The sequence below is a fragment of the Haliotis asinina genome, chromosome 6 (genome assembly GCF_037392515.1).
Source record: "Haliotis asinina isolate JCU_RB_2024 chromosome 6, JCU_Hal_asi_v2, whole genome shotgun sequence".
NCBI lineage: Eukaryota > Metazoa > Mollusca > Gastropoda > Lepetellida > Haliotidae > Haliotis > Haliotis asinina.
The window spans coordinates 56,711,043-56,994,972 of NC_090285.1; the positions used below are offsets into that span (position 1 = coordinate 56,711,043).

At 40.0% G+C, this 283,930-nt stretch overlaps 9 protein-coding genes and 1 long non-coding RNA gene across 12 annotated transcripts; 5 read left to right on the plus strand and 5 right to left on the minus strand.

Moving 5' to 3' along the window:
- Nucleotides 1-273: 273 nt before the first annotated feature.
- Nucleotides 274-37,551, minus strand: LOC137287195 (thymidine phosphorylase-like). Its single transcript, XM_067819380.1, has 9 exons — nt 37,404-37,551; nt 19,446-19,611; nt 12,785-12,987; nt 8,050-8,278; nt 7,361-7,479; nt 4,581-4,743; nt 3,395-3,622; nt 3,067-3,207; nt 274-549 (listed from the first exon to the last, which is right to left on the minus strand). Exons 2-9 carry the CDS (start codon nt 19,567-19,569, stop codon nt 413-415), a joined length of 1,344 nt encoding a protein of 447 aa, XP_067675481.1. The 5' UTR covers nt 19,570-19,611; nt 37,404-37,551; the 3' UTR covers nt 274-412.
- LOC137287964 (involucrin-like) lies at nt 32,643-34,915 on the plus strand. Its single transcript, XM_067820330.1, has 3 exons — nt 32,643-32,682; nt 34,011-34,442; nt 34,635-34,915. Exons 1-3 carry the CDS (start codon nt 32,643-32,645, stop codon nt 34,913-34,915), a joined length of 753 nt encoding a protein of 250 aa, XP_067676431.1.
- On the plus strand, nt 35,056-37,800 carry LOC137287197 (uncharacterized). The gene is made up of 3 exons (XR_010957022.1): nt 35,056-35,131; nt 36,609-36,725; nt 37,468-37,800. It is a non-coding gene; the product is annotated as an uncharacterized lncRNA (long non-coding RNA).
- A 4,269-nt stretch (nt 37,801-42,069) lies between these two features.
- Nucleotides 42,070-51,571, minus strand: LOC137288140 (uncharacterized). Its single transcript, XM_067820550.1, has 5 exons — nt 51,380-51,571; nt 48,477-49,412; nt 47,628-47,710; nt 46,792-46,898; nt 42,070-42,915 (listed from the first exon to the last, which is right to left on the minus strand). Exons 2-5 carry the CDS (start codon nt 49,310-49,312, stop codon nt 42,688-42,690), a joined length of 1,254 nt encoding a protein of 417 aa, XP_067676651.1. The 5' UTR covers nt 49,313-49,412; nt 51,380-51,571; the 3' UTR covers nt 42,070-42,687.
- Nucleotides 51,572-53,275: 1,704 nt separating this feature from the next.
- Nucleotides 53,276-130,853, minus strand: LOC137286435 (tubby-related protein 3-like). 3 transcript variants are annotated; one of them, XM_067818296.1, is made up of 15 exons: nt 130,763-130,853; nt 113,492-113,597; nt 77,659-77,697; nt 76,503-76,542; nt 71,523-71,682; nt 70,739-70,891; nt 70,223-70,273; nt 64,404-64,621; nt 63,552-63,761; nt 63,098-63,210; nt 62,055-62,154; nt 61,417-61,515; nt 60,316-60,403; nt 60,038-60,121; nt 53,276-59,318 (listed from the first exon to the last, which is right to left on the minus strand). In XM_067818296.1, the coding sequence occupies exons 3-15, from the start codon at nt 77,676-77,678 to the stop codon at nt 59,185-59,187; spliced, it is 1,470 nt and encodes a 489-aa protein (XP_067674397.1). In that variant the 5' UTR covers nt 77,679-77,697; nt 113,492-113,597; nt 130,763-130,853; the 3' UTR covers nt 53,276-59,184. The 3 variants fall into 3 exon arrangements, with proteins under 3 accessions (XP_067674397.1, XP_067674395.1, XP_067674396.1); XM_067818294.1 differs by lacking the exons at nt 113,492-113,597; nt 130,763-130,853 and adding an exon at nt 100,205-100,900; XM_067818295.1 differs by lacking the exons at nt 70,223-70,273; nt 113,492-113,597; nt 130,763-130,853 and adding an exon at nt 100,205-100,900.
- On the plus strand, nt 121,237-121,854 carry LOC137287965 (filaggrin-2-like). The gene has a single exon (XM_067820332.1). The coding sequence runs from the start codon at nt 121,237-121,239 to the stop codon at nt 121,852-121,854; it is 618 nt and encodes a 205-aa protein (XP_067676433.1).
- Nucleotides 130,854-137,538: 6,685 nt separating the features above from the next.
- LOC137286461 (PIH1 domain-containing protein 1-like) lies at nt 137,539-148,521 on the minus strand. The gene is made up of 10 exons (XM_067818345.1): nt 148,320-148,521; nt 147,688-147,772; nt 144,804-144,871; nt 144,480-144,597; nt 143,556-143,699; nt 142,056-142,152; nt 141,311-141,385; nt 140,586-140,673; nt 138,694-138,837; nt 137,539-137,946 (listed from the first exon to the last, which is right to left on the minus strand). The coding sequence occupies exons 1-10, from the start codon at nt 148,386-148,388 to the stop codon at nt 137,908-137,910; spliced, it is 927 nt and encodes a 308-aa protein (XP_067674446.1). The 5' UTR covers nt 148,389-148,521; the 3' UTR covers nt 137,539-137,907.
- Nucleotides 148,522-148,595: 74 nt separating this feature from the next.
- On the plus strand, nt 148,596-164,153 carry LOC137286463 (aldehyde dehydrogenase family 16 member A1-like). Its single transcript, XM_067818348.1, has 14 exons — nt 148,596-148,709; nt 150,382-150,484; nt 150,628-150,754; nt 150,869-151,047; nt 151,566-151,828; nt 152,657-152,809; nt 153,344-153,541; nt 154,683-154,781; nt 155,889-156,131; nt 156,497-156,654; nt 157,133-157,300; nt 157,732-157,936; nt 158,400-158,585; nt 158,957-164,153. The coding sequence occupies exons 1-14, from the start codon at nt 148,608-148,610 to the stop codon at nt 159,254-159,256; spliced, it is 2,484 nt and encodes an 827-aa protein (XP_067674449.1). The 5' UTR covers nt 148,596-148,607; the 3' UTR covers nt 159,257-164,153.
- Nucleotides 164,154-164,253: 100 nt separating this feature from the next.
- Nucleotides 164,254-272,269, minus strand: LOC137286464 (ufm1-specific protease 1-like). Its single transcript, XM_067818349.1, has 6 exons — nt 272,184-272,269; nt 270,676-270,813; nt 269,970-270,185; nt 165,764-165,866; nt 165,378-165,448; nt 164,254-164,412 (listed from the first exon to the last, which is right to left on the minus strand). Exons 2-6 carry the CDS (start codon nt 270,790-270,792, stop codon nt 164,275-164,277), a joined length of 645 nt encoding a protein of 214 aa, XP_067674450.1. The 5' UTR covers nt 270,793-270,813; nt 272,184-272,269; the 3' UTR covers nt 164,254-164,274.
- Nucleotides 272,270-272,291: 22 nt separating this feature from the next.
- On the plus strand, nt 272,292-282,041 carry LOC137286465 (protein LTO1 homolog). The gene is made up of 5 exons (XM_067818350.1): nt 272,292-272,388; nt 276,458-276,563; nt 277,247-277,317; nt 279,061-279,175; nt 280,249-282,041. Exons 1-5 carry the CDS (start codon nt 272,303-272,305, stop codon nt 280,312-280,314), a joined length of 444 nt encoding a protein of 147 aa, XP_067674451.1. The 5' UTR covers nt 272,292-272,302; the 3' UTR covers nt 280,315-282,041.
- Nucleotides 282,042-283,930: the final 1,889 nt, after the last annotated feature.

Consider the following 283,930-nt stretch of genomic DNA (forward strand, 5'->3'; position numbering starts at 1 on the left):
CGCGACATATTTTGACCTTGAAAAGTGTCGCTATGTCGCGTGTCGCACTTTGGAGGAACAGAGTAAATGTTATTCGAAACGCGACACGCGACATCGCGACAATGCGACAAACAGGCGAAATGTCGCGTTGTCGCATTGTCGCATTGTCGCGCTTTGGTTAATTTTCACCTCATTTTGCTTGTTTTTGAGAGGGCGACAACGCGACAATGCGACAACGCGACAATGTCATTATGTCATGACTCAACCACAAAGCTTTGTCATTTATAAACTATATACTGCGTATGCTGTGGAAGCCTAGTAGAGACGAGTTAAGTCCAGTAAAACACTAGTGGATGCGCACGTCAAGGAAATTTATATGGAGGCACGATTCTTTAGAGAGTAGCCATGAACAGGTATGACAGCGACGTCGGTATCAACCGTAAACGACTTCGTGGACACGGCTGGTACCGGAAGCAGGAGCTTCACTGCCTATGACGAGGGCTTGTTCCAGTTTGGCTCGGAGGTCATCAGGAAGGCCATTCTTAGTATGAACCTTGATCCACGGCTTACCTGTAGGAGAGAAGATTGACGCTTCAAGCAATCGATAACCGGCCTACAGTTATATGAATACAGATACTTATTGTCCAGTCAGTGCATGCAAAGCCAGTTTCTAACAATTCCAACTTCATACCCAATCCGGGAGGACCCGGGTTAGCATATTGGCCTTCAGTAACCCATGCTTTTCGTAAGAGGCGACTAGCGTGATCGGGTGGTCAGACTTGCTGACTTGGTTGACACATGTCATCGGTTTCCATTCGGCAGATGGATGCTCATGCTGTTGTTCACTGGGTTGTGTGGTCCAGACTCGATTATTTTTTCAGACCGCGCCATTTGATTGGAAAACAAGACTCACGCACTCTCTCATACCCACTGGGGCTGTAACGATGCATCGAACTATCGATAGATTGCAATGTCGAGTCTCCGATAGCCATTAATCGATGGCAGAAACGAAAAACATCGATAGTATGTGTGATTACCGATAGTTTAGTAATTTACCTACGTTGATAAATGCGCATTGCAAAATACAGGAAGTACCAGAGTCGTGCGTGTTGAATTAGAGTTATCCACCCCTTAAAATCGTAAACAATCTTGATATGAATTTCAAATTTCTTGTCAGGAATTAAAAGAAACTATTTCACTATTTCAGCTTGTGTTTATATGAACTATAGATTCCTTTGCATGGGAAATGACTTCATATAAGACAGTTCAAGGAGAAAAATACCTCTTGCAATGGTACTTCAATAATTGGTCGCAACAGACTTTCGCTATCGCGATAGATGTTTCTCTCTCAATAGTCACCCCTACTGACTACTACCAAAACAACGGCAAGTCTTCTACAGGACTCAGCACCCTCAAATGCTAACTGGCGATGAGTAGCTTGTTGGTTAAAGTGTTCGCTTGACACGCCGAAGGCACGTGTTCTATTCCCCACATAGGTGCAATGTGTGACCTCATCTGTAGAGACAGTGACACCCTCTGCGATATTGCTGTAATATTTCTAAAAGCGGCACAAAACCGTCAACTATTCAAACGCTACCACTGAAACCCACCATCCGACCCTTACAAGTTCCTAATTCACACCGCGCACGTTCTCTTTATCATACTCGACCTACTGATATAGCCCACCACAACCAACTCCGTCCTCAGGGAAAGATCAGTACACTCAACTGTCTTCAAGTACTGCCCTTAACCAATCTGTATCCAGCCACAACCAACTCCGTCCTCAGGAAAACATCAGTACACTTACCTTTCTCCACCTACTGCCCTTAACCAATTTGTATCCAGCCACAACCAACTCCGTCCTCAGGAAACCACCAGTGCACTCACCTTTCTCCACGTACTGTCCTTAACCAATCTGTATCTAACCACAACCAACTCCGTCCTCGGGAAACCACCAGTGCACTCACCTTTCTCCACCTACTGTCCTTAACCAATCTGTATCTAACCACAACCAACTCCGTCCTCGGGAAACCACCAGTGCACTCACCTTTCTCCACGTACTACCCTTAACCAATGTGTATCCAACCACAACCAACTCCGTCCTCAGGAAACCACCAGTGCACTCACCTTTCTCCACGCACTACCCTTAACCAATGTGTATCCAACCACAACCAACTCCGTCCTCAGGAAACCACCAGTGCGCTCACCTTTCTCCACGTACTACCCTTAACCAATGTGTATCCAACCACAACCAACTCCGTCCTCAGGAAACCACCAGTGCACTCACCTTTCTCCACCTACTGCCCTTAACCAATGTGTATCCAACCACAACCAACTCCGTCCTCAGGAAACCACCGGTGCACTCACCTTTCTCCACGTACTACCCTTAACCAATGTGCATCCAACCACAACCAACTCCGTCCTTAGGAAACCACCAGTGCACTCACCTTTCTCCACCTACTGTCCTTAACCAATCTGTATCTAACCACAACCAACTCCGTCCTCAGGAAACCACCAGTGCACTCACCTTTCTCCACCTACTGCCCTTAACCAATGTGTATCCAACAACAACCAACTCCGGCCTCGGGAAACCACCAGTGCACTCACCTTTCTCCACCTACTGTCCTTAACCAATGTGTATCTAACCACAACCAACTCCGTCCTCGGGAAACCACCAGTGCACTCACCTTTCTCCACGTACTACCCTTAACCAATGTGTATCCAACAACAACCAACTCCGTCCTCAGGAAACCACCAGTGCACTCACCTTTCTCCACGCACTACCCTTAACCAATGTGTATCCAACCACAACCAACTCCGTCCTCAGGTAACCACCAGTGCACCCACCTTTCTCCACCTACTGCCCTTAACCAATCTGTATCTAACCACAACCAACTCCGTCCTCAGGAAACCACCAGCGCGCTCACCTTTCTCCACGTACTACCCTTAACCAATGTGTATCCAACCACAACCAACTCCGTCCTCAGGAAACCACCAGTGCACTCACCTTTCTCCACCTACTGCCCTTAACCAATGTGTATCCAACCACAACCAACTCCGTCCTCAGGTAACCACCAGTGCACTCACCTTTCTCCACCTTGTCTCCCACCGTAACCAGTAACTCCAGTCCCACTGTGTAGTCAATGGCTTCTCCAACTTTAGATCTTCCTGCTCCAAGTTTTTGGGCCGCAACTGCACACGCCATAGCGTCAATACCGGTCACATAGCCTACGATAAAACAAACACCATCATCACCGTCATCCTCCTCCTCCTCATCGTCATCATACACGAAATGCTTATAATCTCTAGATCTATATCTTGTCCACCATTAATCCGTAGCTTTCTATCTCGATGCTCCGGCTATCAACCACTGTTCCCCTGACAACTACCACACGTAAAAGACATCGGAACTTACCTGTTTCCGGGGAGGAGAGTTCCACGATGGCACCAGCTCGCGGGAGAACACTGAAGACATCGTTGCCGGGGGCACACAGGGCGTCTGCCGTGGCAGGATCCGCTCCCTGGGCCTTCGCCATAGCGCAGAACTTGGCCAGAGCTGAGCCATCAGATATGGCATCCTTGATCATAGAGCGCCCTTCCTGCGAAGAGGGTGCTTTGCCTGCAACGCTTAATAACTCCCCGCCTGTCGAAGGATATAGTTACCATGGATTAAGAAGAGGTACATGTACTTAGTTTAGTTTTACACAGCTTTTAGTTATATTTCAGTGAGTATAGTTTAACGCCGCACTCAGCAATATTCCAGTTATATGGCGGCGGTCTGTAAATAATCGAGTCTGGATCACACACTCCAGTGATCACCAGCATGACCATCGATCTGCGCAAATGGGAATCGATGGCATGTGTCAACCAAGTCAGCGAGCGTGCCTACCCGATCCTGTTAGTCGCTATTACAAGATTATTCGCCTTGTATAGCAAGCATGGGTTGCTGAAGACCTATTCTACCCCGGATCCTCACGGATCAGTTATATTTCAGCAACATCACTGCGGGGAACGCGCTAACCACTTGGCTATCCCACCGCCCACTGATTGATGGACATGTACACATTCAAACTTCATTTCCGGCTGTACTAAAACAAATCAACTTATTTAGATATGAAAATTTCACACATTTATTGGATATAAATTGAATATTGCTTTTGTACATTAACCCTGTGCTCTTAAACAGGATACAGTAAGCATTTCATTATATGTTAGATCGGTCAATATTATACAGTGTCAGAACGGTGACAGTATATTATGTAATTTTTAAATAGAATATTTTACAGTTAGTGAACTGAACTAAGCACCTGACGAAACCTTTTACTCATGTATGCTGACCACCTGGCGGCAAGAACAAAACAATGGTTCCCAGGTATTCAGGCACACCTTCAGAGGTATCTCAGCACAAAACGTTAGGCATTATCAATCTCGATTGAAAAGTGATATATACTGAACAGGAAAAGAAACGCATCTCTGGCTTTTTGTCAAGTTTTGTAACAAGACATATTTTTTCGAAAATTGCGTTTCTTATGCTGTTCAGTACATTCTAGCCTATAACCACTGATGTCGTTATTACGGAATGTAGGAATTGTTACACCAACCTAACTCTATGACGAGATTAAACAAGTCATCAGGACCGTTGCCTTGGAGAGTCCAGATACTTTCAGCCACCTCCAAAGCGTTGCCCACCATTTTGCCAAGTGGAGAGCTCATACTGGTGAGAAGGGACACTGTGTTTATCCCTAAACCCTTGCCAGCACCGACCTAATATATAAAACACACACACTTCAGTGCAACAGCTCCAGAGTGAGGATCAACAGTTTATTAAGAATTTGAGACAAAAAGGCATCGTAATAGTAAAGACCCACTGTAGATGGAGTAAGTTTAGTTATAAGCAGCTTTTAGCAATATTATAGAAATATCAGTATTGCGGACACCAGAAAGGGATTTCACACATTGTGTCGATGTAGGGAATCGAACCCGGCTTTTCGGCCGGACCAGGGAACGCTTTAATCACAAAGCTACCCCACCACCTATTTAATGAGTCGAGACTAAAAGGAATCGTAAAAGTGTTGGAAGACTCACTGCTGAACGTGTCTGTGAAAGTACCAGACAGGAATTTCAGCCTGTTCAAATTGACCTAATCAAGTGAAAACTAGTGCATTGCGTGACCCTGCTGGTTGGGTCTATTATAGTGTAGGGGTGTGGCTTTGTAGGTTGACTGTCAACATGTCCGAACACCCGAGGTAAGGTTACCGTGTGACATCTTAATGTCTAGAAATCGTCAGTAATGTCCTAACTTTCTTTAAAAGTGGTTATAAGCATTCTTCGTACAAACGCAACATTAATTACATTCTCTGCTTCCCTAGTTTGTGAAGTCGAGTAGCTCAAGTAAAGCTGAACAAACAGTAGTGAGTTTAGATAAGTAATCCGATGTATCAGTATGAGTGTTAAAGTGGTGAAAACGTAGAGGTCAACGTGGTGCAGTTATTGGACGTTTGCCACTATTGTGGAACAACCAACCAGTGTATGACGCTAGACCTAGAAACATGATCAGTGGGAACCGGGATTCGAAATCCCGATTACAAATTCCTGGCACGCCTAGGGGACGCAACTCTGCACAGGGAGTGACATTCGTGACCAGCTCGTGTTATTTCGGGACAGGCCGATTAGCGACTCGAATCTTCTCGTAGGTTACGGAAAGGGGGGATTGGTGACGAATGACGGAGTGCGTGTTGAGCTATCACGTATGTCAGATAGCTGGGGTTAGTCAGTGGTGTCGCGATCCTCAAGGTTTTCACGGGTATTGATGAAATAACTTTGCATCTCCACAAAAACTATTGCATCAGTATGATGGCTGTAGCATACTCTGTATACGGTTTCAACCACCATCATGCAACGCTTCTCAAAGTTACAACTATCAAGGCCTGAGTAAAGCTTTCAAAATGTCAATTGTCCGATTCACTTGCCTTTGCGTGTTTGTGACATGGGTGGAATATCATAGGCTCACTATAAGGGAGTGATTTGTGAGCTCTTGTTCATCATGAAGTGGAAATCAAATAATCGATTTATATTCTTTTGAATATTGAATGGGTTTTGTCACGTATATTTTAGTGACTACCACAGTCTGTATTGCTATAGCAACATTTGAGGGAGATTCTGAATCCAGTAGAAAAATAAAAAAGACCAGTGTCTTTTAAACATACAGACTTAAGATCGTCAATAGTATATGAATTATAGAAAGCCTGTTTGATATTTAACCTTTGTTCTATGTATCGTCAATGATCGAATCCAAAACTTCGATAAGGCTTTAGCACCATACCGTCCACATCTAAAAACCTAAAATACGTCACGTGACGAACATCAAGGTTTCCAATAAATGAACATTTTGGATAAGCAGCTATTGAGGGCAGTTGTAATCATAAAAGGACACTATCGTAATTTCCAATACTCCTTCTACTCCCAGGGGGTATACAGCCATGCTGCCAGTTAGGCGTAATGACCTAATCACTCACATTGCCAGCACATCCTCATGGGTTCCCATTTTACAACTGGGTGAATTGAGACAAGTATCTTGTCCATGGATTCTACGCAAATGTGCCCACCTCGGGACCCAAACGCAGGTGCCTCCACCGGGGATCGAACCCAGGCCTTCAGCGTGACAGGCAGTTGCACTATTGCGCCCCACAAGCGAACACAAGAGACTATGTAACCTGTTTACAAACAAATGACACACCTGTCACAGGTGCGCTTATCTGAGTGTTATCCGTATCCCTAAAATATCATCATGTAAAGTTAATTGATGGTTTTAACCTTGTCATAAGAAAATATGGTCACCAATGTCATTTTCGCAGATTAAGTACCATCTACATACATGTTAAAATTATCGGACTGTGGCAGAAACACGCTTCCATACCCATGTGGCTTTTGCCCTGCTGTTATCAGTACGGGGACGAAGTGACCCGACCAAAGCCACACACAAGAGATAAATTCTCACACAGGGCCGTGGTATTGGCCTCGAAAGTTTCCACACACGTGACAGATTCATAATCGTGGGGTCGCTAAGATACCCTAAACTTATCTTTTCAGAGATTCCTTTTCAGACAGGAGTTCCCTGAACTATCTTTTTACTAGGACTCTCAACAGGTGTCTGCTTTACTGTCACATTTATGTTTGCTCGTCATAAGTGCATTAATATACACGTGTATTTACATGTGTTTAGTGTGTTTTGTATATAAAGACATGCAAAGAAGAGAAATGTACCAGCGTACACTGTAACAGAAGCACCTAAAGTCCCATAGTATCCAACAGATTGCAATTATCGCAATGTTGTTGCCATGGTGAAAGACTTCGACCTTCACCTCTACTAATGATGTCCTACCATCATCCCTGCAAGCTTCCGTGCCGTGTCGATATCCTTGAGAAAAGCCCCAACGCCAAACTTTACGTCCAGCACTAGTGCGTCAATCTTCTCCGCCGCCTTCTTGGAAATGATTGATCCTGTAAACATCAAATGATTGACTTTGTAACAAGCGAATGATTGAGTGATAAATTTGTTGGTTTGGGGTTGGTTGGTAGTTGCGTAACGCTGTACTCAGCAATATTCCAGCAATATGGCGGCGGCCTGTAAATAATAGTCTGGACCAGACAATCCAGGAGTCGACAGCATGAGCATCGATCTACGAAAATGGGATGCGATATGTCAACTAGATCACCGATCCTGACCACCTATTCCTATTCCTGTTCGTTCGTTCCTTGCTTTAACCTGACGGACAAAATAAAAAATGCACTAATTCTAATGTTTCGGTAGAATCCATTTTTCAAGTATATGCTTTATTCAGTTCTGAAGTTTAGCTGAAATCCTAAAATGCTTCAAACTGGGATTTCTATTGATTATGGATCGGGCTTTGTTTTTTTTATTCCCTCGTCACCACTCGATCGCCACTTTCAAAGTAGAGAGTCACTATTCGGCTTGTCCCGGAATAACACGAGTTGGTCACGAAATGTTTTGAAGCTACAAAAGAGAATTTTCAAAGATATCGCTGTTAGATATGACTTTGCACGAGTCACCTGTTATTAGCCCGAGATTGTCGACAGTAGCCGTGACGTCACGTATTGCATACATCTTGCTGTCAGCAGGACACAGTTTTTTCGTCTGCCCCACAATGCAACAGCCAACAGTTCTGATGATATCCAGCATCTTCTCTGACGTCACAGAGACTTGGAATCCTGGGATAGATTCGAGCTTGTCCAGCGTTCCTCCCGTATGTTCCAATCCTCGTCCGGAGATCATGGGAACCTGGAAACATAGGAATCTACCCCAATAAATCATTCATCGATGTTTCCCAAGGGGCTATGGGATTGACTAATGTCAGTGGTTTCAGCATCCTACCATAACGCTTCCTGTTACATTCTGACACTTGGAATGGTTTCTTCCTCATCTTTCACTGACATGTTGCTAAGCGTTACGTCTACCTTGTCTTCAACTACAAGTTTTAACATCCTGGGTTAGTGAGTGAGTTAAAATATTAGGTCGGTATTATTTCAGCCATATCTTGAAGACAGAAATTCATAAATTAAGAATAATTGTTAAAATGCATAATAAAAGTAGCCATCAAAGAACAGTATAACTACTAAAATTGATTATTAAAACTATTGGGAAAATAAAACTAACCCAGCAAACATAAAAACTTGACACTCGTTACTTTTTACTTTTCAAATAGTGTTTTAAAACTTTTCTTGAAAGAGTTCTTGTGTGATGATTATGGTTAAATGCATTGTCAAGGGCATTACGTCACAGATTCATTCTACTGGCCGGGCCTACGTAGCACGTGCGAGAGCACTGCACGCTAAAATCACGTTTCCACGTGCCACAAGTCACGTGACCTATTGACACACGTGTAATTGATCGCACGGTAGCAGAGTAGAGTGTCATCTCAGAAAAACACGGTTTTATGGTTAATTATTCGTTGATATGCAATGCCACGACTGTCAAACATTCAGCGTGAACGTGCCATTGGCATGCTGAATACGGGAACGTCCGTCACTGATGTTGCGAGGATCATGGGATGCAGTCGACAGACCATCCACAATCTCCAGTCACGTGTCCGTCAAACTGGCACCACAGCTCACCGCCCCCGTCCTGTCCGACCACGCGTGACATCACACGCAGAAGACCGACAGATTGTCTTACGCCATTTGCGTAATCGGTTTGTCACTGCCACATCCACTGGGAATGTATTGCTTGGAGGTCGAGTGACTGCCCACACATTTCGAAATCGCCTGCGCTCTGCTCGTCTTCATGCACGGCGGCCATATCGTGGACCAATTCTAACCCGTTTCCATCGACGCCAACGTCTTGTCTGGGCACGACGTCACCTGAGATGGACCTAGCGAGATTGGAATAGGGTTGTGTTTAGTGATGACTCACGGTTCATATTAACCTTTGCTGATGGAAGGGTTAGAGTTTGGAGAATACGAGGAGAACGTAATGCCCAGTGTTGCGTACAGGAAGTGGGTAGATTTGGGGGCGATGGCGTTATGGTTTGGGGTACTATCGACGGTCATGCTCGATCCCGCCTCATTGTCATCCAGGGAAACCTTAATGCGGCAGCATACAAGGATCAGGTGCTCGTTCCAGAGCTTTTGTCATTCATAGCAGCTCATGGCCCAGGTCTGACTTTCCAACAGGATAACGCCAGACCTCATACGGCCAATTTAAAGGTTACATGCAACCAAAAAATCAAACATAATTAAAACACATTTATCACTTATTCATGACATATAATATACATTGCTGCTTTTAAAAAAACAAATAAACAAATTATAAGCGTACAATCGCGATTCAAAAGTGCAATATTTTGTACTTGGGCTTACTTCCCCCGAAACGAAGCCCTCGGGAGACCGAACCCAGTCTTAGCACCTGGATGTGCACTCAAGTGTAACGACGTATTCTGATTGGCTGTTTCATTTGCTGATCTGCTGAGGGTGCATTGTGTGTACAGACAGATGATCTGTTTGATGGGCATTTTAGAAGTATAGCGAGTCACAAGAAAGTAAGATTCTTTATGGATAACAACTTCTTTTTGTGTACTTGATGCGTCGTTTCAGTATGGATTCATATACTGTTGTTAAACAAAATCATACACAACAAAACAAGTCGTTATCCATGAAGAATGTATATAGAGATGTTGGGTTTTGAAAATACATGTTCTCCGAATTTGCGCTCGATCCAATCACAAATGACATCAGTAGAGATGGTAAACTACTGCGTGGCTGGAATCTGTCATTCGTCCAAGTACAAGGCAGGACTTGAAACTGACAAGAGTTTGCACCAGTTTCCGTCAGATCCAGTCATCCGAAAAAAGTGAATGTAGTTTGTTTGCAACCCACAGACATAAAAACATGTCATGTGTATAAGAATGAAGATTTTATGGATATCAACTTCTTTATGAGAGAACACAACGTTTCGGAGTTAATGCTTACTCCTTCATCAGGTGATTGAGAAAGGGATACAGAGGTGTATTTATATGTACAGGTAAAACAATAACAAAGTAACAAGTGGAATGAGTTAACGAAAGCTAGTATAAACAAGCACTGATAGGAAGCCGATAGTTAAGATAACAATGATGGAAGCCAACGGTAATGCATTACAGTTGATTGGATATGTTTACATAACATGATTGGGGATAAGGATGGAAGCCAATGGTGATACATTACGCATGATAGGATGATGTACATAACACACGATAGGGGGTGAGCATGTTTACATGAGGGTTGGTGATGTACAAACACAAGTATGTACTCGGGTAGATAGGCTATACATGAATTACATAGATAGAATGTACACAGGTAGATGAGATTAATTTATCAATAAGTCCCAGGCACTTGGTAGGTACACTCCTTGGTCGCGGTTGATGGCTCCGCGACCAAGGAGTACCTCACCAACCCTCATGTAAACATGCTCACCCCCTATCGTGTGTTATGTACATCATCCTATCATGCGTAATGTATCACCATTGGCTTCCATCCTTATCCCCAATCATGTTATGTAAACATATCCAATCAACTGTAATGCATTACCGTTGGCTTCCATCATTGTTATCTTAACTATCGGCTTCCTATCAGTGCTTGTTTATACTAGCTTTCGTTAACTCATTCCACTTGTTACTTTGTTATTGTTTTACCTGTACATATAAATACACCTCTGTATCCCTTTCTCAATCACCTGATGAAGGAGTAAGCATTAACTCCGAAACGTTGTGTTCTCTCATAAAGAAGTTGATATCCATAAAATCTTCATTCTTATGTATTTACACTTCTAAATGACATTCAAAGACTTGATGTCATGTGTATCACACGTGCCTAATTACATAATGTGGCAGACACGGGACTCGGGTGCACGAGTCATAAATCAACTTATTTTCTTTATGTCGTATACTCTGATAGGTGTTAAGTTCAAATTACACGTGGTCAATGATTGAAGCTGTGTACTGCATGTTGTCTTTAGCAGACAGGCAGGCTGACATATAGGTGTGAATAAACCAGACACTGAGCTTTCTCTGTGACAGAGACTGCTTACCACAATCAACAAGTTTTTTTACGTAACGAGTAGATCATTTACTTGTTTGTGTACACAACCAAGATGAGACTACTGCTCACGACCTCAGACGCTGGGCATGCATACTGTTTCAAGCTCCGCGAACCTATTCACTGCGCATGCGTTATGGACGCAGGGCAGCACAGCTGTTGAAACCAGTTTTCCCCCCAGCGCTGGGGGGAATTTAGTGAAACGTTTGAACTCCGATTTCGCGGGCTTTTTTTCATCGCGTTTTCTTCAACTTTATAGGTTGAATTGGCATTTTTTATGATTTGTTTCGGTAAGTGCATACCGAAAGGTACCAGAATCTGCAAAGTTGTGTTTTACGTTGCATGTGACCTTTAACAACGAATTTCCTCAGGAACGCTGGCATCAATATCATGGAGTGGCCCTCAAGATCCCCCGACCGCAACCTCATACAGCATGTGTGGGATGTGTTAGGCAGGCGACTTCGTCATGTAAGGAACCCTCCACAGAACTTGCAGGAGCTTGGTGTCATGTTGGTACAAATATGGCGGTGCATTCACCAAGCTGTGTTCAGACGCACCATCCAATCCATGAGGAGACGTTGTATCACAGTTGTGAGCGCCCATGGAGGACACACCCGATACTGACATGATTCCATTAAGTTGTGACTCACAGTTTTTGATCATGGACATTGTAGTCGCATTTCCGGTGGAACCGATTCCATTACAAACATGATCTGTATGCTATAGCATCTTTAATGACAAGAGAACTGAATACAATCATTATTTCAAACCCATTTTCCAAAATGTTCAAATTATTGTCTTTGAAACGAATGTAAAGTTTTTATTTTTGTTGAGTTTATAAGCTATTCATTACAAACACAACATAAAGGTAGGCTACAGATCGCTCGCAACTTTAGTGAGGCCACCATACTAAGGACCATAGGGACTTATTGTGCTTCCTGCACGGTTCTGCAATACCGTGGACCAGAGGTAATGACATCAAACCTCGTCAGTTACTGGCTATGTTCCACTGAAATATCTTATATATGCCCGAGAGTTTTAACTGAACAGGCGTCCAGTCTAGAATATTTGGGCAAGTCTACATTGCCTCTTGGCTCAAGTAAAGAATTATCCTGGGCTTCTTTGGGTTTTCACTAATTTTAACAATATAGGTGTATCAGAAGACTAAGTTTCATAGGACGTTACAGCAGGAAACAAACAGATAAGACGGTCTTACCTTTACCCCACAGGCCGCCAGTGCTGGGGCGAGGATTAGGCTGACTTTGTCCCCGACCCCACCAGTGCTATGTTTGTCCACCAAGTTCCCTTTCCACTCTTCTGGCCAACTCAGCGTTTCCCCTGAGTTCATCATGGCGCGGGTCAGATCTGTGGTCTCCGTCATAGTCAGATTCTTTAAGTACATGGCCATAAGCATGGCGCCTGTAACACAGAATACCATTAAAAAGGTATTTGTTAAGTTGCAAATTATTACCATGACACCTTTAACATAGAATACCAGCTATAATACACCTGTACCACCATTAACAGGTGTAATAAGAAGACCATTAGCAATGCACCTGCATCTCAGAACACCATTAGCACGGCATCTGCAACGCAGAACACCGTACGCTAGCAAGGCATCTATAACAAGAAGACTATTAGCAGGGCACCTGCAGCCCAGAACAGCAGTTTCAGGGCACCTGCAGCTCATAACAACAGTTTCAGGGCACCTGCACCTCAGAACACCAGTAACAATAACACCAAAATATGCGTTGTAACAAGGAATAACTTCAGAATGTGACCTGTTACAGAGAACACCATCCAAAGAGAACCTGTAACTTGGATTGATTATTGATTGTCCCGCTATAGTCCACTGGTTTGTACCGTCGTTTATTGAAACGACGGATATCTAATCACCGGAATTGGCTGATATGTCATTAAACAAGCGACCAGCTGACCACCTGACTCACCTGGTGATCGACCGGTTGCGGGAAGCCTACGTACTCTCACATGGAATGTTCATATTTGTTGAGATTACTATGTGGTGATATACATGGTTCATATACTAGTATATGATATCGGCTTGTAATTAATGCAACGATGTGGAACCGATTGCTAGTGCCTTTAGTCAGCAGATCTTCCGAAATAGTTGATCCAGATATCCTGATGACTCCAATGAATCTACGCAGATCTGTTTGATTGTTTGTTCTGTAAACTATAAAAGATATAGCAGGGCCATTGTTGTGTCTCTTTGCGTGGATGTTGATTCAATCCCGTATATATCCCAATTTTGACAGTGGTACATTGAAAGTACAGTTCCCCTACTACTTTTGAAGAGTATATTAACCAAAAGTAGCGCATTCTCGCTGGAACAGTACAGCTGACTTTGCAGCAGAGGCCAGAAAAAGAGGATGTGTGTTGCAGACACACGTTTAGTGCACATAGGTCGAATTAATGTCCATGTGTTGACTGAAAGTTGTTTTGGGCGGTACATGTAAACTTTTGTGTCATGGATGCTTATGTCAGCGGTACATATATATTTCTGAGCTTGTCACGAAAGCTGTGCTGGAAATGGAATGGATGGGACATTTACATTCCTGTGGTATGTGAAGGCACGGTGAACAGTTCTATGTTTTACATTTTTCGATTTGCCACATGACCTGCATTTACTACGATAACAAAACTGTTTCAGCTGATGGTTGACGGTATTTGCATCCTTGGTGATGATGATTTTTAATGTGTGGTAGTAGTGAACCAGTGTTTCATCCGTAGCCCCAGGTCGTTGTAATAACCATTCTGGATCATCCCCAAACAGACCTAGATTGCAATGAGAATGTTGTATATGGTGTGTTCTTTTGGAACCGAGTGAGCTGATGGATTTTTCACTGATAACTAGCTGTACTCTCTCAAGGGACATGGCTTTCTGAGTGGGACAGTGTGTTTAACAAATTCGGGCGTGCGTTACTGAATCTGTGTTATGTTTGTCGCTTGTTCATAATGAATGGCAGAGTAGAAGGAGACAGAGGCGGAGAGTTTACGTTTGTTGGAGAAAATGGCTCAAGTGTCGTTGATTATTTTCTTGCATCTGCTGATTTGTTTGAATTCGTCGAAAAATTAAATGTTGGTGATAGATCTGATTCTGACCATTTTCCTCTGGAACTGTCGCTCACGTTCCCTTCTACTAACCGGACAGTCGATTACGCAGAGAGTTTTAGCAAATTTGTATGGGATGCTTCCAAGCAGGATGATTATATAATGTTTCTCAAAGGAAGTCTGGATGCCAACAAAGAGTTAATATTTAGTAAATTAGATACTTCTCTTGAAGAGGGCATGGACAATTTTATAAAGTGTATTTTAGATTCGGCAGCTTGTATGAGGAGACAGTTTACACAAAATGCTCTAAACCGTAAACCGAAGAGTGTATTGTAGCTAGATCGAAATCTAGGAAGGCCCTTAAGCAGTTAAGGCGTTATCGCTCTGTGCAGAATCGTAGAAGGTATTGTAAAATCAGAAATAAGTATAAGAGTGCCTGTAGAACTTTCAAGCGTGAAGTGCAAAACACAAGGCTATCTCGACTGAATAGTACCCTCCACAGTCTAAGGCTATTTTGGCAAAATATTCGTACCAGCCAAAGAGGCCCCCTGTCCTTATCGGGTATATCACAGGCAGAATGGTTTTGCCACTTCAGGGACTTGTTTTCTAAGGACGATATTATCTAGTATGCACATGATGATACAATAGATACAGATAATGGATGTGACGAGTTTAGTGATGTTGATAAGTCTCTGCTTGAGTCTCCTATTACAGAATTAGAAATAGTTAACACTGTATCTCGTCTTAAAGCTGGAAAGTCTGCTTTGGCGGATAATGTTATTCCAGAGATGATCAAAGCTGCCTTGCCTGAGATAATGACGTTCCTTGTCAAAAGCTTTAACTTGGTATTTGACTCCAGATGTTTCCCGTCTGAATGGGCTAAATCAATAATTGTTCCAGTATTTAAAAATGGAGACACGAATAACCCTAACAATTACCGGGGCATCTCTCTAACAAGTGTCGTTGTATCTATTATCAATAATAGGCTATCCCAGTGGTCAAATATGAGAGACCTGATTCCAGATTCACAAGCTGGGTTTAGAAAAGAATACTCAACCTTTGATCATATTTTTACTCTATACTCAGTAGTCGAGCGATGTCTAACTTTTAGTAAAAGAAAATTGTATGTAGCTTTTGTTGATTTTAGAAAGGCTTTTGATTCTGTAGATAGAAATAAACTGTGGAAATGCCTTAGAAATAGGTATCTAAAGGCAAAATGTTTGATATTATCACATCAATGCATTCAAAGGTAAAGGCTTGTGTTCGAAGCGATAATGTTTTCAGCGACGATTTTGATAGCCCTTTTGGCGTACGACAAGGCTGTGTTCTAAGCCCAATACCTTTTTCATTCTATATTAGCGAACTAAATTTTGATATTATACACTCTGGCAGACATGGCATCCAATTATCTCCTGATCTTGCTGAACTCTTTATTGTACTTTTTGCTGACGAAGTGATCCTAATGTCAAGCACTGTTATTGACCTTCAGAGGCAAATTAATAGACTACCACATTATTCAGATATCTGGCGACTTGACGTTAATCTTGAAAAGACCAAAACTGTTGTTTTTCATAAGGGTGGCCCAACGGCAGCTATAGACAAATGGTACTTGAAAGGTGAACGTATGTCCGTTGTCAACGAATATAAATATCTAGGGATATTATTTACACATACACTAAACTTGAATAAATCTATCATTAATTTGGCAAGCAGAGGGAAAAATGCTTTACTACAATTGCTCTCTGTTATACCGAAGTTTGGGGTTGTTGGTCCCAGTATATTTTTCAAGTTGTTTGATTCCCAAGTGCAGCCTATTCTCCTCTATGGATCTGAAATCTGAGACTTGGTCTAAATGAGTTATATATCAATCAAGGACGATGTTCATCCATTATAAAATCATAAAGGCAATGTCCATTCTGTAACACTGTTGGGAATGAATTTCACTTTTTATTTAGTTGTCCTGTATATAATGATTTAAGGCAGATGTCTTTCCCACCATGGCTACGATCACACAAGAATGCTACAAAACGTTATTCAATACTTTCAAGTAAAGCTTCCCTATTACAACGTGAGACAGCTCTATTTACTCATCATGCGCTCCTATTGAGAAGAGATTCACTGTAACGTGTTGTATATATTGTACATACTATACATATATATTTTGTATATGGGCCACTGGCCTTCATGCAATAAGCTGATGGGTTGGTTGGTTGGTTGGTTGCTTGGAGTCAGAAATATGATGCGTCACCGATCCTACAGATTATTTTTAGTGTTGCTGGGGCAACGAACTTTCCAGTAGTGTGCGAAATAATCACCGGTCCGCTAGTCTGTGGCTAGTATAAATCCAGTTGGACCAGTAACTCTTCACGGTCACTGGCCCCACTGGCTAGTGAATTTCCATTGTCATTGTTATTGTGTTATTGAAAATATATTGCTCTCTCCGACTTGTTAAGTTAAAACACTTTTAAATCAAACAAGATTTGGGTCTGATAAAAATGTTCATCATAATAGCTGCTTAACGATCAAACCCGTCTATACGTTCAAATTTCGGGCTAATGAATTATGTTTTGGTCTAGGAGCTTTCAGGCTTAGCTGGCCCGACTTACCAGGAAAAGTTTGAAACAATTCCGCTCACAGTTTTACAGGACCTTTTCGTTGTCCTGAAGGCTCTCTCTGCCTCGCTCAAACTCCACTTTCCTTTCGCTGAGGCACTATCAGCCTTCATGGCAAGATATGGTCAATGGACTAAGGAATGCAAAAGAAACTGAATATAATCAGGCAAATAATCTTAAGATGACCGTAAAGGCTGGGAAACAGTGTGATTGAATCAGGAGCACAATGTGTGACTAACCATGGATACAGTGTCGTAATATTTAACGCCTTTGTTTAATCATAACTCCATATTTGGAAAACGATTTCCGAGAAAGAGACGCCAAAGCAGGACTCTTACTTTCCAGGAATTGGTTACCGGTGAACGCCAATGTCAACACAACCTTGATTTTTTACTACGGAAATCGCAACTGGCGGCATTAACTAGCAATACAGACTGTGTCCCAGATGCATATCTGAAGCATATATTTGGATGCAATAAAGTGAAACAAACGGTTGAGTGAGAGAGAGAGAGAGAGAGTGAGAGAGAGATTTATTACTCATATGTCCTGATCCTGAGAACATTGTTTGGGATGGACTCCATCTGGACGGTCCAGTCAATACCGGCGGACGAGTGGCCTTCTTTTACGTAGAGCATACGTCAAGTGTTGTGAACGCGTATTGTTTAGATAAATCTTGACCTAATATATTTAGGCATATACCATAGTATTTATTTGTTGACATCGACGATATTGACAAATAACAGCTGTTCAATGTGACTCTTGTTTAGCAAATCTTGACTTTCTGTCTGGTGGACTGTTGACAAAAACTAGCAGAAATATGTCAATTCTGTCAATGCCTGTGTGTTAAATATGGGTTAATTTCCAAGCCTGACCTTGTTTGCCTTTGTGTGACCACATTACAGTGTCATGAGATGGCGACTGGGCAATGTTTTATCTCGCCAAATGAATGACTAGAGAAGCTATATGAGATGTCACAGCAATTCAACTCACACTCTGCTTGCAATTACACGGGGAAATAAAAGTTGTCATGCAGTTACTTCATCAAAGCAAATCTGAGTCTCAGCCTGTCACTAATAGTCAAGCGTTTTTGTGACTCTGTCGTTGTCATAATGGAAAACTATCGGTGTTGAAATGTTTCGAAATAAGTGCAAAATTTCATATTTATGCTATCTCTCGTAGATGAGACGTGAAGTGTTTCACTGTTAGTATACGAAAGTTGCCACTGGAGATTCCAGTCTACTTATATCCTCAGACGAGGCGGAGAGATAGTTAAGTGATTAAAGCGTCCACACGTCAAGCCGGAGACCCGGGTTCTGTTACCAGATGGACATTATGCGTGAAGTCCATTCCTGGTGCCCCTCATCATGAAGGTATTCTCCATGGAGTATGCGACGTATGTCATGAACCAACTGTGTTGGCCTATGTCTATACACACGAAAAGAATAATCGCAACACACTATAGTTTTCATAGTATCGGTAAGTTACCAATAACCATAGCTAATTAACTTATCCAAATCTCAGTCAAAATTGCAATAATTATTAAACGACAAAGCTAAACGCAAAAAGAACTAAAATTTGCAGTTTGTTTATAAGTAAAATAATTGACTTATTTTGTTGCGCTGATGAAAACTGAAATCGAATAACGTTAACATTGACGATATCATGTAAAGTCATCACATTGCTGATGGTTTCTGGCCAGTTCGCTGATAGTGGGTGGATGATTACCAGTATCTCATGCTATAACCCAGGATACCATGTTAGCATTTAGCATACCAATAACAAGCCATATCTGAGCAATAGTCAGCCCCACATTTGCCTTTCAACTGAAAATTCTTCTTTTTTTTTTCTAGTTACCGAGATGGAAGATTAGTTAATTAAAACTTTGATATTTGGCTATTGAGCGTACACGTGTTGCATGTGATGCTCGCTTATGACCGTAACACGTGCATAAAATAAAAATGTATGATGCACCACGAGGCTAAAAATAATCTAATTAACAAACAAAATTATTATAGGAATACAAACTGCTGTATCATGGTTGTGATACGTTACCTCACTGGTACATAACATCAGTTCCTGGCATGAAAAAAACGCCATGCACTTGACATGCATTATAAACAGATAATATGCTTGAACGTACGCCCTCCAATAACATCGCATGTGTTGTATATTATCCCTTAAACTCCTACTTACCTATCTGGGAGTCCTGTACGCTGCTGTTGGCGATGCCGTTGACGAAGGCTTCAATTTCATCCCGACTTAGTTGGTCCCCATTCCTCTTCTTGGTAATGAGGGCGGGGAAGCTTACCGACGACATTTTCCTATACGTTGGTGTATCCCAAGCGCCTGACACGACCAACTAGAATATTAACAAAGAACGATAAAACACTGGTATTCTGTTTTGCAATCCCTTGTTTAAGAGCTGACTGTTTTCCTCGGCGAACGTACACTGTTTGTTGTGTGGAAGTGTTTGACACGACCGCAGGCCGCGAGTTACACCTACAAGTGTGATAACCGACTTTACACTACGCATTGATAATATCGACTTCTTTGTGGACCAATAACGCACACACGTCTACATTCACTGAGTTCTTTACACGACCAAGCGGACTGTAGTGATACACACCGATACAAACTAAAAATGCTTTATGGTTCAAATTCTTTATTATACAAGGGCACAACGTTTCGAGACAGTTGCTAGTCCTAGTCTCTTCTTCAGGAGAAGCGAAGTGAAGTGACGCTGTGTAATAAAGAAGTTGAACCATAAAGCATTTTGGTTTGATTCCACCAACTTCTAAATGCCTTTGAAACAAATTACACCGATAAACATGGAAAGTCGGTATCGAAATTAAAAGTGCATTTATAGGTAAAACATAATAACACGCCATACTTACATTTAGATAATATCAAACTGCACGTGCATGAATGTTAATCACGCATAGTTAACCTTACACCTTTAACCTTTAACCTTAATTCTTCCGCTGACATGCGCTGGGAGCGCATACACAAAGCGGACATATTGTATATATTGAAATACATGTAAAAATGCATAATATTGTTTAATCAACAGTGAGTGATTATGTTTACCACCCCACAGAATATTGTTCATCGTGTGATTGATAATGAGAACCTACTGCTAAAAGGCAATGTAGATTTGGTTTCCGAAAATGAATCTGTACATAACGCAATCCAACATTACACGTGGACTATAGGTGTGAGGAGACTGTCATTTAACAGTGACGTGCGCACTACCAAGGGATTTGTGTAAGACGATAGTCATTCAACACTGACATTAAACAGTTTAGATGTGGTCTAACCTACGACGTGATCCTAGATGGACAGTGTCCGAATACATGCGCACCTCAGGCCATGCACGAAATGATTCACAGTTTAGAGGACATATGTACAGAGAACAGTTACCTCTATCGTGTGTAGCTTTACATATACCTCCCGAGATACTGTAGAGCGAGACGTTTATATCTATACTGTGTAGCTTTAAGTGTGTGTGTGTGTGTGTGTGTGTGTGTGTGCTGTGTAACTATACGCTCATAGCAATACTGTGTAGCTTTAAGGGTGTGTGCACTGTGTAACTATACGCTCATATCAGTATTGTGTAGCTTTAAGTGTGTGTGTACTGTGCAACCATACACTCATACCAGTACTGTGTAGCTTTAAGTGTATGTGTACTGTGTAACCATACGCTCATAGCAATACTGTGTAGCTTTAAGTGTGTGCACTGTGTAACCATGCGCTCATAGTAATACTGTGTAGCTTTAAGTGTATGTAATATAACTATACGCCCATAGCTGTACTGTGTAGCTCTAGGTGTGTGTACTGTGTAACTATACGTGCTTAACTATTTACGCGTCATTTTTATCTGCGTACGTAGCAATTTTTTATTGCAATTTTAAGAATGAATTGACTTTGCCGCGTCCAGGTCGTCCATTTGTCCACTGTAAGTATGAGTGTCTGTAAGTACACGTGTGACTGAATCAACTCATTAACACGTGTTAAACTTTCCCAGATGTATTTTTGAGAGAAAAAAAATATACGTTCCTCCCCGTCACATTTTCTACCTAAAAATAAGAAAAGTCCTACTGCCCTCGTCCCTTTTGAGAAAGAAGGTGCCAGAGAAACATTTAAGTTTTCATACAGCCTAATATACGTTGCAACACCAATGTACTGGGTTACAAACAGTTCTTTACAGATTATCTGAGGTTGAATGTGTCTGCTCATAGCCACACATTCGTAATGCAATTTGTGATGGGACAAAAATTAGCTACACACTTGTATTGTCTAAATAGCTTTCAAAAACGTATAACTTTTGAGTTGAGTCTATTTAGAAAATTCCAAAACACGCAAGGCTCAAAAGCATTTAGATATTGAAACTTCCATCGCTTACATCGGATAGTAATGCAATCATGACAACCAATTATCAATAAAACACAATCTTACGGCGTTCTATTGAATCTTAAAAGAAAGAATAATTTTAAATATCATCTTACAATAATTTAGACTGCCGTGCAACATGTATGTACATATTAGTAGCCGTATACCCATGCAATTAGACAATATTTCGAGGTATTTAATCCATGTATAACAGCCGTCTACTGTGCCATTATCAACCACAGATATTCACATCTTGACATTTTCAGTAACGCATGATTATGATACCCCCGTGTACTATACATCTGTGTAATGTAATTCATGCATGGGAGTACAAAATACAACCTTGTGATTGCTACGCTTGACGTGTCGCAGAACAGCTGGGATTACAGCTCGATGGACATGCCCATACCTTTGTTTCCGATATAAAAAAATTAAATCTTTCTCGTGCACATTTTTTCCAAAAGTGACGAGGGCGGTTGGACTTTAGTTTTAATTTCCTATAGAAACAAAGTGACGAGGGAGGAAGACATTGTTATTGCTTCTCTCTCAGAAATATAGTTTGGAAAGTTTAGCACACGTTAATGAGCTGTAGATTCAGTCACGCTCGTTCTTACAGATAGTCATTCTTATTGTGGAAAAATGGATGATCGGGACGTGGCAAAGTCAGAATTATTTTTCTTTTAAATGGCAATAAAAAAATGTTAAGCGCACAAATAAACATTTCACTGTTTTATTTAGCCTAACCGACATCGTGAAAGCTACTGACAGTTGCAGAGATCCTTTCTATGGACTCGGCATTCTCTTCCCACTGAGGTTACTCGTTTCATATCTTCCTACGTAACCTCTGTTCTAATACGGCCATATTTCCCGGTCATCGAGAAATCCCCTTGCGGCAAAAACTCGCAACAGGATTTATCTCCCTTGTTACTATCTAATAAGAACACGCGTTAAATAGACTTAGCTCCAAAATGGTGGCCCCCATAGAGTTGGTTCATCAACGTGCGAAGGAGAGATTCGGTATTTCATGTTTAACTGAAAATCAGAAACTGGCAATAGAGAGTGCAGGGATCAATCGCCATGATATGTTTGTAGAAACAAAAACTGGTAGTGGCAAGTTTTCCCGATGCATTTGGAAATTACCGAGATCTTGTGAATGATCACTATTGAAACAACGTCTCTGATTGCACAACTAAATCTGAACGCCTCCAATCGCGAGTCTTGAACACTTGCACCATGAAAGGGACGTATTAGAACAGAGGTTATGTAGGAAGATATGACATGAGTAACCCCTGTGGGAAGAGAATGGGGACTCGGAGGATAAAGCAAAAATATCACTTTAACAATTAATGGGGGACTCATCTATTTTCTGTAACACCCGTTGATGAGGAAGCATATGTTATACGTAACAAAATCTGAATGTGCATGATCCTAAGTTAGTCATCATGACATACAACCACCCTAAAACATCCTCTAGAAACACCATCGCGGGACTAGGAAATACGTAACACTCCGGACCTAGTAACAATTAATGGGGGACTCATCTATTTTCTGTAACACCCGTTGATGAGGAAGCATATGTTACACGTAACACAATCTGAATCTGCATGATCCTAAGTTAGTCATCATGACATACAACCACCCTAAAACATCCCCTAGAAACACCATCGCGGGACTAGGAAATACGTAACACTCCGGACCTAGTAACAATTAATGGGGGACTCATCTATTTTCTGTAACACCCGTTGATGAGGAAGCATATGTTACACGTAACAAAGTCTGAATCTGCATGATCCTAAGTTAGTCATCATGACATACAACCACCCTAAAACATCCTCTAGAAACACCATCGCGGGACTAGGAAATACGTAACACTCCGGACCTAGTAACGTCGTAGACGTAGCTGTAAAATAACATACTTGGGCACACATGTTGTCCAGGGGCTCCTTTCACGAAGGAACATTACGGTTAACCTTAAAGTCCCATTGTTTAACATTGCACTAAGGTTACCTTACGATCACCTTAGTGTCTTACGATCACCTTAGTGTTTTGTAACAGGAGACCCAGTTCGCTATTCTATGCAAAGCGGGTGAGAAAATTAGAAGCAGATGCAGACACAAAGGAAAAAAGACATTGTATTTCAGTGTCTTCGATTCAAACCATTTTGCAAGATGAGTTGCCGAGGAAATCGTACTGAAGGACAAACCCGTTGTTAAACGCTTCCGATTTGATGTGGAAAAAGATATCCGGATTTCAGGCATTATGTGAGGAAGTATTCACCAGTAATGCAAATCCTGTAGCAGTTTATAGAAATAGATAAAATCCTCAACCGACCTTTTAATGACGAGCCTTTCGTCCGATTGTATGATCCTAATTAGCTGAAAGACAATGTTAACAACACCCTGAACACAATGGCCCTTTAAAAGCTAACCAAATGTACATAAAAACACTTCATCTGAATACTAGTATCTCCGAACGTGTCTTGCCCGTTATCTGAGAAAGAAAACGCCTCGTCTGAAGGGAACTGGTATACATCCGCAACCATAAGCAAAGATTAGCTTACATCTGTCAGACGCTTTGATAGGAAATATATACGTTATCTGAAGTGTGGACAAAGCACCTTCCAAATAGGCTCACTTACTGAGCTATTTCCCCTTGTTAATATTCCGTTACAGCTTTCCAGCGATATTGGGAACGGGAGTGAGAACAGATCAGTGAGTGAGTGAGTTTAGTTTTACGCCGCACTCAGCAATATTCCAGCTATATGGCGGCCGTCTGGAAATAATCGAGTCTGGACCGGACAATTCAGTGATCAACAGCATGAGCATCGATCTACGCAAATGGGAACCTATGTCTCAACCAAGTCAGCGAGCCTGACCACCTGATCCTGTTAGTCGCCTCTTACGACAAGAAAAGTCGCGAGAACAGAACAGTGAAGGAAACACTGGCAAAAATGGGAGTTCACCAGTGAAACTTAGATATCTTACTCCCAGCAAACCGTTCCGAATATAGGCAACATTGAACATTATATGATGGTCCAACTATCCAACTAAGAAACCGAACGACAATGTGACTATTTTTGATGATCATCTGAATCAGATTTCAGCAACAGTTAAATTCAATATGTTTAATAAATGCCATAGAGCAGAGATGTAGTCACCAATGATGAGTGATTCAGCGGCAATCCGGGTTTAGATTAGATTCATATAGAGGGTATGGAATATTGTTACGTGTTAAAACGAACTTTGAAGTTTGAAGTGAAACACAGAAATATGATATATGTAACAATTACAACTGAATACAAAGTGGAGTAAAAGTTCAATGAGAGTATAGTACAAACACTGGTAATGATGATATTCATCCCACTGCAACTATATGATTAAATTTCCAAAATGGACAGAGGCTGAGAGGCTAGGGTCGATATCTCCACACGTGTTGATGTTGTTGTAAATTGTAATGTCAAGGGAGATGAATGTAAGAGTTAGTTCCCCTTATATACCCAAGAAAAAGACTCTTCAACTCCCCGAGTTTGAAAATGTGCGATGAACATGTGTTTCAAAGGTGATGCTTTTTATGAAATATGCCCCAAGTTGGGTTATCTGGAAATGTATCGTATATTTCAACGATGTACAATCGGGATTTTGTCCCTGTGAATATGCGATGATAGGCATGAGATAGCTCCCGTTATAGGCCAAATAAAAAGACTCTTAAACTCTCTGTGTCAGAATATTGGTGGAAGGCCCATAGGGTTGTAGTATACAGCAGAACATTCCAGAACTCTGTCTAAATACACCACACTACCTTCACCCCTACTTGAGGTCAACAGTGAGTGAGTTGAGTTTTTGCAATATTTAGCATCGATCTGCGCAAATGGGAACCAATGACATGTGTCAACCAAGTCACCCGGCTCCGTTAGTAGCCTCGTATGACAAGCATAGCCGCCTTTTATGGGAAGGATGGGTTGCTGAAGGCCTATATATTGTACCCCGGACTTTCATGGGTCGGAGGTCAACAGAAACAATATAATACACTTAGAACATTGTTCCACAATGAGCAGCACTGTCACATACCAATATGTAAAGCACATAATTTGCCACGGCCACTAATGGTCAAGGACATCTGACTTACTTTTAATGTAGTTCAATAGAAACTAGACATAGATACACTTACAGATGATGCTGAACATACGATGTAGTCACAGGGAAAACGCCTGGATTGTCAGAGTGACAAGGCACAATTCCTATCCACCCCACCTCTCTCAGTACTCCGTGTGCCGTTTTTATGAAAGAAATGAAACAGGTCAGTGGGTCAGATGTCACAGCAAAGGTTCTTCTGTCTGCATGGTCGAATGAAGACGTCAGTGGGTTGCGACGACCCATAAAGATTAAGAACGTTCTCTACGCAGTTCTTGATCTGCTTGTAACTTGGGCAGCGTTCGACAACTACGTATGTGCTAGATGATATTATTTTGAAGAAAGGACATGTACACAATGTATCCGGTATCTTACTCTGGAAGATTTTCAGCGAAGTCCTTCCGAGATGATCCTTTATTATTTAGCCTGATAAATATAGAAATATCCATACACATACCCACACAATCTAGACAACTCTTCCGAATTTATATCTTTTGAAATTTTGAAACATTTAGAAGAACTAAGGGATCGTTCATAACTTATTGCAAGGAGGCTGATGATGATGCTTATGAAACATGTACAATGTTAGTGACCCACCCCTCTAAAGATTATGTACAGAGTGAGCGATCCACCTGCATGTGATGTACTAAATCAATAATATAAGGGTGATATTTTTCAGGGCATTATCATTTGCAGAAGTCTATGGTCTTTCATTAACTGCCCGACGAAGGAGGGCTCCTGCAAATGATAATGCCCTGAAAAATAGCGCTACCGTTAATATCGCTAAAATGAATAGAAATTTTAACAAAAATCATAATAAACACAACGGCATCGGTGTGAAAGCATTTACTGCTAACAACAAACGATGGAGGTCACTGACACCCTTTCACAAATATAAACACGTCATAGAGCAACACCGATGACACATTCGACCTTGACCTTTGCCCATACTTCCATCCGCCATTGTTTTCAGTGCTCAACGACGTTAAACTTCAAGTCGATATTTTCATCGCTCTGTGTGGTAATTTATGGTACAATTGTTATAGTTGGGACACGCAAGAAAGTACATAAGGGCACAGTTACATGTGACGAATGTGAGCCAGATATATCGTCAATAACGAACTCAAGTTCAAACGAGCTGCAGGTGATTGAACTGCAACAGCTGACCTACGTATGACGGTCACCCATAAAAACGGACCTGATAATTACAGTGGCCTGTTCATTTTTGATAACGCGCGGGCGTTTTAATGATAATTCTAACTATACACCTGGAAATTAATCAAGCAACACCCCAATTTTTTCTATTGGAGCAACTTTGAAGTGTTCTGACAATCAAAATATGCCGGGTTGATATAGTTTGACACTTTTTTATTCAACAGACGATCTCTGACAAACAACTTAAAGGGAAAAAGTATCAAGACTTTGCTTTATTGCAACGAAATCCAAATTCTTAAAACTGTCTTAAATTCATGAAAAAATGGACACAATTTACTATTCATCCACAGACGTTGTTGTCAGGTGTATTAACACAAATGTCACATGGAAAGAAAGAACAGTCATCTGAGAGTCTGCACACCGACTTTCATCAATATCTAGTGTGTCCTCCCTGCGCACGCACCACCGATTCCAGACGCCTCCTCATTCCTTGGATGAGTCTCCGGATCTGATTCTGGGGGATCCTGTTCCACTCCTCATGCAGGGCAGCCGTCAATTCGTTGAGATTATGGACTGGTGGGTCTCTCTGCCTCACACGACGGCCAAGAAAGTCCCACAAATGTTCAATGGGGTTGAGGTCAGGGCTCATGGCAGGCCATGGAATTCTGTCAATTGCATTTTGCCGCAAAAAATCATTTACAGCATGCGCCCTGTGAGGTCTAGCATTGTCGTCCATAAATATGGGTCTCGTTGCCAGAGGATGGTTCTCAAAATGAGGTACCACAGCCCTGTCAAGAACCTCCTGTTGGTAACGAACACCGTTAAGGTTGCCACGGATGGTAATGATATCCAACTTGCAGTTCATGGAAATGCACCCCCATACCATAACGGAACCTCCCCCAAAGGCCACAGTCTCCTGGATGTTCCGTGGAGCCATTGCTGTGTTCCTCTGCCTCCAGACCCGAGTACGACCGTCCACCATGTGCAGCAAGAACCGGCTCTCATCTGAGAAATGGACCTTCCTCCAAGAGGCAATGTTCCAGTGCAAACGGTCATTACACCAGGCCAGTCGGGCTGCCTTATGGGCTGGAGACAGTCTGGGTCGCTTGATTGGCCTCCTTGCCCGGTATCCTGCAGCTTTCAGACGATTCCGAACAGTCCTGTTCGAGATGGGTCTCCCTGGAAGCCACTCCTGTCTCAACCGAGAGCTCGAGTCGAAGGACCTGCGCCGTACAAGTCTCAGTAAAGCTCTGTCCTCCCGGACTGTGGTCTTCCTGGGTCTTCCTGGTCTAGGCAGGTCTTTAACTTCATTAGTGGCCCGGTATTTTTTCAAAAGTTTTGAAATTATGGAATGATGTCGTCCGATTTGAGTCCCGATTTGTCTTAGAGACATACCAGCATTCCTCATGCCGATTATTTGCCAACGAGTGGCCTCTGATAATTTCCTACGTGCCATGACATTGAAATGAATGAAAAACCGAATGCAATCGACAACCTGCGCTTGTAAACACCCCAGGGAAAAAGTGCATTTTTCGAAAGTTGAGGTTAAAGCAATGCACGTGCGCTGTGCAAGCTTCACGCGCGTCATATCAACCCATGAAAAGCTCATGCTGTATGTCAATACATCAAAATTGAATAATCAATCATCAAAATTACTTCGTTAAACTTTGTTAAGTTTTTATGTGTCTTTGAATTTGGTGTTGCTTAATTAATTTCCATATGTATATTTTAGCTATAAGTGTTTTTGTCGCCATCATGGATGAAATTCTACAACATAAAGAAATGCAGGTCTTTCCGTTCATTGCGACTTTTTCATAGAGGAAATATCAAACTCAGTCTCGATCAGTTTACTGTCGAAATGTTTCACAGGTACAAGACGACCTGTCCAGTTGTACCAAGACCTGTGTTTGAGATAACCGATCGTTAAAACAGTATTGGGTAGGCGATGGTTGCTGCATGTCACAACCATGTCACATATATTTGAAGTAATGTTATTTGAGTTCTCTGTTATATTCTCCTTTTCTGAAAAACTGACCTTAAAATGAGTTAGTGAAGCCTTTTTCACAAAACTATTTTTTTAATGGAATTTTCACGAACGTCCCCTAACCATCACTGAAACACAATACAAGGTTAAAAAACCTCTCACGTAAAGATAAATATATAAAGGCAAATAAGTACTATAAAACATAATGCACTGAACTAATACGAAGTTTTGTTTGCACCCTGGAACACAACATTCGTCACTACTCCCCGTCCTACCGAAACTGGAAAAATAACTGGCCTCAAGATAAATGTAAAGAAAAGTAATGTTATGCCTATACAGAAGCGTCCATTATTATGTACAAAAGGTTTAGACATAGGTTATAGTGGCATTAATGTTTAGGTATCCCATTGTTTAGAAATAATGATACTGTAGCAAAAAAAATCTCAAACCCCAAATTTTGAAAATAAGAAAACGATTTCAAATTTGATCATCAAGAAATTTATCAACTTTTGGAAGAATATTGCTTTCTATAGGGGAAGGTTGTTCCAGGCTCATATACCAAAGCAGCACGATGCAGGTTCCAGCAAGTTTGTGTAAAGAAATCAATGTGGAAATGTTTAGATTTCTTTGGAACTGTAGTATTGAAAAAGTGAAAAGAACAACAATGCTAAATGTAAAAGAACTAGGGGGAGCTTCAGCTTTGGGTTTTACTAGTATGAGTAAGGCACTCTGTTTGGCATGGATACCAAGATACATGCATCATTCTTCTGAAGGAAGCTGGAAATTGTTTTTAGATAAAGATCTGAAAAATGTAGGAGGGTTATCTTTTGTTCTAAAATGTAATTATAACTTAAGAAAAGTGCACATTGCTGTACCATCATTTTATAGATGCATGTTAAAGGGCTGAAGAGATACTGTTAACGTGAATGAAGATATTTTTAATCAAATAATTTGGAATAATAAATTATCTATTATAAATAAGAAGTCTGTCTATAACGACGAATGGGTACAAGCTGGCATTGTATATGTCAGAGATTTGCTTGATGAGTGGACAGTTACGAACTAGACTAGAGTTACAAGAGGTACATAATCTGAATATTAACAGCAGATATATTTATAATATCAAACGAGCTGTTCAAGGGGCAGTAGGGAGCAATATATTTTATAGATATAGTTTTAAAAATTCAGTTTTTGTTAAACACACCACAGGGAAATATTATGAATGATAAAATTTAGTCTAGGCACTTTTATTTAGTAATTATGGCTAACAAAGTCACTATATCATACAAATGTAATGATTCATTACATACTAGCAAAATGTATGGTCTTTTCACAACCATTCCGTTATCCAACAAGTTAAAAGAATTACAGTTCAAGATTATACACAACATTGTGTCTTGTAAGAAGTGATTGTTTAAACTTCACTATAATGAATTACTAGAATGTCACGATCGTAAAACTTTGGAAGACGCTTCCCATTTTATTCCTATAATTGTGAAAATATTACTTCAGTGATTGATGATTAGGTAAAGTTTCTTTCTAAGTATTCACAGCAACAGTTTTCTGTAGAATCCCTTTTGTCCGGGGATTCTTTGACCCAATATTTGAGTTTTTAAATATGCATTTACTTACTTTATATATGCATTTACTTACTTTATATATGCATTTACTTACTTTATATATGCATTTACTTACTTTATATATGCATTTACTTACTTTATATATGCATTTACTTACTTTATATATGCATTTACTAACTTTATATATGCATTTACTTACTTTATATATGCATTTACTTACTTTATATATGCATTTACTTACTTTATATATGCATTTACTAACTTTATATATGCATTTACTTACTTTATATATGCATTTACTTACTTTATATATGCATTTACTTACTTTATATATGCATTTACTTACTTTATATATGCATTTACTTACTTTATATATGCATTTACTAACTTTATATACTTTATATATAAGTCTCACTATACTGACTTCAAAGTTTCTATGAAGCATTATAGATTTGAAATATGCTCTGAAAATATACACATATTCAACGGTATGTATTTAGAACCAATCATGTTAGGTTTTAATTATCAGTCTCACTATACTGATATTAAAGTTTCTTGCAACATTTCATTATAGATTTGCAATATGCTCTGGAAATTCTTATGTAAATATATATATAGGTAAAGTTTATAAATGTATAAGCAGTTATGTTAGATTTACGATATTACAATGGTAAAAGGCTAAGGGTATATACCAGCAGTTCTTGACCACGTGGACTTGTACAGCTGAAGTACGGCTTGTCTCGGAATAGCACGAGTTGGTCACGAATGTAATGGCGACAAAATAACATGTATCACTTCTGTACTTCTATAAGTTCTTGAAGAATCAGTGTATGAAACTCATAAAAAGCCCAGGAAGCCCACAGGGCTGATAACTAAAAAGCTTTCCTGGTCACGTTAATGTCAAAATAATGTAATTAATGAATTACTTGTAGTGAGATAATCCTAAACATATGCATTAGCACATTTTACAAAGCATAACTTGGTGATCACTGTTGGTTCATTTAGTGTCACTGCCATCTGAATCAGAAAAAAAACCCCGGCAAAGTCAGAATGGTGAGTATCTTTGGCAAGAACTGTCTCTACATGTTCTTAATGCAATGACCACAGGGGATTTGTAACTCTTCTTGTGGAAAGTAAACATGCGCTACAGCAAATTTAACAAATACAGCTTGGTTACTGAAAGCATTGTCTAGACCAATCATGTTTAGTGTTAAAAATAGGGTAGGCTGATTTATGGAGGTTACGTCTGAATGATCATGAACCATACAAACAGACGTCGTCTAGCTATCACAACTGTAAACTGGTTTTTGAAATATGACCCCTAGTCAATGACACGGTTGATTATATACCGATGGGAAATGTATAGGCCCACAGACTGGCTATTATATAAAGTTGTAAGCCCGCCATGTAACTAGCAAGCAGCGGGCCGTCAAGCGGACGCTGTTTCATACACTGCACATTGGTAAAAAGATTGCTACCAGTCTGTTACTTCAGTTCATGACAAAAGCATTTACTACAGCTAAATTGTCTTCAAACATGCAAATATAATAACATAAACCCAATTCACTGCGGTAATGCTTCCACAAGCGAAGACGTGTGTTGTTCAAAGGGCGCAGTGGCGGCAGCGTGCGCGACAGCAAAATTTAAAAAACCAAAAATTCGACTCGTATCATTGTGAGTGTTTGTCAGCCCAACCCGCTCCATATCTGTTAACAACCACGATTGTTCAAGTGTATTTAGCCATTTCGCAGCCTTGAAGATTGCCCTCTGTCTTACATGAGGATGAAATCAGGATGTGACCTGTGAGGCTTAACGATGTAGTGAGATACTGCACCAAACAAAGGTAGACTACCGCCTAGTCTTTGCACACGCACGCACGCTAACGCACGCACACAAAGTTGTTAAAGTAAGGAAAATCCTTTTAGGCCAAGACGGGTCCCTCACGCACTAACTAATGCACCTAAACGCAGCATGTTGGTTGTGTAGAAACATAAAGTATAACTCGGAGATTTTGCAAAATACTTGTCCAGTACTGGTAAAAAAGGCAGCGAATCGGTGGCCATACAATTCAGCTGACAGAAAATCACCAAAATTATGCCACGGCTAACAGTGCAAGAGAGAGAGAGAGAGGGGTCGTAGGTATGAGGCCGATATGCCTCAACAGCCATTTTGCAAGGCCCTGAATTGTACACGTGGGTGGGGGTAGGGGGTGATATCCAAGTGCTTCCATGGCCAGCACGGTCACCGGACATAAACCCCATTGAGCACTTGTGGGGGTCACCTGGATCGCCAGATGAGAAGACGACCATGATCCCCACAATACCTTGCAGAAGCTCTCAGGAATGAGTCGGAAAGGATTCCGAATGGCGTCGTTCGTCGGTTGACGACATCGATGAGACAGCGAGCCAGGGCGTGCATTGCTGCTGGAGGTGGTCCTTACTAATCACGTGTATACTTGACCAGAGACTTGACATGACTGAAACATTACATGACTGACTCTCGTTGTATCTGTGATATTCCTACCTTGCTGTCCACGACACGTGTTTTTTTATCTGTGATGAGCTTCTTATAGACACTGCTGGTGCATTGTCTCAAATTTTGTAATAGGGTGGGTGGATGGGTGGGGGTTTCAGGGGTTTGAACCCTCTGAAGTCCCTATGGCTCCATAAAAATCATTAAAGTGGTCCCTACGTCATTTTCAAAATGGGGTAAGGGGTTCGAACCCACTGAATACCCCACCCCTTGGATCCGCCCATGTCTGAGGAGGCCACTTGGTCCGTCACTTCGTGATATTTATGCTCAGAATGCGACAAGCACATGTCATGTACAAGCGTTTAAAGACGTACGTTCAGATGGACGTGTAGTCAGTTATGAAACAAGCTAGGATATTTGCAATCCCCACAAAACCGCCGCAAAGGTACTCAGGAAATGACATATCCCCATTCTACCGTGAAACAAGCCTTGGAAGGTGTCACATCATATAATACGACTAGTCCACACAATGTTGTGCTATGATTGCTATTGAAAGGGTATATTCATCGTCTTTGCATTCTAGCCATGACAGCAACAATGTCGGTCGTGAATATATGTTTCCATTAGTACTTTCACTGAAACATTTAAAGATGTATTTCGGTTTGGTTTCATTAGTTAGTTACTTCGTACGATGTAAATAATTACAGACGATTGACTGGGTTAAGTAAAACTTTTACTTTTCATATGAACAAGAAATTTTCATCTTCGGTCAAACCACGGAGAAGATTTGTGAAAGGTTTGAGGCCAAGGTACTCAACAGGATGTTATGGAAGTGTACTCCAATCCTCAATGCAGTTCAACATCAGCAAGAATCACAGGATTGATTCCGTTGATATAGGTTAGGGAGGCTGTACAAACTTGATGTTCCACAACGAGGCATATATTATTGAGACAATAATAGTTATAAATATCAAAAAGTTGTTGCTTTTCAGTTCAGCCAGTTAACTCCAATGTCAACATCTGGAAGAGAAGCATTTGTTGAGGCCAGGTGAGCTCCAAGGTCTACATGTGGAGGAGAAGCTGTTGTTGAGACCAGGTGAGCTCCAAGGTCTACATGTGAAGGAGAAGCTACTGTTAAACCCAGGTGAGCTCCAAAGTCTACATGTGGACAAGAAGCTGCTGTTGAAGGCAGGTGAGCTCCAAGGTTTACATGTGGAGGAGAAGCTACTGTTAAACCCAGGTGAGCTCCAAAGTCTACATGTGGACAAGAAGCTGCTGTTGAAGGCAGGTGAGCTCCAAGGGTTACATGTGGAAGAGAAGCTGCTGTTAAAGCCAGGTGAGCTCCAAGGTCTACATGTGGAGGAGAAGCTGTTGTTGAGGCCAGGTGAGCTCCAAGGTCTACATGTGGACAACAAGCTGCTGTTGAGGTCAGGTGAGCTCCAAGGTCTACATCTGGAGGAGAAACATTTGTTGAGGCCAGGTGAGCTGTAAGATCTACATGTGGAGGAGAAGCTGTTGTTGAGGCCAGGTGAGCTCCAAGGTCTACATGTGGAGGAGAAGCTGTTGTTGAGACCAGGTGAGCTCCAAGGTCTACATCTGGAGGAGAAGCTGTCATTGAAGCCAGGTGAGCTGTAAGATCTACATGTGGAGGAGAAGCTGTTGTTGAGGCCAGGTGAGATCCAAGGTCTACATGTGGAGGAGAAGCTGTTGTTGAGACCAGGTGAGCTCCAAGGTCTGCATGTGGAGGAGAAGCTGCTGTTGAGGCAAGGTGAGCTCCAAGGCCTACAGCACGGTGAACCCACTGAACGCATCCCTATCTCCCCCCAGCGGGTCTGCTCCAAGGTCTATTCAGCAAAATGTCAGTCTACCATGACTGCAGTTACGCATACATGTAGACTTGGATTGCTGGGCCAGGAGGGCAAGGGAATTACTTGGTTTTTCCAAGCGAGTTAACTCGTTTTAAAAATATCATTATGGGTCACAGTCCAGGTGCTATGGCTAGGGCGTTATGACAGAGGATGTTGGATATCGCCCACTTTGCACAAGGAAGCAATAATATTATTTCCGTCTCCCATGGAAAGGCCTTGGGGCGTAAGGACCAAACGAAAGGGCCCACTACCCACTGCATGAGAAGGCATACGCAGAAACATCAGGCAGAGCATACAGTTGGTAGGTTTGTTGTTTAACGCAGCACTAAATATATTCCAGCTATATGGCGGCGATCTGTAAATAATCGAAGCAATCCAGTGATCTACAACATGAACATCGATCTACGCATTTGGGATACGATAACACGTGTCACCAAGTCAGTGAGTCTGACCAGACAAGACTTGGTGTTGTCAGATAAACATATTTATGTTAGTAATTTATTTTTGTAGCTACATTTTGGTTTTGATTAAAATAAAACAATGGGGTTTCAAATATTTTATTATTTGCAAAGAAACCGACTTGCATATAATTATTCAAATGTAATACCATTGTCCTGGATCTAAAATAGATCTCTGTGGCCTTAAAGAACTCAACTACAGACGGAGATAAGAGCGTGCTTGTTTACATTGTGAGGTCGCTCTGTTGCTGGAAACATTCATGCACTTGTGTACAGACCAAGGATGACAACATATTCCAGTCCTATTATCTGGTCTCTGAGTAACAGGGGAAGCACAAAGTTCATTTTAAAAAATCCAGTGTATAATACTATTACTTGTTGTTCAAAGGAGTAGAAGCAAAAGGCATTTTCTTTTTTGTTGCTCATCACCTCGAGACAGTGATTCATGACCTTAAGAGAGTGATTCATCACAGTGTCATGAATACAGAATTGAAACAAGTTCAAAATGATGTATTGTCTCTGAACAGTGTTATCGAATTAGCAGTCCATAACTTCACACTATCAAGCTTGTCGTCCCCGATTCTATGACAATAACACGCAAGGATGCTTTCTTTGGCGCTGTCTATTTGCTGGAATAGTTTAATGTAACGACAAGCTTATAAAAGGGTGATATAGTGGGACAATCTATATATTCCAGGGTGATTAAATATGACGCTATAGATAGTGAATGACTTTTGTTTTACGCCGCACCCATACTCCAGCCATATGACAAAGATCTATAATTAATCGAGTCTTGAGCAAACAATCCGTTAATCAACAGCAATAGTATCGCTATACGCAATTAGGATACGATGACATATGCTAACGTGGTCAGCGAGCTTGACCGCCCGATCCCGTCAGTCGCCTCTTACAAGCATGGGTTAGTAAAGATCAGTTTTAACACGGAACTCAACGGGGCCACATATATGCCAGGGCGATTTAATGTGACACTTTGACAGCTGTATGTCACGCTGATTTATATATGCTAGATGGTTAAATGTAACACAAACAATGAGCCAAGATGGTTCTATGTAACACACATAAGCCATGACGTTTCAGTGTAACACACACATCAAGCCATGGCGGTTCAATGTAACTCACACATCAAGTCATGATGGTTCAGTGTAACACACACACATCAAGCCTTGACGGTTCAATGTAACACACACATTAAGCCATGATAGTTCAAAATAACACATACATAAGGCATGATGGTTTAATGTTCCGTGATCAGTAAATATGCTCATTACTTACTATTTTATTACTTGTGTCTCTTTATAGACAAAACAGAAACCACATGCTTGGAAAATGTGTCATCATTAGTCACAATTTTGTTGGCCGATGGAGAGTTAAAGTGTGCCATATGGTCCTGTGCAGAGGGGTCAAGTCACCAATGAGGTGAAGTAAAGGAACGTTGTGCGGAGAGTGCTTGGATGGGTGTCCGTGTTTTGGCAGCTTGATTCCTAAGAGCTGCTAAGACTTATTTCCTGCCCCACTTGGAAGCAAATGTGACACATGTGGTCTTGCCTTGGGCAAGTGAGGTTGTTCAAAATTTCCTCTGTTCACACAGCAGAAAATGGGTATCAGGTGGGATAAAGTCATATGGTTATAACCCGCGCCTATTGGGTAGCTTAGGTGATAATCAATTTGTTTGGCATAGTGCATGCATAGTGCATGGGGCAATGCGCATGATAAGTGGACTATTATCATTATAATGCTTCTCTCAGTGACTTTGTATTATCGACTCTTTGAACACGATTTCAGTTATGTAAAGTAGTGTCTGCTTGATTTGGGCGTTATACAAGCTATAGTTCTTAGAAAGAACACGTTGGTTCATTTTCTGTTCGTTAAGCATACAAGGTTTGACCTAGAAAGTATTTCCGCAATGAGGCTATTTGTGCATGACCCAACACAGACAGACTTCAGGCCATGTCAAACTTGAATCACATACGATCACAGATTTTCGGGAGTTTAAAAACCTTAAATTTTCATCGCAACTAAAATGTAAGTGGGCCAAGAAAATGAGAGATTTTTTCGAAGCCACGTTAACAAATAAAAAAGAAATGAAAATGTCACCTTAATAGCGTTTCACGACAGACGTTCCAAGTTTCCCACTTCGTCTGTTTCCGTTTTTGTACAGATTGTCCCCAGGACGAATCCAGTGCACGCCAAAATGCTAAAAACACTCGGTGTAAGACGTGCTGCAAGCTGCAGTGCACAAAGTCAGACGGAGTCACATGGGCCGGGAAACAGAAACCACTTGTGTCGCAATGACATAATGTTAACGGACTGAAATATGCTGAATTGACAACAAGGACAACACTCAAGGCTGAGTGAACCATACAAACGTGATATTTAACAGGGTTACTCATTACACATGCTTGAACTTGAATCGAAAGAAAATCAAATACTATGAGGGACAAAACGCACGAGATCTCCACCTTCGGACACAAAATAAATATGCTAAAAGTCAGAATCCGATGTCTCATATTCTGTTGTTCACGCGATGTGGGTCTCTAGTAAGTAAAAGAGGTTTTATGCAGCTTTTAGCAATGTTCCAACAATACCATGGCGGGGGACACCAGATTTGGGGTTCACGGGATTGATGGTAAATTGTACTTAGAAATGCAGTTATAGAATATATAAATGCAGTACTTAGAAATGCAGTTTTACCCTTGTAATTACTCAGGGCAAAATCTTACCACACTCTACATGGGGTTAGGGCAAACTGTATTTCTTATCTCAGAGGGGTGATGGGGCAGGGTGATGGTTGAAACGTTCGCTCGTTACGCTCGTCCGGGTTCGATTCCCCATAATGTCTTCAATATGTGAAACTCATTTCTGGTGTCCCTCACTGCTGGAGTATAGCTTAACAACACAGTTGGATTCAATGTATATCCTAGACTGTACAAGGCAGTGAGAACTGACGTCAATCTTTACGTTTGATTACGATTGGCACCGACTAGAATGTCGCAGAGACGTCATGGCTAGAGGAAGGCGTCTTGGATTAGACGGAATATCCCACTATCTGCTGACACTAGTCGTGGGTTGTTTTTGAAGTGGTGCCAATCATCACCTGTGTCAACGCACATTGAGGTCTCAGCCGATTTCACTTAGATACTGAGTAGCAGTTACCGCCCCTTCTTTAGAGCTTGGCGCTCTCTCCTCTTGAAATATGCGATATTCACCGTGTCACCTTAACCAGTGCATACAGTAAAGTTAGCATTAATTATAATATAATATCTTTAATATCTTATTATACAGTTATTAGTATCAGAATTACTGTTAGCATGGAGTTGTTAGCGTTAAAAGTATATAGGATTGATAGATTTAGTCTTAAATGAATGAGTGAGATTAGTTTTACGCCGCATTCAACAATATTCTGAATGGCGGAGGTCTGTAAATAATCGAGCCTGGACCAGACTATCTAGTGATCAACTAGCGAACATCGATCTGCGCAATCGGGAACCGATGTGTCAACCAAATCAGCGAGCCTGACCACCCAATCCCGTTAGTCGCCTCTTATGACAAAGTCACCTTTTTAGGGCAAGCATGGTTTGGTGAAGGCCTATTCTACTCCGGACCTTCACGGGTCTTTAGTATTTAGTTTAGGATTTAGTTATCAGTACTAGCATAAAGTGTGTACGAATTTTCGTAATTGTATTAGGATTTGTATTAATGCTTATCAGTATTAGTCCATAGAAAGGTTTTTAAACATTTTATAAATAGGTCTCCATTGTGATAGTGTATCTTTAAAAGTAAAGTCCTGTTGTTCCTCCGGTTGAAATGTTGTACTGGAATGCCTGACCTCACTGTAACCCTTGGATCATTTTTAAAAACATGTCTCTCCTGCACTTCGGTTACTATCCCACAAGCCCGACTGTTGACGTGGAATGGGACATCTTTGACGTTTGACGTTTCAGTTAATGCATAAATACTATAGTACACATACAAATACGCTTGTTTATTGTTAGGGCAATATCAAATATATTACAGATGTAAGATGGATAAGTTATTGCCCACATGGGAAAGAGGACACGGGTTAGTAATTTCCGGTGACAAGCCTATATTCAAATGCCAGTCCTGGGGCTCATAACTCGAAACAGTCGTTGAATCTGCTCCCAACGCATGGTAAACGAACGCTTTAGTAATGATGGTAAAATAATTAAGTAGCGTATCACAAAGCATTTGCTAAATAATCCTTATAAGCGTTCTTTAAAGAAAGCGTAACTTGAAATATAGACAGCTTAAGGCAATGTTACAAACAATGAAATTTTGAAAAGGTTTTTCGAAAGTTAAAACCATACATTCCCAAATGAAATATTTTGAAAGCAGGTAGTGTTTTTCGCAATATATACGGATTATACATGCTGAATTTTGTTTTAGTCGTTCCACTTTTTTCTGTTGAACTTTCATTTCCTTGAAATACAGTTTCAATTAAATTGCTTTTAACTCCCAAACCATTTCTTTATTGTTAATTTCCACGAATCAAAACGTAATCATCCTCATCTTCATTGTCCTCGACTTCCTTGTCATCAAAATCATCGTGGAGTGGTAGAAAATTTGCAGTTCAAATATTGTGCAGCCTTGCCGTTACAACTGTTGTTTTGCAACAGTTTGAAAGTTAAAAAAACACGCACCCTCCAGACTTGTAAAAACAATGAAATCTCATTTTCCAAACACCGATTTTCCTTTCACTTGTGTTTCGGTTTTACGCTGAGAGAAGTAAACCCGTTGTTCATACGGTTCGGTAAGGTTCAATACAGGGGTCACCATCCATGGAACACATGCACACCCACTGTCTCTTAGCAACCATCAATCTCCGACAATGCCTTGTTCAAATGCACTTATTCGATATATGAGAATCGCCAGTGCTGCCAAGGTATTGTACATCTATGTCTGGAATTTGCAGCTGAGCTCCATTGACAGTTTAAACATGCTTACCTACTAGACACAACAAATGTTCATCTTAAGTTGGCGCTTTGGTTGGGGTTATGGAGATGTCAATAGATCCATGCACATTCGGAAAGTTGGCTATTTGGTTGAAATCGGGTTTCAGTTTGTTTTATAACTTTTTTTTTTAGAAATACTCATTGACATGTTTGCACAATGATGTTATGATAACGTGGTCACATCATGAAACTGTCAGTTTTCATCTGCACATGCTGACAAGAAACTATACCACCCGTGACGGTCAGGTGTAGAATAGGTCTTCACCAACCCATGCATGCCAGAAAAGGTGACTGTGCATGTCGTGGGAGGCGACTAACGGGATCAGGTGGTCAGGCTCGCTGACTTGGTTGACAGATGTCATCGGTTTTCAATTCGATGCTCGAAGCTCATTCTGTTGATCACTGGATTGTCTGGTCCATACTCGATTATTTACAGACTTCCGCCATATAGCTGGAATATTGCTGAGTGCGGCATAACATTAAACTCATTCACTCACGAGAAACCCCCAGATGCCAAATTTCGAGAACCTGTCACCAGTTGTAGTGATACACCTAGAGCATGTGACCGACATGTAAGACGTGCAACATCATCTTACATTAAATCACTGAGTTACAAACTCTGTGATATGTTGTACGTCAAATCTGTTGTATCTCAATCTTGCTGTATTTCATCATCATTCAACGTGTCTAAAGGATTAATTCTGTCGTGGAATACACGGTTGGCATTCCTTTATTCCCATTTCTCACGTATAGATAAATTTCTATTTAAATACGTTGGTATGGATCACGACCACTTCAAAGACTGCTTAAAAGGTGATCAGGAGCACACCTTAAACACATTCGCTAATTTACCTTTTAAGGATTGACCCAACTTTATGGACTGTTTCGAGATATACAAAGTTAAAAAAAATGTATGCTTAACGATCATTCTTAAGTAAAGGAAATCAAGCGACTGCTTCGAGTTACGAGCCCCTAGTTCCAAATTGCGAGACCGCCAAATATGATTTTTCTAGACCGGACTAAGTGTACAACCATGTTTGGCTGTCACAGCTGTTGACAGCCGTAATATTAGGTTTGTTTGGGGATGGTAAGATGAAAATTAATTTGTCGTTCCTGCAAGGATAACACTACTACCTCAGTCTGTTTCATGTGTTAACGCATGGTACATTGTGCATCGATTACCTCATGATTATGACGAACATTACGTTGACGGAGACGAAGGCATAGTTTACACGATGCCATTTAGAAAGTGGTCAAATACAACATATGTCATAATTGGGATTTCACTTTTTCAGTAAAGTATGTGGATGTCGCGTGGCTGAGTGGGTTAGGCGGCTGACTTTGTGTGCTGGCGATTAGGTGCCAGACTCTGAGGGTGCGGGTTCGAATCCCGGATGGGACTCAACCAAAAAAAGTACTAAAAGATTAAAAAGATTAAGTATGCAGATTAAATAGCAACAAATAAGTCTCCCATGGCTTGATTACACAGTTTGGAGGTAGTAGAAATATTTGGACGATGGTTGTCCTGAATTAGTCACTACAACTAATGCCTTCAGCAGACATGATCACTCAGGAAGACGAGTCCAGATCATTGACACAAGCAGACAAATTGTGCAGTTAGTCGTGGCCACGGCAAAGGCAGTTGCCGCACCAGTGACTAGGCCTACGATGAAGAATCACCGTCCGATTCCTACATGTGTATGGAAGCGTCGGAGCGGGTCGTTCGATGACGATTAAAGATGGTTGAAAAATGTAGAAGAGGGTCTGTTAGTTTAAAATAAGACAGGTTATTTTAAATTGCTGGTTTTATTTGAAACTGTAGGCTAACCATAACCGTGCTCTAATATAATGAGGTCTCGTGTGCGCCTAAGGAAAGCATCTCTCCACAGCGAAAAGCAGCACCTTATTAGGGGGAGTGAGTGAGTAGTGTTTTACGCCGCCCTCAGCAATATTCCACCTATGACAACGGTATGTAAACAACGGACCAGTTCGATCGATCCACGCAATTGGGATACGATGACATGTGTGAACCAAGTCTGACCACCCGATCAAGTTGATACGCTTAAGAGAAGCATGGGCTTTTAAAAGACAATTCTACACCGGATCTTCACGGGTCCAGACACATAATCAGAGCAAAACCAGTTAAACCTGGGCTCAGTATTATTCGTTGCAAAACAAAACGAAACACCGTAACGAATAATACTAATTTTAAGCTTCTTTTAAGTTTCGAAGTCAAAATCATAGGTTTCTTTCGCTCATAGGAGCCGCATCCTGAAAAATCGAAATGAAGCACCATGTTTTCATGGGCAAACTGTTCCTCGTTGTACTGGGTAGCCTTGCAATGAGGAAATGACACAAGCACCGCCAGCATTAAATTCGCCACTGAACGTTGGTGAATGTTTACGAGATCACTTAAGCCTTGTCCTGCCCTTGTTGGTCAATCTGAAAGTGTTTGTCTGTAGCATGATGTGGACGAATTCGTCAACAGTGATCCTTCCGTCCCCGATGACGTCGGCCTCTTGCAGCATCTCCCGCAGTGCCTTGTTGGACAGGCGCACCTGGGCCTGGTCAGCCGCCTGCCGCAAGTCCGAGAACGTCAGGAAACCTTTCCCACCCACGTCCAGAAGACGGAAACACTGAAATCAGATATGCCTACATAACAATACAGTGGGACTTATCGTGCTATGAGTCGATACGCAAAGATGGTGAGACGACTGTGCATAGTAAATGTTATGTACCAAGGTGCCGTTGTCCGTAACAACTTCTGCGCCATCCGACGCCTTTACTACCGTTTTAAACTCGAAAATCACTGTTAAATGTGATTGTATCAAAGACTTTATAAAAAGCCATATAAAAATGTTTGAAATTAAATATATTGTTAGTGTCAGTGAAATTTGTCATTGTATTATTCAAATGTGGCGCATGCGCAGAAAAATGACTATTTCTAATGCCTCTCTATCTTAAATGATCACTGCATATCAGTGAAAATTTGTGCTTATTTGTGCTTTACACAATTATTTTGCTAAGCAGCCTCACTAAAACCGAAACAACGATTCCAAAAGCATACACCATTCTGTAATCTGTAATCACCATTTCTTCATTGCATATAAATTTATGTCATACGATTAACAAACAAAATCAAGGTTAAGGTTAGAGAATACCATTGACCTTTGGTGAAAATGCTTAAGAAAAATACTTCAGTGCTACGGTCAATTGTATATCTATGTTAAGGTATGGGAGTTACCATCACTCAAGCACCAAGATGCTTCAGGCTTTGTACAACAGTCCAATGGATGATCTTCTCAACGAGTGTACAAAATGAAAGCTGCGGACGTAAAAGATCTCAGGGCGCGAGTACAGACTAAATACACCAAACGCGTATAATGTCCTGGGCAAGTGTAAAGCCTGAAGGCAACGTATGTATGTGATCTTCTTTATTTACGTGCACGACAGTACGCTTCAACATGTGTGATCTCTTCGGCATGTATGTACAGCCTGAATGCCACAATGTGGTACGACCTCCTTGATAGATCAAAACGACTGAATGCTTAAACTTCGACATGTCACTATGATCTCCGGTATGGGTTTGCAGATGGGACGCTACAAACCCGTATGATCTGCGGTATGGGTTTGCAGATGGGACGCTACAAACCTGTATGATCTTCGGAATGGGTTTGCAGATGGGACGCTACAAACCCGTATGATCTCCGGTATGGGTTTGCAGATGGGACGCTACAAACCTGTATGATCTGCGGTATGGGTTTGCAGATGGGACGCTACAAACCTGTATGATCTTCGGTATGGGTATGCAGATGGGACGCTACAAACCCGTATGATCTCCGGTATGGGTATGCAGATGGGATGCTACAAACCCGTATGATCTGCGGTATGGGTTTGCAGATGGGACGCTACAAACCTGTATGATCTCCGGTATGGGTTTGCAGATGGGACGCTACAAACCCGTATGATCTTCGGAATGGGTTTGCAGATGGGACGCTACAAACCCGTATGATCTGCGGTATGGGTTTGCAGATGGGACGCTACAAACCTGTATGATCTTCGGTATGGGTTTGCAGATGGGACGCTACAAACCCGTATGATCTCCGGTATGGGTTTGCAGATGGGACGCTACAAACCTGTATGATCTGCGGTATGGGTTTGCAGATGGGACGCTACAAACCCGTATGATCTCCGGTATGGGTTTGCAGATGGGACGCTACAAACCCGTATGATCTCCGGTATGGGTTTCCAGATGGGACGCTACAAACCTGTATGATCTCCGGTATGGGTTTGCAGATGGGACGCTACGAACCCGTATGATCTGCGGTATGGGTTTGCAGATGGGACGCTACAAACCTGTATGATCTTCGGTATGGGTTTGCAGATGGGATGCTACAAACCTGTATGATCTTCGGAATGGGTTTGCAGATGGGACGCTACAAACCCGTATGATCTCCGGTATGGGTTTGCAGATGGGACGCTACAAACCTGTATGATCTGCGGTATGGGTTTGCAGATGGGACGCTACAAACCTGTATGATCTTCGGTATGGGTATGCAGATGGGACGCTACAAACCCGTATGATCTCCGGTATGGGTATGCAGATGGGACGCTACAAACCCGTATGATCTGCGGTATGGGTTTGCAGATGGGACGCTACAAACCTGTATGATCTCCGGTATGGGTTTGCAGATGGGACGCTACAAACCCGTATGATCTTCGGAATGGGTTTGCAGATGGGACGCTACAAACCCGTATGATCTGCGGTATGGGTTTGCAGATGGGACGCTACAAACCTGTATGATCTTCGGTATGGGTTTGCAGATGGGACGCTACAAACCCGTATGATCTCCGGTATGGGTTTGCAGATGGGACGCTACAAACCTGTATGATCTGCGGTATGGGTTTGCAGATGGGACGCTACAAACCCGTATGATCTCCGGTATGGGTTTGCAGATGGGACGCTACAAACCCGTATGATCTCCGGTATGGGTTTCCAGATGGGACGCTACAAACCTGTATGATCTCCGGTATGGGTTTGCAGATGGGACGCTACGAACCCGTATGATCTCCGGTATGGGTTTGCAGATGTCACACTACAAACCTGTATGATCTGCGGTATGGGTTTGCAGATGGGACGCTACAAACCCGTATGATCTCCGGTATGGGTATGCAGATGGGACGCTACAAACCCGTATGATCTGCGGTATGGGTTTGCAGATGGGACGCTACAAACCTGTATGATCTCCGGTATGGGTTTGCAGATGGGACGCTACAAACCCGTATGATCTGCGGTATGGGTTTGCAGATGGGACGCTACAAACCTGTATGATCTGCGGTATGGGTTTGCAGATGGGACGCTACAAACCCGTATGATCTCCGGTATGGGTTTGCAGATGGGACGCTACAAACCCGTATGATCTGCGGTATGAGTTTCCAGATGGGACGCTACAAACCTGTATGATCTCCGGTATGGGTTTGCAGATGGGACGCTACAAACCCGTATGATCTGCGGTATGGGTTTGCAGATGGGACGCTACAAACCTGTATGATCTTCGGAATGGGTTTGCAGATGGGACGCTACAAACCCGTATGATCTCCGGTATGGGTTTGCAGATGGGACGCTACAAACCCGTATGATCTGCGGTATGGGTTTGCAGATGGGACGCTACAAACCTGTATGATCTCCGGTATGGGTTTGCAGATGGGATGCTACAAACCTGTATGATCTCCGGTATGGGTATGCAGATGGGATGCTACAAACCTGTATGATCTCCGGTATGGGTATGCAGATGGGATGCTACAAACCTGTATGATCTCCGGTATGGGTATGCAGATGGGATGCTACAAACCTGTATGATCTCCGGTATGGGTTTGCAGATGGGATGCTACAAACCCGTATGATCTCCGGTATGGGTATGCAGATGGGATGCTACAAACCTGTATGATCTCCGATATGGGTATGCAGATGGGATGCTACAAACCTGTATGATCTCCGATATGGGTATGCAGATGGGATGCTACAAACCTGTATGATCTCCGGTATGGGTATGCAGATGGGACGCTACAAACCCGTATGATCTCCGGTATGGGTATGCAGATGGGATGCTACAAACCTGTATGATCTCCGATATGGGTATGCAGATGGGATGCTACAAACCTGTATGATCTCCGATATGGGTTTGCAGATGGGATGCTACAAACCTGTATGATCTCCGGTATGGGTATGCAGATGGGATGCTACAAACCTGTATGATCTCCGGTATGGGTATGCAGATGGGATGCTACAAACCCGTATGATCTCCGGTATGGGTTTGCAGATGGGATGCTACAAACCTGTATGATCTCCGGTATGGGTTTGCAGATGGGACGCTACAAACCTGTATGATCTCCGATATGGGTTTGCAGATGGGATGCTACAAACCTGTATGATCTCCGATATGGGTATGCAGATGGGATGCTACAAACCTGTATGATCTCCGGCATAGGTTTGCAGATGGGACGCTACAAACCTGTATGATCTCCTCGTATGGATCTGGTCCCTCGCCCTGCGACTTGATGATAAAATCCAGGAAGTTGATAAAGGTCACCTTCCCTTTTTGATCTGAGGAAAGCTCGTCTGAAGTAGGAATGAATAACGGTTGGTTTTATATTAAACTAAAGAGTGAATTAAGCAAATAGTTTATTACGGTTACTGAGTGAGTTCTGTTTTACGTCGCTTTTAGCACTATTCCAGCAATATCACAGCAAGGGACTCCAGAAATGGGCTTCACAAACCCACGTGGTTAATAGTGGGTCATGGTAATAGGTCCCAAATACATCAATGGAAGGCTTTTCCTGATTGGTTGATATCGAATGTCAATCAAAATGAGCGGATACATGAACAGCCAGGTTCCCTGGCTGATACATGAATAGAATTAAGATACTGTGGTTTGCGGTTATATTATGTACAACAAGTTTTGAGAAGCCATGAAAATCCAGATTAGTGTTGATCTTCAGCAATCCATACTTGTTAGAGGCCGACTAACGGGATTGGGTGGTATTTGGGGTAGATCGATGCTCATGCTGTTGACGACTGGACTGTCTGGGTCCAGACTATTTACCATAATTCATAGTGCGGTGCTTAACAACAAACAAAGTTTAGAGATGGTTACCTGTGTGGTGGGGCCCTTCGTAAAGTAATATACCGCAACATACGAGAAGCTATCAGGTCCACAAGCACAATCTTAGCTTAAACTTGTCTCCCTTGACCGTTATAGTTATTCTCATCAGTCAGTATCTTAACTCACGCCATGTACACCACACCAATAACCACCAGCTATACTGGCTCCACAGCTAACTGACTTACCTATCATCTCCTTAAAGACGTGTTTCTTAGCTGTGAAACCAAGCATCCCAGCTGCTTTCCTGAGGTCGTAGGAGATAATGTAGCTGCAACAACCACGTCAGAGACAACATCACATGCTTGTTGTCTGATTTGGCAAAGGCCTCCGTCGCATGCAGTACTACTTATGTTTAATGTTAGACAACAAACGGCATTTTGTTCATACTGATTATGTCAGTACCGGTTGTTGTCGGGCATTTTAACAATTTTCGCAAACACCCGATATCGTGAATTCAGTCATATCTTTTGATAAACTTGTCATTGGGATTTTGCCCGGCTGAGAATCGAGATTGGTTATTCTCCAGCGTTGACATGATAAAGGTAGCCATGCTTATGCAGTAGCTGTGATTTTACTGTGATTGACTTTGGGCAGATAGACAAGTGACTGCGAACATGTTCACCTTCTTAATAACATAAAAAGAACTTCTGAGAATATGTCTGGCCCTCAATAGTTACCATCGTCACAGCTACGTTTCTCCATGACACCAAGGGTGTGGGAATATCAATTAACGATCTGTCCAGTCATCGAAACTATTAACACTTAAGAAAAAACGTGTTCGAAAATATTCGTAACACGTTTCCTTTACAACTTGAACTCATTTGTTATGTTTTTACCCATGTCAAGGCGAGAATGTATGTATGTTAATTTCATATTTGTGGAACAGGACGTTTTGGAGTTTGCTATAATGTTATTCCATAAATTGTCGCCTTTGCGTGTATTACTTGTAAATGCCGTTCAAAGACTGTCCCCCTCCCATTCATTTTTCTGTCTGATTTAGGTACCAATACGTGATTTAGGATATCTTTCCTCACCCTCTTCCCTTGACGTCGAACATGTCAAACACCAGCTTCAGGTCTCTGATTTCCTCGGTGGTGAGATTCAGTCGAATGTGGTCAGGCAACAGCTCGTTGGGCAGCTCCTTGCTGTTGTAGAACTCACAGGCCATGTCAACCACTTTAGAAGACTTATCTTTGTCCTTTGGAATTCCATGTTTTGATTTTATTTTTGAAATCATTTCCTCTGACTCTCGAGCTAGATCTTTCTGTTGACTCTCCATCGCCATTTTCTCTTCCTCTGTCAAGAATGCTTGTATCACTCCGCGCCTTTCACGGGACCCTGGGACAAGCTCAAATCCCTTTCGCCTCCTTTCGTCTTCCATTTTCCGACGAAGAAGCGCCACCTCTTTATCTCTTTTTTTCTTCGCTGCCGTCTTTCTTTCCTCGTCGGCTCTCTGCATCCGGCCAATGTGAAGACGCAGCTCAGAGGAAGTGGACTGCCTGCTACTGTGCGAGTCGCGTTTTCCGGTTCGATTGTTAGCGTGTGAACCTGCAGGGTCATCAAGGGAAGACAACTGGAGAGCCCCTTGATGGTCACTACTGACATTCGACTCAGTCCTACTTCGTCCTTTCCGACTATCCACACTCACGTCGCTGTCTTCGCGGGAAGGGCTTGTGCAATCACTCTCTAGAAGCAACAGCTCGTCGGGACTTCCGGTTCCGCTTGCAAGTATTCCATCGCTCTTTGAGGCCTCCGACCCGATATCCTCTACTTCCACCGATTGGTAGTCAAACCCATCGTCATGATTGTTGTCAATATTCAGATTCTCCCCTGAAACTTCGGACCCCACAGTGTCACTTCTGGTCGCCATTTTGAAAACAGTTTGTAACGTACTCTCCGAATTCCGGTTTATCTTCAAACCTAGTCCATTCCTTGAACCAGTGTCGGCATAGGCATCACCGTGGCTGAAACTGATTACACTTTATGGTTAATTTCATTTATAGTAGCTAATTTCCGCCGCGTCCCAGAGATAACGAGGCGAGCGTACAGAGAATGGGCTGTGGACCAGGGGCTCCTTTCACGAAGCAACCTTTACTAAGGTTAACCTTAACTCCCATTCTTTACCATTGCACTAAGGTTACCTTAGTGACTTACGATCACCTTAGTGCTTTGTGAAAGGAGGTCCGGGGTATATTTGTACAATGCGATCATAGGGCTAAGGTGATCGTAACGCCCGTACCTTAACACAGATTGTACAACTGCGCCCGGGTACGAAATTACCTTAGCGCTTAGAGCACTTTGTACCACGGCAGCATGATCGAGTTGTACAAAGTCAGTGCGAACTATATGATCTCTGGAACCAGAGTGCTGACTCTGCAACATGGGTGGTATTTTCCTAGTATTACTGGATGTTTCGTCGATGCTTTGATACTGTAATTTGACCATTTGTATGAATATAAAACTATAGCCAATCCTGAATTGATTGGGATAAAAGAGAACCCCACGGCTTGAAGCCCATATCCAGAACGACTCCTCGCTTTGTATTATCTCCTTGATTAGCTCACATTAGATCATTGTCTCTATTTAATTAATCATCAAGAGCTAGATATATACAACTCAAAAGAAACTAATGAACGCCCGTGTCTTCTATATGGCTACAGTTACTGTGTAATAACACGGTAGATTAATCATAAGACATGATTCCACCCTCCATCACCCGATGTATTACACAGACCCATCAAGGACTGAGAACAGGACTAAGGGTGAAACGATTGTATCAACTCGTATGAAAATATTATTGAAAAATGAAGGCAAAATCACTCCAGTCAGTTCAGCAGTTTTAAAGCACAAAGGTAGGTAACTCCTATTTACAAGAGAATATGCTTTGAAGGCTTGAGGTTAATTGATAGCTAATCAGCACGCTACCGTAGTGTTTTCTCATTGCACGAGCTAATAAACAATGCTAAATAAGCAAATCCCTAAAACTATAGCTTTGCACAACACACGTATCCTACTGTGCCCAGTGTTCACCATGTGCACCACTGTTACATTAAATACATGTCGATATGGATTAACATTTCAGATGCTTGATTAATTCCCAGAAGTAAATTAATTGATCGATTTTCAGATCAATAAATAGTAAGATCGAAATTAAGCACAATATGTGTCAACCTTGGTACGGTTCAGAACTGGATGCCATGGAATTGGATGTGATACTGACGGTAGCAGCACCTGACGGGCAGAGACTGAATGCAGCATGGATGGTACTCTCTAGTATGACTACATCGTTTGTTGATACTTCGGGAAATATGTATAAAATAATATTATATAATATTATATTATATTATATTCATATAAATATGAGGCAGTGGCGAGTAGTGATTTGATTGGATTGAAAGAGAACCCCACGGCTTGGAGCCCATATCCATACTAGCTCCTGCCTTTCTGCTGATAATTAGTTCATGATTCGTTGTCTCTGTTTTATTAGTCGTTGAGAGTTAGATTGGTATGTACATCACAAAAGATATTAAAGTACGTCCGCGCCTTTTATATGGCTATAGTTACTGTGTAAACACGTGATAGATTAATCGCAATCATGAGAAACCGGGTGTTCTTTTGAATAATCAGTTTGTGTTAGTACCCGTTGTACCCATGTGGAAAATAGAACACGGGTCTTCGTCGTGACGTTTTAACCACTTGGCTACCTCACCGTCCCCGAAGAAGAGCAGTGGTCAGAGTAATGAAATGGTGTACAAGAAGGCAGTGCATGATCAGAATAATAATTTTTTCTATATCCAAGTCCTATTTGTTGTCACAAGCATGTGAGAAAATACGACTTACTAAATATTCTCAGTACAAATTTACCTTCAAGTCAGTTTGATGGACGTTTATAGTGGACCAAAATGATCGCTTCGGGTAAGAATGAAGCATTACTCACTGCGTTTCACAGATGCGATGAGTGTCTCCCTGCTTGCTCCACCTTCGTCCAGTGGCGTTACAGATAGACAACACAGCAGAAGGAATAGTTATACAACCATCAGTTAGATTCAGTACTGCCTTCTGGTATACGTGATCGGTGCCGTGATTTCTTCATGTCGTGTTCTTTCAGGTCCCACGTTCTTATCAACATGCCTCTGTCCAGCGAATCAATCAATCATCAATCAATCAATCAATATCTAATATTATCGATACAATAAGTTCGTATCACTCCACCACGGCTTATCGGAGTATCCCCAATGTCTAACATTCTACCGCTGCGTTGGGAGTCAGGACTAATGTATATACGGGTGGGGGAAAGGAAGTAATGGGAGGGGAGTAATAATAATGCTGCAGTCCACAAATACAAATACAGATTCTTTGTCCCTTTGGCCCCGACAACACCAAGGTTCTCAAAAGGACCAGGTCTTTGAAATGAGAGAGCCTCGAAATAGCAGTTTCACTTTTCGTTAATCCGAGTGATTGAAAGGTCGAGGCCCTCGTGGATTGTGCGTATTCAGTACGTATTGTACGTTGCGTCTATAACCCTATACGTTGACAAGTAGAGGTCGCTGACACAAGATAACCAGGCCCCGTTTCACAAAGCGTTCTTAGCGCTACGACAGCAAGCCTATTGTAATATCTGGGAGTTAAGATCAACATAACACAAAAGTAATTTCTTGGAACGTAGACTAATGGTTAGTCTCTTGATTGCCCCTTCTATTACCCGAAGAAGGGACAAGAAGTGGCCCAGAAACCTTGTGTTATACACTAATTAAAAAGTTGCCATCCATATATTTGCCCCACATTTTCACTAACTTCTAAATGCCTCTCAGGAATCTACTAAGATCGCATTGTGGAACGGGTTTCACGTTCATAAGTATTTGTTTTGAACGCCTCACTGTCTAACGGTGGCCTGTAAATTGTGTAATCTGGGGTCCATTCTATGACCTATCTATGTAGTGATGGTTTGATGGGCAATGAACCACACCTTCGGGAACGATGACACATGATCAACCCTTAAAGTCCCGTTCAAAAGGCTTTCAAAGCTCAATACAACGACAATAAATAAGAAGCGGCTTTGTAAGTACACTTTTTTCTTTCATTAATGTCGCTGTTGTTTGGAAGACAATTAGAGGGATCCACATTGTCCAGAACTATCACACAGATCTACTGTGCGAGTGTTTGGGCATCACAGCCTCTTATTGTAGGTATGTTGGACCATCGCAAGCTTCTGTAAGGGTGCTGGACCCACCTGCATGGTCTCATGGGTCTACTTTAGAAGTCTTTGACCACCACAAGCTTCTTCTGGGTGAGTGTTGGGGCATCACGTGTATGGAAGTTTCACAATCACAAGGATCTACTGTAGAGGTATTGGGACCCCAACGAATGTTGGGACATCACAGGGATCTACTGCATGAACGATTGACCATCACAAGGATCTACTTTAGAGGTATTGGGACCCCAACGACTGTTGGGACATCACAGGGATCTACTGCATGAACGATTGACCATCACAAGGATCTACTTTAGAGGTATTGGGACCCCAACGAATGTTGGGACATCACAGGGATCTACTGCATGAACGATTGACCATCACAAGGATCTACTTTTGAAGCATCAAGATCATCCCAAGCTTCTAGTATGTGAGACATTTTTATTCACAAGGGACTGCTGTGTGTACTGGGACATCATAAAGGTTTGCTGTGCGAGAGCTGTGCCATCACAAGGATCTACTGAATCAATATTGGGAATGTTACATGTTTCTTCTATGAAATGACTGAAAGACAACAAAGGTCCACTGAGTCTATTGACACATCTTATATGTGTCAAGGGCAGTTAAGACAAAAGCCTGGTATTTCTTGTATACCTTTATTTCATTCAAGAGAGCAGATAACAGAGTTGGTGGTACATATATACACTGTTATCAAAATAGAGAGAATGTCCGGTGATCACACGTGTGAATGAAAGAAAGCTACACCCAAAATACTTCTGGTAAAAGATAAAAATAAATAAAATGACAAAGGACGGTATTTGTTGAACCCGATTGGGAAAGTGACAAGAAACCAACTTGATTCTTGCCCATGTGTGACATGCATACACGTCTGTGCGAGTGTGTGTCTGTACCAGTGGGTCCAGATGTCAGTCTGTCTGTATGTAGTCAGACTCACCCAACACTACTCTAGTGGGTACATCTGGATGTGGGTTCAGCTCTCACACTGATGTCTACATTTTTTAACAACTATGTAGCTAACTTAATAGCTAACTCAAAAACAAATTCAACCATCTTATTGTCACCATATATTCCTACTCAACAAAGGACGTCATTTCAAGATTAGTGATTGTAAGTAAGGTCCAAATCCATATATTGATTTATCCTAAAATGCAACAACCAATATTTACGAACTTACTGTATAAAAGACTAATAAAGTAATGATTCCTGATACAAATCTTTCAGAATCTGAATCAACTGTTTTGCAATTAAAATTTCTGTTATCATATCCAGATAAAATATAATCCAAAAATTATGCTACATGTAATACCCAAGTCCCTAACATTGTTACAGTTGACATTCAAATTAGTGAAAGCTGGTAGAAGGAACCACATCACTTATTCTTAAACTTTTGTTTCTATCAAAATATGGTTTTACATCTATCATCACTGATGGAGATGGTTTATGTAATGCATTTTATGACAATTTACACGTTAACTCCTTAGACTTTGAGCAGATTACTAAATGTGTGATATGTACGAGGACCTTTGGATGATGAGAGCTATCAGCAACAGTGAATACTCACACAAAACTGATGATTCAGCACTTTTAACAGCTTTGTCATAAATATCTCATTCACTACACGATGCACAGCAATGTGTTTGACTCTTCAAGCTGGAAACTCACTCTGATATGTAGACAGTGGTACTCATGTACATACGGCTGGTTCAACCCTGTACATACAGATACCTGTACTGGTAAACTAACTTAAGAAAAAATGCACTATAGTACTTACCATCAATAAGTAGGTTCAAGATTGATTGATTCAAGAATGCAAGACACTTCAGTGTAGAGCATCATTACTTCATGCAAATTACTGGATAGTCAAAAAGTCGAAAGTTGAAAGTTTGACATATATGAATATTTGCATGTGAATTGTTCCATTCTCAGTGTTGACTGGATAACTGTCTCATCACTGCATTGTTGAGATCAGTAAGATAATAACTGTCTTAAATTGTAGAAGATACCACAAACTGACAACATAACAGAAAGTCAAAGAGTTCAAAGTTGAAAGGTCGAAACTTGAAAATATTTGCATGTGCATTTTCCAGCTGACCGGAAAACTGTCTCACTACAGTATTGTTGAGATCAGTAGAATGTGATGTCATAATTGTCTATGATGTCACAAACTGACAATGTTTTGTGAACAGGATTAGCCTTTTAGACAGGATACAATGTATAATTATTTCAGTTTTCTTTCTCTTTATATTCTTTCATAAATGGGAAATCTGCCAAACAGGGTAACCTACTTGATATTTTGAAACACACAGATTGTGTGCTTCAAATGAACAAAATGCAAGGGACACTGAGGACACATCTCACTGTAACTATCTCGCCAAATGTCCCGATACTGACGGTTTTGTCTGTTGTTAACACGATACCTGTCAATAATCCAGCAACTTGGACCAGACAATCCAGTGATAAGGTGAAAGCATCAAACGAGTCAATAATTCTGTGAATGGGCTCTGAAGACAAGCATGGTTTGCTGAAGAACATGTTTCTCTTGGACCTTTATGGGGAAATTCAGATGTATAGGACGCAGGTAAGCTGAGTACACGTTTTTCTTAAGTTGGGTTTACCAATAGGATGGAAACATGTCTGGTTCTCTGTCTTGATCAGTCATTGACACAAACAAACTTGTTGATCTCATACAGAAAGTCTGTATCAGGTCAAACTCATGCATTACCTACTTCATTTCATGGACAGAAAACATATATTTCATTATCAACAAATGCTATCATTTTACCGTTGATTCAAATCTGTAAAAATATACAACAGCATAAAATTACAGCAAAACACACAAACATGATGGACAAGAATTCTGCTTTGTTAAAGCTATATTACAACTGGATCAACAAATTAGAGAGGCTCATTATTTTGGCAGAAACATCAAAATATCTGTTGAGATACAAGATAGTGATCAGAGGAATCTGAAGATCTACTATCTGGTAACCAAGAAAATGAGAGATCAAGTACAGACAATAGGGTTGAAGGGTTGGTTCATGATGAGGAGGTGAAAATGGAGGATTGTAGAAAAAGGGCGGTGTATATAACCGGTTTCCAGTTCGGTTAAATTGGTTCAAAGTGTTAGATCATGTCTCAAATTTGTAAATTAGTAAAGTATCAACTGTTTGGGTATGTCAAAGGTAGCCAAGGTCAGGGAGTGTGCATTCGAATCCCAGATGTGACTCAACGTAACTTAATTTCTAGAAACTGTACTTTACTGAGAAAGTGTAATTCCAAATATAACATGTTACAGTAACCTTATTATGCTTAAACTACAACATCCATCCCCAGCATCTGTCTCAAACATCCCCTGGAGATCCCCATCTCAACTACCTCCTCATCCAGCCCAACAGTATCAACAGCAGGAGTTGTCAGTCTGCTGCCATTAAAAACATTCAAATGAAGATGCTTTCTGCATCCAGTTTACATCAATGAATTGCACCATGTAAGTCAGATCACTCCTGTCACTAAACTTCCATATTTCCACAGAAATATTATTGAGCCCTACCAGTCAGGTAAAAGCGACTTTCTCAACAGAATAATTGTAAAATTATAAAAATACAACATTGTAATATTGTTGATTCAAAATTCTCTCCTTTTTCAATCAGTAAAATTTGATTATGTTTTTAAGGATTTTCAAACTGAAATACATTTGCACTTTCCATCAACTATGGCTCCTAATCAGATCATATTGATAGGGTTAGGATGAATTTCTAGTGCCATGTATTTCAGGAACGGTGACGTCTGCCACAAACACTGCTGTGTGACACCAGGGTGACTAAGGTGACCAATAATTGAACAAGGGTCACTAGTATGCCATATTGGGGACATATACCCCGGGATATATGTACAAATATACTATGTGTGCAGTTATATACACCATGTGTACATACATACATGTGTTAAAATCTGTAAGTGTATAAATACACCAGATGTAAACCAGATATACACCTAGAATGTAAATACACAAGAGTTTTCACTATCCTGGTCTGTGTATCCACCAAACAATTCTAAATATACTGCTCAAAAGAAGTAAAGGAAACAATTTTTGCTTCACATTACAATTAATCTGCAGGGATGCAAATGGGTATGAGTGAAAGAAAAGGAAAATGAGCCTGGGGTCACTGGAGGTCCCCCATACCAGATCCGTTGACCAAAGTGTGATCGAACCTGCAGAATTCTGCTGAATATCCTCATCTCTGAATCTGTCAAGAACAAACTAAAGAATCTGGTGTCCTTCTACTTGTTTTCAGCAGTACAAATTCAAGCTGTTACTACATGGTGTAAATACAATGATAAACACTAACATTACGTCATGATTCACAAACACAGCTTATGCAAATATACACCAAGGGGTACAGTCACACTCCTGGTTACACACAAAACACACACTCTTTTGACAGATATGCACAGTAAAAGTTGTATCTATTGTGACTATTATGACCATCATAAAATATTATGTCTATACAGAATATGTCAGTATCGAGATGTAGTGTACACTCTGATAGTAAGGCAGCTGTCATATGCATATACAAGTTGATGACCACTACAATGCCATCTGTCTCATAACCATACACAGGGGAGACAACCGCTGTACAGTTAAACATGATTTAAAGGGGCATGGGCAACAGCCTGTAAATCAGAAACTGAAAAGCAACAAAAACTCTTTCTTTCCACATGAACACAATTCCTTAAGCAGTTGCTGCACGACCTACTTTGGCCGAGACTACATGTATAAACACAGGTCCAGCATAACAACATCTGAATTCAATATCTGAATTTAATGAATTAAGTAACCTGTAAATCATACTGAGACATATTCAGTAATCCAATGGCCACTATAAGGTAAGCATGTTAGTTCCAATCCAATCACATACATTTCTGTTCAGTAGTTTAGGAACTGATACTATAACAATCAATGTAGAGACATTGAAATTGGTCTAAAGACTCATATTTTGTTTGAACCCCCATTCGCAATAACCCCTAAACACATGTAAAAACATTTCCATGTATCACACACCCTAAAACATTGAATGGTCTCTACATAAAGTTCAACATAAATGTTTTTGCTTGAAAAATTTGAACAGAGTCATTTTTCACAATCCCAAATTGTAGTTGTGATAAATTTTGAAAATGTATCCTCTTTAGATATTATGCCATTTTTTTTATATAATCCCAACTGTTCTAAATGACCAGTCCCTTAGCTGAAGTGAACACTATCTCGTAGCATAGGAGGGTCACGCTCCTTCTTTGTTACTTGAACACAGTGCAAACACACTATATATGCAGCGACAACAAACGACATTACGAAAATCATGTCTTGTAAATATCAGCTAAAAAACATGACGTATAGTATACCAACATTTGATTTATTACTTGATAATGAACTTGCCTTTGATGACTGTGATATTCTTCATGAAAACAACGAGTCAATGTCTACTTCCAAATAACATTTGTATTTATTAAAAACATGTATATCAGTTAAAAATGGATGACAGATATGTAGCTGAAATCTGGTGTTAATTTAGATTTTACTTCCCAGACACGGTGGGTGTTTATGGATCACAGCAATGCTGGAATGTGGATATGATTAAAGGGGCAGTAGGACGATGGCTAGTGTGGGTATGCCATACCGCCATGAGAAATGGGCGGAGTCACTGAGTACGCTGACATCACAACAAAATATCAAATAAATAAAACATTGGACATGCGGAAAGAATCCACGAACAAAGCCATCGAAGAGGTGAAATTGTTGCCATTCACATATTAATTCATTTTCTCTAAGACATCACATAAGACAATCGCTTCACAAATATTAGCAACATTCACAACCTCTGGCTGGACTGATCTCCAACTTCTCACATCACACACAGCGCTAGCATCAGAGTATAGAAATTAACTAAACTAGAGTGATTTGCGAAACATGATGCACACATGAGTAGGTGCTGTTTCTACTGAGTACTTAGACGTAAGTTTATAAACTAAACTAAATGTTTGGCCAAGCACACATGAACAAACAAGGAGACGCCAGGTCGTGATGAAGACAATGCATGGAAAGGATGATGCAACACACGACGACGCATCCAGATTCCAAAGTAGCAAGGCCCAGTCTGTCAGAAAAACATATATGAGAAACATACCCAGGCATGCAGAGCAGTCCAACTTCCACCTCCTTGCTATGTTAAGTCAGTATTCCATCAAGGTTCCTGTTAGCACTTGAACTTATTTCTTGTGACCTAGATCTTGAAAGACAAAAAGCTAGATACTTTGTGAATATTCCTTCTTGTAGTGTATCTCTGCATGGCAAGTCAATCTCTCTTGGGGCCATGCCATGCTTTGGCTTCATACACATATATACATATATATTGATATTGATATTCCTACTGATTGCACCCCGTTGCCATGTAGTGTTGCCATGCAGCAGGCAGTACTACATCACTCGGATTCCCACTGTCCATCAGCCATCTATACTATATCCAAGGTCAAGGTCACTCGCAGGCCAACTTGCCATCGAAGCTACTGAGCGCTATGCCAAAGGCTTGTAGTGCACACATGGGATAGTTGAAGTCCATGGTAAACACGTCCTCTGCCACACGGCCGAACTGCATCACGATGTAGTCAACTGCAGCAAGAATAGACTTCAATCACAATCATCTACATAATGCAGTTAGATACTGATAACACTATGCTACTCACAGGTTTCATGAAACTTCACAAAATAAGAGTCAATGAACCTTTATGACTCCATGCATGTTATTTTGAAAAGTATTTTAACTTTTATTAATCTACAGGTTGTTCCAAATTAAGAAACACAACATCATGAACTGTTCCCAAGAAATGGTTTAACATTATTAATCACACTGATATTCAAGGCTAAACATTCATTTCACTGTAAAGCGGAGTGTTGGTGTGATAAAGATATGCTTGTCAAAAATGATACGATTACAAGTGTTTAGAACAGTCATGTCCAACATAAAAATGGTGGTCTGAATCCTGATATCTCCCTAAACACACCGACATTCTGAACAGTAGCTGAATCTGCTACTATTGTGACAAACATTGCAAAGAAATGGTAAGGTAATCATTCCATCAATCTCATTAGCATATCTTATTGTAATAAAATTTCTAGATAATCAAATCAGTGAGCCTAGTTTTATGCCGCTCTCAGCAATATCCCAACTATAAAGCAGGATAATCAAATGAAATTCTAAAGTCTGCTTTTGGGAAAAGAAGCTATTGTAGTGAGTATGTGCTCCACATATTATACTTATGTGGGGATCTGAAGCCAGATCTTTGGTGAGACAGGAAAAATTCTTTTTGACTACCCCTGTTTTAACGTACCATCATTGTCATGTACTATCTGGAAGTTCTTCACTGAAGCCTGGGTGACACGTCCATGGAAATTCAGCACATAGGACTGGGTCTCTGTAACAACACATGGAAACTCGTCAGACATAACAGACTTCTAAAAAATAGTAGGTAAACAGTAAAGGAAGGTTATATTAGCAAACTGTTCAGTGTCAGACATAATTATTTCAGTTTTATCACACCAGTAGATAAAGAACTGAATCCACCCCAGTATACTAATGGTTGATAGCAACAGGTGAAGTTGTACTGACCATCGTTCCAGACGGGTGTCTTGTTGTGAAGCTCCAGGAGGTTCTCCATGTGTTTCCTCTTGTATCGCTCCACCAGCCCATCATGGTCCTGCAACATGCCCGGAGATTTAGTTACAATACATACTGATTCACCCACAACACACTCTGATTCTGTAATAACACTCATTGTTTCAACAACAGTCCTACCATATAAACGGTGAACAAATCATTAAAACTTAACTCATATACGCCAAAACAGATAAAAATCACTGCATAGGAAAATAAACTTCCTAAAACTACAACATCCTCTAAAAACCGAAACAAACACTCTGTAATGGAAAAGTAACCATTTAAAACGGAAACAAAACTCATGTATCAGCTACAACAGCGCCTGAGAATGGTCGCTGAGAGTACAAAACATCAGTCATAGCATCCCAAAACAGCATGTATCTGTTCAAAGATGGTGGCGAGGGAGATGAACAGGCTTTGTTCAATAATGTTTTTCATCACTGCAAGTCTTATCTTGAAAATTTGATATCGGGATGTACATTAACCCCCTATTGCATTTAACTTCAAACCTTCTCAGTGTTGAACTTGAGATTCTGCACAAGTTGCCGTTTTTTGATGCTATGACTTCTGTTTTTTGATGCTATGACTGCTGTTTTTTGATGCTATGACTGCCATTTTGTACGCTCGGGTGATACATGAGTTTAGTTACCACTTCAAACAATTAGTTTTCCATTACAGAGTGTTTGTTTTCTTTTCAGAGGATACTGGGAATTTTAATTTCCTATTTTGGTGATTTTTGTTCTGTTTTGGTGTATGAGTTCAGTTTTGATGATTTGTTCACCCTTTGTATGGTAGGCCTGAACAACAGACACTAACTAAACAAAAAAACAAAAAAAACAACAAAACTAAGTACATACACTGTTTCAATAACTTCAAACTCATAGGAATGAGACTCCCACAACAGCCTGGAACAACTTTCATTCATAATATATACAACACTACAGTGGATCAAATTCCATTATCAGATATGAAGCATAGAACTGTGTGCCCCAGAGTTATGTCCCTTGACCTGCAGACACCCCAGTTTCACTGACATCACTGGGTTTCACTCACCCCTCTAGGTTTGATGTCCACTCTCTCGTGGTCTAGATTCATTCCAGGGATAATGACTGTCATCTTGCGAGGACCCTTGAAGCCCAACACATTTGTTTCCTGAAAGCAAGGACAATGTCACTGTAGATGCATGTATCAGACCTATTACATGCAGTGTGAAAAGGAATGACCCAGGTTTGATTCCCAACAATGTGTGAAACCTATTTCCCGTGTCCTCTGACATAATGATGGAACCAAGATTGGGAAAGACAGTGGCCATGGGCCATTTTGCACATTGAAGTGAAAAATGGCCCATTAAAATTTGGAAGTTTACTATTGATACAAGGGCAGTGGCCCATTTCTTAATTTAAGAAAATGGCTAATAATTCTGAAAATGGTCCATTGTCAAAGTTCTCTTTCCCAATCCCTGTGGAACACTGCTGAAACAGGGACAAAACCAAGAACAAGAAGAAAACTTATGTCTCTCTCCCCATGCATCGTCTGATGAATGACATCTGCTATGGAAAGCGACATGGTTTGCCTGCCTGCTTGTGGAAAAGGTTAAATAAAGGCATACTACCCATGGTTCTCACACAATTATCTCATTTGGTACATACAGCAAAATTCACATGTTGAACTGAGAATTAGAAACTACTCACATAAACAACAGCGACCATCTCACGTCTCGCTCCATCCCCAGCTTTCTTGGGGTTGTCACCATTATCGAACAACGTGAACTGTGTTCCCAGAAGGTTCGATCTGAAATGGAAATTTAGGAGTAGTGTTGATTGGGTTTGAACAAAGTGAGTGAGTGACTGAGTTTAGTTTTACGTCGCACTTAGCAATATTCCAGCTATATGGCGACGGTCTGTAAATAATCGAGTCTGGCCCAGACAATCCAGTGATCAACAACATGAGCATCGATCTGCGCAATGGGGAACCGATGACATGTGTCAACCAAGTCAGCTAGTCCGACCACCCGATCCCGTTAGTCGCCTCTTACGACAAGCATAGTCACCTTTTATGTTGAACAAAGTTAAAAAGTTTGGTATATATAGCTGATGTGAGCATTAACAAGGATTTTAGCCACAAGGATGTGAGTTGTAGATGTACAGCAAGACCAAACATATCCAGACCCAAGATATCCTGAAACTTCACCTTCCTGCCAGTTTTTGTTAAAAAAATTTCCTACATAAGATAAATGACTGTCTCATAAAAATAAATTTTACAAATCAACTGGCAAAATTAAAACAAATTGAACCACTTATCCACAAGAAGCTTTGACCTTCCACATGTCTCGACACAAGACAACGTCTGCTAATCTGGATCAATGACCAAATGGCTGGGTATCAGTGGTGACTAGTAGGCCTATCTGACATTGACTGAATTGAACCTGGCAAATCAAAACAGCAATGCTGTTTTGAAGTGATTTTAACCAAGAAATGTACGCTCACTAACGTTTTCACACCAAAGCCTGGATGACAGAAATCCAGATATACAGATGATTTATGAAAAAATGAATGTGTCCAGGTATCTGGGTCTCACTGAATACAAGTTCATGGAAGCTAAAGACACATGTGCGGACTATCACCTGTGATTAAATTACAGGATCGGGGTATCATATGTCCAACCATGTTGTATAATAATCATGACAACAAAAATCAGTGCCAAATAAAAGATGGTGACTCTGACAAGGTTGTACCTGAGTTTGCCAATGAAGGACTCTCCTGCACGTGACAGGTCGGTGGGGTCAGTTGAGATCAGATAGTTTGAGGTCGCGCTCTTCTTCCGTTTTCTTCCAGCTAACAGGAATGTCTGAAGACACACAATACAATGACTTTAATTATAAGAACACCATCAGTTTGAATACTGTGGACTAAAGCTTACAGTTTTGTAACTGACAAATACCTGTTCAAGACATCAAGATGATAATTTGACACTGTACATGCAAACTTTGCGACTGAAAGACCTGTCGAGGAACATGTGAAACATTTATGCCTGAAGAAAGCATTGTCTGGAAAAATACTATCATGAATAACATTTTCAGCCTCTTTTGACATTATCTAGACCTGGGCTCTTGCCACTTCTGGGCTCTTGCATTCTAAATAGCAGCAGACGTGGCAAGAGCAGATGTGTCATGATGCAGCTATTCTCACCTTTTTGCCATCATCCTTCTCCATGTGAAGGAAGTAGGTTGGGAAAATACCACGATCCACACCCTTCTTGTCTCTTGTGATACGACATTTGATGGTTACACCCTGTGGCGCAGGTCGCAGAACAAAGTCATCCAGATCCTCACCAGGGTCAGGTGTGTAAACACGAGGCCCAACAGCACCCATGGCAGGTCCATCAGCATTATTGCCTTCCTTCAAACAGACACACAGACTCTGGTTAAGACAGACACAATAGGCAAACAGCTATATAAACATGATACTGAGCGAGACCATTTCAATTCCATCCATGCATTGTGACTTTAGTCCTTTCCTTTCACTGTATGAAATCTGAGAGTATGTGTCCATGACATTGCTGTCATCAAGGATAAATGTGAAAGGTATACCATGGTATTAGTGTAACTGATACCATGGTATACCGTAATGAAACAAAAACATTCATTTTTTTTATTTTCATACCATTATTTTATTAACCTTTTTATACTTTTTCTAAAATGTCTACAAATTTTTCGAATAATATTGTCAAAATCTATGTATTTCTTTGCTAGACATTCCCTATTTCCCGGCTGTAAGTTACCACACAGAGAACCAAAATGGACTGAACCGAAGGTCTTGTACTACAACATGTGCTGGAACGTGGTAAGAATATACCATTTAACCTCTGAACATGGGTACTGTATTTTGGCTACCTCTACAATATTGACCCAAGTCCTTGCTTTGTATTTATTTGATGTTTACAGATCCTATACTTGAAATGCTTTCCTTTCATCCCAAAGAAAGCCTGATTAACCAGCATAAAGGTGAGTGTAGTGGAGAGCGTGATGATTAAGTCACTACCTGATTGAATTGTGATGAATTCTCTGTGGTGAATGAGGATGGTGCATCTTTCTGGTTCATTGTTCGAGGGTTGGGGGACCTTGGAGGTTGAGGCGCAATGGGCATACTCTCCGTGTCAACATCATCGTCCTCCTGGTCTGTAATGACGGTGGATAATGTCCCTGCCGATGAAGTCTTCTGAGCTCGCTGTGACCGGATGGGTGTGACAGCATCACTATCTGTACATAAAAATATTCCATTTAATTTCAGGTGGGACAAAGCGTTTCAGCATTACAATAAACTTGCAACAGATATGTTCTTACTCATAATTTAACATTATTATAAAAATAATGCTTTCATGACAATTTCTGAATTTCAAATAACTGATAAATTTGATACTTCTGATTAAGACATATCTAGTTTGAGCTAGGAGAGTAGTACACAGTTTCAGAATGGAAAGTCCAAAGCAACAAGCAAGCCACGCCCAACATTAGCAATACAAGACAAACAGACAAAATGGCTGAAAATCCTTCACACATTGCAACATCTCAGTCTCTTCCGAAGGGCAGTACATGGTCGTATAGTTCAAGGACCCTCCATACCATCTAATTAAAATTCATCTGTGCTTGGTGTACGATTCTTGTCACATCACTTTCATTGGAAATGGTGACTACAAGCATAGGCATGAATAACCACTGGGTAGAGATCTACAAGCAATGGCATAAATCACTTTTTAGTGTCGACACATTGTTATAGACTTACGGATACTAAGGCTTGCACAAATTGCAATGAATAAGGGACATTGTTAGACTTATTGGCGTTGGCATAAATCACCTAATGGTATGGTACATCATTACAGGCTTAATAACATTGGCATAAATTGCCACGGAATATGGAACATAATTACAGACTTTGAAACACCTATTCTTAAACAACTACCAGCACTGATTAAGACACTACTGTGCTCCACTATGTGGTAATAACCTCGGTTGATGGTAATACCCGACACTGTCTTCAGCACAGCATCTGACAGCTCGCTTTTACTCAATCCTGCAGTGTCGCTGTTTTCACCTGAACAGAAACGTCATGTGTCAGCAGATAAGTACTGGCAGGCTGATCCAGCTTAACCTTGGTGCAGTGTGAGTGAGCCATAATCTTAAGCTAATCAGAGTTAGACCAAGAAAAGAATTTGGATTCAAATGTATAGCTTATTTAATATGTCCAAATATAGTATGGGATGAAGGTTAAAAAACAGGAAAATGGTAATAAAAGCTCAAACAATGTTAGTGTAATAGTATACCAACATGAAACAAAAGGAAAGCCAGTGTGAGATACTGTAGCTCACTATCCCTGACTGAGTGAGTTTACTCATGCAATATCTCAACAGGGGACACCAGGAATGGATTTCACACATTGTACCCACGTCAAGAATCAAACCCGCATCTTCGGGATGATGAGCAAATGATTTAACCACCAGGCTACCCCACCGTCAATCACAATCTCTATGAGCTAAGTGAGTGAGAATGTGACTGTGACAGCCAAGGAAGGATAGATATATTTGGATGGCCAAAGTGTCACATTAACAAACAGCATCTATTTGGCATGAGTGGTTTTCATTGCTGCAGTCAGCAATATTACCACCTAGTCATTAAATTATCAAGTCTTGACCAGACAATCCAATGATTGACATAATGTGCATTACTTTGGAATCTCTAAACATCTTGAATTTCTTATCCTGAGCCGATGAAAAACCTTAGTTAGAATCTGAGCCGCTGATTTACCGAATTATCAAGTCTTGACCAGACAATCCAATGATTGACATAATGTGCATTACTTTGGAATCTCTAAACATCTTGAATTTCTTATCCTGAGCCGATGAAAAACCTTAGTTAGAATCTGAGCCGCTGATTTACCGATTTTTTTGTATCTGAAATGTTCTACAATAATATAAACTAGATCATTATTTTATATTTGTAACCTGTCTTTGCCTGTTATTTCTCTAAGGAGACCAACATCATGTATTGGTTGATATAGCCAGTCTTTCTTGGTACTAGCTTGATACAAAGACTGATCAGAAATTGGTTCAGATGAATGATGGATAGCAGAAAACACACACCCTGTGACATCATCTAGGCCACCCATACACTTGATATACACACACTGTTAATTGTTTTACAACAAAACAAGGTAACTAATTCATTCTCATACACATAAACAAAGCATTAAGTCTGTTAATATCATTTTGCCATCAACAAAGTCACTTTACTGAATAGTTGAACATCTGAAGACGAAGGCTGAGGCTTTTTAGACCAGCCCTCTGTCAGAATACCAGCTTGGATTAACAGAGCGTCTAGAACAAAGACACAGACACACATACATCAGGAGCCTATACTGGACACAGACGGCTTCAGCAGACTATGGCACTGTCTGACTTAAGACAATTATAACATGTTTACAGTCAGCAAATTGACTGACTCATGGGCAAGCTTTAAGTCAAAGTTACCCATCGTGCAGCCTAGTTTCAGCAGACAATTGATAACATAAGGCTAGCTTCAGTTGATAGTTAATCAAAGACATCCAGTTTCAGCTGAGATAACCATGGAAGGTTAGCAGTAGCAGACAGTTACCGATGAAGGTCATAATGCAGCACACAGTTAACCATGGATCCTCAGCTTTAGCAGACAGTTAACCATAGATATTTAGCTTCTGTAGACAGTTAAACATGTATCTGTAGCTTCATTAGACAGTTAACCATGGATCTTTAGCTTCATTAGACAGTTAACCATGTATCTTTAGCTTCATTAGACAGTTAACCATGGACCTTTAGCTTCATTAGACAGTTAACCATGTATCTTTAGCTTCATTAAACAGTTAACCATGAATCTTTAGCTTCAGTGGACAGTTAACAATGGATATTTAGCTTCAGCTGACAGTTAATTATTGAAAGGTAGCTGCAGTAGACAGTTACCAATGGAAATATTGTTTCAGCTGACAGTTAATCATGGTAGTCTAGCGTCAGCTGACAGTTAATCACAGAAAGCTAGCTGCAGTAGACAGTTACTGATGGAAGTCCTGCTTCATCAGTGAGTTAACCATGTCAAGATAGCTGCAGTAGACAGATAATCATGGAAGTCTTGCTTCAGCACACAGTTAACCATGGAGGTATAGCTTTAGCTGACAGTTAACCATGGACTTGTTGCTTCAGCAGACAGTTAACCATGGACATGTAGCTTCAGAAGACAGTTAACCATGGACATGTAGCTTCAGAAGACAGTTAACCATGGAATTCAACCTTCAGAAGACAGTTAACCATGGAATTCAACCTTCTGATGACAGTTAAACCATGGAGGTCTGGTTTCAGCAGACAGTTGGCCATGGAAGGATAAACGGTTATGGGACATTATCAAATTATTGCAAAACAACACTACAGACAAACATGTGAGTATGTTCTATAACACACATCGTATCACCCTCCATTCTAGCCATCTAGCATCTACAGCCTACACATTACACACAACTGGGACAGACAGCTAGAATGTTTACTGTCACTAGCAGAGAAGTCTATCGCTGAGTACTCTTCCTCAGTGTTCATCGGTAGGTGGTCACTATCTAGTGACCCCTCTGTCCAGTCCTCATGCTTACGAATACGAGCTACAAAAAATAACACACAAACAGAGGCATCATTCCATCAGAGTGTCACACAATGTGGCAGGGAGCACACAATGAAGCAAAGCAAACTTCATATTTGCTGGGATCCACAGTTTCTACACTGATGCCCTAAAAACAAAGAACCTAATACAGATATTGCCAAATGCTAATTCTTAAAAATCTCTAACAAATCTTGAGTCTCAGTAGATCTAACCAAATGTTATTCATTTGACTGTCATACAGACCCTGAAACAAAAACATCCTTTAGTACCCACACAAGGCTACAACCGACAAGTCTAGATAACTGGAGTTTCATGAGTGAAGTGTTTTTTGACTCATATTTATTGCATTGTATCAGGACAATCTTTAACTGTTTTTCTTTTATCAAATATTGTCATCTCACAGCCTAGATGGTAAATCAATGTGAATCCCTTCAATTCAACTATCTTTTCTGTTCAGATGTTTGATGTGTGAGGGATGTATTAAATCATATATATTGATAGCAATATCATATGATGTTCTTACGCTTTTGTTGTTGTTGAAGTAAAAAAGACTACTGCTTTCTATCTATTCTTTTCACATTCCCACTTTTTAGTTGGCATACTCATAAAGCAATTCTTAAACATAATCTGGCCTTTCCTAAAAGCACATGCGATGTACTGAATGAGTCTGAAAATGAGATACATTGTTGCAGGCAACTTGGTGAAGCTGTGTGTACAGAGAAGCAGTGAGGTGGGACACAACACTAAGGCAGTAGGCTGACACAAAGAGGGTGGGGAGGAGGAAACTTGAGCACCAACAAGCAGACATATGGTGTTTCAGCCAAACGGTGTTGTTGCAGTGCAGTACCCAAGCAGGAGAAAATCACAAATTTATGAAGATCTTTCTTATCTATGATAACATAAATGTTGATATACATATACCAGGATTCTACTCAGAGAACATCTCTGACATGAGACAGATAGCTTCTGATAACTGTTGTGGTTCCAAAACAAAAAAACAAACCCCCAAAACAAAACAAAAAACACCCTTCTGATAAAACTCCTATAAAAGCAGCAAAAATCACAAATGATAGTCTTTTAAAAAAGTACTTCTTTTTGAAGTTATTTACTGGCTGGCAGATTGAAATAATCTGTACATAGTAAGTCAAAAATGCATACTGGAGGTCACTACAATAATCAAAATGTTTGTGGAAGACCTTTTTTGGTTAATAAAACCCAATGAAATAGACTACTAAAGTGTATTTCAAATCATAGGAACAGTTGAATTTTGATCTTTTTCTATATCCAATATGCTGCAGAGTGTTATGACATCCTAATAGTGAGGAATAAACCTTGTAAGATTTGCTCAATGTTTTTTTGTTTTTTTTTGTGTGTGTCTGCTTAATAATTCTGCAAGATTTACAATGTCTGTCTCTATAAAAGTCAAGCACAATGAACTAAACAAAATCATATAGCAAAAAAGTTACCTTCATACTGATTTGTGTCATTTGAAACCCCAAGCTTTGCAATCATTGAGGAAAATAGTTTGCATATCTCCACAAGCTATATAAGATAAAGAACAGTTTTGTTCTTGAGCCATGACAGATTAAGTTACTAATACCTAGGTGTGGTTGTACAAAACGATCACAGCACTAAGGCCTGATAACTGAATCAGGGACCTGGGTGGTGTCCAGTACCCTCACAAAGACTTACAACAGTCTTATTTCTGAATTTGTTTTGTACAACAGCACCCTGTTGCAGAAAGTGAACATAGTGCCAGACCATAGCAAAGTATGGGAGCAAAGTATTTCTCTAAGAAAGCCTTGGGTAACGGTGTGTTGCAACTTCTTTTGAGTAGTACATGTTTATCAATATAAATATGGCACAACAAAAATATATGTACAGAAGGTAAACCATTTGTTCTATTTCTGAGTAAGTGAGTGACTTTAGTTCTCCCCCACACTCAGCAATATTCCAGCAATATGGTGGCAGTCTGTAAATAAGCGGGTCTGGACCAAACAATCCAGTAATTAACAACATAAATGCTATGTACACTGTATCTGACGGTACATGATAAACTTTACATTTCTCTGGTATGTTTCCCTTTAACTGGTATTAGCTATCTTCTTGGAGGGAATATAGTGTTAGTATCTGGTGGTCTCAGAAACAGGAGTTAGTCAGAGTAGCTCAACACCACACTACTATAATTACCTGCTGCCCTTTTGTTTTTTTTCTTGCCCTTCTTTTTGGGTTGGGTGTTTTCTTAAAATGAACATAAATCAATAAAAATAATGCATACAGGCGTCCAGCATTCCTGTGCATACAATATGCATACAGACACATGCACAGCATAGGGCTGCAGTAGGCTGAAGGATGGATTTTATCACCATGACACAACACTGAAGGGATCAACATTTACATTCTGGACACAGAAGAGTGATAAACAGCAAACGAACAAAACGAACTGGCAAAAATAAGAGTTCGAAATTATTTTTGTTACACCATTTGTCAGTGCATTGAAAATAGTTGTCTCTTCTTCCATCTGGTCGATGGCACCTCTATGGTTGATTGCTGTTGTAAAAATAGTGCATTTCTAACACTCATAATTCACACGGATTTACAATAACAATTCATAAAACTTACTGACAAACAAGAGTGATGATTTGTGCAGGTGCTTCCTGAGCCTGAAGTTGTCATTGCAATATCAGCTGTGCTAGAGTGACCTACCTGTTCCTATTGTGGGGATATCTTCACTGTCGGTGTCACTGTTGTAATCCTTGGACACAGTGGACGTAACATCCAACACCTGTATCGTGGTTGATGTCCCTGAGTTGAGGGTGTCAGGGCTGCCCAAGTCGTAGCCTCCTGGGCCATCATATGCTGCAAGAGAAGTGATGCATGCAGATTTTGTATAGATCATGAATTCATATATCTCATAATGATTCCAAAATAATCCATATAACTTCCAACTGGTGAACCACCTCAAACTCTACACAGAGGCCAAATGGTTGATACTATGGGGAGATAATACATCCACTTATATGACCTATTATGACTGCTTCAAACAGTTGAACATCTGTGTAGTGGAGGTAGGTTCATTTTTAGTTTTATACAGCATTCAGCAATATTCTAGCTATAAGGTGCTTGTGTGGAGATGAACAATGTAATCTATATACTCATAACTTCATAACTCATAACTTCATTGAAAAATATTCAGCTGTGCCAAAACATATAGCACATGCTGTGTACGGAGGACAACACAGCTATTTTTTAAAAGAAATTATTGTAAAAAGCGAAACTTTAACTTATTTTTTAAATTCATGTTGTTTGGGGTAACAGTTAAGAAACACCTAAGGCAAGAATGTATGGGTCTTACCATGTTGGCGACTCTAACTGACATTTGCTTAACGAGTTACAAAATATGATCTGCCTGTGCATTAGTGTGCCATCCCACAAACGGCAGTCAATCGATTACATTCATGTATCAACAGTCACTTGTTCATTAGCATACCAAAGTTGGTGGGTGTGGTTGATTTGGGTGTGGAGTCTTTGACAAGTGGACGGGACTCCTCTCTGTTCTTCCTGCCTGATGATGGTCGACTGTCGACGTTAGGCTGCATCATTCCGGGTGTCTGTCTCTTCCGCCTGTTGTTCTTCTCGATGATTTGACGCTGTGAATGAACAAATTCAGTTAACAACTTCATCAAGCCTCCTCTTTCAGTTTTCTGAACAGCCATATTGACCAAGATTAAGTTCCGATATGTCAGGTAAGTTCCAATATGTCTGGCTAAGTAAAGCTGATACTGCATCCGGACACTCAAATACCAAGAACAAAACCTAAAGACAGCCCAATCTAATAGAAATAAAAAATGAAAATTGTCCACTAGCACAAGACACATATTCTAATGGTAGCAGAACTGTTTGCAACATGGATTGCAGTATACAAGGTTTATCAGGCTTGGAGGTACTGTTGGTTCCACCCTGCCAGACAGTGTCAGTTGTTTGACTAGAGAAGACCAATGCAGTATGAACAATCTGAGATGGGACTTGATAATTTTGTTGAAGATTTACATAATTTTTCTTTATGGAGATCCCACAAGTAATTACATCTGGCCACGTTTTAATGAGTACCATATTTTCTGACATGATGACTTGAACTATGTGGAACCGGAGGAGGTGTGTTTAACTTCTTGTACTTTGATCCACCTTCCTACTTTGCGGAATTAGACTCTGATTTCAGAGGTATGTTTGAACGTGACTTACATGTGCAAGCATAGTCCAACAAAATCGCATAAATACAATGACATTTGGTTTTTAAACTGCCATACAGATTGCAGGATTTGTACAATAAGCTGGTACTTTTCAAATCTTTTCATGCTGGCCAAGTAAACTGATTCACTTAATTTGTCCGACTTGTTTGATACAATACAGGCCTTGATTACTGGTCAGATTGTTTGATACAATACAGGCCTTGATTACTGGTCAGATTGTTTGATACAATACAGGCCTTGATTACTGATCAGATTGTTTGATACAATACAGGCCTTGATTACTGATCAGATTGTTTGATACAGTACAGGCCTTGATAACTGATAAGGTTGTTTGATACAATACAGGCCTTGATTACTGATCAGATTGTTTGATACAATACAGGCCTTGATTACTGGTCAGATTGTTTGATACAATACAGGCATTGATTACTGATCAGATTGTTTGATACAGTACAGGCCTTGATAACTGATGAGGTTGTTTGATACAATGCAGGCCTTGATTACTGATCAGATTGTTTGATACAATATTGGCCTTGATTACTGGTCAGATTGTTTGATACAGTACAGGCTTTGATAACTGGTGAGGTTGTTTGATACAATACAGGCTTTGGGTACTGGCCAGATTGTTTCATACAATACAGGCCTTGATTACTGGTCAGACTGTTTGATACAATACAGACCTTGATTACTGGTCAGATTGTTTGATACAATACAGGCCTTGATTACTGGTCAGATTGTTTGATACAATACACTGGCGGCCTTGATTACTGGTCAGATTGTTTGATACAATACAGGCCTTGATTACTGGTCAGATTGTTTGATACAATACAGGCCTTGATTACTGATCAGATTGTTTGATACAATACAGGCCTTGATTACTGGTCAGATTGTTTGATACAATACAGGCCTTGATTACTGGTCAGATTGTTTGATACAACACAGGCCTTGATTACTGATCAGATTGTTTGATACAGTACAGGCCTTGATTACTGGTCAGATTGTTTGATACAACACAGGCCTTGATTACTAATCAGATTGTCACAGCAAGGTGCTGCCATTTTGCTTGATGTAAAAGCAATAAACCATAACCACAATCAACTCCAGCTGTCAAACCTCAACCACAATCAACACCTGCTGTCAAACCATAACCACAATCAACCACAGCTGTCAAACCACAACCACAATCAACCAATGCTGTCGAACCATAACCACTATCAACCACAGCTGTCAAACCATAACCATAATCAACCACAGCTGTCAAACCACAACCACAATCAACTCCAGCTGTCAAACCACAACCACAATCAACTCCAGCTGTCAAACCAAACCCGCAATCAACTAAAGCTATCAAACCACAACCACAATCAACTAAAGCTATCAATCCACAACCACAACCAACCACAGCTATCAAACCTCAACCTTAATCAACTACAGCTACCAAATCCCAGATCAGCCATGCCATCACAAAAAAACAATAAGGCCTACCTGACAACTAGCCAGTCTACACTCATTCCTACCACAATTCAACCAACAGCTACTAAGATTCCAGCTCAGAAAATCTTTTAATAATCTCCTTAGCTCTTGAGAGCAGAGGAGACAGACAGAGAGCTATATGAGTGATGTGACAGATTTAACTATTTCTGGCAGGCTTGTTTTGTAATAACATCTCCGCAAGGCAATGACAGTGCACACATCACTTGAACATACACAGACAGTGGCATTCACACAGTGCGCACACATACCAAGCATCTTGGTCGACTGAATGTGCATAAGACTCCACACGTTATAACAGCATGGTGAGCTAGCCTAGTGGTTTAATAATACTACTGTGTTCGCTTGTCATGCAGAAGATCTGAGTTTGATTCCCCACATGGGCACAATGTGTAAGTCCTTTTCTGGAACCATGATTTTGCTGGAATATTGCTAAAAACTGTGTAAGACCAAACTTATCCATGCTAGAACAAGTTTGACATCACAGCCATCTGTTGTGAAGGAGTTATTCTCAGGCAGTCTGGTGGTGATTAATGAGTGAGTGAGGAGATGTTTCCCTTTGTGATGTTATTTCAGTGATATTATGACCTACTGACAACTTAATGTTGGAGGAATATACCAGGTTGAACATGTCCACCCTTTTGGTGAAAACAAGCCCAGAGCTTGATCCTCATCAATATGAACATTTAGAATGTTTATCCCCATGTGTCTGTCTTTCACCTGTGTCTGCTTCCTGTAACATTTCTACCCAGAAAAGCTCAAAAGTATTCATACTTGCCACTCTCTTCTAAAAAAGTACATTGCTAAACTAATACTGACAGAGGCAAAGAAATAATCAAATCAACAAACTGCCATGCCCTCCCTGCTTCACAAATGGAGCAAGTTCAGATTTCACCAGGTTGTGAATCTCTTCTCTCACCAGGTCTCATTTTCAGTCTAAATGGGTTTATTTGTTACTACTGAAATCATACACAATCAGAGACTTAGTGTTGGATTAGGTGAGTAGGTACAGCAGGTCTGTGCCTGGGTCTAAGGCTGGGCATCGTAAGCAGCGATTATCTGGAACATCTCAACAACAGACAACAAGCTTGAACTAACCTCAGGAGAAGTAAATACCAGAACATTCTGAACAACAACACTACATGAATCTTAGATGAATGCTATAGCTATAGAAACTGGATGAATTTGATTAACAGAAACTGAGCACAACAGTGGCATATTATACTCTCTGGGAAAGGAGGAACAATCTGTGTGCTGAAATCAATACCTACAGCTGATTACATAAACACGCACAAACACTCACAGACCCAAAACAGATATTTTATAAGGCAGGAAAGTATTCAGTCATCAGGCTTTTGTGAGGCTACAGAAGAAATGGAGAGATTTACAAGTAGCAACAGCAATGGAATCAATAGTTGGCCAGCAAAATACAGACACCTTACACAGTTTCAACACTCCTTACACAGTTTCAACACTCACATTCCCTGCCTTAACATAAGAACAGTGCTGTCTTTTTGTCACACTGCTATAATGTATTTCCTACGGGAGATGCATGCGCAGGTAAGGCATTTGAATATGAGAAATAACACATGTCTAAATGTTACATTACAACATGGGCAGTAACATCTAATGTTATATACAAAATACAGGTAAAGACAATGTTTATTATTTAACTAAAGCATTTATCTATGATATAAGCTTATGGCATAAACACATGTTAGTCACACCTCATTGACATAAGTATACAAATTACAATACTGAAGTGGGGTTTTTTGGTTAAGAGAAGGAACAATGAATTGAAAACTAAGTGTTAGTGAAAATATACCAGAGATCATGTTCAAATGGCACAAAGTCATTGATGTTACCGTTATATAAGTTTCATCCGGGGAGACTTTGTTCAAGTGTTTTTTTTCATAAATAATCTAAGCAACTGTATTTCTCAGTGAATGAATATTTGGTCTACAAGACAATGGTAAACATGTATCAATATGCATGATAAGTAAAATTCTGACAAGTGTTTGAAGATGATTTTTAGACACATTTATGTCTTAAATGGCAATAGTAATGTAAAAAGTTTCACAAAGATGAATCCTCCATATCTGACTCATTGAATACAGGTCATGTTACTTCTTACGTTGACCTGGGAAGATCTGGGGTAGAATAGGTCTTCAGTAAGCCATGCTTGCCACAAAAGGCGACTATGCTTGTTGTAAGAGGTAACTAACGGGATCGGGTGGTCAGGCTTGCTGACTTGGTTGACTCAAGTCATCAGTTCTCAGTTGCACAGATCAATGCGCGTGGTGTTGATCACCGGACTGTCTGGTCCAGACATGATTACTTACAGGCCACTAGTTTGCAGCATAAAACTAAACTCATTCTCTCACTTCTCACAGAACTCCTAGCTCCTGGTTATGACAAAACATCAGTATACTTACAAAGCAAATTTGTCATCTGTACTCCTTTAATTATGTATGCTCTATAACCACGTAGCCATGACAAAAACACAGTCCATAAACTCTTGTATTTGGAACAGTTGATGAGAAGATACTGCCAGCTACGAAGATTCCAGATTTGAGATAAGAGATTCAATGAGGTGAATACCATGATGTGCACAAAAAACTAAAGACACTGAATATAACACTGAACAATACAAACATTATTTACAGAAATACCTCTAGTCAATCAGGGAAGACATTACTTAACAGAGCAAGTAAAAGTAAGCCACTCACCTGTGTCTCCAGTTTGGTGGAGGCATAGTCGTCACTGATGCTGCAACAAGACATGAGATTAAGTACATGGTAAACCCTTGCATTCTAGATGGTAGATGGAGATAAAGTTGCGTATAAAGTGATTACACATACAAGCAATACAAAATTTCAAATGTGATTACCTGGATATATCACACCTGTAACAAGGAGTCATTCATTGTATCACACCTGTAACTCACTGGTGTCATGATTAACTCATTATATATCTCACCTGTAAAAGGTGTCATTGACAGGTTACAATGTTGTGACTACCTATGAGGCATCACACCAGTAAACAAGGTGTCACTGACGCGTTTTAATGTCATGATTACCCACGATGCATCACATCCTCAACCTGCTCTCAGATTACAGATAAAACATAATGATTATCTGCATATATCACACCTGTAACAAGGTGGCAGCTGAAAGGTAAGAATCTCATGAATACCTGGATATATCCCACTTGAAACGAGGAGGCATACACAGTATACAATGCCATGATTACCTGAATCTATTATACCTGTAACTTGAGTTAGTTGGGTTTAACACTGCTTAGAAAATAAATCAGTGATACATGGTGAATAGGCTTGATGTGGAGGACAGCCTGATGACACAGGCCCAAGATGTTCACCAGATCAGAGTACCCTTGAGTAAGCATGGGTAAGGGGCCGACTGACAGAGAAACATTATCGGGGTGAGTTTCGAATTCGAACCCACAACCACTGGCTACAAGCATACCTAAGGGAAGCAAACATGTACACTGAACCCAGCAGACTTATCTGACGTGATACGGGTGAAATGGTATGCTCTTACCACATTACGGTATGTATTGTGGCACAATACCTGTTGTTTTGGTTTGATATATGTGATATGATTATAATGCATAAAGATGAAACAATAGCCACAACTTATACATTGTTTAATAACCTAGAAAATAATAACCATAATCTTTGTTATTTTGAATGGACAAAACTGTCATTTTAAGACTAGATAGTAACGATGGTGCAAAAATGAAAATATTTTATTCACTGCATTACAGCATACCAAAACAAAGGCAGTGTTTCACCTGTAATCCATTATACAAGAGAAACCCTAATTAAATCTTCAAAAGATGTCAAATAAAAGTGTCAGTACTCACCTGCCTGGAGGCCCACTCATCTTCACTTGTGGGGTGGGGCTGCAAATACAAAACAGCAGTGTCAGCAAGTATTTCACATAAAATGTGTACATGTATTATGGGTATACAGTCCTGAGCATGTAAACGTGTCACACACACACGAAGTGATACCTGTTGGCTGGGGTAGCACTGACTAACATGTAGTTGTTACATCGACCAGTCACACTATTTTACACTCACAACAGAAATTTCATATTCTAAATGCTCTAAAAACACTTTCACAGACATCAAAAGTTAAATCTGAGACAAAACGTTTATATCCTCCGCTTATGGTAACTGCTTATGATAACTAGGGTGAGTGAGTTAAAGCCACATCAGCATTTACGTAGTTCTCCACAGCTTCTATATAAGTAGAGCCAACACTGGCAGTTGTAAAGTTTATGCATCAACTCCAACAGGGTACATACTGCATTATCTTGAAGTCATGAGATATGTGATAAGCAGTGATATTGACCAGGGGAGATGAGTTCAATCCAATGCTGGCATCCCTTGGTCTCAATGACAGTTAGGCTATAACAGGTTATGATAAACTGATAAGGCTTGCCTGCACCTGTCAGCCTCAATACTGTCACATGAACAGCCCTTCCACTGATTGCTTGAATGTAGCTTAAAGCATGGCCAGTGTGAATCTTGGACAAACAAAACATTTTCCAAATGATACCCTGATCATCAACCAGCTACTTTCCTCCTAACATTGCAGCACTTGTGTTTTTTTAACCGTAGCTCCACCATTATACTGACTCTTCCCCCTCCACTTCAGCTGCCTATATTCTGTCTGACCTCAGTACTGAGATATCACCTTCCATACTGTGTGACAGGAAGACTGGAAAAGATATGGCTTGTGACAACTTCGTTGGTCTCATCTTTCACATAATGTGACTAATACTTGGTCCAGTCAGACAGAAGGGAGTAATGCAATTACATTTGACAGACCTGGTTGCTGGACACAATTAGGGCAATCAAACACTGGTACTACTGTGCCACTGCGACTGAAAACACGCTATTAAAAAAAACCTTGGTGACAATTTTCTGCATACCTCTTTCTTTGATCTGACATAAACCAATGTCTAAGATGGAGTTACATGAGACTGAACACTCATAACTATGTGCGGAAATTCTTCCTCATGTTAAATAGGTGTGTTTATCATGATCAAAAATACCTTTATTATAATGCATCTTTCCACTGAATCACTGAATGATATCAAATATTTAAATAAGTGTCTTCAAATGACATTTAGAAGTGATAGAAAAATAAAGAGGGAAATATATGGTTGGTAACTTCTGAATTAGGAGGAAAATTGCATTTTGGAGTTTATTTTTACGAGTAAATGAAGGCATGAGCATATAATCCCAAACATCATCTTTGCCATAATACAGACACTGACATTGTGGTTTACTGTTTTAAATACTTCAATTCTTTCATCAATTTTATTTCAAACACTCGTTTTGCATTTTGTATTCTGGACTTAATTGTAACAGTAATTCTGTTGACTGATATCATGAAATTTCATCACAACAAATGATTGAGTAAACTTTTATACTTCTAGCACTATTTCAGCAATATCACAGCCAGGAACACCAGAAATAGGTGTCACACACTGTACCCATGTGGGGAATTGAACCTGGATATTCAGCATGATGATTGAACGCTTTAACCTCTGGGCTACCCCACAACAAATCAGCTTCACAGAGTATGTTTGCTATAAAAGATAACCAACTGAACTAGGCAGACTTTGTTGATAGTGTCATCGTACCCTAGTGGGGTTGATCGTTGTTCAGATCTGTCGCTGGCCATGACTTGGCCTACATTTGATTACCAGTATTTATCAGGCACTGTCATTATGTGACACTTGCATTGTGGGTAAGTGAAGCAACCAGTGACATGAAATCCAGCACATGCCATGAGGACTACCAGGCTGAATATTGAGCATCAGTTAAACAGAATATACAGTAACACAGATAAGACTGTGTCAAGAGATTAATAGTGACCAATCAGCTTTAACTACTGGCTTACCTGCACAGCAGGTCATACTCCCCATGGAATATCAAAAGCTTACAGAATTTTGGCTGATATATGAAATGGCTTACAACAACTGCAGATGTGTGTAATAGAGAAGATGACATATCCCTCCACCCCCCCGACTCCCACATGTTTGAAAGGACAAATCATCTCACAGTTACTCATTGCTTTTTTAGACTAAGTTTGAATTGTTTCCATGGAATTCATGAAAATTATACACGCCATATATCTGTAATCAGCAAAGTCACAATTTCAAGATCTGTCTCATATATCTGCCAAGATCTGTTGAAAGATATGAAATGGTTTTCAAGTTGTGCTCTGGAAACGAAGCCCATCCCTCCATTTTGAGACTATGTCTGAACGTTTCCATGGAAACCGAGAAAATAATAAATCACAAGAACCTGTACATAGCAAAAGGCCCCACTTCAACTTCTGACTGATATATCTACCAAGGTTTGCAGAAAAATATTGAACGGTTTTTGAGTTCTGCTGCGGAAACGAAGCCCACCCCACCATAGGACTAACACCAAAATGTTCCATGGAAAAACAAAAAAAATATAAATGCCAAAATAGCAAAAGGCACAACCATAGGCTGAGATTACTATATCTATCAAGTTTGATCTAAAAATATTGAACGGTTTCTGAGTTATGCTCCGGAAACATAATGATTACGGACGGAGTTGGACGAGGCGTCCACTATATATAAAAAGTCATCCATGTCCCATGTAATGGTAAATGTGTTTCATGAATACACACATCAAAATTATTGCCATGAAGACCTGAGAACACTTTTCGACATCCTCTTGTGACATTGTTATTTTAAGTCGGTCATAGTTGTTGCTATGGAAACTCGAAAACAGAGTTTTAAAAAACCGTACAATTGGCAAAGGCATCAGTTTACCATCACAAGATTTTATGTGATACCTTTAGAGAAGACATATCATACTGAGTTTTCAAGATTTTATCTGGAGGAGCAACATTGCCTTTTTCATTGAAGATCATTTCCATGGAAACATGTAAAATGTTATTTTAATAACTATCACAATCAATCAAAATCCATCACTTCACCAAAAGACCAATATATTTTAACGTACAAAGAGTCTATAGTCTTTATAATGTAGGCTATAGGCTGGATTTAACTTTTACCATACTGGTATATTTGCAAATATTTCAACTGTAAGATGTGACACTGTCATCAAAATAATTTCTTCTTTGCATTTCTTCTATGACAGGGTATATATTGCATGGAACTTACATCAGGTCATGATGTGGTAAGTCTGGAGGTCATGGCACACAGCGAGAGTTAATTGATTCCACCTGCCCTCATCACAGCCTAGGTTCAGTTTAAGGGCAGCTGGCTCCACCAGTTGATATCCACTACCGTTACCTACACCTTGTTCCCACACACACCTTGTTCCCACACCCAAAACATCAGTCACCATGCCTACCACGGTCAGATTGGATTGGGTAGAAATATCTGAATTGGATGTTCACCTGCAACTACAGTACAAAGTGGTAAAATTATTTACCTTAGTTTTCTACCTGTTTATACATATGACTAGCTTATGAAAACTCCTGGGTGTGTACTTAGAACCATGTGACCCACTTTAAGTATGTCATGCTTAATTCCATGACTACATGTGCAGACAACAGAGCTGTCAGGCAAACTTATTGAAGTGGATATACCCGTATCTTTTCTTCTTTGGAGAGCTTAAAATTCCAAGGATCTTTTGCAATCACACAGAACCAGGAAGTAAATGAAAGTGATGACAAACAAGATAGTTGAACTTTAGTGAAGTAACTTCTTATAGGTTGTAAATTATCTAATCCATTCAGACTTATATTAACAGTTACAATCATGAGTCTACTCATCTGTTTTGGGACATAATGTTCAGCTAACAATAATCCATGCGATAAAATACTACATAAAAAGTCCTTGATGGACAAGATAAGTCTGCATGGCTCATATATGGAACATTTTATGGCAATGAACAACCACAGAAGTAAACATGCAAAACAATACTAGACTGTCCTTAATAACAGAGTAATTGCTATACATGCTGAAAGTTGGACAACTGAGTGCATACTATACTTCTATTAACAAGATAAACTGAGAAAACTTAGAATAAACTTAAATGCTGAGTCTCTGAAAAAATATCATTTTCATAGAAAGAAACAACTCCATTAACATATACTCATGGAAGTAAATAAGGGAACACATGAAAGTACAAGAGTTCCTAAAAAATATTTATTTCCAGAATTTCATCCACAGTGCAACACATACCTCGTGAAGAAATCTGGAAAAGAATAAAGGAACACTTGTACATTCATGTGTTGCCTCAGTTGTTTCCATGAGTATACAGAAAAAGAGCCCCTGAGAGATGAAACCAGAGGAAAAAACTTGTTTCATTTAGGGTTTGAGCATAAGAGCTGGGTGGGAGGGAAAATAACGTTTCAGGGACTGGGAGTCAGACTATGGGCTGAACTGTGACTCCTGTCACAAACTGGCGCAGCTGTTAATTCTAGTTGTGCCCTGCCAATAATCAGTATAAGCCACAGCACAGCCATAAACCTAACCCACAAAGGTTAACACAAACTCACTGCTGGTGAGCCATACAATTCAATATAAAGAACCAATGTATTGAGCAGCAATAGGTTTTTGACATTAAGTCACCAGATTGACATTAGCGTAAAGAAAATCTCTATTACTTGAAGACACATGACTAAAACATGTAAAACTGACCATACATATTTTTAAATTATAAATCTGACTTATAAATTCTGGATCTGGTTCTACAAAACAATCTTAGTGTTTGAACAGTGTCATACATAAACATAGACATGACAGTCGTAGAGCTGAGGTTGTACTGCTGAACTTGACCGAGTCTTGTAAGGTTATCAGATTTGAAACAGCACTGACTGAAATATTGACCGAGCAGCACATAGCAACCAGAACATTCATCCTGTGGTCAATAATTATTGGATGTATTTTCCAGGTACATCGACAATTCACCCAGTAAGGGGTAATGTGATGGAACGTCTTTGTTTATCAAGGAAAAAAAGAGCGAAAGTTATTTTTGCTACAGATGGTATGACTCTTTGTAAATCCTATTCAGGCTGCTTCATTTACAGCAAATGAGTCTCAATTATGAGATCTCATGCATTGTTTCTCTTTTTCTGACACATTTTCTTCAATCTTCAAACATGCATCATCTACTGCATAAACCTGTGAAGTATAATTGGGCCAATCGCCATGGTAACAGAGTCAAGATTTGTCCTAAATCTACACCAGGAATTATAAGACTGATCATGACTGAGATCAAACTCAGACTTACTTATTAGAACCATTAAGGTTGAGTCTGACCATCAGATTTACTTGTTAAATCTGTATCTAAATACTTTATTTATAACAAAACCAAACATGCTTCCAAACTTCTTGCATAATGTAGCCAAGCACAGATATAACAATTGTTCCTATTTCTGCTGTGTAATAGCATGCACCAGTTCTTGTCTCCTGCTGAAGTGCACAGACAATGACACCCATGACACATGCTATGACAAGATCAGCCTGTATCTGGCTGATACAGAAAGGATCACTGAGGATTATTCTGAAACAACAGTGTCTTAAAAGCTGAATTGATTTCAGCACTGAGCTATAGACTGCCCCCACACCCTCACAGGGACAATATTTTCTACACAAAAGAAGATATGATACAAACCATTAGGCATGATCAGATAATTTGTCGGATTAATGGAAGAATCCAAAGTTCTTTAACTTCTTTCAACAAGTGTACATATTTTGTAATTTGAAATCTCAACATTTTCCCAATTTAAACCTCAAGCCAATGCATTATGATTTTAATAAAATTTACAGGAATGTGCCCTCCATACCCTCCTTGAACACTCCACACACAATTACATGAACTGTGTCTAAAAATGCCTAGTCAATCATCCGGTGGGATCCATACCCATAAAATCTATAACTATGTATACCTTTCCCTCAGTTATTGAAAGTCTCATGTCCTACTTTTATTAAATGATGTAAGTGATTCAGAGAAGAATCTCCAGATTTGCAGTCCATACTTACTTTTACATTTCATCACATCACACATCATCACTACACACCTCACACACATTACCATGCATACCACACACAAAATAAATGTGTGGGTAAACATATGAATGGTTCATAATTGAATATCAAAACACAACATATATATTCAAACAATCCTGAACCACATGACATAAATTCACCCCAATGTTCATTACTATCGACGAACTGTTTACCAATTTGGCAGACACACGGCAAGCAAGTACAGATGTCCTGGACGTCTTACTAGCAATACTTACAAAAATGTTCACCAAATAAGCCAATACCAAATGTGATTTCCACATGAAGATTAAATCTGTGTTCTTTGCCATGTTCCACAAAACAACATTATCGCAATGACTGTCACAAGTCTACATTCCACAAAAGCATTGTAGCACAGTGACTGTCAGAAGTCTACATTCTACAAAACCATTGTAGTACAATGACTGTCACAAGTCTATGTTCCACAAAACCACCGTAGTATGATAGTGACTGTCAGAAGTCTATGTTCCACAAAACCATTGAAGTACAGTGATTGTCAGAAGTCTACATTCTACAAAACCATTGTAGTACAATGACTGTCACAAGTCTATGTTCCACAAAACCACCGTAGTATGATAGTGACTGTCAGAAGTCTATGTTCCACAAAACCATTGAAGTACAGTGATTGTCAGAAGTCTACATTCTACAAAACCATTGAAGTACAATGACTGTCACAAGTCTATGTTCCACAAAACCACCGTAGTATGATAGTGACTGTCAGAAGTCTATGTTCCACAAAACCACTGAAGTACAGTGACTATCATAATTCTACATTTCACAAAACCATCATAGTAGTGACAGTGAATGTCAGAAGTCTATGTTTCACAAAACCATCATAGTAGTGACAGTGACTGTCAAAACTCAACATTCCATAATTGTGCAATGACTGTTAAATTACAGGCATTACAAGTACGTACTGCTAAAATTATAAGCTTTGAGGAAATGGGCCCTGGATTACATTAACATCACTGGAAATTATGAAACTGTTATACTTTTGATATTCGTTTAATATTTACACATGGGTTAATGAAGATTATTTAAGTGCAACATAAAAATCAAGTCTGCAGACTACTGGTGTTATGAAGTGACATGAAGTATGTACAGCATGCATGGTATATAGTCTGCAATAACAATTTTACCCTATCATTTATTAATTCTAAATAGCAACCTACTCACATTAATTCTACGATGGAAATCAATATACCAGTAACTGACTGTAAATACTTGCATGGTATTGTGGTACTGATATAAACATTGCTGGTCGGGAAATAAACACTAATAGCATTACACAAGAAATGTTTTGCTGGCACACTTGGCAATTGATGCAGGAGGCACCATCAATTTTTTTTATTGAGGACAAAAGTAACTCATAAGGAAGACAAATTTCATATTTACTTCTTAATTGGAATTGTTTGAGCAAAGCTAAGTTTTTCACGTATTTGGCAATGACTAAAACATATACTGTCTTGCAGAGATTCAGAAGAGTTAATTTTCCAGGAACCCTGCTGCTTGTCACTGGAAAGGTTGCAATGAATTTTTAAAAATTCCCAAACACTGTATAAGGAAGTCCCACCCACAGCTGGAATAAAATATCCTAATGGCATTTGTACACAGCAAAATAAGTATCTTACATTAATTCTTTTCTGTTCAGCCATTATTATGAATAATTGATAAAGAAACCAGTGACTGTGAACAGATAAAAAAAGAGCTAAATACACAAGGCAGGTAGTATTTCTAAAAGATTTGGGGCAGTGTTTCTGTGGCATTAAAGGGGTGGTGGGGTAGCCAAGTGGTTAAAGCATTTGCTTGTCATGCCGAAGTCTGGGATTTGGTTCCCCATATAGGAACTATGTGTGAAGACCATTTCTGGTGTCCACCACCATGATATTGCTGGAATATTGCTAAAAGCAATAAACTAAATTCACTTTAAAAGATTTAATGGTCAATATTTAGAGAGGCTCTGCCAATATTGACTAACATACATAATTTTGACAGAAACAGATCATTACTGACACTGAAAAGGGGCCCCAGTGAGAAGGGAGATTAAGCTTCATATATGGCTTTAGCTTTGCAGGAAGGGCTCGGCAGAAGAGAAAATAATGCAGTTCAAGGACTGTGAGACAGGCTATCGCCAAGCCTGCCATCCCAAGAAACACTGCGTAGTCTAAGGTCAGTACTTTCCAGGGTAAAACCAATGAAGTGTCTGTAATATTCTAGACTTTCAAGGGTAAAACCTCTGAAGTGTCTGTATGTAATATATTGGACTCTGAGGTGTAGCGCGTTAACATGAACATACAAAGAGCTATCATGAGTAGAGAATGTGCTCATTACACATGAAACCTCACATCTGCTGAGTATATACCACACAAGGAACACTATTTCTATCAGGACCCTTGTCAAGAACAACAGATGGTCTATCTTTATTGACTGATTATTTCTTGTCAGTTAACTCTACTTCTATTATTTATTTATTTATTTATTTATTTATTTATTTATTTATTTATTAAATCAATTCTATATATATATATTTTAATTCATTGTTTGCTATTTATTCAGTCACTTATTTATTCGTTTGTTAAAATGTATTCCTTTACTGTTATTTAAATTGAACATGTGGTATAAATGGTAGAGATCATGGCATCCATACTATGCAGGCAATGCTCATAAGTACGAAGATTGGAAGCATAATGAATGAATTGTTATCCATGGTGTTGAGTAGATCTTGTTGTTAATGATGTCCACACAAAACACTAATGATGATTTGTGTTGTTTATTACAGCAGAACAACGCAGGAAGCTACAGAGGTAGCCAAACACGCTCCAGTGATATGTACCAGTACAAACAACCATTAACTGTTAAAAGCAACCTGCCTGTTGTACAATTGTACATTTTAGCTAACTACTGATGTTTATTAGTGGTTAATCACACATTTCCTGCATGGACATTTTTACACCATAAAGGGCAGCAGTACTAATGAGTTTAGGCCAGACCAATTTTATTTCTTGTTTTATGGATTCATATGCCATATTTTTTTTAAGAATAAGAAAAAAAATAAAAAATAAACTTCCCTGGTTCAAAAAATAAAATCCTTATATTTTTATTGGTTAAAAATGTAAACTCACCAGAAATACTTTTTATGTTGTTTTATTACCCATATTCACTTCATGAATTGCCAAAAGTAAAATACTTTGGGTATTTAGAAGGAATATTACTTTGACTGGAAATTTTATTTTAATTTTTTCAGAGGACAAAAATGTGTAAAACAAGAAATAGAATTGGTCTGGCCTTAGTACTGTTTACAAATATCAAGACAATTTGCTTTTGACATTGCTCATGATCAACCTTTTAAAACAGTGTTTGCATGATGTTAAAATACTAGTAACAGGTTCATATGGTGAGTGAGTATGATTGCTTGGGTAAGGTGGATTCTGACTAACTTACCAGTAACAGAAAAGTTGCCTGTACTTATATGAAGATAAATGTTCACTTATCGGTAATTTTAGTGCCAGCATTTTTCAAAGAATCTTGTTGAGATGACAGCTCACAACAGTTGGTACTGACAATAGTAGCTGATGTATGAAATCGTTATCATTAAGGTCCATAGAAGTGTTCACTGTTTAATATGATAAACTGACCAGAGAAAGCCATCGGTTTCACAATTACAGGTACAAAAAAGAAAACCAGCAACTGCTGTGATACAAACCCATTCAACCTTTCCTGCTGCACTTGCAGATACAACTACACCCAGATTAATAATTCACAGGAATCAATGGAAACTTCCCTGAACTTTAAAATATGAAGCCCACGCTGCATGAAATATGTCTGTTACCCCTGTTAAAATATGGAAAGCTTGTTTGACACACTAAGCAGTATTCAAATTTATGCCAGAAGCATGGAAATAATTAAGTTATGACCTGATGATCCAGTGCTCAATACAATGACAAAGATCCACACTGTTGGGAATACAAGGACAAGCAATCAACCCAATCATTGAGCTTCTGACCAATTTGGTCCATTTGGCTACCTTGTACAGACAGCTAAGATTCCTGGTGACTTTTTCTACTCCTGAATCCCCTTGGGGAATTAAACAGGTAATGACAATCAAGACTACATTCCAGCTGAACCTGAGATGTATACTCACTGACGCCACTGCAGTCTGACATCACAAGACTTGAGGTTCCAAGGCATAGAATTGTTTGACACTTCTGTGATGATCAAGCAGTTTAATGTGAGAGAGTGTAGTTTTATGCCACTTTTCAGCAGCAATATCACTGTGGGGTATCCAAGAAATGGGCTTCACACATTGTACCCATGAGGGAATCAAACCTTTTTCAGCAGCAATATCATTGTGAGGCATGCTGGAAATAGGCTTCACACACTGTACGCGGTAACCAGAAGGCCATCCCACCGCTCCTAACTACTGCATGAGTACTTGCAGTTTGAAAAAAAACCAATGGAGTTTAGGTAGAGCAGTGATTGACACTGACACAGGCAGGTATCAATAATACTCTTTTCCAGAGACTATTTAATATGTGAAATATGCTACTCAATACATGATAGGGATATTCTCAGTGTGAAGGATAAATCTGACTGGTTGTTTGGCTACCCTGTAATAGAAACAGGATGTGATTTGGGCATTAAACAAGTTGAACTTATCCAATCAATGCTTCATTTGTAATAAGTAACAAAGTAAACAATAGCCTATCTTCTTTCCCAAAACAACAAAATTGTGTTCAGATTTCACTCAGATGCAGAAGTCTGAACAGATGTCCGTACTATTTGATTCTTTACTGGGATACTGTGATTATAACAACCATTACTTTTGTCTATTGTGAAATGAAGATCAACAGTGAACCAGGTGCAACTAAAACTGTATTCTATTCATATGATGTTTAATTATGACTCCATACAGCCTCTTAGATGGTATGATTCCTACAGTCTAAGTAAACTTGTCCTCAGTACTTTTCGATACACTCCACTACTGAGTCTAACAAAACCTTATGGGAGGTCACGTCTGGTAACCTTTGAGACTGACCAATCAGAACACAGCTTACCAAATCACGAAAGTGGACATTCGCACATACCTTTTGAACTTCTTATCTCGAAAAGGTTCATACCCGAACGATTCCAAATGCTATTTAGCGTACACTTGCTTCCAGGTGATGCACACAGTGTACGTACAACCATGACAATGGTGAGTAAAGAGTCACTGAAAATAGTGTTTTTGGCAATATTCAAGGATGCTATCTTGCGGAAATATTAGCTAATGGTAACAATGTCAATAGAAACCCTAACGCATAGTACTGCAGGTGAAATAACTGTGCTATGTGTGGATTTTTGTTTGTGGAGAGATCTGTGTCAGTGACTTGAATATTTTGAAAGTCCCCACGATCCCTAAATAGCAGCCGTTGTCTGATTGGTTAAATCTATTTAACCGTCTCGCGTTTGATTGGACAGCCATTTGTCGCTCAAAGGTTACGTGACGCGACCTTCTACTAGGTTTTGTTAGACTCAGTGATGGAGTGTAACGAAAGTTTACTTAGACTGTGATTCCTAACCTATAGCCTGATAATATTCTATTAAAATATTGAGTAGTATACATGGTATACAATGAACCCCAGTAAAGAAGTCACTTTTAAAGTCTCGGCAGTACTATTTAATGCACCATGGGAACAGCAATTTCTGATACAGGAAAGTGATATAGAGATCTCCTGAGGTTTCATCATGTTAAAAATTCAAAACTTCTGAGGGTTTGAAACCTTAAAGTTCTTACAAATAACATCGTGAAGAAGCATGTGTGTTTATTTGCCACCATGTGCAGCTCCCTGGCTGGCAAGGTGGTAACTAGGCCAATCCCAACCCATCAAGTATTTATCCCCTCCATTACAGGTGTATAGTTTGCCATATCTCCCAACTGCAAGGGTGACCATGCCTTCGCCATCTTAGTTGAGGGACCACCATCCTCGTTAATTAGTCATGTTATTAATGAGAGGCCAACACAGCAGGCAGTTGCGTTGGCTGGGGAACAAACAACATGGAGTCGGACTAGGCCATCCACAAATGTGGCAGTCAGCTTACATTATCTTCTGAAGACCTTTCTTTTATTAATTATTTAAAGTGAAAATTTAGTTGAATCTTTTAATAATGACCTGGCATGCTGTCATTAACATTCCACATAAAATTTCAAAATTGAGAATCTGAAGAAACAATTTTGTAATATTTTTAGTGCTGATACAGCTAACATAATATTGATTTGATTTCCTTGTTTCTGCACAAGAATAACGATCAACTTACACAGTCATGCATTCACGGTGTAGAGCCTTGAACCTCGGTCACAACAGTGTTATTAGCCATTTGCTTATTGACCAAGTTTACTGGGTAGTATGTCTGGTCATGACAAACGCTCATTTATAACACAGGATGACATACCACAGGTACAACCTTTCCCCAGTCTCTTTATATCCCAGCTACACTCTGCTGTCCATCTTCTCTCCTACTGGCAGTTGAACCATATACACTATCAGCAGTTTGTCAACTACACTTCCAACTTGGACTAACTGAATGTCCACACTGCTCAGCTACACTCTGCTGTCCATCTTTTCTCCTACTGGCAGTTGAACCATATACACTATCAGCAGTTTGTCAACTACACTTCCAACTTGGACTAACTGAATGTCCACACTGCTCAGATTAACTTAAATGCCCATTCACCTGTGAGTCTAAAGCAGGATGCATTCCATGTGGGTAATTACACTTAATAAGTGTGGCCCCCAATCAACAGGTACTTGTACTAATCCCAGGCAGGACTGTTTGTGGGGTCTGTTGCTCCTGTCAACAATCTTATGTCTCTGTAATAGCTATTGTGTTAAAGGTATGCAAGGACCAACAAAACAGAGCTCTGTTGGTATCAAGGTGTATATACTGTGCATGTACACCTATTGATATGAACTTTCTGATGGTCACTGAATGGATTGGTGATAAATAGAGGATATTATATGGGGGGCATGTCATGCTATTTTTACGACACGAGTGCCTGAATGTTGGTATATCCAGAGCAAGAGTGAGGGATATACCAATATTTAGGCACGAGTGTTGTAAACATCATGTTATGGGCACAAAGATAATATTCTGTTTATTACCGAAGTCGTTAAATTAAGGAAATTAAACCCAAATCTACTTTCAAACATGGGCTGGCTACCCGTCATGGCTGCATGTAGAATGCAACTTCACAGAAGAACTGTGACGCCATGGCATTTTTCATGACGCCACATTACCATGACAGACTGATATATTGCCCTAGGGCACCGTATGAAGCCTGACATTTTTTCCCTCATAGGTAATAATATGTTTTCAGGCACCATAGGTTTTTGGACGGCAATGTTTACTCTCAATATATTGAGGCAGGTTTGTCACACAGGCATTGATGTCACATCAAGTCCGAGGGTATATATAAATATGATCTCTATGGGCACTGGGGTGGTGAGGTAGCCCAGTGGTTAAACCATTCACTTCTCACGCCAAAGACCTGAGTTCTACTTCCCATATGGGTATAACATGTGATGCCCTTTCCTGGTGTCCCCTGCTGTGATATTGCTGGAATATTGCTAAAAGCAGCTTAAATCACTAACTCACTTATTACAGAGGGGTGATTTGTCAGACATTTTTCATGCTTTTTACTACTGAATGTAAAGACCCTACTGCAATGCACTTCGGATGACACATACATTATTTTTTTCACCTTCTTTGCAAAACACTTCTAATTCTATTATTGCAAGACCCGCCCGAAATATGTCCATATACTTTATGGCTCTCTTTGAAAAGATAAAATGAAAAAAAAGTGCTACCAGCTCTATGTATATCTTTTATGACCCTCCCCTGATTCCCTGTGAACCGACACAAAATGGCTGACATTAGTACTGGTGCAACCACTCCCTCGACTACATATGAACAACTATAGAATACTACACAGAAACATTGCAAGAGTTATAACAAAGGCCAAATGATTAATACATCACAGTTTTCCATGACAATAAGAGTATGTGCATGGCAAGTCAAAACATCAATATTTTACACAGGGTGGTTTCAGTAACACTATTTTTAGACAACATATAAGGCATAAATATATTGTCAATAATTAATGTTGTCATTCAACAGATGCAAATTACATTTCTCTTAATGGAAGTGTAGGTGTCAATTCGGAAACTCTATATAAGACAATAACCAGTTGTGGTTCTATTATCACAGAAACTAATTCAAATCTAGATGTGTGTAGCAAGCCAATTTTTTCGTGTGAGCCTGACAGGTTGCAAAGCTGTATAATTTGATAGTATTGGGGGTTGGACATTTAGCAAAAATCATGTGCAAGCCTGGGCTTTTTCTTCTAGCTATGCTCCTTAAATATGAGGGATCAGGTGGCATATTTGTTTAAGGCACTGGAAATGGTTCATATGTTTCATGGGATTGTGGTATGTGATACATCTTGGATCACTGATTCAAAAATTGTTTTCATTACGTTGCAAGGTTTGTCAATTCCACACCTATGCTTCTGAGTGAGTGAGTAAGTTTAGTTTTACATCGCACTCAGCAATATTCCAGCCATATGGCGGCAGTCTGTAAATAATCGAGTCTGGACCAGAAAATCCAGTGATCAACAACATAAGCATCGATCTGTGCAGTTGGGAACCGATGACATGTTTTCAACCAAGTCAGCGAACCTGACCACCCGATCCCATTAGTCTCCTCTTACGACAAGCATAGTTGCCTTTTATGGCAAGAATAGGTTGCTGAAGGCCTATTCTACCCCGAAACCTTCACAGGTCCTATGCTTCTGAATTTTACCAATACAGTAAACATCTAACAGCTATATCACATCAGATTTAAGTTATGCTGAGTCATCATGTGATGTGACTAAAATTTGCTCAAGGTGACAAATCACTCAAGGACTAACATGACATGAATGAGGGTGATAATCCATCATAACACATCAATATTCCATGTACACTTGTGATCATAATGAGCACCATTATAACAACATGTCTCCTGCTGCGGTTTTTCGACTCCCAGAACACCCATCATGTCCCACCCCCTGGGAGAGATCAAGGTCTCTGTGATAACAGTCATGGGATTATCTCCAGCAAACATCCTGCCGCTCAATGTGAGCCATCATTAGCAAGCTGATATCTTCTACAAATGGTGATGTGACATAACTAAGGTAATGGCATCTCTGCATCTGCTCATTTGTGAGACTATTTTCAGCTTCTCAGTAATCAAAGCAAATCCATACCTAATGGTAGACCTACATAATCATATATTAATCAGGAATCAGTACACAATGGCTTCGTTTTGATAATATTCAAGTTGTTTGTGTTTGTCCCAAGGTTTTATCATAACAGATATAACAAGAAGTCATCAATATACCATGCCATAATCTGCAATGTGCAGTAACAGAAAAGCTATGTTATATACAGGGAGAGAAGCCTTTCAAAATTTTCCATGGGACCACAGAACCAGTGCATGTACAATACTTTGGGGCCCTGTCTGTACTTGACAGATCCAAAACAACTTTCATAGATTTACTGTCAATACAAACTTCACTTATCCAATGGTCCTGATGAATTCTAAGTAGCCAGGGACCACAGGACCAGCGTAAATTTATGCACACTGTACATACCTGAAGAAACAGAAGCAAGTTTATCACAATGCATGAACATCTGACACTGTGACTGATAACAGAAACAAATAATTTCCCCTATTCTTATCAAGCAGCTTTCATCAAGAAACAATGAATATTTTTCATGAGATTTACTCCTATTTGTAGCTTTTGAAAGTGAAAAATGAAAACCTCACCTTAATGTCTCAACCTCAGTTCAAGTTGCTGCCATGGAAACATTAAATATTAAATACAAACAAATCCTGAAAAGCAACATGCATGAAACGAAAGCACACCTGGTGTGTGGCAAATGTTTAAGAGTGAGTGAGTTTTACCCGCTCTTAGCAACATTCCAGCCATATGTTGGCAGGGGACACCAGAAAAGGCTTCACACATTCGTACCCATGTGGGGAATTAAAACCAGGTTCTCAGCATGATGACTGAACGCTTTAAACACCACTAACCTACCACCACCATTAGATGTTAAAGAAGAAATAAATATTACAATTATTCAGAAGAAATGAATTCTACCCTAATTCAAACCTCTGTCTAACTTGTTGTCACCAAAACACAACTAAAAGGATAAAAATTCAAAGCAAAAAAGCATCAATACATGCCATCAGTGAATGTTTTTTTAACCTCGGGACACAAAACCTGACATATTCCCAACAGTCTATGTCATGTGCGGGAAAAAAATAACTGGAAGACCCAAAATTATCTTTGATGGTTTCTAAATCATATGTCTTTTACCATGGAAAGATTGCCAAACTTTTGGAAAATACTATGCAAGGCCTCAGGACAATGTCCCAGCAATGAGTCAACAGATGACTACTGAACTGGATCACACCTGGATCCGTTGATCTGACTTAGAGCCACTGAGGATACATACACGGCATTCACTGCCTCAGTGGTGTCGCACAATACAGCTAAATATGTCAATCTGCAATATCTAAGTCCAGTCTGATCAATACCACTCAATAGTCCAAGTCATAACAGTGGTCCCCATAACCATTACAAGGCAATATATGACACTAGCAGTCACTCCACAACAAGCATGCATACATAAACATATCAGGAGACAAACTGAGAGCACTGGGCACAATGATACCAATGGGAAATGAGTACGAAGGTGCTTAGTTCAGTTATCAATGGGTCACTGAGGTGTCACCAAAAGTTAGAAATCATTTCAATGGTCTAGGTTTAAATGAGATGTCCCTAAAAGTACAAATCAGTGTTTCACTGAGGTGTCACTAAAAGCAGAAAACATTTCTGCAGTCAATATTTAAGTTAGGCATCACCACAAGTTGGAACTAAACTCAATGTTTCAATGAGGTGTCACTAAAAGTAGGAATCAGCTCTGTGGTCAATGCTTCTGTGTGGTGTTACCAGAAGTAGGAATCAGCTTTGTGGTCAATGCTTCTATGTGGTGTTACCAGAAGTAGAAATCAGCTTTGTGGTCAGTGCTTCTATGTGGTGTTACCAGAAGTAGAAATCAGCTTTGTGGTCAGTTCTTCTATGTGGTGTTACCAGAAGTAGAAATCAGCTTTGTGGTAAGTGCTTCTATGTGGTGTTACCAGAAGTAGAAATCAGCTTTGTGGTCAGTGCTTCTATGTGGTGTTACCAGAAGTAGAAATCAGCTTTGTGGTAAGTGCTTCTATGTGGTGTTACCAGAAGTAGAAATCAGCTTTGTGGTCAGTTCTTCTATGTGGTGTTACCAGAAGTAGAAATCAGCTTTGTGGTAAGTGCTTCTATGTGGTGTTACCAGAAGTAGAAATCAGCTTTGTGGTCAGTGCTTCTATGTGGTGTTACCAGAAGTAGAAATCAGCTTTGTTGTCAGTGCTTCCATGTGGTGTTACCAGAAGTAGAAATCAGCTTTGTGGTCAGTGCTTCTATGTGGTGTTACCAGAAGTAGAAATCAGCTTTGTGGTAAGTGCTTCTATGTGGTGTTACCAGAAGCAGGAATCAGTTCAGTGGGCAATGTTTCAATAAAGTATCATCAAATGTGACAATACCTGTTGTGGTCAGTGTTTCAATGTGGTGTCAACAAAAATCAGAAATCATTTCAGCAGACAATATTTAAATTAGGTGTCACTTAAAGTTGGAATCAACTCAATGTTTCAGTGAGGTGTCATGATAAGTAGGAATCAGCTTTGTGATCAATGTTTCCATGAGGTGTTACCAAAAGTAGCAATCATTTCAGTGGTCAGTATTTCAACGTGGTGTCAACAAAAGCAGCAATCAGCTCAGAGATCAATGTTTCAAAGTGGTGTCACCAAAAGTAGGAATCAGTTCAGTGTTCAGTATTTCAATCTGGTGTCACCAAAAGTAGGAATCAGCTCAGAGGTCAATGTTTTCAGGAGTTGTCACCAAAAGTAGGAATCAGCTTAGAGGTCAAGGTTTCATAGAGGTGTCACCAAATGTAGGAATCAGTTCAGTGGTCAATGTTTCAATGAGGTGTCACCAACAGTAGAAATGATGTCAGTGGTCAGTGTTTAAATGTAGTGTCACCAATAGCATGAAACACCTCAATGTTTCAATGAGGTGTCACCAAAAGTAGGAATCAGTTCAGCGGAGAATGTTTCAATGAGGTGTCACCAAAAATTGGAATCAGCTCAGAGGTCAATTTTTCAATGAGTTGTTACCAAAAGTAGGAATAAGCTTAGTGGTCAATGTTTCATTCTATGTCTCCATGATTCCCCCAGATTATCATATGTCACATCCAGGTCATGCCATTGTTGGTGAGTAATGTGCTGGAAATGTCTTTACCCAAAAACAATGGTGGCAAACTAACAGTGTCAGAAACTCTGTGTTCAATGTTACAGACACACCTATTGCGGAGCGTCATCAAATTATAATGCATATCTATTTGTGAGTCCTAGAACCTCTTGAGAATACATTTTCACTGGCAGAGGCATAGGGATTTGAGTCCAAGAAAAATCCCTGTTCATGACCTTTTTTTAACATCTACAGGTTTGGTACATGTGTACTTGGCTTTTTAATGACATCATAGCACAAGTCTCAGTTAAAAAAAAATACAACAGACCTGGGTAAGGACAATCAGACAACCACAGACTGAACCTCAAATGTACAGTGGAAGCTGTCTAAACCGACACTCACAGGGACTGAAGAAACGAAATCTGGTTTACACAATGAGCCAGATTGTAGAGCTGATGATAAATGTAGAAGCTGCGGATGGGACTGACACTTAATGTCATTGTTGACAATTTGCCGGATTGGACAGATGCCAGTTTTGATAGCTTCCACTGTATTTCTTTCCAGAAATATCAATTAAAAAGACTTACTGCAATTGATTAGTTTTCATAATTTGTATAGACACATCTTTGAATACTATGAAGATGGAATTAATTTATACTACCAGAACATAGCATCGAAGTGGGATAATGGAATATGTCATTCTTTTCAATATACACTAGATAATTACTATGAGAATCAGTTTGAGTTGGAATGTGAGTTTGGGTGTGGGTGTGGGTGTAAAGAATCTTTCCCTGTTTCAAGTGCATGTTCTTGCTTATCTAAACTAATTTCATATGAAGATAATTGGTTAATTGTAAGTACTGAGTAAATACTATTAAACAAAGACAAATGTTGTGTCAGTAATTTCTGCATTGAAACCAGTTCTATTTCCCCTACCTAACCTCAAGACTGTGGTGCTCAGGACATTCGTCAGCTGATATTATGTGCTTCGTGAAATAATAATCTCTTCATGACGCGATAAACAGGGAGAGGCCATATTTCCATGTTGTTATTTTCTGTTTGCAGCTGCTGACAACTGCATGGAGAAAATGGTAATCGAGAGGATGAAGAGAGAATCTGACAGGGCAATGAGTCAAGAGTGGTTTTTGAAACAAAAATTTCTGCAAGGGTTTATATAAATGTATAATGACTTATCAGGCCACTAAGGGGAGGGGGGCAGGTTCCTCAGCCAGCTGTCTGTGTTGACTTAGCAATCATCAGACTTGAATAAGTGACTGAACAGTTTCCTGCCACTCAAAGAGATTTCCTGCAATAATTATCAGAAGTGACCAAACCAGTGGTTGACAACATGATTCCAATCCATTACTGAAAGATGAAACACAGAATGGCACAGGTTCCATGTGCTACATGTACACATACATGCGGTCTCACCTTAAGCAAGTGCTCAGCTTATTCAAAACTGCTTCTGTTCACTATACCATGGGCTGTACCCATGGGCTCTTTTCACGAAATATCCTTAAACTTATCAAGTTAATGTTAACTCCCATTTTTTAACAATTGCACTAAGGTTACCTTAATGACTTATGATGATCACCTTGGTGTTTTGTGAAAGGAGGCCCTCATGAAATAAGTCAACTTGGCAACTTCAGGGGAAATAATTTGGAGATAATCATAATGTATTGGAAAATCAGAGGTATATAACATGACTATATACCTCTGAATGACTTTAATTAACCAATCACAATCCAGAATTTACTGAAGTCACGGCAGACTGTCCATCATGTTGTATGCATTGTATGTTGTACAGCATGTCCCTGTGATGTGGATATAAAAGTGGCCATATTATTATAATGGTAAAACTTCCGAATTGTTCACCATTAAAGAACATCCATGCAACAAACCCAGTGGACATCCAATGTTAATTGAATGAGCCCATATTAATTCAATGTTAGATAATATGACATGGCAGTGCTCACTGATGCAGCTATATCATGTCTATCCGGCTATAACCACACCGTATTATGTTTAAAGTCAATGTTGACCCAGACTGTAAACACAAGGAGGGAGGGGGTGTCAGAAGAAGGGTTAACAGGGAGGGATCACAAGGAGGTCTAATCCATAATCTTGTGTGCTCAGAACTGTACCTGAGTCACAGTTGTTGTGTAACTTGTGTCTCCATAATAAACATAATCAACACCAGGGAGTAAAAAGGTTTGAGTGAACACTGACATTTTCTTACTCCACATCAATATGTTTGGCCCTAAGCGAATATCACTGGACACTGCCATCAATAATAAACAATGCAAATGGTCTCTGCTGGATGTTTACCATGTTTCTCTTCTTGTCTTCTTGAGTTTGTCTTCAATTATAATTCTGGGCCTCCTTTCACAAGGCACTAAGGTAAACTTAGTGCAGTATTAAAAGGATGGGAGTTAAGGTTCACCTTTAATGAGTTATGGTTGCTTTGTGAAAGAAATCCCTGATCATTTTTGGTCTACTAGAGACATCATATTTTTGACACGTTTGGGGGAGGATTTCACGTTTCAGGCTTTTATAAGCAAACACTTCCTGTGTCATAAAAGCAGCAATAATCCTGATATATCACAGCTACCTCTATACAATCAAGTCTAAAACAGACAAACCAGTGATTGATACATAGAGGATACTAAAACACCTCCCATGTAATACCATTTTTATTAAACATGTAAATTATTAGGTACAAAATGAGCAAAAACTAGTTTGATACTAAATCTTTCACGAGTTTAATTAAAATGACATTTCACGGTAGTGAGTTTAGTATTCTGTTTATTACTCTACAACATAGATTAATAGAGACTGTGGTCTAATACCAATGTGAAAGTGGTACTGGCATTGTGATGTCATAACTGTAAACTATTATGATGTAATATGTAAATACCACCAGGAATATGTTGGTTCAGACCTGCTATGGGTTCATGATTAGCAAAATTGGTTGTTTTTTTGGTTTTTTTTGTAACATTCAGGGAGCACAAGTGAAAACATAAAGATAATATTTTCTGATAAAGATAAATATATTTGTATGTCAGAACCAACTGTACTAAACAGCATGTGTATGCAAGACATGGAGGATTTATGAAAGGACAGGTGAAAATGATCAATTAGAAACCCTGCATCAACCACTGTAATTAGTTTCTCTATTCTACCAAGGCAATAGTGTATGTTACTTATTAACACATTCGTACGTCATGCCAAAGGTGTGGCTTCTATTGCCCACATGACTAGGATGTGTGAAATATCAATTCTGGTGCCCCTGACTCACTCTATCCTACCCCTAAGACAGTAGCCTTTAAAGCAATGGACTGGCAATTCCTTCACAACAGACCTTCAGTGTACATACCAAACTCCAACTGACATCTTTGTACCATCTACCATAGGGTTACTGTACCATCTACCCTTTCAATCTCTACATAACACTCCCTCAGTATTATCAGTGCTGCATCTGCAAATCCTACACAATGGAAACACACTGTTGCATAAAGGCCCTAGCACTTCCTTTGTCAAACAATGTCCACTAATTAGCAAGTCTGCAGTGCATCTATTATACTTTGCTATCACATCACCAGAACACCTGATTACAGTAACCCAGGTGACACCATTCCATCATAATTAAACACCTTTTCTAAGACCAGGGGTTGGGATAGAGACCTTTGACAATAGGCCATGTTCAGGATGATTAGCCATTTTCTGTATTCAGAATGAGAAACTGCCCTTGTATCAATAGCAACTTTTAATGGGCCATTTTGAATTCTAATGTGAAAAGTGCCCATGGCCCCTGCCTTCCCAATCTGTGTAAATATTTTTCTGAAACAGAACCAGAAATACAACAGAAATATTCATAAAGATTTGTTACAATAAAATTTTCCATCCCGAGCACACCAAGTATATACGCCCTGAGAGTGTCTGTGGCACTGGTCACAGTCTATCCGAATGTGTAGATGTTGGAATTGCCTACCTCATATTGTATGTCCACTTATCCAGCTTGAAGCTTGGCTCCATGTTGATGGTATCCTACTGTTCTACGTCAGACAAATAACATCACAGCCATAATGGTCTCCAGGTCATGTCAATACCTGTGATGTGTTTGTAGCTGTCCGTCTGTGAGTGCGTCCACTGTGACTGTGTCTGCTGTTGTCTCTGTGGTTTGTGACGACTGGTTGACTATGAGAGGAGACACTGCGCACGCTGTCACATATTGATCAGCTCTCCGATGGTGACAACAATGCTTCCCCTAGACCTCAGCCCCTGCTGTATGCTATCTCTCTCTCTCCACCCACTTCCTGATCGTTGTCAATGAACACTACAATGGCGGATTCCGCAATATCTGTTTAACCCCACACAAGTCAACACATCAACACCTCTCACAGCTGAAAGGCAGACGTCCTGGTCCTCACACACAAAGGGTTAGTGTGGACTGTTTAGCAACGTTTATCTGCTGCTACGAAGCAAGCTGAGTCATGCCGACTTCTCCAGCCACAGTTACTCATCTGCCCAATGTTGACACAGCTCTCAATCACAGTGATAACCTAACACTCTCCGACAACAGTTTAAGCTCACTAAACTCTCCTCCTCTGCTAATCTTATTGCCTCTTACAACAAGTCCCTGTCACCACTTGCTCCCTCTTCTGGTGGATGTGTTCAATCAGACCGTACCAAGGTCTGTGTGATCAACTGTATAGACAGTGTGATCGGCTGATATTCGGCCAGGCAGAACAGCGAAGTTGTGTCCACACTCACCTTGGGCCAGTGACGTGTAGCATGTCCTTGCCAGCATGGGAGACACAAGTAAGAATGACTTGTTTATAACACACCAGCTAGAAGGTTTTGACAGACTTTGGTTGGCTAAGTCACCTGGACATGCCTAACTGTTGCTATAGTATTGATTTTCATTCTCTGTAAACTGACGAAGTCCCTGCTACATGCAGAACACAAATAACTCACTCATTATCATTAGTTTTATTAATTTGTGAATGTTTATACCTATTACAAATATCATAATGGTTGAGATACTAATATACTAAAGATATTCAAGATACTAAGATACTAAAGATATTTAAGGTTTTGGAATGATTATATGAATTGGAAAGAATAAAAAGAAGGGGTCGGTCATGAAAATATATATGCATTCATAGGAAAGACAAGGAAATGTTTTTAATATTTTTTTATAAAACGTAAACATTGTTTTGCTTCAATCCTTTCTTTACCCACAGTTCTTATTTCCTTGTGCAGGGTTAAGATACATACATATGAAAAAAGGTCAAAATACAGTACGTGCAAGAATCGCCTATTTTTGGAGAATCAAACAAATTTTTGTCATCTTGTGGATGACACTGCTGCATGTCATTCATAATGGGGCTGGCAGTCATTCTTGTAAACACATAGAAGACATACATAGCATAGATTCAGAGAGGGACACATCTGCTTGTACCTTAGAAAGAATGGTATTGCTTCCTGGTTTAAAATATACTTTAATGCTGCCCACACATGAATGTGCATTTCTAGACATCTAAAATGTCTTGCAAGAGCAGAAATGCTTGTTTTTCAAAGGGTGCCATTTACTCAGGCAACAGACAGGTAATTAAGGTAACAGGTAACAGGTAACATAACAACAATTATGCATTACAATTTATTGTTTAATAAATCAGTAAACATCGTGTAAACCTGTAAACTACAAAACAGACTTGGGATCATTTATACTGGGGAAATATTTCTGTAGTTCAAAATAAATAATCATGGTGAGTATTAATTATATGATTTCTGTTGTGCTGCCAGGGCACATAGGAAATATTTCATTGATTCTATGGCAATACTTTAAGCACTGTTTCAAAGCCTGTCTAGCCATTTATCTGCAGATATGACAGGTGGTATTTCAAACATATTTCACAGAAAATATGCATACTAATCACACACCCAAGGGTGCTAACTGGAAAATACTAATAACTCAAGTAATTTACTTTATCAAAGTGTATGGGACATTAGAAGTATAACACAAAGGTCAAAATTTCACAGTCATTACAAAAGCTTGATTAGTGACTGGCATGACTTCTTTAAGTATTTATTCATGAAGATTTGGGTTATAATTGATCTTCAGGAATCAATGATCTCATAAGGTTGTCTTGCCTTGGTTGACACATGTCGTGGTATCCCCATTATGTAGATCAATGTACATGCTTTTGATCACTGGGTTGTCTGGTCCAGACTTGATTATTTACAGACCACCACCATATTGCTGACTGGAATGTAAAACTAAACGATCAATCTCTTAAAACATTCTACATTTACTTAAATCTGGGCCACTTAATCTAAAACTTTTAATATTAGTAACATTGACTTGCATGTTTAGAATAGCAGTGTAAGGGACAAGATGCTGACCTATCACAAGGAAGGCAATAAGGCTTGATTCCTGACATGGATTTGATGAGAGAAGTCCAGTTTGAATGGCTTTTATCATGATATTTCTGGAATATTGTTGAACCAAACTCAGTCAAATTGTTTTCAAACAGAGTTCGACCCTGAATGCTTCATTCCTGTATTAATATATGCTTGAATAGAGATATATGTATGAAAACATGTCCATGTACTTGTTCAACCCTTTCAACAGTTTCAACTACAATGCTTCAGCTATTTCAATGCCTTCTTTCATTATACATCAGCCATTCTAATGTGATATCCAGGAGATACTGTACAAGTCTAATGTGAAACTGGATGCATCTGTTGTCTAGTGATGTCAAAATATGACATTCACATTATGATATGATAGATTTATCATATTTCACTAGACAAGAGAAACATTCAGTTTTTTTTATGTGAACCCAATATTGTTTATCTGACCTCTGCCAATCAAGTGAAATAACATCACATGGACTTGAAAAAGTCACCTTGTACACTGCCAACACTAGGGTTGACACTGTATTGGCAAATAAATTGTATCGATTGCAATATATTGTGACAAAGGTACCTATATTGTGATATGTATTGCAACATAACAGGAACTTAAGTGTCTGACAGTGAGTGACACTAATTGTGTATGTGAATCCTATTTTCTTCGTCCTAAGTCCCTAAACATATACGTTATAGATCTGATAACATCAATTTCAAAGTCAGGCTACATAGTCATGGATTCTGTGTTCTTTTTCATACAATTTATAGTATTTTTTTATGCTGCTTTGTCATAGAATTACGAAGGGAAACATTTGTTGTAAATGAAAATGAGTAGATTTTGATTTAAACCATGAAGAAAATCACAAAAACGTCATATATGACTTTTTAACTAATATAACAGTCCTCAGAAGCAACATTACAATATGTATCCTTTGAAAAGCGTACTGCGTTATCTTGTATATTGGTATTATTGTGCAGACCTAGCCAACTCAAAGTGTTGTGAGTGAAGGTAAACTTGCACGAAGCAAACCAAGGGTCTGACACAACACAGACACTCATGGTCGCACTGGGACAGTGCACTGAATGACTCAGTGAGTTTTCTTTGCTGGCCATTGGTTGTCTGATGCCTAGTCTTGCTGACCAAAAGCATTTAGTGAATATGTACCTGTACATGTTTACATGGCCATTCGTTCCGTTGAGTAACAAGATACAGTACAGCAAATGTTGTTGAGCCATGAAGTAGGTATGACAAAGTGATGTTTCACACTGCAGTCAACATATCAAATTTTATTTACTATAGAGAAAAATCACTTTCTCAAATTCCAAAATCTCAATCTTTCAAAATGCCTTCCCAAATTTTTCAATTACATCCCACCTACTTAAAAAATTGCAAATATTAAAAATTTATCCTGAATGGGAACCAGATCATCCAGGTCAGCCAGAATGATTGATTATATTAAATGTTAATGAGCGAGGAGGTAGACTTCAATGGCAGACCTATTTGTTATACACAAACTACGGTAAATTACTCTTTTAGTTTGCATAGTTAAAGGTCCTCTAATGTCCTTGTATGTTTTCCGTGCTTTTCATTTATGATCAAATAAAGATTATAGAAACACAGACCCATTACTTGGAATGCGATAAACACAATGGCAAGCACATCTTGTGTTCATGATACAGAGCACAGTATTTATAAGACCAGCGCTGTGTCCTGAAGTCAATAAATCTGTCAATCCACAAAATGGTTCTTTTCCATCAATGCTTCACCCACCAGGTTTGGGTGACTGAAAGATGTTACATAAAAAATACAATTTTTATTAGCATGATCTATTTAATAAAATTGTGTTTATCTGCCTGGAATAATGAGGTTTTATTCATCCTAGATGTGACAGTACAACCAAAAATCATGGAAAATACACAAACTGTCAAAAAAGGTATTCTTTGTTAAACAAAATAGGGATTAATTCCTATTTTATAAGTGGTCAGAAATCATTACTGCAAGTAGGGCTGTAACGTTTCTGAATTATTTAAAATTACACCCATTAAAGATCATCATGTGACATTTCCACCAATATGGCAACGGTCTATAAATTGTAAATAATCAAGTCTGGACCAGACAATCCGGTGACCAAAAGCCTCAGCATCGATCTATGTAATTGTGATGCAATGACATGTATCAAGTCAGAGAGCCTGGCCACACAGTCCTGTTACTTGCCTCTTATAACAAGCATGGGTTGCAAAAGATCCAGTTCTAACCTGCACTAAATGACGCCAGCACCATAACAATAATTAACATAATCAATAGACTTAGCTGTTCATTGGTAAATGCGGAAAATGGAAGCATTCAAGCATTCAGTTCAGAATGGTACGGTAGTCTGCACAAACCAGAAAGGTGTTTGTCTTCTGCAATACAGCAGCTGCCAAATACTAATGATACTAGGACACATATCTAGCGATGAACTCCTAGCTTCAAGGACATATACAACATGATGGACTTCATTAACCCCAGATAACCCAAGATGCCTGTGAGACGCTAGAAGGTTAATATGACTTATACCACCAGGTACCCATTTTCTGCCAAGTGAACAGAGGCCTAAGGGGTGACCACATAAGTAATACGCTGTGGAGCATGACATAAGTGCAAAAAACCCTCAGGAGTCAGACTGCCCAACACAGGCACCCATTCAAAGACTCTCCATGATCATCGCTGCCTAACTTGACCTGGTTTGTGACCTGGTGCACTCTAAGCACAACACAACTCATCACCACAATTGTGGGTTTGCCTCATATTCAGTGTGAATTGTGTGGTATCCCTTAATCAATTCAATTTGTTTAATATTTCATTGTCAATGAAATAAAATCTTTTAGTGTTCTACATTGAACATGCATCAAAGCAAAATATGCAGCATGGAATATATGCAAACAAAATAGCAACATTAACCTAACATGCGATTATAATCCCTAAATATAAAATAAAGTATTCATGACTAAAAAAGTATATTTGTTATCTTATATTTGTGATGTGTATCATATTTACCTGATAAAGAATTCGTTGCTGCCCAAAATAATACAAATTGACTTGACAAATAAAGGTTACATAACACAGATGTTGACGACAGAAGACAGACAGGTCTGTTCTAGCCAGGGGGATCAGGGAAAGGTCACCAAAAACAGACCAGCTCAAGGCAGTAAGTATCACAAACAAATGACCAATTACTTGACTGGCAAAACATGACGCATTGAAAACAAATTACACAAGTAAGGTGTTTATTGTCATGTGAAGGATAAAACAAAAGTAGGACTGAGAACAGGTAGTTATCCTAATTAATAATTAAAAAAAATATACATAAAAGAGTAATTTTTTACACTATATCACAGAGAATGGCTGACATGACAATTAATGTTTGTTGGCCTGAGTACCATCTTGACAATGTTGAAATTGTGACCCCTTGTTTATGTAATGTAGTTAAATGTCTGAGTGACCCTACTAAAACTCTTTGAAAACACAATCTGAATGTGAAATCAGAAAAAAAATCAGATGGTGAAGCCCATCTCCAAACCTGAAATTTTTTCGAAGACATTACCGTGGCTGAATGACTCCAGAATAACCAAAAAGGACTTTTGTGGTCATTTTCAAAAGTAAGACATGAAAGCATTTCAGAGTATCACGGTACATATACTGAAGTCGAGCCAATTAAAAGTCAGTGTGGCTAAATAATAGTCTCTTGAAGTGATTGCATTGTTACTTATCAAACAAACTTATCACAATTCATGTCCATCTGAGAAGTAAATACAAATTTCCCCTCCCTTCCTCTTGTAGTCTGGTGGTTAAAGTGTTTGCTAGTCATGGCTAAGATCTGTGTTCAATTCCCCACATTACTACAACGCATGAAGCCCAATTGTGGAGTCCCCCTGCCATGATATTGCTGGTATGTCACTAAAAGTGGTGTAAAATGCTGATCACTCCTCAAGGACCTTTGGCTGTAAATAGAGCAAACTGAGGAACACAAGACTACATTTTTCTGATCGTGTCCTTGTATGTTTAGTTATCCAGAAAAATTCAGTACCATGGTATGCCATGGTTTTTGTTCAAGTATCACGGTATGTACCACAGTATACCATGATGAAAATGGCGAGCGTGCTTAAACCATTCACATACTGGAAATCATCATCTGGAAAATTGGGCTTTTGACCATGCATGCTCAGTTAGGGCAGTGTCAATACTTTTTGTTCGAGTATCTTCTTAATTCAGTCCACATTACAAAGCAGCATTTTTAAAAAAAAATAAAAGAAAAACTAATGACATCGCAAATTTTGCAAAACAAATATCTTTGTGAAGAGAAAATAGTGTTCATAACATTTGAAGGAAAAAACACCCCTGGTTTTCTGCATATGGAAACAAAGACAGTTAACCGGTAAAACTGCCCATCTCTATGTCATTGTACATTAACGGCATGTATCTCTGCTCATGCTATCAACCATTCGTCTGATTTATGCGTGGCTAGATATATGTAGACTATTATAAGATACAACGAACACTGTCTATTACTATTTACTAAGAAGTAAAAACAAAACGGACAACTGGATGCCATTGTAAAAAGTAAAAATGTAGTGCAGAAAGAATTCTATCACCATTTATTTCTTAATCAGAAAATACCTTCATTAAGTTCAACATTCAGAATATTTATAAATAACCCAAGAATGGTGGCATTAAATAATATTCATTCATTATTCAGTAGCTGTACCCTTAATGTCCTATTCTGTTTAAATTTACTTGGCGAAATGTTAAACAAAGTAGAGCACTGAATACGTTCTTCAATAATCAATTGCCCTAACAGTATCTTGCTGTGTTTCCACACCCAGTTACCCGAACTACCCAAGATACCCTCACTCGAGCAGATCCTGGCCGTCAGGTTGACAGTGCACCATGGCAATGGTATTTAATGTATTGATCTCCAGCAATCCTGTTGACAATCTGCTATGCAACCTCGCTGTTAGAGATATAGGTATGTCGCATCTCGTCACCAAGGAGACAAGCTGATGTCTCAAAGAAAGTAACTCCCAGCATATCAATAATTTCAAACCTAAATAAAACCCATTTGTTACATGTTTGCATAAACCTTGTCACCTCTGTTTCAGAGCAACAACTCCATATATCTACAACTAAACAAACAGTCTCATACACGTAACACACCTATTCAGCAGATTGTTGATAAATACAAAATTATTCCATACCTTGAAGATGTGACATGACCAAATGATATTAATGGATCTCAGATACAATCAATACCTGATTTGGAAATAATACCTGACTGACTTGCACCTTGCATGTCAGCTTAACGAACTTGACAGTCATTGTTGATAGGGCTCTTTATAACAGATCATAAGGGAAAGCACCACCGTCATTTGTTGCCATGGTTACACCATGTGTACAGAGATCTTATAGTTAAATATCCACCCATTTAAATTGTACCAGACTCAATAAAATGAACTTAAAGCATGTTACAGATTACATTTAACATCTTCATTTAAGCTGAATTCTCACCTCTTCAGTGAACACACAAATCAATGAAAACTGCAACCTGAACTTTCTGGATATTGATGCCGAACTACAAATGCAAAAAATGTTTATATAAAGTTTGAAAACCAGGAATTTGTTCACCTGGATGACTTCAGTGTTAACTAGGGCTGACTAAGGAGGATAAAACAACTATTGCAACATACTATTGCAATAGTGATCATCTACTGCGAACAACTATTGCAATAGTGATTATCTACTGCCAACAACTATTGCAATAGTGATCATCTCCTGCCAACAACTATTGCAATAGTGATCATCTCCTGCCAACAACTATTGCAATAGTGATCATCTACTGTGAACAACTATTGCAATAGTGATCATCTACTGTGAACAACTATTGCAATAGTCCTTTCTCCTTGAATTGTCTCATTTGAAGTAATTTCCCATATGAACGTATGGTTCATATGAAATACAAACAAGTTGAAGTATTTTCAGTCTCTCTCAACCTAACAACGAACTTGAAACCCAGATCAAGTAAACAGGTAAAACATAAACTCAAGTCTGCACCCATACATCCTGTACATTTAGCTGTGCGTTTATAAACGGAATTCAATTAGAAAACTATTGATGGTCACACATACTATTGATGCACTGATGCTTTTTTTGTTCCTTCCATCGATTAATTGCTACACAAAGACTAAGCAATTGTAATTCATTGATAGTTCGATGCATCGTTACACCCCTAGACTCGACACCCTCTAAACTGCTGTGATATATACCTAACCACTACAACCCAGAGAGATCCAGGTCATATTTTTACTTTTATGGATAGTATCACTGATATGATAAATCAATGTCATGAAATAAGTACCCTCATCCAATAAATATCCAAATATGTTATGCTACGTGAGACTACTGTTAACCTCCACCATGGAAAGATCAGGGTCAGTAGTGGTCTTCTGAAACCAATGTTTGTTCCAAACTGGATCTGTGACCATTTCATTGATGCAAGTCACCATATTCCACTTAGATAAATAAATGCTCTTGATGTTAAATAATTGATGGACTCAATTATTTATATCAAGAGCATGAATTTATCCAAGTTGACAGATTCAATTATTTATAGAATGTCCTCATCCTGAAATAATACTGTGTGACATTAAAGAAATAAACAACAAAACAAGTACCTGCTTCAGACCGTTAAAGATGAAGAGATAGTCACACCTATATACAATGGTAACTGGCATATTTACAGGCATCACAGCAAGCCCCTAGGTTTTCCCCTCATGACTACAATGTGTCCCTTCAATATGTGTTCAATATTGCTGATACAGCTTGATCATACCAGGTACACAAGTACCAGGAATCGGAAAATAATCTCTAACTGAAGTTATCATTGGGTACCTATTCTGCCCATGAACTGCCATGGGATCATGTGATTAGTCATGCTGAGACACCATGATGTTGTGTTACTTGTAGACAGCACCTTCTATGTCAGTCGTCATATAGAAACAACTGATTGCCAAAATAATGATTATATTGATCCAAGCAAACATGATAAAAGGTAACTTTCTTCCACAACTCAACTGACTACGCAGACGTCAAGCAAGCATTGACTGTTTATATCAGGATGTTTTGGGTTCATTGATTTAGTGGCATCAATTAAGTCCTCTTTCATCAAGTCAAGTTGATGGTCGATGCGTAAGTCTATTTGACATGCTATTATTGTCTGTGCTTGTTGTTATATATAAGTAATGTCAGTTTGTCTCAGCAGTTTCATGTGATGCTAATCAAAATGGGTCTATTTTACCATCTGACCCTCACCTTCACTACTGCAACCATATACATGAAAATGCAAATCTAGCAGTTACATTAACTGAGCCAAATATTGTGGAGATTGCCACGTTAGTAATCCTCTCAGCAGTTACCTTCCCTTGATAAATGCATCAATGCTTGTCACTATGGTCACTGTGTAAATTATTCAGAACAGTAATGTTTACCATCATTCTTAAGTAAATCTAAATTATCATTGTGTAATGGTTTATTTTTGTCACTAAGTTGTGAGTTAGCTGAGGGAGTTTAGCTTTACATATTAATATACTGATCTTGTAATCTATATGTGAGGTGGCTCGAATCTTGGGGTTCCATGATCAGGCTAACCCTTCCCCCTTCCTGTATGGTATCAAAGTTGGAAAATTATTTTTTTTCATGCATGAAACAGTTATTGAGAAATTATATAAAAGTTTCAGTGAATGTTTTTTCAAACATAAGTCATTGCAATTGTTCAGAAGTGGAATTCATAATGTTCTTTGTATACATAAAAATCTCAACAATTAATAAAATATGAATAATTACTAAATTAGATGATGTCGCATGTATGTTTCCTGAAATCACATGTTTGTTGGTCCATGCCTTCAGGGTCCATGTTACTCAGTACTATACTGAACGTGATGGAAGTCATGACAACAGAACAGAATATAGGCAAGAATGAATAAAGGTAGGGGAGGTAACTGCCACCAACATTCAATGAGTGGAGCCTTTTCAACATCGTCAAGTAGAGAGTTTGATGACAGTAGCACAAGGTAATGTCTCATGCCACTGTAATCATCCAATGTCAATCTCTTTCCTATCACAACCATCTGACCCTTTTCCATCAGTATGGCTGGAAGACATGACTAAAACAGAAATCAATCAAACTGAGCTGCTCTTTGATGAATGGAACAAACAGCAATATCATTAATAACTGCATACCATCATGGATACAATCCATGGCAAGCTATCATTATCTCTCAGAAGCCAGATTCCTATCTCTCTGTTCACTGTACCATCCCTGTACAGGTAGTATCATGGTTAATTCATCATCAGTACCAAAAGACTCCTTTGCCAAGTAAATATTGGCATTATTTTTGGCCTTTATTGTAATGCACCTACACCACATGGTTTGAAATCATCACACACAATAATAGATTGTCATGCAACATTAATGTTCCAGACAAATACACTGATATGGACTTTTTCATGACTGTATCTTTACTTACAGATTAAACAAGTGAGTGAATGAACATAGTTTTATGCCACTTTTAGCAATATTCCAGCAATATCATGGCAGGAATAAAGCTTCACACATGTACCACTTCACACTTGTACCCATGTGGTGAATCGAACCCTGTTCTACAGCATGGTGAGATAACGCTTTAACCATTAAGCTACCCCACTGCCCCTTGTTTACAAGTCTAGAGGACAAAGTCTTCAAAACTCTGTGTAGCATGTACTTGTATGTCAGTTTCATCACATATCAGTTTCATCCAGGAATGCTGCATCTGTGGTTGTTATGGTTACCTACATGTTGTAAAGAAATAATGTATGCTATGTAAGTATTAACAGATCACTGTTCAACTGGTGCCAGATTGAGTTAGGTCACCTCTCTGATGCAGACTTACACAGGATAATGTATCTCTTAGCTGTCAGTTTCAAGTCTCAACTAGAAATACTAATCACCGCATTTGAATGACAAGATCAACCCATCTTTGTACCTACACTTGGCATGAACAATGTCAGTCATTGGAAAAAAAAGTTTTCACTTTTGATTTTCGCTATATAAACAAAGGATGTTTCCATTCAAAAGTACATTAGTGAACGAAATAAATGTGTCACATCAGGTTGTTCAGGCGTCAGTTTTTCAGAATAGTTACAGGTTCCAATATTTGTGAGCATGTTCAGTGGTTGAACTTGTTAGATCAATGTTTGTTAAATATATAGCAAGTTAAGGGATTACAAAAAGAATGTCAGTTTTCAACATTTTAGAAAATAGATGCAAGTCAAATGAATTGTCGCTTACAAAGGCATGTAAACAGTTCTTAAGTAGCTATCAGTATCTTTAACAGTATGACATGAGTGATGCTATGTTTCAGTTTTCTCTTCCCAGCACTGTAAACAGTGTATGTTGTGCCTAATCATGTAACAGCAGAAGTCCTTTGGAGATGAACGATAGTGTAAGGGGGATAACTCCTCTGAGTATGTTTCAGTCTACCTTCAGTCAGTCAGTTTACCCGGTCTCCAATGATTTCATGATCAACAAAAATGATAAAATGGAAAAGTTTGAAAGAAATATTTGATTTGATGAGTATGCTGGAGGAGAGCCAGCTATACAATGATGATTGCATCAACGTAAACATGTTTAATACAACTGAAAAAAAATCAGTAATTACAAAACACAATCATAAGGATGAAAAACGGAAATTAGTCATTAGTTCAAGCCATATAATAGCTGTCTACAACACACATCAATATTTCAGTCGGCTTTGGCTCATTAAAACCTGTACTATAATTACCTCTTCTGTTCATATTGTAAAATCATCCTAAACCAGCACAAAACATAAAACAGGAAATACACGGCAGCAAAAACAGCTCTAGCCAACAGGATGTTGAGTTATAATTGAGATAAATATTGTTCTGTGATGCCGGAAAGTTGTGTTTACGATTCTTATTACCGTCCAACTGTTCTAGCTCAATCAATACCATCCACGATGGAGCCATGCTGAACACACGTGTAACAAAATATGTGAAACTTCTACGGGCAAAATAGTATTTGGTTTCCATGGTAACACCGAAAGCTACCATGAGGATTATGCGATCAATTGTGAGCTACCTGAATATTGTGACTGAGAAGCCTCAGATGACGCTGACATATTTGAAAGCCACACTGTCATACCATGATTAATTTTTGATCGGCATTATCATTCTCAAATATTTCAAACATTTCCTTGGCTTCAAAAATTTCTATTTTTTACATGAAAACACTACATTCAGTCTTCAGGAAAAGCTAATTTACTGTTGCTGTTATCACTGTCAGCAATATTTCAGGCAGTCAAGGGACTATTCAAGCCAGTCAAGGCTGTAATCCTTACTGTTTCAAAACTTATGCTGACTTATTTACCACACAACATATATTTAAATGCCAAACTGGAAGTATTATCGCAATTTGAAATTCATTTTTTACAGTATTTCCATTTACTATAACTGCCATCAATATGATGTTAGAACATCAAAATTAATACATTACGTTCACCTTTATCTGACTGCATGTCTTTGCACCTAAATGAGATGGAGCTTATCTCAAAACATTCATCACTGGTTTATCTGATGCTGTGTTACTTTCAATAATCGTTTAGATAGAATATTGTCAAAGAAAGTGAGATATTTGCAACAAAGAACCCAACTTGTTTCAGTGATTCTAAGTCCTTACAATGGTATTGCAACATCATGAACACTGATCACTTGTTCAGTTTCTGGTTGTAATCATACATTGTGAACACAACATGATTCAACAAAGTTTCTTACCTGGAAAGTCGTTACAAGTCGTGCAAAGGGTGTAGGTATGTGAGGGTGAGGAGGTCAAAGCTGTCACTGCCACAGAACTCACCGCAGCATACAGGAGTGATGAGCACTGTAGACAGAAATGAGTTTAGTTTTACTCCACTTTTAGCAATATTTCAGCAATATTACAGTGAGTAACATCACTGTGACGAGCAACGTGTTAACCATTAGGCTACCCCATTGTCCCACAGAGACATGACACACTGAAGTAGATGTCCAGAACAGAATCACTTCATATCCCTTGTCCTGCAATACAGTGTACAAACTAGGGAAAAAAGGGACAAACTAACCAAGACAGTCACTTCCACTGAGAACAAGCTAAGGGACAGAGGGACAAACAGACCAAGAGTCACTTCCACAGAGAACACACAAGAGCACAACCTAAACAAGAATGACTTCACTTTCACTACCACCTGATATAAGCTGATCTTGCTACATGTTGCTACTGGCCCCAACAAGCTACATGGGGATTTAGCCTGACCCGCTCCATCCTTGTGGGAATGGGAGGATTAACTTAATTAAATCCTGTAGCAGTTAATCCCATCAAACAATGGCCTGCTGTAAGCAACCACAAATGAGCAGTGATTTCATTATTTCAAATGAACGTTGTCCCGACACAACAAGGCACTTAGTAATAGTTGTTCCAATCTGGATAATTGATTTGATTCTGCTCCTGCAGGTGGCATCATGCAGTGCAACAATCAGCACTAATTAACCCAGCTGCTATAGCTGGGGGATTCTGGCCAGGTCCAGAGTACCTGTGGGGCGCACAGTCATTGTTGATGGTGTCTGTCAGCATCGACATCACAAAGGACATAGATGCTAGCAGCGCAGGCATGCACTTCGTTCTTTCTCATGGGCAAAGTAGCGCTCACTCTCACTGAAGCATTGAAACATGGACTATTTTTAATTTCAAGTGGGTGTAACTTTTGTGAGTGGCACTTTAGAAGCTGAGAAGTACAAAATTGACAAACTTCATGACTAACAACTTCTTTATTATGAGAGTGTGACATTTCGATACAAGTTCTTGTACTGTTGTCAAGCAAGAATATAACATACAATGGCAGCAAAGTATATATTCTGTGTGTCACAAAGAAAACAAGATAACAAGGTAATGAACACAATAGGATGGACATTGAGGTGATGAAGAAGCCAGTGGGAAGGTAATGGGGGAAGGCATCGAAGAGATGTACAAATGAAAAGGGGTGGTTTAAAGGTCACATGCAACCAAAAAATCAAACATAATTAAAACACAATTATCACTTATTCATGACATATAATGTACACTGCTGCTTGTAAAAATTCAAATTATGCATACAATCATGATTCAAAAGTGCAATATTTCGTACTTGGTCTTACTGCCCTCGAAACGAAGCCCTCAGGAGGCCGAACCCAGTCATAGCACGTGGGTGTGAACCTAAGTGTAACAACAGCCTCCGATTGGCTGGTTCATTTGCTGATACACTGTGGGCTCTTTGTGTGTACAGAAAAATGATCTGTTTGATAGGCATTTCAGAAGTATGGCGAGTCACAAGAAAGTAAGATTCTTTATGGATAACAACTTCTTTTATTGTACTTGATGCATTGTTTCAGTATGGATTCATTTAGTGTTGTCAAACAAAATCATATACACTAAAATATTAAAAAGTTGTTGTCAATGAAGAATGAATATATAGAGATGTTGGGTTTTGCAAATACATGTTCTCTGAATTTACGTTCGATTCAATCAAAAATCGTCTCAGTAGAGATGGTGAACTACTGCATGGCTGGAAACTGTCATTCGTCGAAGTACAAAGCAGGACTTGAAACTGACAAGAGTTTGCACCACTTTCCATCAGATCCAGTCATCCGAGAAAAATGGATGTAGTTTGTTTGCATCCCAGACATAAAAACATGTCATGTGTACAAGTATCATACCTGCCTAATTACATAATGTGGCAGAGACAGGACTCGGTGTACGAGTCTTAAATCAATTTTTGTTTATTGTGTATAGCCTGATAGGTGTTATGTTCAAATTGCATCTAGTCAATAATTGAAGCTGTGTATTGCACATTATCTTAAGCAGACAGGCAGGCAGACATATAGGTGTCAATAAATCAGACATTGAGCTCTCTCTGAGACAGAGGCTGCTTACCACAATCAACAAATCATTTTATGTAACAAGCAGATTATTTACTTGTTTGTGTAGACAAGCAAGGTTAGACTGCTGCTCACGACCTCATACTCCGTGCATGTATACTGTTTCAAGATCCACGAAACTACTCCCAGCGCTGGGGGAAATTTAGTGAATCGTTTGAACTCCAATTTCGTGGGCTTTTTTTCATCGCAATTTTTTTCGACTTTATAGGTTGAATTGGCATTTTTGATGATTTGTTTCGGTAAGTGCATACCGAAAGGTATCAGAATCTGCAAATCTGCAATCTTTGCATGTGACCTTTAACAAGACAGAGTTTATACAGCTGATGGGTATAGGGGTGCATCATAAGCTGATGGAATGTAATATCCTTGATCTTGGTTGATGGTACGCTTTTGGCGTTTGATATGAATGGCTTTGGTGAGTTTGCATTTGGTGAAGTCCTTTGGGTTGTTGACCAGGATGGTGATGTCAGTCTAGTTTCTGTGGTGATTAGGTAAAGCATGGATGTGATCAGAGATGGCCGATTTGCTGTTGGACCCAGTGATGGATGTCTGGTGTGTTTTCACACTGGTGTTGATGAGCCACGATGTTTTGCCTTTATAACTGTCCACAATCATGGTTTATTTTGTAAACCACACATTTCGGGTTGTCATTGTCAATCGTTGCAGGTATTCTTCCATTGGAAGATGACGAAAAGGTGATCTGCTTGTTGTTTCAAGAGTCGGTGATCTGGTGTGACGGTTTACCAATGTAGAGAATAGTGAGCTAGATGGGGACCGACTTAGGTATTGGTCTTTTAGAGGGAGGGGACAGGGTAGGACTACTATACTAGCAGCAATGGTTCTGTGGACTATTTGGGCTGGAAAGTAGTTTAGTTCTATGAAGGCTCTCTTCATGTGTTGAGTTTCATCATACAGGTTTGTTGAGCATATATTCTTCGCTCTTCCAGTTAGGATCGATATGATGCCGGTCTTAACTTTGGAAGGATGTTTAGAGTTGTTGTTGATGTACTGATGCATACAGGGGAGGGGGAGGGGTCTGCACACAGTGGTCTGAAGATGGTTGGAGGAAGTGTGGGGTACAAGATGTCAAGGAAGGGTAGCTGGTTGTTCTGCTCAGTCTCCATCGTAAACGTGATGAGGGGATGCTGGTTGTTTTGGTGGGCGAGGAGCTGGGTGGGGTCATGTTCAGGCTGGAGGATGATGAATATATCTATGGTTGTAGATACCCACTATCTTTTTAAAATCTGAGTGTTCATTTCAGAGAAGGATGGGTGTAAGACTGTTTTAATCAATAACAGAATAAGACAACATTCACTCAACAATGCCAATTATAGTTAATACAGCTTTATCCATATGTGCTGTAAGAAATAATATGTCAGGGGTTAAAAGATCCCATTGCCAGATGCCAGGACAAGTTTGTTTTCATTTTGGGCAATCAAATATTGGTATCATACTTTTTTGTGGTCTACTAGATAACTTCCTCTTACGATATTAAACTGCATATAAACTTGGATTTCATTTCATATCTGCTGAAAATGTAGCTACTAACTTTTGCAATGATAATAAAGTATAGTTATCTTGTTTTGCTATTTATCACTTTTTGATAAATAGTCCAGTAAACATTAACATCAAATACCATATTGATTAATGCGTTCATAATTTCATCATCAGAATTATGACAAAAACCTCAGGGCAAGTGAAAAACTAATCAGGATAACTTTCTTAAAGCGACTTGCCCCGTGGCAAACTCCAACTGAATAGCGACAAAACAGAGTTGCTCGCCCTTGGTAATCTCTAACAGCTGTAGAATACCTCCATCTGCAATGTGAAAATTTCCACATGTCACATTAAACCTTCCCCTTTCATTAAGGATCTTGGAATATATCTTGATGCCAGTTTGTCTTTGGAATCCCAAACCGACCATTTTTATAAGAACTGTCATAATTATCTGCGAACCATCAGTTCCATCAGAAATCTAATCACAACAGAATGTGCTCATTCTTTGGTCTGATCCATCATACTCTCTCGACTCGACTACTGTAACAGTCTGCACTTTGGCATCACTTCATCTCAACTTCACAAACTTCAAAAACTACAGAACTCAGCTGCTCGCATCGTCTGCCCCAAGTCCAAGAAAGATCATATGACACCTTCACTGATGTCTCTGCACTGGTTACTTGTCAAATTCCAGATTGACTTCAAAATTCTACATATCACTTTCAAATCTCTTCATGGACAAACACCTGAATACCTGTTCAGTCTTCTGTGTCAGTACATCCCATATTGACCATTACGATCCCCAAATCGCCAGGTACTTGCCATGCCTAAAGTTCGACTCATCCTCATAATGGGAGAAGATCATTCCAACATGTAGCTGACAGTCTCTGGAACAACTTGCCCACTCGCATCAAGAACGCTGAATCTCTGGGCACATTTAAATCATTTCTTAAAAAACACTTTTTTCGTCTTGGCTATTACTTGACTTTCTACATTTCAACTGTATCTCTGTATGCATTTTTTATTTAACTAACTTCTTCTCCTATATTATTGTAACGCCATGAGCAGGTGTTAGTACCTGGATGTAGCATCATATAAATACCCACATTATTATTATGTTTTACAGATTAAGATAGTTATGCATCAGAGAGTGTTTGAGTGATCCTGGCACAGTCAGGCTGGTAAAGCTCATCATCAATCAGGTCAGGGCCCTCACCCCTTCTACATGCAGCCCAGACAGCGAATGGGACTTCTCACAGGAAACACTGCCTAGTCGAACCCACCAAGAACTTTCTGGAAAATATGAAGGCTCCCCAACACTGCAGCCTTCTGCATTACCCAGATTGTCAGAAGGGCTGTATTTTTATTATTACTATTATTATTAAGAAGTGGCTTTTAAAATATAATTTGAACCCTTGCATGTGTTCTATAGTCGTATTGGTGTTAAACAAGATACCAAGATGTCTAATGGATGAAATAACGGTCATGTCTTCACTCAAAACAGTTTCTTTTTTACAAAACCTTGTTCCCATCATGTTCTTTCAGTTCCCTGGCGTAAAACAAGTGATGTAACAAGTTCATTTATAATATCACCGGCAATTGATTCTGATTGTGAAACACATTACTTGCCTATTAATGCAACTAGCAATCCTGAATGAAGTTGTTTTCTGTTTGTAAAAATGAGATAGTTTACTTTGAGCATGTCGGAAGCTTTCGATCACACTTCCTTCCCATTATGGATTTGTCTACAGAAAGAAAACAAGTATTTGACTTGTCGCTATTTACAGATAGGCCAATCAGTGAAGAGTTGGTAAACTACGATTAGTACTTGATTTCTGCTGCACATTTTAACTGCATTTACAAATTTTTTTAACCATGAATACTTAGAGATGGAAAAACTTCAAATAGCTTGATTCAATACGCAACATGATTTGGATGCATTAGGTATGTTATTTTGACATTGTGTAAACATAAACATTTAGTGTTTTTTCATATGCTGGCATTTATTTTTCAACTTTTCTATAGCATATTTTAAGCAGATATGCAGCTTATCTAGAGCAATGTAAACCTGTAAACCTGTGAGCTGGATTTCCTGAACACCATCATGACTGCAAGAATAGATTAGCTTCATTACTGTTCTGGACCCTTAACATTACCCAGGTATATAGTTCTAAGATTCAGTTGTGATCTTATGTTTTTCAAACCAACATTCATACTCCAGTTTCTTTGAACTTTGACTGAAACTACCTATTATATCACACCAAATATGAAAACTGAAGCTCAATTTCTTTACATTATGCATCCAAAAATATATGCTAATATCTGTCATGAAAGTCATCTTGGGAAATAGCTCCATCATGACATGGTACATATATGCAGTACATGTAGTTGGACAGAACAATAGTGTTACACTTAAAAGAAACGTAACACCACTGAATTTTCTTCTTGATCATATTTGTAATCATGGTGATTAAACTTCAGTGAAGACAAGAAAAAACAAACAATTCATTTACAAATAAGATTGACACAAGCATGATGGACCTTCAAACCACCAGTTGTGTTGGTATCACACCTTTCACTGTGTAGATCATCAGAGTTTTCACCAGTGATAGATCATTGAACTTGGTTGGAGAGAACAAAGACACCTCAACACATTGTTGCTGGACTGTTGTAACAGCTTCATGAACATGTTTAAACAAACCACAACTAGGCCCTGACTGGGTATTTAATGAACTAATACTAACTCTTAACAGGCAATCAATTTACAGGGAAAGAAACCTTTCAAAATTTCCCACTAAACCACAGGACCAGTGAGTGGACAATAATTAGTGGCCCTGGTTTGTACTTCATGAGTCCAAAATAACATTCGTAGATTTACAGAAGTATCAATACAAAATTCACTGGCCACCAGATCAATTTTTACTAGCCAGGGACCACAGGACCAGCATATATTTCCCACACTGTATTTTTTGGTTAGATAAGGTCCTTAAACTTAAACGGATGAACAACTTCTTTATTCAGGTGGTGTGACACTTCTTGTATCACTGGCAAGGAGGTATAAAACAGAGAGAAAACGTTGTATATGTACAGTATGGACTTACCAAAACCAACAAGAAGATAACTGACAAACGCAGCGATGTAATGACATGGGGCTACATCTGGAAGCCTGGGTTCCAGTAGAGAGCAGGGCAAGTTGAACATGTTTACACTTGTTTCATCATATCATGTTTTACACTGTGCTTTCTGTACAAGCAATAGACCTGTTAGCATATTAAAGTGAGCAAAGGAGAATTTCAAAATAACATCATGCAAGGATGAACATGATTAATTTACTGAGTTTGTTATCTAATGATTCAGATGAGTGCACAAAGTACATGGTCTAGACTAACAGCTGTCAGACTTTATGTGGAGGCTGCAGTGCTTGAGTGATTGCTGAGATTAAGTGTGGGTTGTTAGATGCTTCACCCCTAAGAATCAGAGTGATAAAGGGTTCGAATCCCATAAGTGACTCAACCCAGAAGATTACTAAAAGTACAAGAATCACAATACTGGGTTTCCCAGTGAGTGAAACTCTGTGGTGTCCCTGCCGTGATATTGCTGGAACATTGATCACTCACTCACAGCATTGGGATATAAGACAGAGCATCAGGTCACAAGACAGAGGATCAGGACGCACAACTTAGTATCAAGACAGAGGACAACAGTTCTTGACACAAGCCACAGGCTCAGAACACATGATGATGACATATGATCAGGAAACAAGTCACACAGTGTCAGATTATAATGTTCAAATGATATATACTCAAAACACAGGATCATGACATATGATTCACAGGATCACAACACAAGACAGAGATTCAGAAACAACAAAGGACTAACGACATGCGAAGAAGATGCAAAGAACAAGATGAGATAAGGACTCGGGACATGGGATCTGGATATAGGATCAGGATACAGAACAAGGGAACAGGACACAGAACATGGGAACAGGATACAGGACATGGGAACAGGACACAGGACATGGGATCTGGATATAGGATCAGGATACAGAACATGGGAACAAGACACAGAACATGGGAACAGGACACAGGACATGGGATCAGGACACAGGGCATGGGATCAGGATACAGAACATGGGAACAGGACATGGGAACAGGACACAGGACATGGGATCAGGATACAGAACATGGGAACTGGACACAGGACATGGGATCAGGACACAGGGCATGGGATCAGGATACAGAACATGGGAACAGGACATGGGATCAGGACACTGGACATGGGATCAGGATACAGAACATGGGAACTGGACACAGGACATGGGATCAGGATACAGGGCATGGGATCAGGATACAGAACATGGGAACAGGGCATGGGATCAGGACACTGGACATGGGATCAGGATACAGAACATGAGAACAGGACACAGAACATGGGACCAGGACACAGAACATGGGATCAGGATACAGAACATGGGAACAGGACACAGGACATGGGATCAGGATACAGAACATGGGAACAGGACACAGGACATGGGAACAGGACACAGGGCATGGGATCAGGATACAGAACATGGGAGCAGGACATGGGATCAGGACACAGGACATGGGAACAGGACAGAGGACATGGGACATGGACATGGGAAACAGGAAACAGGACATGGAAACAGCATACAGAACATGAGAACATAACACAGGACATTTGATCAGGATACAGAACATGGGATCAGGACACAGGACATGGGAACAGGACACAGGACATGGGATCAGAACACAGAACATAGGATCAGGACAAAAAACATGGGATCAGGTCATAGGACATAGGATCAGGACACAAGACAGAGTTAGGACAAGATTCAGAGCCTTGATGTAAGAGTTACAACTTATACAAGGTAAGGAGACAACATGGGGCAGGATCATGTGAGCCAGTGAATCAAGAGTCACTGAGACCGATTGAGACACAAGACACAAGGTCTTGACAGTGTTACGACACAACATACATTGGGTTGGCATGCAAGAATCTTATACAGAGTCTGAACACAAGACACAGGGTTTTGACATAACTGACAGAATCATGAGTCACATTATCTGACTCAGGGTACCAATTGTACAAAAACAACTCTGTCCTTAAGTTTTACAAAGGTATTTAGCATGTGCAGAAGGCTCATAGTATTTCAATAACAATATTTGAAAACAAATATATTTACCTGGTCATTCCAAACTAGCGACTGACAACAATCATCCAATTCCAAACAGTAACTCTCCAAAACAACAGGAGTCGTAAATCACAAAAGTTTATCATTATGTCCTTGTCAATAGTTCCTACTGGTTGCCTGGCAACCAAGTTAAACCACTCAATGCTATAGCAATCAAATCTCACACAATGCAATTATTGCTGCACTTGCTTCCTGCTAAGTCATTCATGACCGGGTAGCTATGCAGAATGACCATCAGGGCAGTCAAGTGGGATGAAACACCAAAATTTGACAGAAAGGAATCCTGTAGACGTAGACTCAACAGCTTTCTTGACACCACTGAGTTGACAATTTAATCGTGTATGAGAGATTTTGTGTCGTGTAGAGGTTGTGTGTTGTGCCTGCCATTGGTGCTGATCAGTATCAGTGTATGCAGCATCAAGGATCACTCTACACACAGCTTTCTGTTACTCTCATCAGCTCTGATTAACTTGGGTTCTTGGGAGGCCTAGTAGAGACCTAGATAATTCTATTATATCTCTTAATAATACATTACAGGTACAACTTGTCACAGGCTCTATGGCAACGGGAGGTAACTCATGTGGGATGACCGAAACAACCTCAAGGCTCATTACACCAAGCACATTCAAACAAATTAAAATGGCCCGGTTGACAGCGCTGCAGAAGCAATTTCAATCAGTATTAAGCATTCATGAAGGACGCAGCATTTTGTGTAACTCCAACAATAACAATTTTTAGAATTTGATCATCCTTTTATCAAACAGTTGATACTGCATATTGGGGAAAGCAGATATATTACCATACTGATTGATTCCCATATTGACTTACTGAGCATGTTAAGGGAACTGATTGTACCTGGAGAATGACAAAGCACAAGTTGACAGCACACTGGAGGCTACTTGCATCAGGACCATATGTGTGGACATGTTAATATTTTCCCCTGATCAAACCCTACAAGATATTTTCTCAGGCAAAAGTGACTATTAAGGATAATGTTGCAATGTGTCTGTAAAGTGATTTTCCATACATGTTCAAAGCATGTTACTCAAGTGCTTATTGCTTTTAACAATTTAAAACAGTATGCTGTTAATTTTATTGAAAAAAAATACAAATTTGGAAACAGTTTGAATGTTTGGAAGGAAATAAATGAGGCTAGACATTTATTTAGAAAATGATCACAAATGGTTTGTTGTGTATGCAAGCATAAGACTGATCAATCAGTACATGTGTACATGTGCATGTATCTTTATATTTTAAATTAAAATATTTAAAAAAATTAATACTAACAATAATATGTTTTCCAACCATTGAGTATTTAATAATTTAATATTTACTGGTACCCAGATTATCATTTACATTGAGTGTTGGTTCAAGGTTTCTTTGAGTTTGAGTAGTAAATATATTTTTTTTCTAGTAAGTTGCATATTTCTTCATCAATGAGTTAGGTATATTCATCAACCATTCTGAATAATTGTTGTCTCTAATTTGTATCTGTTCCAGTTCTCCACCATGTAACCTTGATAATCCCACAACAGCTATATACCTGTCTAATTAGCAACACTGGTACATACAATGCAGCATAGAGTTTATGCATTATTCACAACAGTCATCAGTTCAGGTATGTGTAGTGCACAATTACACTTGCAAAAGTTTCTAATCCAATATAGATTAGTTGACATAATTACCAAGGCTACAACGATTCACCCAGACCTTAACTGGATTAGATTTTTTATATTGGACCATCAGTTCGATCATTTTCAAATTGATTCTTTATACACAAACATCAGATTTAAGACAACTCACCGAGTTGGCCTTTTCAGAATGAAATCCATCGTCAACTTGGTGATGTCTATTAACAACAATTCTCAGTGAATAATTAGCCCGGTGTCGGCCAATCACATTTTGCCTTGCTCAAGTTGAAGAAAATTACATTCTAGCAGTGTGGAAATAATTTGAATAGGTATTTAAATATTGAACCGAAATAGTGAAAATGGTTATGGAAAATCGAAACAAACGTGTCAGATTTGATTTTCAATGAACTGAACCGAATCATTGCTGCTGTAATAATTACTAGGTCATATAATCTGACCCTACAAAAGACTTGCTTGAATCAGATGGTTAGCTGGTCAGAATTATAATTGCATCAATACATGTTATTGTACCTTGTCATCTAGATTAGTGGTGTACCGATCAACTGAAATAATCAAAGATTGGTCGCAGTTACCAAATGACCAAGCAATCAATCACATTTTCTCATAATCAAACACAAACGATTTTGAACTATTGTTATAGTCATTGAAACAGTTGATGATGGAACATATCTTCAATGTTGTCAGGGGCTGAAAACTTGTTTAATTCTCAGAAAACTCACTTCACTGACTCAAAAGTCATGACAAATTTTTCCCTGAAGACTCAAGGAATTGTATATTCATGATATACTGGTCATCACTTTAAAGTATCAAGCTTCATTAGGTTATAGATATCTCACATTATTGCGAAATTTAACAGCTACATTATGAGCAGATATGAAACAGTTTGAAACCATAAGAGGAAATTATCTAGTAGTCCACGGACAAGTATGATACCATTATTTGATTGTTCGAAATGAAAACTGACTTGTCCTGGGCATCAGGCGGTGGGATTCTTGAACCCCTGAGGAAATATGAAAAATGATGCTAACCAACATTTCTCGATGATTGTTCGTTGGTAATCAAGCAATCATCAATTGAGAATTCAACCAATTCTCAACAGTAGTCACTGCTTGCTGCTTGCTCCAGACTTGACATTCCACTATGGTATCAATTACTCATTCTATCAACTAACACCAAATTGCCAACATCCACAATTGAGAATATATTCATATACCATACGTATGATTATGCACGATTCAAACAGCTGGGAATGCAACAATTCAACATCTAACCATAGCATTCAAATGTCAATGTTTTAGCTTTATAGCTGGGTTAAAATAGCATTCTGTCAATATCTTCTTAAATCTTAAACCCAGCATTCATTACAGTACATCAACATGAACAGTCTTTAAATGAAATTTGAACATTACAAACTTTCACAACCAACCAAATCTATATAACCAACAAAATATGATGAATTTAGTCTGTCAATATGACTAATACTTATACTGACATTCATGTCTGATTTGTGAAAAACAGTAAAGGTTTTTAAGCCATTTCTTTGGCTAATCCAGACTTTGGTTGATACTAAATAACAGGCCTTTCAAGAGAAACCTTACTATTTTAGAATTTAAGGGAGTTTCAAATCTGTATGAAAAATGCAGACTCTTGTTATACTCAAATCAGATCCCTTACAAAGCCAAAGCCACACTATATGAGCATGTCAAATACTCTACAGTGTTGGCATGACAACACACGCTGTGAAATCTGAAGAACACATTCAGCACACTTTTTCGAAACCATTAATTGGAACAGGATCCAAATGGGCAAAAATATTTACCTTCTTCTAATCCCTTAAAAAGCTTGTATTAATGTAGTACAAGCTTATTCTGCAGTGATTCCAGTGTGGCTCGTGTAGAGGATATACTCAAACTAAATTACACAGACGAGCTGCAGTAGGTTTTTCTTGGTTATCTGGTCTCCCAAGAGTTCAAACTAAAATATGTATGTGAGGAAACATGAAGGTAGATAAGGCTCTCATTAAACTTGCAAGTGGTAATGGTCTTGACCTTGACCTTGGCAGTTGTAATTCCTTTGTTTACTATCACCATGACCAAGATGATAAAAACATGCTAAAATCAAACACAAGGCAGTTTTCAAAAGTATATATGGATACTTGAGTTGATGGGGTAGGTGGGGTTCAAAATCGAATCATGACAGGTAAGTGAATGACTTCAGTTTTATACTACTTTTAGCAATATTCCAAAAATATCACAGAGGAGCATAACAAATGGGCTTCAAACCCAGATCTGGTAAGCAAACGCTCAAACCAATAAGCTACCCCATCATCTAATAAAGGACATCTGATAGCATCAAGTGCTGATTTTACATACAGTGTCCAAAACAACAATCTGTCTCCTCGCCTGTTGATGGTAATAATTCTGTTGGGATTGACTAAACTCCTTCACTGACAGTTTGGAATCTGACACTAATTTGTGACACACTAACCCAAGAGCCAGAACTATTTTCATGATCACAAAGCCATGTATGAGAAACGCACTGAGTGAATTAAATCTGAGAACAATGCTAATGAATATCTACTTTAGCATGTTCTTACAAGTGTCACCTGTGACTTTCAAGACAGGCAAGTGACATTTATGGGTCAAAAGCATTGTTGGGAATAAGACATATTTCAGAAACTGCTCATCCATGTAGGTCCACATGTTTGGAATTGAAAAAACAGCATCAAAGTATGATCATTGTTTGATAAAAAAAATGCACTTTGAACTGCTTCAGTGTGTAACCACAGAGCTGAACATAAGATGGCATGATCAAGGAGGCAGAGGAGCATGTACAATCCATACTTTTGAGTTGGGCAAAGTTTGTGGATGGACCATATTAACACTAACCAAAAAAACCTAGAAGCAACAACCAAGACTGAAAATGATCAAAGAAGCAACAACTTTTCAGTGGGTTTCAGTATTATGCCACTTTTAGCAATATTACAGCAATATCAGCCAGGGATCAACAGAAGTGTGCTTAAACATTGTTCCCATGTGGGTAATCAGGTCTTTGACGAATAAACGCTTTAACCACTAGCCCTCCACGTCGATTCTTTGTGATATGCTAAGAGTTTGTGGTTTATGATGCTTTGACAATTGGAAAGATCAGAGTAACTGCATTTACTAGTAATTTTTTCATTTTGGTTACTTACACATCTTTGGTAATGTACTGACAAATACTTGATTGCTTTGTGAGTGAGTGTTAGTGAGAGTGAGTGAGTGAGTGAGTGAGTGAGTGAGTGAGTGAGTGAGTGACAAAGATTAGTGGGAACTTTATTATACCCATGGATTTTTTGCGGAGGGAAAAGTTGGCCTCGTCAACATCATGAAGCATCTATTATTTAATTAATCATTCAACACAATGTAAACTTGATTGCAGGATGTCCTGAACACTTATCATCATTGCAAGAATAGTACAGCTTCAATTGTCCTTCACCCAACCCATAAACTATGTTATCATTCAACACAGGATTTCCTGCTGTGTGCACTACCATTCAAAATGGCTGTGAGACTGAGAGTGCCACTGATGAAAACAGATTGATGGGATGCAAAAATATTTTTCGAATTATTTGATTTGGTGGAATGCATTGATCACATTTTCCATTAAACTAATCATGATGAGCAATAGTTTTACAGTTTTAGTCATGCTGCTTACAAATCAACACAACGTACTGAAAAGTAGTCAAAATGATAGAACACGATTGAGTTTCAGTACAAAATTCCTTTGCAGTATGAAATATAATACCATTATAATAGGGCTGCTCAATGATAATAATATTCAGCAGGCAAGATATCCAGGGTGATAACTTTATACTTATCCTAAATTATTCTTCATTTCTATAGTCTTCAATCAAACCTTCCCAGAATGTCTAATCTATAGTCTTCAATCAATCCTTAACAGAATGTCTAATCTATAGTCTTCAGTCAAACCTTCCAAGAATGTCTAAACTGTGTCTCATTAATCTCTGCTGTTTCAGGAGATTCCAGACTATTCTTTGCTCCAAAGGTTTCTTATAGTGCTGGTCTTTACTGAATCTCAGTGAAGCTGATTTCTGGTCCCTTGTCATCATATTGCTGAAATACTGCTGAAAGAGGTGTAAAAACATACACACCCACGGACACTTGCCAGAAACAATGTAATACCCCTAAACACTATTTAACAATAAATTACACTGCAATATAACAGCATATATGGCACACTGACCAAAACATATTTCTTTATCCTCTGTATTGCTTTTAGCAAAAACCTTTATCATGTTTTGAAACAGTTTTGCCTAGCTTCAGCTTCTATTTAATCTCGAGGGAGCAACATTGGTAAACAAAGGGAATCATCATGGATTTTGAATATCAATTCATAAAAAAGTGGTATTGACAAATACCAGCCTATTGTGCTTCAAGAGGTGGTCAACAGAATAGATGAGAAGTGAACAGGTTATTTATGAAGATCTCGGATAAGAAGTTACCATACATACTGGCAAACAAGGATAAATTGGAGAGAAGAGCAAGTAGGATTTGTTTTGTGAGAGGGAGAGCAGATGTAGGCTAGTGCGTAGGCTAGTACACATGCAGTGCATGTCCTTGAAATTGATTCCCCATGTAGTTGCACATGCCTTGCTCCTAAGGCTGACCATGCGCTTCACCCATCACACTATACTTAATTGCAAACAATCTGTGGCAAGTGCTAGTGAGCAGCACTCATACATGCTGATAAGGGTCAACTGTCAGGTCGGTGCTCACCTTGTTTGCCAGCAGTGTGTTTTTCTTCCTTGAAGTTGAAAAGTAAACTATCTGTAAAGTAGTGTAACTTTATGTTGCTTATGTAATACCTACAGAATTATGTCAGGTCAGAAAGGTAGGCTGTCATTCTTCTATTAAGCATGTGAGTGATGCCACTCTCAAAATGCAAAGTTAACAAAGGTCAGAAGTAACTGAAGGGACTTTTTGGTTGGTTTTTAATGCTGCACTCTGCAATATTCCAGCTATATGGTCACAATCTGGATATAATAGAGTCTGGACCAGACAATCAAGTGATCAACAGCATGAGCATCAATCTTCGCAACTGTGACATGATAAGATGTGTCAACCAAGTTAGCGAGTCTGACCACCCAATTACGTTAGTAGCCTCTTACAACAAGCATGGGTTTGCTGAAGACCAATTCTAACCCGAATCTTCACAGGTTAACTTAACAGTCAAATGTAATGCAGAGCTTCCAAAATAACTGCAAAAATGTGCCAGGCTAAATATGATGGTAGCAAAATTTAGAAACATAAAACACAAATATTTGACCTGCAGTATGCTTTGGGGTTTCTAATGACATGGTTACCATTAGCAAATATTTCCACAAACTGACATCCTTAAACATTGACAAAAACACTATTTTCAGCAACTGTCTGCTCACTGTTGACAGTGTTGTAGCATGCTCCATGTGCATCACCTGGAAGCGATCGCTCAGATACAAAACTTTTCGAGGTTAAAATTCAAAAGGTAAGAGCGAATGTTCAGTATCGTGATTTGATATGCTGTGTTCTGATTGGTCAATCTCAAAGGTCGCCTGAGGTGACCTGCTTGTAGGGTATGTTAGTCTTGGTAGTTGAGTGTAAAGAATAACAATGAAATAAAGTTTACTTATACTGATATTTATGGGTTAAGTTATATTCTGTGGTGACACTTCATGTCAACATAAATTTTCCATTGGATGACATCCACTGTCACAAACATCCATAAAATAATCTGTCAGCAGAGCTCTGTTTGAGTATATACTCATGATCTCAAGGAAACTATTATCCTAATATTCCAACATTATCATCACTAAAGTAAATGAATGGATGCTTAAGTTGTATTTCATGTGTTGTGCTTCAGTAATGGTTCACAAACTGGAGATAACATCCTACTGAAATAGAGACTGCTTATAAATCATTATCTAGCAATCACAAAGATTACTGCATTGTAGTTGTTATCGAATTACCATTACAAAGTTGGCAGTGGAAAAGACCAAACATTCAATATTTTAATGGACTAGTGAACCCTATACAGTCCACGATTATCAACAATATACTATCGCCTGGCATATACTGCAGACATGAGACTGGATAACAACCCTGTATAAGAGTTCTTACATTCAGGTTATGAGTGAGATTGTCTGTGACTAAACAAAAAGAGAAGAAAATGTCATCTAGTAAGTAGGCTTTGCTTTGAGCGTAATAGTGCCTATGGCATGAACATCTTAAAACACAATATTCCAATGTATATGTAAATGCAAGATTCTTTTACACGTTTTATGATCTAAGACTAGATTGCAGCGGAACATGCTCAATGGCATATTATTTACTCATTTCTTTTAACTACATGAAATAAACATCAAATAAATGAAATTGAAATGACAGTGCCATTTCTTCAAAACAAAGTATCAAAGCAGGTTTTAAAAGGCAGTCATCACATCGGGAACTACACACATGAAGTACGTAAGACTAAAGAGCCAAACAAGACCACCTGACAACGAGACACGACATGCATCGGCATCGTAAACAACACCGTTCAACACGCTCGAAAATGGAAATAACTGAGTTTACATCGCAACTAATCCACGGATAAAACACTGACATCAGATCCGGATTTGTATATGGAAACTGGTGTATTTCTAACCTAAACCGGCGCTGTATTGTCACATAATAAAACACGAACACGCTTTACCTGACTAATAAACAAAGTGACAGTCCAATTTCCCTCAAAAGTATGCTCAGCGGAAGTGGCTCGGCAGCGGAGAATACCGGCTTTTCTCATTGGCTATTTTTGGTCCCGACAAGCGCCATCTCTTGGCAGCGGTGACAAGCAATCTGTCAAAATCAGCTGACAAGTTGTCATACGCTGAAACTTGAATAAATATTTACCCACGTGTAGTTTCAGGGACCCCATTCCGCAAAATCTAAGTATTTTTTGTCAAACGATTCAAAGTTCTTTATTTGCAAGTACAGTAATGACATACAATTCGAGTATCGATAAGGGTTTAATTAATATTTGTGACTAGCCATATTTTATCGCATAGGCTGGAGTTTGCAATCGTCAGTTATCTTACCGCCAGTTTCAGACACTCGACCCCCATCCCAAACGTTCAGTCATTAAGAAGTTTTCCATCACTAGATTTTAATTTATTCAGACCCCTTCCCGCCTCCAAAATTTCATAATTTAAATCATGCACATGCCCTTTACCGGGTGAGGTTCCGTCACTCAGACACTCCTTACCCCGAGTTTCGGCCTTTTAGATTCTCCTTACCCCCAGGGCTTCAACCATTGTGACACTCGATCCTTACCCCTTGAGTTTCGGTCACCCATACACCCCTTCCACCCCTAACTTTAATTACTGGGATAATATCGAGGTGAATTCAGCACCTAAAAAGTACATTTCGTCACTCCAGTTACGATATGATTGTGTAAAGAGTATCGCCATTACAAAACCTGGAGAAATCAATGATTAACACGCCAACATATACGACGATTTTCACACGTACAGTAATGACGTACATTGCCTGAATTGTTCCTGATTTCCATGGTGACTGGGACGCCTGAAGATCGCACGTGGATGATATTGGTTATGGAGTACAGTTCTTTTAGTCAGGTCAAGCTGAAATCGATTTCTTAACGCTGACACGACTGCTGCAGCATGGTTCGGGTTTGTCTGGTTCAGACACGACTAACTCGACTACGCCACCAGAATACGGCTGGCTTCGATGTGACACAACATTCTATTTTCGTAACAATTGCGCTACAGCTGTTTCCTATTGCAAATTATTTATGCAATTTTAATCAGGGGCGGTGGGGTAGAGTATGGGTGAAAGCTTTCGTTCATCACGTGGAAGACCCTGGGTCGATTCCCGCCATTGGTACAATATATGAAGCCTCTTTACCGGTGTTCCCGCCCTGACATTGCTGGAGTACTGCTAAAATAAAAAAAAAACCCAAAACAACAAAAAAAACAACAAAAAACAAAAAATAAGAAAAAAAAAAAAGAAAAAAGAAAAGAAAAGAAAAACAACGGCGTAAAACCATGCTTACTCACCCACTCAGCACTCACTCAACAATTTGACCATTGTCTAATGCAGTTACGTCCTCGTTGAATACACAGCACACCGTATTGCTACAGTGTTTCTGGGGCCTGCAGTTTCCAGTGACGGGGAATACCAGTTATAACGGTGCACCTCCAATTCACACACGCCGGCTCGTCACTGACACCAGATCCTACGCTTTGTCAATAATGTGTATTCATATTAATATCACAGTAGCTATACAATCCTATTTTGCACTGATATATGTCTACAGTTAATCATGATCTTTTCCAGCAGGTGATCATTGTTTTCGTGCAGGTAGTTTTTGTAAACCCGGTTTCAGGAGTAAAATTAGGGATTCAGTCAGGTTTTGTTCGGGTTTCGTTCATGTGTTCGTGTGATTGTTTATTGTTTAACGTCGCTCTCAGCAATATCCCAGCCACATGACGCAGTCTGTATATATAATCTGGACCAGACAATCCTGTGATCAACGACATGAGCATCGACCTACCCATGCAAGTGGGATACGAGTGTATGTGTCAAGTAGGGCCTAGATTTTCGACGCTCTCCTAGCGTTAAGATTGTCGTGTCACACATCAATATTCACTTACGACTATCTTAGCGCTAATGAGCCTGACCACCCGATCTCGTTAGTTGCATGAGTTGCTTAAGACCAGTTCGTACCCGGATCAGGCAATACATGGCGACCCTTTTGTTGACTAGAGGAAACAGGTGAGTACAATTTTACGCTGCGTTTAGCAATATTCCAGCAATATCACGACGGGGTTTTAGGTTAGAGAGGGGTGTAGGTCATCGCGACGACGTTTATGTGCTGACAAACAGCACGCGTTCTCTACCAGTGTGAATGAGTGAGGGGAGGCTAGGTGGGGGAATAAAAAGATTCATTAGTGAGTGAGTGAGCGAGTGAGTGAGTATAGTTTTAAGTCACACCCATCAGTATTCCAGCTATACTAGGGAGGTTTGTAAATAAACGAGTCTGGATCAGAAAATCAAGCGATCAACAGCATGAACATTGCAATTGGGATACGATGACATGAGCGTGTCAACCTAGTCAGCGAGCCTCATCAACAAAGCCGGTTACGACAAGTCTCCTACGACAGGCATGGGTTACTGAAGACCAATTCTAACGTGTCTCGATTGTGAGTGAGTAAGTGTCCTTGAGCGACCAATGAAAGGCTAGAAGGATTGATGGGCAGAAGATTGAAATGAAGTGCGGCTGGTGGGTTAATTTTAATGACAGAATATCGGAATTACAAACAAACATTTTCTTTGAGAGTTAGTTAATTAACGATGAATGGACGGACAAGTGAAAGGGGCATACTTGATTGCCTTGTGAAATGTCCAGTAGGGAGTTGCTTGTAGAATTCTCAAGCACAGCCATCGATACTTGTACCATAGGAACCCGCAGCCATTTCCACAGGTGCAGAAAACAATGGTCGATTCTAAGGGCGAGGGGATTATTTTCCCTCATGTCAGTACATAGTTTTTCTCCATTTCTGAGAGAAGAAAATGTTGACGTTCTCCCTTTAAAACACCGAAGTTTGCGTCAGACGACCCTGTACACATTCGGCACGTATGTTGCAGTGTGGTTTCCATAGCACCCGAAAGTACAAAAATTATGTAAATACTTGGATCAGAGGACGATGCATTTAATGAATCTGGGTAAACATTTTCGTTTGGAACCAGTTTTGTTTGGCTCTTGGACATACATATTCTTACATAATACAATAATGCGCCAAGAAGGTTTGATCGTTTTATTTGAAACATTTGTGCCGTCACTTAACATTAGCAGATAGGAGTGCAACTTTGAAATTGGGTGGTTGGTTATTTTGTTTAACGCCGCACCCATTCTCTTCCCACAGAGGTTACTTGTAATAAAGATATGACATGTCACCACTGTGGGAAGAGAATGCACCTCACCTACGAATATTCCAGCTGTATGGCGGCGGTTTGTAATAATCGAGTCTGGGCCAGACAATCCAGTGATCAACATCACGAGCATCGTTCCACTCAGTGGGGAAACGATGACACTTATGAACCCAATCAGCGAGCCTGACCACAAGTGACCGTTGGGTGCCTCTTACGACAAGCGTGTGTAATAGAATACCACTTCAAACCCGTATCTACATATATCTACATATATATATATATATCTACACACACACACACACACACACACACACACACACACACACACACACACACACACACACACACACACACAAAAACACACACACACACACACACACACACACACACACACACACACACACATATATATATATACTGTATACATGGGTCGACCTTTCCAGGCATACAAATGTCCCACACTGAAAGACTATGTAAATAGTGTATAGAAAGTGGAAGACCGTTATATGTGATCGTTAGCTGGCTGTAAGAATTGTATTTGTATCTGAAGCAGTAGATCAGTCTTAAACTGTTACAGTTTTGACCGCAATACATGTATTAATCTATGTAAAAACGTAATCGATCACTTCACTGCATGACATGCGTAATTCATTCAACCAAACATTACCTGTATTATGGGCCATATATATATATGGTCTACCCACTGAATAACTGGCTGTACCTTGACTAAACCAATCCCACACCTGTGGAATGGGTCTCCTGACCTCTCTGAACTCATCGCTGGCAGTTTAATGTCTAGTGCTGTTTGCGTTATTGTTGGGGCATAGGTTGTTGTCTGAAGCAGCAAGATTCAAGATTCTTTATTTCAGTATTAGGGACCAAATGCCCTATTGTACAGGTACAGTATCATTTTAATAATTTAGTCCAGTGATTCACAGGAATTGAGTAGGTTAGGATAGGATAGGATATTTATATAGCGCACATATCCACTGGGTGGACTGGGACACATAGTCACAGTACTTTGTTCAAGTTCACTGCTCGTTGCTGTACCCGCAACTAAATGTTTACACGTGTTCATGTGGCCACCATCTGGTCATATACCGACGGATTCGTGGGTTCTTTTAAGTGCACAGGGTTGTGTACTGTGCACTAGGGTTTGTGACAACACTGAAAGAGTCTGCATACAAAGTTGACTCCAAGGTTTTACACCCGGTCACAGGTGGGCTCGATCCCAACACTTCAACCTCGCTGGATCACTAGCCTGGCGCCTTAACCAGCTCGGACATCTCGCTCCTCCATGTATAAGGAAAACGTGTTTCAACTATAAGGCAACAAATTCAGTGGTGTTTATATACGTGTTGAGATCAAAATTGGTAACAAAATCTGGTTACTACGGTGTACATTATATAGCCATGGTAGAATTTTCTCTCAAATATGAGTATTTTGTTGGCAAAGAAAGAAAAGATGATACTCATCTTCAATTTGTAGTAATTCACAATTTTACATACTAAATGCACAAAATTGTCGTCACGTGATTTTAATTGGCGATATCCATTAATCTTTAAGTTCATTAAGAGATAGTGCTCATTTGTAACACAGATGTAACACTTTATAAAATGACAGATATTAGGATGAAGCAATATTATCATGATTAGATACCTATACTACTTACAAGCATATTACAACGACCAGTTTCTCCAAGCACTTCCTTATTTGAAGCATCTTTACCAATCGAAAGAAAGTGTTCAAAGTGGTTAGAACAGGCAAAACATGAATGAATTGTACAACAAAAAACCCGTCAAGACAGCAGCCGCTTATTTCCTGCGAATAATGAGTGAGTTTTGTTTTATGCCACACTCAGCAATATGACGGGGACACCAGAAATGGGCTTAACATTATTGTACCCATGTGGGGAATCAAACCTGTCTCTTCAGTGAGATGAAAGCACGCGATAGTATATGATATCTCAGTTGGGTATGTTACTACTATGATATAATTTCTGTCTGGGTACGCACTGTACTGAGTGAGTGAGTGAATTTAGTTTACGCCACACTCAGCAATATTCCAGCTATGTGGCGGTGGTCTGTAAATAATCGAGTCGGTCCCAGACAATCCAGTGATCAACAGCATGAGCATCGATCTGCGCGAATGGGAAGCGATGACGTGCCAGCCAAGTCGGTCAGTCTGACCACCCACAAGCACTATTTTACAAGCAGTCACCTTTTATGGCAAGCATGGGTTGCTGAAGGCCTGTTCTACCCCGGACCTTCACGGGTCGGACGCACTGTCAGAGAAAACCGATATTAGTCCTTACTTGTACAAGCACGTGAATGTACACGTTTATTTACGAGCAGTTATCTCAACCCAACTGACTTGCCCAATGTCACAATGTACTCGTTTTATGAATCACAAACGGTACAGTATATTTTATGTCTGTTTCATTCAGTTATTTAACCATTGAATCACGGTCGTGGCTGTTACTTGAAGTGACAAATTTAAGGGAGTGAGTGCGCAAGTGGGTTTGGCTAACACCATTTATAACAGTATTCAGTCTTCGAAGAAGACCTTGAGGATATAATAATGCACCAGCGCTGGGGCCCACAACACACTATCAGTTTCTGGTGTGTCCAAGTGAATGCGGGAATCTCAGAGACTAAGTGTCCAGTAAGAAATGAACATTTCAGAAAATTCAACCTGTACATTATATGCTACTTAGCGTAGCGGTCGCATTTACTAAAATATTCATTTCTTCACTGATTTCCTTTAGATTTGAAATATATGTAAATCGTAACATAAACAAACAATGCACAGCTGCAAAATCCAAACAGTGATTCTATCCCCTCTGATTGTAACCATGGGGATTCAATACTAGGAAAAAGATCACAGCTTTATTGTTAAAAGGCTTGTTCCAAAAGTCAGATTTCTTTGTTTGAGATAAAAAAAAGAGGTAGCAACAATGATAAACATTGTCACAATGGAGGCTGCCTCACACAGGGAAACCTTGCATGGCTGCACAAGCCACTGTTATAGTGATATACACACACGGAAACCTTGTATGACTGCACAGGTCAGTGTCATACTGATGAGCACACTCGGAAACCTTCCACGACTGCACAGGCCACTGTCATACTGATGTACACACTGGGAAACCTTGCATGGCTCAAAGGGCACTGCCATACTGATGTACTGTCATACAGATGAAACCTTGCACAGTTGCACAGGCTACTGTCATACTGATGTACACAATGACAATGTCAAACGTCATTGAAATTAACAGTTGAACAGTTTGGTGGAGAGATGATGACCAGCTATCTGGTACGCTATGTTTAATAGTTTTCGAGTTAGATTGCAATTCACCAGTACAGTTTTGAGCCAGAATCAAGTACCTGCTTAACATTACAATAAGACAAAACTGAACTAATAACAGGTAAGTTGTTTCTCTTTACCTCTGGATGATCAACATTGGTGGCCATTCTTCCAGACATCCATATGACCTTACAAAAACCAAAAAACAAAAAAAACCCAAACAAACCCAAAACTTTTTGAATTTCATTCTTTAATGCAAAACAAAATCATAATTTCATTATGAATATAACTGTTCAGAGTGAAACTAAGTTCAATCCACCCAACGAATTCCATCCTGCCATATTCTCTTGGGCAGGAAAATGATTATTCACCTCAGTGAATAGAATGTTCAAGGTGGAACTAAGTTCCATCTTTTCAATCAGTTCCATCTGTCCATTTTCATTCCACCCCAAGGGAAGGAACACAGAGATTGACCTTGATGAGGACACATGCACCGAGAGACCACTGTTTGTATCACAGCTGTGGCAACAGGCAGTGTCATCACTATTGTGTGTCAGTGTGGTGATTTCAGCGTTGAAACGTTCAGTCATGTAGTGGCGGCTATAACAATGGCTGTACCGGCATAGTGATTGTCAAAACCTGAAACACACAACTGATGTACTAGACATACATACGCCTTGTTGATTTGTGTTGGGTTTGCAGAAAATGCAGATAAAATCAGTAAAAGGTTGTATTTCAGATGCTCTTACATAAGGGCGATAGGGTAGGGTGTAGTAGTTAAAATGTTCGCTCATCATGCTATAGGCTTGATTGCCCACCTGGGTAAAATGTGAGAAGTTCATTCTTCATTAGTTCTTATATTCATTCATTCAATACAACAATAAAATTTTGGGATAGGGACCGTTCATAATTTATGGCTATGAGGGTGATATTTAGTTCTGGGGACGTAAGGGAGTCATCAATTCTGTACACATGTACTAGGGGGGATCAGCAACTTTGTACATAGAAATATTATGGAAATATATGCTAAAACATAATGAAAGGGGAGGGGGAGTAATTGATTTTTGTACATGACATGCATGGGGGGTCACTTTGTACCAAACTTAGGGGTGGGGAGTGTCGTTAACATTGTATCGTACATGTTTCTCCATAACGATCATCATCACCCCACCTAGCCATAAATAAAATGGTCTCTCATATCATGTAGGAAGATTTCATTTCATGTTCATAGGCTTAACATTCTTTACAACAGCTGATTGATTTGGTTTGTGCTGGATGCACATAATAACTGGGGATGCCAGTCTTCTGTTTGCAGATCAACATATTGAGGGACACTGGACTAACACGGACAAACAAGAACACTATGATTGATAGCCAGTGTATTACCTTGTTACTCTTGTTGAACTGTGCCCCAACCTCCTCCTGTATGATATTGTACGGCACGTAAATGTCCAGGTAGTAGACGTTGGATCGAGTGTCCAGCACCACACGATCCTCTCCCACGTCCAGGATCAGCGTGTTGGCTGTCTTCTGAAACAGCGGATGGAGACACGCTCATGCATGGTACAGTGGGGACGACCCTCAGTTGTGTCTAACATGTTTTGTCAGTACACAGCATTGGTCATAGGGATGGACACTTATGCTGCGGAAAGCGGGAGCAAAAAAACACAGGTGGGCACGATCCACATAAAACAACATTTTGTGTAAGCAAGTGATAATACCTACACTTCCAATAGATCATTGTGGTACACAACACTTGTGGATAGGCACACATGACACTACAAGCACATCAATAATATTGTGACCTATCAAACCTCAATAAAGCTAGTTATCATTCAATATTCTAAGTTTGTTGTTACATTGGTGATGTCACATAATTCATTCTTGTTCTGTTCATTGAACATACAAGAAACTAGTTTAGAATATCGTGTTCTAAACCTAAGGCTTGACAGGCTGTTTTGACTGATAAGTTCTAAGCCTCGCAGAGGAGTAAATGTCTACTAGAGATTTTGAGTGACTAATGTAAAAACTATGAGCAGTGGCCGGGGGGTAGCCGAGTGGTTGCTGCATTTGCTTGTCATGCCAAAGACCATGCGCTTCGATTCACAAACATGGGTACAATGTGTGAAGAATTTTTGTGTTTCCCACTGTTATATTGCTGGAATACTTCTAAAAGCGGTGTAAACTTAAACTCACTCACTCACACACCACCACCTGGGGAACTCAAACTACAGTCGTGCCCCGTTTACCCGAACCTCAGATATCTGGAAAACTCGCCTTCCGAACGGAAATTCCCTAAAAAGAACGTTGTAAAATTACTCATCTATCCGGAAATCCGGTTTCCGTAACCGAACAGTCATTTTCACAAACAAAACACCAAATTACGTGCATTTTCGTTTCGTATATCCGGATGGCTGAACACTGTATGTTTACACACGCAAGTACTGAGGGCCTCTCGTGCCATAACATGAAAGAAGTCGGCAGTCTTTGAAGCGTGAGAAGATTAACTTCCTCTGAGTAGCAAGGTGATACTGAGTTAATTTTGAGGCGTGTCAATTTGTGGGTCACTACAATTAATTAATCTGGATGATCAAGCAAGCCTGGACAGCTGTGAGTGAAAAGACAATTGCTAACTGCTTTCGTCATGTGGATATTATCCAATCAAATGAGGACCCACAAGAAGACATGGCCTTGTCGGAACTTCGCGATGTACTACGATCCTGTGCACAAGTTGTGACTGTTACTGCCGATGATCTTGTGAATGTTGACTGTGACGAACTGACCGGTGCAAGTCCTCGCTTTTCTATACAGCCAGTGCAAAAAGCTATGACTGATTTCTTCAAGTGAGCATAACTGTATGAACAGATATGAGACATGTTATGTATGCACTGGTATTTGTTTATGTGAACCGTAATCAATAAAGATTGTGTCTGATGCCTACTATGTTCGTTTCTTTGTACGTTTCTTTGTACATATGGCCCATGATTCAGATATCCGGATAAGCGAAGTTTCGGATAAAATTCGCTTATCCGGAAAATTTCAATAAAAACACAAGTGTTCGGATAAACGGGGCACGACTGTATATGCCAAATTACACGCTACATCTTCCATCTCCATATGACAAGCATAGGATGATGGTGGCCTCTTATGACTTTGAACCAATCTCATGAAATACTGTAAATACAAAGCTTATGACATCCTAACCACTTGAAACAAATTAGGGATTCATGCTACTGTTGAGGAAACTGAGGATGTCAACAACTTGGACTGTTACGTACAACTTTCGGTAACTCGATTTCTGCTACCATGAATTCGGGATGGCCGTCCACTGGTTCCTTAACTATCTTGAATTTGGGTTCTGGGCCTCTGCAGAGAGAGCATCATGCATTACAGAAATTGTCATGGCAACAAGGGAGAATCTGCCACGATGTACAGCTGAATTCATTAAGGCATATCACTGCATATGCTTTTTCACCATGGTACTACTTTAATAAGGCATGTTGAGCTAAACAATCAATTTGCTAAACTAAACTACAGTAGAAACTCCTCGGTCTACAACTCTTGGGGATCAGATAAATAAACAAACTCCTTAACTGTTACATGAAATTAAGACAATCAGCAGTCAAACACACATTGTGAGACATCAAGGTTTTAAAAGTTGATACGTCCTGACATCTCGAAACAAAGTTAAACTTAAGTTTTTACTCAAACTTAAATCCACAATTTGAATTATAACTAAACTGCATTTTTGAACTATAAAGCCCAAATAATTGAAGTAATCTCTACCAGAACTTTGTTCTGAGAAATCACAGCCTGGACTGACTGAACACAGCAGGGATTATACACACCGTAGTTGGAGACAATTTTGTTGGAAGTGCAGAAATGAACCCGATTAGTGATAAGTGTGTATCTTGAGCACACATAAATGGTCTAAAGTAAGCAAGGGAACTGATCCTGTTATGGTTACCAGTAAAACCCTCTGTCAGCAGGACTCTGAACTTACTTCTTGACTTCTGTTTGTGGTATTTCCTGCACTAGAGGTTTGACTGGAGGGGTAGGAGTAGGCATCTCAGTGGCTCTGCAACACAAGGAGAGGCTCAACGTAAGCAACTTCCACATAAAGCAGCAGGCTTTTAACAAGCAACCAAGGTTCAGGTTCAGAAGTTATGTATCCTGTGAGTTAGTAAAAGGAAAGTCTGCTGTGTATTCTACTTTTAGCCTGGTCACACATATATTCTGCATTGTATGATGGCAGAAGTAGTGCGGACAGTGGCACCAAAACGGTAAGGTGCAGAAGTTGAAGTCTTCTGCGAAAGTATTGAAGTAACTTCAAGTATGTATAAAATGATTACTTTAATGAAAAAATGCTTGCGTTTTATCTTACACTACACACTACACTACAATAATTAGTGCCAATCATGCTGAGCAGGCTGAGGAAGCACCGTAACATCAGGTAAGAATCCTTCCAGTAATGAATGGGAAAAGATATATTGAAGGAAAATACCTGCCATGGTGTAAAAAAATAAAATGACCCAAACATCCAAGGTCTTGTGTTGGCAGACTGTTAAGAATATCAGCAGCATGGGTTAAAAGTAGATGAGTCAGCAGTATTGGGGAACAGACTTGAATCTGTTTCAAGTGTCTCTCAGTTCCAGTTCCAATTGGCCAAAGGTTGGAAGGTAAAGCTCTGTCTAGCATAAGGTAAAGAAAAACACTGAAGTACAACAACATCTTGGAGCCTTACTTACTTGTCACCCATGTCCAGGATGAAGGGTTTGGACTTGGTTCGCACATTCTGCTCTTGTAGCTGACCCATAGACTTGCGGTTTTTCAAAACCACATACTCTACAAAACATATACACACATGTACATGGGCATATTCACAGAAAAGTAGCAGTTTGAAAGTTATACAACCAGGATACACAACATAATGACATAGAAGACATTAATGTGACAACTGTTATGTATTTCATACAGTTGATATACAATGTTAAATCTTGACCTTTGACATAAAATGTTAAATCTTGACCTTTGACATACAATGTTAAATCTTAACCTCTACAGGTTTGTATAATTCTATTTCTGAAGAAGTCCTCCATGGGGTATATATAAGCATTAGACAGAATCCCAAAGACTTGAAATCCGGATGTGGTATTTTGTCTGACATAGGGTACATTTGAATCTAGTGACAATCTACAATCTCACGGAAATAGAAAACGACACTTACTGAAACACTATAAAGCCAATGCCAATCAATCAAGACAGGGGGCGTGACTAAGGCGAGAACCCATTCTGTCAAGACTATATGTTGATTGGTTGTGAGGTAACACCCCCCTACCCAATGTTCAAGAGAGTGGGCACATAACGGACTTGCCAAACCAGAGACTTGTCTGTAACACTTCCCTGAAGTGGAAGGATATGCAGCCGCAAGGATGGAAGGCTGGTTGTGAGATGTGGAAGGTTGTTCAAGCAAGGGCTTAGAGTCCTTCAATTGACGAACTGCCTTCCATGGCCTCCTGAACTACCGTCAAAGCCCCCCGGGAAAAGTAGTAGAAGCCATTCAGTAGGGCAGAGACAACAGTGCCTGATGTGTAGCTGGGTGTACCTGGCCACTGATAGCCAAAGGAGATGGTAGCCCATAACCGCACTTATCTTCTGGCTTGCGCACGACCTGATGCGGTTGCAGGCCAAATGAGCGTACACCTCCATGAACTGTTTATCCTTGCCCCCCCCCCATCCTTGCTGAATGGCATTATGATACTATTCCATGAAGGAATGGTACACCGATCTCAATGCCTGGTTACCGGAGGTGAACTGTGGCATGAGCGACCTATATCAGCTGACGCCTGGCTAAGGCCAGATGAACCCCTAGGGCAATCAAGGCATGAACAAACTTGTCAAACAATGCATTCTCTGCCATCGAGTACTGTTGGCTGAGCTCCAGGAGATCGAACTGAGACCTGCTACTTAACAGGAGAAGGTTGAAAACCTCTAATAACAAGCCACAGCAAAATGCGTAGTTGGACCTCAGCAAACTTGCATCGAGTGAAGGCTTCACCAGGAAGGCGAAACTCTCTGTGGGGTCGGGATCATCTGAGGGGACGACCACCCTTTGGAAAAAAAAATGCTTATACGTACCTCAAGGGGGACTTCTTCCGAAAAAGAATGTATCAACAGTATTGATGAGGGCATAAGACATGCTTCTAAAGAATGTATTCTGCATGAAAATCTAAGCCAAATACACATACCTTGGTTGAGCTGGATGTCAAACTTCCCTTCGATACCCTCACGGGTCACCTGGATGAAGAAGGCCTGGAACAACTTGCTGTTTTCAACCTTCTTCAGGAATGTTGGATGGATGATGACATCATAGGCTGTGCACCCAGCCCCACCTATGGGCACAGAACACATTCAGCTCAACTCACAGTGTGTACTGAACAAGTTGAACAGCATAAACAAAGCAGTAAATTTGGATTCCACTTTTTCATCTGGCATATTTACTTATGTTGTTATAAATATCCACAAAGGCAGTGCTCCAGGTAAGGACCAAATCCGCATGTGTACAGACAAAAAATATGCAACACACACCATGATATGATTTAGCAAACATATGCACCACAGCAATGGTGTACAGTCTTAGAATCATGTACAGATGTTTTTGAAGCAGTGCAGCACATTTAAATTTACCTTATAGTAACACCTTGTGGTTCGTCTTGTCATGTTTTGAAAATCGTACTGCAGCAAATCATCTCAGTTAAATTTGGTAAGTCAAAATTGCTCACCTGTATGGCAGCACAGAAACCAAATACAAGTTTCTTTCAAAAACTAGACTGTCTCAACGACTTGTAAACAGTCAAGTAATTAAATTGCTGTACAAATAATGAACGTACTACTACTAGTATCACTCGCTTGTCTTGTCTTAGTCACACTCTATTAATCCCATTCAGCACTTTAAAAGTACTCTTAAGATGTTCTCGTACTCCTGAATTGAGGAGAATGTACTCCTGATGTTGAAAAATTTACTAGAGGCCTGCACAGGTGAACAATATATTCATTTAAAGATATATTCAGCATGTTTACATACTGTTTTCTGTTTAAGCAAGTTCTGACATTCCTCCACTTGACCATTATATACAGCATCAACAGTTTAAACTGGTCTAAAGCCTGCCTACCTTTATCCATCTCTGCATGTGGTTCTCCTATAGACATTGGTATTCGGAATCCAGTGGGGTCATCAGACTCCAACAGCTCTATCAACTCTGCCTCTGTTAAATCTTTAGGTTCAGGTACCTGTAAGGTACAGCACTGGTGAATTAGAGAGTGAGAGTAGGATAGGATAAAGGGGTGACACTAGTGTGAAACTCAGCTGAGTAAACTAAGAGCCTAGACCAATGCTTAAGGGGGTGTACATTTTTAAAAAAGCAGCAAGCAAGCAGTATAGTGAATCAAGAGTATACGAAGATTTTATAACACATCACAAAGAAAGATATACTCACATTGTCTGAGATACAAACATTGATGAAGACTTTTTCATTCCTCTCTGTTTTCATTTTTACACATAATCCTGCAAAAAGAGATCACAAAAAGCTGCAAAATATTAGAAATACTCAGATATGGTGAAACACTGAATACCATAGATTACTCATGTCAGGGTTGTTGTTTTTCCAATTCAGTTAGTAATATCACCAACACAATATTACAGTATAAGTTGTTCACTGGTCACATGCGGCCAATGGGTTGTTATTACCCTTAAGATAAATTTATCGAATTCTGATAGGTTCATAGCCACAGGATACGAAACCATGCAGACGGATTTGTCACGTGACACACAACGGGTTGTACGAATGACCTTGACCTTAGATGGAATGTGGCTTCCAACGGTTGCTTGCTTTGAAATTTTAGAGCTGACATATACAGTTATGAGTAAAATCAAGAGTATAAAAATTGTTGCCATAATTTCTTAATTTTGTGTGTCAATAAATGTGCCCCCAAAATATAATGTTTCTGTATTTCACTTTTCCTTTAACAAAACTTCAAATTGATCATTTTTAGTATAAACTAAGCTATCCTGAGTTATCTCCCTTTATAAGTGTTCAGAAGATAGCATGGTGAAACATTTTGCATCTCATTCTGCTGAATGTTGAATGTTGTTGTTTAAAGATAAATTAAATTAAAAGATCTGAAAGGTCACATGCAATGTAAAATACAACTTTGCCGATTCTGATACCTTTCGGTATGCACTTACCGAAACAAATCATAAAAAATGCCAATTCAACCTATAAAGTTGAAAAAAAATGTGATAAAAAATAGCCCGCGAAATCAGAGTTCAAACGATCCACTAAATTTCCCCCAGCGCTGGGTGAAAAATTGGTTTCAACAGCTGTGCTGTGCTGCACCCATAACGCATGCACAGTGAATAGGTTCCCGGAGCTTGAAACAGTATGCCTGCCTGCCCGGAGTATGAGGCCATGAGCAGTAGTCTAGTCTTGGTTGTGTTCACAAACAAGTAAATAATCTACTTGTTACATAAAAAAACTTGTTGATTGTGGTAAGCAGCCTCTGTCACAGAGAAAGCTCAATGTCTGGTTTATTGACACCTATATGTCTGCCTGCCTGTCTGCTAACAACAATATGCAATACACAGCTTCAATCATTGACCACACTTAACACCTATCAGGCTATATGCCATAAACAAAATAAATTGATTTGTGACTTGAGCACCGAGTTCTGTCTCTGCCACATTATGTAATTAGGCAGGTGTGGTACTTGTACACATGGCATGTTTTTATGTCTGTGGCTTGCAAACAAACTACGTGTACATCCATTTTTCTCCAATCACTGGATCTGACGGAAACTGGTGCAAACTCTTGTCAGTTTCAAGTCCTGCTTTGTACTTGGATGAATGACAGTTTCCAGCCACGCAGTAGTTCACCATCTCTACTGAGATGATTTTTGATTGAATGGAACGCAAATTCAGAGAACATGTATTTGCAAAACCCAACATCTCTATATACATTCTTTATGGATGACAACTTCTTCTAGTGCATATGATTTTGTTTGACAACAATATATGAATCCATACTGAAACGACACAGCAAGTACAATAACAGAGTTGTTATCCATAAAGAATGTTACTTTCTTGTGACTCGCCATACTTCTAAAATGCTCGTCAAACAGATTATTTTCTGTACACACATTGAGCCCTCAGCATATCCGCAAATGAACCAGCCGGTTGGAAGCCATCGTTGCACTTGAGTGCACCCCCACCCGCTATGACTGGGTTCGGTCTCCCGAAGGCTTGTTTCGAGGGCAGTAAGCCCAAGAACAAAATATTGGACTTTTGAATCGCGATTGTACGCTTATAATTTTGTTTAATTACTTTTTACAAGCAGCAACGTATATCATATGTCATGAATAATTGATAATTGTATTTTAATTATGTTTGAATTTTTGGTCGCATGTGACCTTTAAGTTAAATAAATACATCACACTGTGTTTTGAATTCGTGTACGGGTCTTGTAAATTTTGTATTTCCAGAGACTGTAAATTGTGCTTGCATGAGGGGCGAGTTCCATGTTGAAATTCATACTCACAGTAATAACGTTTGATTGCTTTCAGCATCAATAACTGTATCCTGGCTATACATAACAGATGACATCAGAAAACAATATCAAAGAAACAAGGGTGATAATCATGACACTGGGGTAAATGTTTTCAATATTTTTGCTTTGAGTAAACTTTGTTGACTTGGATGTTTGAAATAAAACATAACCATTAACTTCGTCAACATTTCTGTTTGTTTTGGAGCACTCGAATTACAGTACACTTGTCCAGGAAAGTTTATGTCCAGGCACCACTATTAAAACCGTTCATGAGTTTATTGACATGTCATTGCTGGTTTTAACATGATAGGATTAATAGGAAATAATATCATACACAAGAAAAAATGGTAAAGGTGGAATACAGCAGATAACTCCTGATACTGATCAGAGACAGTTTGATTTTATGCCACACACAGCAATATTCCAGCAATATGATGGCAGTTTGTAAATAATCCAGTCTGGATCAAACAATCCAATGATCAAACGCATGAGCATCGACCAGTGCAATTAGGAACTAATGACGTGTCAAAAAGTCAGTGAGCCTGACCACTCAATTCCATTAGTCACCTCTTACGACAAGCATAACTGCCTTTTGTGGGAAGCATGGGTTGCTGGAGACCTATCCTACATGGGGTCTTCATGGGTTGATACTGATCAGAGGGTGTATGTGGCAATAAGGGTCTTATAAAAAATCAGTTAAAAAAATCTCTCTTACACACAAAGCACTAAGAAAACATAATCAGGTTCTATACATGCTACATGTCCTTCAGTCCCCTACCTGGTTTAGGTACCAGTGTTGTGTAGCCTGGGCCCTCTGGTGTGCCTCCTGGATGTCCTCCCATACGGCTGTATGCTGCAGGATCCTGCAATCACATCAACAGTTGAAAGGCATTTCTCGCTCATCTTCACATTTCTGACTGAATTAATTAACTGACTGTAATGATATAATAATGAAAAAGTGAGGACAAGTGTTAAATGTATTCATCACTACTTCGTGTACTTATTGCTGGAATAATGGTGAATGTTACTAATCATATAGCCTCAGAGTTTTGGTCCCGCTCTCTCTCCCGCTCTCTCTCTCTCTCTCTCACACACACACATTCACAAAAAGACTTTGCTGGCTTGAAATAGAATTCATTAGCAATTGCATACCACAAAAATTTGATTATTGTTAACAAAATTACAAATCTACATGTGTAATTGGTACAAACGCAACCATGCCACTGATTTGTTTAGAAACAAAACAAAACGATCTGTGAAATTCATGGTCCCTGTATAAGATTTATTTGTTATGACATCCCGAACTCGATCAGTGTCGACAGTGACACATGCTGGATTCCTGAACGATGCGGTTGTTGAGAGTAACCTGGATACGGACACAAAACTCTTTCAACATCAAACATATTTTACCGTATCTAACATTAACCGATTCAGCATGCTCTGAGCTTCGTCAGCGTTTGGTTCAAGCAGAGAAGTCATTTTGAAGTGTCAGTAATACACTCGCAAAATATACTGCAACTTGCGGTCAAACCAAAACATAAACATGCTACAACATGGAAGCGGCCATTACTGGTGACAAGTGAATCCAATCACCGTTAAGATTACAGCTATAAACCTTGACCTCAATTGACCGAATTATTTACACCAATCAACGTCGTTCTAAGTAAGCAACGGTGGAACATCGTTGACCTTCTCAAAATGGCTGCCACAGGTGCGAGTGGGCAAACTTCCAACAGTGTGTCAAATATTTTCGAAAGTTTAAGCTACGGACCGGCACCAGAAGCTGACAATGTCGCAAAGGTGATGTCTTTAGTTTGTTGCGCTAAGAATAAACCTTACTGAAAGTTGTTATCTATTAAACGCGAGCCGGCCTTAAACTAGGCCGTCAATCAAGCTAACCTAATGCCCAGCTCTGTTATCCCCAAACTGCTGATTTGTCGAATCTGTTAATTGGTTGTTTGACCTTGGGTCTGTAAGGTTATCATCGAATTCCGCTGTAAATAACTCATCAGCGTAAATACATATTTTCATATGCAAGTTTTCAACTTTTCAAGCGATTGTTATACATTCCTCCTATGCATTGTCTTGTTGACAGGAAAAGAGGGCAAAGGCCATATCCATGTTAGGAACTGAAGTCCATTAATAAGTGGGGCAAGTCTCTCTGTAAAACAAAGCTACTCTTTATGAATACTGAGTTGTTTACGCAATAAATGTTTCAGTTATCATTGACAATTCAAGGGCAGATTATGCTCTGAGTATATCAGGGCAGTTCATGTCATTTCATACCATGTTAGATTCATTTCAAGATTTTCTTACTTAGAATTATGTATATTTGTGCTTAACAAATTTGCAGATATTCTGTCATGGATATTCAAATGAACTGAATGTTAATGTTCAAAGGTTAGTGTTGCATTGTTGCTATCCACTTCCATATAATGGTTGAGAGGTAAATCTTGAATAAATGACTTGCAGTAACAAATCTTCCCTAAAGTAGTGGTTCACACAGTAGTAGCCATTTAAAGATAAGAAAAGGTAGGTTTGGTAGTTAGTTTTTATTCAGTGTTCAACATTATTCCATTTTTAAATGGAATAAATACTGGTAGTCAGATCTGGACCAGACCAGAGCATTGAACTATGATATGAATTCACAGTGCCATTTATGAAGTTGTCAAATGTAATATGTTATATTTGGGATAACACATTCTTAGTACAGTACAGATTCTAGTACTTTTGTTGGGTTGAGTGCTGTCTGGGATTTGAACCTGCAGGCTCAAAATATCCAGCCCACAAAGTCAGTGGACTAACCTGCACAGCCTCCGCAGCTTCCCCCCAAAATGACCCGTGAAGGTCCGGGGTAGCATAGGCCTTCAGCAACCCATGCTTGACATAAAAGGCGACTAAGCTTGTCATAAGAGGTGACTAACGGGATCGGGTGGCCAGACTCACTGACTTGGTTGACACATGTCATCGGTTCCCAATTGTGCAGGTCAATGCTCATGTTGTTGATCACTGGATTGTCTGGTCCAGACTCGATTATTTACAGACCGCCACCATATAGCTATAATATTGCTGAGTGCCGTGTAAAACTAAACTCACTCACTCACTCCCCAAAAATGGAACTCGGACAACTGGTAACAGACTTTGTGTACCCATCTATGTAGTCATAGGTTTTAGCCAGTTGACACTGTTGACAGTCTAGAACACAACAGTCTAAACTATTTAACCAGTTGTACGACTTCAATTGTTGTGGAAGCTGCTTTGGCAGAGTGGATAAAGGTAATAATTTGAGCATGAATTGAGAAGGACGAGTAGGATTTTATTCCATTTTAGGGGTGATTTTCTTAAAGCTATCACCATGATCACTATTACTGTCAGATAAACCTCAACTACAACTTTCTTTACTCATACTACTGATGAAACACGATTATTCTCTGTATGCATCAGTGGTGGCTACAATGATTTTCTGTTACAGGCCTGGCTGGATGACCATAAGAGAGAATTTGGACATTTCATCAATGGAAAGTGGCACAAACCGGAGGGACGCAAATATTACCAAACAAAGTCCCCTGCAACAGGTAGTGTAAACAATTTCAAAACCTTAAAGTTAGTGTATGTACAGTTTAGAAAAGGCAGCTTAGAAAGCATCAGAGTAAACAATGGTAAAGTATTAAAGTTCACATGCACTGAAGTAGAATTATATATGTATTTGTATTTCCAGGTGAGATCTTGGCCTCAACAATCCAGGGTGAAGAAGCAGATGTTGAATGTGCTGTCCGTGCAGCCAGAAATGCACTGGATGACTGGCGGGATGCACCACCTCATGTGAGGGCCAGACATCTGTACAGGTAGAGCTCAACTATGCTTTAGTTCTTGGACTTAAGGCTACTGGAGGCTGTGTTTTAAAAACAGAGTATTCTGTTAGTAGCAATCTTTTGGTAATGCTTGTTTCTCTTTTACAGCATAGCCCGACATGTCCAGAAACATCAGCGACTACTGAGTGTGATGGAGGCAATGGATAATGGCAAACCAATTCGGGAGACAAGAGATGCAGACATCCCAACTGTAGTGCGTCACTTCTACCACCATGCTGGCTGGGCACAGCTGATGCCAACTGAGATGAAAGGATGGAAGCCTGTTGGTAAGCTGGACAACAGTTCTTTCTCACTAATATTACCAATTTGTATTGATATAAACAATTTGTATGTGATTTCAGAGCATTTGGGATCATAACCACCAATATATTTTAAGTTCAACATTGTCCCGTGAATGGAATAAGAATTATGCCTTTCCCACTGCACAATTTTCTGATTGTTCAAAGGGTTGGTTTGTGTTATTGTGGTGAACAATGTACCTGATTTTTGTTTTGTAGTCTTACCATGAGTGATTGGGTTAGTTTTGTTTTTATGCTGTTTTTAGCAATTAAGAACCCCAGATTTGAGCTTCACACATCGGGAATCAAAGCCAGGTCTTCAACATGAGTGTTTTTTGTATTTATGGAGGTATTAACATAAAAAGTACAAAATTGCAAAGCAGAGAATTAACAAGTCATTCTCTTTCCTTCATATGTCATTTCCGCATTGCGTAAAGTCTGTATTATGTAAATATTGAGTTGATGTATTGGGTGAGTGAGTGACTAAGGGGTGTTTTCACCACCAGGTGTTGTTGCCGGCATCGTGCCGTGGAACTTTCCCCTGATGCTGCTTACTTGGAAGGTGTGTCCTGCCCTGGCCATGGGAAACACTGTCATCCTAAAACCTGCCACTTTCACTCGCCTCACAGCGCTGCTGTTCGCTGAGATATGTGCCGAGGCAGGGTTGCCTCCTGGTGTCTTCAACGTTGTGACAGGGGGTGGGGCTTTTGGCAGCAAGTTGGCGTGTCACGCTGATGTAGACAAAGTAGCATTTACTGGATCAACAGAGGTATGTTGAAGAAAGTTATCTGTATTTGTTGTACCTTTTCTTTCTTTTACTGCGTCTTCATCTATGGTTTAGTGGATATGGGATTTACCCAGAGAGAAAGCATGGTAGTCTGACACTTACCATGTCTTACGTGAATGCTTGTAAATGTGATACTTGTTGTTACCTTGCCTCCCAACATGTATCCACATTAAAGTGCAGACAGTATGGTTTCTCAGTAAGCTGGTACTAACAGATCTGCTACAGGTACATGCATGCTGTGAAAATGAAGTAGACTTCAGTTTGATGTTAAACATCATTTCATCTGTCACCATCTTGTCAATAATACAGACTACCGACATCTACATTGACAGTTGGCTTTGGATGATGGAGAGGATCTTTTTCACCAAGACATATTCTGCAAAAAAATTATCTTCGTTACATGTGAATTTATAATGATGATTAATGTTGCTTGCAGGGATTTCAGGATATTACACATTGCATGGTCAAGTTTTGTTTGTGTTTGTCAGCCTGTAGTAAGCTGGGGATACTATAAGCATTTGTTCAGTCTGCACAGTTTTCTCTTGTGTGCTGTGTAGAATTGAACACAGTGTACATTTATTATGGTTGAAAGCGAACAATATTTTGGCATGAATGTATATACTTTCTTCAAGCATGTGGTGTATAACAAAAACATGTTAGGAATGAATGGGAGTTCCCAGAAACTGATTCTGTTTAAAGTCATTATATCATTTTTAGCAGTTGTGAGTGGGAATGAGATCCATATTAAGTCTTGAAATGTTTGTTAGCCCTGTTAACCAAATCCACAGTTGTCTTGCTTATCTTCTTCAGGTAGGACAGATTCTGCGGCATGTGACAGCTGGGAGTGGAAAAAAGCTGTCACTAGAGTTAGGAGGGAAATCTCCTGTTGTTGTGTTTGAGTCAGCTGATCTGGACTCGGCAGTTGAGGGTATTGTTGATGCCATCTGGTTCAACCAAGGGCAGGTAAGTTGGTGTGGGCACTCGAAATTCAGTCTGACCCATTTGTTACATCACTTGTTTTTCATTATAATCATCCCCTTGATGACTTTGAATGACTTTATAACCATTGTGCTATGTATTAATGCTGTACTGCTGCCGTATTGTTGGATTATTGCTGAGTGCGGGGTTAAACTGCAAACAAATTCATGCTCTGCTGTAATCATGAGCATAGACAAAGTATATATTCTGTGAAAAGGTGTGTGAGCAACAGATTATTCTACAAATCTTCCATCTCATTAGATAATTGGTTCAGACAGATAGTCTCTGTATCTGTTGAAATCATTCAAGAAATACCCACAGTTGACCTTTCAAAGTCCCCTGTTTATGAGCAAGTGATTATTTGTACCGATATAACTGAAATACTGCTCAGAGCAGCACTAATCCAGTCTCAGTATGACTTTCCTTTCAGAGGTGCATTTGTAACAAACAGCCAGAAACATTGTACTCTCTCCCAGCATACCTGTGATCTCAAGTTACATTATTTGCAAAATATTTCAGGTGTGCAGTGCAGGATCAAGACTACTGGCCCAGGAGTCCATCTATGACAAGTTGATTCAGAAACTGAAAGACAGACTGACTCACTTCCGCTTAGGTAACAATCTTGACAAGGCTATTGACATGGGAGCCATTGTGGATGACAGTCAGAAGCGCTCTGTGGAGGAGTTTGTAGAGCAAGCCAGGACAGAAGGAGCTGAGGTGAGGAATAGCTCTTCTCTCTAGCTTTAGTCTAATTCTATACCCTTATGTTGTTTTAATAGTGCTTTTAAATGTAGTGTCTCATAAATTAAATATGGCTCAAGGTTGTGCACCTTGTAGATGTACATCTTGTTAATATGTATGTTCAACCTGTGACAAGGTGATAAAAATTTCTGTCCCTCTTCACATCAGCACTCAGTGTGTCAAGATCATGTTGCGTTTCATGCCAGTACAAGTAGGTCCCTTGCAATGGATTCAGGTTGGAGGCAGGAATCAAAAGGCTTGGGAGGCCAGACTCCCTGCTCAGTCATTTTTGACCTAGTCTTGAATGTTTATAGGTGTCTGTCATATATCTAAGCAGGATTTTGTGGAATGTGGCATTTAACAATAAATATCAAGATACCAAGAAGAATGTAACACTTAAATTTGTAAAAGGTCACTGAGTCTGAAGTCCTGCAGTTGTCTATACAGAGTTGTGTCCCTTAGTTACCAGATGTCATCTTTTTTGGTTGTGAAGTGGGACATGAGAGGCAAATATTATGATGGTATAAATTTCTCCCATATTAAAACCCAAATCATTTGCTCAGAGATTAGATTTCAGGCCCTATCCTTCTTGTCATTACCTACAAAGTACCTTGTGTCCCATATCTGTGTCCCATTTTTTAGCACCAAAGTATATAAGACAAAAACATTACTTATTGTGTTCCATTCTTTCAAATACACCATATACACCAACCAAATAGTCTTCCTTTATGTGAATTATCTTTCATGACAGTTACTGTGCACAGATGCCTTGAACAGTGTTGAACAGTTAGTTTTGCAAAACAGTGCCAACAAGCATGACAACCTCATTCATCATACATAATATTCTGTAAATGTAGCATTTCTTGCGGACATACCAAGATGTAATTTAAAATACCTTTGAGTAGGAAAATAAAGTGAATTGCTTTGCAAACCTGCATTCAAATAAGTCTTGTACCAGGCCAGTGCTTGTGTACCAGCCAGGGGATGCTTCTGTCTGCCAACAATCATCATCCATTGTCCAGACAGTGACCAGGGTGGATGTCTATACCTTTGAGTAGGAAAGGAAAGTGCATTGTCTTGCACATCTGCATTCTAATTAGTCTGTCACATGCTCCAGGTGTACCAGGCCAGTGCTTGTGTACCAGCCAGGGGATGCTTCTATCCCCCAACTCTCATCACCAATGTCCAGACAGTGTCAAGGGTGGTTGTGGAGGAGGTGAGTAAGCAGAATCTACATGTCATGGTTTTATTTTGTATGTACATATAGAATAGAGATAGAATAGGCCTTCAGCAACTCATGCTTGCCATAACAGGTGACTGTGCTTGTTATAAATGGTGACTAACAGGATTTGGTGGTCAGACTCACTGACTTGGTTGACACATGTCATCGGTTCCCAATTGCACAGATCGATGCTCATGTTGTTGATCACTGGATTGTCTGGTCCAGACTTGATTATTTACAGACTGCCGCCGCCATATAGCTGGAATTTTGCTGAGTGCGGCATAAAACTAAACTCACTCACTCACTTTGCCACCACCAACTTAACTGATTGGATAGTCAGACATGTTATTTATGTGGAAAGGGTGTCATCATACAAAACATTATGGAATGTTATTCATAATATCAAACACTGGATTGTCTGTTCCATACTTACATGTATATTTACAGGGAGCCACCAGCAAGATCACCCACAAACAGTGAATTAACATATTCACTTTATGATTACACGATGCCATTTAGAAAGTGGTCAAATGCAACATATGTCATATTTGGGATTTCACTTTCTTAGTAAAGTACAAATTCTAGTACTTTTTTTTGGTTGAGTCCCATCCGGGATTCGAACCCGCACCCTCAGAGTCGCGGTGGTGGAAGTCGCGGTGGCTGAGCGGGCTAGGCGGCTGACTTTGTGTGCTGGTGATTAGGTGCCTGACTCTGAGGGTGCGGGTTCGAATCCCGGATGGGACTCAACCGAAAAAAAGTACTAGAATTTTTACTTTACTAAGAAAGTGAAATCCCAAATATGACATATGTTGATATTCACTTTACCCATTGTATTGTTACTGAAACTTGATATGCTATTATTTTTCACATCACAATTTGTTTTGTAATTTTTCTGTGCAGACATATCCATCGATTACCCAAAATTATAGGGTAGAGACATCACAGAATTAAAATGATCTTATGTTAATTTATGTTAAATGATTCTGAAACATGTTATTATCATGCTGATGACTGAATTACAGTTTGATTGTTGGACAATTTGGGCAGAGGGTATGTTGGATCTCACCATGGTAACAATGGTTGTGATATCCCTGCTTCCAGGTGTTTGGGCCAGTGCTGGTAGCCATGCCCTTCCGGACAGCGAAGGAGGCTGTGGCACTGGCTAACAACACACGTTATGGCCTGGGAGCCAGTGTGTGGACAGAGAACATCAGTTTAGCCATGGAGGTGGGGCTCAGCATCAAGGCCGGCACTGTGTGGATCAATGCCCACAACCTCTTCGATGCTGCGGCTGGCTTTGGGGGCTACAAGCAGAGTGGCTATGGTAGAGATGGAGGCAAAGAGGTGAGCAACACAAAATCAACTTTAGATGTTGGAAGGATATGAAAGCTCATTTTGTGTTTGTAAAAACAATGGTGTTGCCACATAGTTAGAAATCTCGCTCATGGCACTCTTCTGTTTGGTGGTGACTGAACAATCAGATGATCTGGAGTGGTGCATGATACCTTGTCCATGTAGAATGTCATGACAGAGGTCTGTAATGCAAAAATCAAGGTACATATTGTCACTGTTGGGGCCTCAAGTCTATGTAGGAGAGAGGTGCAAGATGAGACATGCAACTGAAAAATAGAAGGTGTGATTTCACCTTGGTTTCATTGCTTGCTAAATACTAGTGTTGAACCACATTAACAATGTGATATTTGTATCAGGGTCTGTATGAGTATGTACGCCCTGAGTGGCAGGAGCGACCACGCCCAGGCATTGTGCAAGTCAACATGAAGACATTTGGTGCTACAGTTCCAGGTCGGCCTACCATCAATGACATCGATAAGAATGAAATACAGGTCAATGGTGTCAAGATGCCAAGGTATTGTGTTTTGGTTGAGAAAATCCTTATTTTCATGATCTGTTGTCCAATGAACTTGTGTGTTGTCTGTGTCTGTGATGTCTTTTTACTTTACAATTCTCATTTTGAAGCAAACAGTACATGTTAAAATATATGTGATTAGAAGGAAATCACCCATCCATCATTATGTTTTGGTGTACATTGATTAACTTTGGATAGTCCAGTTCCCAGAATGCAGACTCTCATTAATCTGTACAGGAGTCAAAAACCTGATCGCCCTTCACAAACTTTTTACTGTTCTTTGTTATATGTTTTACACATGTTCAGGAGCCTATAATAGATACAGATTCCCAAGTAAGATTATTCAAACGATTCAACCACAGACACCCTCAATTTTAAGCTTTTTACTTACACACTGATAACTACATAAATATTCCAGAATGTTAGATTTATTATGATTGAGATTTTGTTACTTATAGCTTGTATGTGACCATTCTAGCATTGACCGCACATACAAGATGTACTATGGAGGAGCTCAGAAGCGACCTGATGGCCAATACACCAGACCCGTGCTGAGCATGTTTGCGAAGGTCGTTGGCCATGTCGGTGATGGTAACAGGAAGGATGTACGGAATGCAGTGGAGGCAGCTCACAAGGCCGCTCCTGGGTGAGTACTTGTAATAGTAGCAATACTGAAGCTACTAATAATCCCAAATACAACATGTTATAAATGATGAACAACTTAAAACCCCACAGAGGGACATGCTTGAAGGGATTGAGATTATTTGAACCAGTTCAGTGGATCAGTTTGCATTTTCAGCTGTTACGGAGTGTACAATCCGTGATGGCTGTCTGGTAAAGAATCTTTGAATGATGTTGAAAGTTAACTGCATAATGGAGGTAATTTGTTTCTGCGTCAACTGTGTGTATTTTGAGGAACATGACATTTTCTCCCCTCTTGGTGCTTTCAGTTTTGTCAGGAAGGGTCTGTGGATATTAGCCGTATTGTACCAGGGATATAGCCTTTGTGTGTAAGTCAGTGAATCCTATGTCATCCATGTAGTTCAAGTCAGTGTGTTTGTGTGTACATATTGCCAGATGGGGAAAGCGTGCAGCACACAACCGAGCACAGATCGTGTACTATCTGGCGGAGAACCTGGAAGTGCGGAGAGATGAAATCGCACAGAGGATCTGTGCCATGACAGGTCAGCCGCTGGATGCTGGCAGACAGGAAGTGGACCTGGCTGTGCAGAGGCTGTTCTACTGGGGGGCGTACTGTGACAAGTATGGGGGAGCCATCCAGGTGAGTCTGTCATTATGGTGTGGAGAGTCATGCTTCTACCCATGATACCTCTGTAGTGGACCAGCTATGAGTCATGCTGTCATAGTTTGTGGCACAATGTATGCATGTATACATACTCGGTCTGTGACTGTAGCCAATATTGCTGTCTGTGGTTAAATTGATTATGGTTCAGTGAGGTAAACTTTATAATGGTCCAAGTCAGAAAATACATTCGAAAGACATGGTTTGTAAGGTGGACAAATTTTGGTGAAAATTATGCATGGAATATTTACCCATATGTATGATGTATATGCATTGTATTTAGCGCATAAACTGAAAGTCATATGAAGGCAGTGACTTCTGTTATATATTCTTTGCTTGTGTATTTTGTGAGGTTTTTCAGCTAGTTCATTCATTTTTGTCTTTTTGTCTTCATTTGTGTAGAGAAACAAGTTGTTAGAACTCTTCCTCATCTTTTCCCCAGGAGACCACCCTGTATGGAGCTACTGTTAAGATTCATGAACCTGTGGGAGTTATCGGCATAGCGTGTCCAGATGAGTATCCACTGCTAGGATTTGTGTCCCTCTTTGCTCCTGCTGTGATCCGTGGAAACGCTGTTGTTATCATCCCAAGCGAGAGACATCCGCTTGTAGCTCTTGATTTGTATCAGGTGGGTACCTTGGTGCTCTTGTTGTTGGTCTGCAATATTATGGCTATTTGGCGGTAGTCTGTAAATAATCGGGTCTGGTCCAGACCACATGTTAGGTGCTTCTTACAACAAGCGGGCTACTAAGACCCAATTCTAACCAGAATCTTCCCGGGTTTCATACTTTTGTCAAGGATGTATGGTGCTCGTAAGCACAGGTACCACTTGTACCTGTTCACATACAGAAAGAATTTACTTTTCCCTGTAACTTGCACCACTGACATGATGAATGAGGCAGAAAACAACATTCATTCAATCCTTACTGAATGAGTGTGAAGTTTCATTTGTGTTGTGAATGTGTTGACTATACATCATTGATGACGTTACTGTTGCAGGTGTTTGACACATCTGACCTACCTGGTGGCGTCGTGAACATCATCACCGGCGACCGTAACCATCTCACCAAATATCTTGCTGAGCATCAAGACGTCCAGGCCATGTGGTACTTCGGCTCAGCAGAAGGTTCAAAGTTTGTAGAGTATGCTTCTGCTGACAACGTAAAGCGAACGTGGGTCAACTATGGCATCCGTCGCAACTGGTCCGACGTGGAGGCAGGACAAGGGGAGGAGTTTCTGTTTCACTCTGTACAGGTTAAGAATATATGGATACCCATGGGTGACATCTTCGCCAATTAGACTCGCTATTGCAGGAAGTATTTGCTGACCAGCTGCCAGTAGTATCGGATGTTGTCATGGATGCTGGTCGTGTGACCAGTCCACAGATATGTTAACTAATGAGTGGTGCTGAACTAACCAGTGTTGAAGCGGTTCCTGGGCTGGCATTTCAGGGACAATTGCTGGCTGTTTGAATGTTGTCACAATATGATACAAGTCGTAGAACTGAAAATGTGAAGTTGTACTTCACAGATTGGTATACACTATGTTTGATTTTTATGTACTATCTTCCTCACTCTCTTCCTCCATTTATTCATGAATAACCTTGCTTTGTAGTGTAGTCACTATTTTCGAGCAGTATATTAGTTCATGGGTTGCTAAAAAATAGTGAGGCCATGATATATAGCCTTGTGGCTGCTTGCACTAGAAGGAACAGTGAGGTAGCCTTGTGGTTAAAATGTTGACTCATCGCTCTGCCATGAAAGGCGACTATGCTTGTTGTATGATTCAACTAACGGGTTCGGGTGGTCAGGCTTGATGACTTGGTTGAGACATGACATCGGTTACCAATGGCGCAGATCTTGCTCATGCTGCTGGTCACTGGATTGTCTGGTCCAGACTCAATTATTAACAGACTGCCACCATATAGCCAGAATATTGCTGAGTGCGGGGTAAAACAAAACCCACTCACTCACAGAGACAGGTTTGATTCCCCACATGGGCACAATAATGTTAAGCCCATTTTTTGAGTCCCCTGCTGTGATATTGCTGGAATATTGCTAAAAGCGGCATGAAACCAAACTCATTGCTCTACACACCACTTTGTGTCAGGCAGCAGTTGTGTTCACACCACATGTGTGCATGGTGTCAACCTCATTAGCCTCATTTTGTTTACAATACAGATGCCCATCACTGCCATGTGTCAGCAGCTGAACACATTCTCTCTTCAGGAAGTATGGAGAGGAACATGGTGTATAGAAACCTGTGAAGTAGTACTGAAAATGAATGTTGTGTGGCTGTTGTCATGAGTGGAAACAGAACACTTGTCTGATTGATGATTGCATGAATCCTGCGTCTCCTCATTGCTAGTGCTATGTCCAAACAGTATGTAGTTCCCGCATGTGTTCCCATATCAGAGTATGTCTCTTTGTTGGTCATGTCACAGAAATATTTGTATTTGTTTTCTGTCAGGGAACAGAACCTCTTAACTATGAATTTATGCAAGACTGTCAGTGGTTACTCGGGGAGATCTATGTTCATTTGTAGTTCACTGAATTGGATACTCTGTTACATAAGGCCTGTATCAGAGCATCAGGAATGACATAGATTCACCATGACATCACAGAATAATACCCCTTCCCATACTATATGTTGACAATATGGACAGAAAGCACTCTTCCTTATCTTGAATCTTGGTTAGAATTGTTCTTTAACGTTCTATACTTGTCATAAGAGGCAATCGGGTTATCAATCTGGCTGACTTTGTTGACACATGTCATCCTATCCCAGTTATGTAGATTGATGCTCATGCTGTTGATCACTGGATTGTTTGGTCCAGACTCAGTTATTTTTCAGGTGTGGAATCAAACAACAGTTGGTCAGTCCTTTTTGTGAATCGTCCATAGCTTCTATGCAAGACAAATATTTAGGGTCTGAACATTAAATTTTGAAATTTATCACAAATAATAATCTATAAATAAGATGGATTTCTGCATTCTGATTCAGCATTCAATTTGTTAAATATGAATAACTTTATTGGTGCTATCTTGGAGTTGATGATGCAGGGTTGTGCCTTCCCGTTTTTGTACACATATCTAGTGCTGATATAATCCAGAATTCTTCAGGTTATTGTGTATACCAGAGGAAAGCATATTTACAATAACCAACATGCTAATTCTACAATATTATATGACTACAGATCGCAAGTTGCTAAGTCTTGAAATACCCTCCCTTTTCCAAAATCATGTCTCCGTGCTTTTAGTGGTAATAACTCCAATGTCATATGTACTGCTCATGACATGTTAAGGAACAATATCATTGTATGACAGATTATGAGAAAACTAGGTGTTCCTTGATTTCTTTGAGTAGAATACTAAGGAGATTGCCTAGTTCTGTTCTTGTTAGGTAACGTTTATTACAGTCAGACACATTAGGGTTCCTGATTAATCCAAACGAGAATTTGGATCCTCGGCATGTATGGTTCACACAGATTCTACTATAACAAGAAGAGATGGTGCTCTCCTCCAACACTGAACTGTTGAGGAGTGGGTATGTATGTTATTCATAAACAAAGGTACCAGGTCATGTTTGGTGATGGCTATGTCAGATGTATTCGTTTTCCTGTATTTGTAGTATTATTTGTGTATTTTATGCCAGCTTTCACAGTGCTGATTTTTGTCATGTATTGTAATCAAGAATGTCTATTCCTTCTCTGATCAAGTCAGCATTCATACCTTTACTTGATTCATCATTTTCAGGCATTTTCTTCTGAATTGTAGATAATAACTACTAAATTAAATATTCAGTGAAAAGGCTTCAAACTATTCCAACCATAATTCTTTTGATTTCATACTTGCATGTATTAAAGGCTGGTGGAGTAGCCTAGTAATACAATGTGTGAAGTCTGGGGTTCCCCGGTGTGATGTCGCTGGAATATTGCTAAAAGTGGTGTAAGACCTTCTTCACTAACTGTACAAGATAATTGCAATCAGTAATGAAAACGCAGTCCAGCCTGAACAGAAACTTGAAACACCTGACCTATGTCTGGATAGAACATGTCTTCCTCTACAATTCTTAGTATGCCCTATACATAAATTAAGGGTTGGTGGGGTAGCCTAGTGGTTAAAGTGTTTGTCACACTGCAGTTCTGGTTCCATTCACACATAGCAACAATGCATGAAGTCTAATAGTGGTGTTCACCACTGTAATATTGTCTGAATATTGTTAGAAATGATGTTTACTCACAGACTCACATATTTGTTCAATATCAAAAGACACATTGGTAATATTTTGTGATTATTTTACCACATTTATATTCAATGTTTGAAAAAGATACTTTATTGTTATTCCAAGGTCAGAAAAATTTTACCCTGAGCCGTAATCTTTGATTATCTGTCCAGCCTTTCTTGACAGGTTTCCAAAGAGAGAAAAGTATTGAAAACCTTTAACACACATATGTTCCTATTGATGTGATGGCCATGATATTATTGTTGGCGTTTGACTTAAAATCTTTACTGCCGGGAAGTTCTAGCTCTGTTTGATAACCTGTCTCCACACACACTCCTTGTGTTATTGAGCATTATTTGCCGATTTATACCATACTTTTTCCTCCCTCTGCATTTGCTCATGCTATTATTTTGATTGTTTTGCTTTTATACAGAATTTTTTCCTTGAATATTTTGTTTAATTTTGTTCATGATTGAATCACTTCTTTATACATGAGTTATTTTTTGAGGGGGATGTTACATAACATTAAAAAGAGGTAGGAAATATTGGATTTGAAAGCTTGATAAAATGCAAATGATGAAGCTAAGGAGGAAACAGATGAAGGGAAATTTAGGAAAATTGTGACAATTAGTTCCATTCCTTTGGAACTGTTTCATCTGTATAGATATATATTCACTGGCATTGGCTAGTGGTATGCTCACAAAATGACGTATCCCCTACTTTTTTTGATGGTATATATTATATGTGTGATAGACGTATGACAGCTTCATTGATCCAAGGTAGTTGGATTACCAGATATGATACCAGCTTATCATTACAGAGCCAAGGGAACCATGGTATTGAGAACCATGAGTTTCCAGTACGTTCTTGGAGTCTCTGTGTCACGTCTTTCAATGGCATTTAGAAAAGATACACAAAAAGAGAGAAGACTTGTGGATGTCAACTTCAGAAATATGGATGACACAATGTTTTGGAGTATATTTTTACTCCTTTGTCCTCATTTTAGAGTGTATTCTTACATCTTCTTAAACATCATGTTTCACATTAAGAATACACTGGAAGCTGTCAAAATCGGCAACTATCCAATCCAGAAAGTTATCAACACTTGCATAAAATCTCAGTCCCATCCGTGGCATGTACATTTATCATCAGCTCTAAAATCTGGCACATTTCCAAAAGTTTTCACTCTTTCTTCATGTCATATAGCTGGATATTGAACAATAATGTCTACAAATTTTGCACACTTAAAGTCTTTCATGTAGGTGTGTTGTTGATGACGTTGTTCCATGCGTTCAGGCTTATGTTTGTTCAGGTGGTCATCTGCACTTTAAGTTTGAACACTCATCAAAAGAGAAGAAAAGTAGAAATGCTTTCCCAACAACAAGTTTGTATGGAATGTAGTTGTGTTTGAACAAGTGAGTGAATATAAGTTAGTGGCCATTCAGTATTTTTTCTGATGTGATGTGATGTTATGTTAGGCAATTTTTGACAAGCAAACAAGTCTCTTGTGAATCTTGCTACATATGACTGACCAGGAGCTTGTCCTACATGGGTACAGACATTCAGTATGAATTCCAGTTTGCCGTCAGTTATGTAAATAAATAGTCAAATAATTAAAAAAATTGTGCCATAACTGTTTGCTATAACACTGTCAGATCACCTGCCATGTTCCCTTGTATCTCTTTGTAGAATATATCAGTGCCAAAGTTGTGCCATTAATTCATGAATCTTAAAGATGTTGTCTCTCAACATGTATACTGAACAGCCAGTTTAAAAAAGAGTGAAAACTCATAAAAGTAAGTGTTCATGTCTTTCATTTAAAAACGTGACAAAAAGCCAGAGTTGCATTTCTTTTGCTGTTCAGTATATATAGACCTGGGAAATCTCAAATGGTTAGACAGCTTGGCTGTTAACTGTCAGCAGCTATTTCAGACAGTCAACATTTGACTGGAATAAACTTGTTATAATAACATGATTGTGTCCTTTTCTACTTTGTGGTGGGAAACATCTGAAAATTGAAAGAATGCTCTTCACATCTTGCTGCATGTTTTCTGACTAGCAATTCGGAAACATAAAACATCATCATTTATTGGTCAAGACTTGTCAGGCATTACTGGCATACACAGATTGTAGAATGATTTCTGACAGAAGTGCTCCAATGACACCCACTTGACCCAGCTGTTATCCTGCAGGTGTTGTCCAGTGGTACAAGCACCATAGAAGTGGGGGTCCTGAAACAGACAACAGGCAGGAGTGAACACAGAATCAATGAAGACAGGGTCTTGTAACCGACAACAGGCAGAAGTGAACACAGAATCATTGAAGATGGGGTCCTGAAACAGACAACAGGCAGAAGTGAACACAAAATCATTGAAAATGGGGTCTTAAAACCCACAATAATCATTGAAGACAGGGTTTTCTAACGGACAATAGGCAGAAGTGAACACCAGAATCATTGAAGACAGGGTCCTGCAACAGACAACAGGCAGAAGTGAACACAGAATCATTGAAAACGGGGTCTTGTAACTGACAATAGGCAGACGTGACCACCAGAATCATTGAAGACGGGGTATTGTAACAGACAATACACAGAGGTTAACACCAAAATTATAGAAGAGTGGATCTTGTATCAGACAATAGGTAGCTACAGACACTAGCATAACAGTGGAAATCCTGCTGGAATTGGTAGAGAAAGACACCATCTCGAAAACACTGAAAATCCTGTTACAGGCAATAGGTGAAATGGGATACCAGAACCACAGCAGTGGGGATGATGTTACATACAATAGGTACAGATAGACACCAACCCCTCAGCAGCTGGGATCCTGCAAAGTTGTCCGAATCACACCCAAATTCAGTTGTATGAAATCCAGGTTGAGATCAGCTAATACTGTTTCTGTGATTGTTTAGACTCGCGTGTTTCAGTGACAACACAAACACTGTCCCAGAACTGCATCACTTCTGGATTTCCTCCCATGTCAAGGAGACACACTCTGACATAACTGAAATACTGCTTAAAAGCGGGCTGAACCAAGATCACTTTACCAGCTCTAATCCGCAATTACAGGTATTCTGACACGCCTACAACCGCTCTGCCCAACTCATGTGAGGAGCAGTAATGCAAATCGGAAACTCACTTACACCTCTTCTATATATTCTACTAATTAAAAAGATTTTGAGATGGGTATGTACTTACCACTACCAACAAACTGGGTGGATCTCTACATGCTCCAACAATGCCCTTCGAGGATGCATCTGAATCACCACCTAAAAGTCATGGAAATAGCGTATTCTGCAAAAATAAATTCTCAACATTAAGTAGCAGTGCATAAATCTCACGAAGTATTTCTGCATCCCGATGTGGTTAGGTATGATGGATACACACACACTGAGGTTGTTTTGCCTCCTGCAAGACTGAAAGTCTTAGCAGCCTATCCAAGAGCTATTAATAATTTACCTTGATTTTACACTTGCGTGGATACGATTAATATTTTGGACCACAATTATCACAGGTTGATGTAAGCTAAAGTCAGAGATTCGGTACTTTGGTTTGCATGTAAACCATACAAGCCTTGCCCTCACCCATCATAACTGGAGCGCCGAGATCCCGGAAGTGGGAGAAAATTTGGTCCATCACATCGGGTAGCTGGGCTCCGCTGGCCACGTGGACAACACGGCATGGGATCTGCAGATAACACATCAGGTTATTCATCAGAGCCCTTATTCTCGAAACGTTCGTAGCCCTAAGAATTCTTAACTTCGATCGTAACCAATGTGTTAAGAATGGGCTTAATAAGTTCGAGAACGTTTCGAGAATAGGTAACCAGGTACCAAAAAGATAATAAATCTGATAACATCGGGTGATAAAACAATAGAAACATCAGGTAATAACATCAGATAATACAGGTGACACATCGTGTGATAATCTGGTAATACGTATCTGACAATAAATCAGATATTAATCAGGTAATTATCTTGTGTTGTGACTGCCCATTTTCTCTCATCACGCTCTGAGAATGATGATAATATCTACATTCCATGCACAGTCATATTTTAACACGCCTTCTCTGGAAACTGAATGAATGTACCATATCTTGCATGTACTATTACATTTCACTGGATACACTTAAACGTCCGTTTTTTGTACAGACGGGTCTCTCTGATTGACCTGAATCAGTAGGGTTTCAACCCGACTTCAGCTCGACGTCTACCTTGAGTCTATGGTATGAATGGGAATTACGACAGTCCTCGCGCTTAGATCGCACCGAGCAATGTGGCCCAGCAATCCAGCTGTCCATTATCATCCGAAAATATGCCAATGTTCACTATTAGACTTTGAAATAGAGTCAAAACATTTTTACTTGAAGGGTAAATTGACATGGCCAAAACAACACACCCGCACTAACAAATCAGATTACCATATGTAGTCACAGATTCAGTAATCACGCTACACCTTTATCCAAGTGCCAACGCGGTGTCTGATAGGCACCCAGACCACAGTGCAAACAATGTAGACAACAAGCTGTCCCGTTACTGTCGTCGCTGAAACAATGCTGACGTCTGTAATAACATCTGCAGAAAATGGGATAACATTGACAGCTATCTACAGGCACGACACCCAGACACATCACTGCCAGTATCAACGTACAGAAACATAGTAGCCAGCAATAACATATGTAGACATCACTGCCGGTAAACGCCAATATAGCGAATGTCATGAAGTGATAAAGAGAGTTTTTTCAGTATCTGAACTGCCTCAAACATTCTTCTTACGCTTAGTGAGTCTTCATACTGTTTTTGACAACATCCTGGCGTGAGAAACCAAAAATAACTTCACACATTCTACCCAATGCCGGAATCGAACCCAGTACTTTGGCGTGAAGAGCCCTATCTCAAAACACCAAACTATCCCATGGACCTGGACCTAGATTTTAGCGCTAAGATAAATCTTAAGTGCCATGCATTAACATTCATTTACGACTATCTTAGCGCCGAGACAGCTCCGAAACATCTAGGCCCTGGTTCGCTTTATACAATTTGTTACATATCGAGTACCGAGTAAAATCTCAGTACAAGCTTGTTACAAAGCGTGCATGAGCTGGGCAAAACAGGTCATGGTATAGATAAGCAACGACCATTGTCGTTGGAGAACGAGTTGCACATCCATTTCCCTGTTACGTAGTGCACACAATACCGGGGGTCTGATTTGGCTGAATCAACAATATACGGGTGTGCAAGTGTCATACACGGAAGTAAACTACACACATGCATTAGTTAAACATTCATGTGTTCTTAGAACATGCCACGCTCACATAAGCATTGAAGGGTTAGTCGACATGTAGTGTAACTAGACTAGTCTACGTCACTGTATGAAAAAAGGCACCATTTGAAAATCCTTCAAATTGCGACGGGATAATGAACTACACATCTCTTTTTGATTTAAGGGGAACATCCATGAGAACCGTTAAGGGTTAAGACATCCAAACAGATTTATTTTACTCTGGTCAAGAAATAAAATCAGTTGTAAGTGAATGGAATCGGTCTGTGGTTTATTACCTAAACACAAAGCAGTAACAGGCGGATTTAGTTTTACGCCGCACTCAGCAATATTCCAACTATATGGCGGCAGTCTGTAAATAATCGGGTCTCGACCAGACACTCGAGTGGTCAACAGCATAAGCATCGATCTGCACCACTGGGATCCGATGACATGTGTCAACCGAGTCAGCGAGGCTGACCACCCGATCCCGTTAGTCACCTCTTACGACAAGCATAGTCACCTTTTGTGGCAAGCATGGGTTGCTGAAGACTTAGTCTACCCCAGATCTTCAAGGGAAGCAATAACAGAGACATCCACAACTCTGAGGTCGACCATATAATATATGGACTAAATAAAGTATTTTATATAACAAATAGTTGTCCACCTACTTAGATAATAACTCAAGTAGAAACCATATTTCTTACGCCCTTAACAGTATGTCTGCAGTCTGAAATCAGTGAAAGACGAAACTAGACAGACAAATTACACTTTGAAGTCAGTTGCGGGGGCAGGAAAATATTGATACTGAATAGTGGGTTCAAAGTAAATTTGTCACAGACATTGATGTTAACGAGCAAAAATAAATCTCAACCACGTCTGCAAACACATTGGTGTCAATTGTTATTGTGAATTAACACACTGCAAACATCTTAATCCCAGAGCGTGCCAGAATTGTGTCTGACGGCAGCTGGGTTATACTGAAGACAAAACAGTAGCAGCGATAATCTGTCGTGGGTGTATCTTCCAGTAATCCTGGGCACGGCTCTGTCAATTTGCACCACAAGCCGTCTAATGACTAACTTACAAATTTGACAACAAAAACAACATTGACTGTAACAACACGCAGATAAATCACCTCAGAGTTTACAATAAACAGTTCTGGCCACTAATTAACGAGATAAGTAATGAGATAGCTGAACCTAATGAAGCATAACAAATCGTCAATTAGACAGGTAAGAAAATTAAGTGAATTCAATTTTAATGTTTTGTAAGTGACATTGATTGCGGTGGTCTTTGGGTATAAAACTGAGCAGTGAGGGGTCATGCCACCACATTCCACAGCAACACAGGTAAACTACAGGTGTAAATTGTTCTGTAGTCAAGCAACAAGATCATCAGGTAAGAGACAACAGTTTTTTCATAAAGCACATTCGTCTACTACATACTTGGATAAATCCTTGGACCTATCACTGGTAACTAACAATTTGAAAATATTATGCATTATAAACCAATGTAGTTGGAATTGATGGTACTTTTTGAAGTATTTGAACGGTATTTCGAAATGATACACCTAAAAGCAAGAATTTATGCATGCCAACCTCTATATTTTGCTGAACACACACTTGTGGACGAGAACTACTTTATTGTAGCATGACTGTCAATCAAACCTATAAAGTAGTCATTTCATGTGTAATGTTCCATTAGTAAATTAGAAACACTATTACTGCTATACGGTGAACATAACGTGAAGAAATACAGAAAAAAAACATGCAGAGGAATAACCAGTCTTGACTACCCAAAAAAAAGAGATTCCATTTGGTGTGAAAGGTGCAAAAGCTGTGAAAGTTCTATAAACTGATCACTAAAAATGATACAAGGTTTTCACAAGGACAGATTTTCCTCTCTATATGTGTTAACTATATGGACTACGTTATATATATGATGCTATGGTAATTCAAACATAAATGCCATGTGTGTATAATAACATTGGCATACTCAGGAACTTCTCCAAACAGACCGTGCTGTTTCAAAGAGTCGATCGCCTTATTTTTATGGTACAAATCAGTGTATATTTCAAGCGAAATATTTTTTAATGTGATAACATAATTGGCAAAGCCATACCTTTTTTTAAACTATCCCATGTTTATGTTTCTGATCATCTCAAAGTTCATTGTTGTTGTGGTACTGTTTCTCATTGCACTGCTGTGGCACTAACAAGATTACAGACATCTCCCGAATTAACGAGCTGTCCTGGACAAGGCAGTGATTGACAAGCTAGCTTGAAGGAGACTATTAATCTAGTTAATTGCACAATTAAACTATTTATCGTTATGACTGTCTAACTGCTCTACAAACACCATTTTTAAAACAACTACTCTGCGCCTGGTATTTTAAACTACATTGGGGCAATTACAACACCAGGAGAAGGAAGAGCAGCTACATCCCACATCTTTACAATCACACGACTGTCAATAAGGTAGTCACCTCCCCATCTCAGCCGTTAGCCGTTAATGTATTCGTTTGACTTCGTTTGTGTAGTTTCTACCGTGCTAACTATCAGAGTAAGTAGCGCCAGTGAGCAGTTTCTCAACGCGCCATATATATATGTAGCCTACTGCACAGGAACCAGAGTCAACACGGACAAAGAAAAATCTGACTCTTGTAAGGGATATCTTTAACATGTGTGACGATGTAACATTGTCCAGTACAGAACTAACAACGAGTCAAAAACAATATATCTTTCTGGTGACACCTATACGTACGGTTACACAACATAAAACAAGTAATGCGTAGAAATGATATGGATTTCAGGTGATGTTCAATGGGAACATGCAATCTCCAAAACTTCCAAACTACATTTATATCTTGGAACCTGCTACTCTTGCGTTTGAGCTCCCACCCGCATCTGTCAGCACTAGCAAAGGTTTGGGAGTTTCATGTGACCCACAACATGATTTGGAAAGACGAGCGACGAAAGGAGATCAACAGTGACAACACTTTTATACGGTAAGAACACTAACTCATCATTGTCTCCTGTGAGCAACTAGTATTTCCACAGAGCTTAGTTTCTCACATGACAACACTAGCAGATGCTAGGCGATGACAAGGACGATCACCAATGACATCACATTTACATGTACAAGGTATTAAACCACACTGGTGTAATGTTAGCCGCTAGGGGGTTTCATGAGAGCTACACCTTGAATGTACTGTGGTTGCTTTCTCACATGCTAGCAATAGCAGATGGAGGGGTTGACAAGGACGTTCACCAATGACATTACTTCTACATGGTAAGGATATGGAATCATCCTGGTCTCCTGTGAGCTACTAGTATTTGCACAGTGCTTGCTTTTTAAACTGCTAGCACTAGCAAATGCTTGAGGTTCATCGGGGAGTTGCATCCTATTTCACTCAATTCCCTCCACAACTTCAAGAACTACTTATCACTTGGAACCCACTAGTATTGCTTTTTGTGCTTGCCTTCGCAACTGTTAGCACAAGCAAATGCTAGAGGGTTTCATGGGAGCAACAGCATGACTTGGAAAGAAGATCGACTTGAAAAATGGGTTCCTCACTTCATCCTGCCACCGTACCATGCCTCTTCTGAGGAAACCTAGAATTTGTTTTGCGCTTGTTCTATACAAACTAGCACTAGCAAATGCTAGGGTTGCTCAGCAGAACATCAACGCATGGGTAATGTCAAGAAACAAGAGAAAAGAGATTTTCAAGCATAATAGTATGGTCAGGCGCCCAATAAAAGTCGCCCATTTCATGCCTATGTAGACTACTAGTATTTGTACTGTGCTTGCTTTCTCACTTGCTAGCACTAGCAAATGCTAGGGGTTGACAAGGACGATCACCAATGACATTACTTCTACATGGTAAGGATATGGAATCATCCTGGTCTCCTGTGAGCTACTAGTATTTGCACAGTGCTTGCTTTTTAAACTGCTAGCACTAGCAAATGCTTGAGGTTCATCGGGGAGTTGCATCCTATTTCACTCAATTCCCTCCACAACTTCAAGAACTACTTATCACTTGGAACCCACTAGTATTGCTTTTCTGCTTGCCTTCACAACCGTTAGCACTAGCAAATGCTAGAGGGTTTCATGGGAGCAACAGCATGGCTTGGAAAGAAGATCGACTTGAAGAATGGGTTCCTCACTTCATCCTGCCACCGTACCATGCCTTTTCTGAGGAAACTAAGAATTTGTTTTGCACTTGTTTTATACAAACTAGCACTAGCAAATGCTAGGGCTGCTCAGTAGAACATCAACGCATGGGTAATGTCAAGAAACAAGAGAAAAGGGATATTTTCTTTAAGCATACTAGTATGGCCAAGTGCCCAGTAAAAGTCGCCTATTTCATGCCTATGTAGACTACTAGTATTTGTACTGTGCTTGCTTTCTCACTTGCTAGCACTAGCAAATGCTAGGGGTTGACAAGGACGATCACCAATGACATTACTTCTACATGGTAAGGATATGGAATCATCCCGGTCTCCTGTGAGCTACTAGTATTTGCACTGTGCTTGCTTTTTAAACTGCTAGCACTAGCAAATGCTTGAGGTTCATTCGGGAGTTGCATCCTATTTCACTCAATTCCTTCCACAACTTCAAGAACTGGTTATCACTTGGAACCCACTAGTACTGCTTTTGTGCTTGCCTTCGCAACCGGTAGCACTAGCAAATGCTAGAGGGTTTCATGGGAGCAACACCATGGCTTGGAAAGAAGATCGACTTGAAGAATGGCTTCCTCACTTCATCCTGCCACGCCTCTTCTGAGGAAACCTAGGATTTGTTTTGCGCTTGTTTTATACAAACTAGCACTAGCGAATGCTAGGGTTGCTCAGTAGAACATCAACTCATTGGTAATGGCAAGAAACAAGAAAAAAGGGATGTTTTTTTAAGCATACTAGTATGGTCAGGTGCCCAGGAAAAGTCGCCCATTTCATGCCTATGTAGACTACTAGTATTTGTACTGTGCTTGCTTTCTCACTTGCTAGCACTAGCAAATACTAGGGGTTGACAAGGACGATCACCAATGACATTACTTCTACATGGTAAGGATATGGAATCATCCTGGTCTCCTGTGAGCTACTAGTATTTGCACAGTGCTTGCTTTTTAAACTGCTAGCACTACGAAATGCTTGAGGTTCATCGGGGAGTTGCATCCTATTTCACTCAATTCCCTCCACAACTTCAAGAACTACTTATCACTTGGAACCCACTAGTATTGCTTTTCTGCTTGCCTTCGCAACCGGTAGCACTAGCAAATGCTAGAGGGTTTCATGGGAGCAACAGCATGACTTGGAAAGAAGATCGACTTGAAGAATGGGTTCCTCACTTCATCCTGCCACGCCTCTTCTGAGGAAACCTAGACTTTGTTTTGCGCTTGTTTTATACAAACTAGCACTAGCAAATGCTAGGGTTGCTCAGTAGAACATCAACGCATAAGTAATGTCAAGAAACAAGAGAAAAGAGATTTTCAAGCATAATAGTATGGTCAGGCGCCCAGTAAAAGTCGCCCATTTCATGCCTACGTAGACTACTAGTATTTGTACTGTGCTTGCTTTCTCACTTGCTAGCACTAGCAAATGCTAGGGGTTGACAAGGACGATCACCAATGACATTACTTCTACATGGTAAGGATATGGAATCATCCCGGTCTCCTGTGAGCTACTAGTATTTGCACAGTGCTTGTTTTTTAAACTGCTAGCACTAGCAAATGCTTGAGGTTCATCGGGGAGTTGCATCCTATTTCACTCAATTCCCTCCACAACTTCAAGAACTACTTATCACTTGGAACCCACTAGTATTGCTTTTCTGCTTGCCTTCGCAACCGTTAGCACTAGCAAATGCTAGAGGGTTTCATGGGAGCAACAGCATGACTTGGAAAGAACATCGACTTGAAGAATGGGTTCCTCACTTCATCCTGCCACGCCTCTTCTGAGGAAACCTAGGATTTGTTTTGCACTTGCTTTATACAAACTAGCACTAGCAAATGCTAGGGTTGCTCAGTAGAACATCAACTCATTGGTAATGGCAAGAAACAAGAGAAAAGGGATATTTTTTTTAAGCATACTAGTATGGTCAGGTGCCCAGTAAAAGTCGCCCATTTCATGGCTATGTAGACTACTAGTATTTGTACTGTGCTTGCTTTCTCACTTGCTAGCAATAGCAAATACTAGGGGTTGACAAGGACGATCACCAATGATATTACTTCTACATGGTAAGGATATGGAATCATCCTGGTCTCCTGTGAGCTACTAGTATTTGCACTGTGCTTGCTTTTTAAACTGCTAGCACTAGCAAATGCTTGAGGTTCATCGGGGAGTTGCATCCTATTTCACTCAATTCCCTCCACAACTTCAAGAACTACTTATCACTTGGAACCCACTAGTATTGCTTTTGTGCTTGCCTTCACAACCGTTAGCACTAGCAAATGCTAGAGGGTTTCATGGGAGCAACAGCATGACTTGGAAAGAAGATCGACTTGAAGAATGGGTTCCTCACTTCATCCTGCCACGCCTCTTCTGAGGAAACCTGGACTTTGTTTTGCGCTTGTTTTATACAAACTAGCACTAGCAAATGCTAGGGTTGCTCAGTAGAACATCAACTCATTGGTAATGGCAAGAAACAAGAGAAAAGGGATATTTTTTTTAAGCATACTAGTATGGTCAGGTGCCCAGTAAAAGTCGCCCATTTCATGCCTATGTAGACTACTAGTATTTGTACTGTGCTTGCTTTCTCACTTGCTAGCACTAGCAAATACTAGGGGTTGACAAGGACGATCACCAATGACATTACTTCTACATGGTAAGGATATGGAATCATCCTGGTCTCCTGTGAGCTACTAGTATTTGCACTGTGCTTGCTTTTTAAACTGCTAGCACTAGCAAATGCTTGAGGTTCATCGGGGAGTGCATCCTATTTCACTCAATTCCCTCCACAACTTCAAGAACTACTTATCACTTGGAACCCACTAGTATTGCTTTTGTGCTTGCCTTCGCAACCGGTAGCACTAGCAAATGCTAGAGGGTTTCATGGGAGCAACAGCATGACTTGGAAAGAAGATCGACTTAAAAAATGGGTTCCTCACTTCATCCTGCCACGCCTCTTCTGAGGAAACCTAGAATTTGTTTTGCGCTTGTTTTATACAAACTAGCACTAGCAAATGCTAGGGTTGCTCAGTAGAACATCAACTCATTGGTAATGGCAAGAAACAAGAGAAAAGGGATATTTTTTTTAAGCATACTAGTATGGTCAGGTGCCCAGTAAAAGTCGCCCATTTCATGGCTATGTAGACTACTAGTATTTGTACTGTGCTTGCTTTCTCACTTGCTAGCACTAGGAAATACTAGGGGTTGACAAGGACGATCACCAATGATATTACTTCTACATGGTAAGGATATGGAAGCATCCTGGTCTCCTGTGAGCTACTAGTATTTGCACTGTGCTTGCTTTTTAAACTGCTAGCACTAGCAAATGCTTGAGGTTCATCGGGGAGTTGCATCCTATTTCACTCAATTCCCTCCACAACTTCAAGAACTACTTATCACTTGGAACCCACTAGTATTGCTTTTGTGCTTGCCTTCACAACCGTTAGCACTAGCAAATGCTAGAGGGTTTCATGGGAGCAACAGCATGACTTGGAAAGAAGATCGACTTGAAGAATGGGTTCCTCACTTCATCCTGCCACGCCTCTTCTGAGGAAACCTGGACTTTGTTTTGCGCTTGTTTTATACAAACTAGCACTAGCAAATGCTAGGGTTGCTCAGTAGAACATCAACTCATTGGTAATGGCAAGAAACAAGAGAAAAGGGATATTTTTTTTAAGCATACTAGTATGGTCAGGTGCCCAGTAAAAGTCGCCCATTTCATGCCTATGTAGACTACTAGTATTTGTACTGTGCTTGCTTTCTCACTTGCCAGCACTAGCAAATACAAGGGGTTGACAAGGACGATCACCAATGACATTACTTCTACATGGTAAGGATATGGAATCATCCTGGTCTCCTGTGAGCTACTAGTATTTGCACTGTGCTTGCTTTTTAAACTGCTAGCACTAGCAAATGCTTGAGGTTCATCGGGAAGTGCATCCTATTTCACTCAATTCCCTCCACAACTTCAAGAACTACTTATCACTTGGAACCCACTAGTATTGCTTTTGTGCTTGCCTTCGCAACCGGTAGCACTAGCAAATGCTAGAGGGTTTCATGGGAGCAACAGCATGACTTGGAAAGAACATCGACTTAAAAAATGGGTTCCTCACTTCATCCTGCCACGCCTCTTCTGAGGAAACCTAGAATTTGTTTTGCGCTTGTTTTATACAAACTAGCACTAGCAAATACTAGGGTTGCTCAGTAGAACATCAACTCATTGGTAATGGCAAGAAACAAGAGAAAAGGGATATTTTTTTTAAGCATACTAGTATGGTCAGGTGCCTAGTAAAAGTCGCCCATTTCATGCCTATGTAGACTACTAGTATTTGTACTGTGCTTGCTTTCTCACTTGCTAGCAATAGCAAATACTAGGGGTTGACAAGGACGATCACCAATGACATTACTTCTACATGGTAAGGATATGGAAGCATCCTGGTCTCCTGTGAGCTACTAGTATTTGCACTGTGCTTGCTTTTTAAACTGCTAGCACTAGCAAATGCTTGAGGTTCATCGGGGAGTTGCATCCTATTTCACTCAATTCCCTCCACAACTTCAAGAACTACTTATCACTTGGAACCCACTAGTATTGCTTTTGTGCTTGCCTTCACAACCGTTAGCACTAGCAAATGCTAGAGGGTTTCATGGGAGCAACAGCATGACTTGGAAAGAAGATCGACTTGAAGAATGGGTTCCTCACTTCATCCTGCCACGCCTCTTCTGAGGAAACCTAGAATTTGTTTTGCGCTTGTTTTATACAAACTAGCACTAGCAAATGCTAGGGTTGCTCAGTAGAACATCAACGCATGGGTAATGTCAAGAAACAAGAGAAAAGAGATTTTCAAGCATAATAGTATGGTCAGGCGCCCAGTAAAAGTCGCCCATTTCATGCCTATGTAGACTACTAGTATTTGTACTGTGCTTGCTTTCTCACTTGCTAGCACTAGCAAATGCTAGGGGTTGACAAGGACGATCACCAATGACATTACTTCTACATGGTAAGGATATGGAATCATCCCGGTCTCCTGTGAGCTACTAGTATTTGCACTGTGCTTGCTTTTCAAACTGCTAGCACTAGCAAATGCTTGAGGTTCATCGGGGAGTTGCATCCTATTTCACTCAATTCCCTCCACAACTTCAAGAACTACTTATCACTTGGAACCCACTAGTATTGCTTTTGTGCTTGCCTTCACAACCGTTAGCACTAGCAAATGCTAGAGGGTTTCATGGGAGCAACAGCATGACTTGGAAAGAACATCGACTTGAAGAATGGGTTCCTCACTTCATCCTGCCACGCCTCTTCTGAGGAAACCTAGAATTTGTTTTGCGCTTGTTTTATACAAACTAGCACTAGCAAATGCTAGGGTTGCTCAGTAGAACATCAACGCATGGGTAATGTCAAGAAACAAGAGAAAAGAGATTTTCAAGCATAATAGTATGGTCAGGCGCCCAGTAAAAGTCGCCCATTTCATGCCTATGTAGACTACTAGTATTTGTACTGTGCTTGCTTTCTCACTTGCTAGCACTAGCAAATACTAGGGGTTGACAAGGACGATCACCAATGACATTACTTCTACATGGTAAGGATATGGAAGCATCCTGGTCTCCTGTGAGCTACTAGTATTTGCACTGTGCTTGCTTTTTAAACTGCTAGCACTAGCAAATGCTTGAGGTTCATCGGGGAGTGCATCCTATTTCACTCAATTCCCTCCACAACTTCAAGAACTACTTATCACTTGGAACCCACTAGTATTGCTTTTGTGCTTGCCTTCACAACCGTTAGCACTAGCAAATGCTAGAGGGTTTCATGGGAGCAACAGCATGACTTGGAAAGAAGATCGACTTGAAAAATGGGTTCCTCACTTCATCCTGCCACGCCTCTTCTGAGGAAACCTAGAATTTGTTTTGCGCTTGTTTTATACAAACTAGCACTAGCAAATACTAGGGTTGCTCAGTAGAACATCAACTCATTGGTAATGGCAAGAAACAAGAGAAAAGGGATATTTTTCTAAGCATACTAGTATGGTCAGGTGCCCAGTAAAAGTCGCCCATTTCATGGCTATGTAGACTACTAGTATTTGTACTGTGCTTGCTTTCTCACTTGCTAGCACTAGCAAATACTAGGGGTTGACAAGGACGATCACCAATGACATTACATCTACATGGTAAGGATATGGAATCATCCTGGTCTCCTGTGAGCTACTAGTATTTGCACTGTGCTTGCTTTTTAAACTGCTAGCACTAGCAAATGCTTGAGGTTCATCGGGCAGTGCATCCTATTTCACTCAATTCCCTCCACAACTTCAAGAACTACTTATCAATTGGAACCCACTAGTATTGCTTTTGTGCTTGCCTTCACAACCGTTAGCACTAGCAAATGCTAGAGGGTTTCATGGGAGCAACAGCATGACTTGGAAAGAACATCGACTTGAAGAATGGGTTCCTCACTTCATCCTGCCACGCCTCTTCTGAGGAAACCTAGAATTTGTTTTGCGCTTGTTTTATACAAACTAGCACTAGCAAATGCTAGGGTTGCTCAGTAGAACATCAACGCATGGGTAATGTCAAGAAACAAGAGAAAAGAGATTTTCAAGCATAATAGTATGGTCAGGCGCCCAGTAAAAGTCGCCCATTTCATGCCTATGTAGACTACTAGTATTTGTACTGTGCTTGCTTTCTCACTTGCTAGCACTAGGAAATACTAGGGGTTGACAAGGACGATCACCAATGACATTACTTCTACATGGTAAGGATATGGAATCATCCTGGTCTCCTGTGAGCTACTAGTATTTGCACTGTGCTTGCTTTTTAAACTGCTAGCACTAGCAAATGCTTGAGGTTCATCGGGGAGTTGCATCCTATTTCACTCAATTCCCTCCACAACTTCAAGAACTACTTATCACTTGGAACCCACTAGTATTGCTTTTGTGCTTGCCTTCGCAACCGTTTACACTAGCAAATGCTAGAGGGTTTCATGGGAGCAACAGCATGACTTGGAAAGAACATCGACTTGAAGAATGGGTTCCTCACTTCATCCTGCCACGCCTCTTCTGAGGAAACCTAGGATTTGTTTTGCACTTGTTTTATACAAACTAGCACTAGCAAATGCTAGGGTTGCTGAGTAGGACATCAACTCATTGGTAATGGCAAGAAACAAGAGAAAAGGGATATTTTTTTTAAGCATACTAGTATGGTCAGGTGCCCAGTAAAAGTCGCCCATTTCATGCCTATGTAGACTACTAGTATTTGTACTGTGCTTGCTTTCTCACTTGCTAGCAATAGCAAATACTAGGGGTTGGCAAGGACGATCACCAATGACATTACTTCTACATGGTAAGGATATGGAATCATCCCGGTCTCCTGTGAGCTACTAGTATTTGCACTGTGCTTGCTTTTTAAACTGCTAGCACTAGCAAATGCTTGAGGTTCATCGGGGAGTTGCATCCTATTTCACTCAATTCCCTCCACAACTTCAAGAACTACTTATCACTTGGAACCCACTAGTATTGCTTTTGTGCTTGCCTTCGCAACCGTTTACACTAGCAAATGCTAGAGGGTTTCATGGGAGCAACAGCATGACTTGGAAAGAAGATCGACTTGAAGAATGGGTTCCTCACTTCATCCTGCCACGCCTCTTCTGAGGAAACCTAGAATTTGTTTTGCGCTTGTTTTATACAAACTAGCACTAGCAAATGCTAGGGTTGCTCAGTAGAACATCAACTCATTGGTAATGGCAAGAAACAAGAGAAAAGAGATTTTCAAGCATAATAGTATGGTCAGGCGCCCAGTAAATTTCGCCCATTTCATGCCTATGTAGACTACTAGTATTTGTACTGTGCTTGCTTTCTCACTTGCTAGCACTAGCAAATGCTAGGGGTTGACAAGGACGATCACCAATGACATTACTTCGACATGGTAAGGATATGGAATCATCCCGGTCTCCTGTGAGCTACTAGTATTTGCACAGTGCTTGCTTTTTAAACTGCTAGCACTAGCAAATGCTTGAGGTTCATCGGGGAGTTGCATCCTATTTCACTCAATTCCCTCCACAACTTCAAGAACTACTTATCACTTGGAACCCACTAGTATTGCTTTTGTGCTTGCCTTCACAACCGTTAGCACTAGCAAATGCTAGAGGGTTTCATGGGAGCAACAGCATGACTTGGAAAGAAGATCGACTTGAAAAATGGGTTCCTCACTTCATCCTGCCACGCCTCTTCTGAGGAAACCTAGAATTTGTTTTGCGCTTGTTTTATACAAACTAGCACTAGCAAATGCTAGGGTTGCTCAGTAGAACATCAACGCATGGGTAATGTCAAGAAACAAGAGAAAAGAGATTTTCAAGCATAATAGTATGGTCAGGCGCCCAGTAAAAGTCGCCCATTTCATGCCTATGTAGATTACTAGTATTTGTACTGTGCTTGCTTTCTCACTTGCTAGCACTAGCAAATGCTAGGGGTTGACAAGGACGATCACCAATGACATTACTTCTACATGGTAAGGATATGGAATCATCCCGGTCTCCTGTGAGCTACTAGTATTTGCACTGTGCTTGCTTTTTAAACTGCTAGCACTAGCAAATGCTTGAGGTTCATCGGGGAGTTGCATCCTATTTCACTCAATTCCCTCCACAACTTCAAGAACTACTTATCACTTGGAACCCACTAGTATTGCTTTTGTGCTTGCCTTCGCAACCGATAGCACTAGCAAATGCTAGAGGGTTTCATGGGAGCAACAGCATGACTTGGAAAGAACATCGACTTGAAGAATGGGTTCCTCACTTCATCCTGCCACGCCTCTTCTGAGGAAACCTAGGATTTGTTTTGCGCTTGTTTTATACAAACTAGCACTAGCAAATGCTAGGGTTGCTCAGTAGAACATCAACTCATTGGTAATGGCAAGAAACAAGAGAAAACGGATATTTTTTTTAAGCATACTAGTATGGTCAGGTGCCCAGTAAAAGTCGCCCATTTCATGCCTATGTAGACTACTAGTATTTGTACTGTGCTTGCTTTCTCACTTGCCACCACTAGCAAATACTAGGGGTTGACAAGGACGATCACCAATGACATTACTTCTACATGGTAAGGATATGGAATCATCCTGGTCTCCTGTGAGCTACTAGTATTTGCACTGTGCTTGCTTTTTAAACTGCTAGCACTAGCAAATGCTTGAGGTTCATCGGGGAGTGCATCCTATTTCACTCAATTCCCTCCACAACTTCAAGAACTACTTATCACTTGGAACCCACTAGTATTGCTTTTGTGCTTGCCTTCACAACCGTTAGCACTAGCAAATGCTAGAGGGTTTCATGGGAGCAACAGCATGACTTGGAAAGAAGATCGACTTGAAAAATGGGTTCCTCACTTCATCCTGCCACGCCTCTTCTGAGGAAACCTAGAATTTGTTTTGCGCTTGTTTTATACAAACTAGCACTAGCAAATACTAGGGTTGCTCAGTAGAACATCAACTCATTGGTAATGGCAAGAAACAAGAGAAAAGGGATATTTTTTTAAAGCATAAAAGTATGGTCAGGTGCCTAGTAAAAGTCGCCCATTTCATGGCTATGTAGACTACTAGTATTTGTACTGTGCTTGCTTTCTCACTTGCTAGCACTAGCAAATGCTAGGGGTTGACAAGGACGATCACCAATGACATTACTTCTACATGGTAAGGATATGGAAGCATCCTGGTCTCCTGTGAGCTACTAGTATTTGCACTGTGCTTGCTTTTTAAACTGCTAGCACTAGCAAATGCTTGAGGTTCATCGGGGAGTTGCATCCTATTTCACTCAATTCCCTCCACAACTTCAAGAACTACTTATCACTTGGAACCCACTAGTATTGCTTTTGTGCTTGCCTTCACAACCGTTAGCACTAGCAAATGCTAGAGGGTTTCATGGGAGGAACAGCATGACTTGGAAAGAAGATCGACTTGAAGAATGGGTTCCTCACTTCATCCTGCCACGCCTCTTCTGAGGAAACCTAGAATTTGTTTTGCGCTTGTTTTATACAAACTAGCACTAGCAAATGCTAGGGTTGCTCAGTAGAACATCAACGCATGGGTAATGTCAAGAAACAAGAGAAAAGAGATTTTCAAGCATAATAGTATGGTCAGGCGCCCAGTAAAAGTCGCCCATTTCATGCCTATGTAGACTACTAGTATTTGTACTGTGCTTGCTTTCTCACTTGCTAGCACTAGCAAATGCTAGGGGTTGACAAGGACGATCACCAATGACATTACTTCTACATGGTAAGGATATGGAATCATCCCGGTCTCCTGTGAGCTACTAGTATTTGCACTGTGCTTGCTTTTTAAACTGCTAGCACTAGCAAATGCTTGAGGTTCATCGGGGAGTTGCATCCTATTTCACTCAATTCCCTCCACAACTTCAAGAACTACTTATCACTTGGAACCCACTAGTATTGTTTTTGTGCTTGCCTTCACAACCGATAGCACTAGGAAATGCTAGAGGGTTTCATGGGAGCAACAGCATGACTTGGAAAGAAGATCGACTTGAAGAATGGGTTCCTCACTTCCTCCTGCCACGCCTCTTCTGAGGAAACCTAGAATTTGTTTTGCGCTTGTTTTATACAAACTAGCACTAGCAAATGCTAGGGTTGCTCAGTAGAACATCAACGCATGGGTAATGTCAAGAAACAAGAGAAAAGAGATTTTCAAGCAAAATAGTATAGTCAGGCGCCCAGTAAAAGTCGCCCATTTCATGCCTATGTAGACTACTAGTATTTGTACTGTGCTTGCTTTCTCACTTGCTAGCACTAGCAAATGCTAGGGGTTGACAAGTACGATCACCAATGACATTACTTCTACATGGTAAGGATATGGAATCATCCCGGTCTCCTGTGAGCTACTAGTATTTGCACTGTGCTTGCTTTTTAAACTGCTAGCACTAGCAAATGCTTGAGGTTCATCGGGGAGTTGCATCCTATTTCACTCAATTCCCTCCACAACTTCAAGAACTACTTATCACTTGGAACCCACTAGTATTGCTTTTGTGCTTGCCTTCGCAACCGTTAGCACTAGCAAATGCTAGAGGGTTTCATGGGAGCAACAGCATGACTTGGAAAGAACATCGACTTGAAGAATGGGTTCCTCACTTCATCCTGCCACGCCTCTTCTGAGGAAACCTAGGATTTGTTTTGCGCTTGTTTTATACAAACTAGCACTAGCAAATGCTAGGGTTGCTCAGTAGAACATCAACTCATTGGTAATGGCAAGAAACAAGAGAAAACGGATATTTTTTTTAAGCATACTAGTATGGTCACGTGCCCAGTAAAAGTCGCCCATTTCATGCCTATGTAGACTACTAGTATTTGTACTGTGCTTGCTTTCTCACTTGCTAGCACTAGCAAATACTAGGGGTTGACAAGGACGATCACCAATGACATTACTTCTACATGGTAAGGATATGGAATCATCCCGGTCTCCTGTGAGCTACTAGTATTTGCACTGTGCTTGCTTTTTAAACTGCTAGCACTAGCAAATGCTTGAGGTTCATCGGGGAGTTGCATCCTATTTCACTCAATTCCCTCCACAACTTCAAGAACTACTTATCACTTGGAACCCACTAGTATTGCTTTTGTGCTTGCCTTCGCAACCGTTAGCACTAGCAAATGCTAGAGGGTTTCATGGGAGCAACAGCATGACTTGGAAAGAAGATCGACTTGAAGAATGGGTTCCTCACTTCATCCTGCCACGCCTCTTCTGAGGAAACCTAGAATTTGTTTTGCGCTTGTTTTATACAAACTAGCACTAGCAAATGCTAGGGTTGCTCAGTAGAACATCAACGCATGGGTAATGTCAAGAAACAAGAGAAAAGAGATTTTCAAGCATAATAGTATGGTCAGGCGCCCAGTAAAAGTCGCCCATTTCATGCCTATGTAGACTACTAGTATTTGTACTGTGCTTGCTTTCTCACTTGCTAGCACTAGCAAATGCTAGGGGTTGACAAGGACGATCACCAATGACATTACTTCTACATGGTAAGGATATGGAATCATCCCGGTCTCCTGTGAGCTACTAGTATTTGCACTGTGCTTGCTTTTTAAACTGCTAGCACTAGCAAATGCTTGAGGTTCATCGGGGAGTTGCATCCTATTTCACTCAATTCCCTCCACAACTTCAAGAACTACTTATCACTTGGAACCCACTAGTATTGCTTTTGTGCTTGCCTTCACAACCGATAGCACTAGCAAATGCTAGAGGGTTTCATGGGAGCAACAGCATGACTTGGAAAGAACATCGACTTGAAGAATGGGTTCCTCACTTCATCCTGCCACGCCTCTTCTGAGGAAACCTAGAATTTGTTTTGCGCTTGTTTTATACAAACTAGCACTAGCAAATGCTAGGGTTGCTCAGTAGAACATCAACGCATGGGTAATGTCAAGAAACAAGAGAAAAGAGATTTTCAAGCATAATAGTATGGTCAGGCGCCCAGTAAAAGTCGCCCATTTCATGCCTATGTAGACTACTAGTATTTGTACTGTGCTTGCTTTCTCACTTGCTAGCACTAGCAAATGCTAGGGGTTGACAAGTACGATCACCAATGACATTACTTCTACATGGTAAGGATATGGAATCATCCCGGTCTCCTGTGAGCTACTAGTATTTGCACTGTGCTTGCTTTTTAAACTGCTAGCACTAGCAAATGCTTGAGGTTCATCGGGGAGTTGCATCCTATTTCACTCAATTCCCTCCACAACTTCAAGAACTACTTATCACTTGGAACCCACTAGTATTGCTTTTGTGCTTGCCTTCGCAACCGTTAGCACTAGCAAATGCTAGAGGGTTTCATGGGAGCAACAGCATGACTTGGAAAGAACATCGACTTGAAGAATGGGTTCCTCACTTCATCCTGCCACGCCTCTTCTGAGGAAACCTAGGATTTGTTTTGCGCTTGTTTTATACAAACTAGCACTAGCAAATGCTAGGGTTGCTCAGTAGAACATCAACTCATTGGTAATGGCAAGAAACAAGAGAAAACGGATATTTTTTTTAAGCATACTAGTATGGTCACGTGCCCAGTAAAAGTCGCCCATTTCATGCCTATGTAGACTACTAGTATTTGTACTGTGCTTGCTTTCTCACTTGCCAGCACTAGCAAATACTAGGGGTTGACAAGGACGATCACCAATGACATTACTTCTACATGGTAAGGATATGGAATCATCCCGGTCTCCTGTGAGCTACTAGTATTTGCACTGTGCTTGCTTTTTAAACTGCTAGCACTAGCAAATGCTTGAGGTTCATCGGGGAGTGCATCCTATTTCACTCAATTCCCTCCACAACTTCAAGAACTACTTATCACTTGGAACCCACTAGTATTGCTTTTGTGCTTGCCTTCACAACCGTTAGCACTAGCAAATGCTAGAGGGTTTCATGGGAGCAACAGCATGACTTGGAAAGAAGATCGACTTGAAAAATGGGTTCCTCACTTCATCCTGCCACGCCTCTTCTGAGGAAACCTAGAATTTGTTCTGCGCTTGTTTTATACAAACTAGCACTAGCAAATACTAGGGTTGCTCAGTAGAACATCAACTCATTGGTAATGGCAAGAAACAAGAGAAAAGGGATATTTTTTTTAAGCATACTAGTATGGCCAGGTGCCTAGTAAAAGTCGCCAATTTCATGGCTATGTAGACTACTAGTATTTGTACTGTGCTTGCTTTCTCACTTGCTAGCACTAGCAAATACTAGGGGTTGACAAGGACGATCACCAATGATATTACTTCTACATGGTAAGGATATGGAAGCATCCTGGTCTCCTGTGAGCTACTAGTATTTGCACTGTGCTTGCTTTTTAAACTGCTAGCACTAGCAAATGCTTGAGGTTCATCGGGCAGTGCATCCTATTTCACTCAATTCCCTCCACAACTTCAAGAACTACTTATCACTTGGAACCCACTAGTATTGCTTTTGTGCTTGCCTTCACAACCGTTAGCACTAGCAAATGCTAGAGGGTTTCATGGGAGCAACAGCATGACTTGGAAAGAACATCGACTTGAAGAATGGGTTCCTCACTTCATCCTGCCACGCCTCTTCTGAGGAAACCTAGAATTTGTTTTGCGCTTGTTTTATACAAACTAGCACTAGCAAATGCTAGGGTTGCTCAGTAGAACATCAACGCATGGGTAATGTCAAGAAACAAGAGAAAAGAGATTTTCAAGCATAATAGTATGGTCAGGCGCCCAGTAAAAGTCGCCCATTTCATGCCTATGTAGACTACTAGTATTTGTACTGTGCTTGCTTTCTCACTTGCTAGCACTAGCAAATGCTAGGGGTTGACAAGGACGATCACCAATGACATTACTTCTACATGGTAAGGATATGGAATCATCCCGGTCTCCTGTGAGCTACTAGTATTTGCACTGTGCTTGCTTTTTAAACTGCTAGCACTAGCAAATGCTTGAGGTTCATCGGGGAGTTGCATCCTATTTCACTCAATTCCCTCCACAACTTCAAGAACTACTTATCACTTGGAACCCACTAGTATTGTTTTTGTGCTTGCCTTCACAACCGATAGCACTAGCAAATGCTAGAGGGTTTCATGGGAGCAACAGCATGACTTGGAAAGAAGATCGACTTGAAGAATGGGTTCCTCACTTCATCCTGCCACGCCTCTTCTGAGGAAACCTAGAATTTGTTTTGCGCTTGTTTTATACAAACTAGCACTAGCAAATGCTAGGGTTGCTCAGTAGAACATCAACGCATGGGTAATGTCAAGAAACAAGAGAAAAGAGATTTTCAAGCATAATAGTATGGTCAGGCGCCCAGTAAAAGTCGCCCATTTCATGCCTATGTAGACTACTAGTATTTGTACTGTGCTTGCTTTCTCACTTGCTAGCACTAGCAAATGCTAGGGGTTGACAAGGACGATCACCAATGACATTACTTCTACATGGTAAGGATATGGAATCATCCCGGTCTCCTGTGAGCTACTAGTATTTGCACTGTGCTTGCTTTTTAAACTGCTAGCACTAGCAAATGCTTGAGGTTCATCGGGGAGTTGCATCCTATTTCACTCAATTCCCTCCACAACTTCAAGAACTACTTATCACTTGGAACCCACTAGTATTGCTTTTGTGCTTGCCTTCGCAACCGCTAGCACTAGCAAATGCTAGAGGGTTTCATGGGAGCAACAGCATGACTTGGAAAGAACATCGACTTGAAGAATGGGTTCCTCACTTCATCCTGCCACGCCTCTTCTGAGGAAACCTAGGATTTGTTTTGCGCTTGTTTTATACAAACTAGCACTAGCAAATGCTAGGGTTGCTCAGTAGAACATCAACTCATTGGTAATGGCAAGAAACAAGAGAAAACGGATATTTTTTTTAAGCATACTAGTATGGTCAGGTGCCCAGTAAAAGTCGCCCATTTCATGCCTATGTAGACTACTAGTATTTGTACTGTGCTTGCTTTCTCACTTGCTAGCACTAGCAAATACTAGGGGTTGACAAGGACGATCACCAATGACATTACTTCTACATGGTAAGGATATGGAATCATCCCGGTCTCCTGTGAGCTACTAGTATTTGCACTGTGCTTGCTTTTTAAACTGCTAGCACTAGCAAATGCTTGAGGTTCATCGGGGAGTTGCATCCTATTTCACTCAATTCCCTCCACAACTTCAAGAACTACTTATCACTTGGAACCCACTAGTATTGCTTTTGTGCTTGCCTTCGCAACCGTTAGCACTAGCAAATGCTAGAGGGTTTCATGGGAGCAACAGCATGACTTGGAAAGAAGATCGACTTGAAGAATGGGTTCCTCACTTCATCCTGCCACGCCTCTTCTGAGGAAACCTAGAATTTGTTTTGCGCTTGTTTTATACAAACTAGCACTAGCAAATGCTAGGGTTGCTCAGTAGAACATCAACGCATGGGTAATGTCAAGAAACAAGAGAAAAGAGATTTTCAAGCATAATAGTATGGTCAGGCGCCCAGTAAAAGTCGCCCATTTCATGCCTATGTAGACTACTAGTATTTGTACTGTGCTTGCTTTCTCACTTGCTAGCACTAGCAAATGCTAGGGGTTGACAAGGACGATCACCAATGACATTACTTCTACATGGTAAGGATATGGAATCATCCCGGTCTCCTGTGAGCTACTAGTATTTGCACTGTGCTTGCTTTTTAAACTGCTAGCACTAGCAAATGCTTGAGGTTCATCGGGGAGTTGCATCCTATTTCACTCAATTCCCTCCACAACTTCAAGAACTACTTATCACTTGGAACCCACTAGTATTGCTTTTGTGCTTGCCTTCACAACCGATAGCACTAGCAAATGCTAGAGGGTTTCATGGGAGCAACAGCATGACTTGGAAAGAAGATCGACTTGAAGAATGGGTTCCTCACTTCATCCTGCCACGCCTCTTCTGAGGAAACCTAGAATTTGTTTTGCGCTTGTTTTATACAAACTAGCACTAGCAAATGCTAGGGTTGCTCAGTAGAACATCAACGCATGGGTAATGTCAAGAAACAAGAGAAAAGAGATTTTCAAGCATAATAGTATGGTCAGGCGCCCAGTAAAAGTCGCCCATTTCATGCCTATGTAGACTACTAGTATTTGTACTGTGCTTGCTTTCTCACTTGCTAGCACTAGCAAATGCTAGGGGTTGACAAGGACGATCACCAATGACATTACTTCTACATGGTAAGGATATGGAATCATCCCGGTCTCCTGTGAGCTACTAGTATTTGCACTGTGCTTGCTTTTTAAACTGCTAGCACTAGCAAATGCTTGAGGTTCATCGGGGAGTTGCATCCTATTTCACTCAATTCCCTCCACAACTTCAAGAACTACTTATCACTTGGAACCCACTAGTATTGCTTTTGTGCTTGCCTTCGCAACCGTTAGCACTAGCAAATGCTAGAGGGTTTCATGGGAGCAACAGCATGACTTGGAAAGAACATCGACTTGAAGAATGGGTTCCTCACTTCATCCTGCCACGCCTCTTCTGAGGAAACCTAGGATTTGTTTTGCGCTTGTTTTATACAAACTAGCACTAGCAAATGCTAGGGTTGCTCAGTAGAACATCAACTCATTGGTAATGGCAAGAAACAAGAGAAAACGGATATTTTTTTTAAGCATACTAGTATGGTCAGGTGCCCAGTAAAAGTCGCCCATTTCATGCCTATGTAGACTACTAGTATTTGTACTGTGCTTGCTTTCTCACTTGCTAGCACTAGCAAATACTAGGGGTTGACAAGGACGATCACCAATGACATTACTTCTACATGGTAAGGATATGGAATCATCCCGGTCTCCTGTGAGCTACTAGTATTTGCACTGTGCTTGCTTTTTAAACTGCTAGCACTAGCAAATGCTTGAGGTTCATCGGGGAGTTGCATCCTATTTCACTCAATTCCCTCCACAATTTCAAGAACTACTTATCACTTGGAACCCACTAGTATTGCTTTTGTGCTTGCCTTCGCAACCGATAGCACTAGCAAATGCTAGAGGGTTTCATGGGAGCAACAGCATGACTTGGAAAGAAGATCGACTTGAAGAATGGGTTCCTCACTTCATCCTGCCACGCCTCTTCTGAGGAAACCTAGAATTTGTTTTGCGCTTGTTTTATACAAACTAGCACTAGCAAATGCTAGGGTTGCTCAGTAGAACATCAACGCATGGGTAATGTCAAGAAACAAGAGAAAAGAGATTTTCAAGCATAATAGTATGGTCAGGCGCCCAGTAAAAGTCGCCCATTTCATGCCTATGTAGACTACTAGTATTTGTACTGTGCTTGCTTTCTCACTTGCTAGCACTAGCAAATGCTAGGGGTTGACAAGGACGATCACCAATGACATTACTTCTACATGGTAAGGATATGGAATCATCCCGGTCTCCTGTGAGCTACTAGTATTTGCACTGTGCTTGCTTTTTAAACTGCTAGCACTAACAAATGCTTGAGGTTCATCGGGGAGTTGCATCCTATTTCACTCAATTCCCTCCACAACTTCAAGAACTACTTATCACTTGGAACCCACTAGTATTGCTTTTGTGCTTGCCTTCACAACCGATAGCACTAGCAAATGCTAGAGGGTTTCATGGGAGCAACAGCATGACTTGGAAAGAAGATCGACTTGAAGAATGGGTTCCTCACTTCATCCTGCCACGCCTCTTCTGAGGAAACCTAGAATTTGTTTTGCGCTTGTTTTATACAAACTAGCACTAGCAAATGCTAGGGTTGCTCAGTAGAACATCAACGCATGGGTAATGTCAAGAAACAAGAGAAAAGAGATTTTCAAGCATAATAGTATGGTCAGGCGCCCAGTAAAAGTCGCCCTTTTCATGCCTATGTAGACTACTAGTATTTGTACTGTGCTTGCTTTCTCACTTGCCAGCACTAGCAAATGCTAGGGGTTGACAAGGACGATCACCAATGACATTACTTCTACATGGTAAGGATATGGAATCATCCCGGTCTCCTGTGAGCTACTAGTATTTGCACTGTGCTTGCTTTTTAAACTGCTAGCACTAGCAAATGCTTGAGGTTCATCGGGGAGTTGCATCCTATTTCACTCAATTCCCTCCACAACTTCAAGAACTACTTATCACTTGGAACCCACTAGTATTGTTTTTGTGCTTGCCTTCGCAACCGTTAGCACTAGCAAATGCTAGAGGGTTTCATGGGAGCAACAGCATGACTTGGAAAGAACATCGACTTGAAGAATGGGTTCCTCACTTCATCCTGCCACGCCTCTTCTGAGGAAACCTAGGATTTGTTTTGCGCTTGTTTTATACAAACTAGCACTAGCAAATGCTAGGGTTGCTCAGTAGAACATCAACTCATTGGTAATGGCAAGAAACAAGAGAAAACGGATATTTTTTTTAAGCATACTAGTATGGTCAGGTGCCCAGTAAAAGTCGCCCATTTCATGCCTATGTAGACTACTAGTATTTGTACTGTGCTTGCTTTCTCACTTGCTAGCACTAGCAAATACTAGGGGTTGACAAGGACGATCACCAATGACATTACTTCTACATGGTAAGGATATGGAATCATCCCGGTCTCCTGTGAGCTACTAGTATTTGCACTGTGCTTGCTTTTTAAACTGCTAGCACTAGCAAATGCTTGAGGTTCATCGGGGAGTTGCATCCTATTTCACTCAATTCCCTCCACAACTTCAAGAACTACTTATCACTTGGAACCCACTAGTATTGCTTTTGTGCTTGCCTTCGCAACCGTTAGCACTAGCAAATGCTAGAGGGTTTCATGGGAGCAACAGCATGACTTGGAAAGAAGATCGACTTGAAGAATGGGTTCCTCACTTCATCCTGCCACGCCTCTTCTGAGGAAACCTAGGATTTGTTTCGCGCTTGTTTTATACAAACTAGCACTAGCAAATGCTAGGGTTGCTCAGTAGAACATCAACGCATGGGTAATGTCAAGAAACAAGAGAAAAGAGATTTTCAAGCATAATAGTATGGTCAGGTGCCCAGTAAAAGTCGCCCATTTCATGCCTATGTAGACTACTAGTATTTGTACTGTGCTTGCTTTCTCACTTGCTAGCACTAGCAAATGCTAGGGGTTGACAAGGACGATCACCAATGACATTACTTCTACATGGTAAGGATATGGAATCATCCCGGTCTCCTGTGAGCTACTAGTATTTGCACTGTGCTTGCTTTTTAAACTGCTAGCACTAGCAAATGCTTGAGGTTCATCGGGGAGTTGCATCCTATTTCACTCAATTCCCTCCACAACTTCAAGAACTACTTATCACTTGGAACCCACTAGTATTGCTTTTGTGCTTGCCTTCGCAACCGCTAGCACTAGCAAATGCTAGAGGGTTTCATGGGAGCAACAGCATGACTTGGAAAGAACATCGACTTGAAGAATGGGTTCCTCACTTCATCCTGCCACGCCTCTTCTGAGGAAACCTAGGATTTGTTTTGCGCTTGTTTTATACAAACTAGCACTAGCAAATGCTAGGGTTGCTCAGTAGAACATCAACTCATTGGTAATGGTAAGAAACAAGAGAAAACGGATATTTTTTTTAAGCATACTAGTATGGTCAGGTGCCCAGTAAAAGTCGCCCATTTCATGCCTATGTAGACTACTAGTATTTGTACTGTGCTTGCTTTCTCACTTGCTAGCACTAGCAAATACTAGGGGTTGACAAGGACGATCACCAATGACATTACTTCTACATGGTAAGGATATGGAAGCATCCTGGTGTCCTGTGAGCTACTAGTATTTGCACTGTGCTTGCTTTTTAAACTGCTAGCACTAGCAAATGCTTGAGGTTCATCGGGGAGTTGCATCCTATTTCACTCAATTCCCTCCACAACTTCAAGAACTACTTATCACTTGGAACCCACTAGTATTGCTTTTGTGCTTGCCTTCACAACCGTTAGCACTAGCAAATGCTAGAGGGTTTCATGGGAGCAACAGCATGACTTGGAAAGAAGATCGACTTGAAGAATGGGTTCCTCACTTCATCCTGCCACGCCTCTTCTGAGGAAACCTAGAATTTGTTTTGCGCTTGTTTTATACAAACTAGCACTAGCAAATGCTAGGGTTGCTCAGTAGAACATCAACGCATGGGTAATGTCAAGAAACAAGAGAAAAGAGATTTTCAAGCATAATAGTATGGTCAGGCGCCCAGTAAAAGTCGCCCATTTCATGCCTATGTAGACTACTAGTATTTGTACTGTGCTTGCTTTCTCACTTGCTAGCACTAGCAAATGCTAGGGGTTGACAAGGACGATCACCAATGACATTACTTCTACATGGTAAGGATATGGAATCATCCCGGTCTCCTGTGAGCTACTAGTATTTGCACTGTGCTTGCTTTTTAAACTGCTAGCACTAGCAAATGCTTGAGGTTCATCGGGGAGTTGCATCCTATTTCACTCAATTCCCTCCACAACTTCAAGAACTACTTATCACTTGGAACCCACTAGTATTGCTTTTGTGCTTGCCTTCGCAACCGTTAGCACTAGCAAATGCTAGAGGGTTTCATGGGAGCAACAGCATGACTTGGAAAGAACATCGACTTGAAGAATGGGTTCCTCACTTCATCCTGCCACGCCTCTTCTGAGGAAACCTAGGATTTGTTTTGCGCTTGTTTTATACAAACTAGCACTAGCAAATGCTAGGGTTGCTCAGTAGAACATCAACTCATTGGTAATGGCAAGAAACAAGAGAAAACGGATATTTTTTTTAAGCATACTAGTATGGTCAGGTGCCCAGTAAAAGTCGCCCATTTCATGCCTATGTAGACTACTAGTATTTGTACTGTGCTTGCTTTCTCACTTGCTAGCACTAGCAAATACTAGGGGTTGACAAGGACGATCACCAATGACATTACTTCTACATGGTAAGGATATGGAATCATCCCGGTCTCCTGTGAGCTACTAGTATTTGCACTGTGCTTGCTTTTTAAACTGCTAGCACTAGCAAATGCTTGAGGTTCATCGGGGAGTTGCATCCTATTTCACTCAATTCCCTCCACAACTTCAAGAACTACTTATCACTTGGAACCCACTAGTATTGCTTTTGTGCTTGCCTTCGCAACCGTTAGCACTAGCAAATGCTAGAGGGTTTCATGGGAGCAACAGCATGACTTGGAAAGAAGATCGACTTGAAGAATGGGTTCCTCACTTCATCCTGCCACGCCTCTTCTGAGGAAACCTAGAATTTGTTTTGCGCTTGTTTTATACAAACTAGCACTAGCAAATGCTAGGGTTGCTCAGTAGAACATCAACGCATGGGTAATGTCAAGAAACAAGAGAAAAGAGATTTTCAAGCATAATAGTATGGTCAGGCGCCCAGTAAAAGTCGCCCATTTCATGCCTATGTAGACTACTAGTATTTGTACTGTGCTTGCTTTCTCACTTGCTAGCACTAGCAAATGCTAGGGGTTGACAAGGACGATCACCAATGACATTACTTCTACATGGTAAGGATATGGAATCATCCCGGTCTCCTGTGAGCTACTAGTATTTGCACTGTGCTTGCTTTTTAAACTGCTAGCACTAGCAAATGCTTGAGGTTCATCGGGGAGTTGCATCCTATTTCACTCAATTCCCTCCACAACTTCAAGAACTACTTATCACTTGGAACCCACTAGTATTGCTTTTGTGCTTGCCTTCACAACCGATAGCACTAGCAAATGCTAGAGGGTTTCATGGGAGCAACAGCATGACTTGGAAAGAAGATCGACTTGAAGAATGGGTTCCTCACTTCATCCTGCCACGCCTCTTCTGAGGAAACCTAGAATTTGTTTTGCGCTTGTTTTATACAAACTAGCACTAGCAAATGCTAGGGTTGCTCAGTAGAACATCAACGCATGGGTAATGTCAAGAAACAAGAGAAAAGAGATTTTCAAGCATAATAGTATGGTCAGGCGCCCAGTAAAAGTCGCCCATTTCATGCCTATGTAGACTACTAGTATTTGTACTGTGCTTGCTTTCTCACTTGCTAGCACTAGCAAATGCTAGGGGTTGACAAGGACGATCACCAATGACATTACTTCTACATGGTAAGGATATGGAATCATCCCGGTCTCCTGTGAGCTACTAGTATTTGCACTGTGCTTGCTTTTTAAACTGCTAGCACTAGCAAATGCTTGAGGTTCATCGGGGAGTTGCATCCTATTTCACTCAATTCCCTCCACAACTTCAAGAACTACTTATCACTTGGAACCCACTAGTATTGTTTTTGTGCTTGCCTTCGCAACCGTTAGCACTAGCAAATGCTAGAGGGTTTCATGGGAGCAACAGCATGACTTGGAAAGAACATCGACTTGAAGAATGGGTTCCTCACTTCATCCTGCCACGCCTCTTCTGAGGAAACCTAGGATTTGTTTTGCGCTTGTTTTATACAAACTAGCACTAGCAAATGCTAGGGTTGCTCAGTAGAACATCAACTCATTGGTAATGGCAAGAAACAAGAGAAAACGGATATTTTTTTTAAGCATACTAGTATGGTCAGGTGCCCAGTAAAAGTCGCCCATTTCATGCCTATGTAGACTACTAGTATTTGTACTGTGCTTGCTTTCTCACTTGCTAGCACTAGCAAATACTAGGGGTTGACAAGGACGATCACCAATGACATTACTTCTACATGGTAAGGATATGGAATCATCCCGGTCTCCTGTGAGCTACTAGTATTTGCACTGTGCTTGCTTTTTAAACTGCTAGCACTAGCAAATGCTTGAGGTTCATCGGGGAGTTGCATCCTATTTCACTCAATTCCCTCCACAACTTCAAGAACTACTTATCACTTGGAACCCACTAGTATTGCTTTTGTGCTTGCCTTCGCAACCGTTAGCACTAGCAAATGCTAGAGGGTTTCATGGGAGCAACAGCATGACTTGGAAAGAAGATCGACTTGAAGAATGGGTTCCTCACTTCATCCTGCCACGCCTCTTCTGAGGAAACCTAGGATTTGTTTCGCGCTTGTTCTATACAAACTAGCACTAGCAAATGCTAGGGTTGCTCAGTAGAACATCAACGCATGGGTAATGTCAAGAAACAAGAGAAAAGAGATTTTCAAGCATAATAGTATGGTCAGGCGCCCAGTAAAAGTCGCCCATTTCATGCCTATGTAGACTACTAGTATTTGTACTGTGCTTGCTTTCTCACTTGCTAGCACTAGCAAATGCTAGGGGTTGACAAGGACGATCACCAATGACATTACTTCTACATGGTAAGGATATGGAATCATCCCGGTCTCCTGTGAGCTACTAGTATTTGCACTGTGCTTGCTTTTTAAACTGCTAGCACTAGCAAATGCTTGAGGTTCATCGGGGAGTTGCATCCTATTTCACTCAATTCCCTCCACAACTTCAAGAACTACTTGTCACTTGGAACCCACTAGTATTGCTTTTGTGCTTGCCTTCGCAACCGCTAGCACTAGCAAATGCTAGAGGGTTTCATGGGAGCAACAGCATGACTTGGAAAGAACATCGACTTGAAGAATGGGTTCCTCACTTCATCCTGCCACGCCTCTTCTGAGGAAACCTAGGATTTGTTTTGCGCTTGTTTTATACAAACTAGCACTAGCAAATGCTAGGGTTGCTCAGTAGAACATCAACTCATTGGTAATGGTAAGAAACAAGAGAAAACGGATATTTTTTTTAAGCATACTAGTATGGTCAGGTGCCCAGTAAAAGTCGCCCATTTCATGCCTATGTAGACTACTAGTATTTGTACTGTGCTTGCTTTCTCACTTGCTAGCACTAGCAAATACTAGGGGTTGACAAGGACGATCACCAATGACATTACTTCTACATGGTAAGGATATGGAATCATCCTGGTGTCCTGTGAGCTACTAGTATTTGCACTGTGCTTGCTTTTTAAACTGCTAGCACTAGCAAATGCTTGAGGTTCATCGGGCAGTGCATCCTATTTCACTCAATTCCCTCCACAACTTCAAGAACTACTTATCACTTGGAACCCACTAGTATTGCTTTTGTGCTTGCCTTCGCAACCGTTAGCACTAGCAAATGCTAGAGGGTTTCATGGGAGCAACAGCATGACTTGGAAAGAAGATCGACTTGAAAAATGGGTTCCTCACTTCATCCTGCCACGCCTCTTCTGAGGAAACCTAGAATTTGTTTTGCGCTTGTTTTATACAAACTAGCACTAGCAAATGCTAGGGTTGCTCAGTAGAACATCAACGCATGGGTAATGTCAAGAAACAAGAGAAAAGAGATTTTCAAGCATAATAGTATGGTCAGGCGCCCAGTAAAAGTCGCCCATTTCATGCCTATGTAGACTACTAGTATTTGTACTGTGCTTGCTTTCTCACTTGCTAGCACTAGCAAATGCTAGGGGTTGACAAGGACGATCACCAATGACATTACTTCTACATGGTAAGGATATGGAATCATCCCGGTCTCCTGTGAGCTACTAGTATTTGCACTGTGCTTGCTTTTTAAACTGCTAGCACTAGCAAATGCTTGAAGTTCATCGGGGAGTTGCATCCTATTTCACTCAATTCCCTCCACAACTTCAAGAACTACTTATCACTTGGAACCCACTAGTATTGCTTTTGTGCTTGCCTTCGCAACCGTTAGCACTAGCAAATGCTAGAGGGTTTCATGGGAGCAACAGCATGACTTGGAAAGAACATCGACTTGAAGAATGGGTTCCTCACTTCATCCTGCCACGCCTCTTCTGAGGAAACCTAGGATTTGTTTTGCACTTGTTTTATACAAACTAGCACTAGCAAATGCTAGGGTTGCTCAGTAGAACATCAACTCATTGGTAATGGCAAGAAAATAGAGAAATGGGATATTTTTTTTAAGCATACTAGTATGGTCAGGTGCCCAGTAAAAGTCGCCCATTTCATGCCTATGTAGACTACTAGTATTTGTACTGTGCTTGCTTTCTCACTTGCTAGCAATAGCAAATACTAGGGGTTGACAAGGACGATCACCAATGACATTACTTCTACATGGTAAGGATATGGAATCATCCCGGTCTCCTGTGAGCTACTAGTATTTGCACTGTGCTTGCTTTTTAAACTGCTAGCACTAGCAAATGCTTGAGGTTCATCGGGGAGTGCATCCTATTTCACTCAGTTCCCTCCACAACTTCAAGAACTACTTATCACTTGGAACCCACTAGTATTGCTTTTGTGCTTGCCTTCACAACTGATAGCACTAGCAAATGCTAGAGGGTTTCATGGGAGCAACAGCATGACTTGGAAAGAAGATCGACTTGAAGAATGGGTTCCTCACTTCATCCTGCCACGCCTCTTCTGAGGAAACCTAGAATTTGTTTTGCACTTGTTTTATACAAACTAGCACTAGCAAATGCTAGGGTTGCTCAGTAGAACATCAACGCATGGGTAATGTCAAGAAACAAGAGAAAAGAGATTTTCAAGCATAATAGTATGGTCAGGCGCCCAGTAAAAGTCGCCCATTTCATGCCTATGTAGACTACTAGTATTTGTACTGTGCTTGCTTTCTCACTTGCTAGCACTAGCAAATGCTAGGGGTTGACAAGGACGATCACCAATGACATTACTTCTACATGGTAAGGATATGGAATCATCCCGGTCTCCTGTGAGCTACTAGTATTTGCACTGTGCTTGCTTTTTAAACTGCTAGCACTAGCAAATGCTTGAGGTTCATCGGGGAGTTGCATCCTATTTCACTCAATTCCCTCCACAACTTCAAGAACTACTTGTCACTTGGAACCCACTAGTATTGCTTTTGTGCTTGCCTTCGCAACCGTTAGCACTAGCAAATGCTAGAGGGTTTCATGGGAGCAACAGCATGACTTGGAAAGAACATCGACTTGAAGAATGGGTTCCTCACTTCATCCTGCCACGCCTCTTCTGAGGAAACCTAGGATTTGTTTTGCGCTTGTTTTATACAAACTAGCACTAGCAAATGCTAGGGTTGCTCAGTAGAACATCAACGTATGGGTAATGTCAAGAAACAAGAGAAAACGGATATTTTTTTTAAGGATACTAGTATGGTCAGGCGCCCAGTAAAAGTCGCCCATTTCATGCCTATGTAGACTACTAGTATTTGTACTGTGCTTGCTTTCTCACTTGCTAGCACTAGCAAATGCTAGGGGTTGACAAGGACGATCACCAATGACATTACTTCTACATGGTAAGGATATGGAATCATCCCGGTCTCCTGTGAGCTACTAGTATTTGCACTGTGCTTGCTTTTTAAACTGCTAGCACTAGCAAATGCTTGAGGTTCATCGGGGAGTTGCATCCTATTTCACTCAATTCCCTCCACAACTTCAAGAACTACTTATCACTTGGAACCCACTAGTATTGCTTTTGTGCTTGCCTTCGCAACCGTTAACACTAGCAAATGCTAGAGGGTTTCATGGGAGCAACAGCATGACTTGGAAAGAACATCGACTTGAAGAATGGGTTCCTCACTTCATCCTGCCACGCCTCTTCTGAGGAAACCTAGGATTTGTTTTGCACTTGTTTTATACAAACTAGCACTAGCAAATGCTAGGGTTGCTCAGTAGAACATCAACTCATTGGTAATGGCAAGAAAATAGAGAAATGGGATATTTTTTTTAAGCACACTAGTATGGTCAGGTGCCCAGTAAAAGTCGCCCATTTCATGCCTATGTAGACTACTAGTATTTGTACTGTGCTTGCTTTCTCACTTGCTAGCAATAGCAAATACTAGGGGTTGACAAGGACGATCACCAATGACATTACTTCTACATGGTAAGGATATGGAATCATCCCGGTCTCCTGTGAGCTACTAGTATTTGCACTGTGCTTGCTTTTTAAACTGCTAGCACTAGCAAATGCTTGAGGTTCATCGGGGAGTGCATCCTATTTCACTCAGTTCCCTCCACAACTTCAAGAACTACTTATCACTTGGAACCCACTAGTATTGCTTTTGTGCTTGCCTTCACAACTGATAGCACTAGCAAATGCTAGAGGGTTTCATGGGAGCAACAGCATGACTTGGAAAGAAGATCGACTTGAAGAATGGGTTCCTCACTTCATCCTGCCACGCCTCTTCTGAGGAAACCTAGAATTTGTTTTGCGCTTGTTTTATACAAACTAGCACTAGCAAATGCTAGGGTTGCTCAGTAGAACATCAACGCATGGGTAATGTCAAGAAACAAGAGAAAAGAGATTTTCAAGCATAATAGTATGGTCAGGCGCCCAGTAAAAGTCGCCCATTTCATGCCTATGTAGACTACTAGTATTTGTACTGTGCTTGCTTTCTCACTTGCTAGCACTAGCAAATGCTAGGGGTTGACAAGGACGATCACCAATGACATTACTTCTACATGGTAAGGATATGGAATCATCCCGGTCTCCTGTGAGCTACTAGTATTTGCACTGTGCTTGCTTTTTAAACTGCTAGCACTAGCAAATGCTTGAGGTTCATCGGGGAGTTGCATCCTATTTCACTCAATTCCCTCCACAACTTCAAGAACTACTTGTCACTTGGAACCCACTAGTATTGCTTTTGTGCTTGCCTTCGCAACCGTTAGCACTAGCAAATGCTAGAGGGTTTCATGGGAGCAACAGCATGACTTGGAAAGAACATCGACTTGAAGAATGGGTTCCTCACTTCATCCTGCCACGCCTCTTCTGAGGAAACCTAGGATTTGTTTTGCGCTTGTTTTATACAAACTAGCACTAGCAAATGCTAGGGTTGCTCAGTAGAACATCAACTCATTGGTAATGGTAAGAAACAAGAGAAAACGGATATTTTTTTTAAGGATACTAGTATGGTCAGGCGCCCAGTAAAAGTCGCCCATTTCATGCCTATGTAGACTACTAGTATTTGTACTGTGCTTGCTTTCTCACTTGCTAGCACTAGCAAATGCTAGGGGTTGACAAGGACGATCACCAATGACATTACTTCTACATGGTAAGGATATGGAATCATCCCGGTCTCCTGTGAGCTACTAGTATTTGCACTGTGCTTGCTTTTTAAACTGCTAGCACTAGCAAATGCTTGAGGTTCATCGGGGAGTTGCATCCTATTTCACTCAATTCCCTCCACAACTTCAAGAACTACTTATCACTTGGAACCCACTAGTATTGCTTTTGTGCTTGCCTTCGCAACCGTTAACACTAGCAAATGCTAGAGGGTTTCATGGGAGCAACAGCATGACTTGGAAAGAACATCGACTTGAAGAATGGGTTCCTCACTTCATCCTGCCACGCCTCTTCTGAGGAAACCTAGGATTTGTTTTGCACTTGTTTTATACAAACTAGCACTAGCAAATGCTAGGGTTGCTCAGTAGAACATCAACTCATTGGTAATGGCAAGAAAATAGAGAAATGGGATATTTTTTTTAAGCACACTAGTATGGTCAGGTGCCCAGTAAAAGTCGCCCATTTCATGCCTATGTAGACTACTAGTATTTGTACTGTGCTTGCTTTCTCACTTGCTAGCACTAGCAAATACTAGGGGTTGACAAGGACGATCACCAATGACATTACTTCTACATGGTAAGGATATGGAATCATCCCGGTCTCCTGTGAGCTACTAGTATTTGCACTGTGCTTGCTTTTTAAACTGCTAGCACTAGCAAATGCTTGAGTTTCATCGGGGAGTGCATCCTATTTCACTCAATTCCCTCCACAGCCTAAAGATCTACTTATCACTTGGAACCCACTAGTATTGCTTTTGTGCTTGCCTTCGCAACCGTTAGCACTAGCAAATGCTAGAGGGTTTCATGGGAGCAACAGCATGACTTGGAAAGAACATCGACTTGAAGAATGGGTTCCTCACTTCATCCTGCCACCGTACCATGCCTCTTCTGAGGAAACCTAGAATTTGTTTTGCGCTTGTTCTATACAAACTAGCACTAGCAAATGCTAGGGTTCCTCAGTAGAACATCAACGCATGGGTAATGTCAAGAAACAAGAGAAAAGGTATCTTTTCAAGCATAATAGTATGGTCAGGTGCCCAGTAAAAGTCGCCCATTTCATGCCTATGTAGACTACTAGTATTTGTACTGTGCTTGCTTTCTCACTTGCTAGCACTAGCAAATGCTAGGGGTTGACAAGGACGATCACCAATGACATTACTTCTACATGGTAAGGATATGGAAGCATCCTTGTCTCCTGTGAGCTACTAGTATTTGCACTGTGCTTGCTTTTTAAACTGCTAGCACTAGCAAATGCTTGAGGTTCATCGGGGAGTTGCATCCTATTTCACTCAATTCCCTACAGAGCCTAAAGATCTACTTATCACTTGGAACCCACTAGTATTGCTTTTGTGCTTGCCTTCGCAACCGCTAGCACTAGCAAATGCTAGAGGGTTTCATGGGAGCAACAGCATGACTTGGAAAGAAGATCGACATGAAGAATGGGTTCCTCACTTCATCCTGCCACCGTACCATGCCTCCTCTGAGGAAACCTAGAATTTGTTTTGCGCTTGTTCTATACAAACTAGCACTAGCAAATGCTAGGGTTGCTCAGTAGAACATCAACGTATGGGTAATGTGAAGAAACAAGAGAAAAGAGATTTTCAAGCATAAGAGTATGGTCAGGAGTCTAGTAAATGTCGCCCATTTCATGCCTATGTAGACTACTAGTATTTGTACTGTGCTTGCTTTCTCACTTGCTAGCACTAGCAAATGCTAGGGGTTGACAAGGACGATCACCAATGACATTACTTCTACATGGTAAGGATATGGAAGCATCCTGGTCTCCTGTGAGCTACTAGTATTTGCACTGTGCTTGCTTTTCAAACTGCTAGCACTAGCAAATGCTTGAGGTTCATCGGGGAGTTGCATCCTATTTCACTCAATTCCCTCCACAGCCTAAAGATCTACTTATCACTTGGAACCCACTAGTATTGCTTTTGTGCTTGCCTTCGCAACCGTTAGCACTAGCAAATGCTAGAGGGTTTCATGGGAGCAACAGCATGATTTGGAAAGAAGATCGACTTGAAGAATGGGTTCCTCACTTCATCCTGCCACCGTACCATGCCTCTTCTGAGGAAACCTAGAATTTGTTTTGCGCTTGTTCTATACAAACTAGCACTAGCAAATGCTAGGGTTGCTCAGTAGAACATCAACGTATGGGTAATGTCAAGAAACAAGAGAAAAGAGATTTTCAAGCATAAGAGTATGGTCAGGAGTCCAGTAAAAGTCGCCCATTTCATGCCTATGTAGACTACTAGTATTTGTACTGTGCTTGCTTTCTCACTTGCTAGCACTAGCAAATGCTAGGGTTGACAATGACGATCACCAATGACATTACTTCTACATGGTAAGGATATGGACTCACCTTGGTCTCCTGTGAGCTACTAGTATTTGCACTGTGCTTGCTTTTCAAACTGCTAGCACTAGCAAATGCTTGAGGTTCATCGGGGAGTTGCATCCTATTTCACTCAATTCCCTCCACAGCCTAAAGATCTACTTATCACTTGGAACCCACTAGTATTGCTTTTGTGCTTGCCTTCGCAACCGTTAGCACTAGCAAATGCTAGAGGGTTTCATGGGAGCAACAGCATGATTTGGAAAGAACATCGACTTGAAGAATGGGTTCCTCACTTCATCCTGCCACCGTACCATGCCTCTTCTGAGGAAACCTAGAATTTGTTTTGCGCTTGTTCTATACAAACTAGCACTAGCAAATGCTAGGGTTGCTCAGTAGAACATCAACGTATGGGTAATGTCAAGAAACAAGAGAAAAGAGATTTTCAAGCATAAGAGTATGGTCAGGAGTCCAGTAAAAGTCGCCCATTTCATGCCTATGTAGACTACTAGTATTTGTACTGTGCTTGCTTTCTCACTTGCTAGCACTAGCAAATGCTAGGGGTTGACAAGGACGATCACCAATGACATTACTTCTACATGGTAAGGATATGGACTCACCTTGGTCTCCTGTGAGCTACTAGTATTTGCACTGTGCTTGCTTTTCAAACTGCTAGCACTAGCAAATGCTTGAGGTTCATCGGGGAGTTGCATCCTATTTCACTCATTTCCCTACACAGCCTAAAGATCTACTTATCACTTGGAACCCACTAGTATTGCTTTTGTGCTTGCCTTCGCAACCGTTAGCACTAGCAAATGCTAGAGGGTTTCATGGGAGCAACAGCATGACTTGGAAAGAACATCGACTTGAAGAATGGGTTCCTCACTTCATCCTGCCACCGTACCATGCCTCTTCTGAGGAAACCTAGAATTTGTTTTGCGCTTGTTCTATACAAACTAGCACTAGCAAATGCTAGGGTTGCTCAGTAGAACATCAACGTATGGGTAATGTCAAGAAACAAGAGAAAAGAGATTTTCAAGCATAAGAGTATGGTCAGGAGTCCAGTAAAAGTCGCCCATTTTATACCTATGTAGACTACTAGTATTTGTACTGTGCTTGCTTTCTCACTTGCTAGCACTAGCAAATGCTAGGGGTTGACAAGGACGATCACCAATGACATTACTTCTACATGGTAAGGATATGGACTCACCTTGGTCTCCTGTGAGCTACTAGTATTTGCACTGTGCTTCCTTTTCAAACTGCTAGCACTAGCAAATGCTTGAGGTTCATCGGGGAGTTGCATCCTATTTCACTCAATTCCCTCCACAGCCTAAAGATCTACTTATCACTTGGAACCCACTAGTATTGCTTTTGTGCTTGCCTTCGCAACCGTTAGCACTAGCAAATGCTAGAGGGTTTCATGGGAGCAACAGCATGACTTGGAAAGAAGATCGACTTGAAGAATGGGTTCCTCACTTCATCCTGCCACCGTACCATGCCTCTTCTGAGGAAACCTAGAATTTGTTTTGCGCTTGTTCTATACAAACTAGCACTAGCAAATGCTAGGGTTGCTCAGTAGAACATCAACGTATGGGTAATGTCAAGAAACAAGAGAAAAGAGATTTTCAAGCATAAGAGTATGGTCAGGAGTCTAGTAAAAGTCGCCCATTTCATGCCTATGTAGACTACTAGTATTTGTACTGTGCTTGCTTTCTCACTTGCTAGCACTAGCAAATGCTAGGGGTTGACAAGGACGATCACCAATGACATTACTTCTACATGGTAAGGATATGGAAGCATCCTGGTCTCCTGTGAGCTACTAGTATTTGCACTGTGCTTGCTTTTTAAACTGCTAGCACTAGCAAATGCTTGAGGTTCATCGGGGAGTTGCATCCTATTTCACTCAATTCCCTACACAGCCTAAAGATCTACTTATCACTTGGAACCCACTAGTATTGCTTTTGTGCTTGCCTTCGCAACCGTTAGCACTAGCAAATGCTAGAGGGTTTCATGGGAGCAACAGCATGATTTGGAAAGAAGATCGACTTGAAGAATGGGTTCCTCACTTCATCCTGCCACCGTACCATGCCTCTTCTGAGGAAACCTAGAATTTGTTTTGCGCTTGTTCTATACAAACTAGCACTAGCAAATGCTAGGGTTGCTCAGTAGAACATCAACGTATGGGTAATGTCAAGAAACAAGAGAAAAGAGATTTTCAAGCATAAGAGTATGGTCAGGAGTCCAGTAAAAGTCGCCCATTTCATGCCTATGTAGACTACTAGTATTTGTACTGTGCTTGCTTTCTCACTTGCTAGCACTAGCAAATGCTAGGGGTTGACAAGGACGATCACCAATGACATTACTTCTACATGGTAAGGATATGGACTCACCTTGGTCTCCTGTGAGCTACTAGTATTTGCACTGTGCTTGCTTTTCAAACTGCTAGCACTAGCAAATGCTTGAGGTTCATCGGGGAGTTGCATCCCATTTCACTCAATTCCCTCCACAGCCTAAAGATCTACTTATCACTTGGAACCCACTAGTATTGCTTTTGTGCTTGCCTTCGCAACCGATAGAACTAGCAAATGCTAGAGGGTTTCATGGGAGCAACAGCATGACTTGGAAAGAACATCGACTTGAAGAATGGGTTCCTCACTTCATCCTGCCACCGTACCATGCCTCTTCTGAGGAAACCTAGAATTTGTTTTGCGCTTGTTCTATACAAACTAGCACTAGCAAATGCTAGGGTTGCTCAGTAGAACATCAACGCATGGGTAATGTCAAGAAACAAGAGAAAAGGTATCTTTTCAAGCATAAGAGTATGGTCAGGTGCCCAGTAAAAGTCGCCCATTTCATGCCTATGTAGACTACTAGTATTTGTACTGTGCTTGCTTTCTCACTTGCTAGCACTAGCAAATGCTAGGGGTTGACAAGGACGATCACCAATGACATTACTTCTACATGGTAAGGATATGGAAGCATCCTGGTCTCCTGTGAGCTACTAGTATTTGCACTGTGCTTGCTTTTTAAACTGCTAGCACTAGCAAATGCTTGAGGTTCATCGGGGAGTTGCATCCTATTTCACTCAATTCCCTACACAGCCTAAAGATCTACTTATCACTTGGAACCCACTAGTATTGCTTTTGTGCTTGCCTTCGCAACCGTTAGCACTAGCAAATGCTAGAGGGTTTCATGGGAGCAACAGCATGACTTGGAAAGAAGATCGACTTGAAGAATGGGTTCCTCACTTCATCCTGCCACCGTACCATGCCTCTTCTGAGGAAACCTAGACTTTGTTTTGCGCTTGTTCTATACAAACTAGCACTAGCAAATGCTAGGGTTGCTCAGTAGAACATCAACGTATGGGTAATGTCAAGAAACAAGAGAAAAGAGATTTTCAAGCATAAGAGTATGGTCAGGAGTCTAGTAAATGTCGCCCATTTCATGCCTATGTAGACTACTAGTATTTGTACTGTGCTTGCTTTCTCACTTGCTAGCACTAGCAAATGCTAGGGGTTGACAAGGACGATCACCAATGACATTACTTCTACATGGTAAGGATATGGAAGCATCCTGGTCTCCTGTGAGCTACTAGTATTTGCACTGTGCTTGCTTTTTAAACTGCTAGCACTAGCAAATGCTTGAGGTTCATCGGGGAGTTGCATCCTATTTCACTCAATTCCCTACACAGCCTAAAGATCTACTTATCACTTGGAACCCACTAGTATTGCTTTTGTGCTTGCCTTCGCAACCGTTAGCACTAGCAAATGCTAGAGGGTTTCATGGGAGCAACAGCATGACTTGGAAAGAAGATCGACTTGAAGAATGGGTTCCTCACTTCATCCTGCCACCGTACCATGCCTCCTCTGAGGAAACCTAGACTTTGTTTTGCGCTTGTTCTATACAAACTAGCACTAGCAAATGCTAGGGTTGCTCAGTAGAACATCAACGTATGGGTAATGTCAAGAAACAAGAGAAAAGAGATTTTCAAGCATAAGAGTATGGTCAGGAGTCCAGTAAAAGTCGCCCATTTCATGCCTATGTAGACTACTAGTATTTGTACTGTGCTTGCTTTCTCACTTGCTAGCACTAGCAAATGCTAGGGGTTGACAAGGACGATCACCAATGACATTACTTCTACATGGTAAGGATATGGACTCACCTTGGTCTCCTGTGAGCTACTAGTATTTGCACTGTGCTTGCTTTTCAAACTGCTAGCACTAGCAAATGCTTGAGGTTCATCGGGGAGTTGCATCCTATTTCACTCAATTCCCTCCACAGCCTAAAGATCTACTTATCACTTGGAACCCACTAGTATTGCTTTTGTGCTTGCCTTCGCAACCGATAGCACTAGCAAATGCTAGAGGGTTTCATGGGAGCAACAGCATGACTTGGAAAGAACATCGACTTGAAGAATGGGTTCCTCACTTCATCCTGCCACCGTACCATGCCTCTTCTGAGGAAACCTAGAATTTGTTTTGCGCTTGTTCTATACAAACTAGCACTAGCAAATGCTAGGGTTGCTCAGTAGAACATCAACGCATGGGTAATGTCAAGAAACAAGAGAAAAGGTATCTTTTCAAGCATAAGAGTATGGTCAGGTGCCCAGTAAAAGTCGCCCATTTCATGCCTATGTAGACTACTAGTATTTGTACTGTGCTTGCTTTCTCACTTGCTAGCACTAGCAAATGCTAGGGGTTGACAAGGACGATCACCAATGACATTACTTCTACATGGTAAGGATATGGAAGCATCCTGGTCTCCTGTGAGCTACTAGTATTTGCACTGTGCTTGCTTTTTAAACTGCTAGCACTAGCAAATGCTTGAGGTTCATCGGGGAGTTGCATCCTATTTCACTCAATTCCCTACACAGCCTAAAGATCTACTTATCACTTGGAACCCACTAGTATTGCTTTTGTGCTTGCCTTCGCAACCGTTAGCACTAGCAAATGCTAGAGGGTTTCATGGGAGCAACAGCATGACTTGGAAAGAAGATCGACTTGAAGAATGGGTTCCTCACTTCATCCTGCCACCGTACCATGCCTCTTCTGAGGAAACCTAGAATTTGTTTTGCGCTTGTTCTATACAAACTAGCACTAGCAAATGCTAGGGTTGCTCAGTAGAACATCAACGTATGGGTAATGTCAAGAAACAAGAGAAAAGAGATTTTCAAGCATAAGAGTATGGTCAGGAGTCTAGTAAATGTCGCCCATTTCATGCCTATGTAGACTACTAGTATTTGTACTGTGCTTGCTTTCTCACTTGCTAGCACTAGCAAATGCTAGGGGTTGACAAGGACGATCACCAATGACATTACTTCTACATGGTAAGGATATGGAAGCATCCTGGTCTCCTGTGAGCTACTAGTATTTGCACTGTGCTTGCTTTTTAAACTGCTAGCACTAGCAAATGCTTGAGGTTCATCGGGGAGTTGCATCCTATTTCACTCAATTCCCTACACAGCCTAAAGATCTACTTATCACTTGGAACCCACTAGTATTGCTTTTGTGCTTGCCTTCGCAACCGTTAGCACTAGCAAATGCTAGAGGGTTTCATGGGAGCAACAGCATGACTTGGAAAGAAGATCGACTTGAAGAATGGGTTCCTCACTTCATCCTGCCACCGTACCATGCCTCCTCTGAGGAAACCTAGAATTTGTTTTGCGCTTGTTCTATACAAACTAGCACTAGCAAATGCTAGGGTTGCTCAGTAGAACATCAACGTATGGGTAATGTCAAGAAACAAGAGAAAAGAGATTTTCAAGCATAAGAGTATGGTCAGGAGTCCAGTAAAAGTCGCCCATTTCATGCCTATGTAGACTACTAGTATTTGTACTGTGCTTGCTTTCTCACTTGCTAGCACTAGCAAATGCTAGGGGTTGACAAGGACGATCACCAATGACATTACTTCTACATGGTAAGGATATGGACTCACCTTGGTCTCCTGTGAGCTACTAGTATTTGCACTGTGCTTCCTTTTCAAACTGCTAGCACTAGCAAATGCTTGAGGTTCATCGGGGAGTTGCATCCTATTTCACTCATTTCCCTACACAGCCTAAAGATCTACTTATCACTTGGAACCCACTAGTATTGCTTTTGTGCTTGCCTTCGCAACCGTTAGCACTAGCAAATGCTAGAGGGTTTCATGGGAGCAACAGCATGACTTGGAAAGAAGATCGACTTGAAGAATGGGTTCCTCACTTCATCCTGCCACCGTACCATGCCTCTTCTGAGGAAACCTAGAATTTGTTTTGCGCTTGTTCTATACAAACTAGCACTAGCAAATGCTAGGGTTGCTCAGTAGAACATCAACGTATGGGTAATGTCAAGAAACAAGAGAAAAGAGATTTTCAAGCATAAGAGTATGGTCAAGAGTCTAGTAAATGTCGCCCATTTCATGCCTATGTAGACTACTAGTATTTGTACTGTGCTTGCTTTCTCACTTGCTAGCACTAGCAAATGCTAGGGGTTGACAAGGACGATCACCAATGACATTACTTCTACATGGTAAGGATATGGAAGCATCCTGGTCTCCTGTGAGCTACTAGTATTTGCACTGTGCTTGCTTTTTAAACTGCTAGCACTAGCAAATGCTTGAGGTTCATCGGGGAGTTGCATCCTATTTCACTCAATTCCCTCCACAGCCTAAAGATCTACTTATCACTTGGAACCCACTAGTATTGCTTTTGTGCTTGCCTTCGCAACCGTTAGCACTAGCAAATGCTAGAGGGTTTCATGGGAGCAACAGCATGATTTGGAAAGAACATCGACTTGAAGAATGGGTTCCTCACTTCATCCTGCCACCGTACCATGCCTCTTCTGAGGAAACCTAGAATTTGTTTTGCGCTTGTTCTATACAAACTAGCACTAGCAAATGCTAGGGTTGCTCAGTAGAACATCAACGTATGGGTAATGTCAAGAAACAAGAGAAAAGAGATTTTCAAGCATAAGAGTATGGTCAGGAGTCCAGTAAAAGTCGCCCATTTCATGCCTATGTAGACTACTAGTATTTGTACTGTGCTTGCTTTCTCACTTGCTAGCACTAGCAAATGCTAGGGGTTGACAAGGACGATCACCAATGACATTACTTCTACATGGTAAGGATATGGACTCACCTTGGTCTCCTGTGAGCTACTAGTATTTGCACTGTGCTTGCTTTTCAAACTGCTAGCACTAGCAAATGCTTGAGGTTCATCGGGGAGTTGCATCCTATTTCACTCAATTCCCTCCACAGCCTAAAGATCTACTTATCACTTGGAACCCACTAGTATTGCTTTTGTGCTTGCCTTCGCAACCGTTAGCACTAGCAAATGCTAGAGGGTTTCATGGGAGCAACAGCATGACTTGGAAAGAAGATCGACTTGAAGAATGGGTTCCTCACTTCATCCTGCCACCGTACCATGCCTCTTCTGAGGAAACCTAGAATTTGTTTTGCGCTTGTTCTATACAAACTAGCACTAGCAAATGCTAGGGTTGCTCAGTAGAACATCAACGTATGGGTAATGTCAAGAAACAAGAGAAAAGAGATTTTCAAGCATAAGAGTATGGTCAGGAGTCCAGTAAAAGTCGCCCATTTCATACCTATGTAGACTACTAGTATTTGTACTGTGCTTGCTTTCTCACTTGCTAGCACTAGCAAATGCTAGGGGTTGACAAGGACGATCACCAATGACATTACTTCTACATGGTAAGGATATGGACTCACCTTGGTCTCCTGTGAGCTACTAGTATTTGCACTGTGCTTCCTTTTCAAACTGCTAGCACTAGCAAATGCTTGAGGTTCATCGGGGAGTTGCATCCTATTTCACTCAATTCCCTCCACAGCCTAAAGATCTACTTATCACTTGGAACCCACTAGTATTGCTTTTGTGCTTGCCTTCGCAACCGTTAGCACTAGCAAATGCTAGAGGGTTTCATGGGAGCAACAGCATGACTTGGAAAGAAGATCGACTTGAAGAATGGGTTCCTCACTTCATCCTGCCACCGTACCATGCCTCTTCTGAGGAAACCTAGAATTTGTTTTGCGCTTGTTCTATACAAACTAGCACTAGCAAATGCTAGGGTTGCTCAGTAGAACATCAACGTATGGGTAATGTCAAGAAACAAGAGAAAAGAGATTTTCAAGCATAAGAGTATGGTCAGGAGTCTAGTAAAAGTCGCCCATTTCATGCCTATGTAGACTACTAGTATTTGTACTGTGCTTGCTTTCTCACTTGCTAGCACTAGCAAATGCTAGGGGTTGACAAGGACGATCACCAATGACATTACTTCTACATGGTAAGGATATGGAAGCATCCTGGTCTCCTGTGAGCTACTAGTATTTGCACTGTGCTTGCTTTTTAAACTGCTAGCACTAGCAAATGCTTGAGGTTCATCGGGGAGTTGCATCCTATTTCACTCAATTCCCTCCACAGCCTAAAGATCTACTTATCACTTGGAACCCACTAGTATTGCTTTTGTGCTTGCCTTCGCAACCGTTAGCACTAGCAAATGCTAGAGGGTTTCATGGGAGCAACAGCATGATTTGGAAAGAAGATCGACTTGAAGAATGGGTTCCTCACTTCATCCTGCCACCGTACCATGCCTCTTCTGAGGAAACCTAGAATTTGTTTTGCGCTTGTTCTATACAAACTAGCACTAGCAAATGCTAGGGTTGCTCAGTAGAACATCAACGTATGGGTAATGTCAAGAAACAAGAGAAAAGAGATTTTCAAGCATAAGAGTATGGTCAGGAGTCCAGTAAAAGTCGCCCATTTCATGCCTATGTAGACTACTAGTATTTGTACTGTGCTTGCTTTCTCACTTGCTAGCACTAGCAAATGCTAGGGGTTGACAAGGACGATCACCAATGACATTACTTTTACATGGTAAGGATATGGACTCACCTTGGTCTCCTGTGAGCTACTAGTATTTGCACTGTGCTTGCTTTTCAAACTGCTAGCACTAGCAAATGCTTGAGGTTCATCGGGGAGTTGCATCCTATTTCACTCAATTCCCTCCACAGCCTAAAGATCTACTTATCACTTGGAACCCACTAGTATTGCTTTTGTGCTTGCCTTCGCAACCGATAGCACTAGCAAATGCTAGAGGGTTTCATGGGAGCAACAGCATGACTTGGAAAAAAGATCGACTTGAAGAATGGGTTCCTCACTTCATCCTGCCACCGTACCATGCCTCTTCTGAGGAAACCTAGAATTTGTTTTGCGCTTGTTCTATACAAACTAGCACTAGCAAATGCTAGGGTTCCTCAGTAGAACATCAACGCATGGGTAATGTCAAGAAACAAGAGAAAAGGTATCTTTTCAAGCATAAGAGTATGGTCAGGTGCCCAGTAAAAGTCGCCCATTTCATGCCTATGTAGACTACTAGTATTTGTACTGTGCTTGCTTTCTCACTTGCTAGCACTAGCAAATGCTAGGGGTTGACAAGGACGATCACCAATGACATTACTTCTACATGGTAAGGATATGGAAGGATCCTGGTCTCCTGTGAGCTACTAGTATTTGCACTGTGCTTGCTTTTTAAACTGCTAGCACTAGCAAATGCTTGAGGTTCATCGGGGAGTTGCATCCTATTTCACTCAATTCCCTACACAGCCTAAAGATCTACTTATCACTTGGAACCCACTAGTATTGCTTTTGTGCTTGCCTTCGCAACCGTTAGCACTAGCAAATGCTAGAGGGTTTCATGGGAGCAACAGCATGACTTGGAAAGAAGATCGACTTGAAGAATGGGTTCCTCACTTCATCCTGCCACCGTACCATGCCTCTTCTGAGGAAACCTAGAATTTGTTTTGCGCTTGTTCTATACAAACTAGCACTAGCAAATGCTAGGGTTGCTCAGTAGAACATCAACGTATGGGTAATGTCAAGAAACAAGAGAAAAGAGATTTTCAAGCATAAGAGTATGGTCAGGAGTCCAGTAAAAGTCGCCCATTTCATACCTATGTAGACTACTAGTATTTGTACTGTGCTTGCTTTCTCACTTGCTAGCACTAGCAAATGCTAGGGGTTGACAAGGACGATCACCAATGACATTACTTCTACATGGTAAGGATATGGACTCACCTTGGTCTCCTGTGAGCTACTAGTATTTGCACTGTGCTTCCTTTTCAAACTGCTAGCACTAGCAAATGCTTGAGGTTCATCGGGGAGTTGCATCCTATTTCACTCAATTCCCTCCACAGCCTAAAGATCTACTTATCACTTGGAACCCACTAGTATTGCTTTTGTGCTTGCCTTCGCAACCGTTAGCACTAGCAAATGCTAGAGGGTTTCATGGGAGCAACAGCATGACTTGGAAAGAAGATCGACTTGAAGAATGGGTTCCTCACTTCATCCTGCCACCGTACCATGCCTCTTCTGAGGAAACCTAGAATTTGTTTTGCGCTTGTTCTATACAAACTAGCACTAGCAAATGCTAGGGTTGCTCAGTAGAACATCAACGTATGGGTAATGTCAAGAAACAAGAGAAAAGAGATTTTCAAGCATAAGAGTATGGTCAGGAGTCTAGTAAAAGTCGCCCATTTCATGCCTATGTAGACTACTAGTATTTGTACTGTGCTTGCTTTCTCACTTGCTAGCACTAGCAAATGCTAGGGGTTGACAAGGACGATCACCAATGACATTACTTCTACATGGTAAGGATATGGAAGCATCCTGGTCTCCTGTGAGCTACTAGTATTTGCACTGTGCTTGCTTTTTAAACTGCTAGCACTAGCAAATGCTTGAGGTTCATCGGGGAGTTGCATCCTATTTCACTCAATTCCCTCCACAGCCTAAAGATCTACTTATCACTTGGAACCCACTAGTATTGCTTTTGTGCTTGCCTTCGCAACCGTTAGCACTAGCAAATGCTAGAGGGTTTCATGGGAGCAACAGCATGATTTGGAAAGAAGATCGACTTGAAGAATGGGTTCCTCACTTCATCCTGCCACCGTACCATGCCTCTTCTGAGGAAACCTAGAATTTGTTTTGCGCTTGTTCTATACAAACTAGCACTAGCAAATGCTAGGGTTGCTCAGTAGAACATCAACGTATGGGTAATGTCAAGAAACAAGAGAAAAGAGATTATCAAGCATAAGAGTATGGTCAGGAGTCCAGTAAAAGTCGCCCATTTCATGCCTATGTAGACTACTAGTATTTGTACTGTGCTTGCTTTCTCACTTGCTAGCACTAGCAAATGCTAGGGGTTGACAAGGACGATCACCAATGACATTACTTTTACATGGTAAGGATATGGACTCACCTTGGTCTCCTGTGAGCTACTAGTATTTGCACTGTGCTTGCTTTTCAAACTGCTAGCACTAGCAAATGCTTGAGGTTCATCGGGGAGTTGCATCCTATTTCACTCAATTCCCTCCACAGCCTAAAGATCTACTTATCACTTGGAACCCACTAGTATTGCTTTTGTGCTTGCCTTCGCAACCGATAGCACTAGCAAATGCTAGAGGGTTTCATGGGAGCAACAGCATGACTTGGAAAAATGATCGACTTGAAGAATGGGTTCCTCACTTCATCCTGCCACCGTACCATGCCTCTTCTGAGGAAACCTAGAATTTGTTTTGCGCTTGTTCTATACAAACTAGCACTAGCAAATGCTAGGGTTCCTCAGTAGAACATCAACGCATGGGTAATGTCAAGAAACAAGAGAAAAGGTATCTTTTCAAGCATAAGAGTATGGTCAGGTGCCCAGTAAAAGTCGCCCATTTCATGCCTATGTAGACTACTAGTATTTGTACTGTGCTTGCTTTCTCACTTGCTAGCACTAGCAAATGCTAGGGGTTGACAAGGACGATCACCAATGACATTACTTCTACATGGTAAGGATATGGAAGGATCCTGGTCTCCTGTGAGCTACTAGTATTTGCACTGTGCTTGCTTTTTAAACTGCTAGCACTAGCAAATGCTTGAGGTTCATCGGGGAGTTGCATCCTATTTCACTCAATTCCCTACACAGCCTAAAGATCTACTTATCACTTGGAACCCACTAGTATTGCTTTTGTGCTTGCCTTCGCAACCGTTAGCACTAGCAAATGCTAGAGGGTTTCATGGGAGCAACAGCATGACTTGGAAAGAAGATCGACTTGAAGAATGGGTTCCTCACTTCATCCTGCCACCGTACCATGCCTCTTCTGAGGAAACCTAGACTTTGTTTTGTGCTTGTTCTATACAAACTAGCACTAGCAAATGCTAGGGTTGCTCAGTAGAACATCAACGTATGGGTAATGTCAAGAAACAAGAGAAAAGAGATTTTCAAGCATAAGAGTATGGTCAGGAGTCTAGTAAATGTCGCCCATTTCATGCCTATGTAGACTACTAGTATTTGTACTGTGCTTGCTTTCTCACTTGCTAGCACTAGCAAATGCTAGGGGTTGACAAGGACGATCACCAATGACATTACTTCTACATGGTAAGGATATGGAAGCATCCTGGTCTCCTGTGAGCTACTAGTATTTGCACTGTGCTTGCTTTTTAAACTGCTAGCACTAGCAAATGCTTGAGGTTCATCGGGGAGTTGCATCCTATTTCACTCAATTCCCTCCACAGCCTAAAGATCTACTTATCACTTGGAACCCACTAGTATTGCTTTTGTGCTTGCCTTCGCAACCGTTAGCACTAGCAAATGCTAGAGGGTTTCATGGGAGCAACAGCATGATTTGGAAAGAAGATCGACTTGAAGAATGGGTTCCTCACTTCATCCTGCCACCGTACCATGCCTCTTCTGAGGAAACCTAGAATTTGTTTTGCGCTTGTTCTATACAAACTAGCACTAGCAAATGCTAGGGTTGCTCAGTAGAACATCAACGTATGGGTAATGTCAAGAAACAAGAGAAAAGAGATTTTCAAGCATAAGAGTATGGTCAGGAGTCCAGTAAAAGTCGCCCATTTCATACCTATGTAGACTACTAGTATTTGTACTGTGCTTGCTTTCTCACTTGCTAGCACTAGCAAATGCTAGGGGTTGACAAGGACGATCACCAATGACATTACTTCTACATGGTAAGGATATGGACTCACCTTGGTCTCCTGTGAGCTACTAGTATTTGCACTGTGCTTCCTTTTCAAACTGCTAGCACTAGCAAATGCTTGAGGTTCATCGGGGAGTTGCATCCTATTTCACTCAATTCCCTCCACAGCCTAAAGATCTACTTATCACTTGGAACCCACTAGTATTGCTTTTGTGCTTGCCTTCGCAACCGTTAGCACTAGCAAATGCTAGAGGGTTTCATGGGAGCAACAGCATGACTTGGAAAGAAGATCGACTTGAAGAATGGGTTCCTCACTTCATCCTGCCACCGTACCATGCCTCTTCTGAGGAAACCTAGACTTTGTTTTGCGCTTGTTCTATACAAACTAGCACTAGCAAATGCTAGGGTTGCTCAGTAGAACATCAACGTATGGGTAATGTCAAGAAACAAGAGAAAAGAGATTTTCAAGCATAAGAGTATGGTCAGGAGTCTAGTAAAAGTCGCCCATTTCATGTCTATGTAGACTACTAGTATTTGTACTGTGCTTGCTTTCTCACTTGCTAGCACTAGCAAATGCTAGGGGTTGACAAGGACGATCACCAATGACATTACTTCTACATGGTAAGGATATGGAAGCATCCTGGTCTCCTGTGAGCTACTAGTATTTGCACTGTGCTTGCTTTTCAAACTGCTAGCACTAGCAAATGCTTGAGGTTCATCGGGGAGTTGCATCCTATTTCACTCAATTCCCTACACAGCCTAAAGATCTACTTATCACTTGGAACCCACTAGTATTGCTTTTGTGCTTGCCTTCGCAACCGTTAGCACTAGCAAATGCTAGAGGGTTTCATGGGAGCAACAGCATGACTTGGAAAGAAGATCGACTTGAAGAATGGGTTCCTCACTTCATCCTGCCACCGTACCATGCCTCTTCTGAGGAAACCTAGACTTTGTTTTGCGCTTGTTCTATACAAACTAGCACTAGCAAATGCTAGGGTTGCTCAGTAGAACATCAACGCATGGGTAATGTCAAGAAACAAGAGAAAAGAGATTTTCAAGCATAAGAGTATGGTCAGGAGTCCAGTAAAAGTCGCCCATTTCATGCCTATGTAGACTACTAGTATTTGTACTGTGCTTGCTTTCTCACTTGCTAGCACTAGCAAATGCTAGGGGTTGACAAGGACGATCACCAATGACATTACTTCTACATGGTAAGGATATGGACTCACCTTGGTCTCCTGTGAGCTACTAGTATTTGCACTGTGCTTGCTTTTCAAACTGCTAGCACTAGCAAATGCTTGAGGTTCATCGGGGAGTTGCATCCTATTTCACTCAATTCCCTCCACAGCCTAAAGATCTACTTATCACTTGGAACCCACTAGTATTGCTTTTGTGCTTGCCTTCGCAACCGTTAGCACTAGCAAATGCTAGAGGGTTTCATGGGAGCAACAGCATGACTTGGAAAGAAGATCGACTTGAAGAATGGGTTCCTCACTTCATCCTGCCACCGTACCATGCCTCTTCTGAGGAAACCTAGACTTTGTTTTGCGCTTGTTCTATACAAACTAGCACTAGCAAATGCTAGGGTTGCTCAGTAGAACATCAACGTATGGGTAATGTCAAGAAACAAGAGAAAAGAGATTTTCAAGCATAAGAGTATGGTCAGGAGTCTAGTAAATGTCGCCCATTTCATGTCTATGTAGACTACTAGTATTTGTACTGTGCTTGCTTTCTCACTTGCTAGCACTAGCAAATGCTAGGGGTTGACAAGGACGATCACCAATGACATTACTTCTACATGGTAAGGATATGGAAGCATCCTGGTCTCCTGTGAGCTACTAGTATTTGCACTGTGCTTGCTTTTCAAACTGCTAGCACTAGCAAATGCTTGAGGTTCATCGGGGAGTTGCATCCTATTTCACTCAATTCCCTACACAGCCTAAAGATCTACTTATCACTTGGAACCCACTAGTATTGCTTTTGTGCTTGCCTTCGCAACCGTTAGCACTAGCAAATGCTAGAGGGTTTCATGGGAGCAACAGCATGACTTGGAAAGAAGATCGACTTGAAGAATGGGTTCCTCACTTCATCCTGCCACCGTACCATGCCTCTTCTGAGGAAACCTAGACTTTGTTTTGCGCTTGTTCTATACAAACTAGCACTAGCAAATGCTAGGGTTGCTCAGTAGAACATCAACGTATGGGTAATGTCAAGAAACAAGAGAAAAGAGATTTTCAAGCATAAGAGTATGGTCAGGAGTCTAGTAAATGTCGCCCATTTCATGTCTATGTAGACTACTAGTATTTGTACTGTGCTTGCTTTCTCACTTGCTAGCACTAGCAAATGCTAGGGGTTGACAAGGACGATCACCAATGACATTACTTCTACATGGTAAGGATATGGAAGCATCCTGGTCTCCTGTGAGCTACTAGTATTTGCACTGTGCTTGCTTTTCAAACTGCTAGCACTAGCAAATGCTTGAGGTTCATCGGGGAGTTGCATCCTATTTCACTCAATTCCCTACACAGCCTAAAGATCTACTTATCACTTGGAACCCACTAGTATTGCTTTTGTGCTTGCCTTCGCAACCGTTAGCACTAGCAAATGCTAGAGGGTTTCATGGGAGCAACAGCATGACTTGGAAAGAAGATCGACTTGAAGAATGGGTTCCTCACTTCATCCTGCCACCGTACCATGCCTCTTCTGAGGAAACCTAGACTTTGTTTTGCGCTTGTTCTATACAAACTAGCACTAGCAAATGCTAGGGTTGCTCAGTAGAACATCAACGCATGGGTAATGTCAAGAAACAAGAGAAAAGAGATTTTCAAGCATAAGAGTATGGTCAGGAGTCCAGTAAAAGTCGCCCATTTCATGCCTATGTAGACTACTAGTATTTGTACTGTGCTTGCTTTCTCACTTGCTAGCACTAGCAAATGCTAGGGGTTGACAAGGACGATCACCAATGACATTACTTCTACATGGTAAGGATATGGAAGCATCCTGGTCTCCTGTGAGCTACTAGTATTTGCACTGTGCTTGCTTTTCAAACTGCTAGCACTAGCAAATGCTTGAGGTTCATCGGGGAGTTGCATCCTATTTCACTCAATTCCCTACACAGCCTAAAGATCTACTTATCACTTGGAACCCACTAGTATTGCTTTTGTGCTTGCCTTCGCAACCGTTAGCACTAGCAAATGCTAGAGGGTTTCATGGGAGCAACAGCATGACTTGGAAAGAAGATCGACTTGAAGAATGGGTTCCTCACTTCATCCTGCCACCGTACCATGCCTCTTCTGAGGAAACCTAGACTTTGTTTTGCGCTTGTTCTATACAAACTAGCACTAGCAAATGCTAGGGTTGCTCAGTAGAACATCAACGCATGGGTAATGTCAAGAAACAAGAGAAAAGAGATTTTCAAGCATAAGAGTATGGTCAGGAGTCCAGTAAAAGTCGCCCATTTCATGCCTATGTAGACTACTAGTATTTGTACTGTGCTTGCTTTCTCACTTGCTAGCACTAGCAAATGCTAGGGGTTGACAAGGACGATCACCAATGACATTACTTCTACATGGTAAGGATATGGACTCACCTTGGTCTCCTGTGAGCTACTAGTATTTGCACTGTGCTTGCTTTTCAAACTGCTAGCACTAGCAAATGCTTGAGGTTCATCGGGGAGTTGCATCCTATTTCACTCAATTCCCTCCACAGCCTAAAGATCTACTTATCACTTGGAACCCACTAGTATTGCTTTTGTGCTTGCCTTCGCAACCGTTAGCACTAGCAAATGCTAGAGGGTTTCATGGGAGCAACAGCATGACTTGGAAAGAACATTGACTTGAAGAATGGGTTCCTCACTTCATCCTGCCACCGTACCATGCCTCTTCTGAGGAAACCTAGAATTTGTTTTGCGCTTGTTCTATACAAACTAGCACTAGCAAATGCTAGGGTTCCTCAGTAGAACATCAACGCATGGGTAATGTCAAGAAACAAGAGAAAAGGTATCTTTTCAAGCATAATAGTATGGTCAGGTGCCCAGTAAAAGTCGCCCATTTCATGCCTATGTAGACTACTAGTATTTGTACTGTGCTTGCTTTCTCACTTGCTAGCACTAGCAAATGCTAGGGGTTGAGAAGGACGATCACCAATGACATTACTTCTACATGGTAAGGATATGGAAGCATCCTGGTCTCCTGTGAGCTACTAGTATTTGCACTGTGCTTGCTTTTTAAACTGCTAGCACTAGCAAATGCTTGAGGTTCATCGGGGAGTTGCATCCTATTTCACTCAATTCCCTACACAGCCTAAAGATCTACTTACCACTTGGAACCCACTAGTATTGCTTTTGTGCTTGCCTTCGCAACCGTTAGCACTAGCAAATGCTAGAGGGTTTCATGGGAGCAACAGCATGACTTGGAAAGAAGATCGACTTGAAGAATGGGTTCCTCACTTCATCCTGCCACCGTACCATGCCTCTTCTGAGGAAACCTAGAATTTGTTTTGCGCTTGTTCTATACAAACTAGCACTAGCAAATGCTAGGGTTGCTCAGTAGAACATGAACGTATGGGTAATGTCAAGAAACAAAAAAAAGAGATTTTCAAGCATAAGAGTATGGTCAGGAGTCCAGTAAAAGTCGCCCATTTCATACCTATGTAGACTACTAGTATTTGTACTGTGCTTGCTTTCTCACTTGCTAGCACTAGCAAATGCTAGGGGTTGACAAGGACGATCACCAATGACATTACTTTTACATGGTAAGGATATGGACTCACCTTGGTCTCCTGTGAGCTACTAGTATTTGCACTGTGCTTCCTTTTCAAACTGCTAGCACTAGCAAATGCTTGAGGTTCATCGGGGAGTTGCATCCTATTTCACTCAATTCCCTCCACAGCCTAAAGATCTACTTATCACTTGGAACCCACTAGTATTGCTTTTGTGCTTGGCTTCGCAACCGTTAGCACTAGCAAATGCTAGAGGGTTTCATGGGAGCAACAGCATGACTTGGAAAGAAGATCGACTTGAAGAATGGGTTCCTCACTTCATCCTGCCACCGTACCATGCCTCTTCTGAGGAAACCTAGAATTTGTTTTGCGCTTGTTCTATACAAACTAGCACTAGCAAATGCTAGGGTTCCTCAGTAGAACATCAACGTATGGGTAATGTCAAGAAACAAGAGAAAAGAGATTTTCAAGCATAAAAGTATGGTCAGGAGTCTAGTAAATGTCGCCCATTTCATGCCTATGTAGACTACTAGTATTTGTACTGTGCTTGCTTTCTCACTTGCTAGCACTAGCAAATGCTAGGGGTTGACAAGGACGATCACCAATGACATTACTTCTACATGGTAAGGATATGGACTCACCTTGGTCTCCTGTGAGCTACTAGTATTTGCACTGTGCTTGCTTTTTAAACTGCTAGCACTAGCAAATGCTTGAGGTTCATTGGGGAGTTGCATCCTATTTCACTCAATTCCCTCCACAACTTCAAGAACTACTTATCACTTGGAACCCACTAGTATTGCTTTTGTGCTTGCCTTCGCAACCGTTAGCACTAGCAAATGCTAGAGGGTTTCATGGGAGCAACAGCATGATTTGGAAAGAACATCGACTTGAAGAATGGGTTCCTCACTTCATCCTGCCACCGTACCATGCCTCTTCTGAGAAAACCTAGGATTTGTTTTGCGCTTGTTTTATACAAACTAGCACTAACAAATGCTAGGGTTGCTCAGTAGAACATCAACGCATGGATAATGTCAAGAAACAAGAGAAAAGGGATATTTTCAAGCATAATAGTATGGCCAGGTGCGCAATAAAAGTCGCCCATTTCATGCCTATGTAGACTACTAGTATTCGTACTGTGCTTGCTTTCTCACTTGCTAGCACTAGCAAATGCTAGGGGTTGACAAGGACGATCACCAATGACAATACTTCTACATGGTAAGGATATGGAAGCATCCTGGTCTCCTGTGAGCTACGAGTTTTTTGCACTGTGCATGTTTGTTAAACTGCTAGCAGTAGTACATGCTTGAGGTTCATTGGGGAGTTGCATCCTATTTAAATCAATTCCCTCCACAACTTCAAGAACTTCTTTTCACTTGGAACCCCTTAGTATTGCTTTTGTGCTTGCGTTCGCAACTGTTAGCACTGCTTGATAGTATTTGTTTCTTAATTGGGCATCAGGTTTATTAAGTTATTGAGTGTGGGCGGGTAGGAGTTGTCGTTGTTGGCTGTAGTTCTCACAAACTATCATTACATGGTATTCATCCTCAATGAGAGATTTATTATTACAGTAACAATATGTGCACAATCCTTTTTCACGGGGCAGTGGAGTGTCGTCTACTTTTGATGTCTAGTCTGAAGTTGTTGCAACTACAACTTGCAAAGGCTAATTTATATTATAATTAAATTTTAGGTGAAAACGGATATTTTTCACATTTAGTAGTGATTTGTATTAAGAGTAATAATTGCATTGGAAGATTCTGAAAGAGATAGGTGCCAGTCCGGAGTCAGGCAGTCTTGTAATCTTTGTTTAAATGTATACATGTATACAAATGTTTTTGGTATCCCCAATCTCCTGGTTTCTCCACAGAAAGCAAATTCCATATGGAAAGAATACAGAGTTCATTTCATCTCCCCACAATCATCCAAAGACTTGGGCCTGGGATATGCATGCTGTGGTTGTCTCTTACCCTCCATACGAATAAGCCTGCACCCTGGTGGCACTAGCAGATGCTTCAGGTTCCTTGGGGACTTGCACACATCCTAGTCTCCTGTGATTATCACATGGAACATACTCGTATTTTCTATGCTTGATTTATACAAACGAGCACTAGAAAATAGGGTAACTGGCTGTGGAGCGGTTTTCAGATGATTGTGTCCTGGAATGAGACTCGTGGAAAGGTCAGAGTATAATGGTAACTGGGTGGAACATCAACGTAAGGTAACATCAAGAAACAAGAGCAAATATATTTTCGAAAACAATTGCCTCGCAAAGCATCCCATAAAAGTCCAGTATTTATGCCAATGTAGACTACTAGTATACGGAACCGCAAAAGAAACCTCAGCCTACGAAAACTTTTGACATCATAATTTTAATTATTTTTTTATCTTTTTACATGCGAGCTAGACTTGGTTCGTAGTCAGTGTTCAAGAAAATTTGATTTCAGATTCTGTATTTGATACACAAAACATGTCGTCAAAGCGCTGTTACTAAAGTAATGGTGGGACGAGGTTTTTGTGCGCAATTCATGTAAGTAACAATGCACGTGCATCCCGAGGTGTCATCCCTATAAGAGCCACCGAACATGCAGTGAATCATTTACTGTTCGACAGTGGCCGCATGCCACGATTATCAAGGGAACAGGGGGGTCAAGCTTTAGGAATGCTGGCTATCCTGCAAGACATGTTACAAATCATTTTCTGGTCATGTTCGAACAATATATCACCTGCAGCAATGAGCCCAAGCCACTGGTCCACAAAGTGGAAGACCGCGGGTGAAAATGGGCAGATTGTCCGTAATCACCTGCAGAATCGTTTCGCTAGGGCTACGGTAACTGCGCAGTCAACCATTGGCAATCACCAGAGACAAATCAGCGCAGACACAGTGTGGAGGCATTTGAGGCAGAGAAACGTCAGATGCCACAGTCCTTACCGGGATCTGATCCTCACTGTTCAACATCGCCATTCTAGTCTCCAGTAGGCCATGCATCATCCGAATGTGACCGGGAGTGGCAAAATATAGTTTTCCTTGTTTGAAGAATGAATTACTATAAATTCCTGGTCCTACCATTTGGTCTCACTTCGGCTCCTTACGTATTTACAAACGTCACGCGTCAGTTGGTAAAGAAGTGGCGTTTTGAAGGCAAGAAAATTGTTACATTCCTTGATGATGGTATCATGTCAGCTTGTTCTCTTGCAAGTACGTTGACAATAATGGAGAGTGTTAAGAATCATCTGAGTAAATCAGGTTTTGTGCCAAAGGTGGAGAGGTCATTATTGTATCCATCGCAGAGTTTAGAATGGCTTTGTTTATAGATAGATACAACGACTATGCTAATGAGAAAAAAGTTGTGAAGTTGTTGATCTGTGTTCAGGAGCTATTGAATTATAGGACTGGTCATCACAAAGTTAGAAGTGTGGCATCTGTGGTAGGACAGGTTGTGTCTATGAAACGCGTGCTGGGCTCAGTTTTTCAACTGATGACAAGGTTTCGAAGCGTTGATGTTGTGTGTGCTTCATCTTCATCATCATCATCAAAGTTTTTATTACGTATGAAGGCCACACGCCCATATATATAGTAATGTACATCTTCGAAACAGGCATAAAAACATGAAGCAGTTCTTGAAGGAATAAGCACCTGTCTGCCTGAGTTCATTTTTCCTTTAGTTACATCCCAACTGAGAAATATCATAGCACATATATGTACACGTGTGTCGGTACTGTATTTTTTAAAACATAATTCTAATACTAATTTCTACTATTCTAACCTTTCTCTTATTGTGCATGCATAATAGATAAAACGAGCTATATTAATTATGTCTTCAGTTTTGTTTCGTTTAAGGATATTTTTAAACGTTATCATATTTACTTGCAAGTTGTCAGGCAAAAATCTTTCCCGAAGATCTCTATAAGCTGGACATTTCAACAAAAAGTGATATTAATCTTCTAGGTTTACTTTTCAAGCGGGACACTTTCTTTGAGATACATCAATATTTGCCACCTACCTATGTTGTTCTATATGTAATACCCCAGCTCTGAATTTGACCAATACTTTACGGAATCTATATTCCAAATTTAAGGATAGATATCCCTCAGGCTCAAGAAGACTCTTATATTGTGCATATAACCTGTAACGTGAGCTTTTTTAAAGTGTAGATGTCCCATTTCGATAAAACATATTGATCAAGCGTTCTCTAAAATGTGAATAAAAGCACACGGATCACCGACTGCTTGTGAAAATCTAAAGCCGTGCGAGCAAAGTATATGGCGTATCTCTGACGCCCACGTGTGGTGCCCAGCTGTGTCTAGGTAGTATAACATATTATATGCCTTTTTCGGGATACGTTCATCATGCATTGTCATTGACTTAAGCCAGTATTTCACGTTCGAACGTAGGAATTAATATAAACTGGAAAACGTCCACATTCTCCATATACTACTTTATCCAAATTTACAGTTAATCCCCACTTATCTGCATACAAGTGTCTAGCTGACACTGAAGACAGCCAATGGTGTCTGACACAAGAATTACATCGTCTGCAAACAACAACATTAGAATTTCTATTACATCTGGGAACTGTTGGACCCCATGCTTACCGTATTTTGTGATTTGTACGGAAAGTTCGTTTATAAATAACGAGAATAACATTGGACTCAGCATGCAACCCTGCCGTAATCCAAATGGACAGTTAAAATGTTCCGTTAGCTCGGATTGTACCCTGACACACGATTTTACTGTTTTATATATGCTCCTAAGAGCTTGTAACATTTTGCCGTTTACACCGTATGATGAGAGCAATTTCCATAGTTTATCTCTATTTACAAAATCAAAAGCTATTTTTAAAATCAATGAACGCCACGCATATCTTTTTTTCTTCTTCGACATAGGTTTTTCTCGACAGTGTGAATGTGAAGATGTGGTCAACAACTGAATAGCCCTTCCGAAAACCAGCTTGCGTTTCAGAAAGTTTATCCATAACATTTGCCCATTTTGTTAGTCTTTAGTTCGGAATACTAGTATATATTTTCCCGAGTGAATTAAGTAGAGATATTCCTCGGTAATTGTCGGGAATATTTACATCACCTTTTTTATGCAGAGGAACTATGATTGCTTTACTCCACGCTTGTGGAAAACAACCATTTAAAACATTTTATTAAACCGTCGGTTCTAAATGCATTCCCGTGCTTCAAATACTCAATAACACCCGGAAATTGGACAGCACATGATGTTTATCTCCTAATTCACTTGTTTTAATCATTTCTATGAGGACGTTATCCATTCCTGGAGGTTTACCATTTTTCATATGCTGTATAGCCTTATGGATTTCATCCTTGGTTATGATGGATTAGAGTATCTCCTTATCAACTTCACCCATTTCTACAGATTGGTCTAAATTGAGCAGTGCATCTGGTTCGGCTATATCTGTCCCGTTTAAAAGTTCGTAAAAATGATCATACCATCTTTCTTTAGTTATACTATTCGTAGGGCATTTTAGCATTGAAATCTTTCTCAGCTCCCTCCGAAATACTGTGGAATTGTTCCTTGCAAGATATAGTTTCTTTGTTTTGTGGTGTTGGTATTTACGTCTCCACTATCTACATAAACCTTTATACCTATTTCTAAATCTGCAGTGTTGGGTTTTGCACAGTGAATTTCTTTTTCGTCTAAATATGCGCAGACTGCGCTTAGCTTCCTCTTTTGCCTTATGACACTCTGGTCCATAAAATGTGAATGTGCAGCATCAAGTAAATATCTTACAAATGACTATGGCTAAATCTACGTCCTTCTCTAAGACATTTATGAAAGTGTCTAAATGCAAACCTATGCTTGATATGTTTTCATACGTTTTCACACTTGAAAGTGTTAACATTATCATTATTCCATCTGTACTTGAATGTACTTGCACGTACGTCTTTAGTTCCAGTTTTTCTCGTGGACCAGCAAATCTAAGAATCAAAGGCATGTGTTTACTCTCCATTCTATTTCCTACATTAAAGTTCGAGAAATACCTAAATAGTCCAGGTGATGATATAACGTAATCAATTAAACTCCAACCCTGTTCGGAAAATTAAGTAAACTTCCCCCCAGTAAAAATGTAACATGGATTTAACAAATCTTTCCAAAATATGTTTACACAAACATCATTTGTAAATCTAGCATTTACATGGACTGCTTCATGCTCAGGACAATGGTCATTAAAGTTTTCTCTTTGCATATCTGGAGGTTGATTTCCAGACCCGACCCGAGCATTTAAATCTCCACACAGGAGTATGTGGCAATCAGTGAGATAATTTGGATTATCTACAAACCACTGTTCTAACTTCTCGGACAGAGTAGCAGTTCCTGTGACTCTATAGTAAGAAGATCCCTCTGGAGGAGCATATACTACTAGAAGGATAACATCACGATCCGTGTCTATTAGTCGCTTAGCTACAAACTACATTATCAATATCAATGGGGACCCTAAGACAGAATTTTAGAAATATTTTTCTTATAAATACATAAATACCTTCTGAAAGTCTGCCATATTTAGCTAGTCTTACGGCAGTACAAAAGTATGCTTCAAAGTCACACAGTTCAGGTACATCAATACACTGATCAACAAATATCTCTTGCAGGCATATAAAGTCGAACTGTAGTAGGTAATGTTGAAAGTCACTATCAACTATCTGCATTAGGCTTGTCAACAGTAACAGTCCTGTTCAACTGGACAGCACCGACTGGTTCCGCATTAGCTATCTCAGACTGTGGCACTCTGCGTTTGGTGAAGAGGCGCCCGTTCTAGAAGAATGCAATAAGCCCCTTTTCCCTTTCTCAGCCTGAATATTTTGTTGACGTTTAGTCAGTACATTTGATAGTCCAATCTGAGAACTCTGGAATCTAGACCTCTGATTTGGCACTGAGATTTTGTCCTCTGTCAACGTGAACTTCGCGATCAGTGGGCGTGGCCGACGAGTGCTATCTTGTCTTCCTATGCGATGCGTCCTTATAATGTCCGATCTTGGAACTGTTGGGTTCATTTATCGTCGCAGAGTGTGGATCAGTTCCGTTTTTTTTGGGAAAGACAATATCAAAAGGTTGAACAGCAGGGCTTGGATAACACAGTCACTTGGTTCAGTGAGCAAAGGCGCGCGGACAGTGGTCAGGAGGCTAACCGCAGTTCCACCTGGAGGAAGCTTAAGGCGGTTTTGAAAAGTTTCATACCATCCTTGAAATCGCACAGAATTATTTGGCTTACTGAGAGTCAAAACGTTGCATCTATTGTTGAAAAGGGTAGCATGAAACAGTATTTATAAGACGTAGCCATGCAGATATTTGCATTATGTTATGTCAACCAGATACACTTGTCTTTGCAGTGGAATCCTCGGTGTGAGTATCGGGTAGCAGATATTCTGAGCAGAGTGACTGATTACGATGACTGGACAATTGCCAGGAACGTTTTTCAACAAATTGATGCCAAATGGGGTCCACGTGAAGTGGATCAGTTTGCTGGTTACTACAATACCAAGCTTTTACGGTTCAATTCTAGATTTTACAATCCTGATTGTGAGGCTGTTGACTGTTTCACGGTGGAATGGGCCATTGTTTGGAGACAGAAACGATTTGTATTTCAATATGCTAGCTTTGCGTGTTGATTTCAGTACATGCTAATTGTTTCACTCTGTTCACATATGTGTTTACATGTACAAATGGAGATGAACATGGAGAGATGCCGGAGGGTGTGCATGAGCTAGTGGCTGCTTGCCGAGATTGTTGTCCCATGCTTTTATGGCAAGCATGGGTTGCTGAAACCCTATTCTACCCGGGACCTTCACGGGTTGTATGGATTTACAACTTCTTTAACATTTACAACACGATGTTTCTGGGCTACTTCCATACCATTCATTGTCATATTACCTACCAATTTCTAAATGCCAACCACGCACCTGAATGTCTCCTGGTGTGTTCATGTTTCGTACTATAATGAAAAATATAATATAATACACTCAAGAGTCAATAATCAGTCTAGAAGTATTGCCCATAACATTACGATTAATTATAAATAATTAGGGTTGGCTTGAGAAAGGGAATAGTGAAATCAATCATAAACTATTGTTTCAACGTTCCTGACAAACAGCACATCTAACAAAAAGGAAGATTCACAGGTAACCTTAACGTCAACATAGATAGTTGTGGAAGTGAATATTATTTCTTTGAATGATTTAGAAGTGATGCACATTGCTCCATGAATGCCAGTCTCTTTATGATGTGGACCACAACGTTTCGGACATATTTCATTTCCATATACAGTCGTGCTCCGTTTATCCGAACACTTGCGTTTTTCTTGAAATTGTCCGGATAAAGTCACCCACCCAAAATACACCTTCATATTTTCATCTCAGTTGCACAGAAAAGGCGTTTTAGAATTCAAAGTAAGAAGTGGAAAGCTAAACTGTGATATGTTGAATGTAAGTGTGCACTACCTCAGTGATATAATGGTGATTAATTAAAGATTACTGTAAACTCATTTAACAGTCCTGACACTATACATGAAAACTGGCTGGTGTGTTCTCCATTCGCCTACATCCCAAATCGCGCTTTGTCTTAAAACAACATTTCACGGTCTGTTGACTCTTATGAGAGTACAGAAGGGTATTGTCTAAACCCAATTGACCTACACTGGTTTTGTATGCGATATGGGTTGAAGTTGAGTTTAGATGTAGGCGAAAAGGGACTAAACGATAGTGTAAACAAACAGTTATGTTATTTTAACGTTAAAACCAATTGAGTTACTCTTTCCAGTTCTATCAAGTGTGCATTTTTTAGCATAATGTTGCTCAAAAGTTCTTTGATCAGGGACAGGACGTCCAAGGCCTCAATAAAGCCTACATTTTGAGAACATTTCAAAATATGAGTTACTGAGATTCACGGTGGGGGTGGGGGCAGTAGAAACGGGCTTCACAAAGTGTGCCCATGTGGGGAATCAAAACCGGATCTTTGGCGTAATGAGCTATCGCCTTAATCACTCAGCTACCCCATCGCACCTTTAATAATATGATGCAATAATGACAAAACGCAATTCTTTCTTTATACGCATATCATAGTCCAATGCTATTTTCGGCTAACAGTTGACTAGCCTTTGTGTGTGTTGGGACAGAGTACTTAACACAACAGAACATTTCAAAATATGAGTGACTGAGTTTCACGATGGGGGCAGTAGAAACGGGCTTCACAAAGTGTACTTATGTGGGGAATCAAACCCGGAACATTGCACGTCGCTTTTCACGAACGCCTGCTATCCTCACTAGTAGACAATGATTCTTGAACACATACTCATCATATGGTCGAAATCGTACAACCACCCCGGTCTTGGCAGAGATTTTTTTGTGGGTATGGAGAGGCTTTATAAAGTGATTATGATTGGATACTCCAGCTAACGCTTTCCACAAATTCGGTGTTTCACTTACCAAATTTGGCCAGTTAAGCCTGTGATACCCTAATAATATCACGCACTTACTGCTAAGAATACGTGTCCTCCAAACGAGGTAATTAGGCCAGGGAATAATCCCTCGCTTAAATTCAAGAGCCGTCCGAATATCTAGCAACTGCTTGATCCATGAGGTGTGTTGCCACTCTTGAGCTCGTGCAAAACAAGGTCGTTAAACCATGACTATATGAGGCACCCCATATTTTCGCGGCAAAAAGAGGACACGTTGTGAAGTGCAAGGAAGAGAAATCCTGTCGGAAAGGGTGTGGGAAAGTTATGATTTGTCCAAGTTAGTAAACACTCAATAATGTGTTACACTGCAAATTTTGATCATTCGCTGACTCTTCCTAGTTACCGGTCAGTGTGTAAACAACCGCTAAATATCGCGCATCAGCGATCTCGGCAGAGAACGTGTTTACTGCGAAAGTAGGAGGACCTACATATTAAAACAAAAAGAAATCTCAGCTGAATAGACTGCTCAGTCCATTGCCAGATTCCCAGCCAGGTATTCAGGAAAAGGCAAGCGGATCCTGCTCCATCCTTGGTCCTCGTCACAAACGTATAACTTCTTTAACTAAATAAACATGCCCTTGAGAGTAACGTCTGTCTGCTTTATTCACGCCTGGAGAGTTGTAACCTTGAACTGACACCTTTCGCTCGATTCGTATGGCGCTCGAAGAGGTGGAGTATAGCCTAAAGGTTAAAGCGTTTGAGCGGGTCGATTCACCACTTGGGTATTATTTCTGGTATCACCGGCCGTAAAATGTTGCTAAAAGCAGCATAAAACCAAACTCACTTGTGTGGCGTCCTGTGACATAAATTATGAGACACGTATGTTTGTATCTGGAATATTGCTTGACACAAAGGGAGAGGTGACTATTTGAAAAACTGTCATCGCTCTTGTGGAAAGCGTCTCACATAATCACAATCCACATAAGTGGTCTCCTCCCTGGTTCCAAAGACTTTGTCGTCTGAAGGTTACTGAACGATATCTAACAATCGTTACACCTGAAACTCACGCTAAACATCTCGGCCACATTCAGTTGAATCTGCTGTTCTGGAAAGTATTGCATATTCATATGCAGAACGAAAAGATCTTGATGCAGGTGTTTTTCTCCTGCGATGTGATGGCGGCCATTCGAGTCCACACCGGATCGTATTCGTGAACAGTGATCTACGTCTTTGGAGTACGAAGACATCTGTCCAGCAGACTTCGTGCCCTTACGCAGGCCTGTAAATCACACATTATGAATATTTTTCTTCAATCCTTTTCTGTTGAACGCGGTCATCAATAACATTCGAGTTCTTCAGACGACGATCTGTATCAAACAATCCAGTGACTATGGTAAGAGCAACAATCCACAAAGTATGAGTACATGGTCACTCAAACAAACAAGCATGCATGACATAAAAAACCCCGTTTGGTCCAAGTATAAGTTGCTGAGGACATATTCCAACCCTGGCTACATTCATCACACCTGAATCTTGACGGGTCGGGACAAGCAAACCATCGAGGAGACTTCTTTGAAAAGCATTTTTTTCATCGAGGAGGCGTCAGGCAAGTATGACGTATATTGTGCGAGAAATCTGTCGCCTAAGCAATTTCAATATTATGTCGTAGATGGAACTTCCGTGTAGTGAAAAGAGACAAAACACTGTGACCGTCAGTTAACGAAAAATAGGTGCCATACACTACTGTAGCAACCGACACATCTGGAGTGGTGTTAATCTGATCTTGACCTAATCCCTTCGCCTTGCCTGTCAATCCACACAACAAGCTGACTAATGACATACTTACAACATTGACTGTAACAACAAGCAATTAAATCACCAGCGTATTTACAACAAACGTCTGTGGACACTAATTAACGAGTTAAGTCATTAATTAAGGAGTTAAGTTACTAACTAAAGAGTTAAGTAGTTTGGCGGCCGAACTAAACTAAGTACAAAGAAACAGCAATTATTTTATTACAACATTAGCTGAATTAAATTAGAATGCCATTTAAAGTGACATTGATTGTGATAGTTGTATATAAAACAGTCCAGGGACGGTCATGCTACTACATAACGACTGCTGGACGTACATGGGGGAACTACATGGCGAAACTAACAGGTAAACTGACCTTAATCCAGTCCTACAATATTTCTAGCCAACGTTTTGAACATGCGGTAGGCACAAGTTACGCGTGTAAAATGTACACATGCAGGATGTCTAATGACGTGAAAAGTATTACGATACGATATTCACTGGGCTTGCTATTTAAAAAGCCCATTGAAGTACATGGTTCTTGTGCAGTTAGTATGTGAAGTATCTACCAAAGTCATTTATGATCATACATTTGGAAAGGTGTGTTGTGAAGTACCTAGTACTATGATAACAAGTTCTTTTTACAAATGGGGTACAGCTTTAGTCTCTGATTTGCCATATGGACAGACAAAAATTTTGACTCATACGTTTGGCCTTGATGCCAGCATTACAGAAGCTTCTTACAAGCACTGTTCATTGCGTTTGGCATATTTCAATTCAGACAAACCCAAAACAAGAAAACCCCAGCCACACAGTTAAACGTAATAATACCAACATACCGATTGTTTTCATTTGGGTATTCACTGCAGGAAAATGGTATATATTTAATATCTTCATTTGGGGCAAATGCTATCACAGCATCAATAACACAAACGGTTGTGCACAATTCTCGAATAATGTCAGTTTTAAAACATGCGTACAAAGAATCAGAATTTGAAATTTCTGACGACCAATCACGGAATACCTATCTTTGCGATTAGGAGATAAACGTATTGTGTTTTCAAAATCAGAGGTATATAACGAAAGTATAATAGCTGTAAATTTAATTTAAAACCGAACACGTAGTGTGAAATTTTAAATAAGAAAATAGAGCTGTTATAGTTTCGTTACATACTTGTGATTTCCAACACAGTACGGATATCTCCATTCTACTATAACCGCGTTATTCAGATCTTTAAAAATATACAGACTGTGTTGGAAAATCAGAGGTCCATAACGTGAATATATACCTCTGAATGACTTTGATTAACCAATCACAATCCAGTGTTTACTAAAGAATGTCGTGTTAACATACTTTACCAAGGGCTCCTCTTTCTAATTTTCCAAGCAATTCAAAGCATTTACAAACTGACGACTGTTCTAGTACGCTTGCCCATGTCACCATCCAGATGATAAAGCATATTGTCCTAGGCATCTGCCATACACTCGTTTGCTGAATACCGAGTACCCGAATTTATGTCCATTTCTAAGTTTGCTTGTTATGTGTTTTGTTGTAGCAATGACAAGGTTACAGGAAACCCACTGTATATATGTGTATATTAACATCTTAACTGGTGTCCAACTTCATCACTTCGCAAGATTGATCATTTCAGGTCGCCCTTTATAAGAATATGCAACGGTAATTTTGGACAACCTTCTGACTCCAAAGAACTCATCTTTCACTGGTTACTGTTATGATCTGTGTGAAAGTGTCCTTCACAAAACTAGCACCAGATTATATCAGACACATGTGTTAGTATTTCCGACAGAGCACCAGCAACGTATTTCGTATGAATACACAGCTGATTCTATAATATACTGGTGGTTAGAATACTATGCTACGACATCAGATGATTACATTTAAAAGAGGGCAACCTCATTTGAGCCATATTAAACTGGCCATAATCCTAAGCTGACCTATTCAACTCACATTTCTCGTCTGAAATTTGATTAAATATTATATTCATATTTTCAGTATTTCTTAGGGATTTTCAACCTATTCCAAGCACATAACTTCACTCATCACCCAGATGTTACTAAATTACTTCTACCGCCTGAAATGACTAATATATGTACGCTTCACTTAACATCATCATAAAAAAATACTTTTGCAAAGTTCGATCCGTCATGTCAACGCAAGAACACATAAAAGCTGAAAAAATATCGATCTTGCCAAAGAACTGTGACAGACAATGTTCAAACAACACTACACCTAGTTTGCGTTAGAATATTTCTGTATTTTCTCGCGTCTCAACAGGCTAGCAAACACAGACAATGTATTACCCAAGTAAAATACAAAATGCTATTTATCCAAATATAAAACACTACCAGAGCCATCCGAATCACTATGTAAATAGACGACAACGTGTCCTTTGAGAAAGCCTAGAACTTGTATTGTGCTTGCTAAATCCGAACTAGCACTAGCAAATGCTAGGGTTCCTCACGGGAACAACGTCACTGACTACCATCAAGAAACAACACCAAAACAGTTTTCAACCAAGCAAGTTCATTCTCTTGTGTAGTTAGCAATACGTCTATCACTCCACACGGATGGAGAATGGTAGTACTTGCATTGTGCTAGCTACTTCATTTGCTACCACTAGGACATGCTGAGGGTTGACGGATGTCTCTACAAGAACCAGTCATACACATCTCTTCGAAATTACACGTATTGCTTTAATGCTCGCTTTCCTAAATACTAGCACTAGCAAATGCTACCTATTTCGAAGTAACACCAAACATGCCATTGACACAAGAGAGGATACATTTACACTCACTTCGTTAGTAGTGTTAACACTTGACAATATGTCCTTGAAGAAAGCCTAGAATCTGTATTGTACTTGTTATATCCGAACTAGCACTGGCTTCCTCAAGGGAATATTGGCAACGACCAACGTCGAGAAACAAGACAAAAAGATATTTTCAGGTACGGAAAGTTAAGTCATGGTTTATTTAGCAATGTGTTCATCACTCCATTTTAACGGAGACACACCGTAATTAAACTGTGCTTCCTTTTTCATTTCATACCACTAGGATATGCTTACAGTTGACGAAGGATATCAACACCAACATACCTTCAAAACTTGACAACAGGTCCTAGGAGAAAGCCTAGAATTTGTAGTGTGCTTGTTATATCCGAAGTAGCACTAGCAAATGCTAGGGTTCCTCAAGGCAATATCGGCAATGACCAACGTCAAGAAACAAGACCAAAAGATATTTTTCAGGTAAGGAAAGTTAATTCCCTTGTGTATTTGGCAATATGTTTATCACTCCATACTTATGCAGACTTCTAGTATTTGCAATGTGCTTGCTTTTTCATTTCCTACCACTGGGATATGCTGGGGGTTGACGAAGAATTTCAACACTAATATATGCTCAAAAATTGACAACACGTCCTTGCAAAAAGCCTAGAATTTGTAGTGTGCTTGTTATATCCGAACTAGGACTAGCAAATGCTAGGGTTCCTCAAGGGAACATCGTCAGTGACCAGTTTTAAGAAACAAGACCAAAACGATTTACTCAAGTAAGTTAAGTTTATTCCCTTGTGTATTTCGCAATGTGTTTATCACTCCATACTTATGCAGACTTCTAGTATTTGTATTGTGCTTGCTTTTTCATTTCCTACCACTGGGATATGCTGGGGGTTGACGAAGAATTTCAACACTAATATATGTTCAACAATTGACAACACGTCCTTGCAGAAAGCCTAGAATTTGTAGTGTGCTTGTTATATCCGAACTAGCACTAGCAAATGCTAGGGTTCCTCAAGGCAATATCGGCAATGACCAACGTCAAGAAACAAGACCAAAAGATATTTTTCAGGTAAGGAAAGTTAATTCCCTTGTGTATTTGGCAATATGTTTATCACTCCATACTTATGCAGACTTCTAGTATTTGCATTGTGCTTGCTTTTTCATTTCCTACCACTGGGATATGCTGGGGGTTGACGAAGAATTTCAACACTAATATATGTTCAAAAATTGACAACACGTCCTTGCAAAAAGCCTAGAATTTGTAGTGTGCTTGTTATATCCGAACTAGCACTAGCAAATGCTAGGGTTCCTCAAGGGAACATCGTCGATAACAAGTTTTAAGAAACAAGACCAAAACGATTTACTCAAGTAAGTTAAGTTTATTCCCTTGTGTATTTCGCAATGTGTTTATCACTCCATACTTATGCAGACTTCTAGTATTTGTATTGTGCTTGCTTTTTCATTTCCTACCACTGGGATATGCTGGGGGTTGACGAAGAATTTCAACACTAATATATGTTCAACAATTGACAACACGTCCTTGCAGAAAGCCTAGAATATGTAGTGTGCTTGTTATATCCGAACTAGCACTAGCAAATGCTAGGGTTCCTCAAGGGAATATCGGCAATGACCAACGTCAAGAAACAAGACCAAAAGATATTTTTCAGGTAAGGAAAGTTAATTCCCTTGTGTATTTGGCAATATGTTTATCACTCCATACTTATGCAGACTTCTAGTATTTGCAATGTGCTTGCTTTTTCATTTCCTACCACTGGGATACGCTGGGGGTTGACGAAGAATTTCAACACTATTATATGTTCAAAAAATGACAACACGTCTTTGGAAGAATTTGTAGTGTGCTTGTTAATCCGAACTAGCACTAGCAAATGCTAGGGTTCCTCAAGGGAACATCGTCAGTAACCAGTTTTAAGAAACAAGAACAAAACGATTTACTTAAGTAAGTTAAGTTCATTCCCTTGTGTATTTCGCAATGTGTTTATCACTCTACTCCTTTGGAGACTGCTAGTATATGCATTGTGCTAGCTTCCTAAATTGCTAGCACTAGCATATGCTGGGGGTTGACAAGGAATATCAACACGGATATAGATATAGTTCTTAACACATGGTTAACTTTACAGCACTGTTACGACTAGTTTGAAAAAAGTTTGTTATCTTTCTTGCCTGTACAAGCTTGTTCTTCTTCACATTGATTGGTGTTTCTCAGTCTCCTCTCAAAGGATGTCTCTACAAGAACCAGTCATACATATCTCTTCGAAATGACTAGTATTGCTTTTGTGCTTGCTTCTGTAAATACTAGCACTAGCAAATGCTAGCAATTTCGAAGTGACACCAAACATGTCATTGAAATAAAAGAGGATACACATACACTCATTCGGTTAACAGTGGTAACACTTCACAACACGTCCTTGGAAAAAGTCTAGAATTTGTAGTGTGCTTGTTATATCCGAACCAGCACTAGCAAATGCTAGGGTTCCTCAAGGGAATATCGGCAATGACCAACGTCAAGAAACAAGACCAAAAGATATTTTTCAGGTAAGGAAAGTTAATTCCCTTGTGTATTTGGCAATATGTTTATCACTCCATACTTATGCAGACTTCTAGTATTTGCAATGTGCTTGCTTTTTCATTTCCTACCACTGGGATATGCTGGGGGTTGACGAAGAATTTCAACACTAATATATGCTCAAAAATTGACAACACGTCCTTGCAAAAAGCCTAGAATTTGTAGTGTGCTTGTTATATCCGAACTAGCACTAGCAAATGCTAGGGTTCCTCAAGGGAACATCGTCGATAACCAGTTTTAAGAAACAAGACCAAAACGATTTACTCAAGTAAGTTAAGTTTATTCCCTTGTGTATTTCGCAATGTGTTTATCACTCCATACTTATGCAGACTTCTAGTATTTGTATTGTGCTTGCTTTTTCATTTCCTACCACTGGGATATGCTGGAGGTTGACGAAGAATTTCAACACTAATATATGTTCAACAATTGACAACACGTCCTTGCAGAAAGCCTAGAATATGTAGTGTGCTTGTTATATCCGAACTAGCACTAGCAAATGCTAGGGTTCCTCAAGGGAATATCGGCAATGACCAACGTCAAGAAACAAGACCAAAAGATATTTTTCAGGTAAGGAAAGTTAATTCCCTTGTGTATTTGGCAATATGTTTATCACTCCATACTTATGCAGACTTCTAGTATTTGCAATGTGCTTGCTTTTTCATTTCCTACCACTGGGATACGCTGGGGGTTGACGAAGAATTTCAACACTATTATATGTTCAAAAAATGACAACACGTCTTTGGAAGAATTTGTAGTGTGCTTGTTAATCCGAACTAGCACTAGCAAATGCTAGGGTTCCTCAAGGGAACATCGTCAGTAACCAGTTTTAAGAAACAAGAACAAAACGATTTACTTAAGTAAGTTAAGTTCATTCCCTTGTGTATTTCGCAATGTGTTTATCACTCTACTCCTTTGGAGACTGCTAGTATATGCATTGTGCTAGCTTCCTAAATTGCTAGCACTAGCATATGCTGGGGGTTGACAAGGAATATCAACACGGATATAGATATAGTTCTTAACACATGGTTAACTTTACAGCACTGTTACGACTAGTTTGAAAAAAGTTTGTTATCTTTCTTGCCTGTACAAGCTTGTTCTTCTTCACATTGATTGGTGTTTCTCAGTCTCCTCTCAAAGGATGTCTCTACAAGAACCAGTCATACATATCTCTTCGAAATGACTAGTATTGCTTTTGTGCTTGCTTCTGTAAATACTAGCACTAGCAAATGCTAGCAATTTCGAAGTGACACCAAACATGTCATTGAAATAAAAGAGGATACACATACACTCATTCGGTTAACAGTGGTAACACTTCACAACACGTCCTTGGAAAAAGTCTAGAATTTGTAGTGTGCTTGTTATATCCGAACCAGCACTAGCAAATGCTAGGGTTCCTCAAGGGAATATCGGCAATGACCAACGTCAAGAAACAAGACCAAAAGATATTTTTCAGGTAAGGAAAGTTAATTCCCTTGTGTATTTGGCAATATGTTTATCACTCCATACTTATGCAGACTTCTAGTATTTGCAATGTGCTTGCTTTTTCATTTCCTACCACTGGGATATGCTGGGGGTTGACGAAGAATTTCAACACTAATATATGCTCAAAAATTGACAACACGTCCTTGCAAAAAGCCTAGAATTTGTAGTGTGCTTGTTATATCCGAACTAGGACTAGCAAATGCTAGGGTTCCTCAAGGGAACATCGTCAGTGACCAGTTTTAAGAAACAAGACCAAAACGATTTACTCAAGTAAGTTAAGTTTATTCCCTTGTGTATTTCGCAATGTGTTTATCACTCCATACTTATGCAGACTTCTAGTATTTGTATTGTGCTTGCTTTTTCATTTCCTACCACTGGGATATGCTGGGGGTTGACGAAGAATTTCAACACTAATATATGTTCAACAATTGACAACACGTCCTTGCAGAAAGCCTAGAATTTGTAGTGTGCTTGTTATATCCGAACTAGCACTAGCAAATGCTAGGGTTCCTCAAGGGAATATCGGCAATGACCAACGTCAAGAAACAAGACCAAAAGATATTTTTCAGGTAAGGAAAGTTAATTCCCTTGTGTATTTGGCAATATGTTTATCACTCCATACTTATGCAGACTTCTAGTATTTGCATTGTGCTTGCTTTTTCATTTCCTACCACTGGGATACGCTGGGGGTTGACGAAGAATTTCAACACTATTATATGTTCAAAAAATGACAACACGTCTTTGGAAGAATTTGTAGTGTGCTTGTTAATCCGAACTAGCACTAGCAAATGCTAGGGTTCCTCAAGGGAACATCGTCAGTAACCAGTTTTAAGAAACAAGAACAAAACGATTTACTTAAGTAAGTTAAGTTCATTCCCTTGTGTATTTCGCAATGTGTTTATCACTCTACTCCTTTGGAGACTGCTAGTATATGCATTGTGCTAGCTTCCTAAATTGCTAGCACTAGCATATGCTGGGGGTTGACAAGGAATATCAACACGGATATAGATATAGTTCTTAACACATGGTTAACTTTACAGCACTGTTACGACTAGTTTGAAAAAAGTTTGTTATCTTTCTTGCCTGTACAAGCTTGTTCTTCTTCACATTGATTGGTGTTTCTCAGTCTCCTCTCAAAGGATGTCTCTACAAGAACCAGTCATACATATCTCTTCGAAATGACTAGTATTGCTTTTGTGCTTGCTTCTGTAAATACTAGCACTAGCAAATGCTAGCAATTTCGAAGTGACACCAAACATGTCATTGAAATAAAAGAGGATACACATACACTCATTCGGTTAACAGTGGTAACACTTCACAACACGTCCTTGGAAAAAGTCTAGAATTTGTAGTGTGCTTGTTATATCCGAACCAGCACTAGCAAATGCTAGGGTTCCTCAAGGGAATATCGGCAATGACCAACGTCAAGAAACAAGACCAAAAGATATTTTTCAGGTAAGGAAAGTTAATTCCCTTGTGTATTTGGCAATATGTTTATCACTCCATACTTATGCAGACTTCTAGTATTTGCAATGTGCTTGCTTTTTCATTTCCTACCACTGGGATATGCTGGGGGTTGACGAAGAATTTCAACACTAATATATGCTAAAAAATTGACAACACGTCCTTGCAAAAAGCCTAGAATTTGTAGTGTGCTTGTTATATCCGAACTAGCACTAGCAAATGCTAGGGTTCCTCAAGGGAACATCGTCAGTGACCAGTTTTAAGAAACAAGACCAAAACGATTTACTCAAGTAAGTTAAGTTTATTCCCTTGTGTATTTCGCAATGTGTTGATCACTCCATACTTATGCAGACTTCTAGTATTTGTATTGTGCTTGCTTTTTCATTTCCTACCACTGGGATATGCTGGGGGTTGACGAAGAATTTCAACACTAATATATGTTCAACAATTGACAACACGTCCTTGCAGAAAGCCTAGAATTTGTAGTGTGCTTGTTATATCCGAACTAGCACTAGCAAATGCTAGGGTTCCTCAAGGGAATATCGGCAATGACCAACGTCAAGAAACAAGACCAAAAGATATTTTTCAGGTAAGGAAAGTTAATTCCCTTGTGTATTTGGCAATATGTTTATCACTCCATACTTATGCAGACTTCTAGTATTTGCATTGTGCTTGCTTTTTCATTTCCTACCACTGGGATACGCTGGGGGTTGACGAAGAATTTCAACACTATTATATGTTCAAAAAATGACAACACGTCTTTGGAAGAATTTGTAGTGTGCTTGTTAATCCGAACTAGCACTAGCAAATGATAGGGTTCCTCAAGGGAACATCGTCAGTAACCAGTTTTAAGAAACAAGAACAAAACGATTTACTTAAGTAAGTTAAGTTCATTCCCTTGTGTATTTCGCAATGTGTTTATCACTCTACTCTTTTGGAGACTGCTAGTATATGCATTGTGCTAGCTTCCTAAATTGCTAGCACTAGCATATGCTGGGGGTTGACAAGGAATATCAACACGGATATAGATATAGTTCTTAACACATGGTTAACTTTACAGCACTGTTACGACTAGTTTGAAAAAAGTTTGTTATCTTTCTTGCCTGTACAAGCTTGTTCTTCTTCACATTGATTGGTGTTTCTCAGTCTCCTCTCAAAGGATGTCTCTACAAGAACCAGTCATACATATCTCTTCGAAATGACTAGTATTGCTTTTGTGCTTGCTTCTGTAAATACTAGCACTAGCAAATGCTAGCAATTTCGAAGTGACACCAAACATGTCATTGAAATAAAAGAGGATACACATACACTCATTCGGTTAACAGTGGTAACACTTCACAACACGTCCTTGGAAAAAGTCTAGAATTTGTAGTGTGCTTGTTATATCCGAACCAGCACTAGCAAATGCTAGGGTTCCTCAAGGGAATATCGGCAATGACCAACGTCAAGAAACAAGACCAAAAGATATTTTTCAGGTAAGGAAACTTAATTCCCTTGTGTATTGGCAATATGTTTATCACTCCATACTTATGCAGACTTCTAGTATTTGCAATGTGCTTGCTTTTTCATTTCCTACCACTGGGATATGCTGGGGGTTGACGAAGAATTTCAACACTAATATATGCTCAAAAATTGACAACACGTCCTTGCAAAAAGCCTAGAATTTGTAGTGTGCTTGTTATATCCGAACTAGCACTAGCAAATGCTAGGGTTCCTCAAGGCAATATCGGCAATGACCAACGTCAAGAAACAAGACCAAAAGATATTTTTCAGGTAAGGAAAGTTAATTCCCTTGTGTATTTGGCAATATGTTTACCACTCCATACTTATGCAGACTTCAAGTATTTGCATTGTGCTTGCTTTTTCATTTCCTACCACTGGGATATGCTGGGGGTTGACGAAGAATTTCAACACTAATATATGTTCAACAATTGACAACACGTCCTTGCAGAAAGCCTAGAATTTGTAGTGTGCTTGTTATATCCGAACTAGCACTAGCAAATGCTAGGGTTCCTCAAGGCAATATCGGCAATGACCAACGTCAAGAAACAAGACCAAAAGATATTTTTCAGGTAAGGAAAGTTAATTCCCTTGTGTATTTGGCAATATGTTTATCACTCCATACTTATGCAGACTTCTAGTATTTGCATTGTGCTTGCTTTTTCATTTCCTACCACTGGGATATGCTGGGGGTTGACGAAGAATTTCAACACTAATACATGCTCAAAAAATGACAACACGTCCTTGCAAAAAGCCTAGAATTTGTAGTGTGCTTGTTATATCCGAACTAGCACTAGCAAATGCTAGGGTTCCTCAAGGGAACATCGTCGATAACCAGTTTTAAGAAACAAGACCAAAACGATTTACTTAAGTAAGTTAAGTTTATTCCCTTGTGTATTTCGGAATGTGTTTATCACTCCATACTTATGCAGACTTCTAGTATTTGTATTGTGCTTGCTTTTTCATTTCCTACCACTGGGATATGCTGGGGGTTGACGAAGAATTTCAACACTAATATATGCTCAAAAATTGACAACACGTCCTTGCAAAAAGCCTAGAATTTGTAGTGTGCTTGTTATATCCGAACTAGCACTAGCAAATGCTAGGGTTCCTCAAGGGAATATCGGCAATGACCAACGTCAAGAAACAAGACCAAAAGATATTTTTCAGGTAAGGAAAGTTAATTCCCTTGTGTATTTGGCAATATGTTTATCACTCCATACTTATGCAGACTTCTAGTATTTGCATTGTGCTTGCTTTTTCATTTCCTACCACTGGGATACGCTGGGGGTTGACGAAGAATTTCAACACTATTATATGTTCAAAAAATGACAACACGTCTTTGGAAGAATTTGTAGTGTGCTTGTTAATCCGAACTAGCACTAGCAAATGATAGGGTTCCTCAAGGGAACATCGTCAGTAACCAGTTTTAAGAAACAAGAACAAAACGATTTACTTAAGTAAGTTAAGTTCATTCCCTTGTGTATTTCGCAATGTGTTTATCACTCTACTCCTTTGGAGACTGCTAGTATATGCATTGTGCTAGCTTCCTAAATTGCTAGCACTAGCATATGCTGGGGGTTGACAAGGAATATCAACACGGATATAGATATAGTTCTTAACACATGGTTAACTTTACAGCACTGTTACGACTAGTTTGAAAAAAGTTTGTTATCTTTCTTGCCTGTACAAGCTTGTTCTTCTTCACATTGATTGGTGTTTCTCAGTCTCCTCTCAAAGGATGTCTCTACAAGAACCAGTCATACATATCTCTTCGAAATGACTAGTATTGCTTTTGTGCTTGCTTCTGTAAATACTAGCACTAGCAAATGCTAGCAATTTCGAAGTGACACCAAACATGTCATTGAAATAAAAGAGGATACACATACACTCATTCGGTTAACAGTGGTAACACTTCACAACACGTCCTTGGAAAAAGTCTAGAATTTGTAGTGTGCTTGTTATATCCGAACCAGCACTAGCAAATGCTAGGGTTCCTCAAGGGAATATCGGCAATGACCAACGTCAAGAAACAAGACCAAAAGATATTTTTCAGGTAAGGAAAGTTAATTCCCTTGTGTATTTGGCAATATGTTTATCACTCCATACTTATGCAGACTTCTAGTATTTGCATTGTGCTTGCTTTTTCATTTCCTACCACTGGGATATGTTGGGGGTTGACGAAGAATTTCAACACTAATACATGCTCAAAAAATGACAACACGTCCTTGCAAAAAGCCTAGAATTTGTAGTGTGCTTGTTATATCCGAACTAGCACTAGCAAATGCTAGGGTTCCTCAAGGGAACATCGTCGATAACCAGTTTTAAGAAACAAGACCAAAACGATTTACTCAAGTAAGTTAAGTTTATTCCCTTGTGTATTTCGCAATGTGTTTATCACTCCATACTTATGCAGACTTCTAGTATTTGTATTGTGCTTGCTTTTTCATTTCCTACCACTGGGATATGCTGGAGGTTGACGAAGAATTTCAACACTAATATATGTTCAACAATTGACAACACGTCCTTGCAGAAAGCCTAGAATATGTAGTGTGCTTGTTATATCCGAACTAGCACTAGCAAATGCTAGGGTTCCTCAAGGGAATATCGGCAATGACCAACGTCAAGAAACAAGACCAAAAGATATTTTTCAGGTAAGGAAAGTTAATTCCCTTGTGTATTTGGCAATATGTTTATCACTCCATACTTATGCAGACTTCTAGTATTTGCAATGTGCTTGCTTTTTCATTTCCTACCACTGGGATACGCTGGGGGTTGACGAAGAATTTCAACACTATTATATGTTCAAAAAATGACAACACGTCTTTGGAAGAATTTGTAGTGTGCTTGTTAATCCGAACTAGCACTAGCAAATGCTAGGGTTCCTCAAGGGAACATCGTCAGTAACCAGTTTTAAGAAACAAGAACAAAACGATTTACTTAAGTAAGTTAAGTTCATTCCCTTGTGTATTTCGCAATGTGTTTATCACTCTACTCCTTTGGAGACTGCTAGTATATGCATTGTGCTAGCTTCCTAAATTGCTAGCACTAGCATATGCTGGGGGTTGACAAGGAATATCAACACGGATATAGATATAGTTCTTAACACATGGTTAACTTTACAGCACTGTTACGACTAGTTTGAAAAAAGTTTGTTATCTTTCTTGCCTGTACAAGCTTGTTCTTCTTCACATTGATTGGTGTTTCTCAGTCTCCTCTCAAAGGATGTCTCTACAAGAACCAGTCATACATATCTCTTCGAAATGACTAGTATTGCTTTTGTGCTTGCTTCTGTAAATACTAGCACTAGCAAATGCTAGCAATTTCGAAGTGACACCAAACATGTCATTGAAATAAAAGAGGATACACATACACTCATTCGGTTAACAGTGGTAACACTTCACAACACGTCCTTGGAAAAAGTCTAGAATTTGTAGTGTGCTTGTTATATCCGAACCAGCACTAGCAAATGCTAGGGTTCCTCAAGGGAATATCGGCAATGACCAACGTCAAGAAACAAGACCAAAAGATATTTTTCAGGTAAGGAAAGTTAATTCCCTTGTGTATTTGGCAATATGTTTATCACTCCATACTTATGCAGACTTCTAGTATTTGCAATGTGCTTGCTTTTTCATTTCCTACCACTGGGATATGCTGGGGGTTGACGAAGAATTTCAACACTAATATATGCTCAAAAATTGACAACACGTCCTTGCAAAAAGCCTAGAATTTGTAGTGTGCTTGTTATATCCGAACTAGGACTAGCAAATGCTAGGGTTCCTCAAGGGAACATCGTCAGTGACCAGTTTTAAGAAACAAGACCAAAACGATTTACTCAAGTAAGTTAAGTTTATTCCCTTGTGTATTTCGCAATGTGTTTATCACTCCATACTTATGCAGACTTCTAGTATTTGTATTGTGCTTGCTTTTTCATTTCCTACCACTGGGATATGCTGGGGGTTGACGAAGAATTTCAACACTAATATATGTTCAACAATTGACAACACGTCCTTGCAGAAAGCCTAGAATTTGTAGTGTGCTTGTTATATCCGAACTAGCACTAGCAAATGCTAGGGTTCCTCAAGGGAATATCGGCAATGACCAACGTCAAGAAACAAGACCAAAAGATATTTTTCAGGTAAGGAAAGTTAATTCCCTTGTGTATTTGGCAATATGTTTATCACTCCATACTTATGCAGACTTCTAGTATTTGCATTGTGCTTGCTTTTTCATTTCCTACCACTGGGATACGCTGGGGGTTGACGAAGAATTTCAACACTATTATATGTTCAAAAAATGACAACACGTCTTTGGAAGAATTTGTAGTGTGCTTGTTAATCCGAACTAGCACTAGCAAATGCTAGGGTTCCTCAAGGGAACATCGTCAGTAACCAGTTTTAAGAAACAAGAACAAAACGATTTACTTAAGTAAGTTAAGTTCATTCCCTTGTGTATTTCGCAATGTGTTTATCACTCTACTCCTTTGGAGACTGCTAGTATATGCATTGTGCTAGCTTCCTAAATTGCTAGCACTAGCATATGCTGGGGGTTGACAAGGAATATCAACACGGATATAGATATAGTTCTTAACACATGGTTAACTTTACAGCACTGTTACGACTAGTTTGAAAAAAGTTTGTTATCTTTCTTGCCTGTACAAGCTTGTTCTTCTTCACATTGATTGGTGTTTCTCAGTCTCCTCTCAAAGGATGTCTCTACAAGAACCAGTCATACATATCTCTTCGAAATGACTAGTATTGCTTTTGTGCTTGCTTCTGTAAATACTAGCACTAGCAAATGCTAGCAATTTCGAAGTGACACCAAACATGTCATTGAAATAAAAGAGGATACACATACACTCATTCGGTTAACAGTGGTAACACTTCACAACACGTCCTTGGAAAAAGTCTAGAATTTGTAGTGTGCTTGTTATATCCGAACCAGCACTAGCAAATGCTAGGGTTCCTCAAGGGAATATCGGCAATGACCAACGTCAAGAAACAAGACCAAAAGATATTTTTCAGGTAAGGAAAGTTAATTCCCTTGTGTATTTGGCAATATGTTTATCACTCCATACTTATGCAGACTTCTAGTATTTGCAATGTGCTTGCTTTTTCATTTCCTACCACTGGGATATGCTGGGGGTTGACGAAGAATTTCAACACTAATATATGCTAAAAAATTGACAACACGTCCTTGCAAAAAGCCTAGAATTTGTAGTGTGCTTGTTATATCCGAACTAGCACTAGCAAATGCTAGGGTTCCTCAAGGGAACATCGTCAGTGACCAGTTTTAAGAAACAAGACCAAAACGATTTACTCAAGTAAGTTAAGTTTATTCCCTTGTGTATTTCGCAATGTGTTTATCACTCCATACTTATGCAGACTTCTAGTATTTGTATTGTGCTTGCTTTTTCATTTCCTACCACTGGGATATGCTGGGGGTTGACGAAGAATTTCAACACTAATATATGTTCAACAATTGACAACACGTCCTTGCAGAAAGCCTAGAATTTGTAGTGTGCTTGTTATATCCGAACTAGCACTAGCAAATGCTAGGGTTCCTCAAGGGAATATCGGCAATGACCAACGTCAAGAAACAAGACCAAAAGATATTTTTCAGGTAAGGAAAGTTAATTCCCTTGTGTATTTGGCAATATGTTTATCACTCCATACTTATGCAGACTTCTAGTATTTGCATTGTGCTTGCTTTTTCATTTCCTACCACTGGGATACGCTGGGGGTTGACGAAGAATTTCAACACTATTATATGTTCAAAAAATGACAACACGTCTTTGGAAGAATTTGTAGTGTGCTTGTTAATCCGAACTAGCACTAGCAAATGATAGGGTTCCTCAAGGGAACATCGTCAGTAACCAGTTTTAAGAAACAAGAACAAAACGATTTACTTAAGTAAGTTAAGTTCATTCCCTTGTGTATTTCGCAATGTGTTTATCACTCTACTCTTTTGGAGACTGCTAGTATATGCATTGTGCTAGCTTCCTAAATTGCTAGCACTAGCATATGCTGGGGGTTGACAAGGAATATCAACACGGATATAGATATAGTTCTTAACACATGGTTAACTTTACAGCACTGTTACGACTAGTTTGAAAAAAGTTTGTTATCTTTCTTGCCTGTACAAGCTTGTTCTTCTTCACATTGATTGGTGTTTCTCAGTCTCCTCTCAAAGGATGTCTCTACAAGAACCAGTCATACATATCTCTTCGAAATGACTAGTATTGCTTTTGTGCTTGCTTCTGTAAATACTAGCACTAGCAAATGCTAGCAATTTCGAAGTGACACCAAACATGTCATTGAAATAAAAGAGGATACACATACACTCATTCGGTTAACAGTGGTAACACTTCACAACACGTCCTTGGAAAAAGTCTAGAATTTGTAGTGTGCTTGTTATATCCGAACCAGCACTAGCAAATGCTAGGGTTCCTCAAGGGAATATCGGCAATGACCAACGTCAAGAAACAAGACCAAAAGATATTTTTCAGGTAAGGAAAGTTAATTCCCTTGTGTATTGGCAATATGTTTATCACTCCATACTTATGCAGACTTCTAGTATTTGCAATGTGCTTGCTTTTTCATTTCCTACCACTGGGATATGCTGGGGGTTGACGAAGAATTTCAACACTAATATATGCTCAAAAATTGACAACACGTCCTTGCAAAAAGCCTAGAATTTGTAGTGTGCTTGTTATATCCGAACCAGCACTAGCAAATGCTAGGGTTCCTCAAGGCAATATCGGCAATGACCAACGTCAAGAAACAAGACCAAAAGATATTTTTCAGGTAAGGAAAGTTAATTCCCTTGTGTATTTGGCAATATGTTTACCACTCCATACTTATGCAGACTTCAAGTATTTGCATTGTGCTTGCTTTTTCATTTCCTACCACTGGGATATGCTGGGGGTTGACGAAGAATTTCAACACTAATATATGTTCAACAATTGACAACACGTCCTTGCAGAAAGCCTAGAATTTGTAGTGTGCTTGTTATATCCGAACTAGCACTAGCAAATGCTAGGGTTCCTCAAGGCAATATCGGCAATGACCAACGTCAAGAAACAAGACCAAAAGATATTTTTCAGGTAAGGAAAGTTAATTCCCTTGTGTATTTGGCAATATGTTTATCACTCCATACTTATGCAGACTTCTAGTATTTGCATTGTGCTTGCTTTTTCATTTCCTACCACTGGGATATGTTGGGGGTTGACGAAGAATTTCAACACTAATACATGCTCAAAAAATGACAACACGTCCTTGCAAAAAGCCTAGAATTTGTAGTGTGCTTGTTATATCCGAACTAGCACTAGCAAATGCTAGGGTTCCTCAAGGGAACATCGTCGATAACCAGTTTTAAGAAACAAGACCAAAACGATTTACTTAAGTAAGTTAAGTTTATTCCCTTGTGTATTTCGGAATGTGTTTATCACTCCATACTTATGCAGACTTCTAGTATTTGTATTGTGCTTGCTTTTTCATTTCCTACCACTGGGATATGCTGGGGGTTGACGAAGAATTTCAACACTAATATATGCTCAAAAATTGACAACACGTCCTTGCAAAAAGCCTAGAATTTGTAGTGTGCTTGTTATATCCGAACTAGCACTAGCAAATGCTAGGGTTCCTCAAGGGAATATCGGCAATGACCAACGTCAAGAAACAAGACCAAAAGATATTTTTCAGGTAAGGAAAGTTAATTCCCTTGTGTATTTGGCAATATGTTTATCACTCCATACTTATGCAGACTTCTAGTATTTGCATTGTGATTGCTTTTTCATTTCCTACCACTGGGATACGCTGGGGGTTGACGAAGAATTTCAACACTATTATATGTTCAAAAAATGACAACACGTCTTTGGAAGAATTTGTAGTGTGCTTGTTAATCCGAACTAGCACTAGCAAATGATAGGGTTCCTCAAGGGAACATCGTCAGTAACCAGTTTTAAGAAACAAGAACAAAACGATTTACTTAAGTAAGTTAAGTTCATTCCCTTGTGTATTTCGCAATGTGTTTATCACTCTACTCCTTTGGAGACTGCTAGTATATGCATTGTGCTAGCTTCCTAAATTGCTAGCACTAGCATATGCTGGGGGTTGACAAGGAATATCAACACGGATATAGATATAGTTCTTAACACATGGTTAACTTTACAGCACTGTTACGACTAGTTTGAAAAAAGTTTGTTATCTTTCTTGCCTGTACAAGCTTGTTCTTCTTCACATTGATTGGTGTTTCTCAGTCTCCTCTCAAAGGATGTCTCTACAAGAACCAGTCATACATATCTCTTCGAAATGACTAGTATTGCTTTTGTGCTTGCTTCTGTAAATACTAGCACTAGCAAATGCTAGCAATTTCGAAGTGACACCAAACATGTCATTGAAATAAAAGAGGATACACATACACTCATTCGGTTAACAGTGGCAACACTTCACAACACGTCCTTGGAAAAAGTCTAGAATTTGTAGTGTGCTTGTTATATCCGAACCAGCACTAGCAAATGCTAGGGTTCCTCAAGGGAATATCGGCAATGACCAACGTCAAGAAACAAGACCAAAAGATATTTTTCAGGTAAGGAAAGTTAATTCCCTTGTGTATTTGGCAATATGTTTATCACTCCATACTTATGCAGACTTCTAGTATTTGCAATGTGCGTGCTTTTTCATTTCCTACCACTGGGATATGCTGGGGGTTGACGAAGAATTTCAACACTAATATATGCTCAAAAATTGACAACACGTCCTTGCAAAAAGCCTAGAATTTGTAGTGTGCTTGTTATATCCGAACTAGCACTAGCAAATGCTAGGGTTCCTCAAGGGAACATCGTCAGTGACCAGTTTTAAGAAACAAGACCAAAACGATTTACTCAAGTAAGTTAAGTTTATTCCCTTGTGTATTTCGCAATGTTTATCACTCCATACTTATGCAGACTTCTAGTATTTGTATTGTGCTTGCTTTTTCATTTCCTACCACTGGGATATGCTGGGGGTTGACGAAGAATTTCAACACTAATATATGTTCAACAATTGACAACACGTCCTTGCAGAAAGCCTAGAATTTGTAGTGTGCTTGTTATATCCGAACTAGCACTAGCAAATGCTAGGGTTCCTCAAGGCAATATCGGCAATGACCAACGTCAAGAAACAAGACCAAAAGATATTTTTCAGGTAAGGAAAGTTAATTCCCTTGTGTATTTGGCAATATGTTTATCACTCCATACTTATGCAGACTTCTAGTATTTGCATTGTGCTTGCTTTTTCATTTCCTACCACTGGGATATGTTGGGGGTTGACGAAGAATTTCAACACTAATACATGCTCAAAAAATGACAACACGTCCTTGCAAAAAGCCTAGAATTTGTAGTGTGCTTGTTATATCCGAACTAGCACTAGGAAATGCTAGGGTTCCTCAAGGGAACATCGTCGATAACCAGTTTTAAGAAACAAGACCAAAACGATTTACTCAAGTAAGTTAAGTTTATTCCCTTGTGTATTTCGGAATGTGTTTATCACTCCATACTTATGCAGACTTCTAGTATTTGTATTGTGCTTGCTTTTTCATTTCCTACCACTGGGATATGCTGGGGGTTGATGAAGAATTTCAACACTAATATGTGTTCAACAATTGACAACACGTCCTAGGAGAAAGCCTAGAATTTGTAGTGTGCTTGTTATATCCGAACTAGCACTAGCAAATGCTAGGGTTCCTCAAGGGAATATCGGCAATGACCAACGTCAAGAAACAAGACCAAAAGATATTTTTCAGGTAAGGAAAGTTAATTCCCTTGTGTATTTGGCAATATGTTTATCACTCCATACTTATGCAGACTTCTAGTATTTGCATTGTGCTTGCTTTTTCATTTCCTACCACTGGGATACGCTGGGGGTTGACGAAGAATTTCAACACTATTATATGTTCAAAAAATGACAACACGTCTTTGGAAGAATTTGTAGTGTGCTTGTTAAACCGAACTAGCACTAGCAAATGATAGGGTTCCTCAAGGGAACATCGTCAGTAACCAGTTTTAAGAAACAAGAACAAAACGATTTACTTAAGTAAGTTAAGTTCATTCCCTTGTGTATTTCGCAATGTGTTTATCACTCTACTCCTTTGGAGACTGCTAGTATATGCATTGTGCTAGCTTCCTAAATTGCTAGCACTAGCATATGCTGGGGGTTGACAAGGAATATCAACACGGATATAGATATAGTTCTTAACACATGGTTAACTTTACAGCACTGTTACGACTAGTTTGAAAAAAGTTTGTTATCTTTCTTGCCTGTACAAGCTTGTTCTTTTTCACATTGATTGGTGTTTCTCAGTCTCCTCTCAAAGGATGTCTCTACAAGAACCAGTCATACATATCTCTTCGAAATGACTAGTATTGCTTTTGTGCTTGCTTCTGTAAATACTAGCACTAGCAAATGCTAGCAATTTCGAAGTGACACCAAACATGTCATTGAAATAAAAGAGGATACACATACACTCATTCGGTTAACAGTGGTAACACTTCACAACACGTCCTTGGAAAAAGTCTAGAATTTGTAGTGTGCTTGTTATATCCGAACCAGCACTAGCAAATGCTAGGGTTCCTCAAGGGAATATCGGCAATGACCAACGTCAAGAAACAAGACCAAAAGATATTTTTCAGGTAAGGAAAGTTAATTCCCTTGTGTATTTGGCAATATGTTTATCACTCCATACTTATGCAGACTTCTAGTATTTGCAATGTGCTTGCTTTTTCATTTCCTACCACTGGGATATGCTGGGGGTTGACGAAGAATTTCAACACTAATATATGCTCAAAAATTGACAACACGTCCTTGCAAAAAGCCTAGAATTTGTAGTGTGCTTGTTATATCCGAACTAGCACTAGCAAATGCTAGGGTTCCTCAAGGGAACATCGTCAGTGACCAGTTTTAAGAAACAAGACCAAAACGATTTACTCAAGTAAGTTAAGTTTATTCCCTTGTGTATTTCGCAATGTGTTTATCACTCCATACTTATGCAGACTTCTAGTATTTGTATTGTGCTTGCTTTTTCATTTCCTACAACTGGGATATGCTGGGGGTTGACGAAGAATTTCAACACTAATATATGTTCAACAATTGACAACACGTCCTTGCAAAAAGCCTAGAATTTGTAGTGTGCTTGTTATATCCGAACTAGCACTAGCAAATGCTAGGGTTCCTCAAGGGAATATCGGCAATGACCAACGTCAAGAAACAAGACCAAAAGATATTTTTCAGGTAAGGAAAGTTAATTCCCTTGTGTATTTGGCAATATGTTTATCACTCCATACTTATGCAGACTTCTAGTATTTGCATTGTGCTTGCTTTTTCATTTCCTACCACTGGGATACGCTGGGGGTTGACGAAGAATTTCAACACTATTTTATGTTCAAAAAATGACAACACGTCTTTGGAAGAATTTGTAGTGTGCTTGTTGTAACCGAACTAGCACTAGCAAATGATAGGGTTCCTCAAGGGAACATCGTCAGTAACCAGTTTTAAGAAACAAGAACAAAACGATTTACTTAAGTAAGTTAAGTTCATTCCCTTGTGTATTTCGCAATGTGTTTATCACTCTACTCCTTTGGAGACTGCGAGTATTTGCATTGTGCTAGCTTCCTAAATTGCTAGCACTAGCATATGCTGGGGGTTGACAAGGAATATCAACACGGATATAGATATAGTTCTTAACACATGGTTAACTTTACAGCACTGTTACGACTAGTTTGAAAAAAGTTTGTTATCTTTCTTGCCTGTACAAGCTTGTTCTTTTTCACATTGATTGGTGTTTCTCAGTCTCCTCTCAAAGGATGTCTCTACAAGAACCAGTCATACATATCTCTTCGAAATGACTAGTATTGCTTTTGTGCTTGCTTCTGTAAATACTAGCACTAGCAAATGCTAGCAATTTCGAAGTGACACCAAACATGTCATTGAAATAAAAGAGGATACACATACACTCAATCGGTTAACAGTGGTAACACTTCACAACACGTCCTTGGAAAAAGTCTAGAATTTGTAGTGTGCTTGTTATATCCGAACTAGCACTAGCAAATGCTAGGGTTCCTCAAGGGAATATCGGCAATCACCTACGTCAAGAAACAAGACCAAAAGATATTTTTCAGGTAAGGAAAGTTAATTCCCTTGTGTATTTGGCAATATGTTTATCACTCCATACTTATGCAGACTTCTAGTATTTGCAATGTGCTTGCTTTTTCATTTCCTACCACTGGGATATGCTGGGGGTTGACGAAGAATTTCAACACTAATATATGTTCAACAATTGACAACACGTCCTTGCAGAAAGCCTAGAATTTGTAGTGTGCTTGTTATATCCGAACTAGCACTAGCAAATGCTAGGGTTCCTCAAGGCAATATCGGCAATGACCAACGTCAAGAAACAAGACCAAAAGATATTTTTCAGGTAAGGAAAGTTAATTCCCTTGTGTATTTGGCAATATGTTTATCACTCCATACTTATGCAGACTTCTAGTATTTGCATTGTGCTTGCTTTTTCATTTCCTACCACTGGGATATGCTGGGGGTTGACGAAGAATTTCAACACTAATATATGTTCAAAAATTGACAACACGTCCTTGCAAAAAGCCTAGAATTTGTACTGTGCTTGTTATATCCGAACTAGCACTAGCAAATGCTAGGGTTCCTCAAGGGAACATCGTCGATAACAAGTTTTAAGAAACAAGACCAAAACGATTTACTCAAGTAAGTTAAGTTTATTCCCTTGTGTATTTCGGAATGTGTTTATCACTCCATACTAATGCAGACTTCTAGTATTTGTATTGTGCTTGCTTTTTCATTTCCTACAACTGGGATATGCTGGGGGTTGACGAAGAATTTCAACACTAATATATGTTCAACAATTGACAACACGTCCTTGCAAAAAGCCTAGAATTTGTAGTGTGCTTGTTATATCCGAACTAGCACTAGCAAATGCTATGGTTCCTCAAGGGAATATCGGCAATGACCAACGTCAAGAAACAAGACCAAAAGATATTTTTCAGGTAAGGAAAGTTAATTCCCTTGTGTATTTGGCAATATGTTTATCACTCCATACTTATGCAGACTTCTAGTATTTGCATTGTGCTTGCTTTTTCATTTCCTACCACTGGGATATGCTGGGGGTTGACGAAGAATTTCAACACTAATATATGTTCAACAATTGACAACACGTCCTTGCAGAAAGCCTAGAATTTGTAGTGTGCTTGTTATATCCGAACAAGCGCTAGCAAATGCTAGGGTTCCTCAAGGCAATATCGGCAATGACCAACGTCAAGAAACAAGACCAAAAGATATTTTTCAGGTAAGGAAAGTTAATTCCCTTGTGTATTTGGCAATATGTTTATCACTCCATACTTATGCAGACTTCTAGTATTTGCATTGTGCTTGCTTTTTCATTTCCTACCACTGGGATATGCTGGGGGTTGACGAAGAATTTCAACACTAATATATGTTCAACAATTGACAACACGTCCTTGCAGAAAGCCTAGAATTTGTAGTGTGCTTGTTATATCCGAACTAGCACTAGCAAATGCTAGGGTTCCTCAAGGCAATATCGGCAATGACCAACGTCAAGAAACAAGACCAAAAGATATTTTTCAGGTAAGGAAAGTTAATTCCCTTGTGTATTTGGCAATATGTTTATCACTCCATACTTATGCAGACTTCTAGTATTTGCATTGTGCTTGCTTTTTCATTTCCTACCACTGGGATATGCTGGGGGTTGACGCAGAATTTCAACACTAATATATGTTCAAAAATTGACAACACGTCCTTGCAAAAAGCCTAGAATTTGTACTGTGCTTGTTATATCCGAACTAGCACTAGCAAATGCTAGGGTTCCTCAAGGGAACATCGTCGATAACAAGTTTTAAGAAACAAGACCAAAACGATTTACTCAAGTAAGTTAAGTTGATTCCCTTGTGTATTTCGGAATGTGTTTATCACTCCATACTTATGCAGACTTCTAGTATTTGTATTGTGCTTGCTTTTTCATTTCCTACCACTGGGATATGCTGGGGGTTGACGAAGAATTTCAACACTAATATATGTTCAACAATTGACAACACGTCCTAGGAGAAAGCCTAGAATTTGTAGTGTGCTTGTTATATCCGAACTAGCACTAGCAAATGCTAGGGTTCCTCAAGGGAATATCGGCAATGACCAACGTCAAGAAACAAGACCAAAAGATATTTTTCAGGTAAGGAAAGTTAATTCCCTTGTGTATTTGGCAATATGTTTATCACTCCATACTTATGCAGACTTCTAGTATTTGCATTGTGCTTGCTTTTTCATTTCCTACCACTGGGATACGCTGGGGGTTGACGAAGAATTTCAACACTGATATATGCTCAAAAATTGACAACACGTCCTTGCAGAAAGCCTAGAATTTGTAGTGTGCTTGTTTTATCCGAACAAGCACTAGCAAATGCTAGGGTTCCTCAAGGGAACATCGTGAGTAACCAGTTTTAAGAAACAAGAACAAAACGATTTACTTAAGTAAGTTAAGTTTATTCCCTTGTGTATTTCGCAATGTGTTTGTCACTCTACTCCTTTGGAGACTGCTAGTATATGCATTGTGCTAGCTTCCTAAATTGCTAGCACTAGCATATGCTGGGGGTTGACAAGGAATATCAACACGGATATAGATATAGTTCTTAACACATGGTTAACTTTACAGCACTGTTACGACTAGTTTGAAAAAAGTTTGTTATCTTTCTTGCCTGTACAAGCTTGTTCTTTTTCACATTGATTGGTGTTTCTCAGTCTCCTCTCAAAGGATGTCTCTACAAGAACCAGTCATACATATCTCTTCGAAATGACTAGTATTGCTTTTGTGCTTGCTTCTGTAAATACTAGCACTAGCAAATGCTAGCAATTTCGAAGTGACACCAAACATGTCATTGAAATAAAAGAGGATACACATACACTCATTCGGTTAACAGTGGTAACACTTCACAACACGTCCTTGGAGAAAGCCTAGAATTTGTAGTGTGCTTGTTATGTCCGATCTAGCACTAGCAAATGCTAGGGTTCCTCAAGGGAATATCGGCAATGACCAACGTCAAGAAACAAGACCAAAAGATATTTTTCTGGTAAGGAAAGTTAATTCCCTTGTGTATTTGGCAATATGTTTATCACTCCATACTTATGCAGACTTGTAGTATTTGCATTGTGATTGCTTTTTCATTTCCTACCACTGGGATACGCTGGGGGTTGACGAAGAATTTCAACACTAATATATGCTCAAAAATTGACAACACGTCCTTGCAGAAAGCCTAGAATTTGTAGTGTGCTTGTTTTATCCGAACTAGCACTAGCAAATGCTAGGGTTCCTCAAGGGAACATCGTCAGTAACCAGTTTTAAGAAACAAGAACAAAACGATTTACTTAAGTAAGTTAAGTTTATTCCCTTGTGTATTTCGCAATGTGTTTATCACTCTACTCCTTTGGAGACTGCTAGTGTATGCATTGTGCTAGCTTCCTAAATTGCTAGCACTAGCATATGCTGGGGGTTGACAAGGAATATCAACACGGATATAGATATAGTTCTTAACACATGGTTAACTTTACAGCACTGTTACGACTAGTTTGAAAAAAGTTTGTTATCTTTCTTGCCTGTACAAGCTTGTTCTTTTTCACATTGATTGGTGTTTCTCAGTCTCCTCTCAAAGGATGTCTCTACAAGAACCAGTCATACATATCTCTTCGAAATGACTAGTATTGCTTTTGTGCTTGCTTCTGTAAATACTAGCACTAGCAAATGCTAGCAATTTCGAAGTGACACCAAACATGTCATTGAAATAAAAGAGGATACACATACACTCATTCGGTTAACAGTGGCAACACTTCACAACACGTCCTTGGAGAAAGCCTAGAATTTGTAGTGTGCTTGTTATGTCCGAACTAGCACTAGCAAATGCTAGGGTTCCTCAAGGCAATATCGGCAATGACCAACGTCAAGAAACAAGACCAAAAGATATTTTTCAGGTAAGGAAAGTTAATTCCCTTGTGTATTTGGCAATATGTTTATCACTCCATACTTATGCAGACTTCTAGTATTTGCAATGTGCGTGCTTTTTCATTTCCTACCACTGGGATATGCTGGGGGTTGACGAAGAATTTCAACACTAATATATGCTCAAAAATTGACAACACGTCCTTGCAAAAAGCCTAGAATTTGTAGTGTGCTTGTTATATCCGAACTAGCACTAGCAAATGCTAGGGTTCCTCAAGGGAACATCGTCAGTGACCAGTTTTAAGAAACAAGACCAAAACGATTTACTCAAGTAAGTTAAGTTTATTCCCTTGTGTATTTCGCAATGTTTATCACTCCATACTTATGCAGACTTCTAGTATTTGTATTGTGCTTGCTTTTTCATTTCCTACCACTGGGATATGCTGGGGGTTGACGAAGAATTTCAACACTAATATATGTTCAACAATTGACAACACGTCCTTGCAGAAAGCCTAGAATTTGTAGTGTGCTTGTTATATCCGAACTAGCACTAGCAAATGCTAGGGTTCCTCAAGGCAATATCGGCAATGACCAACGTCAAGAAACAAGACCAAAAGATATTTTTCAGGTAAGGAAAGTTAATTCCCTTGTGTATTTGGCAATATGTTTATCACTCCATACTTATGCAGACTTCTAGTATTTGCATTGTGCTTGCTTTTTCATTTCCTACCACTGGGATATGCTGGGGGTTGACGAAGAATTTCAACACTAATATATGTTCAACAATTGACAACACGTCCTTGCAGAAAGCCTAGAATTTGTAGTGTGCTTGTTATATCCGAACTAGCACTAGCAAATCCTAGGGTTCCTCAAGGCAATATCGGCAATGACCAACGTCAAGAAACAAGACCAAGAGATATTTTTCAGGTAAGGAAAGTTAATTCCCTTGTGTATTTGGCAATATGTTTATCACTCCATACTTATGCAGACTTCTAGTATTTGCATTGTGCTTGCTTTTTCATTTCCTACCAATGGGATACGCTGGGGGTTGACGAAGAATTTCAACACTAATATATGTTCAAAAATTGACAACACGTCCTTGCAGAAAGCCTAGAATTTGTAGTGTGCTTGTTTTATCCGAACTAGCACTAGCAAATGCTAGGGTTCCTCAAGGGAACATCGTCAGTAACCAGTTTTAAGAAACAAGAACAAAACGATTTACTTAAGTAAGTTAAGTTTATTCCCTTGTGTATTTCGCAATGTGTTTATCACTCTACTCCTTTGGAGACTGCTAGTATATGCATTGTGCTAGCTTCCTAAATTGCTAGCACTAGCATATGCTGGGGGTTGACAAGGAATATCAACACGGATATAGATATAGTTCTTAACACATGGTTAACTTTACAGCACTGTTACGACTAGTTTGAAAAAAGTTTGTTATCTTTCTTGCCTGTACAAGCTTGTTCTTCTTCACATTGATTGGTGTTTCTCAGTCTCCTCTCAAAGGATGTCTCTACAAGAACCAGTCATACATATCTCTTCGAAATGACTAGTATTGCTTTTGTGCTTGCTTCTGTAAATACTAGCACTAGCAAATGCTAGCAATTTCGAAGTGACACCAAACATGTCATTGAAATAAAAGAGGATACACATACACTCATTCGGTTAACAGTGGCAACACTTCACAACACGTCCTTGGAGAAAGCCTAGAATTTGTAGTGTGCTTGTTATGTCCGAGCTAGCACTAGCAAATGCTAGGGTTCCTCAAGGGAATATCGGCAATGACCAACGTCAAGAAACAAGACCAAAAGATATTTTTCTGGTAAGGAAAGTTAATTCCCTTGTGTATTTGGCAATATGTTTATCACTCCATACTTATGCAGACTTCTAGTATTTGCATTGTGATTGCTTTTTCATTTCCTACCAATGGGATACGCTGGGGGTTGACGAAGAATTTCAACACTAATATATGCTCAAAAATTGACAACACGTCCTTGCAGAAAGCCTAGAATTTGTAGTGTGCTTGTTTTATTTGAACTAGCACTAGCAAATGCTAGGGTTCCTCAAGGGAACATCGTCAGTAACCAGTTTTAAGAAACAAGAACAAAACGATTTACTTAAGTAAGTTAAGTTCATTCCCTTGTGTATTTCGCAATGTGTTTATCACTCTACTCCTTTGGAGGCTGCTAGTATATGCAATGTGCTAGCTTCCTAAATTGCTAGCACTAGCATATGCTGGGGGTTGACAAGGAATATCAACACGGATATAGATATAGTTCTTAACACATGGTTAACTTTAGAGCACTGTTACGACTAGTTTGAAAAAAGTTTGTTATCTTTCTTGCCTGTACAAGCTTGTTCTTTTTCACATTGATTGGTGTTTCTCAGTCTCCTCTCAAAGGATGTCTCTACAAGAACCAGTCATACATATCTCTTCGAAATGACTAGTATTGCTTTTGTGCTTGCTTCTGTAAATACTAGCACTAGCAAATGCTAGCAATTTCGAAGTGACACCAAACATGTCATTGAAATAAAAGAGGATACACATACACTCATTCGGTTAACGTTGGCAACACTTCACAACACGTCCTTGGAGAAAGCCTAGAATTTGTAGTGTGCTTGTTATGTCCGAACTAGCACTAGCAAATTCTAGGGTTCCTCAAGGGAATATCGGCAATGACCAACGTCAAGAAACAAGACCAAAAGATATTTTTCTAGTAAGGAAAGTTAATTCCCTTGTGTATTTGGCAATATGTTTATCACTCCATACTTATGCAGACTTCTAGTATTTGCATTGTGCTTGCTTTTTCATTTCCTACCACTGGGATACGCTGGGGGTTGACGAAGAATTTCAACACTGATATATGCTCAAAAATTGACAACACGTCCTTGCAGAAAGCCTAGAATTTGTAGTGTGCTTGTTTTATCCGAACTAGCACTAGCAAATGCTAGGGTTCCTCAAGGGAACATCGTCAGTAACCAGTTTTAAGAAACAAGAACAAAACGATTTACTTAAGTAAGTTAAGTTTATTCCCTTGTGTATTTCGCAATGTGTTTATCACTCTACTCCTTTGGAGACTGCTAGTATATGCATTGTGCTAGCTTCCTAAATTGCTAGCACTAGCATATGCTGGGGGTTGACAAGGAATATCAACACGGATATAGATATAGTTCTTAACACATGGTTAACTTTACAGCACTGTTACGACTAGTTTGAAAAAAGTTTGTTATCTTTCTTGCCTGTACAAGCTTGTTCTTTTTCACATTGATTGGTGTTTCTCAGTCTCCTCTCAAAGGATGTCTCTACAAGAACCAGTCATACATATCTCTTCGAAATGACTAGTATTGCTTTTGTGCTTGCTTCTGTAAATACTAGCACTAGCAAATGCTAGCAATTTCGAAGTGACACCAAACATGTCATTGAAATAAAAGAGGATACACATACACTCATTCGGTTAACAGTGGCAACACTTCACAACACGTCCTTGGAGAAAGCCTAGAATTTGTAGTGTGCTTGTTATGTCCGAACTAGCACTAGCAAATGCTAGGGTTCCTCAAGGAAATATCGGCAATGACCAACGTCAAGAAACAAGACCAAAAGATATTTTTCTGGTAAGGAAAGTTAATTCCCTTGTGTATTTGGCAATATGTTTATCACTCCATACTTATGCAGACTTCTAGTATTTGCATTGTGCTTGCTTTTTCATTTCCTACCACTGGGATACGCTGGGGGTTGACGAAGAATTTCAACACTGATATATGCTCAAAAATTGACAACACGTCCTTGCAGAAAGCCTAGAATTTGTAGTGTGCTTGTTTTATCCGAACTAGCACTAGCAAATGCTAGGGTTCCTCAAGGGAACATCGTCAGTAACCAGTTTTAAGAAACAAGAACAAAACGATTTACTCAAGTAAGTTAAGTTCATTCCCTTGTGTATTTCGCAATGTGTTTATCACTCTACTCCTTTGGAGACTGCTAGTATATGCATTGTGCTAGCTTCCTAAATTGCTAGCACTAGCATATGCTGGGGGTTGACAAGGAATATCAACACGGATATAGATATAGTTCTTAACACATGGTTAACTTTACAGCACTGTTACGACTAGTTTGAAAAAAGTTTGTTATCTTTCTTGCCTGTACAAGCTTGTTCTTTTTCACATTGATTGGTGTTTCTCAGTCTCCTCTCAAAGGATGTCTCTACAAGAACCAGTCATACATATCTCTTCGAAATGACTAGTATTGCTTTTGTGCTTGCTTCTGTAAATACTAGCACTAGCAAATGCTAGCAATTTCGAAGTGACACCAAACATGTCATTGAAATAAAAGAGGATACACATACACTCATTCGGTTAACAGTGGCAACACTTCACAACACGTCCTTGGAGAAAGCCTAGAATTTGTAGTGTGCTTGTTATGTCCGAACTAGCACTAGCAAATGCTAGGGTTCCTCAAGGAAATATCGGCAATGACCAACGTCAAGAAACAAGACCAAAAGATATTTTTCTGGTAAGGAAAGTTAATTCCCTTGTGTATTTGGCAATATGTTTATCACTCCATACTTATGCAGACTTCTAGTATTTGCATTGTGATTGCTTTTTCATTTCCTACCACTGGGATACGCTGGGGGTTGACGAAGAATTTCAACACTGATATATGCTCAAAAATTGACAACACGTCCTTGCAGAAAGCCTAGAATTTGTAGTGTGCTTGTTTTATCCGAACTAGCACTAGCAAATGCTAGGGTTCCTCAAGGGAACATCGTCAGTAACCAGTTTTAAGAAACAAGAACAAAACGATTTACTCAAGTAAGTTAAGTTCATTCCCTTGTGTATTTCGCAATGTGTTTATCACTCTACTCCTTTGGAGACTGCTAGTATATGCATTGTGCTAGCTTCCTAAATTGCTAGCACTAGCATATGCTGGGGGTTGACAAGGAATATCAACACGGATATAGATATAGTTCTTAACACATGGTTAACTTTACAGCACTGTTACGACTAGTTTGAAAAAAGTTTGTTATCTTTCTTGCCTGTACAAGCTTGTTCTTTTTCACATTGATTGGTGTTTCTCAGTCTCCTCTCAAAGGATGTCTCTACAAGAACCAGTCATACATATCTCTTCGAAATGACTAGTATTGCTTTTGTGCTTGCTTCTGTAAATACTAGCACTAGCAAATGCTAGCAATTTCGAAGTGACACCAAACATGTCATTGAAATAAAAGAGGATACACATACACTCATTCGGTTAACAGTGGCAACACTTCACAACACGTCCTTGGAGAAAGCCTAGAATTTGTAGTGTGCTTGTTATGTCCGAACTAGCACTAGCAAATGCTAGGGTTCCTCAAGGAAATATCGGCAATGACCAACGTCAAGAAACAAGACCAAAAGATATTTTTCTGGTAAGGAATGTTAATTCCCTTGTGTATTTGGCAATATGTTTATCACTCCATACTTATGCAGACTTGTAGTATTTGCATTGTGATTGCTTTTTCATTTCCTACCACTGGGATACGCTGGGGGTTGACGAAGAATTTCAACACTGATATATGCTCAAAAATTGACAACACGTCCTTGCAGAAAGCCTAGAATTTGTAGTGTGCTTGTTTTATCCGAACTAGCACTAGCAAATGCTAGGGTTCCTCAAGGGAACATCGTCAGTAACCAGTTTTAAGAAACAAGAACAAAACGATTTACTCAAGTAAGTTAAGTTTATTCCCTTGTGTATTTCGCAATGTGTTTATCACTCTACTCCTTTGGAGACTGCTAGTATATGCATTGTGCTAGCTTCCTAAATTGCTAGCACTAGCATATGCTGGGGGTTGACAAGGAATATCAACACGGATATAGATATAGTTCTTAACACATGGTTAACTTTACAGCACTGTTACGACTAGTTTGAAAAAAGTTTGTTATCTTTCTTGCCTGTACAAGCTTGTTCTTTTTCACATTGATTGGTGTTTCTCAGTCTCCTCTCAAAGGATGTCTCTACAAGAACCAGTCATACACATCTCTTCGAAATGACTAGTATTACTTTTGTGCTTGCTTCTGTAAATACTAGCACTAGCAAATGCTAGCAATTTCGAAGTGACACCAAACATGTCATTGAAATAAAAGAGGATACACATACACTCATTCGGTTAACAGTGGCAACACTTCACAACACGTCCTTGGAGAAAGCCTAGAATTTGTAGTGTGCTTGTTATGTCCGAACTAGCACTAGCAAATGCTAGGGTTCCTCAAGGAAATATCGGCAATGACCAACGTCAAGAAACAAGACCAAAAGATATTTTTCTGGTAAGGAAAGTTAATTCCCTTGTGTATTTGGCAATATGTTTATCACTCCATACTTATGCAGACTTCTAGTATTTGCATTGTGCTTGCTTTTTCATTTCCTACCACTGGGATACGCTGGGGGTTGACGAAGAATTTCAACACTGATATATGCTCAAAAATTGACAACACGTCCTTGCAGAAAGCCTAGAATTTGTAGTGTGCTTGTTTTATCCGAACTAGCACTAGCAAATGCTAGGGTTCCTCAAGGGAACATCGTCAGTGACCAGTTTTAAGAAACAAGAACAAAACGATTTACTCAAGTAAGTTAAGTTCATTCCCTTGTGTATTTCGCAATGTGTTTATCACTCTACTCCTTTGGAGACTGCTAGTATATGCATTGTGCTAGCTTCCTAAATTGCTAGCACTAGCATATGCTGGGGGTTGACAAGGAATATCAACACGGATATAGATATAGTTCTTAACACATGGTTAACTTTACAGCACTGTTACGACTAGTTTGAAAAAAGTTTGTTATCTTTCTTGCCTGTACAAGCTTGTTCTTTTTCACATTGATTGGTGTTTCTCAGTCTCCTCTCAAAGGATGTCTCTACAAGAACCAGTCATACACATCTCTTCGAAATGACTAGTATTGCTTTTGTGCTTGCTTCTGTAAATACTAGCACTAGCAAATGCTAGCAATTTCGAAGTGACACCAAACATGTCATTGAAATAAAAGAGGATACACATACACTCATTCGGTTAACATTGGTAACACTTCACAACACGTCCTTGGAGAAAGCCTAGAATTTGTAGTGTGCTTGTTATATCCGAACTAGCACTAGCAAATGCTAGGGTTCCTCAGGGGAATATCGGCAATGACCAACGTCAAGAAACAAGACCAAAAGATATTTTTCTGGTAAGGAAAGTTAATTCCCTTGTGTATTTGGCAATATGTTTATCACTCCATACTTATGCAGACTTCAACTATTTGCATTGTGCTTGCTTTTTCATTTCCTACACACTGGGATATGCTGGGGGTTGACGAAGAATTTCAACACTAATATATGCTCAAAAATTGACAACACGTCCTTGCAGAAAGCCTAGAATTTGTAGTGTGCTTGTTTTATCCGAACTAGCACTAGCAAATGCTAGGGTTCCTCAAGGGAACATCGTCAGTGACCAGTTTTAAGAAACAAGACCAAAACGATTTACTCAAGTAAGTTAAGTTAATTCCCTTGTGTATTTCGCAATGTGTTTATCACTCTACTCCTTTGGAGACTGCTAGTATATGCATTGTGCTAGCTTCCTAAATTGCTAGCACTAGCATATGCTGGGGGTTGACAAGGAATATCAACACGGATATAGATATAGTTCTTAACACATGGTTAACTTTACAGCACTGTTACGACTAGTTTGAAAAAAGTTTGTTATCTTTCTTGCCTGTAGAAGCCTGTTCTTTTTCACATTGATTGGTGTTTCTCAGTCTCCTCTCAAAGGATGTCTCTACAAGAACCAGTCATACACATCTCTTCGAAATGACTAGTATTGCTTTTGTGCTTGCTTCTGTAAATACTAGCACTAGCAAATGCTAGCAATTTCGAAGTGACACCAAACATGTCATTGAAATAAAAGAGGATACACATACACTCATTCGGTTAACATTGGTAACACTTCACAACACGTCCTTGGAGAAAGCCTAGAATTTGTAGTGTGCTTGTTATGTCCGAACTAGCACTAGCAAATGCTAGGGTTCCTCAAGGGAATATCGGCAATGACCAACGTCAAGAAACAAGACCAAAAGATATTTTTCTGGTAAGGAAAGTTAATTCCCTTGTGTATTTGACAATATGTTTATCACTCCATACTTATGCAGACTTCTACTATTTGCATTGTGCTTGCTTTTTCATTTCCTACCAATGGGATATGCTGGGGGTTGACGAAGAATTTCAACACTAATATATGTTCAAAAATTGACAACACGTCCTTGCAGAAAGCGTAGAATTTGTAGTGTGCTTGTTTTATCCGAACTAGCACTAGCAAATGCTAGGGTTCCTCAAGGGAACATCGTCAGTAACCAGTTTTAAGAAACAAGAACAAAACGATTTACTTAAGTAAGTTAAGTTCATTCCCTTGTGTATTTCGCAATGTGTTTATCACTCTACTCCTTTGGAGACTGCTAGTATATGCATTGTGCTAGCTTCCTAAATTGCTAGCACTAGCATATGCTGGGGGTTGACAAGGAATATCAACACGGATATAGATATAGTTCTTAACACATGGTTAACTTTAGAGCACTGTTACGACTAGTTTGAAAAAAGTTTGTTATCTTTCTTGCCTGTACAAGCTTGTTCTTTTTCACATTGATTGGTGTTTCTCAGGCTCTTCTCAAAGGATGTCTCCACAAGTAGCACATATCTCTTGAAAATTACTAGTATTGCTTTTGTGCTCACTTCTATAAATACAAGGACTTGAAAATGCTAGCAATTTCGAAGTGACACCAAATATGCCATTGAAATAAGAGAGGATGCACATACACTCATTCGGTTAGTAGTGGTAACACTTCACAATACGTCCTTGGAGAAAGCCTAGAATTTGTAGTGTGCTTGTTATATCTGAGATTCCTCATGGGACCAGCGTCAATGACCAATATTAAGAAACAAGACCAAAAGGATTTACTCAAGTAAGTAAAGTTCATTCCGTTATGTATTTAGGAATGTGTTAATCACTCCTTTCGTATGGAGACTTGTAGTGTTTGCATTGTGCTTGCTTTGTCATTTGCTAGCACTATCATAGTTCAGCGGGTTGGTACGGAATATCAATATAGACATAGATATAGCTCTGAAGACATGGTCAACTTTATGACATCCAATTTCCCTTTCGTTACAACAAGTTTGAAAAAGGTTTGTTATCTTTCTTGCCTGCATGGTCATTGGAGTTTCCCAGGCTCTTCTCAAAGGATGTCTCCACAAGAACCAGTATCTCTTGGAAATTACTAGTATTGCTTTTGTGCTTGCTCCTGTAAATGCTAGGAATTTCGAATTGATCCTACAGATTTTATAATACCAAGAGTGGATACATATATATATACTCTCACTCATGTTAGTCAGTCATGTTAATGCATCAAAAGCTGATGGTACGTCCTAGAATATCTAAACCTTATATTGAGTTTGTTAGATCGGAGCTAGCACTATCTAATGATTGTGTTCTTCAGCAGAACATCGGCAGTGTTCAACATAAAAAACAAGACCAAAAGATATGTTTAAAGTAAGAAAATTTCCTTCTCTTGAGCATTTATCAATGTGTCTGTCATTCCACTCCTATGGAGACTGCTAGTTATTGGCATTGTGCATGCTTTCTCGTGTGCTAGCTATAGTGTTAGGTGGGGTTGACTACGAATATCAACATGTACATAGATAGAACACTTTAGATATGGTCAACTTCAAAACACCTCAGCTCTCTTAATTAATTCAAATGCTTGTTATCTTCTTTGCCTGTACAAGCATTTTCTTCATGGTTTGGGGGTTGGTAGACTGGTTTCACAATATTTATGTGAAAATTTTCACACAGCTTGAATCTGACTACTTCAGGCACAATCTATAGTACTGAACTTCCATGGACCCCTGCATCTGTCTTGCTCTAAATCCCAACAGCTGACTGAATATTCTTCAAAGTTCTGTATACTGTAGATAGAGGAATCTGATGTCTACTAGCTAATGCTTTTGCATTAGTCACATCCCTTTTAAAATCATTGCATTAGTCACACACCTTTCAAAATCATCTCGAACAAACATTCTTTTCTCTTCTGCTATGTCAACACAAGAAGCTGTCCACTATACACCCGAGGAGATTCTAAGTTTCATTCTACAGCCCACAAGAATTGCCTCATATGCTGAGTACTTTACTAAATAATGTAGCACCTATTTTAAAATTCTATTAAAAATATTAGGAAACAAAAATGTTCTCAATACTTTCTGGGAAAACTATGTACTAAATTTCATGTTCATATCAAGGGGCGCTGGAGTAGCCTAGTGGTTAAAGCAACATGGGTACAATGTGTGGAGCCCATTTCTGGTGTTCCCTGCCATGATATTGCTGGAATATTGCTAAAAAACAAACTAACTCATGTTCACATCAGGTTATCCCCCTTGGCACCATGGATCTCTCGTGTCACTGTTTCAACTATCAACCGAGACAGTTTCGTACTTTTGAATGTAGTTTCTTCTGCACTTTATGAACTTGACCCAACTTTAATCAGTTTCCTCCTTTTAGTTCACCACTTCTACTTAGCAAGCACTGAGTGAGTGAGTGAGTTTAGTTTTATGCTTCACTAAGCAATGTTCCAGCTATATGGCAGTGTTTTTTAAAAAATCGGGTTTGGACCAGACAATCCAGTAATCAACTGCACGACCATCGATCTATGCAACTAGGATAAGATGTGTCAATCAAGTCAGTAAGTCTGACCATATAATCATGTTAGGCACTTTCAACAAGCATGTGCTACCGAAGATGAGTGATTGTTTAAATTCTAATTCTTTTCACTTCCCTAAATGATACAACTCAGTACAAAAATGATTGTCTTCCTTAAATTTGGCGATGCAAGTAATAATCAGCCATTGCAAGAAGTAAAGTTAATAATAATTTGAAAGAGTTGCTCAGTTAAGTGAATCTCTGAGTGTCTCCTTTTCTCAGTGTGGTTAGAGGAACTTCTCCTGTGATGGAAAGTGAGTGAGTTTCTTCAATAATCAAGCAATATAATGGCTGGTGACACCAGAAATGGGTTTCACACACTGTACCAAAGTGGGGATTTTAACCCGGGTATTTGGCATGATGAGTGAATGTTTTAACCACTAGGTAACCCCAGTGAGAGGGAGAATGAGTTGACTGAAATGTATTCTGGTAACATTACTTCATGTCAGCTAAATGTAACACCTGAAGTGATGGTGGTTTGAACAATATCATTTTAATGGTATCATATCACTGAGTGAGTGAGTGAGTGAGTGATTGAGTGATTGAGTGATTGAGTGAGTGAGTGAGTGAGTGAGTGAGTGAGTGAGTGAGTGAGCGCAGCACTCAGCAATGTTCTAGCTGTATGGCAGCCATCTGTAAATAATCAGGTCTTGACCCTACGCAACTGGGATGTGATGATATGTGTCAACCAAGTCTGCAAGCCCGACCATCCGAAAAGCATACAACAGCAGGATCCCAAGTGACAAGTTAATGTGTAACAAACATTGGGTGTTGGCAGACATATTGCACTCATGGAGCCGAGGGTCTTTTCTGCACTGCAGTGCCCTACACTTACAACAGTCACAGCTCTAGGACTGTTGTAACTCCCATACTTATGTTAACATACACTTATCACAATCATAGCTCTTTCACTGTTGTAACTCCCATACTTATGTTAACATACACTTATTACAATCATAGCTCTTTCACTGTTGTAACTCCCATACTTACGTTAACATACACTTATCACAATCATAGCTCTTTCACTGTTGTAACTCCCATACTTATGTTAACATACACTTATCACAATCATAGCTCTTTCACTGTTGTAACTCCCATACTTATGTTATCATACACTTATCACAATCATAGCTCTTTCACTGTTGTAACTCCCATACTTACGTTAACATTCACTTATCACAATCATAGCTCTTTCACTGTTGTAACTCCCATACTTATGTTAACATACACTTATCACAATCATAGCTCTTTCACTGTTGTAACTCCCATACTTACGTTAACATTCACATTCACTTATCACAATCATAGCTCTTTCACTGTTGTAACTCCCATACTTATGTTAACATACACTTATCACAATCATAGCTCTTTCACTGTTGTAACTCCCATACTTACGTTAACATTCACTTATCACAATCATAGCTCTTTCACTGTTGTAACTCCCATACTTATGTTAACATACACTTATCACAATCATAGCTCTTTCACTGTTGTAACTCCCATACTTATGTTAACATACACTTATCACAATCATAGCTCTTTCACTGTTGTAACTCCCATACTTATGTTAACATACACTTATTACAATCATAGCTCTTTCACTGTTGTAACTCCTATACTTACGTTACACTTATTACAATCATAGCTCTTTCACTGTTGTAACTCGCATACTTATGTTAACATACACTTATTACAATCATAGCTCTTTCACTGTTGTAACTCCTATATGTTAACATAAACTTACGACAATCAACAATCGTAGCTCTAATGGATTGTTATAACTTCCATAGGTTAACATACACTTATGACAGTTGTAACTTCCATATGTTAACATACACTTGTGACAGTCATAGCTCTTGGAGTGTTGTATTTCCATATGTTAACATACATATATGACAGTCATATCTCTTGGAGTGTTGTATTTCCATATGTTAACATACGCTTATGACAGTCATAGCCCTTGCAGTGTTGTATTTCCATATGTTAACATACACTTATGACAGTCATAGCTCTTGGAGTGTTGTAATTTCAATATGTTCACATACACTTAACAATATGTTAACATAAACTAAGGACAGTCATAGTGCTACAGTTTCATGAAAGGGGACCTGGTCCTTGTTCAGCACCAGAAAACAGGATACTTGGACCTACAATATCCTTGAATCAGGATATGGAGATAGAGTCAGAATCTTACCTGGAAGAAGAAGTCAATGCAAAGTGCCACTTCAACACTGCCGATCCAGTCTCGAGATCCCAGGAATGCCTGGCCCTTGTCCTCCATGGTCACCAGAGCCTTCTGGATCTCTGGAATGGATGGAACAGGATGTGATGCAGCTGCTCCAGTCTGCATCTGCTGTCTGCGTACCCATGAGCACAGTGTCTGGAGGGTCCTGTAGCCACAGCCCCAACCCTGTGTAACAAGTGGTTAATGAATTAATGTCAAGTAAACGAATCCTTGTCTCACAGTCCCTAAACCACATTATTTTCCCTACTGCTTAGCCCTTCCTGCAACCAGAGACCATATCGCTATAAGGTCTCTGCTGCAACACTAAAGCCTAAATGAAGCAAGTCTCGATTTCTTCTGCTTCCCATCTCAACAGGGCTCCTTTTCAATATCTTGGAATCTAGAAAATGGTAGGGTAATTATCAATCATAATGAAAAGGAAAGAGGCAATGCTCTAAATGACAACTGCTTGAATCAGTCAAATTAGCTAATGAAATGACATGTATCAAGTTCTAAGATTACTTAAAAGTGCATGTATTCTTAATGCAGCATTCTGAATTCAAAAGGACACTCAGATGTATTCTGGTTAATTGTTACTATAGCACACATTGTGTGACAGATATCACAGAAATATCATGGCAAAAGTTTGCTTATGAAGAACATCCTTATGACTTACTCTGTCATCTAACCCATCACAGCCATAGTGATAATACTCATAGTCACCAGTAACCATGGCAACATCACTCCCTTGGCAAACCAGTCCTTCATGAATATTCATCTGTAAATCTGTCATATTGATAACATGACACCTCGGCTGAAACATGAAACAGTGAGAGAGTGAGATAGGTTTTGCACTGATTTTAGCAATATTAATGCAATATCACACCTGTGGACATCAGGAAAGGGCTTCACACATCGTATCCATGTGGGAAATTGAACAAGGGCCTACAGAGTGACAAACAAATGCTCCAACCAGTAGTTTAACCCAGTGCCCTGAAACATAACGCTGACTGAGAACAATACATGGAACATCACAAGCAAGCACACAACATCCTGATTACAACAATAATCCAGCTGCGTTATGGAGGATTCTAAATGATCAAATATGGACAAAAAGAAGCAGTGATTGATGATATGAACAAAAAGCCAGTCATGAGGATACTTGGTGTAATGTTATTTCATAACTAACAATCAATTTCTGCTTCATTTATATTTACCACGCAATTATTTGTAATTGCTCAGTTCCCAAATTTTTGGATAAACTTTAGATGGCAAAGAAAGTAAACAGTAGCTAAAACATGGCCAACTTGTCTGTCATTGATTGTATGGTGCTATCAGTCAAGTTAAACAATCAATACCCAGTCATAAACAATATTAAACATTTAGTTCTCTCAGGGCTTATGGGTACTAAAAGCATAGTAAAGACATCCAGGTATAATATTACCTGAGATATTGGAGACATGATTACCCTTCTTTCACAACAACATCACAACAACCCTTGTTATTGGGAGTAAGGCAGTTCATTCAAATATTTAAGTGAGACTGAGTGAGTGGTGTGTTTAGTAATATTGAAGTCACAGTATTGCTGGGGACTGCAGAAATGGTCTTTACATATTGTACCTATTTGGGGAATCAAACCTGGGCCTTCTGCCTGACAAGCTAATGCCTTAAGCAGAAGGCTACCCAAATGCCCCTAAATCAAATTTGTTGCTCAGGTTGTACTACAACCACCACTGTTAACAAGAGCTTTCCAACACAGGTGATAGCACATCAAATGCAATAGAAACAGTGGTTGACATATGATATAGAGTCAAACACTCTTGTGTGGCAGCTGAAAGTACTGATGTAAAGGAATTTTCCAGGTTTGACATATGCACAAAATGGCTGAAGAAGGCATATGCAGGGATCAAGCGTTTACTTTAAGACAGATCTACCTTTGACATAATAAAGCTTGGAGCAACAATGTTTCTTCGTAGTTTAAATGGATATTGGCATCACATCATATTTCAAGCTAAAAGATATAAGTAGCCAAACCATATTGTGTATTTCGGCAGGCAGTTGTCTTCATGTTAATATGACATATATGACATTTTACTGGGCAAACGCTATTAAATCAGAAACAGACCGGCTACAACAGTACTTCACCATATAAGTGCATTATTCTTGAATCCAATTTTGCCTTACTTCTTTATGTGAGATGTTATGAGATCTTTTAGCAACGTCAAAGGGGCAAATGATGCGATGGCTCGTCCATACAACTAAGGGCGGGTAACTCTCAATCGAGACGTCAAGTGCCCTTCAAGATGGCGGCGTCAACTGATCACGAAAAGATTTCGAGAAATGTTGAAATCGATGATCTCTTTCACGATGTTATTATGTCCGAAGAAAAGTAAGGCTTTGTGTCTATGTGTATTCTTCAGTAATTTAATATGTCAACTGATCACAGCAATTGTATTATTCTAAGTTACAACAGAGACCATATAATAGGACAGAGTCGGGCAGTCAAAACATGACATGTCGTTTCTAAATTGTGGTTAATCAAAATGCATTCGCTTGTCACTATGGTTGTAACCATCTGTTAACCTACCCTAACCCAAATTACAGTGATTACTGTGATGCTAGTGCCATGGCTGCCAACCTGGTGAACAACAGTCTGGCCATTCACTTAAAGAAAGCGATACATTAAAGGGGCACTGATGCGGAGCAATTTCCGTGGACTGGTGTAAACTTTTGTTATTGTTTTTCTCCCGTGAGTACCCGGATGATATCCCAGAATTCGTGACTGGTTAGTGACCTCTGCTGCGCAGTCCGTAAGCGCAATTGATAGTTTAATTATAGACAGATCAACTGAGGTGAAGTCATTTGTACTTCATTACAAATGTATTAGGAAAACAAATGAAACACTTTGAAGGTTAATCATCTGCCAGTGGTAGAAATGGTAAAAAACTATTAGGACGGAAAAATAACGAAGCCAATGTACGTCTCTATATTTTGTGTCATAACCCTAATTAGTTTATTGTCATATTTGTATAATTCTGAAAATTAATGAAAGAACATACGATTTGCTTATACTCATAGTAAATTTCTAACATAACAGCAACATTTATACATTGTATAGATTGCCAATGTGGATTCTATTTCACACACATACGGGATCTAGTGTGTGTTTTCTGTCATACAGATTCTGCTGAATGCTACAACAAATAAATTAAAACAAAATACAAATAATGAATGTAAAACAGACTAATTTGATAGCAACAATGCCAGGCTACTACCTTGTTCAGGAATGTATCCATCAATATCCACGTAAAAGAAATCGTATTCCATTCATCTGCAGCTGGTAAATAATCCTGCTCTGTGTCGTGTGTCTTACAACTGTCTCATTTGCGAAAAAGTAACACATCGTTTCACGTCTTTCGTTGGTGAAAACTAGATAAACCTCTCATTGGTCTCCCAAGATAGCACACCTGGCAACTAACTGTATGATGTCCACTATTCTAAGTAATTTAGTTAACCAATATTGAGCAGTCAATCAATCAACGCAAGGGTGGTTAATTCTTTGAAGGGAGGATGTTGTTTTTGCACTCACACTTTACGACAGGGTGTAGTCATCTACACACACACTGCCTTTTGACAAATCCGCTAGAAGATAAAAGAAATTAATCAATCAGTGAGTTAATCCTTTGATCTATGTTTGTTTTTGTAATACAGGTGATAAACCCTCTTGCATCACTTACTTGCACATATTACATAACATACAATACATTTGCCATTACAGACCTTAATTTATAATGTTGAGTATTTACTCCAGACAGGAGAAATGCCAAATGGGAACCTTTGTTGAGTAACTGAAGTGGTGTTGCTACTAATTATACCTGTTATAAATTCATGAATTGACCATCAAGAGAATGATGACAAATAACACGTGTAGGTTTACACCATCAAACGCGAGTTACAGCAAGGAAGATGTAATCTCTGTGTCGCATGCAGCCTGAAAACATTTATGGGCCGAAACTGTTTTGAGGATACCAACGGAATTTCGTTACATCAGGAATGCACACAAGCATTTGCTGTGTACTTGGGTAAATAGGTGAAATGAAGGGGGTTTTTTAACGTAAGACAATTTTCAGATTTCTCTACCAAAGGCAAAGTCATCGGGTTTTTTTGTTTACGAATTCAAATAAATCAACTGTGTGTTTTATTATCATAAATAATAAACCATTGTAGCTACCATAGCTACCAAAATTTACGTATGCTATTTGCTATCACAGCTCAACCAACACTCAAAACTACCTAAACATAAAGCTTTGCAATCTTCCGTACTGAAACAAATGGCTTGCTATGTGCCTGTAGACATCATATTTTCACATAACATGATTAAATATCGAGGTTAAAAACACAGAAATAGGATCAAATTGGATCAGTAAGTATACCATCCAAGCATCCGAAAAGAACTACACTGCTGGGATATATGGTTACGATCAGACAAGGAATATCATGGATATTTTAAACAAATGGCATGTGATGGGCATCCAGCCTCCTGACTGTTTAGGTGAAGAAATTCTGCTAATATGGACAGGAGCCCAGTTCCTTTGTCCGTCACGGTCGAAGGAGTGGGCGCTGACCAATTTGCGGTCTGCTTTCGTAATTAGACCGTTGGCGTGAAGCATTATTCGCTCCGCATCAGTGCCCCTTTAATTAAAGATCTTAAATGATTTTTTTGTAAAAACTCATTGAAACAAATATCTTGATGAAGATATCTTATTTTCTGTGATCTATATTTGTAGACACAGATCTTAAAAAGCATAACAACTCACGTTCCTAAACCTGCTGAAAGTTTATGTGCAGATGTGTCATCAAATGATATGACGTTATAGTAGAGTGAGTGAGTTTAGTTTTACACTACTTTTAGCAATATTCCAGCGGGGTATGCCAGAATTGGACTTCACGGACTTTGCTGATATGGGGAATCAAACCTGGGTCTTCAGTGTGACAAGCAAACATGTTAACCACTAGACTACCCCAGCACCCGTCATAGTAGTGAGTCCATATGCCATCAGTTGCTGCTTCTGTGTAGAGTTTATTCCCTAACTAGCATTCCACATGTCATCATCTGACAATGACAAAAGTGAAAATGGTTCATTTTCCTGTAAATATTTGTACATATCAATGTGAGTCTGTGGTTACCTCCTGGCAGGTGGACCGCTAATTTGTATGACCGTCCTGACAAGGCACTAACAACCTGAAAAATATGTTTGTGAAATTGTATCTCATAGATGGGCGCCTTTCTATGGACTTCTGTATTTTCCCAAAAAAATTCAGCTTATAATTTACAGTAGTTGAAATTATCTTGCAATGAAAGCGAGGTTCATCTATCTGGTGAAGATGATCCATCTGATGTCACTTAGGAAAGACACTGGAACACAGTTTCTAAATTAGAAATGTTTAATATTCATTTCAGCGTTGGTAGAAATAAATTTCGGTTTTGTTGTTATACTAAACTATTGTTTAATTACCTTCAGCTAAGATCATCAGTGTGTATGCATACACAGACACACTAATAAATAATAGATCTGGGAGTGTTATGATAATAATAATAATTCATTTATATAGTGCCTAGTATCCATCTGACTAGTCACTCACTGGATGCTGTTATCAGAATCTGATTATAATTACCCTGATTACCCTTGATAGCCCAGACTGCTTCTTAGGTGCTAGAGGGTTATAATCACATGACTTCATCTCACAAGGTACCCAATTTCTGCTGGGTGAACAGAGGCAATTTTGAACAAACTCACTTGCCTAAAGTGAGACCATATGTATCACCTGTGTTTCATTGTGGGGCAGGACTGAAGTCCTAGAAAATCTCAGGAGATAAGCTGCTAAACATAACACATTAAAAATAATAATTGTACATCACACATCCCAATGTATTAGAGACACACACACACACTGACAAGGAAAGAAATAGATAGAAAAAATGATTAAACACAAGACAAAAGTAACTAAATGAATTTGACAAAGTTTTACGTAAATATACATGTCACATCATTTTTATTGCAAAATATATACCACATTATCATTGTCTATCCCTAGCTTTTTGTTACACTATGACACATCTGAAAACCCCTAAATCCATCTCTGACTGATTAGTAGCAGTCAATACTGAATAAAAATAAATGCATGTTTATCCAATAAAACTGACAAACATCTCCTTCACTTTGAAAGTTATACATGGGAATTAGTTTCTGAGGAAAAACAGGAAGGATATGTTTTTATTATCTGTGTGTAATATGTTTATATGTTATATCAGACAACAATGAAATTACATAAATGTTTTTCGTGTAAATAGGGCATGCCTGTTTTGCCCATTAATCTCGGTTGAGTTTACATTCAATATATCTCCTTTATTGTTGTGATGTATATGGTAATAGTGTTTTGGAATGTTTGTCCCCCAGGAGCCAGGTGGAGGGGTTTACTGAAGGGAGAGCTGAAGGGGAGAGGAGGGGACTGGTGGATGGATTATCTCTTGGATTTGAGAAAGGAGCAGCTATTGGTTCGGAGGTACGACTAGTTGACCATGTGATACAACTCAAGCTATGGCATTGCACTGATCATGGTGACGCAACTAAGGCTGCAGGTTTAAATTAGTAGCTGTCGATATCTTTGAATGTGGAGAGCTAGTGTGGTTTTATGGAATGTATACTAGACACATGAAGAAACTGTGCATAAAAAAATTTAAAATCTATATTTATCAAACCTGTGTAGACACATATGTTTTAATGTAACAAGTAGATTATTTACTTGTTTGTGTACACAACCAAGATTAGAGTACTACTCATGACTTCATACTCCAGGCTGGTATACTGTTTCAAGCTCTGCAAATCTATTCACTGTACCTGTGTTATGAGCACAGCGCAGCAAAGCCTTTGAAACGACTTTTTTTCCCCCAGCACTGGGGGAAAATTAGTGAATTGTTTGGACTCTGATTTTGAGGACTTTTTTTCATCACATTTGTTTTCAACTTTGTAGTTTGAATTGTCATTTTTGATTATTTGTTTCAGTAAGTGCACACCGAAAGGTATCAGAATCTGCAAAGTTGTGTTTACATCGCATGTGACCTTTAAGATTCTTAATCTCTCATTCCATGTTGTATGACATAGACTGGAAAATTTAGTATATTATACTATACATGTATATAGACTACAGTCATACTGGTCTTGAAACTTTCCTATTTGTGTCTCCAGGTAGGCTTTTACCGGGGCTACGTTGAGACATTACAGGTGCTGAGTATGCGAGAAGGGGAGGCCAAACCACGGTGAGTTTAGTGTGAAGATCCTCCGTCCACATTCCTCATGATGATATAGTGGATGCTAGGGTGGTCAGGCTTGCTGACTTGGTTGGCATATGTCATCGGTTCCCAACTGCGCAGATCGATGCTCATGTTGTTGATCACTGGATTGTCTGTCTGGTCCAGACTCGATTATTTACAGACCGCCACCATATAGCTTGAATATTGCTGAGTGCAGCGTAAAAATAAACTCACTCACTGTAGTGGATGCAGGTCTGGTAAGGTCATCTAGTTGATTCTGGTAAGATCATATAGTTGATGCACTCAGGTGTTGATAACAGGACAGGACCTAGGATCCAAGTTTAGCTAGCTGAGTTATGTGTATCAGGGTCATGGCCCTTTTAGTACATGTGGCATGACCACTGACCATTTGAGACATTGTAGGTTGCTTCAACATGCTAAAGGGGTCCACTTTAGAGATGGTCACTCTTGAGCACTGGCCCATGTAGGGCTCGCCACTCACGCAGGTGTAAATTACTCAGAACAAGACTTTGATGCAGCTTTGGTTCGCTCAGTCATGAGATCAGGTCTATGCAGTTTTCGTAAGTGTGACTATGGTTTCATGTAGCTAACATATCGCCACATGAAAAACTCTCCTAACACTCACTGTCCCTTTAACAACATACCTCACTGTCTTTGTGACCAAAGAATCTCAAGTTGTTTGCCTTTCACACTGACTAGATTTCGACACTCTTTTTAAGGACTTATATCCAGGAGAGACTATATGAGTGGTCACTGACTGATTATCGTGTTGGTGTATGGGGGTTTTCTTAACTGTTACAGATGATATCTGTGCATGTTTTTTTGAAGAAATATAATGGGATCCTGTGACTGAGTGATGCTGGTTTTTCATTTGGCAAAGTAAAGCCATGGGATATTGGGGCTCCAAAGGGAGTCTAAGTAAACTTAGTCTCAGTGTATTTCGTTACACTCCACCACTTAGTCTAACAAAACCTAGTAGAAGGTCGTGTCAGGTAACCTTTGAGCGACCAATGATTGTCCAATCAAACGTGAGATGGTTAAACAAATTTAACCAGTCAGACAATGGCAACTATCTAGGGATCGGAGGGACTTTCAAAATATTCAGGTCACTGACACAGATCTCTCCACAAACAGAAATCCGCATATAACACAGTTATTTGACCCTTTGAGGTTTCTGTTGACATGGTTACCATTAGCTAATATTTTCCGCAAGATGACATCCTTGAATATTGCCAAAAACACTATTTGCAACGTCTATTTACTCACCGTTGTCATGATTGTAACATATGCAAGCATAAGCTAAATAGCATTCTTAATCTTTCGTTACTAACCTTTACGAGATAAAAAGTTCAAAAGGTGTGTGTGAATGTGCACTTTCGAGATTTGGTATTGTGTGTTCTCATTCGTCAGTCTCAAAGGTTACCTGACGTGACCTCCCATAAGGTTTTGTCAAACTCATTAGTGGAGTGTAACGAAAAGTACTGAGGATAAGTTTACTTAGACTGGCTCCAAGGGCCAATCAGTTTATTGGATATGTTTGTTCTAAAGCTCAGAAATTTCATTACATGTATATACTTTAGCTTTGTAGACCAAGAATATATGGGACACTGTGCGTTCATATAAGCATTAAGCCTTGGGATATAGGACCAATGATACTCTGACTGACTCTGTCTTTGGGGCCATAAATGACCAAAGCAAAACCACCACTGACATGTTTGCATCATTCAGGATTCAGAAGTCTCTTCAGGCCCTAGCGGCCATGTTGTCCCGGTTCCCTGTGGCAGACGTGATGAACCAGACTCTGTTTGATGACCTTGAGAAGATACGTGCCAAGTTCAAACAGGTAGCAACAAAGAGGGGCCTTTATCATTAATTATGTTCTGGCATATCAGGTTAATGGGAGGGTAGAGACAGAAGTCATATGGGTAACACACATTTACTATGTTGGAAAAATACATCAGTATATATGGAGTAAGTGAATATAGTTTTATGCTGCTTTTAGCAATATTACAGCAATATCACAACAGGGAACACCAGAAATAAACTTTACACATTGTACCCATGTGGGGAATCAAACCCAGGTCTTTGTCATAATGAGCGAAGAACTTAACCACAAAGCTACCCTGCAACCCTCACATCAGTATGATATGGTGCTTACAAAGCCAGAAACATTATGGGTCAATGAGGGTATAAAACTCACAATCATGAGTTGAGTCACCTCAGGTGATGAGGACACCTGAGTCCTCGTTTGCTGATGACACATGTGAAAGTTGTGACCAACCCTGATGTACAAAAGTACCTGATATAGGTATGTAGGATAGACTTCCACCCATATTTCCTCCAGTTTTTAATGACGAGGGAAAAGATATATTTGACTAGAAGTCATACAATAAGTTTTAAAATGACATTGTGCTAAAAGGCATTAAAGTATCAGGGTCTATGCTGGTGGAACTATTTCCATGTCATCAGTTCAAGATACGGTTTCCCTAAATTTTGATCAAATTCCTGTGACATTTCTTTAGTAGTTTTGCTCCTTCAACTTGCATGTACAAAGGCCTGCTTTGACATAAGTCCTGATACAAATATTATTAACAGTGTCATTGGGACATTGTCCTAATGTGTCTTTCATATTAACTAATACATGTATATCTGTTTTTAATTTTTATGGTTTTGTGGAATTAACTTGTAGTTTACTAACAATGGGACATATAATGGAAAGATGTTTCAATGTTTAGTTTTGTTTCAATGCATACTGAATGCATTGCGTACAGTATTAAGAAATTATATGCTTTCAAAAATAACAATTGCAAACAAAATTGTTTTATAGTTCTTAAAATCCTAAAATTCTGATAATTTTCATTTTCAAAAGATATTTTCAGACTGTCCATAAAACGGATACATACTTTGTGTTGCCAGGTAACCTCCTTACTAGGAATCAGTATGTCATATGGGGCTGACAAGAGCAAGGGCGTGTCATTCTGAGAGACAGACAGTAATGCACAGACATTACCTGGACATTGTCAGACAACAGTCAAGACAGCTGATGCCTGTGTAACCAAGGATAAATTAGTGATCTTTCTTGTGTTGGATCACCCTCAATAATGTCAAACATCCATCAAGGTCCAGGTTAGAAGTTGCCTGAGAAACCCAGCAACTAAGGGGACCTGGTGGTCAAGCAACGCTCCCAACTGAGTAGATGGATGATGATGGTGGTGACTTGATTACCAGACTTCATTACTTACAGACTGCTGCCAGATAGCTGGAATATTGCTGAGTGTGGGGTTAAACAATGAACAACCCAAACCATAAAAGGTAGGGCAGCGATCAAGCCTTGACAAAAAAGGTTTGTCATTGATAGTATGAGAAATGCCATGATCTTTTTGGGTACAGTGACATAGGATTAACCAAGTCACTGAGTCTGGAAACCTGATTCAGTTCATCAAATGTTATAACATGCATAGACTATCAGGTTCCTATTCCAACAAGGAATTACTACAAGGTGGTTGAAATATTGCATTTCACAACTGATGTGGAATGGAAAACGATGAGGCTGAAGAGTTGAACTTCACAAGTGAAAAGACCAGTGAGTCTTGACTGGAGACATCAGAGTATGTCTGTGATGGTAGGTGTCATGAATCAAATGGATGTGTTATGGGAGTCTATTCTCCACCCCCTGGTGCCCACTGCCTTGTGAATAGTGTGTGAAAGTAAGACATTGGTTTTGTTTCTGTGGTTATCATAACATTCGGACTGATATGTCCAGACTGCCAACATTCTTAAACATCAACTTCTTTCAGTGTTTCTCTCATAAGTGCCTGTGCTGGAGTGGAATTGATTGGCTTTATTCACTGATGCACGTGAGTGAGTTTAGTTTTATGCCTGTTTAGGCAAAGTTTCAAGCTATTTTAGTGGGGGACACCAGAAATGGGGCTTCACAAATGGTACCCACGTGGAGAATCAAACTCAGGTCTTTTTCATGATGAGCAAACACATTAACCTCAAGGCACAGGCGCTCGACTGGGTTTGCTATTTGTTACTGGCCTGTTGCCTGAGATTTGTTTACTTCCCGGCATATGGCCTGGCCTGACTTCATCCGAGCATGGACGGTAAAATTATTGAAAGCTTTATATGGAAATAAAATTAGCAGGTTAGTGATATGCAAGGTACTTTACAGAGGTCAACAGAGGATAAATTGTGCAGTCTCTTTCAGCGATCAAAGTGACAGAAGCATCTGTCAGACCGAAAATGAGCCTGGCCACCAGTTTGTTTCAATTTACTGTCACACCTTTCCATATCTTATATATTTAGGTCATACTTATTTATATATCAGAGTCAAGCCACAAGGCTACCCCCACCACCCCTTATTAACTTATTAACAAATAGGAGTATGGTTGACTTGGGTAGTGATGATTTACCTGTGTTACTGTCAGCTCATGTGAGGCCATTCTTCTGTTGAAGTTAACATCATATATGACGTCATTCAGCTGTTGCTTCCAGCTCATGAGGTCTTCAGTCACCTTAGCTTCAGGGATGATTTCAATACAAGTGCAACTCCGCCTCCTCGCCTACCAGACCTGTTCAGACTGACAATGTCATAGCTGGAGGGAACTAGTTCAGCAAGAACCGATGAATCGTTATTGGTTAGCCATGTCTCACTCATAGCAATCACATCAGGGTCATTATATCGACAATAAAGTCATTCAGAATGAGAGCTTTGTTTCTGACCGACTGACAGTGAGTTGTACAGGGGAGAAATCACCAATTTTGTGTCTAGGTATCTTCAATTTCTTCTTCTTTCCAGCTTTGCATCCCCTTCTAGTTCATATTTCCTGTCACTATGACTCAAGTTTTCTGTACATCGTTCTCATTGCTTTTAAGACAAAAAGTAAACTCCAAGGCACAGTGAACATCAGAGAATGTTTCGTCACTTTGAGCTATAGACAACGTGTCTAATATAGTAATCAATTCTGATGTTGCTAAACAAAATAGTCAACCAAACTTCACATTTTACAAGTGAATTCCCCCTTTTCTCGGTCAGATACCATTCTCAAATTCACTATGTATAATCCAGTATTTTTACACACAACCAACAGCTTATATTCATCAGAGTTAGAAATCGTACACTTACACACATGTACACTGACTAATCAAACTGAAACCGTGTTTTCACAAAGATGTTACTGGCAGGCAAATCAAGGTCGTCTGTCACGCCACCAAACCGGTTGATCTGATTGTAAAGAGTACAGTTATTGAAGACGAACGTAGATCGTCAGGGGAGTAAGCTCAAATGGTCGACAACCCACTCAGCATGACTGATTGTCAAGAATACAGTTAATGAAGACACACTTTGTAGATTTAGGGGAATTAGCTCAAATGGTAGAGAGCTCGCTTAGCATGAGAGAGGTACCGGGATCGATACCCGGATTCTCCAGCTCTTTTTGCATGTTATACTTTTATGCAATCGTCTTCTAATTTGTCTCCTTATACATGTCATGAAGAGAGGGAGTAGCACACATGACAGAAGGCAATTTTTGCAGGTGGGAGACGCTTGCATTGATACCCAGCTTGGGCAAAAGAAATTACCTTTGTTTGGGGCTCACATATAGACAGTGCATTCACTCGACTCGGTCAGGTTCTAAACACTTCAATTTCTACGCGCACACACACCTACACTGACTCCTCAACCTGAAAGCATGTTTTCACAAAGCTGAAGCAGCGCATCTGTTACTCTCATGACAATAACGGTCGGTTATCATGCCGCCAAACGGGTTAATCTGATTGTCAAGAATACAGTTAATGAAGACACACTTTGTAGATCGTCAGGGGAATTAGCTCAAATGGTAGAGCGCTCACTTAGCATGCGAGAGGTACCGGGATCGATACCCGGATTCTCCAGTTCTTTTTGCATGTTATACTTTTATGCAATCGTGTTCATTTTTGTTCCCTCACAAATGTCATGAAGAGAGGGACTAGCACACATGACAGAAGGCAATTTTTGCAGGTGGGAGACGCTTGCATTGATAGCCAGCTTGGGCAAAAGAAATTACACTGACCGAAAAAAGAAACGCATAGCTGAAATCTCATTTTTAAAGTAGATTTTTTCGGAAAATATGGAATGGAATGACAATTCATGTAAATATTAAGTGTTTGTATAGTCAATACAACCAAAACAGACAAACAAACACAACCTCTGGTGATTATTCGCCACACCACAGCACCTTGAAAACGCTTTGTATAATCTGCACGTGGGAAAATCTGAAAGCATTATGCACGTGCAAATGCAGGATCTCAATCTTGATTATGATGGCTATAAAAGGGGACAGGTCCTGTTGTGATTCATTCTTCGAATTTCTTTCTATGCGACGCGAAAAATGCCAAGGTTAAATGAAGAAAACAGAAATAGAACCATTGGACGTCTGGAAGCTGGGGAAAGTCAGTCATCAGTTGCCAGACGTCTGAATGTGAGGCAGAGCACGATTTCCCGTCTCTGGCAACGATACACGCAACACAACTCGACCAGAGACCGTCCAAGGAGTGGGAGACCAAGGGTGACAACTCCAGCACAAGACCGCTACATCCGGGTGCTTCATCTGCGTAA

Coding starts and splice junctions, on each gene's coding strand:
- LOC137287195 (XM_067819380.1), bottom strand. CDS start 19,569: ATGTCGTCGGTAAGCTTCCCCGCCCTCATTACCAAGAAGAGGAATGGG. Junction 3,623..4,580: donor TAATCTCGTCATAGAGTTAG/GTTGGTGTAACA, acceptor ATCCTTCGACAG/GCGGGGAGTTATTAAGCGTT. Junction 3,208..3,394: donor ACTCTCCTCCCCGGAAACAG/GTAAGTTCCGAT, acceptor GTTTTATCGTAG/GCTATGTGACCGGTATTGAC.
- LOC137287964 (XM_067820330.1), top strand. CDS start 32,643: ATGCCTCAACAGCCATTTTGCAAGGCCCTGAATTGTACAC. Junction 32,683..34,010: donor CAAGGCCCTGAATTGTACAC/GTGGGTGGGGGT, acceptor TGTTGAGGCCAG/GTGAGCTCCAAGGTCTACAT. Junction 34,443..34,634: donor GAAACATTTGTTGAGGCCAG/GTGAGCTGTAAG, acceptor TGTTGAGGCCAG/GTGAGATCCAAGGTCTACAT.
- LOC137288140 (XM_067820550.1), bottom strand. CDS start 49,312: ATGGCGACCAGAAGTGACACTGTGGGGTCCGAAGTTTCAGGGGAGAAT. Junction 47,711..48,476: donor TTCGACGTCAAGGGAAGAGG/GTGAGGAAAGAT, acceptor TGGTTGTTGCAG/CTACATTATCTCCTACGACC. Junction 42,916..46,791: donor CATACGAGGAGATCATACAG/GTTTGTAGCGTC, acceptor ATCTGATTTCAG/TGTTTCCGTCTTCTGGACGT.
- LOC137286435 (XM_067818294.1), bottom strand. CDS start 100,248: ATGGAGCCAAGCTTCAAGCTGGATAAGTGGACATACAATATGAG. Junction 63,762..64,403: donor ATTCATCACAATTCAATCAG/GTAGTGACTTAA, acceptor GTCTGTTTGAAG/GAAGGCAATAATGCTGATGG. Junction 59,319..60,037: donor GATAGTACATGACAATGATG/GTACGTTAAAAC, acceptor TTCTTGCTGCAG/TTGACTACATCGTGATGCAG.
- LOC137287965 (XM_067820332.1), top strand. CDS start 121,237: ATGGGAACAGGACACAGGACATGGGATCAGGACACAGGGCATGGGATC.
- LOC137286461 (XM_067818345.1), bottom strand. CDS start 148,388: ATGACTTCTCTGCTTGAACCAAACGCTGACGAAGCTCAGAGCATGCTG. Junction 138,838..140,585: donor AAATCGAGTTACCGAAAGTT/GTACGTAACAGT, acceptor CCGCTGTTTCAG/AAGACAGCCAACACGCTGAT. Junction 137,947..138,693: donor AGTTCAACAAGAGTAACAAG/GTAATACACTGG, acceptor TGTGTGTTTCAG/GTTTTGACAATCACTATGCC.
- LOC137286463 (XM_067818348.1), top strand. CDS start 148,608: ATGGCTGCCACAGGTGCGAGTGGGCAAACTTCCAACAGTGTGTCAAAT. Junction 150,755..150,868: donor AGGGCCAGACATCTGTACAG/GTAGAGCTCAAC, acceptor TCTCTTTTACAG/CATAGCCCGACATGTCCAGA. Junction 154,782..155,888: donor CAAGGGTGGTTGTGGAGGAG/GTGAGTAAGCAG, acceptor CCCTGCTTCCAG/GTGTTTGGGCCAGTGCTGGT.
- LOC137286464 (XM_067818349.1), bottom strand. CDS start 270,792: ATGACAGATTTACAGATGAATATTCATGAAGGACTGGTTTGCCAAGGG. Junction 270,186..270,675: donor GTGATGGGTTAGATGACAGA/GTAAGTCATAAG, acceptor CTTGTTACACAG/GGTTGGGGCTGTGGCTACAG. Junction 165,867..269,969: donor GCATTGACTTCTTCTTCCAG/GTAAGATTCTGA, acceptor TGTTATCTGCAG/ATCCCATGCCGTGTTGTCCA.
- LOC137286465 (XM_067818350.1), top strand. CDS start 272,303: ATGGCGGCGTCAACTGATCACGAAAAGATTTCGAGAAATGTTGAAATC. Junction 272,389..276,457: donor GTTATTATGTCCGAAGAAAA/GTAAGGCTTTGT, acceptor TTTGTCCCCCAG/GAGCCAGGTGGAGGGGTTTA. Junction 277,318..279,060: donor GAAGGGGAGGCCAAACCACG/GTGAGTTTAGTG, acceptor TGCATCATTCAG/GATTCAGAAGTCTCTTCAGG.